Here is a 242416-nt window from a genome sequence, read left to right on the forward strand (position 1 = left end):
ATAAATATTTTGTTTTCAATTCTAAATTGGTATATATTATAATATATATATATATATATATATCAATTTTTAAATCATTATACAGTATATTTTTTCATTGAATAGATTGTTTCAAACTTTCAATTGTATTTATATCTTCTTCTATATATATATTTTCGGATTATTATTTCATTATTAAAATCGTAACTATATATATAAAGATTAGTAAAATATTGTTTTATTATCATATTCAAAAATATTGTAACATTTCACAAATTTAGAATTTTTTAAAAAAATAAACTTTTCGCTTTATAGATTTATATTATCGAGTAAATAATTAAACATTTAGCTTTTGTTTAATTTTTAAAATAAATTATATAGTTAATTTGTTTTCATTGGTTTAAGGTAGTAAAGATTAATCATTGTTAGATAATATGATTTTTGTTATTTTAAAAAAATATTTATAATTTTAAAAGTTAATATCGATAAATATTTAAATAATTAAGATATGGAGATATAATATTACAACATTAAATTATATCTATTTAATTTATACTATCTATAAATCTAATGGATCATCTATTGTTTAAATCCAATTATTGATAAGCCAATAAAAATTTTTAGTAGGTCCAAAATTTAAATGATAAGATTAGAAATTAAATGTAACATGACTTTCTAGGAATAAGTCTATTAGATCTATTTTTTAAAAAATCACACATGAATCAAAGTTGTGAATTCTGTTTTAATATATAAGATATTCATTTAGTTTTCTGTAGATGATATTTCGCTCTTTCGTGCTATCCAATAGTTACTATTAATCTCATGTGTGTAGGGAAATTGAAAGTTTCACCTCAAATTTAAAGACGCAAATTCATATAATATATGGATGGTCAAATGGTTAACTATTCTCTTATTCCTTCTTCTTTTGTAATGTTCATGGCCCCCACATGCAGCCACGTGGGTAAATGACTTTTTTTTTACTGGTTCATTTATTTATTTTCGTAAAAGATGAAAATAATTTTTCTTTAGAACTTGTGTGGATAAGTCAAAAACTAAGATTGTCGGCACGTACTGTAAACCATGTGTTATACCTGCATCTAGATGAAAAAAAAAACTAAGAGAGAGAGGGCAACAGTAATGTTAATCAATCGTTTATTCGCCGAACGCAACTAGTTTACTCGTAAATAAAACAATTCAGACTAATTGTTCTTCTTACATTATTCGCCTGCACCATACTCTACTGTGGAAGTTGCTTTTAATTTCTTTTTGAGCTTTTAAAAGTTCATAGTTATATGTATCTCAATGTATAGGCCATAATTAGTTGGACATTAATGGCGCAGAATTTTATAGCAGATGAGCCGAGCAAATTGTCAAATCTAATGGTTATATGTATTCAAAATTTGCTTGTTATAATTGATTTTATAACATATGTATCCCCAAATTTGATTTTATAAAAAACGATTAGGTAGCCAAGTAGCAAATTTCCATATATTTATCATTTACTTGCAAGAAAAAAGAACACTAAGAATATGACCCACTACGCAATACGTACATAACATATTAACATCAGTACAGAAACAGTGATATTATAACGATATTATAATTTGGTAAAGTTGTTTTAGTATCATAATTTTCTTGTTTTAAAAAATCAAATGCAGTTTGAGATTAGATGTTTTGATGAAACTAGAGTTAGATATGTTGATTAATTTCCTTAATTAGGAAATTGATGTTCTTTTAAATGATTTTCTGAAAAATATATAAAAATGAATGATGATCGTGTGTGATGTGTAAAAATAGCTCTTCATTTTTATCATCAGATGTATCTCGAACCTGAATAGTTACATGGAAATCTGCGGACTAAGGATAATAAGAAAACAAAATCAAAATGACTACAGTGTTATAATATAAATTTTGAAATGATCCTCTACTTCTTTACCAACTCAAGTACTATGATCATCTACTCATCAAACACTATGATCACCCACTCATTTACCAAATTAAGCATCATTTTTGTTATTTTATGTATTGTTGTTCACTATAAATACCATCACTCATCTCACTCTTTTGTACACCATAAACAAGAACAAGAGTTTATAATCAAAGAACCATTACATCTTCTTCTTCTTCCTTATAATAAACTCTCTCCCTTATACTAGTGTTATTTGCTTCCTACGGGTATCAAATTCTACTCTTATTTAAATTTCTCGATACTATAAATTATAAGTTATTTCTTAACACGTTATCAGCACGATTGTTCTGCAATTCGGTAAAATTTATTGTATCATATATACTCTGCTATAATGGTCGGTATACCGCATGTACTATTATTTATATTATGTTATAATGGCCGGAATACCGCCTATATTATTTATTAATATTTTAATTAATTTATTGGTCGACCGAGCCGTCTTATATTCTATTTATTGTTAACTGGACGGCCGAGCCGCCTTTATTTTCTGTTTGTTGTTAACTAGTCGGCTGAGCCACCTTATATTTTGTTTATTGCTAATTGGTCGGCCGAGCCGCCGTATAATTTATTTATTATTCTGCATTGACCGGCTGAGCCGTCGCATAATTTATTATCATAACAAAAAAATATTTATTCACCATAATTTTTATTTTTTTATGAAATTTAATAGATTTGATTGATCGTTTAATACGATATTTTCAGACTGATTTTCGGTGCACTCGATTTAACCCTAACGGTCACAAAGAATTTTTTTCAAAAATTTCTCCTTTCTCCAACGGTCATGAACAGTGATTTTCATCTATAAATACAACTCATTTTCACTCCATTTCATCATCCAAAACATTTCATCTTCTCTCAAAAAAAAAAAAAAAAAAAAATTTCAAATCGCTCTCCTCCGATGTTTTCATTTCAAGAAAGATGATTCGCGCACTTTTGTTTTTATGTGTCATTTTTATTTGTGTTTCTATTTATGGTTTATTCGTTGGAGAATTTACTCCGAGTGAATTTAAGATGAATATCGGTTTAATTTTCTTTACATCGCTTCTCCTTGTAATTGCTTGCATGATTAATATAAATGGTTCATTTTAAAATTGCGAAATACTATAGTCATATGACATATAATATATTAACCATGACTAATGGTTGTCCATATGCTAAAACGCATCGATCGATGGGTTTATGGGCTATAACGCATCGATCGATGGATCTGCTAAAACGACTTTGTTTAATTTAATTCTACACACTGTAATGTGTATCGCTTATTGTTAATTGGTTTGGTTCGGTTAACACTCCAAACAGAAAACACCTTTATAACGTGTAGTTGCGTTACCGATTTGCTCATCTATTCATTGAACCATGCACATGCACACATGTGTCACCAATATGCTTGTTTGATAATAATACGTTTGGTCAAAGTTATAATACTAAATTGGTTTGTTCAGAAAATAATATGTTTGAATTGGTTTGGATAACCATTGGTTTATATGGTTCATGCTCTAAATAATTGAGAATCATTAATTAATATTTGCAATATAATCTTTGATTGGTATGATTGTTTGGTTTTAAAATCTTGAGCACTAAAGAACTTGATATCATTAATAATCATCAACGCTTGTCAATATGTAAGAATAATAGTTATTTGATGAATTAAATTTTGCTTATTATACTTTAATATGCTTCATGGTTTAATGGTATTAAGGAAACATACTTTATGATTCATGGTCTTACATCATAAAATAAATTATTTGTAATCGGTTAGTTTTGTAGTCGATTAGTCTTTGGTCTAATATCATAAAAGAATTTGGATTATATGTTGATATTTACTAATGTAATGGCCATGTTTATATGAGCAAAATTTAAAGTTTTCACGATTGTGTATTCTCTCGGAAAGATATGTACAAGTTATCAGCCAATTCAGAAACGTGAACAGCTGAAACTTTCATCGCCGATATACTTCTGTTTATAAGATAAGTATTTTTATGCTTTATATACAAGTTTAACAAACTTGATTAGATAAATCAATTTGCATGAAGTTGGCAGTGATATAAATTTGTTCATTAAATTGATTGATAGGTTAAACTTTGTTAAATAGCATGAGAGTAATAATATAGTCTATATAATAATTACTATGAAATTTTTATTTATTTTCTGATATAATAAGACACCTTTGTTAATACATATTTATATATATTTGAAATATTTTTATTTTATTGCCATTTATATTGAGGATTTTAAGTTTAAAGCTTGACTCTAAAAGATCCATAAGTTTTGGAAGATAATATATATAAAAAAGGTATTATCACCTGAAGTGATTACCTAAAGCTCATTTTGTATTTTGCATTTAAAGATTACAAGACCTGAAGTCTGTAAATAAAGCCAACTATGTTGGATGTTAAGTTTAAAAGTAAAATTTCTTCAAGAAATTTTTTTATGATGCATATATATTGAAAAATATCTATTGATAAATCACGTCTAGTTGATTATGATTCATTCTCCTGAAGAGAATATGACATTTAAAAAACTCATAAATAGTGGTTTTAGACGTGAGCATAAATGAGGTCAAGGTCCAAAGAGTTTCTTTATAGAACTCATACTCTCATTTAAAGTTGAGAAAATAAACATGGTAATAAAGAAAAGAAATTATGAATTCATCTGAAGATGAAAGAAAATTTATTGTGTGTACAATACAAGGTAGTAAAAACTTATAGAATGCTTAAAAAAAAGGATATATATGATGCTCCAGAAGTGTACATAGTATTACTGCACATAAAAATTCAATTTAAAGTTCTTAAGAATGCAATTTAAAGTTCTTAAGGTATTGTATTTTTATAAGTATCAAAAGTTAAAAATACATAACCCATGTAGGATATGTTGTTGATTAAGAAAATGAGATACATTCGAGATTGATAAACCTGTAGTATTATCATCTCGAGGGAAAGAGTTAAAGAATCTCACTTTTTATGATAAGTCAAACATCCAGAAGATTATGTTTACACTAAAACTAAGATTGATGAATTTTTCTCAAAGTAAATCCATGAGATTTTGAGACACTTATGTTGAGACAATAAGCAAACGAAATGATATATACATTTCAATCAGAAATAATTCTCAAAGCAGTATAAGTATTTTAGATAAAATATCTACAGCCTCTTATATATTGTACTACACAAAGATTAGTATAATGAAGATAAATGTATAATAAACTAGAAGTTTACATTTGGCATGAATCAGTTAGACCATTTTGGTTCATTAATAATGCGAATATATACTTGAAGGTCATATGCATAGTCATATGCATAGTCATATAAGAACCAGAAGATTCTTCCGAATGATTTGACATATATTTCTTACCCATAAGATAAAAGGGTAATATGGTTTTCACCAGCCAAAATAAGATATTGGCATAAATAACGAAGATGTTAGTGGACTGATCACCCACTATGCATTTTTATAATATTGGTGAATTCACTTCTTAAAGTCTTTAACGACTATAGCACATTCACTGAGATAAGTGCTAAACATTTTGAGCAACACTGGTTCGCATCAAGCCAATAAATATTCACTAGTTCTCCCTATCATTGGTATAGGATCAGAAACCAATCATTTTCATCTAAGAATGTTGGATGTTGCTCCGCCACAGAGCTTCAAATGAAGATGTGTTTTCAAATGAGGTTGGAAATATATGTTGGATATAAATCTCTATTGACACTTAAGAATCCAGAGCCATCCCCGAAAAATATAAGTAAGGCTATACATGAATTCTAAAAGTGAGTTAGTACTTCCAACATAAGGGGGAGAAAATAAACAGCTGGAAAAGAAAATAAGTTGAAATGAATTATCATTGATCCTCGGGCTAAACACAATGTGAAATAGAAGTCCAAAAGATAATTCATTTCAAAACTTACTAAAGCAGTTGCCAGACACGACCCATATAAATATAGTGATCAAGTCACATATACCAGCTGTAAATGCTCCAATTAGAATAAATGTTCTACAAGAACAATATCAAACTGGTAGTCACGCCTGCAGCGTGGTAGACAGATTGGTTCCCAAGATAAATCCTCGTAAATGAAAAGGAGCATATATTGATAATGGTCAAAACGAGGCAATATAGTTTTGTATGATCTCCCGAAGAGAAATTAAACATGACTGACGAAAATTCAGGTACCTGAGACAAATGAAGAGATCTCAATAAGTTATGTCATGTATGAAACAAAATGGAACCGATAAGAAAATTGACGTCGATGATATTATACATGAAAAGTAGCAGTTGATATAATAAATGAGAAAGAGGATCATGAAAGAAAGTCTATTGAAAAGTGTACACAAAGAAATGATTGGCCAAATCAGAAAGATGCAATAGACAAAGATATAAACTTCTTGTGAAATAGAGAAGTATTTGGACCAGTAGTCCATACACTAAAAGGTGTAAAACAAGTGAGATGTAAATGAACCGTTGCACACAAAGAAGGATCAATATGAAATTAATTGTGAAGAGACATAATTTCATGTGGTAGATGCAACTAGTTTCAAGTTCCTTATAGTCTGGTAATAAAGGAAGAACTTGAATGAAACAATCCACTTGAAAAATGTTAATCCCTGAAAGTATAATCCATGAAGGATTGATGATATCAAAATCATGTTCCCGGAACTCTGTATATTCGATCGAATTGAAACAAACTATTTTATGGGATATATGAAATATTATAAGGTTAACAAATGTATCCATTTGTATTTATCAAGAGATTATAAATCAATAGAATCATGATTTGAATATAATCAAAACTCCTGAAGAGTTATAGAAAAATTATGTTTTGGAAGAAAACTTTTGACAATACCATATTGTTTTTATGTATTCTAAACTGGAGATCTAAAACTGAGATGTTATCATAAAGATCCTTAAAGTATTTTATTTAAGACGCTCGTATATGTTTAGTCATGAAATACCATACGTAAGAGTGTTATTTGAGAAAATTATTAATCTTTTTCATTACTGAAAGATGTAATTTCATATGAAAAGAAAGAAAATCATAATAGTAACTTCTATAGTTACAAATGAATAATTCGTATGTATGAGAAGAATCTCTAGACGATTGTATGTAAGAAACTTGGTTTGATCCAAATAGACCAATAAACTATTGTCTAAGTCAAAAGAGAATTATGGACAAGAAGTCTAAAGGCCCTAGATATCATAATAGAAATGAATAGAGTTTATTCTCTTAAGCTCAATTCTCTGAAGAGAGTTGATTGGAATGCATATCCTGAAGATATTGTTTCCAGGGAAAGAAATATGATAGTAAGTGTGGTTGTACTATTTTTCCTTATCATGTTTTTTTTTTATCCCATTGGGTTTTTCCATGACTAGGTTTTAACGAGGCAACAAAGAACATACAAAAGATAGACACCCAAAGAGAATGTTACAATTTGAGAGATGAAAATCTATCATTGTTCTAAAGGTTCTATGACTACTCATTCGAGGGGGAGCTTACGTAGTTGTACTCTTTTTACTTTTACTACGGTTTTTCCCATTGAGTTTTCCATGACTAGGTTTTTAACGAGGCATTACGTAATACAAGATGGATGATCAAGGGGGAGTGTTATAAGATAAACTTTGAAATGATCCTCCACTTCTTTACCAACTCAAGCACTATGATCATCTACTCATCAAACATTATGATCACCCATTCATTTACCAAATTAAGCACCATCTTTGTTATTTTATGTATTGTTGTTCACTATAAATACCATCACTCATCTCACTCTTTTGTACACCATAAACAAGAACAAGAGTTTATAATCAAAGAACCATTACATCTTCTTCTTCTTTCTTATAATAAACTATCTCCCTTATACTAGTGTTATTTGCTTCATACGGATATCAAATTCTACTCTTATTTAAATTTCTCAATACTATAAATTATAAGTTATTTCTTCACATCCAGTTTTTTGTCAAATGATTTTCATTATTATTGAGTACAATTATATTCCAGTCCACTTGAATCATCCGTCCTCTAAAACTCCAAAACGCAGCAACAAGGCCTTTTCCCAATGTACACCATTAATACAGTCACTGAAAAGCCTATATAATGTAACGTATTATATGCTGGCTTAATCAAAATTTATTTTAATGAAATCACGAGAGTGAACACGCGGAAACATACAAAATGAACTATTCAACTACTATTTTTCCAAAATCAACTCATATTTTCTGGGAGTTGAACGTTTGTTATATATGTGACATGTTAAAGCTCCAGTTTTATATTACAAGTTTTCATCAACGTATGATCAGATATCAAGAATTGAGTATATAGGTACTGTATTGAACCGGAAAATACATCTGACATTTAGTTAACCGTGAGGTAAGTTTAAGCATTGAATAGCTAATAAATAGCTGATGTATTGATTCAGGAATGATTTATATATCGGCATACCAATAAAACAATATATTCGTTGGATTGAAAAATGAGTCTAGCAGTCATAAATTACTACATAATTAATATACAAATTCTAAAACATATAATAGTTTCGATTTTGTTTCGGCTATGTTTTCTTTCTAAAGTTGTGACTGGTTGGTTATAGAGTAAAAAATTATTATAAACTTTAATTTACTCAATATTTCACTGAAATTTTACCAATCAAATAAATACTAATTTTGAAAGTTTACACTAGATACTACTCCTATTGAATAAGAGAGAAATGCACACTCATTTTTACTCTAGATTTTATTAGAGTAATTTCATTTACTCCACATTCTTTTTCATTTTTCACCATTTATTTTTTTTCCTTTTCACCATTTTTTACTTCATTTTACTTTTAAGTTACCAATCACAATTTTGTTTTTACTTTATTTTTTATTAGTGTTTGATTTGCTCTTGTTCACGACACAATAATCCCATTTATAATTCAAGAAAAAAAATCCCATAATGCATAGTTTACTCATTTTTGTTTCTTTGTTTTGCTTTGGATGATAAATACTTTTTTTAAAGAAAAAATGAGAGTAGTGAATAGTTTGAGTCGGTCACTCACGGTGCATGGTCACTCTCTCTGCACGTTCTCTTGCCCTCTTCTCCTCTCTTCTCTCTCTCTCGTTATATCCTCCTATTAAAGACTCTAACCAGTCCTGTACAAAGAGTGAGAAAGAGACAGAGTCAGAGTTTGTAAGAGAGCCTTCCATCAACCATCCTAACTAAACAATGGACCTCTATGGCTTATCATCACCAGACTTACTTCGAGTCGATGACCTTCTTGATTTCTCCAATGAAGACATCTTCTCCGCCTCTTCCTCCACTTCCACCGCCGCTACTTCCTCCTCCTCCTTCCCTCCTCCTCAGAACCCTAACTTCCACCACCACCACCCTTCCTCCGCCGATCATTCCTTCCTCCACGACATATGCGTTCCCGTATGTTCTCTCCTCTTCATTTAGACTTTCTTGATTTTCTTTTATTTTAACTTTTTTTGGTTTTCTTGTTTTTTTGTAGAGTGACGATGCTGCTCACCTTGAGTGGCTCTCGCAGTTCGTCGACGACTCCTTTGCTGATTTTCCGGCGAACCCATTGGGAGGAACCATGACTACCGTCAAAACTGAGACCTCGTTTCCCGGCAAACCAAGAAGCAAACGATCGAGAGTTCCAGCTGCTTACGCTGGAACATGGGCACCTATGTCCGAATCCGACCAGCAGGTTCATGTCGCCGGGAAACTCAAGCCTAAAAAAGAACACTCCGGCGGAGGAGGAAGAAACTATCAGTCCACAACGGAGACGGCGGAAGGGGGGATGAGGAGATGCACTCACTGTGCATCGGATAAGACGCCACAGTGGAGGACCGGTCCACTCGGGCCTAAGACGCTGTGTAACGCATGTGGAGTCCGGTTTAAATCCGGTAGGCTTGTACCGGAATATAGACCGGCTTCGAGTCCTACTTTCGTTTTGACTCAGCATTCCAACTCTCACCGGAAGGTGATGGAGCTTAGACGGCAGAAGGAGGTTATGAGACAGCCACAGCATGTCCAACTTCACCACCACCACCACCACATTCCTCCGTTTTAGTCAGACGTCACTTCTTTTTTTTTTTGTTCTTCTTGGGGGTTGGGTTTGGGGGGAGTCACGTGATGATGACGTTTTGCGATCATAGCGGCGTTTATCACGTGACGGACGAGCAACGGGAGCGTAAAACTAGTTAAAAATCAAACTCTGCTAAACTCAACCCCATTAAATTGTTAATTATTACCAATTTTAAACTTTATTTTTAGCTTTTCTTCTACGTTATTTATTTAAGCCTTGTTTTTCTTGAGAAAACAAATAACAAATCGTTAACAAGTAAAAAGCAATTACAAATGAGTAAATCATTTATGAATTAGGAAAGGCTACATTAATTCTTGCTTATACTAAACGACGTCAGCTGTCAGAGTTTAAATATATTATCCACTTGCACCCTTTTTGCGACTTTACGTTTCGACCAGACTTGTTTAGATACAAACCAGAAGAAAAACCATGGAGGCTTGGTCCCCGTTTAGTGAATCTACTAGACACATGTTCTGTTTTCTTTAACTAAGCTGGTTGTCTCAGATTTTTCTTTAGTTTGACGACTCTTTCATAAGAAACAAAAAATGAACCTATTGAAGATCAATAAAAAAAAATGCAGCTCAAGACCGGTTATATCCGGTTATATGAAGATTAAATTAAGATTCAAAAATTGAAGATCAAGATCGGTTATAAGAAGATTAATGGACATTCGACTTTGATGATAGCACTGATACCATATTACGAAAAACAGATTAAGCTTGAGAGTTGAAGATGAAGTTTGTTACATTAGACCAAACTAAACCCCAATAGATAACCAAAATTAGCTAAAGGAAACTGACTAAGTACATAACCAAGAATCTAATGTTCATATAAGTATAACCGGTCTTAATCTTCAATAGAACCGAAACTTGGGTTATAGACACCCTCATGGTGGTATGATATCATAATTATCTTGTATTGCTACTAAAGAACCAAAACCCTTGAAACAAACAAAAAAAACAAGATATTACATCTTTTGCCTTTAACACTAAACAAAACAATTATAGTCTTAAATCAAATTCGTAACTAGAAAATGGGGTTTGATTTTCCTCATAGGGAGATACAATAGTTGCTAATCTTGTTCACTTCCTTTGTCAAAAGGGTTTCTCTCTTGCTTTATTGCCGAAGCACGGTTCGATATTTGAGGTTGAACAAGGCAGATAATTCAATTACACAATACTATAACAATACTGTTGGTTACTTCTTATTCTAAACTAGTTCAGCTCCAACATTCTAACATAGAAGAGCAAAGAGACGAGTATATACTTACTTGAGAACTAAATCGAGAAGCTTCTCTTGTGGGAAATTCTTTAAGTACATCTTTCAAACCTGTATATACAAATCAACGGTGGTATAATTAGATAACGTTCTGTTTATCTATGCATATATCTTTTTAACCAACTATCTACCGAAGTGTAAGACAGAATAACAAAACATACCTGCGGCTTGATTTTCAATCTTATAGGCCGAGCCGACTACTGAATCAAACTCTTATCTCAAACTCAAACTCTTATTAATGATCTCACACAATGCTTTAGAAAATATCTCAAAACTAAAGCTTCTCACACACTCTTAGGTCATGCTACACATTAGTACCCTTTATATATAACTCTCAATATCCTAAACTCATTAGGAAACACATTCTAATAGATAACTCTCAAATATAACTAACTTCCTTTTCCATAACTCATTAGGAAGTTATTGCTTGTCTTTCAAGCTACTTCAAGTTTGAATCAACATTCTCCCCCTCAAACTTGTAATCTCCTCTAGACACATCTTGAATCCCGATCAAGTCTCTCATCTCCTTAAACCTAATTCTTCCAAGTACTTTAGTGAGTATATCCGCCTTTTGTTTCACCCCGGCAACATGCTCCACGCTTACCAAACCCTTTTCGACGCATTCTCTTATAAAATGGAACCTTGTGTGAATGTGCTTACTACGCCGATGGAATACTGGATTCTTGGACAAAGCTATTGCAGATTTGTTATCGATTCGCATCACTACTTTATCACTTACACGCCCGAACACCTCGCCAAGAAGATCCTTCAACCATATTTCTTGCTTGGACGCTTCTGTTGCAGCCATAAACTTGGCTTCACATGAGGATAAGGCAACTATTTCCCTTTTTTGAGAACACCAGGTGATGGGATTCCCACCGAGATAAAAGATATGACATGTGGTACTCTTCCCATCATCAGGATCAACGTTATAGCTGCTATCACTGTACCCGATCAGACCTTCTTGCGAGCCGACATCAAACTTGAGTCCGTATGATAGGGTGCCTTTTAGGTAACGTAACACTTGCTTCAACGCAGCTTTATGATACTCCTTCGGGTTATGCATATACCTGCTTAGAACGCCAACGCTGCACGCAAGATCAAGTCTCGTGTGTATTAAGTAACGCAAGCATCCAATGTTCCTCCGGTAATCCATCTCATCAACGCTTACTTCTTCTTCTGCCTTGCATAGCTTCAGACTAGCATCCATAGGTATGTGTACTGCGTTGCATTCTTTCAAACCAGCTTCTTCAATGATCTTTTCTGCGTACTTCTCTTGACTTAACACAATACTCCCTTCTCTCTGCGTAACTTCTATCCCAAGGTAATAGCTCAATTTGCCAAGATTAGACATATCAAACTTTGCTGCCATATCTTTCTTATAACCGACTATCATTTCTATGTTTGAACCTGTCACGAGCAGGTCATCCACGTATACCGCTACGATCAGGAGATGACCTTGTTCTTCCTTTCGATACAAAGATGGTTTGTTAAGACAACGCTTGAAGTATAACTCGTGCAATATTGCAAGCTTCTCACCATGCCCTCGGGGCTTGTCGCAGACCATATAGTGCCTTCTTTAACTTGTAAACCTTAGTCTCTTTTCCAAACTAAGTCCCACATTGGAGAATTAGACAAGAAGTGTCTAATATATAAAGAGATGTCCAACTCTAATAGTACGAGACCTTTTGGGAAGTAAACCAAAAGTAAAACCATGCTGGCCAGCCAATTAGGCCCAAAGTGGACAATATCGTACTAATCAAACAATATAGAGTTGTACATGGATTTAATAAATCCCAACACCGACCACACTGCGTATATGTTTGCCTGCTTGTCTGAGGATAGAGATAATTAACATTTATATTCGTGTTGGTACATATCCAATATCCTGATAATTTATGGATGATATAAACCTGAGCTAAAGTAAAGTGGTCGTTACTAGAGGATGAGATGCAGCAACGTTTACACTCTCTGCATACCAAAACCGAAACATATATGATCCGAAAGAAAAACAAGGGCATCCCAACCATAGTTAACACCGACTGATTTTCTATAGGATACTCCCTCCGTTCTTAAAACATTCATGTTTTAGAATTTTTACACTTTTTAATAAAACATATTAAAATTTAGCTGTAAATGCATAATTTTTTGTAATTTTATATTTCCTATATTTTTAAATCAATAAGATTTTAACAAATGCAATTAATGTTCTTGCACTTCACAATTTCTTATTATTAGTTGACAAAAATTGCATTAGAAATATAAAATATGCATCTTTTTGAAACAAAAGTTTTCTCTGGAATATGGATCTTTTAGGAACGGAGAGCTAAAACACTCGATTTCTTGAGAGGATGATCAAACTCACTCAAATGGCATAGAGAATAGATAGTGTGGATTTGATTACGATTGTTTGGCTTTGCATGGCAATTTTTAAATTTAGTTCATGTGAACATGAATACTTGCATAATTATATCTTAAATACTATGCAGAAAATCAAAACTGAAATTTTTATAAAGATAGTCACAAAAATAAACAGACGAGTTGGAACCACTGTCTAATACTGATCACTAGCAGCAACTTTTCTTGTCTTGCACCTATTATGTGAAGTTTCAAGCTCTCTATCAGCTCTCTCTAGTCTCATCACTTGACAAAGTAGAGCTTGCCCATGACATGAAGGACAGCGACAAAAGCAATGAAACCAATGCTCATAACAAGGACAACATTGGGGGAGATCTTGAGACCCGGTGCGTCATCCGTGTAGAACTGAAGCATGGATCCTGCCGCACCACCACCACCAGAGGCTCCTCCTCCACTTCCACTTCCGCTAGGCTTCCTCCTACGCATGCTAGCAGCTGCAGCTGCACTTCCTCTCTGCGGAGCTCCACTTCCCACCATCCTTCTCTTCTTTAACTAACTGAAACATGTGCGTTAAAACTTTAATATAATCATCAAATTAATTAGCTAATAAGATGAGTTCAAACACAGCGAATCAATGAAACTAGTAAAAGACTCGAGGCGAAATTAAGATGATCACTGCAAAATTCTCAACACGTGGCGTTCGGATTCAACATTTGTAACCAACATAGCGAGATTCTACACTACATTTCTCAGATACGTCAAGGCAACATGAAACCGTATCAGATCGTAAATCGATGATCAAACGCGATTCTGGTTTTCAACATCGAGAGATCACATAATCAGATCTACACTCTCATCTAGCTCAACAACAGATCTACGGATTCCTCAACAACGATACCATTGAATCACACAATCGCAGCATCTAATTCAAATAAAAAAAACTAACCTGATTCGCCTTAACGATAACGATAACGAGACGACGCAGAGATGTTCGGATCTTTTATGAGTTTGACCCGACTCTTCCCGTTTTTATAAGAACGCGTTACTCTCGCCACGCACATCATAAGGTATTAGCCAATTAAATATCGCCACCTCAGCGTAAGTGCTCCCGTGGTGGAGTTTGGATATAACCAGCGTAAGCCCAAACTGTAGGCCCATAAAAGCCCAAACGAAAGCCTATCAGCGCACTCGGACATGTATATTTCTTCCCACAATCCTTCCTGCGTACAGATAATAAATATACACAACTATTGTGTAATCATTTACTTCTATTGGTAGGTCATATGATAAGATACCTGAAACGAAATGTCTGATTTTCACAGGCGAATTTGATGTTCATGACTTTTCGATTCCATAAATCATGGGATACGATCAGATCCATATAACATAAAATAAAAATAAATTAATATATGCAGCAATACTGAATTAGGGCCAGTACGACCTCCATTATCGGCTCAATATGTTTTAATTTGTTGATTATAATTCCAAATGTCTTTTCGTTTTGTCTATGCAGTACGTAAAAAATAATCACAAGTTGAGTGCTACAATATTTGATTTACGTTAGTAACTACGGGAGCGGAGAACACCGAGTAAAGAATATGAATGATGAAAGAAGTTTCGTACGTACGTACGTAGACATTAAAAGCAAATTCATCTTATAGATCTCGAACACGAATCTCGAGATGGAGACAGATATGTTAATCAGAGAGTGTCATGATACATATCTATCGGGCATAAGTTATGGAGCCTGACAATTTGTGTACGGCCAGCGTCGACAAATACTGTAGTACTTTCTTTAACCTTCGTACATATCGATCGACTCCAAAATCTAAATTTCATAAATGTGTTTCCAGTCAATCAGTGCCATATATATTCATAAAATCTAAATTTTATAAATAAGATCCAGTCAATCAGTGATTCAGTGTATGTACATCATAAAGCAATGGCGCTTGTTTTATTTTATAGTAAAGAATCATGATCGAATAGTGAATGCTTAATGAAAACCAGAACCACAACTGGTTAAATTTAAAACAAAGTAAGTATGGAAAATAATATATACATTTAGGCTACTATTTTTCAAAACATAGTTTACCATAGCATTTAAGTATTTTGCATTGTATAGTCGTTACACGTTGTGCTACTATATAGATTCAGTTTTGGTGTGTATAATTGTATTGCTGACAACAACAAAATGGACCTTAGTTCTAAAAAAAGATGGACCATAATATTTTATCAACCAAATAATTCCACTCGATCTTCATGTGAAAAACACATGCTCCTTCCGTTTTTTTTTAAAAATGTATATTTTAGAGAAAAAAAAAATTGTTACAAAAAATATATTTTTTATATTTTCATTACATTTTTATCGACTAATAATAAAAAATTATGAAATTTAAAAGTATTAATTGCATTTTGTAATATCTTATTGGTTTAAAAATATACGAAATACAAAATTACATAAAACTATGAATTTATAACTACATTTTAATATGTTTTATTAAAAAGTACGGAAATTCTAAAATATATATTATTTTGGAACGGAAAGGGTATTAAAATACTAGTTTCGTTGATTACTGAGTGGAGCGTATAACATATTCATTTCTTAGATCGATAATGACTACACTGTATAGTGTATATCTTCCTTTTAAAATGACAATGATATATCATTGATGTGAATATAAATCAAGAAAAATATATGATGTTAAATCTAATAAATAAAGGTGGGGAAGACATAACTAAATAAGAAAAATAATTGAAAAAGACAATGATGACTAGGCATGAGACAGATTGGGTATCCAGACAATTTTAAGATATCCGAATCCTTATCCGACGGATCCATAATTTTACTATCCTTATCCGGATCCAGATTTCGGATATCCTTCTAAAAATTGTAATATCCGGCGGATATCCGAATCCGGATTTGGATCTTTAAAATAAAATAATATTAATATATATAAAATATTAACAATAATTTAAAAATAAAAAAATATATAATGTTTTTAATTATTTCTATGTATAATATTACAAAATTTACATGAAATTTATATATACTATTATAGAAATGAAAAATATATTAAATAAAATTAATTTATATATATATATATATATTACTATTTTGGAAATAGTTATTAATAAAACTTACGGATCCAGATATCCGGATATCCGGACTAAAAAAATTAAGATATCCGGATCCGGATTTGACGGATCCAACATTTTACTATCCGGATCCGGATTCGGTCCCTCCGGATATCCGAATGTTCGGATCGGATCTGGATCGAATCTCGGATCGAATCCCTAATGATGACATGGTAAATAGTTTTGACGAGATGATATTTTGGTGTAAGGAAAATCAAATCGGGTCCCCTTCATTTTGCATTTATTATAAAACGTATTCGTGCGGTGGCGGTAGCTTCGTTTCGGGTATCTCAATTTATTACTTGTACTTTATTTTGGTTGTCCCTCCACTTTCATCTATTTTAGTATATAGTTTATTATTTACCACATGGAAATAAACAGATCATCGGTCAGGTATAATTTCTACTATGCTGGCATGTACCCTGGATCAAGAACTCGTACTTTCTTTTAATTCGAGTTGCAGTTGTCGATCAGATATTTGAGAAGGATGAAAGATTTGAATGGTTTCATATTTATTGCGTTTGGTATAGCAAGAAGATATATAGCGACAACACACTTGTATTATTAACATTCGTATTCATGATCATGACGCCTTGTAAGAAAATAAACTAGTAAATAGATAAGAGATTATTATTTTTATTCAAAGTTTAAAAATACATTTTAATATAGCAAATTATTTCTAAAAATATTACCAAACGGGTTACATTAAAAGTTGGATTTACCTCGAAATGTGTTTTGGTGTGCTAAATTAAAGAAAAGAACCATATACTACGTAAGATTTAGAAACTCATAGATATTTTTAGGTTAATTTATAATATATGTTTTGACAATTTAAAAATCATGTGATTTATGTATAAGAATTCTTTAAAATTTAGAGATTTAAAGTTGGATTTACCTCGAAATGTGTTTTGGTGTGCTAAATTAAAGAAAAGAACCATATACTACGTAAGATTTAGAAACTCATAGATATTTTTAGGTTAATTATAATATATGTTTTGACAATTTAAAATCATGTGATTTATGTATAAGAATTCTTTAAAATTTAGAGATTAGCACGAATGTTTCATCTTAGATATATCAAGATTCAAGAACCAGTTTTACGACATATTCTAGTTGCATCACACGAAGTATATATCATTGAAAAATACAGAAATGTTGCGTGATTCCACCAGAAAAAATGGTTATGCGTTGTCTTTGAGTTAACGTCCATACGTGTGAGTCGTCTTGTGGTCTTTGGAAGCTCGCGACGTCGACGTTGATGAAAGTCACACGTGTTTCCAAACAGTACACGCGTTAGAACCACTTGTTAAAAACACTAACATGAGTAGGCAGGCCCCTACTCAAAAACTTCCGGCTCCACCAGAGAGTCTCACCAATGTTGAGTTGACGTCTCTCTCCACCGTCTTCTACAGACTGTCGGCGGAGTACTCTCTCCCCCCCCCCCTGTTTAATTATAGTTATAGATTCCTCTAAGTTCTATTTTAATCTTTGTATAATATTTGCTTAAAGTACTTTGAAGCTGGTTCATTAATAGCAGTTGATTTAATAATATTATGTTAATAAAATATGGATAAAAAAACAAAAGCCTAGCTGTTGCACTTACACATTTGTTTTTTGCAGCTTGTAAAATAAATAATTACTTGTTTTAGTAACTTCTCTCCAGCTTCCATATGACTCCAAAAACCCATGTCGATTCTCTTTTCGATAAAATTCCATATTGTAAAAATCATGTAGATTTAGTGTACCTTCTCACTCACTATCTCAATATATTGAACAATTACTTATATAAAGAAATCACGAAGAAAATTCTACAGGAATTTATATAAAATCATGTAGGTTTTTATATAAACGCTCACTACAGTAGGTTTAGCGAAAAATATATAGTATCAGAAATAACAACAAATACATTTTTCTATTAGCTAGATTCTTATATTTAAAAAGATAAACCGTTATTTTGTTATAGTGGATGGGAATTAAATTGCGTTATCTGGACGAAAGTGATTCAAATCTGGTAGATAGTTACGATTCAGAAAATAAAACCTGAACTTTCGTAGTCGCACGAGCTACATTTTAATACTATTAAATATTCAGTACACACTAGTAATTACAAATTCTTATTTTCAAAAATATTTATTTATTTTTTATAAAAAGAAGAGGAGAGGAAGTTGCCCTACTATATGAAAGCTACTCTCTTCCATCTTCTCGAGCTAACTGTATATAAAGAGCCACTTAAAACCCTTTCCCTTTATCATTTTCTTCACCAAAGAAAAGAAAAGAAACTTAACTAGACGACAAGAAATACACATTTCTTGATTAATGGCATCTTCGAATACTCTGGCGATATCTCCAAGGAAGCTCCGGTCAGACCTTTATTCATACTCTTACCAAGACGGTTCGAGCACACCACTCGTGATCTCTGTTCTCTCGTCTCTCATTGAACGAACGTTAGCTCGGAACGAGAGGATCAGCCGGAGCTACGGTGGCTTTGGTAAGACACGTGTCTTCGATTGCCTAGAGATTCCTGACATGACGATCCAATCCTATTTAGAGAGGATTTTCCGGTATACTAAAGCCGGTCCATCGGTTTACGTCGTGGCTTATGTCTACATTGACCGGTTCTGTCAGAGTAATCAAGGTTTTAGAATCAGTCTCACTAATGTACATCGTCTCCTCATCACAACCATCATGGTCGCTTCCAAATACGTTGAAGACATGTAAGTTAATTAAAGAATGTTGAAGTTATATTCCTCTGCTTTCTTGGAAAATAAATTCAAGTTAATTGACTCATTTTTCTTTGCCTTTGTTTCTTACAGGAACTACAAAAACTCATACTTTGCGAAAGTAGGAGGATTAGAGACAGAAGACTTGAACAACTTGGAACTGGAGTTCTTGTTCTTGATGGGGTTTAAGTTGCATGTGAATGTGAGTGTGTTCGAGAGTTACTGCTGTCATCTTGAGAGAGAAGTAAGTATTGGAGGAGGCTATCAGATCGAGAAGGCATTACGTTGCGCTGAGGAAATCAAATCTAGACAAATTGTTCAAGATCCTAAACACCATAATCAATTTTCAAGAATCTTCTTGTAGTCAAGAACTCTGTTTTGTTTTGTTTGTTTTGTCGGTTTGCATTCGAGGGTCTTTGACTTTCTAATTACCTTGTCGGTTTGGGCTTTTTTGAAATGTAAATGTAAATAGAGAAAATATAGATAATGATGTTGTATGTATCTATGTATCAGCACATGTAGATTCTTCTACGTACAATTGAGGTTAATGAAATGTTTTCTCATATGCAAAAGATCTTTGTTAATCTATTATGCTGTAAAAAAAGAGAGAAAAGAATGATGTTGTATGTAACCTATGTATTAGTAAATGTAGATTCTTTTATGTGCATGTTAAGGTTTAAGGAAATGGTATTTTCGTATGCACAATCTTTGTTAATCTGTTGTTTTGTCATTTAGTAGTTTCTTAGACATGTGAACTTTTAGTAAATGGTTTAGACACTAAAATCCATTGATTAAGAAATGGGTTGTCAATAAAATTATGTCTGTGATGGTGAAATCTCAGATATTATATGCCATGCATTATATTTGTTAAGATTGTTGGCAATCTTAAGGTCATGTTCAAACAAAACCAAACAAAAAAAAAAAAGAAAAAAAACAAACAAAAATGTTGTATTTTCTTTTTGTTATAACCTGACGAACTTAACATCTTAACTAGCAAACGCATACGTATTTACACTTTCTACAGTGTAAAATACGATAACAGGATGCCCTTTAACAAAAAAAAAAACGATAACAGGAGAAAAAACAGTTCATGTTTTGTCTATATTTAGGAAAATAATAGTTCACAAGATATTTTTTCACAATAGGAACAGTTTAAAGGATTGCAAAGCTTTTATACATGAAAACGGTACAAAAATACACTAGATCAACATAAAAACTTTCTTTTGGGATAAAATGCAAACTATATTTCCAAATCAAAGTCGGTTACATTAGCTTTGAACTCATATCTTTTACTGCATAAACTCGTTGAAATTTTACAAGCGACATGAATCTGTGGCATGCACATTAACTAGGGGGAACCACAAACGAGTTCCATAAAAATAGAAAAAAAAACAAAAAAACACCCATCCATGGATGTTGTTTCTTTTGTCGTACATGAGTTGCAGACCATGCCTACTTACAAATATTCAAATCCGCCAAAAACTAAATAGCAGTTTTTGGATTTTTCGGATCATTCACTTTGCACAAACTTCAAGTCTTCATCTACTATTATGATTATTGATTTCATTGAGTTTGAGGGAATCCGTTATCTTAAGATTGCAAGTTGATGGCAACTTTCTATTTCTAAACTACCTTAATTTAGCATTGGAAAAAGAAATATTTTGCTTACAAAATTATGAAGGACCATAGTTTAAAACCTCTATTATACAAACCAAAAAGTATAGTTCAATTATTTTACCTTTTGAAGTTTATTATTCTGCTGGACCATTTAGTGCTTTGTAAAATGAACACTGTTTAGTTAGAAAAGATTATTTTCAGTGGATATGATTATTGTCTACCTAAAATGGTCGTTAGTTCGAAATTCCAATTATGATCACAGCCTGGAAATGGACATTAGGAAGAAATCCCAAGTTCCATCATATACTTTCTACAAACAATAAATCAATAAATGAATTTTGTATTTTAGTAGTAACTAGGATAAGACCTGCGCCCTGCGCAGGGTAAATTTTTATGAAAATTATTTAAGAAATATCGTATGGAAAATAAAATTTATATTATTGATCGAATTAATATTTTTGACTTTTAAATATCGTAAATTTTTTTTGTTAACTACATAATTTGTTTACTAGTGAACGGTCTCATTTTTAAAAATATTTTAGGTCAAAAAATTATTTATCACATAAAAACCTAACGTTTAGGTCGAACAATCTCATGCCTACTATTTAGTTACAATGAAACTATGACAGTTCGGTTTTATATCATGATTTAGCAATTTAAAAGTTAATTATGGTTATGAGAAGTTTACGTTCACGTGTCAATCCTATCTATCTTCAATAGTTTTCTCAGTTTTGTGTCATTTTGGTTATTTGCTCGATATAAATATTAATTTTTGAGTCTATTCTCATTTTTTTATTTTATTTTGGCCTGAGATTTAGAAAATATTTAAGATTCAAAATTATTAAAGAGATACATACTTAAGTGAAGATCTGCACCTTATGTAAAATAAATATTTTATATTTATTACTTATTTTATATTTTTGTGCATATTATGAAATAATAAAATAATAATTATATATTAAATAACTAAGAAATCAGTTACTATTATTTAATAAATTGGCTTGCATATATAAATCAAATGACCGCTCTTGTATATTCGCAATCATTTTAGAATAAATAAATCAAAATAATTAATCTTATCTATCGTATATGATATATAATTAAATTTATACGATATGAAATATATTAACATAAACACCTATTAAAATAAAATTATTTGGTTATATGATTTTATTATCATTGTATCTTATTATATAAAAAATTTAAACATTGATCACAAAAGTTTATGCGAGGCTTTTAATAGATTTAGTAATTTATACTCGTTTAAAAAAAATCAAAATACAACATATACAAAAAAAATCTAACTTTTTAATATATGATTAATGTAATTGTGTAATTTATTTTAATAATAAAGAATTAAACAAAAATTATAAAAGTATACAGATTATTAGCAAATCTTCATTATTTAAAATCATTATTTACTATATATATAATAATCACATTAGGTACTTCCGTAGGTTTTATTTATGAAAATAATATATAATAAATTTCAATTTGATAAATGAATGGTACCTAATGGACATACTATATAATATAACATTCTTTAGCAATTTAATTTTAGACTAACAAAATTCTCAATTGATTTTCAAGTCGCCACGTAAACAAATTAACATTTCAGTTACGTGATAACCTAGCACGAAATATTTTTAATTATTAACTACAGGTTCTAAACTTTTTAAATGTTTCCCTATTAATATATAGGGGATGCTAAACCATTGATCATTAATTTTTTACATAATAATTTTAATATTTTTAGTAATTTTGTCATTTTTAAAAATTCAAAATATAACTTATACGAAAAAATCTATATTTTAATTTTATAGCTAATTTGATTGTTTAATTTATTTTAATAATATAAAATTAAACTAAAACAATGGATGAGATATAAATTGTTATCAAATCTTTATTATTATAATCATTAATTTCTCATATCTATATTAGTCATATTTGGTAATTCCGTAGATTTTATTTAAGGAAAGAAAAGAAAATAGTAATTGTACACTTTAATTAATTTTATGATTAGTTTAATGAAAAGTATAATATATACTTAATTGGACCAACATATTTTCTAAGGATTCTGAATTTCATTATGGTGATGACACGTGGCTACACTTAAAGGTTGTAATGTTTCTCAATTAATATATAACGGATATGAAATTCTTGATAATCTATTATTGTTCGTAGACAAATCATGCGGATACTAAACATGAATTGTACATCCACATTAATCATTTTGGATACATGGTGATACGAAAAATATAAAGTTAGGATTCGGGTGCTGATTTGGTGTCCAATAATTGATTAATCGGTGGCACACTGGCACATAAACATTCATTACAAACGATTTATCATCCTTTTATTTTAATGATGTGCATCAACCACTTTAAATAAAATAAAATGAATTAGTTCATTTGTTGATTCATTGAATCCTTCCCCTGTTTTGCATGAGCAAAATGGTAAAACGGAGTTCAATTTTTCAGTCGAACAAAAATACTTGTCCGAATGTTGCATACATAAGGGTAATATATATATGTTTGAGAAAACATTATAGAAAGAATCGTGTAGTTTGGTTCACGAGCATTTACCAACTAAATGCATCAATCATTTGATCTAATCCTTTGAACTAGATTTTACTAAAAGTAAGATTATGAATGATATCTATGTTGGGTTTATTAAATCTTGTGTCGAACTCTATATTATCCGATTAGTACGATATTGTCCACTTTGGGACGTAGGCAAGCCCGCATGGTTCTACTTTTGATTTCCTTCTCAAAATGTCTCGTACTAATAGAGTTGGACATCTCTTTATATATTAGACTTTCTTTTGTCTAATTTTCAGTGTGGAATTTTGTTTGATATTTCACATTCTTCCCTTCAAATTAAGGACCACACTCATCTCATGTGTTTCTTTCCTTTGAGAATATCATTACAGGTTCCATGATCATTTTGACTGTTTCTGCCGAACCACCCTTATTCTTACTTGAAGGGCCCGTTTCATACTTGAATGGTATTTTGGTTTTCTTGCAGATCTTCGTCAACCTGGTGCTCTGATACCAATGTTGGGTTTATTAAATCTTGTGTTCAACTCTATATTATCCGATTAGTACGATATTGTCCACTTTGGGCCTTAGGCAAACCCGCATAGTTTTACTTTTGATTTCTTTCCCAAAAGGCTTCGTACTAATAGAATTGGACATCTCTTTATATATTAGATTTTCCTTTATCTAATTTCCAATGTGAGACTTTGTTTGATATTTCACAATCTACTGTTGCCTCACAAGAGATATAAAAATTTATATGATTAATGTTTTGTAAAGTCTAAAGATTAATATTTGGATAAACTAATATGGTAAGTCATGATTTTAAATTATCTAAAATAAGATAAAATTATACTATAAAATAAAATAGATGCAAATATATAATTTAATTAATATTATCAACTATTAATTTATATCCATAATACATTAAAACAACAGTAATTAAAGTTCAGTATCTACGATACTAAAAGCCGGATATGGTGAGCAGAGAGCGTGCCACGTAGGATCAGTAATTCGGACCAATCAGGGAGTTTCTATCCCTCTCCACGTCGACATTTAATTTTAACCAACCGGAAGAGACCGCGTTCTACGGTCGAGCTGAACTGCCCGAATAATCAGGCTAGATGTTGGGCCATTTAAGTAAATAAATGATATTATTCTCTCACTCAACCCAAACATCACCCTCCGGCTCCATCTTCCTCGAGGTTTCCAAACCCTTTCAAGCGTATAGCTGAACCGCAACCATGAAGGTAAAGATTCAAAGCCAGATTATTCAATTCTGAATTGAATAGTGTAACGGCTTCCTCCATTAAAATTGCCCATCAAAACTCTGTAGAACTTCTCCTCCCGTATGACATCCAAACGCTTCACCTTCATCCAAACTACACCTATATATAACCGAGCTCAAGATCAGTTCATGTGTTACAAAAAAACATCCACCATCGACGTATCTACAGCCGTTCTCTTTGAAGATGTTGTTCCCAGAGTGTCCGAGGAGGCGGGGTTGATTTTTCGGATGTTCGAAATCAAGTAAAAGCCACCTGAGCTTCTTAACTCAGTCAATTTCTCCACCTCTTATATTTCTACTCTTATCAATCAGCCACATCCAGTTATGCAAGGATTTATCGCAGCTTCTTCACGAAGAACTACAGGGTCACTCACCGCAAATACAACCTTGGCTTCGGTCACATCTTAATCTCCTTTGATTTTTTCTGTTCTTATTGTTTTTTGTTCTTTCTTATTTTTTATGTGTAGCTGTAATCTAAATTATTTACAATGATCTTTATGGTATGTTTGTTTCACATGACCACGTTTTGTTTTTGACCTGCTCTTCACCGACAAAAGGTTAGCCATATTCTCAGTTTATGTATTTTTTAATTTTCTACTTCACAGTTATTTAATTGCTTATAAATTCATATCAGAACTGGATGATGCTGTGTCTATGAATCCGTGATGAATTAATGTGTTAACGATTTCATAATGTTCTATCACAGATTAATGGTTTCTTGGTCCAACTGCCAATCATTTACAACAACAGAAAATCAGTCATATTTAATTATGACTTTGTATATCCAAAGGTTATGTCCTTCACTCTGTTTCATCTGATTTTTGTTAGATGTTTTTTATGTATGTGGCTAAGTTATGTGATGTATCTTCATTTTTGTTAGATTTATGGAGAATCATATTATCACGGCGAAGTGGGGAGATTCAGGTATATTAGTGTTCAAGGGTCATTAATTGGTGGATCCAAGAAAACTATTGGGAGTTGGTTTCTTTCTTTTAAAAGAACCGTCTTTTCACCAATCAGTTTGTATTTGGTTCCATGATCAACTTGGATTATTTCTGCAGAGATGGTTACTTTAAAGGAGCAAAAGTAAGAATGAAGATGGAGAGAGAGAGAGAGAGAGAGAGAGAGAGAGAGAGAGAGAGAGAGAGAGAGAGAGAGAGAGAGAGAGAGAGAGAGAGAGAGAGAGAGAGAGTGCATATAGACGAGCTATGAAGACCTTTGTGAAATGGATTCGAGAAAGGTTTTCTTCAAACAAAACAGAAGTCTTCTTTGTACATTTTCTCACGTTCCTTCTTGAGGAAAATAACTATTTCGAAGATGCTTTCAAGGTGTATGAAAGAGGCATCAAGACATTCAAGTATCCTCATGTGAAAGACATATGGGTAAGACAAAGCTGGAGCGTGCCAGAGTTTGTTCGAGTATGATGCTTCAATGGTAATCTAATCAATCTTTTGGACGCATTGTTTCTGGTTAAAAGGTTGTTTTGTGTAATCTATCGTTTTGTGCTAGATCTAACTTCTCCTATCTTTCTTTCAAGCCCTATCAGATGCTGACAGGACCTTATACCTTCAATAAACCAAGCTAGAAGAGGATTACGGTCTGGCCAAGCGAGCTATGAATGTTTATGAAAAAACCAAAGAGGTTTCTGAAGGCCAAATGTCACAAGTATGAGGTGCATCATGGGAATGAAGACACATACAGAAAAATGCTTCGGATCAAGAGAAGTTTCGCAAGTTACAGTCAGGTTTGCTCTCCAGTTCTTACAGTCAGGTGATTTTGCTGGTTTCCATTGTTTTCAGCTCAGAAACAACTGTTTGTTGTCAATTTTGAGGATCCATCTGTTGTACTTTTAGCAGTTGGAAGCTGAATGACCTGACCGTATTTAATATTTTTGGTTCAGATTTATTCCACTCTGCCATAGAACATGATGCAAAAAGACAAGATGGTAGATATGGAGGGGCAAAAGGCGAGCTGAAGAAACCAGGTTTCACAGAAGATTAAATGGCAGCTCATGCCCGCAACATCTGCCACAATTATATCAAAAGATGGTGGAATGCAACTCGGGTTTGTGAACACTTTGCTTCCTTAAGAAAGTAATGATGAGTCGGATGGAGAAGACAAAGTAGAGATGGCTTAGAAAGAAGTCCAAGCTGCTGTGTTTGGAGGACTTGCTAGAAAGAGAGACGAAGATGGGGTGAAAACGGTGCAAGCTAAACCAAAACAGCACATAAAATTTAGTACTTAGCACTCGCGTCAACATCATCAATAAAAATATACTTCAACAAACTTCGTAGATATTATCTAAAGCTTCAAAAAATTATTAAAAAAAAAAACATAAAAAGCTATAGTATATCACACCACATAAGAGAGAAGAAAGTCAACGACACCAAAAAAAAGAATATCAAACTATACATTACTGATTTTTAATTAAACGACGGATTAGAAATGAACATCAAACTAAATTACTAATCTTCAGGATGATTTCATTTTTGGTTTCATAGATTAAGAACCTACTTTATAATAACAAAAACTTTGTGCTAAAAAGTAAAAATATGGGAAAACTAAATTCTTAATTTACCACAAAATGACAAAATTATAAAGATATTAGTTAAAATGGAAATGTTTTTTTTTTGTTTTAAGAAAAAAGTTCATTTATTTTTAGTGATAAACTAAAAGTTAGCTATAGACTATTATATTTTCTATATAATTATGTTTAGATAATATATTATTGTGAGTTTCAGAAAAGATTAATATATAGTTGTTGATATAAAAGTTTAACATATGTTAAAAATTCATTTTGTATAAAAATATTACATAGTTTACGATTTTAAACTGTTTAACGGTGAATCTGCCTATTTAATATAATTTAGTCATTTTAATTTATATAGTACTTTGATTTTAAAATAAAATTTATATTACTATCATTATGAATTATTAACATTTCAAATATTTATAATGGTATATTTTATAAACAACACATGAACTAGGTCACCATTTTATCTGGTTATACCAAGCTGGCTCTCGAGTTCGGAATCTGACTAGGATTAATATAGCTTAGGTTGATGAAAAAAGAATATTTATGCATATTTTCATAAAATGCGATATATTTATTTGATTATTGTAAATAATCAAGTAAGTGATATTAAATCTTTAAGGAAATGGTCTTAATATGACTTTGCGTATTAGATGTTTTTTAGTGACTCTATTTCAATAGAGTAGATAAGCTTTTTGTTATATTGAACAAAAAAGTTAAAAGTAATGTAGAAAATTAATTAAGTATTAGAATAATACTTGACCAAACTAAAGATTAAAAAAAGAAAAGAAAATAAAAATAAAAATTAGAACCAAACACATTATATAATTATTATAAATGAAATTCGAATCAATTTAAATATGTAATTTATGCGTAGCGCAGAAAAAAACTCTAGGTTGCTCATTTTCCTTTTGTACGAAATCATTGTGCAACTTGATCGAAACCTACAGATTTTAAAACTCAGTTTTTACTTAATCATTATATTGGACCATAAAACTATATTTTCTTTTGTTCAATTGCCATAAAACTGTACCAAAATCATTTTTTTGGTTGATCTATTTCAGACTTTTTTATCTACCACAAATCAATTTTAAAGTCCAGTAAAAATTATAAAATTAAATAATTTTGTAACTATATAATTTAAATATTTTCTAGAGTTATAACTTAAAATAACAGCTTATTACAATTCTATATTTTTAAATTTTGTTTTGGGTAAAATACGAAAAATAATTTAATTTATTGTTAGTGTAAATTATTAAACTTTTAAATACGAATTTAATATCATTTTTCTTACACTATTTAATTTATATACTTACAATTACCTAAGTAAACACTAACCCCCCCCCCCCCCCTCCCTTCCACATAAACATCAGCTTTTGAATATGAAAATGCTAATAACGCCAATGGTCAATTAAATCATTACGAAGATAAAATATGAAAATATCAACACATATGAATTCTCTGGTCATTCTTATATCAATCTAATCAAGTTGTGTGACTTCTAATGTTCCACTCACCACCATTTTAAATAATACCGAAAAACAAGAATTAAAAAAAGAACAAACAAAAAAATAACGCCAATGGTCAATTAAATCATTACGAAGATAAAATATGAAAATATCAACACATATGAATTCTCTGGTCATTCTTATATCAATCTAATCAAGTTGTGTGACTTCTAATGTTCCACTCACCACCATTTTAAATAATACCGAAAAACAAGAATTAAAAAAAGAACAAACAAAAAAATCTCATACACACAATTACAACACATCAACAATATATACGGCCCCGTGCTTGTGCGGGGGCTATGCCCCTAGGGAGAGAAAGACAATGAAATGAAGGTTAAGCATTTGCGATATATTTAAATAAATATTTATTTCATATTTGGATATATTTAAATAAATAATTTTAAATATATTATATTCTTAATAATTTTAAAATTACTTAAAAATAAACTAAATTATTAAAAAATTAATATACAAATAAAACTAAAGCAATATTTTGTAACATCAAAATAATAAATTAATAAAAAATATATCATGTTAATAAAATAGATTTTAGATTTTAAAGACTTCTAATTCATGTAATATTACAAAATTCAAAATTTGTTTATTACAATTAATATTTTACCATTAGATATATTAAAATAATATTCTAAATCGATATTGAATTGTCAGTTTTCAACTATTACATGTAAAAAAATATTATTAAGTACGTTTTTTTTTTGAAAATGAGACTTTATATTTTAAGTAGGTTATTGGAGTACTTTTTCTTTTCGTGAATTTATTCGAGATGAGATTCCGATCTTTTAAACTAATATAATTTATGTTCTATACATAATTATATTTTTTTTATATAACTCTAAAATCTCGGACTTGATTCTTCATATTTTATTAGTTAATTATGTTACATATAATAGAAATGCTTACTTTAAATTAAATATATAAAAAAACAAATTTAAAAATTAGTTATTTATATAATTTAACTTACAAAAATTCACATACAAATAAAAAAATAATAAATGTAATAAATTTAAATATATTATCCGCGCGTAGCGCGGAAAAAGGATCTAGTATTAATAAAAATAAAAGAGAGCATTAATAAATTCAAACAGTTTAGTGATACCAAATTTATAAAACTAATTAATATATAAGACCATAAGATTAACATTATTTAGGTAAAAAAACATTATTTTGGTTGTCCAAAGAAGTACATGGGCTTAATAGGCCTGCTAATTTATACCGGCCAATCTAATGATTTTTTCTGAAAATTCACCTCACTCTTAATGACCAATTAAAATGTCACATAGATTATTAACTAAAAAATATTAAATTAAATAAAAAGTAGTTAAAAAAATAAATATGTTAATTTTAACGATGTTAACGCGCTAACGAAACCCTAAACCCTAAATCTTAAATTCTAAACCCTATACCCTAAATTCTAAACCCAAATCCAAACCCCTAAACCTAAATCCTATACCATAAACCCTAATCCTAAACCCTAAACTCAAATACCTTAAACCAAAAAAATAAGACTATAAGCCTAAACCCTATACCCTAAACCAAAGTCTTAGACCCTAAACCCAAACCGTAAACCTTAACCCAAACCCTATAGCACCTAAGTTTGGGTTTAGGGTTTACCGTTTGGGTTTTAGGTTTAGGATTTGGGTTTAGGGTATAGGTTTTGGGTTTAGGATTTACGGTTTGGGTTTAGGATTTACCGTTTGGACTTATGGTTAACGTTTTGGGTTTATGGTATATAATTTGGGTTTAAGGTTTACGGTTTGGGTTTGTTTAGGGTATAGAGTTTATGTTTATAGTCTAGTTTTTGGGTTTAGGGTATATAATTTGGGTTTAGGGTCTAGGATTAGGGTTTAGGGTATAGGGTTTGGGTTTAGGGGTTTGGATTTGGGTTTAGAATTTATAGGGTTTAGGGTTTAGAATTTAAGATTTAGGATTTAGGGTTTAGCCGGAAGCGTTAACGTCGTTAAAATTAGCGTTTTTATTTTTTGTAGCTATTTTTTATTTAACTTAATATTTTTTAATTAATAATTTATATATCACTTTGATTAGTTTTAAAGGTTTCAGTGAATTTAAAGGTTCACGCTAAGTTCTGTCCATTTTTTTCGTCTGCGTGTACGATGAAGTCAGCCGGATGTGATGTGCGTCATCAAAATCTAGTAAAATAAAGACTTATTCTTGGGTTTACCGACCAATAGGATTGTGTTATTCAATATTTGATATCTTTTACAAAAGGAAACAAAATATTGTCAAATTATATTATCTTTTTAAAATTAAAAGGTAAAAAGAAATAATTAAAAATAGTAGTAATTACAAAAAAAAAAAAATTTAACGTCGTCAGCAAAACATTAAACCCTAAATCCTAATCCCTAAACCCTAAATCCTAAACCCTAAACCCTAAACCCTTGGGTAAACCCTAAACTCTAGGATAAATTTTAAACTCTAGGATAAATCTTAAACTCTAAATCAAAATCACTAAACACTAAAACAGTCAAGGGTTTAGGGTTTATGATTTAGGGTTTAGAGTTTTAGGGTTTAGAGTTTTAGGGTTTAGTGTTTTTATTTAGAGTTTAGGATTTATCCAAGGGTTTAGGGTTTACCCAAGGGTTTAGGGTTTACCCAAGGGTTTAGGGTTTACCCAAGGGTTTAGAGTTTACCCAAGGGTTTAAGTTTACCCAAGGGTTTAAGGTTTAAGATTTAGGGTTTAGGGATTAGGATTTAGGGTTTAGTGTTTTGCTGACGACGTTAAAAAGATTTTTAAATTTTTTTTTTCTGTAGCTGCTATTTTTTTTTTTTAACTTTTTTATTTAAAAAACATAATATAAATTGATAATATTTTGTTTCTTTTTTTAAAAGATATCGAATTTGAAATAATGAAATTCTATTGTCTGGTGAACCTAGAGGTTTAGCCTAGGGGGTGAACCCAAGAATAACTCTAAAAAAAAGAGTTATTCTTAGGTTCAGGGTGAACCTCTAGGTTCACCAGCCAATAAGATTTCATTATTTCAAATTTGATATCTTTTTAAAAAGGAAACCAAATATTATCAAGTTATATTATGTTTTTAAAATAAAAAAGTGAAAAAAATAGCAGCTACAGAAAAAAAGAATTAAAAAAATCTTTTTAACGTAGTCAGCAAAACACTAAACCTTATTTTAAATGTTTTAGGGATTAGGGATTAGGATTTAGGGTTTAATGTTTTGCTGATGACGTTAAAAATATTTTTTTTTTGTAATTACTACTATTTTTTATTTATTTCTTTTTACTTTTTAATTTTAAAAATATAATATAATTTGACAATATTTTGTTTCCTTTTTTAAAAAATATCGAATATGAAATAACACAATCCTATTGGTCGGTGAACGGTGGTGAACCCAAGAATAAGTCAAAAAAAAATATTTCAGATTTTCATTTTTTACTATGATAAAGACAAAGTAAACAATGGATCGGTTTCAGTAAGTCGTCGTAACGAAATTCACGCCAAGTTTTACGTTCAACAATCTATGATTATTTTCAAACTCCTCGCCTGACATTGGGTTTGAATAACTTTTCTATAAATTCACACACTATATCGTTTTCAACCGTGGGATTGAAATTTCAATGGTGTAGATCAGTGAATGGATATCCAACGGCCAAGCAGCAAACCACCATTAACGGCTACATTAACGTACAAGTTTCGCCATCGATACGATAAAACGAAGATCCAATATAATTCCAGTTCACCTTGATTTAGGGGTAAAGAGGAATTATTTACATATTACGACAACGAAAATTTCGACCACATGAAACTGTGGGCCTAACCGTTAACCGTCACGTAGGACCCAGTTCGAAGTAAGACAAAAGACAAAAGACTTCACGTGTCCGATAAGTTGGGCTAGGCGTACTAGACGTTACTATATGACACGTGGCTTAAAACAGTTGGGTAGTAGAGTCCTTCACGGATTTTGATCGATGAACGATAAATCTATAAAGTAACACCAAGTTATGACTAACTAGTTACTTATTATTACAATGACAATTCTTGTCTCAGAGCGATGTCACGTTATCATGAACTTATTCTTTGGTCTAACTTTTATTCTATTAAACTCTGCTCATTGCTTTTACCCAAAAAGACTCAATATTTCTGCTGCAACGGGCGATTCAGATTGGTCTCTAGCTGGAGCTACGTGGTATGGCAGCCCCACCGGCTACGGAAGCAACGGTATACTATGCAACATGCACTTACATCTCTATATAAATTATTTAGCTCTATATATAAAACTAACTAGACTACAAAATAATGAAAGGTGGAGCGTGTGGTTATGAAAATGCTGTGGCACAAGCTCCGTTTTCGTCCATGGTATCAGCCGGAGGTCCGTCGTTGTATAAGTCGGGGAAAGGATGTGGTGCATGTTATCAGGTTCTACATGATAAACTTATTACAATAAAGAAAGCGTTTAATAAATTAAAGTCCTTACGTTGGTTGATATAATGTACAGATAAAATGCACTTCGAAACCAGCGTGTTCAACGAACCCGGTTACGGTAGTGATTACAGATGAATGTAAAGGATGCGTCACAGAATCGGTTCATTTCGATTTGAGCGGTACAGCGTTTGGTGCACTGGCGAGTTCTGGTCAAGATAGTCAGCTTCGAGATGTCGGAGTTTTGCAGATTCTTTATAGAAAGTATATATATGTCACAGTAAATAAATGACTACAACAACATTGTTATGATAAAGTTTGGTTATTGTTTTTGTTGTAATTATTGTTTTCGCTTATTTGTTTGTAGAGTTGAGTGCAACTATATTGGCGAAACGGTGACGTTTCACGTGGAAAATGGTTCAAACCCCTACTCCTTCGCGGCTTTGATTGAGTATGAAGACGGAGACGGGGAGATCGGCCTAGTTGAACTCAAACAAGCTTTAGATTCGGACACATGGCTTCCGATGAGCCAATCATGGGGTGCGGTGTGGAAGCTTGACGTGACGTCACCTTTACGGGCTCCACTGTCTCTCCGGTTGACTAATCTAGACTCCGGCGAGACCGTTGTGGCTTCTGATGTTATTCCGGCCGGTTGGGAGCCCGGTGAAAAGTATAAATCGAACGTAAACTTTCAAGTCTAGCTGTACTCACGAGTCACGAGTCGAGTAATATCTAGTAGAAGTTATCTTCGTTCGTTACATGTTTGCTAACCTTAAATAAGCATGCAGCTATGTTGGTTTTTAAATAATTAATGTATACGCCCCCTAGGGCGAAATAAAAATTTGTGTTAAATTTCATATGGTGTATTGGTATAACGATAATCAGTCACTTGTATGATAACAGAATCCAGTAATCTGTTTGCTTAATTTGAAACCCCTATCTTGTTTGTTTTCGTAGAGAAAATTGTCATTTTCTAATGTTCTATTGGTCATTTTTTATATCGTTGATCTTGATTCGCAAATTAAAGTCTTAACTTTAACAGTCGAACATACAAAAAAAAGACTTTCTTATTTTCAGTTTTTAAAAAAGGGCAAATCTCCAAAATAGCATCTTTCTAAGTTTATATCACAAAAATAGCACTCAAAAACAAAAATGACCAAAATAGCACATTTCTAAGTTTATCCTTTGAAAATTTTAATTTTTTTATTTTTCAAAATTTGAAATCTTATTCCCAAAACCTCATTTTTCAACTCTAAACCCTAAACCCTAAACCCTAAACCCTAAACTCTAAACCCTAAACCATAAACTCTAAACCCTAAACCCTAAACTCTAAACCCTAAACTCTAAACTCTAAACCCTAAACCCTAAACCCTAAACCCTAAAATTTAAACCCTAAACCCTAAACTCTAAACCCTAAACCCTAAACCCTAAATCCTAAACTCCACCCTTTAACTCTAAACCCTAAGTTTGTGACTTTTGATATAACATTAAGTGCTATTTTTGTGACTTTTGACCTTAAGTGCTAGTTTGGGAACAAAAACTTGATTTAGTGCTATTTTTGTCTTTTTCTCTTTAGAAAACCTGAATTAGCAATTGAAAAATATGTCAATACAATATATCAAAGGGGTTTTTCGTCAACTATCTATAATTGTTAATGTTAATTTTCACGTTCTTAAAATATGCTTTCTTTTTAGAGAGTTGGGAAGCTTAAATTACTTCCATAAGTACCAAAACTGGAATGCCAATTTTTGGAATAAAATAATGTGAAATTCTCTATTTCATTTATACCATAAATTGGTGTACCATTTGTTTGTAATGAATGAAATATAATATTTATTCCATCAATTCCATAAAAATTTATTTCATTCCAATTTTAATCATGAATAAATGGAATGAAATTGTGTTTCACTAATATTTAGTCAACCAAATTATTTTTCATATGATTGTTTCATGTTTATGTACATTTTGAATAATTTTTCATATTTTTCTGACTCTTAAAATAATTGATATGAATTTTTGAAGTTGACCAGAGGTATCTAAGTCCAAATCTGACAAAAAAATGATTTATGGTATAGGGACAATGTAGTTGTTTTTCTGTGGTGTTTTGGCAATTTTTTCTTAAAAAAAGTTACTTTCCTGGCTTTTAATTGTTATGTTTTATGTCACTATTAGAGCATTATTATCGCTACATTTTTAACGTCTCTAAAGCGGTGGGGGGCCGAGGTTTTAGAAAAACCGTATGCAAAGTGGGCAAAATAAGAAACGACTGATGTGTGTGTTTTGCACTGTTTGCGGGTTCCACCGACACGTGGCGCTCCGCGATTGGTCTGCTTTTTAATTTTCTTTTTTTTAAATTAGAAAAAAAAAACTAAAAAAAAAAAAGAAACCCTTGATAGGGTATATGGGATAAGATGCTCTTAGTTTTCTTTGATAAGTTTGGTGCAGATATAGTTTAGAAAGTTTAGGTAGACACATGTGCAATGCTGCAATAAGCTTTACCAACTATGTACTATATGACAAGAAACAAGGTCAAAACTGTTACAGTTAAAATGCTACAACAGTTTTCTATAAATACAGTGTTCTAATGGGGCATCCGATATGACATTTGCTAATTGAATTAAACAAATACAGAATGTAGGGTTTTAAAATATCGTAAAAAAGATTTCAAAACTAGACCTATGTTTTTTTCTGAATAAATAGTAATAAAAGTTCAGCTAATCGGGTTAATATTATATAGGTGAGCGCGATCAAATATTTTAGTACCTAAAGATAAGTGGATCCAAAGTACAACTATAAAATTGGTGCGAGTTTAGGATATCTAAGAATACGAATCCTATAATGTATGCACTGAGAAACAATTCGAATATATTATTTTCCTACAAAGATACAATTTTATCACGTTTCTCTGAACTATAAAAAGAGAAATAACTATAAACGGGTGAAACAAAAATCTGACTAACTAGAAAATAGAGAAGGGAGAAGACGAAAGTTAAAGAAAGTGGAAGCAAAGGAAAGAAACGAAGACAAGAACGCCATTGTCGCCGATAACTTGTACCGATCACAATGCTTCTCTCCAGCACCAATCAAAATTACGGTCACGCTCGCCGTTGAGCATGCACCTCCCAGCGATAAAAACGACAAAACCTGAATAAATACAAAGATTATAAGGAGATTATGATTACAAATCTCATTAATATGTATGCTTTTATTTTTTACTAAATTGCATTACTTAATTTAGACTATACTACTTCTGTTTTTGCATGTGTGTTTGTGTTAATTGGTTATACTTATTATAAATGTAAAGAAAAACGACATTGAATTAAGTTCCTTTGAAGGGTCATCAAAATTTAGAGAGTCGACCACCATCCAACAACGACAACATAGATGTACAAATTGATGTAATCTAGTGATTAAAGCAAAGCAAGTGTTCGACATTCCACTGTAATTGCTATGTACTAGATGTTGGATCAACTTTATCTAGCTTTGGTATAACTCGTTTCAGATGAACCAGTTTAATATAGATATGTTAATTTCCACAACTTATACTATTAATGCTTTATTAGTTTGAGATTGCACCACAAAGTCGATTACCAAAATAAAAAAAAAAAAAAAGTAGAGTCTAAGTTAAACAAGAACCAACAGATTATTGACCTGAAAATTTAGAACACCGGATCTATTTTTTTACAGTGGATACCATTATTAGATAACTAAGTTGGTGTATATATAAAGCTTTATCCTTTCAGTGGCTAATGCGGTTTGGACATCCATCTTTTTCTCATATGGTCCACAACAGACATTTATAGTGGGATAAGTTATTGCAGAAAAGCTAATGAAAAGTTGTGAAATGTGTTGCAATACCAAAGGTTCCTAGATTGTATTTTGATAGCAACCAATCAAAGATATAATCGTATATCCACTATGTCTATTACTAGCCAGTATCCACAATTGATTTATTTGGACCTCTTCAAAATATTTGGTTCATTTAAAACACACGTTTCTAATCAAATGAACTAATAATGTTAATCTCCTTTTGGTGCGTCTTACATTTGTAGATGAATGTAGCTTAGATTCTACATACACATAGAGAAGTATAGAGAACTTACCAAGTCTCCAGAGACGATGACAGATAAAACTGTTGCTTGCAGAGGAAGTCTTTGAACGATGATGGAGTACGCTTCAAGTAGGGCTAACGTAACGCTCCATGGTGTTACTAAACCCATCACTGTAACTAAATAACTGCTTCACAACACAACAGTCATAACTCTCTTCAAAACATTGTTTTATAGCTTAAAATGTAAATATTTCCAACTCTCTTTTTTTTACCAGAAGGCAGTGTAAGCGTAGAAATCGTCGTCATCGTTGAAGCACATGAAAAGAAGCGAAGCAGAAGAGAACAGAACCTGTCCAAGACGTAGACCAATGCTTGAGCTTGTTCCAACCGACGCCGTTCTGACCACTTCCATGAACTGAGACTTTGTTATCTCTTCTATTCCTTGTCATTCTTACATGCTTTTATCAGAGTTAAACTTTGACAAAAGTAAGAAACAGAGGAAAGGGTTCCTCTGTTTTTGCAGACAGAGGTGGAAAGACAGAAGTAGAGATGTGACAACAATGGGGTCAAAGGCTCATAAAAGGCATAATGGTTTTGCTTAATTATGGATTTTGTTCTTATTTCTTAACCAAACATCATCTTGCTGTTGCAAGCAATTATCAAGATCTAGAAATATGATATCTTAATCACTAATAATTAGTCTTTTTATTCACAATAATTAGCTTGTGATTAAAACCAAAAGTGAAACAGCTAACCCACAAAATGATGGCTTTCCACGTGTAGGAATCAATAATCTTTTGGAGACCCATAACCAGTGTTTTTAAAACCGGACCGAAAGCTGAACCGAATTTTTTTGGATCACGGTTTAATATGGTTCGACCGGATCAAACTTGGTTCAATACTTTGGTTTAATATATTTTTAGTATATAAATTTTAAAGTAATGTTATTAAATATGATACATAATTAAAATATAAATAACTTTTAAACATAAAACATTATAAATATAAACGAATTTTATATTTAATGGATGGTTCATAGATTTTTTATAGTTTTAGTGGCTTTTATCGGTTTAATAACTTTGAAATCCAAACCATCTACGTCGTCAGTTCATGGTCGAACCAATTATTAGGTCCAACCCGACTATATAACCGGTTCATGGTCGAACCCGGTCAACCATCAGGTCGGTCCGGTTTTAAAAACACTTCCCGTAACATTTACAAGCTCAGAGAGAACAAATAGATTGATTAACAAAAATAGTAAGCCAAAAAAAAAAAGATTTAAACGATTAAACGTAACTCAAATTACAATACAGAACTTGAACACATAATCTTAAAGGATTCATGAGGAGGTAACAAACGCTTTTCTCTGTTTCTTCTGTTAAACATTCAGTAGTAATATAAGTTTTTTTTCCAATCCAAGAAGAGTTACACATCAAAACCCTAATTCGAAAGTAACTAAAGGTCGACACTTTACATAAACTCAAATCGAAAGTTTCGATCTTTGCTAATATGTATACATAATGGGTAAATCACAAAAAAAAAAAAAAAAATCATTGAATCGAGAGTACCTTAGAGGGATCTTCTCTAGAGGAGCGTTTAAGTTTCTTAGAGGAAGATGAAGATTTGCCCATCGTGCTCTCTCCCTCCTCTCCTATGTAGCTTCATCGTGACTCTTCAAAGTGAACCAAACAGGATGTTGACCCGATACACAGAACCTATCACCGCCCTCGATCTCTCCCATCTCAGATTTTCGAAAAGTTAGAATCTTTTCGCCCATAATATTAGAATGATCTCTTGAAGAATCAAAACATAGTTGCCTCTTAGAATCAGGAAGAAGATCATACATGCACACAGTCAAACAAATGAATTTCTTAACTGCATGTTTCTTTACAGCTTAAGTTGCTTCTAATCACAAGTGAAGAGGGTACCATGTTTTCAGTAAATTAACTAACACCTTTGTGGATCTGATATTAGTTACCAAAGAAGTTGTATTCTGTTTTTCAGTTTGATCTCCGACAACAAAAAAGGTAATAAAGCTAGTGCAACCAATACATATAAGAGCATGATTAACCCACGAACTCCATTAATATCTCTTAATGGTTATTTTAGTATATAATTGTTGACTAGAATTTTAGTTAAGAGACACTTTAGATTTTGTGCTCTGCTAGTTTTTTATTAAAAAGTTAAGTTGGGTTACAATTAAACAATTGAAAGACTTGGGGTCAATTAGAGATATATGTTCTGCAAATCTGATAATTTTGGGATCAAAGAGTAATTATCCAAAGACAAAGGATCAGACTTGAAAATAAGCCAAGAATGGCCATTGGAGCTCACGACCTTTCTCTCCCGGATCTGGAGCATGATGGTGGAGGATCCGGCGACGGAAAAGCTTGATTCCATGGCGGAGGAGAGCTGAGACGGGTTACAGAGGCGGATCGAGGAAGATTGTCGTGGTCGCTTGGAGTGATAACGAGCAACATATGTAACCGGAGAGCTTGCTGCTGTTTTGGGAAAGGCTTGAATCACGGCGGAGAAGAACACCGGCAGTGGAGTTCAGCCACGACGAAGACGAGACGGAAATGAACGACGATTACAAAGTATGACTCTGATTTTCTCTTTGTCGTATTATCATCCGTGAAAAATGAAAATGAAAATTCTAGATACACCTCAAAATTATTATTTTGGTTGTCCAAAGAAATGCATGGGCCTAATAGGCCTGATAATTTACATGGGCCATCTAATGATTTTTTCCATTTGCAACTTTGCATCTAAATGTAGCAGAGGGATGTGCGTCATCAAAATCAAACAAGAACAAATATTTCAGATATATCACTTTTACTTATGATAAAGTAAACGATGGATCAATTCCAGTAAGTCGTCATAACGAAATTCACGCCAAGTTTTACGTTGAACAGTCTGCGATTAATTCAAACCCTTCGCCTGACGTTGGGTTGAATAATATTTTCTAAGAAATTTACACTATCGTTTTCAACCGTGAGATTAAGATTTTAACGGTGTAGATCAGTGTATGGATCTCCAACGGCCAAGCAAACCACCATCTACGTTAACGTACAAGTTTCGCCATCAATACGATAAAACGAAGATTCAATATAATTCCAGTTCACCTTGAATGATTTAGGGCCAAACGAAGATTAAACAAAGAATAGTCTTGTGTGGTTCACGAACATTTAGTTCACGAGCGTTTACCTAACTAAATGCATCAATCATTTGAGCTAATCCTAGGTTATTAAAAATAAGACTAAGATTGATATCGGGAACCTTGTGATCAAGTGGTAAAGTAACTTGTTTGAAACGCCTGATTTGCTTGATATCCGAAATTAAGTCATATTACTTTTAAACATCCGTACAAATTTGTGTTTTTTTCTTTTGCTCCATTTGCATAGAATGCAGTTCATCACCTAATTGAAATTAATGTAAGCTTTCATTTATTTGGAATACCTTCAAATTAAAAAAAAAAACTAAAGGAATAAAATAGGATAGGTGTGTTGGAATGAGCTACAAGAGATATATTAGTTTTATTATTAATGCATTGTTCAATATGAATAATAATTTCAAAAAATTAATAATAATAATAAATTGGTATTTTTACCTTTAAGTTGAATTTATTGATAAAAAATATTAAATATATGATTTGATTACTATTATCAGTTATTATATCCATAAAATAAATAAAAAATCAGTCATTCAAATTTAAAATTTATTGATAAAAGTAAATTAGATAAATATAAATTCACAAATTTTAGTAAAACTAAATTTATAAGAACTAATTACTATATAACCATAATATTAACATTGTTTTAAATAAAATACTATTATAAAAAAATTCATAACTTTAAAATTCATAAAATATTTTATTCCAAAAAATAAAATTGCAAGAATTTAATTTTCTCTTTGTCGTGCTTACATCCGTTGAAATTATTATCTTGGTTGTCCAAAAGAAGTGCATGGGCCTAAGAGCACCAGCATTGGAGGTTCGTGGGTGAAGTTCACACACTTCCCCAGAAAAAAATATATTATAATATGCTACAGTAATGATCCTGTCTCGCCACGCTCCTTCCGTATGAACCCGAGTCGTCACTGTTCAGTGGGCCCCACGCCACATGGCGGCCCGCTATTGGTCAATTTATTTTTATTTTATTTTTATTTAAAAAAAAAATCATAAAAAAATAAATAAAAAATAATAAAAAATTCAAATTATGAACCCCAACCGAGGGTTCATTAATGCTAGTGCTCTAAGGCCATGAATATTGCGGATCCTTAAAGTAGTTTCTTCAGAAAATTAATGTGTGGACCCACTTAAATTTTAAGGTCCCCAAAGTCACGAAATAAGGATTGATCTTGGGGAAATTTTTGCACTGTTTACGGGCCCCACCGACATGCGGCGGTATTCACTTTTTTTTTTAGACAAAAAAAATAAAAAAAAAGAAAAAAAAATTAATAACCGCATAAACGGCTCTAATTGGCCGGATAATTTATAGTGGTCATTTAATGATTATCTTTTCGATTGCGTCTAAATGTAGTTAGACGAATGTGCTTCAGCAAAATCTTATAAGAAAAATAATAATCAGATTTTCACTTTTACTATGAATCTATGATAAATAGACAATGTTCAAATTTTCACTTCAGGCTCGGCCAAAGTTCGAGGTGTTAGTTCCAGTCTAGATGGTGAGGCTCATGCTTTTCTGTACGCACCAGAACATCTGGATTAAGGGATGGAGGAATTTTGGTTCGAAGGGGGGATATTCTTGAACTCACCAATATTATCAATACTCGTGGACAAGATGTGGATGGAAATGTTGCCAGAGTGTTCTCTTGAACGGGTGAATAAAGAAAGAAATCAAGCGAGGCTGACGTAATTGCTAAGAAGGCTCTTGTTGGCCTAAGCCTGTACTCTTGAGTTTCATAATGTTCAAGCTGTTTAGTTAATTGATTATTTGTATTACCCTATACAATATAATTTAATCTGTTGAGAGTAAACAATGGATCGATTTCACTAAGCCGTATAACGAAAATCACGCCAAGTTTTACGTTAATAGTCTGCGATTATTTTATACCCCTTCGCCCGACGTTGGATTGAATAAATTTCCTATGAAATTTACACACTATTATCGTTTCCAACCGTGAGATTGAGATTTCCACGGTGTAGATTAGTGGATGAATCTCCAACGGCCAAGCAAACCACCATTAACGTACAAGTTTTGCCATCGATACGATATAACATGAAGATCCAATATAATTCCAGTTCACCTTATTTTAGGGGTAAAGAAGAATTAGTTACATAATACGACAACGACCACATGTAACTAGGCATGGGCATAAAAACTGAAATTTGAACCCAAATCCAAATCTAACCCGAAATAAAAGTTTCGGACTGGCTCCAAGAAAATATTCCGAACATATATAATTATAGTTATGTATATGATATACATACTACTTACCATTTTTTGAATTTTGAATTATCATCATTAAGTATTTTAGTGTTATAAACTTGCAAATGTTGCTATCTTTTGAATTTGATATGTATTGAATACTTTTTATTCAGTTTAAGTATAGATTTTCTATGATTAGACTTTTAGTTAATTATTTTATTTAAGTATGATCCAAATTGAACAAAAAACGAACCTAAACGATATATAATTACTTTATAGGTTTTGGGATGTGATACACAACTAATCCGAAATCGAAGTGCTAGCACTACAAAAAAACACGGGCATAACTACTACAAAATCAGTCGTTAAGTCGTCGTAATATGATGTTTACGACAAACGAACTACGAAATCAAAATCGTTGTTAGCAGTTCGTCGTAATGGACGATTCGTCGTAAAGGGGTCGTAGACTCACGACTAACACCGGTCTTCATAATATAGACGTAAACTAATTCGTCGTACTTTAAATGTAATGTTACGTCCTTTTATTTAGTCGTAAAGATTTGACGTTATGTCTTCGTACCTTTTACGACGAATGAACATCGACTGCAGTCGTAAAAAGGTCGTAATATTTATGACTACATTACAACGTAGTTCAATGTTAATTGGTCGTAATATTTACGACCAGATTACGTCGTATATATTAGTTTGGGAAAATATAATTAATTTTATTAAAAAATAAAAATTTAGATGAAATTTTAAAAATTCTTAAATTTGGAAAATTTTAAAGAAAAATATAATATATCATAAAACATTATCCAAAATATAATAATATTCAAAATACAAAATACATAACAGAAATAAAATCTAATTATTAAGGTTGATGTCGTCGATGATCTCGGAACTGCGTTGAGGGGCCCGTTGCTCTATATCCGCCTGCTCTTCGGGAGTGGGATTGGAGTTAATGGTCGGACGTACAGCTTGCCACATATTTGCAAGAGCCGGGTTAGTCTCTACAAGAATGAACATCCCCACCAAAGACGTAATGTGGGTCTTGTTGGCCTGGTTGTCTGCCCGAAGCTCCGAAATGGCTTGGTTGGCAGCCGTCAAATCTGTATGGAGCTGAGAATCGTCCTACATTCTCGCCGCATATGCAGCTCTCGCCCTCGAGACATCGTCAACCGTACCGATCCCGATCACCCGTCCCTTTTTCTTCGGGATAATATTAAATTAATTAAATGAATATTAGTACATGCATATATAAAACTCAAAAATTAAAATGTATAAAATATATTAAAAAGATTGAAAATTTTACCTGCTCAAATATTTTGTCTTGTTCGACGGTAGACAACTGAACCGGTTCACCTTCGGGATTTTGTTGGGACATTTGTGCCTGAATCTCCTGGATCCGAGTCTCGACATCGTTGTAGATCATTTCTGCTTCAGGATGCACAAACGTCCCATCAGAATGCTGGTGTGTCGTCTTGTAAAGCCGGGAAAGAGATGGTGGTGCTCCTTCTTGAGCAGCCTACAAAAAAATTTAAATTAATTAATCTCATGCCTTCAATAAACAATTAATTCATAATTTTAAAATTTTAAGAAAGATCGAAGACTTACAATTTGAAGGGTTTTCCGGGCGTGTGGAGTCTATCCGGAAGTATGGGGTATGGGCAAATTGTCCTAAGCATCATGTGTCAACCTAGACGCAGAGCACTTGAGAGACTTTCGAACAGACTTAGGCACATTACAATAAGCCTTTAAGCTCTTCCAAACATCATCGCTGATGTAGAGGGGTTGCGACCTATCCCCTAAAACCCTCAACTTCTCCTTCCAATCCGCAACATTGTTTTCTAGGCGAGTCATCGCCTAGTCGTTGAACGCTTCCTTCACCGTCTCGTTGACAGCAATAGACCAATGAATGTCAGGGACAAAACATTTTACATGTTTCCTGCGTGAGAGACGCCCTTCCGACCTGGTACATGAATGTCTCTGCTCCGTTGAGAAATTCGCTTTTCACTCTTCCTGCAGAATCTGTGTGCATACATCCAACTCCGTAGCAAAACTACGACTAGGTCGTCGTTAAAAAAACGTTACTTCACGACTAATTTATGGCGAAACATTATCGTAGCAAATTTACCTCCTGTAAAGTAGACGTAAAAACGACGTTAAATTACGACGATACTATTATAGTTTAATACGTGGTTGTTCTGACCACGTTTTTTTGTAGTGTATATTCGAACCCGACTCTTGCAAATTTACTAGAACGTAGACATATGTTATGTTACTAAATAGAACCAAAACCCGAATGCAAACTCCCAGACCTACATGTAACTGTGGGCCAAACCGTTAACCGTCATGTAGGGCACGTTCGTAGTAAAAAAAAAAAGACTTCACGTGTCCTATAAGTTGGGCTACTAGATATGACACGTGGCTTTAAACAGTTGGGTAGTAGAGTCCTTCACGGGTTTCGATCAACAAATGGTAAGTCTATAAGTAACACCAAGTCATAACTCAATAGTCACTCATAATTACAATGGCAATTCTTGTCTTAGAGCGATGTTACATGATCATGAACTTACTCTTGGTTCTAACTTTTGTTCTACTGCACTCGGCTCATTGCTTTAACCCAAAAAGACTCAATGTTTCGGCGGTAGCGGGGGATTCCGATTGGTCTCTGGCCGCAGCTACGTTCTATGGCCTCCCCACCGGCTACGGAACCGACGGTATATATATATATATATATTTAATGCACATTATATCTCTACATAATCAAGTTATTTTGCTCTATTTATAACACTAATTAACTAGAATATAAAATAATGATCAAGATGGAGCATGTGGATATAAAAATGCTGTGGCACAAGCCCCGTTTTTGTCCATGGTATCAGCCGGAGGTCCATCGTTGTATAAGTCGGGGAGAGGATGTGGTGCATGTTATCAGGTTCTGCATGATCAAAATAATTACAATTAAGCAGAAGCGTTTAATACATTTAAAATATATCAAAGTTTAAAAGGTTAAAAAAAATTATACGTTTGGTTAATATAATGCACAGATAAAATGCACTTCGAACCAGGCGTGTTCGACGAATCCTGTTACGGTAGTGATTACAGACGAATGTGGACAAGGATGCCTCACAGAGTCGGTTCATTTCGATTTGAGCGGTACAGCGTTTGGTGCGATGGCCGTTCCCGGTCAAGATAGCCAGCTTCGAAATGCAGGAGTTTTGCAGATTCTTTATAGAAAGTATACATGTCACATTAGATAAATAACTACAACAATATTGTTATATGCTAATGTTTGGTTTATTGATTTTGTTCTAAATATTGTACTTTCATTTATATATGTTTGTAGAGTTGAGTGCAACTATAATGGCGAAATGGTGGTGTTTCAAGTGGACGGAGGTTCTAACGCCTACTACTTCGCGGCTTTGGTTGAGTATGTAAACGGAGACGGTGAAATAGGCCAAGTTGAACTCAAACAAGCGTTAGAATCTGACACATGGCTTCCAATGAGCCACTCATGGGGTGCGGTGTGGAAGCTTGAAGTTACATCACCTTTGCGAGCTCCACTGTCTCTTCGGTTGACTTATCTAGACTCCGGCAAGACCGTTGTGGCTTCTGATGTTATACCGGCTGGTTGGCAGCCCGGTGCAAAGTATAAATCGAACGTAAACTTCCAAGTCTAGCTAGCTTAAGTTTATCTTACTCAGGAGTCACGAGTCGAGTAATATTTAGTAGAAGTTATCTTTGTTACATGTAGCTATGTTGGTTTTAAAATAAGCATGTAGCTATGTTGGTTTTAAAATAATTAATGTGTACCGTGTACGCCCCCAGGGCGAAATAAAAAATTTGTGTTATACTTCATATGGTGAACTGGTATAACGATAATCAGTCACTTGTATGATAACATAAAATGTAATTTGTTTGGTTCAAAACCCTCTATCTTGTTTGTTTTCGTAGAGAATATTGTCATTTTCTAATGTTCTATTGGTCACGTTTTATATCGTTGATTTAGATTCGCAAATTAAAGTCTTAACTCTAAGAGTCGAACATACAAAAAAAAAACTTTCCTATATTTAAGTTTTAGAAAACCTGAATTAGCAATTGAAAAAAATGTCAATACATATCCAAGGGGGTTTTGGTCAACTATCTATAATTTGTTAATGTTAATTTTCACGTTCTTAAAATATGCTTTCTTTTTAGAGAGTTGAGAATGTAGGACCAATTTTTAATTGGAAAGTGGTGAAAAGAAAAGGGTCTATGGATCTGTGTAATTAGAAGTCTAATGGCTTAGTAAATGAAGAAATGAGAACTTGTCCCATATTGTGTGTGACAAGAGAAAGAGAGATGTATATATATGCATTCATGCTATCATGGGTTAACCAGCTTCAGAGAGGAGAAGGCTCCCTACGCGCGCGCCGCCGCCACCGGCCGGCCGGTTTGACGTGGGCTTGGGTCTTGGGTCTTGGTGGAGGGCCTCTGGCCCAATAAGACTATTCTTTTTGGACCAAGTTTTGCCATTTAATTCCCGAAAAACAACACGCTGTCTCTCTTCTTCACGATAAGTTTAAATGAGAAAAGATCTTGCGGAAGAAGTTGCGTAACGCCTCGCCTCCGAGATCTTCGCTAGATTTCCGCTAACGTGCGCACGTGCTGCATCAGTTGCGGAAAGTGGCTCGTCTTCTCCCCTTTTATAAACTCGTCTCCTCCTTCATTTCTGATGACATTTTTTCACAACCAAAACCAGCAAATCCTTTAGCGTAAGTTCTAGAGAGTGTTTCGTAGAAATATTAGTTCGTAGAGGTTCTTCACGAGTGCCGTGTGATAGGTTTTATCCTGGGACTCATATTTGTACAGATCCGTCGCACTAACGGAGCGAATATTAAGAGTTAAGGAAAGAAATTCGTCTCGGCTCCATGTTTTCATTTTCGTTACGGTTTCAAATCGTCTATACATATTTTCCTAAACATCGTTTATATTATATCGTTTCTTTTAATCCGGTTTTCCGGTTTCTACAATCTTAACTCTTAATCCGCTTTAGAAGAGGAAATTTAAATGAAACAACCTGAAGAATTTGTCGTTCCCGGACAGGAAGACAAAGTATGCCGACTTGTAAAGTAACTTTATGGACTTAAGCAAGCTCCTAAACAATGGCATCAAAAATTTGACAATACAATGATGTCAAACGGTTTCAAAATAAATGAATGTGACAAATGCATATTCTACAAAACTACAAAAAATGTGTATGTTTTGATATGTCTATATGTAGATGATATGCTCATTATTGGAAGCAATAAAGACATTATCAATCAAACAAAAAACATGCTCAAAGGGACATTTGAGATGAAAGACTTGGGATTAGCAGATGTAATTCTCGGGGTTAAAGTCACAAGAAATTCAAACGGAATTATCTTAACCCAATCTCATTATGCTCAAACAATATTAGAGACATTTAAAAATTACTCTAATAGTACAGCAAAAACTCCGTTAGATCCCCAAATGCACTTGACAAAGAATTCAGGTGAAGCGGTTTCACAAAACGAGTATGCACGTGTGATCGGAAGTCTCATGTACTTGACCAATTGTACTAGATCAGATCTAGCGCATGCAGTAAACGTACTTAGTTGATATACAAGTAATCCAGGTCATACACACTGGAAAGCTATAACGAGGGTACTCAATTACTTGCGCTACACCAAAGATTTTGGGCTTCACTATGGTAAAGAACCAGCAGTTTTAGAAGGATACAGTGATGCTAACTGGATATCAGATTCTAAAAACTCAAAATTCACGAGTGGATATATCTTTACACTAAGAGGAGCAGCAATATCATGGAAATCTACCAAACAAACAGTGTTAGCCAGATCAACCATGGAATCTGAGTTCATAGCCTTAGACAAAGCAGCAGAAGAAGCTGAATGACTTAGAATTTTTTTGGAAGATATTCCTATGTGGGACAAACCTGTGCCAGCTATACGCATACATTGTGATAGTCAATCAACTATAGCTCGGGCAGAGAGTAATCTCTACAATGGTAAATCTCGTCACATCAGAAGACGACATAAAACCATTAGACAACTTATCTCAACTGGTGTAATCACAATAGACTACATCAAATCAGCTGACAACCTAGCGGATCCATTTACTAAAGGTTTTCCACGAGATGTTGTTGCTAATCATCAAAAGGAATGGGTTTAAAGTCTATAACGAATGAGGATGGTTGATTGCAACCCTACCTATCATGACTGGAGATCCCAAGACGTAGGTTCAAAAGGAAAACAAAATCAAACAGAATCTAAACAAAGCACTTGAGACAAAGTAGTCTATTCCCAGTTCCTAAGATGATAAAAGTGCTAACAAATGTGAGAAGGATAAGCATAAGCTTTTAATGATTCCATAGCTTCTAAAGCGGAGTATTACTCAATACTTTTCATGGTCAATCACCTAATGAGTGTGAAATGAGGCCATTTCTAGGAGAATAAATGCAAGGCTATATTCTCTAATTTCACTCATGAAAACCAGGAATAGTTCAGGGCCACAATGAACACAATAGAGAACTAAGTTCTACGAGAAAATAAAGCTGCGTTATGCCTGTTGTCTCGGTTTACATAAAACACTGGTTGGTTCAAGACATCATGTTCACCTTCTGGTAAAGTAAACCCGACAGATATTAACTATGAGTGGTTCAAGGCTTAAAAATGCCACCAACTCAAACACAGTGAATTTTTCGCAAACACTCTCGAAAAGTCTGTCTAGTCTAGTCAGGATTAAAGTAAATATAGTTTTAGAGTCCTTCGGATCTGCATTTAGTCTACATATGTTTAGAGTCATTTCTATTCATGTGGGGGATTGTTGGACCAATTTTTAATTGGAAAGTGGTGAAAAGAAATGGGCCTATGGGCCTGTGTAATTAGAAGCCTAATGGCTTAGTAAATGAAGAAATGAGAACTTGTCCCACATCGTGTGTGACAAGAGAAAGAGAAATGTATATATATGCATTCATGCTATCCTGGGTTAACCAGCTTCAGATAGGAGAAGGCTCCCCACGCGCACGTGCCGCCGCCGTCTGGCCGGCTCGGTTCGGCTCTGTGTGGGCGTGGGCTTGGGCTTGGGCTTAGGCTTGGGTTTGGGCTTGGGTCTTGGGCCTTGGGTCTTGGGTCTTGGTGGAGGGCCTCTGGCCCAATAAGACTATTTTTTTTTGGACCAAGTTAAGCTCAAAGTTTTGCCATTTAATTCCCGAAAAACGGCATGCCAACACGTAGTTCATTTAAAAACAACACGCTGTCTCTCTTCTTGACGATAAGTTTAAATGAGAAAAGATCTTGCGGAGGAAGTTTCGTAACGCCTCGCCTCCGAGATCCTCGCGAGATTTCCGCTAACATGCGCACGCTAACATGCACACGTGCTGCATCAGTTGCGGAAAGTGGCTCGTCTTCTCCCCTTTTATAAACTCGTCTCCTCCTTCATTTCTGATGACGTTTTTTCGCAACAAAAACCAGCAAATCCTTTAGCGTAAGTTCTAGAGAGTGTTTCGTAGAAATATTGGTTCGTAGAGGTTTTTCACGAGTGCCGCGTGATAACCTGTCATGGTTTTATCCTGGGACTCATATTCATACAGATCCGTCGCACTAACGGAGCGAATATTAAGAGTTAAGGAAAGAGATTCGTCTCCACTCCATGCTTTCATTTTCGTTGCGGTTTCGAATCATCTATACATATTTTCCTTAACATCGTTTATATTATATCGTTTCTTTTAATCCGGTTTTCCGGCTTCTACAGAGAAGCTTAACTTACTTCCATAAGTTCCAAAACTAGAATGCCAATTTTTAGAATAAAATAATATAAAATTCTCTATTTTATTTATACCATAAATTCTTGTACCATTTGTAATGAATGAATATAATGTTTATTCCATCAATTCCATAAAAATAAAAGAAAATTCAAAGAAACTTATTTCATTCCAATCTTAATCATGAATAAATGGAATGAAATATATTCCATGTTTCTCTATATTCCATTCCTTTTTATCCTACTAATTCCATTTTACATTTCTACATCCTAATATTGTCAATTATACGATCTCCTATACACTGAATCCAAAGAACTACTCCCAAAAACACATTATACTATCATATTATGAATCGAATTCACATCTAGCTATTGATATTACAGAAATTTCTTTAAACGAAACAAATTTAGATCATAAAGCTCCTGGTCCCGACGGTCTTACCTCCGGATTCTTCAAATCGGCTTGGTCAATTGTGGGAGAAGATGTCGTCTCCTCTCTAGCTACCTTCTTTAGGACACGCTTCCTTCCCACCAGTGTCAACGCCACCATCCTCACCCTCGTACCGAAGCATCCTGGTGCATCCGCTATCACCGACTATCGGCCCATCTCATGCTGTACAACTCTCTACAAGGCAATCTCAAAAATCCTAGTCTCCAAGCTAAACAGATACTTCCTAAGCTGATCCTCCCCAATCAAACCGCATTCATCCAAGGACGGTTGCTGGTTGAAAATACGATTCTGGCCACTGAGCTTGTTGACGGTTATCAAAAGAACAAAGGACCTCCCCGTATAACTCTCAAAGTAGACATTGCTAAAGCGTTCGATACACTGAGCTGGAACTTCTTGTTCATATGTTTGTCCTCCCTAGGGCTCCCCTCCACGTACCTTTACTGGCTAAGGAGTTGTGTGTGTACCCCATCCTTCTCGGTTGGATACAATGGCACAATTCAAGGTTTCTTCAAAGGAAAGCGGGGATTGAGACAAGGAGATCCTCTGTCTCCTTATCTCTTTGTCATAGCGATGAAGTGGTTGTCCTTGATGCTCAATAAAGGAGCTGAGAATGGCGTCTTTGGATACCATGAGAAATGCAAATCCTCAAAGCTTACTCATCTCTGTTTTGCTGATGACCTTCTCATTTTCACAGATGGTAAGCTGAGCTCTGTCCAAGGAGTTCTCTCAATCCTCAATGAATTTGCAGCTCACTCCGGTCTTACAGCCAGTATCCAGAAAACCTCCTTCGTGTCTTCGGGTTTGTCTCAAGACCAAATCGACCTTATTGGAGCTACCACGGGCCTTACTCATGGTTCTTTACCAGTCAGGTATCTTGGCATCCCCCTCTGTTCCCAGAAGCTCTCCCTCCATAACTGCGCTCCTCTCCTCCAGCACATCAAAGACAAAGTTAACTCTTAGAGTACTCGCTCCCTCTCATTCGCTGGACGGCTCCTTCTACTCAACACTGTGATATCGGGGATCACTAACTTCTGGTCCTCCACTTTCGTCTTGCCAAAAGCATGTATCTCAAAGATTAACTCTCTCTGTGGAGCAATTTTATGGCATGGCAGCGCTGAAGGAAGCCACTCGGCGAGGGTTTCATGGGAAACCGTTACTCTGGCCAAGGAAGAAGGTGGCTTGGGGTGTCGTGACCTTGTTGCTTGGAATAAAGCATGTTCCCTTAAGCTCATATGGCTCTTATTTTCAAACTCAGGATCAATCTGGGTCGCGTGGTATAAGGCTGAAGTTCTCAAAGGATCGCTCAGCACTTCTGGATCACTAAGGAGAAGAAAAAATATTCTTGGTTCACCAATAAACTGCTCAAGCTTGGAAGCATTGCTTATGATTGGATCACTGTGAAGGTTGGTAATGGAAGAGAAGTCAGATTTTGGACGGATAATTGGTCACCCGTTAGGAGTATCCACAAATTCTTGGCCCCTGTTACAGCGAACTCGATGGGAATCCCCATATCAGCTACACTCTATGATCTGTTTGTCAGGGATCACTGGAATATAAGACCGGCCCGCTCTGATCGCCAAGTTCAAATTCAAGCATTTTTATCTTCGGTTGCTCTGTCTCAGCTCCCTGATGAATATGAGTGAACAATAGAAGGTAAAGTTTGGCTTAAATATCAGACTGGAACAATCTATAAACTCCAGAAAAATCATGCGCAAACTATACCTTGGAAAGGAGCTATTTGGAATTCTGGTGGTGTGCCCCGACATAGCTTCCACGCCTGGCTCGTCACCCTAAATAGACTACCGACCCGAGACAGACTTCTCTCTTGGGGACTTGCTGTTCCTGCAACTTGTCTACTCTGCAATCAAGGAGACGAATCAAGGGACCACTTGTTCTTCTCTTGCTCATTCTCCTCTGAACTTTGGATCCATCATGCTCGGCGGACTGAGACAACCCCATCTACTGGCTGGAACGATTCTCTTAATCACATGCAATCACTACCAGGACCTCCGTGGCGCAGGAAGCTTCAACTGATTGTATGGCAAGCTGTAATCTACTCTATTTGGCAAGAAAGGAATGCTCGACTTCACCGTAACACTGCAAAAATCATCACTACCATCTCTTCCATACTGGACAGAATGATTCGAAATAAGATCCATGGCTTCAGAGACTCAAACCCAATCGAAGCTTCTCAGATGATTCAGCTCTGGTTTGCAACTGCTCCATCACCATATCCTCCAAACCCTCCTCTACCACTTCTGCAATCAACCGACTAAGTCCTCAGTTCTGATCCGTAACTCTTTTTTTCTGGTCATCTGGGCTTCTACTATCTCATCTTTTATCCACTGGTTTTTTTCTCTAATGTGGGCTTCGGCCTTTTTTTGTAATAGGGCGCAGCCCAAAAACTAAGGCCTTATGGCTTGTTTTTTTTTTCATGCTTTAAATAGAAGAAAATCTTCAAAAAAAAAAAAAAAAAAAAAAAAAGGCACCATTCCATAGATGCTTTGCCCTTTTAACTCTTTTTGCAGCCTCCTTTAAGTTTTGTTATTGCCAGAATGAAAAAAATAAATGCCGCTGGCTGGGCCGACGCAGACGCTGGTGCTACTTGGTACGGTGAACCAGAGGGAGCAGGTAGCACCGGTACGTATTATTAAAATTTGAAACTACATATATATAAATATTTTATCTTCAAAAAATATGTTTGTTTGATAATGTAAATATATGTCAATAGGAGGAGCTTGTGAATATGGCGTGGCAGTGGCAAATCCACCGCTATACGCGATGGTTTCAGCCGGAGGCCCTTCACTATTCAACAATGGAAAAGGATGTGGAACATGTTATGAGGTTCATATTAATAATATACTAAAGCAATTTTCTAGAGCAAGCAAAAAACGACCAATTTTATTCATACAAAAAGTGGTATTGATTAATTTAGGGTCGTGGTTGGCCAGGCTAGATTGTGGTTTATAAATTATACATACATTCATGCAAGTCTGAAAACATCTATTCTATTAAAAGAGAATTCATGACTTAATTCATGTGTGATTTTTTAATTTGGATCACCCTTTAGAAAGTTGTTAAAATTAATTTTTGTATAAATATTTAAATGATTTGAATTGTTCTAAGAAAAACAAATCAAATAGATATTCCTATATTTACTCTAAAATTATATATGAATAAAATCTTTTTATATCTTTTCATTTACAATATAAATAAATATATATATATATATATATATATTTCATTTTTATTGAAATAAACCTTTTAAATATTTAAGTAATTTCGTGTTTGTTAACATAAATGTATATTCATTTTTCACTTTAACAAAACTTTTAAATATTTACTTAATGTCATGTTTATTTTAAAATTAAATTTATATTTCCTTTTAACTAAAACGAACTTTTAAAATATCTAACTAAATTTCTAATTAAAACTAAACACATGTACAGTTTTGTATTAATCTATGATATTAATTTAATATAATATTTTTCAATAAAGTTTTTGATCTTTCACCAGTAAAAATTTTCAATTTAGAATTTTGTATCACATGATTTAAAATATGAAAAATTTGAAATAAATAAATTAAATTATTGCATGTGAACTATAAAATTGTTGTGTTTTAAAATGTTATATTAAACATTGGTAATATGGTTAATATTACAATTAATCATGTAAAACAAATAATTATGTGTGTAAAAATAAAATAATCACCCGCACAAGTCTTATATATTAAAACAGAAGTTACAACCTTGATTCATGTATGATTTTTAAAAAAATAGACCTAATAGACCTATTCATAGAAAGTCATGTTACATTTAATATCTAATCTTATCATTTAAATTTTGGGCCTACCAGAAATTTTTATTGGGCTATCAATAATTGGATTTAAACAATAGATGATCCATTGGATTTATAGATAGTATAAATTAAATACATATAATTTAATGTTGTAATAATATACCTCTATATGCTAAATATTTAAATATTTGGCGATGTTAACTTTTAAAATTATAAAGATTTTTTTTAAATAACAAAAATCATATTATCTAACAATGATTAATATTTATTACCTTAAACCAATGAAAACAAATTTTAAACTACATAGTTTGTTTTAAAAATTAAACAAAAACTAAATGTTTAATTATTTACTCGATAATATAAATCTATGAAGCGAAAAGTTTAATTTTTTTAAAACTTTCTAAATTTGTGAAATGTTACAATATCTTTGAATATGACAATAAAACAATATTTTAGTAATATTTATATATATAGTTACGATTTTAATAATGAAATAATAATCCAAAAATATATATATAGAAGAAGATACAAATACATGTGAAAGTTTGAAACAATCTATTCAATGAAAACAATATACAATAAACTTATTATGTTTTAAAAATTGTTAGACACATAGATATTATAAATATACCAATTTAGAATTGAAAATAATATATTTATATAAAAATAAATGAAAACAAAAATCCGCGCGGTTGCGCGGATCGAGATCTAGTATATATTATTTTTCTCAACCATATTCGTAAAAATAAATGTCTGTTTATTTTAGATTATGTGCACCGGGAATCCAGCATGTTCAGGGAGCCCAATAACGGTGACGATAACGGACGAGTGTCCCGGTGGTCCTTGCGTCTCTGAGCCAGTTCATTTTGACCTTAGCGGCAAAGCCATGGGAGCCTTAGCCAAACCTGGCCAAGCCGCTCAACTACGAAGCGCTGGTCCTCTAAGTGTTAGTTACAGACGGTACGTATAAATCAGATTGTTCCTCTTATATAGTATTGGTGATGTTTCCTACACAATTATCTACTTTTTTGTACGTGAATAATTTTTGATTTTTTTTTTCTTTTCTATGTTATGTTGTTCCAGTGCTGCGTGTTTATATCAAGGAACTAAAATAGCTTTTCATGTTGATGCCGGTTCTACCCCGTTCTACGTGGCATTCGTTGTGGAATACGAAAACGGTGAAGGAGATTTGGCCTCCGTTGAGATTCAACCGGCCAGCGGAGGATTTATGCCCATGCAAGAGATGAGGTCCGCCGAGTGGAAGTTAAACTCCGGCAGTCCACTGAGCGGACCGTTCAACGTTAGACTTACATCTGGCGAGTCTCGTAAAGTAGTGGTAGCTCAAGCTGTTATTCCGGCGGATTGGAAGCCTGATCAGATTTACCGGTCAATCGTTAACTTTTAGGGTATACTTTTTGGTCATATTGTAGTTCGAAAGCTAATAATTGATTAATAAAAACAAAAGAAATGCATATTGAGATATCAGTCTGAGCCCATATAATTAGAACTTCAATTTCAAGACTTTTGCCATCAAAGATCCAAACCCATAATATATAGTAATCTCTTGAAGAATCAAAACATAGTGGTCTCTTAGAATGCACAGTCACACCCACAGGTTATATCTAGAGAAATAGACGTTAAACAAATTACAGTTAAACTCTTAATTGCAAGTTTTTTTTACAGTTTTAAGTTGTTTAACAATCTCCTCAAAAGACTAGGGGTGTCAATTTGGGCTGGTCCGGCCCTTATAGGACTATAGGGTTTTTCGATTTTTTTTGGGCTTTTCAAAAAATAATTTGTTATTGTTACGTATAATACATGTGATTTTTTTTTATTAAAAACAATAATTTCATTTTTTTGTTTTAAAATATAAAGTGAGTTGAAACTTTTATTATTTATCAAAAATGTTTTACTTCCGTATGCTTTAAAAAACATATTATAAACAAACCAAATTTAAAGAATCAAATATAAATTATAAACATATAAGAGAACAAAATTTATGATAAACACGGTCAAACGTTTTATACTTTTTAGTTTGAAAAAAACATGTTGTACATGAAAGAAGAAGGTATATTTTCAAAATTTAAAATGAGACACTTGTAATGATCAAACAATTAAATGCATTAACGACTTTTACATTTGCTTTATTAGAGTTTGAATTAAAATATTAAAATTATAAGTCAATACTAATAATGGTTTTGATTGCAAGAACGATAATATTTAAGCTAAAGTATAGAGTTTCGGGTTTTCGGACCGGTCCTAGCCTAAACGGGTTTAAGTCCAAAAAATCCAAAGCCCAATTGGGCTTAGCCCGAGTCGGCGCCTGCAGTGAATAGCCATGGTTGCCTCGGATGAAACTTGCAGTCCAAGACTCCTGCCATCAAACAGACTCCCATAAGCATAAAATAGCTCATAAAGAATAAAACAAAGAATCAGAAACCGACCTCTATTTGAAGAAGTAGAATGGCCTCTTAGAATCTCCAACGGCAGATCAGAGGATTCTCGTTAAGATCACTATACACCTTCCCATGGAACACATAAGCCGTCGAATCCTCCGACCAAGAAGCGAACAGCGGATCCGATCGGTGAAACGCCACGTTCACAATGTCTTTAGGATGATTCTTGAGAGTCTTGTACGGTTTCGAGGACAGGTCCATGTCAAACCAACACATCTTCCCTTCTTTGCTTCCTACGATCAGATTATCGCCGCCGGGATGAATCGCCATCGATGAGATCTCTCTCAACCCGGTCTCGAGCTTTTTGATGGCCAGCTCTCTCTTCTGAAGATTGAAAACGCGCACGTTCTTTTTCGTAGTGATTATGAACATGCATGCCACGGTGGGTGGGGTGAAAGTGTGCAGACTGGAAGTCCGCGCATCTTTATTGGGAGCTTTTGTATCTATGTTACATGGAAGCAGAACCGTAGAATCGTAGTTAAGAAGCGGGGGTACACGCGTATATTCAAATATAAATAAATATATATAATATAAACATAAAAATTATTATATAAAACTTATTACTAAAAATATGCCATTCGAAATAAAAAAAATCACTTATTCATTTTTAGTAATTTTCCATTTAGTTGATTCATATTTTAACTATAAAAATACAAACAGATCAAGCTTATAAAAATATTATCAAACTAATTGTTTTCAATAGTTCATAAATATATGTCACAATATATTTGAATATATATGCACTATATCTTATAAAAATTATTATGCACAAAGATAATTATAATAGTAGTTTGATATTTGCATATTTTGTATTTCCTTTATTTTAATACTATTAATTTTAGATTTTATATAATATAAAGATATAATTTTATTTTATACTTATTCATGAAACTGAGTTTTTAAAATGGAATCGTGATTCATAAACGGAAGCATAAGCTTTCAACGTGTTTTTAAAAATATATGTTGGAAATGTATTGGAAGCGAGATTCCGAAAATTTTCACGAGATTCATTTTCCGATTCCGATTCCAAAGCGGGAAGCGGACGTCTGATGAAGTTTTCATGCAACCTAGCTTTATATAAACAATATATCAATAAAGGAATTTTGTATTCGATGATCACAAAAAAAACGTATATTAGTAGTAATATTGAAATTCTTGACAATCTATTATTGTTCGTAAACAAATCATGCGGATAACATGAATTGTGTATCCACATTAATCATTTTGGATGCATAGTGATACGAAAAATATAAAGCGAGGATTCGGGTGTTGATTTGGTGTCCAATAATTGATTAATCGGTGGCACCTAATTAAACATTCGTTACCAACGGTTTATCATCCTTTTATTTGAATGATGTGCATCAATCACTTGAAATAAAATAAAATTAATGAGTTCACTGCTGATTCATTGAATCCTTCCCCTGTTTTTGCATGAGCAAATATAGTAAAACGGAATTCCATTTTTCAATTTAACAAAAGTACGTGTCCGAATGTTTTTCATGAGCAAGCATACATAAGAGTAAGATATGCTTGAGAAAACATTATAAAAAGAATAGTGCTGTGTTCATGAGCATTTGCCTAACTAAACACATCAACCATTTGATCTAATCCTTTGAACTAGATTAATAAAATTAAGACTAGGATGGATGTGTTGGAATGATCTCTGATTTTTGGCTACAGGAGATATACAAATTAATATTATTAATTCATTGTAAGCTCTAAAGATTAATAATCTATAAAATAATAATTATAATAAATTAATATATTTAGTCTTAAGTTTGGATTTATCAAAAAATAAGATGAAATTTTATAAAATTATAAAATATATGAAAATATACAATTTACTCAATATTATAAATTATTAATTTATATACATATAAATCAAAACATCAGTAATTTAAAGTTCAATATATTAATAAAAATTAAAGAGACAAAATAAATTCACAAATTTTAGTAAAACTAAATTTATAAGAAAAGTTAATATATAATAAGACTATAAGATTAACAATGTTTTAAATAAAATAAGTTTACAAAGTATAAAATTTATTAATTTATATAATTTAAATGGTAAAACTTTGATTTTCTCCTTGTCGTAATTTCATCTGTGAAATTAGGCATGGGCATTCGGGGTCCCAATCGGATTTCGGTTTTATCCAATCGGGTCTCGGTTTTTCGGGTTTATCAAAATCAGCCCCATTCGGATTATATAAAAATTCGGTTCGGGACCGGTTCGGGTTTTATCGGGTTCAGATCGGGGGTAGTAAATCTTCAAAGAACCGGTACAACCCGGTGTACTTTCGGATTTTGGGTTCCAACCGGTTCTTCGGTTTTAAAGTACTTGATTTATACCTATTTTGTAACCAAAACATAAGTAAAATCGGTTCTTCGGGTTTAAAGTACTTGATTTGTACCTATTTTGTAACCAAAACATAAGTAAAATCGATTCAGAAATAAGAAAAAAACATCAAAGAAGATCATTCAAAGTCAAACGAAAGGTATACGTTGTTATCTATAGAAAGAAAACCAATAAATGAAATCATAAAACGAAAAATTAAGTTCTCATGAAATAAAAAAAAAATTATTCAATGAAATTAAACCAAAATCTAAAAATTTCAAGCCTCAACCGCCACTTTCAACCATCAACCTTCAAGTAGTAGATAGTTATTGTAGATGTTTAATAATATCTTAGTGTATTTTGGCTACATATCAGGAATTAAGATCATGTTTGGTACAAATTCTTTTTTGGCATTTTGAATGTTTCGGGTTCTGTCGAATATCAATTTAATTTCGGGTTCGGTTCGGATAATACCCATAACCCGAAATACCATAAAACAAGATCCATTCGGTATTTATGTCGGGTTCGGATCGGTTCGGATTCATTTTTATCGGATCGAATTTGGTTCGGATTTTCGGGTTCGGTTTATTTGCCCAGCCCTACGTGAAATTGTAAATTCAAGATAACAATTTATATTATTGTAATTTATATTATTTTGGTTGTCCAAAGAAGTGCTGGGCCTAATAGGCCGGATAACTTATACGGGCCATCTAATGATTTTTTTCGTTTGCGTCTAAATGTAGCAGACGGATGTGCGTCATCAAAATCTAATAAGAAAAAATGTTTCAGATTTCACTTTTACTATGATTAAGTAAAAAACGGATCGATATCGTCATAACGAAATTAACGCCAAGTTTTACGTTGAACAGTCTGCGATTATTTTCAAACCCTTCGCCTGACGTTGGGTTGATAATATTTTCTATGAAATTTACACATGGTCTGTTCGTTTCACTGAGGTAGGTTCCTGCGGCTGCGGCTGCGGCTGAGTCTGCGGCTGCGGCTGCGTCTATTCCTTTGGTTGTTGTTTGTTTTGCAGCCGCAGACTCAGCCGCAGCCGCAGACGCAGACGCAACTTGTTGTTCGTTTCTAAGACGCAGGACATTGCCGCAGCCGCAGCCGCAGACACAGGAGGCATTAGTAAGATCACAAAAGGGTTCCAGAAACTAACTAACTAACTAATCATCATTTTCTAAGTGAGCAAAGCAAACATGAAGCATTTTATAGAAAAATACACAGGAGATAAGCAAAACTAACCTTTTCGCGTTCACTCTACCAATCATCTGACATATCGATCCTTCCCAAGTTATCAAACCCAAGCCCTGTCCTATTCTTAGTTAACTTCCTAAACTTGGTGTATTTCTTCCTACTTGTGTCGTATTTGTTCTTGAAAGTCTGCCAAGAATCATATCCTTTCTTAAACCTGTCTTCAAACGCCACCATGATGTTCTCCTTCCCTACTTTATTCATAGACGTACTGGTCCTATTTCCCTTTCTTCTCTCTTCGGCATAAAGTTGGAAAAAGTATCTAGTCTCCTCAGGAGGCCAGTTCTAAAGCCAAGAAAAAGAACACCAAGACACAAAACAGCACTCAAGTTCAAAGGAACATCAAGACACAAAACATCATCAAGTTCATATATCCAACACGTTATAGACCAATCACTCAAGTTCAACAGCACTCAAGTTCATATATCAAAAATGAAAACAAGAGAATTAAAGACACTGCTTAGTCTAGAGCCTTACATCTTTTGTCATCTTGAACTTTGGAGGGTCTCAACTTGAGAGTGTCAGCTTGAGACGAGAGAGCCTGCAATCACGGATATTCAGTAACCAACAAACCCATTAGAAGATCATAACAAAGCTATAGAACCAAACAAAATAAAGAAAAATTAACTCATATCTTGACAAAGAACGTTCATACTAGATGCTCACTAGTTCATAAGAGAACTAAACGAGACCTTTAGAACGATAATCACAAGAGACCATCAGAACGAGACCAATCTCATGTCTCATCAACGGCAGTATTAAAACATACATTGGATAATCATCAATCAAAACACCAGTAACCAACAAACCCATCAGATTATATCAAGCTAATCCAGAACACATAAGATCTTATACAAACCCATAAGAGAAACTCATCACACAAACCTAAGAAAGAAACTAAGAAAGAAGAAGCAATAAAAGCTTGTGCCGGAGCAGCAGAGACACTCAAAAAGATTTTCCAGGGAAACTGCAACAATTTGAAACTCTCATGTCAGAACATAGACAAAAATAATACCTCAACGAGAAAAGGAAGAGATGGGTTTGGTCTAGCTCGAGAAAAGGAAGAGTGAGCTTGCGAGCCTGAGACCTGCAAAAAAAGGTAGAAAGAATAAGCTTACATCTTAGCTAACTTTACAGTCTCTGAAACAAAGCAATGGTAAAATAAGTATAGCAACAAACCCATCAAAGCAAATTCATCACACACGAATGAAGCTAGACAAACCAGAGAATGATGTCAAATGATTACAGATAACACTTTTAGTCTCAGCTTTTGTTGCAAGACTGAATAAAATATACAAAAGCAGTTAAACCACTAGCTTTCACAAATCAACTAAGCTATGATAAATCAATGAAACTTGATAGGGAAGATGTCAACAGATGTAAATACTTGATAAGAGCTACTTAAATCCCTTTCCACAACCAGAGCCAGGACAATCAAACAAGAGCGACTATGAACAGAGAGAGAACCATAACTACGATTCCATTTCACATTAAACAAGGAACGCAACAAAGCTCTTACCTGTGAGATCAAGAGAGAGCTTGAGATGGGTCTGTGTCGGAGAAGAGATCGAGAGAGAGCTCGGAGATGCGTCGAGACGGAGAGAGCTCGAGATGCGTCGTGACGGAGAGAGCTTGAGATGGGTTTGCGTCGGTTTACGTCGGAGAAGAGAGATCGAGAGAGAGCTCAGAGATGGGTTTGCGTCAGAGATCGAGAGAGAGAGAGCTCGAGATGGGTTTGCGTCGGTTTGCGTCGGAGAAGAGAGATCGAGAGAGAGCTCGGAGATGGGTTTGTGTCCGAGATCGAGAGAGGGAGAGCTCGAGATGGGTCGTCAATGGAGGAGAAGAGAGATCTCGAGATGGGTCGTCAATGGAGGAGAAGAGAGAGCTCGAGAAGCGTCGTCTATGGAGGAGAAGAGAGAGCTCGACAAGCGTCGTCTATGGAGGAGAAGAGAGAGCTCGACAAGCGTCTATGGAGGAGAAGAGAGCTCGAGAAGCATCGTCTATAGAGGAGAAGAGAGAGCTCGAGATGCGTCAATGGAGGAGAAGAGAAGCGGCTGCGTCAATTAATTAGGTTTTTTTTGTAAATAATGAGATATGTCAAGGGCAATAGTGTAAATAAAGTAAGTAAACGCAGCTTTCTGGACTCAGCCGCTGATTTATCCGGCGTTCAAATTTTATAGACGCCAGACGCAGCGTCCGGACGCAGCGTCTAGACGCAGGTCACCGCGTCAAACAAACGAACAAGATTTAAGAAAAACATAGCCGCAGACGCAGCCGGAGGTAGCTGCGTCTGCCAAACGAACAGCCCTACACTATATCGTTTTCAACCGTGAGATTGAGAATTCAACGGTGTAGATCAGTGGATTGTTCTCCAACGGCCAAGCAAACCACCATTAACTCTACGTTAACGTACAGGGTTCACCATCGATACGATAAATCGAAGATTCAGTAAGATTCCAGTCTACCTTGATTTAGGGGTAAACGAAGATTCAACAAAGAGTAGTATTGTGTGGTTCACGAGAATTTACCTTACTAAAGGCACCAATCATTTGAGCTAATCCTTTGAACTAGATTATTAAAAATAAGAGTAAGATAGATAGATGTCTGGGATTTTGTGTCGAATGATAAAGAAACAAGCTTGAGAAACTAACGCGTTTCGAGCTGATTCACTCCCGTTTAATCTGTAAAAATATGGCTGAGTATTAAAAATATCTCCTCTTTACTTTTATCCTCTTTGGTCTGGAGTGAATCAGCTCCGATCCATCTCTTTGATTTAAACTTTGTTTGAGGGAGAGACAAATCTTTGATATGTATAATCTAGTTTTGAAATTTTCTGTGTTTCCGTACTCATGATGACATAAAATCACGTGTGGTCTCTTAAAATTTTTGGTTTGCGAAATCTATAACAATAAAGTTTCTTCTTCTCAGCATTGCCTATTCCTAATCGTGACACCTGTCTGCTTCTTTAGTAATTTTGTTTCTTTGATTTCACATGTTTGATGAGCATTAAATAGAAGTCAACCATGCTATTGGGCTAAATCTTCTGAGAGTGTTTAGCAGAGGCCCAAACTTCATAGGGTTTCTTCCCTTTGCTTTAGGAGTTGCAGAGCACTGCAGCCGTCAACATCGGTTCGTCGGTTCAAACTACACCGCCTCCGAGACACCTTCATGTAACAGCGGTATCTATCATTCACTCGCCACATTAAAACCATTTATGTTTATGGTAGCTCAGGTCTCTATGGCAGTTCAGCGTATTGAACAGACTCTTCTCTTGAACATAAACTATAGATAACTGCATCAATATAGTGAATCTTCCTTGCTTAGCATAAACGTAACTTTCCTTTCAGTGTGAATTTTTTTTTTCCTGTGTATGAAACGTAACTTATCATGTCAGAATAGTTGAAGTTTTTTTTCCATTTTGCTTTCTTAGCTTTCAGGTGACCTTTGTTATTTTTCTTTGCAGGAAGAGCACGACTTATGCAATTCATGTGAGGATGTTTGTCACAGATATAGAAAGAAACGTTGGGGTATTACAAATCCAGTTTTGATTGACTAAGTGGGGTGCTGATACAGGTTTCTCGCATTCATGGATTAAAATTTTAAAATATGGTTTATAATTTTGTACACCAATCAATTTTAAAAATATATGTCTTCATATTTATAATGCAGTACTGTTAAATATCTTATGTAATTCCAATTCATCTGAACACACCCTAGCTGATCACTGAGCTAATGGTTACCATACTCACTTGATTGCTCTTGATCAAGGTTACCTTCCTCTCATTGAGTCTTCTATAGTATCCATCGGAAGCATCCGTTGACATTGTGCCATCTCTAACTTCTCTAAAATGAATCAGCACCCTGACAAAAACATGCAATAATCATTTCCCCTTTTCTGAGTGTGGTTCTAATATTTTCAGGCTCATGCAATCTTCAATCTTCTTGAAGTATGTGGACAAGTCTGTGATTGATACGGTGGTAATTCTTCCCTTCTGTTAGTAATATATATATATATATACTAGCTCCTTGGTCTAATTTACCTTGGTCCATTGTTATAGACATATTGAACATGTGCATGAATTAGATCACTATCTAAATCTGAGAGTGGAGGTGACAAACGCGGCGAATCATTGGAAATAATGCGAGAGGGAAGTAAGAAAGCAACACTGCAGCTGGGGGACATATTACAATACTGTTGATTTCTTCATGAATCTTCTCCAGCTCTGAGAATGTCTGGTGTTACCGGAACCGAAAAGATCTTTAATTAGGTTGTGTGATTTTAAGAGATCATCTACCTTGGAAGACATCATACCGTGTTGTTCTATTAAAACATCACAAAGTTTTATCTGCCGACTCTTTGAGGAATTCAAGTAACAAAAAACATGGGTGATTTTTCAAAATGATGAAAGCTTTGAGAGCTATTGCTTTCTAAACGAAACAAAAAAAAATCCATTTACAATGAAACGAAAAAACCCATTCACAATGCGACCACTACAAAAAGGATAAAATCTCATCCAAAGAGAAAATATTTAAATACTTTTGAAAATTGGAAAAAAAAAATTATGTATAAAAAAATATTTTTCATCTCATTCATGAGTAATACACTTAGGTTTAGTATAAAACTTAATTAAAAATATAATTTAAATTTATTTATGAATAATAGGTCCACAAGATTTCAAAATATTTTAAATTTTTTGGCCTTCAGTAGATCTATTGAAAATTGTAAGTATATCAAAATACAATATTAATGGTTAAATGGTATCTAATTAGGGTGTAAACACAAAGCTAAGCTTAACCAATCCAATAGAAAACCAAACTTTACTACACCCAAACAAAATTTTGATCAAATTAAATCAAAATTTAATTTTCTTAGTATGTTTTAATCAATCCAAATTAGTTTAGAAGGAAAATTTTAAAATATATCCAAAACTCATATAAAAATAAACATTAAATGTATGTAGTAAAATGTATATTAGGATATCGTATTATATTTATATAAAAAATCTAAGTCGAACTTCAAAAAAACAATTTATGTGAAAATATCAATAAAATTTTATAGATAACGTGTGTTAAAAGAATATATAGATGACGATTTAACATGCTAGATTAGCCAAAAACAATGTGATTTTAGTATTTTAAAAAAGAAAAATTTCAAAGAAATATTGTTAGAGACACACTCAAAATCACGGATAAAATACATTAAGATATACCACAATTAAACATAAAACTTTAACACATAATTAAAAAATATTAAAATAATACAGACATAATTTCATGCAAATGCAAAAACGTGAACGTATTCCGATTAACAAAATAACTGAAATAGATACTGAAAATAAAGTAGTACAATGTCATAAGATATACTTGATAACAAATAAAAAATCCAAAGACGTAAGAATTATAAACAAAAGTCAAATTATATATGATCTAACTAGAAAAAATAATAATATTTATTATATTCAATTTAAAATAATTTCCAAATGTTTTATAGAATTAAAAATACATTTAAATATAAAATATGTTAATTCTAAATTCATCCACCCGTATGGCGGGCCAACCCCTAGTGTACTAATATATGATTATGGTCAAAGAGTTTTGGAACCATTGGTGTCTCCATTTCTTTAGAGAATAGTGATTTTATATTGGTTAGTTCACTAATTTAGGGAGTATATAAAATTTTAATATATTAATTAATAAAAAAAATTGAAGGATGCTTATTTACCATGAAAGAGAGTTTATCATACATTAATATAAATGTATAATGTAGTTAGTAATTTTAAAACAACACTAAAGATTATAGGCTTCAGTATATAAAGCATTTACCAAAATTCAATATTATTGTCGGGGTTAACACATATATTTTGGAAAAAATTTCAAAAAATATGACAATATTATTTTAATACATAGCTGCATTCTGCACTAACATATGATGATGTTGAAAGAGGTTTGGAGCCTTTATTGTCTCCGTTTTTCAAGAAAATAGCCATTTTATACTGGGGTTTCCACCGATTTTGGGAGTATAATGAAGTTTTACTAAATTAATTAATAAAAAATTAGAACGATTCCCATATACCTTAAAAGAGAGTTTAAAATACAATAATACAAATGTAGAATGTGGTTAGAAATTTAAAACAACACTAAAATTTTTAGGTTTCAGTATATAGAGCGTTTAACGTAAAACTCAATATTTCCGTAGGGGACACATAGATTTTGAGAAAAATTCAAAAAATATAACAATATTGCTTTAATGCATAGTAGCCTCTTGTACTAATATATGGTGATGGTCAAAGAGGTTTAAAACCTTTGTTGTCTCCATTTCTGTAGAGAATAGAGATTTTAAAATGGTTAGTCCACTAATTTATGGAGTATATGAAATTTTACTAAATTAATTTATAAAAAAACTTACCGATGCTCATGTACCATGAAAGAGAGTTTAGCATATATTAATACAATTATAGAATGTGGTTAGAAATTTTAAAACAATACTAAAGATTATAGGGTTCAGTGTATAAAACATTTACAAAAATTCAATATTTTTGTAGGGGTGTTAACACATAGATTTTGAAAAAATTTCAAAAAATATGACAATATTTTTTTAATGCATAGTTGCATCATGCACTAACATATGATGATGTTGAAAGAGGTTTGCAGTCTTTGTTGTCTCCGTTTTTCAAGCAAATGACGATTTTATAGTGGTTATTCCACTGATTTAGGGAATATTATGAAATTTTACTAAATTAATTGATAAAAAATTATAAGGATTCTCATATACCATGAAAGAGAGTTTAAATACATTAATATAAATATAGAATGTAGTTAGAAATTTTAAAACAACACTAAAATGTTAAGGCTTCAGTATATAGAACGTTTAAAGTAAAACTTAATATTTTTGTAGGGGTCAACACATAGATTTTGAGAAAAAATTAAAAAATATAACAATATTATTTTAATGCATAGTTGCCTCCTGCACTAATATATGGTGATGGTCAAAGAGGTTTGAAACCTTTTTTGTCTTCATTTCTCTAGAGAATATCGATTTTATAAAGGTTAGTCCACTAATTTAGGGATCTTCATTTCTCTAGAGAATATCGATTTTATAATGGTTAGTCCACTAATTTAGAGAGTATATGAAATTTAACTAAATTAATATATAAAAAAATTAAACGATGCTCGTGTACCATGAAAGAGAGTTTAGCATACATTAATACAAATGTAGAATGTGGTTATAAATTTTAAAACAACAGTAAAAATTATAGGGTTCAGTATCTAAAGCATTTACTAAAATTCAAAATTTTGTATAAGTTGTTAACACATAGATTTTGAGAAAATTTTAAAAAATATGAAAGTATTGTTTTAATGTATAGTTGCATCCTACACTAATATATGATGATTTTTAAAGAGGTTTAGAGCCTTTGTTGTCTCCGTTTTTGAAGAAAATTGTGATTTTGTAGTGGTTATTCCACCGATTTTGGGAGTATTATGAAGTTTTACTAAATTAATTAAAAACAAAATTATAAAAATTCTCATATACCATGAAAGAGAGTTTAAAATACATTTATACAAATGTAGAATATAGTTAGAAATTTTAAAACAACACTAAAAAGTTTAGGCTTTAGTGTATAGAGCGTTTAACGTAAAACTCAATATTTTAGTAAGGGGTTATTAACACATAGATTTTGAGAAAAATTTAAAAAATATAACAATATTTCTTTAATGCATAGTTACCTCATGTACTAATATATGATGATGGTCAAAGAGGTATAAAATCTTTGTTGTCTCCAATTCTCTAGAGAATAGCGATTTTATAATGGTTAATCCACTAATTTAGGGAGTATATGAAGTTTTACTAAATTAACTTATAAAAAATATTGACAGATGATTATGCACCATGAAAGAGAGTTTAGCATAAATTAATAAAAATTTATAATATGATTAAAAAATTTAAAACAACACTAAAGATTATAGGTTTCAGCATATAAAGCATTTACCAAAATTCAATATTTTTGTAGGGGATAACACATAAATTTTGAAAAACTTTCAAAAAATCTGACAATATTTTTTTAATGCATAGTTGCATCCTACACTAATATATGATAATGTTGAAATAGGTTTAGAGCTTTTGTTGTCTCCGTTTTTCAAGAAAATAGCGATTTTGTAGTGGTTATTCCACCGATTTAGGGGGTATTATGAGATTTTACTAAATTAATTGATAAAAAAATATAACGATTCTCATATACCATGAAAGAGAGTTTAACATACATTAATACAAATGTAGAATGTGGTTAGAAATTAAAAAAAAAACACTAAAATGTTTAGGCTTCAGTATATAGAGCATTTAACGTAAAACTCAATATTTTCGTAGGGGGGGGGGTTAACACATACATTTTGAAAAAAAATCAAAAAATATAACAATATTTCTCTAATGCATAGTTGCCTCCTGTACTAATATTTAGTGATGGTTAAAGAGGTTTGGAACCTTTGTTGTCTCTATTTCTCAAGAAAATAGCGATTTTACAAAGGCTAGTCCATTAGTTTAGGAGAATATGAAATTTTACTAAATTAATTTTTAAAAAATTGCACGATGTTCATATACCATGAAAGAGAGTTTAGCATACATTAATACAAATGTAGAATGTGGTTGGAAATATTAAAACAACACTAAAGATTATAGGGTTCAGTATATAAAGCATTTATCAAAATACAATATTTTTATAGAGGTTAACACATAGATTTTGAGAAAATTTCAAAAAATATGAAAATATTGTTTTAATGCATAGTTGAATCCTACACTAATATATGATGATGCTGAAAGAGGTTTAGAGCTTTTGTTGTCTCCTTTTTCAAGGTAATAGCGATATTATAGTGGTTATTCCACTGATTTAGATAGTATTATGAAGTTTTACTAATTAATTGATAAAACATTAGAACGATTCCTATAAAAAAGAGTTTAACATACATTAATACAAATTTATAATATCGTTAGAAATTTAGAACAACAATTAAAAGTATATGTTTGAGTATATAGAGCGTTTAACGTAAAACTGAATATTTTCGTAGACACGTTGATTTTGAGAAAAATTCAGAAAATATAATAATATTGATTTAATTTATAGTTGCCTCATGTACTAATATATGATTATGGTCAAAGAGGTTTGGAACCTTTGTTGTCTCCAATTCTTTAAAGAATATCGATTTTATATTGGTTAGTTCACTAATTTAGGGAGTATATGAAATTTTAATATATTAATTAATAAAAAAATTGAACAATGCTCATTTACTATGAAAGCGAGTTTAACATACATTAATACATATGTAGAATGTGGTTAGAAATTTTAAGACAACACTAAAGATTATAGGCTTCAGTATATAGATTTTGAGAAAATTTCAAAAAATATGACAATATTGTTTGAAGGCATAGTTGCATTCTGCACTAACATATGATGATGCTGAAAGAGGTTTGGAGCCTTTGTTGTCTCCGTTTTTTAAAGAAAATAGTCATTTTATAGTGGTTATTTCACTGATTTTTGGAGTATTATGAAGTTTTACTAAACTAATTAATAAACAATTATAACGATTCTCATATACCATGAAAGAGAGTTTAAAATACATTTACACAAATGTAGAATATGGTTAGAAATTTTAAAACAACAGTAAAAAGTTTAGGCTTCAGTATGTAGAGCGTTTAACTAAAACTCAATATTTTCGTTGAAGGTTAAACACATAGATTTTGAGAAAAATTCAAAAAATATAACAATATTTTTTTAATGCATAGTTACCTTCTGTACTAATATATGATGATGGTAAAAGAGGTTTGAAACCATTGTTGTCTTCATTTTTCTAGATAATAGCGATTTTATTATGGTTAATCCACTAATTTAGGGAGTATATGAAGTTTTACTAAATTAACTTATAAAACAAAAATTGACCGAAGCTTATGCACCATGAAAGAGAGTTTAGTATATATTAATAAATATGTAGAATATGGTTAAAAAATTTAAAACAACACTAAAGATTATAGGGTTAAGTATATAATGCATTTACCAAAATTCAATATTTTGTAAGGGTTAACACATAGATTTTGAAAGAAATTCAAAAAATATTAAATTATTTTTTTAATGCATTGTTGCATCCTACATTAATATGTGATGATGTTGAAAGATGTTTAGAGCCTTTGTTGTCTCTGTTTTTTAAGAAAATAGCGATTTTGTAGTGGTTATTTCACCGATTTAGGGAGTATTATGAATTTTTACTAAAATAATTGATAAAAAAAACACTATAATGATTCTCATATACCGTGAAATAGAGTTTAACATACATTACTACAAATTTAGAATGTGATTAGAAATTTTAAAACACCACTAAAATGTTTAGGCTGAAGTATATAGAGTGTTTAACGTAAAACACATAGATTTTGAGAAAAATTCAAAAATATAACAATATTGCTTTAATGCATATTTGCCTCTTGTACTAATATATGGTGATGGACAAAGAGATTTGAAACATTTGCTGTCTTTATTTCTCTAGAGAATAGCGATTTTAAAATTGCTAGTCCACTAATTTAGGGAGTATATGAAGTTTTACTAAATTAATTTATAAAAAAATTGAACGATGCTCATGTACCATGAAAGAGAGTTTAGCATACATTAATAAAAATGTAAAATGTAGATAGAAATTTTAAAACAACACTAAAGATTATAGGCTTCAGTATATAAAGCATTTACCAAAATTCAATATTTTTGTAGGGCTGAAGAAAATTGTGATTTTGTAGTGGTTATTCACTTGATTTAGATAGTATTATGTATTTTAACTAATTAATTTATAAAAAAATAGAACGATTCTCATATACAATAAAAGAGAGTTTAAAGTACATTCATACAAATTTAGAATGTTTTTAGAAAATTTAGAGCAACAATAAAAAGTATAAGTTTCAGTATATAGAGCGTTTAACGTATATATCAATATTTTTGTAGGGGTTAACACATATATTTTGAAAAAAATTCAAAAAATATAATAATATTTCTTTAATGCATAGTTGTCTCCTGTACTAATATATGGTGATGGTCAAAGAGGTTTGGAGCCTTTGATATCCCCGTTTTGCAAGAAAATAACGAATTTATAGTGGTTATTCCACCGATTTAGGGAGTATTATGAAGTTTTACTAAATTAATTGATAAAAAATTATAACAATTCCCATATACCATGAAAGAGAGCTTAACATACATTAATAAAAATGTAGAATGTGGTTAATTTTTTTTTTTAAAAACACTAAAATGTTTAAGCTTCTGTATATTGAGCGTTTAACGTAAAACTCAATATTTTGTTAGGGGGTTAAACACATAGATTTTGAGAAAAATTCAAAAAATATAACAATAATTCTCTAATGCATAGTTGTCTTCTGTACTAATATATGGTGATGGTCAAAGAGGTTTGAAACATTTGGTGTCTCCATTTCTCTTGAAAATAGCGATTTTACAAAGGCTAGTCCATTAGTTTAGGGAGAATATGAAATTTTACTAAATTAATTTTTAAACAATTGTACGATGTTCATGTACTATGAAAGAGAGTTTAACACATTAATACGAATGTATAATTTGGTTAGAAATTTTAAAACAACACTAAAGATTATAGAGTTCAGTATATAAAGCATTTATCAAAATTCAATATTTTTATAGAGGTTGTTAACTCATAAATTTTGAGAAAATTTCAAAAATATGAAAATATTGTTTTAAATCATAATTACATCATACACTAATATATGATGATGCTAAAAGAGGTTTAGAGCTTTTGTTGTCTCCGTTTTTCAAGAAAATAACGATTTTATAGTGGTTATTCCACTGATTTAGATAGTATTATGAAGTTTTACTAATTAATTGATAAAAAATTAGAACGAATCCCATATACCATAAAAAGAGTTAACATACATTAATACAAATTTAAAATAGCGTTAGAAAATTTAGAACAACAATTAAAAGTATAAGTTTCAGTATATGGAGCGTTTAACGTAAAACTGAATATTTTCGTAGACACATAGATTTTGAAAAAAATTCAGAAAATATAATAATATTGCTTTAATTTATAGTTGCCTCATGTACTAATATATGATTATGGTCAAAGAGGTTTGGAACCTTTGTTGTCTCCATTTCTTTAGAGAATAGCGATTTTATATTAGTTAGTTCACTAATTTTGGGAGTATATAAAATTTTAATATATTAATTTATAAAAAAATTGAACAATGCTCATTTACTATGAAAGAGAGTTTAACATTCATTAATACTAATGTAGAATGTGGTTAGAAATTTTAAAACAACACTAAAGATTATCGGCTTCAGTACACAGATTTTGAGAAAATTTCAAAAAATATGACAATATTGTTTGAAGTCATAGTTGCATTCGTCACTAACATATGATGATGTTGAAAGAGGTTTAGAGCCTTTGTCGTCTCCGTTTTTTAAGAAAATTGTCATTTTATAGTGGTTATTCCACTGATATTGGGAGTATTATGAAATTTTACTAAATTAATTAATAAAAAATTATAACGATTCTCATATACCAAGAAAGAATGTTTAAAATACATTTATACAAATGTAGAATATGGGTATAAATTTTAAAATAACACTAAAAAGTTTAGGCTTCAGTATATAGAGCGTTTAACGTAAAACTCAATATTTTCGTAGGCGGGTTAACACATAGATTTTGAAAATAAAATCAAAAAATATGACAATATTTCTTTAATGCATAGTTACCTCCTGTACTAATATATGATGATGGTCAAAGAGTTTTGGAACCTTTGTTGTCTCCATTTCTCTAGAGAATAGCGATTTTATAATGGTTAATCCACTAACTTAGGGAGTATATGAAGTTTTACTAAATTAACTTATAAAAAAATTGATCGATGCTTATGCACCATGAAAGAGAGTTTAGCATACATTAATACAAATGTAGAATATAGTTAAAAATTTTAAAACAACACTAAAGTTTATAGGGTTCAGTATATAACACATTGATTTCGAGAAAATTTGAAAAAATATAACAATATTTTTTTAATGAATAGTTGCATCCTACACTAATATATGATAATGTTGAAAGAGGTTTAGAGCCTTTGTTGTCTCTGTTATTTTTAAAAAATAACGATTTTATAGTGGTTATTCCACCGATTTAGGGAATATTATGAAGTTTTACTAAATTAATTGATAACAAATTATAGCGATTCCCATATATCATGAAAGAGAGTTTAAAATACACTAATACAAATTTAGAATGTGGTTAGAAATTTCAAAACAACACTAAAAAGTTTAGGCTTTAGTATATAGAGCTTTTAACGTAAAACTCAATATTTTTGTAGGGGTTAACATGTAGATTTTAAAAAAAATTCGAAAAACATAACAATATTGTTTTAACACATAGTTGTCTCCTGTACTATGACAGAGAATTTAGCATACATAAATACAAATGTAGATTGTGGTTAGAAATTTTAAAACAACACTAAAGTTTATAGACTTCGGTATATAAAGCATTTACCAAAATTCAATATTTTTGTAGGAGTTAACACATATATTTTGAAAAAATTCAAAAAATATGAAAATATTATTTTAATGCATACTTGCATCCTATACTAATATATGATGATGTTTAAAGAGGTTTAGAGCCTTTGTTGTTTCCGTTTTTGAAGAAAATTATGATTTTGTTGTGGTTATTCAGCTGATTTAGATAGTATTATGTAGTTTAACTAATTAATTTATAAAAAATAAGAAAGATTTTCATATACCAAAAAGAGAGTTTAACGTACATTCATAAAAATTTAGAACGTCGTTAGAAAATTTAGAGCAACAGTAAAAAGTATAAGTTTCAGTATATAGAGCGTTTAACGTAAAACACATAGAATTTTTAAAAAAATTCAAATAATATAATAATATTGTTTTAATGCATAGTTGCCTCCAGTACTAATATATGGTGATGGTCAAAGAGCTTTGAAGCCTTTGTTGTCTCCGTTTTTCAAGAAAATAACAACCTTATAGTGGTTATTCCACCGATTTTGGGAATATTATGTAGTTTTACTAAATTAATTGATAAAACATTATAACGATTCTCATATACCATGAAAGAGAGGTTAAAATACATTAATACAAATGTAGAATGTGGTTAGAAATTTGAAAAAAACTCTAAAGTGTTTAGGCTTCTGTATATATAGCGTTTAACGTAAAGCTCAATATTTTCGTAGGGGTTAACACATAGATTTTGAGATAAATTTTAAAAATATAACAATAATTCTCTAATGCATAGTTGCCTCTTGTACTAATATATGGTGATGGTGAAAGAAGTTTGGAACCTTTGTTGTCTCCATTTCTCTAGAAAATAGCGATTTTACAAAGGCTAGTCCATTAGTTTAGGGAGAATATGAAATTTTACTAAATTAATTTTTAAAAATTGTACGATGTTCATGTACCATGAAAGAGAGTTTAGCATAGATTAATACGAATGTAGAATGTGGTTAGAAATTTTAAAACAACACTATAGGGTTTCCGTATATAAAGCATTTATCAAAATTCAATATTTTTATAGAGGTTGTTAACACATAGATTTTGAGAAAATTTCAAAAAATATGAAAATATTGTTTTAATGCATAGTTGCATCATACACTAATATATGATGTGCTGAAAGAGGTTTAGAGCTTTTGTTGTCTCCGTTTTTCAAGAAAATAACGATTTTATATTGGTTATTCCACTTATTTAGATAGTATTATGATGTTTTACTAATTAATTGATAAAAAATTAGAACGATTCCCATATACCATAAAAAGAGTTTAACATACATTAATACAAATTTAACATATCGTTAGAAAATTTAGAACAACAATTAAAAGTATAAGTTTCAATACATAGAGCGTTTAACGTAAAACTGAATATTTTCGTAGACACATAGATTTTGAAAAAAAATCAGAAAATATAATAATATTGCTTTAATTTATAGTTGTCTCATGTACTAATATATGATTATGGTCAAAGAGGTTTGAAACCTTTGTTGTCTCCATTTCTTTAGAGAATGGCGATTTTATTTTGGTTAGTTCACTAATTTAGGGAGTATATGAAATTTTAATATATTAATTTATAAACAAAATTGAACGATGCTCATTTACTATGAAATGGAGTTTAGCACACAATAATACAAATGTAGAATGTGGTTAGAAATTTTAAAACAACTCTAAAGATTATAGGCTTCAGTACATAGATTTTGAGAAAAGTTCAAAAAATATGACAATAATGCTTTAATGCATAGTTGCATTCTAAAGTAACATATGATGATGTTGAAAGAGGTTTGGAGCCCTTTTTGTCTCTATTTTTTAAGAAAATAGTCATTTTATAGTGGTTATTCTACCGATATTGGGAGTATTATGAAGTTTTACTAAATTAATTAATAAAAAATTGTAACGATTCTCATATACCATGAAAGAGAGTTTAAAATACATTTATACAAATTTAGAATATGGTTAGAAATTTTAAAATAACAATAAAAAGTTTAGGCTTAAGTATATAAAACGTTTAACGTAAAACTCAATATTTTCGTAGTTAACACATAGATTTTGAGAAAAATTCAAAAAATGTAACAATATTTATTTAATGCATAGTTACCTCCCGTACTAATATATGATGATGGTCAAAGAGGTTTGGAACCTTTGTTGTCTCCATTTCTCTAGATAATAGCAATTTTATAATGGTTAATCCACTAATTTAGGGAGTATATGAAGTTTTACTAAATTAACTTATAAAAAATATTGACAGATGCATATGCACCATGAAAGAGAGTTTAGCATACATTAATACAAATGTAGAATATAGTTAAAAATTTCAAAACAACACTAAAGATTATAGGGTTTAGTATATAAAGCATTTACCAAAATTCAATATTTTTGTAGGGGTTAAACACATAGATTTCGGGAAAATTTCAAAAAATATGACAATATTTTTTTAATGCATAGTTGCTTCATAAACTAATATATGATGATGTTGAAAGAGGTTTAAAGTCTTTGTTGTCTCCATTTTTCAAGAAAATAGCGATTTTGTAGTGGTTATTCCACCGATTTATAGAGTATTATGAAGTTTTACTAAATTAATTGAAACAAAAATTATAACGATTCTCATATACCATGAAATAGAGTTTAATATACATTAATACAAATGTAGAATGTAGTTAGAAATTTAAAACAACACTAAAATGTTTAGGCTTCAGTATATAGAGCGTTTAACACATAGATTTTGAGAAAAATTCAAAAAATATAACAACATTTCTTTAATGCATATTTACCTCCTGTACTAATATATGATAATGGTCAAAGAGGTTTGAAATCTTTGTTGTCTCCATTTCAATAGAGAATAGCGATTTTATAACGGTTAATCCACTAATTTAGGGAGTATATGAAGTTTTACTAAATTAACTTATAAAAGATATGGACCGATGCTTATGCACCATGAAAGAGAGTTTAGCATGCATTAATACAAATGTAGAATATAGTTAAAAATTTTAAAACAACACTAAAGATTATAGGGTTCAGTATATAAAGCTTTTACCAAAATTCAATATTTTGGTAGAGTTTGTTAAAACATAGATTTTGAAAAAAAAATTCACAAAATATGACAATATTGTTTTAATGCATAATTGCATCCTACATTAATATATGATGATGAAAGAGGTTTAGAGCCTTTGTTGAGTCCGTTTTTAAAGAAAATAGAGATTTTGTAGTGATTATTCCACTGATTAAGATAGTATTATGTAGTTTTACTAATTAATTGATAAAAATTAGAACGATTCCCATATACCATAAAAGAGAGTTTAAACAAAACTAAAAAGTTTAAGCTTCAGTAGAGCATTTAACGTAAAATTCAAGATTTTCATAGGGGTTAACACATAGATTTGAGAAAAATAAAAAAATATAACAATATTGCTTTAATGCATAGTTGTCTCGTGTACTAATATATGATTATGGTCAAATAGGTTTGGAACCTTTGTTGTCTCCATTTCTCTAGAGAATAGCGATTTTATAATGGTTAATCCACTAATTTAGGGATTATATGAAGTTTTACTAAATTAATTATAACAAATATTGAACGATGCTTATGCACCATGAAAGAGAGTTTAGCATACATTAATACATTAATACAAATGTATAATGTGGTTATAAATTTTAAAACAACACTAAAGATTATAGGCTTCAGTGTATAAAGCATTTACCAAAATTTAATATTTTGTAGGGGTTAACAAATAGATTTTGAAACAAAATTCAAAAAATATGACAATATTGTTTTAATGCATAGTTACATCAATTACTAACATATGATGATGTTGAAAGAAGTTTTGAGCCTTTATTGTCTCTGTTTTTCAAGAAAATAACGACTTTATAGTGGTTATTCAACCGATTTAGGTAGTATTATAAAGTTTTACTAAATTAATTGATAAAATATTATAACGATTCTCATATACCATGAAAGAGAGTTTAACATACATTAATAAAAATGTAGAATATGGTTAGAAATTTTAAAACAACACTAAAATGTTTAGGCTTAAGTATATAGAGCGTTTAATGTAAAACTCAATATTTTCGTACGGATTAACGCATAGATTTTGAGAAAAATTCAAAAAATATAACAATATTTCTTTAATGCATAGTTGTCTCCTGTACTAATATATGGTGATGGTCAAAGGGGTTTGGAACCTTTTTTGTCTTTATTTCTCTAGAGAATAGCGATTTTATAATGGTTAGTTCACTAATTTAGAGAGTATATGAAATAGTACTAAATTAATTTATAAAAAAATTGAACGATGCTCATGTACCATGAAATAGAGTTTAGCATACATTAATACAATTGTGGAATATGGTTAGAAATTTTTAAACAACACTAAAGATTATAAGGTTTAGTATATAAAGCATTTACCAAAATTCGATATTTTTGTAGGGAACACATAGATATTGAGAAAATTTCAAAAAATATGACAATGTTGTTTTAATGCATAGTTGCACCATGCACTAACATATGATGATGTTGAAAGAGTTTTGGAGCCTTTGTTGTCTCTGTTTTTCAAGAAAATAACGACTTTATAGTAGTTATTTCAGCGATTTAGGGAGTAATATGAAGTTTTACTTAATTAATTGTTAAAAATTATAATGATTTCCATATATCATGAAAGAGAGTTTAACATACATTAATTAAAATTTAGAATTTGGTTAGAAACTTTAAAACAACACTAAAAAATTTAGGCTTCAGTATATAGAGCGTTTAACGTAAAACTCAATATTTTCTTAGGGGTTTAACACATAGATTTTGAGAAAAATTCAAAAAATATAACAATATTGCTTTAATGCATAGTTTCCTCATGTACTAATATACGGTGATGGTCAAAGAGGTTTGGAACATTTTCTGTCTTCATTTCTCTAGAGAATAGCGATTTATAATTGTTAGTCCACTAATTTTGGGAGTATATGAAATTTTATTAAATTAACTTATAAGAAAATTGAACTATGCTCATATACAATGAAGAGTTTAGCATAAATTAATACAAATGTAGAATGTGGTTATAAATTTTAAAACAATACTAAAGATTATATGGTTCAGTATATAAAATATTTACCAAAATTCAATATTTTTTGTAGGGGTTACACATAGATTTTAAAGAAAAATTCAAAAAATATGACAATATTGTTTTAATGAATTTTTGCATCATTCACTAACATATGATGATGTTGAAATAGGTTTGGAGCCTTTGTTGTCTCTTTTTTTCAAGAAAATAACGATTTTATAGTGGTTATTCCACCAATTAGGGAGTATTATGAGTTTTACTAAATTAATTGATAAAAAATTATAACGATTCTCATTGACCATGAAAGAGAGTTTAAAATACATTAATTCAAATGTAGAATGTGGTTAGAAATTTTAAAACAACAATAAAAAGTTTAGGCTTCAGTATATAGAGCGTTTAACGTAAAACTCAATATTTTCGTAGGGGTTAACACATAGATTTTGAAACAAAATTCAAAAATATAACAATATTGCTTTAATGCATAGTTGTCTCATGTACTAATATATGGTGATGGTCAAAGAGGTTTGGAACCTTTGTTGTCTTCATTTCTCTAGAGAATAACGATTTTATAATGGTTAGTCCACTAATTTAGGGAATATGTGAAATTTTACTAAATTAATTTATAAAAACTTAAAGATGCTCATGTATTATGAAAGAGAGTTTAACATACATTAATACAAATTTATAATGTGGTTAGAAATTTTAAAACAACACTAAAGATTATAGGGTTCAGTATATAAAGCATTTACCAAAATTCATTATTTTTGTATGGGTTAACACATAGATTTTGATATGGGCTATGGAGTGCATGAAGACCCTTGATTTTTTAGACGTAGTTTTTGCAACAGACTGTTATCAACTGGTGAAGATGGTGTCCTCACCTGACGAATGACCAGCTTTTGCTACACACTTCGAGGAGTTTCGACGCAGTAAGAGTTTTTTTCCTTCTTTCAAGATTCAACATATACCAAAAGCTACTAATCTAATGGCGGACAAGCTTGCACGAGGTGATCGGAGTTCCCCACCGGCTTGGCTTTCCGAGTCGGTAGGACCTTTATCTTAATTTAGTTATTATTGTTGTAATAAAAAACACGTAGATTTTGAGAAAATTTCAAAAAATATGACAATATTTTTTTAACGCATAGTTGCATCCTACACTAATATATGATGATGTTGAAGCCTTTTTGTCTCCGTTTTTCAAGAAAATAGCCATTTTATAGGTTATTCCACCGATTTTGGGAGTATTATGAAGTTTTACTAAATAAATTAATAAAAAATTATAATGATTCCCATATATCCTGAAAGAGAGTTTAAAATACTTTAATACAAATGTAGAATATGGTTAGAAATTTTAAAACAACACTAAAAAGTTTAGACTTCAGTATATAAAGCGTTCAACGTAAAACTCAATATTTTCGTAGGGTTTAACACATTGATTTTGAAAAAAATTAAAAAAATATAACAATATTGCTTTAATGCATAGTTGTCTCATGTACTAATATATGATGATGGTCAAAGAAGTTTGAAACTTTTGTTGTCTCCATTTCTCTATAGAATAGCGATTTTATGTTACATAGACTTCGATTAGAAAAAAAAATCAGTTTTTCAGTATGTAACAAACCTGTGGAACTGGATTTGATATAGCATAGAAGCTCGTTAAAAAGCGAATAAGCGGGTAAGGCAATGATGACCACTTGACTGCCTTTGTTATACTTGGATTCTTTGATGTTGTTTGAGTATATAATATATTTCATTACCATCATCTCCGTGCTGCCTACATTCCACAAAATGAGCATCCAGTTGCAAAAACCATTAAAAGATTTCAGACAATAGTAACAAATAAACAGTCAAGATAAACAATATTAGAGAGACTCTCGAGAACATCAAGTGGTTTCAGGTCACTCATTGGGGCCTTGTTTGATCCTTTTATTGATGTACTTGTCATGAAAGACCACCAGAAAACGCCGAAGTACCACCTTCCGCTTCGTTTCGAAAAGTTGGCCTTTAAACTCCCTATTGCTCATATCAATTAAACGATTTACAAACTGCAGCATACCTGAACGCCTTTGTGACCATCATATATCTAATATGCCGGCGAAGTGACCAAACTTTGAGGGAAGAGACGTTGGAGTCCACTGGCAAGGACAGTAGAATATGTATATGATGGCGGATGCTGCTGCTATTTGGCAGAGCACTGGAGCTGCAAATCTTTTTTTCTTCTCCAAGGAACCGGTGTTGAACTTCGCCGAAAATTTGGTAGTGGACTTGCTGGTCGAGTTTTCGGGAATAGTATCCATGGAAGCGGTTTTGAATTTCGCCGGGGTTGTGGAGATTGAGTTCGCCGGAGCGGTGGAGCTTGGAAGCTATATTTTGTACCCTGTAAACAATGTATGTAGTGGGTTATTAGTGAGATGATTGGAATTTGGGAAGTAGAGGAGGCTTATGATTATGGGAGTATAAATGCTGAGCTTGGTTGGAGGTGAAGCGTTTAGGTGTCACAGGGGAGATGAAGTTATGAGTAGCTTTGATTGGAGGAAGAAGTTACACACACAATTGAATTCAACATTAAATTCTATAACTTTACACATTCACGGTTTAGGTGGATATTTTTATTTCTCAGATTCGCAATTAAGAAGGGACGAAGACGGAGTACGAAGCGGCAATATCTTATTGGGCTGAAAATTATGTCACACATTCAATTAAAAAAAAACATGCCTTCATAAGAAGCCATGATCGAACGTAATTTGTCAAACTTCAATTTACGATAGAATGGAAACAGAAGAAACGTGTTCAAAGGAGGAACCTTCTTCTCTGAGGGGGCTTCATGAGAAGTGAAACTTGTCAACTTTATTGTGATAGATTTGATAACCTAACATAATTAATGGATCAAAAAAAACCGGTACAGTAGAATCAAAATCGCTTGATGAAGCAAAACACATGTATGAGTAGTAGCACATAAATAAACACAAAGAACAAAACGATTGTTTGTTTAATCTCTCCCTCATTCTTCAGGTAAATCAAGAAGTGCAGCCATTGGTATTTTAGCATCGATTTGAAAGCCATCTCCTTCATCCATGTCTGTATCTTTGTCCCTCTTCGCAAAATCTAGTTATATCAAGGAAGTTGGTACCGCAGACAATTTAAAAAAAAAAAAATAATTACATAGTTTGGATTTTTTTGGTTGTACCTGAAATATCGGAACCCGGGAGAAAAAAATATCTGAACCCAATCTTATTTGTAAAGATAGCCAAATGAGTACGGGTTAAGGTATTTCAAGACCTATACTGAAATACTTGATTTGAATCCAAATGGATACCAAACATCTCTCCCTAAATTGCATTTCCTTTTAAAATGAATGTGGAGCGTGAACCCTTTTATATATCCGGAATATCTTCAAATTAAAAAAAATAAAGAAAAAGAAAAATTAAGATGGATGTGTTATAATAAACTACGACTACAAAAGGTATAAATTTTTACATTATTAATGCAATATAAACTCTAAATAATAATATTTGGAAATTAATAACAGTAAATTGATATTTTAAGTCTTAAGTTGAATTTATCGATAATAAATCATAAAATATATGCAAATATATTATTTAATTAAAATTATCAGTTATTAATTTATATCCATAAAACATCAAAACATCAGTCATTCAAAGTTCAATATATTGATAAAAATAAAAATGAAAACAAATTTTAGTAAAATTAAAATTATAAAGATTAATTAATACATAACCATAAGATTAACATTTTTTAAAATAAAATATCTTTTCAGAAAAAAATAAATTATAAAATAATTTAAATACTAATAACTTTAAAATTGATAAAATATTTTAGTCCAAATTTAAATTTATATGATTTAAATTGCATGAATTTAATTTTCTCTTTGTCGTGCTTACATCCGTAAAAATGCAAATTCAAGATTACACCTCAAAAATATTATTTTGGCTGTCTAAAGAAATACATGGTGTTGGACCCAATTTCGACCAATTCCCTAATTGGGCCTTGGCCGCTCGACCAACAAAGAAGTCCAACTCCGACGAGCTCGAAGAGATCGGTTCAAAGGTCCGGGTTTTCATCTAGCTTTAGTCTTTTATCTTATCGATCTCATTTGTAACGTTCGATCTTAATTCATCCATTGTATTCACATTTATTCATCAATAAAATCCATCTTTGCCTACTGGAAATTGATTACATCGTTGTGTTCTAAAGATATTGTTGCCTATATCATTTTATTTTTCCTAGATTAAACTCCCAATCACTATCAATTACTTAGTGTAAATTTTAGAATCTATACATGGGTTTATCAAGATGGTTCGCAAAGTCGTCTATATGTCGATGGCAATAAAAAACAGCACATAATAAGATTTTTACTTTTACTATGATAATGTAAATAATGTTCAGATTTTCACTTCAGTCTCGGCCGAAGTTCGAGGGGTTAGTTCCAGCCTAGATGGTGAGGCTCAGGTTTTTATGTACGCACTACAGAACATCTGGACTAAGGGATGGAGGTATTTTTGGTTCGAAGGGGATAATCTTGAACTCACCAATATTATCAATACTGGTGAACAAGATGTGAAGCTGGGTAATGTATTATCTGACATTAGATATTGGATCGGAATGTTGCCAGAGTGTTCTCTTGAACAGGTGATGAATAGCGAAAGAAATCAAGCAGCTGAAGTAATTGCTAAGAAGGCAAAAAAAAATATTTTTTTGCTACGAAGGCTCTTGTTGGCCTAACCATGTACTCTGGGCCGTCTATGCATGTTTTTTCGGTCTGTGGGTCCCATCTCATCTGACGGGCAGTGCATTAATTTTCGAAGTATCAAAATCATTGTTTACTGACCTTGTAATCACTACTTGACATTTTCCCGTGCTTTGGCCTCACTCGTCTAGCCGCAAATCACTTCTCGATAGGTTATCATCATTTCACTATTTCAGCCCAAAGCCGCTTAACCTTGAAGTTCTAAACGGATGTGTGACGGAAAAGGTAAGTCAACTTTGGCGACATAGGCAGTCAAATCAGTTCTCTTAAACCTCTCCATATATCACAACTTGGGATGTTACAATTCACCCCCTTTCAAAGAACGCAACGTCGCGCCCCACGACATGTCTCAAGACGCCTCTCAGGTTAGAACTGAAATGGCTAACTTGGCTCTGATACCATTTATAACACATCAACCGTGCAGGGCTAATGGGCCACCCACGTCTGCTCTCTCGGTCCGTGGGCCCCATCCCATTTGACGGCCGGTGCATTAATTTTCCGAAGTGTCGAAATCATTGTTTACTGACCATGCAATCACCATTTGACATTTTTCCGTGTTTTGTTCTCACACGGTATCGCAAATCACTTCCCGATAGGTCCACATCCTTTCACTACTCTAAATCATTTCACTACTCCAGTCCAAACACGATTAACCTTGGAGATCTAAATTGATGTGTGACCAAAAAAGTAAGTCAAGTTTGGTAACATAATAGTCAAATCAATTTTTTAAAGCATTTTCATATATCACAATTTGGTACGTTACAGTTTGGTTAATTGAGATTATATGTATCACCCATTTACAATATAATTTTAATAAAGTTATTGTTGTTAAGAAAATAGAGTAAGCAATGGATCGATTTCAGTAAGCCGTCATAACGAAAATCACGCGAAGTTTTACGTTCAATAGTCTGCGATTATTTCCAAACTATTTGCCTGACGCCGGGTTGAATAACTTTTTTTTTTATAACAAAGTGTCATGGTTCCACCGTGATGGTCCAGACTAGAGACCGAACCCTTTAGCGGCGCGGACGCACACCCGAGGGTGGATCATGGCCAGACAACGGTCTTTGGTCTTGGGCGCCAGAGCAAGTCCGCATGTAAATTCTTGGGTAGTCAGTACGAATCGAACCCGGATACCGTACTTGCAGCCGCAAGCCGTACACCACCAGAATAACTTTTCTATGAAACTTACACACTATATATCATATATCGTTTTCAACCGCGAGACTAAGATTTCAACGGTGTAGATCAGTGGATTGATCTCCAACGGCTAAGCAAACCACCATTAACTTACAAGTTTCCCCATCGATACGATAAAACGAAGATCCAATAGAATTCCAGTTCACCTTGTTTTAGGGGTAAAGAAGAAATAATTACATAATACGACAGCCAAAAAATTTCGACCACATGTAACTGTGGGCCTAACTGGTAACCGTCACCTAGGACCCAGTTCGAAGTAAAACAAAAACAAAAGAGTTCACGTAGTGTCCTATAAGTTGGGCTACTAGAGATTAATATACAACACGTGGCTTAAAACAGTTGGGTAGTAGAGTCCTTCACGGGTTTCGTCGTTTCGATCAAAATGATAAGTCTATAAGTAACACTAAGTAGTAACTCAATAGTTACTTATTATTACAATGGCAATTCTTTTCCTAGAGCGATGTTACATTATCATGAACTTACTGTAAAGAAAACAACCTTTTTGATAGTGCTTAGCACTAACCCAAAACCGTAATACCCGAAAATCCGAAAAAAAAATAAAAAAACTTCAAAGTATGAAGAATAATATGGAAGAACTCTCAAAGAGATTTAGAGAACTTTGAGTAGAACACTCTTTCATTAAGAAAACTTTCTTATACTTTACTTGTTCAACTTTTTGTGTTGTTACAAATGAAAGGATGATGAGATATTTATAGCCTCCTAAACTATCTTACAAAGATCTAGATTATTCCACCATCACCTCCTTACTTCTTAGATATTTTCTTATTTTCTAGATTTTTCTAATACAATATCTAGATTTTTTTTCTTCTTGAGGAAGTAATGATAATTCTAGAAAGATTCTAGAACTTGAGCTTAATTTTGGGTTTAGTAGTTTATTGGCCCATAATTAAGCATAATCCAAAATCAAGTTTAACTTCAATACTCCCCCTTAAACTTGATTTTATCCACCATTTCGAGCTTGGAGCGGAGTATCTCGAACTGACCTTTAGGTAACGACTTGGTGAAGATATCAGCAATGTTATCCTTGCTTCGAACCTCCAATGCTTCAATTGTTCCATCAAGCACCTTCTCTCTTACGAAATGATGTTCTAATTCAATGTGCTTCGTCCTTCCATGGAACACTGGATTATTGGCCAGCTTGATGGCACTTTGATTATCTCCATAGATGGTAACCGATTTATTTATTGGCTCGAACAAGTCTTCAAGGAGTTTTCGAAGCCATATACATTCTTGGGCTGCGAGTGTTGAAGCTTTATACTCTGCTTCGGTAGTGGACAAAGACACCGTTGCTTGTTTCTTGCTGCACCATGAAATGCTTGTGTCTCCACACAAGAACACAAAACCCGAAGTTGATTTTCGATCATCTAAATCTCCACCAAAGTCAGTATCTGTGAAACCATGAAGAGAAACCTTGGCATTATACTTGTACATCAGTCCCATGCCAAGTGTTGTCTTCACATACTTCAATATCTTCTTTGCTGCTTCTAGATGTGGTTTCCTTGGTTCCTGCATAAACCGCCTTACAAGGCCAACCGCAAAGGCAATATCAGGTCTTGTAATGGTTAAGTATAGAAGACTTCCAACAAGAAAGCGATAAGGTTGAGGATTGGATAACAAGGATCCTTCATCGCGTTTGAGCCTTATGTTGGTATCCAGTGGAGTAGAACGTACCTTTCCTTGGTGTACTCCAATCCTATCAACAATCCTTTTTGCATAACCTTGTTGGCCGATGAATATTCCATCATTTACCCTCTCGACCTCTAGACCAAGAAAGTGATTAAGCTCGTCTAACTTCTTCATCTCAAACCTCACCGACATATCCTCTTGTAGACGAGCAATTTCAGCATCGTCATTTCCAGTAATGATCATATCATCCACGTAGAGGAGAACTAATACATGAGCTCTTCCACTTCTCTTGAAGAATAGGCTTGGATCAGCACTCGATGCCATATACCCGCAAAACTGGAGAAATTGAGCAAGTTTTCCATACCAAGCTCGTGGAGCTTGTTTTAACCCGTATAAGGCCTTCTTTAGCTTGCACACATGGTTAGGATACTCTTGTGATTCAAAACCAGGTGGTTGCTCCATAAATATTTCTTTATCAAGCTCAGCATAGAGAAAAGCATTCTTCACATCTAACTGTCATAATTTCCATCCAAAGCCTGCAGCTAAAGATAAGAGTGAGCGTACTGTAGTCATCTTTGCTACTGGACTGAAGGTCTCATCATAATCTTCTCCGTACTTCTGAGAGAAACCTCGAGCAACCAACCTTGCTTTGTATCTATCAATGCTCCCATCTGCTTTTCGCTTTAGTCGACACCCATTTACAAGAAACAGGCTGAGCATCCTTGGGTTTCGGAACCAAATTCCAAGTTTCATTTTTCATGAGAGCATTAATCTCCTCCTTCATTGCGGTCATCCATTTCTCAACTCCTTTTGCTTCTTCATAAGATGATGGTTCATCTTCATCTAGAGGAGCTGCAAAGTAACAAGAGTAAGTGGTGACAAACCTTTCATCTCTGAACCGAGCGGGTTTGACAATGTTCCTCTTTGGTCGTTGATTTGCGACAGAACCATGATCATGCTCCTCTTCTTCATCTTGGTCAACACTCCCCCTTTCACCTTGAGCCTCCTTCTCAAAGCTTTCATTATCACTTGGAACTTGAATAATTTGTTCATTAGTCTTAGAGGAACCTGAACCATCTTGCTCATCTAAGACTTCATGTGGTCCATAGTAGGATGAAACTTCGTCAAAGACAACATCACGAGACACTGTGTATTTATGTGTCTCGGGATCCATACACCTCCAGCCCTTTCGTTGTTCATCGTAACCGACAAAGATACACTTCCTTGCCTTTGCTTCCAACTTTGTTCTTTGAGAGTCGAACACATGGACGTAACAGACTGATCCAAATATTCTGAGATGTTTCACCGTTGGCTTCTTCCCGTGAATAATCTCGTAAGGAGACTTCATGTTGTTTGGACTGAGTGGCATCCGGTTGATGACATAAGCTGCACATTTCATGCCTTCTGCCCATAAGGCCTTAGGCAAATTCTTGTCATGTAGCCAGCTTCTGCAAGTCTCGGTTAGATGTCTAATGTTTCTTTCTGCTACTCCATTTTGTTCAGGTGTATACAGACATGTATATTCTCTCTTAATACCATTCTTTTGGCAAATAGAGAGGAACTCCTTTGACATAAATTCTCCTCCATTATCCGTACTTAGAGTCTTTAGCTTCCGACCAAACTATCCTTCCACGGTAACCTTGAATTCTTGAAATCTTTGAAATACTTATGATTTTTCCTTCACAAAGTATACCCAAGTGTACTGTGAGAAATCATCTACAAACAGCAACATGTAGCGAAACCCGGAATAGGAGGATGTTCTTGTTGGACCCATCAAATCACTATTCACCTTCTCCAATGGACCCCTGCATCTTGAGGTTGAATGATCAAATGGAAGTCTATGTGACTTTCCATATTGACAACCTTCGCAAATTCTTCCTCCATCTTGAATCTTCAACTTTGGAAGCCCATGAACCAAGTCTTTATTCACCATGACCTTAGGCTTGGTCATCTTTATATGGCCAAGTCTGGCATGCCAGATGGAAGCATTGTCATCCGTACTCATCTTCTCCACATAGGCGTGTGAGGCCGATAAAACATACAAATCTTTGACGCGTGCTCCAGTGTGAACAACATCCGCCTTTAATTCTTTAATATTCCTTAAGAACTTAACGTCTCTTGGGCCAAATAGAACATATTTACCTGAGTCGACCGCATTCACCACCGAAAGAAGATTCTTCTTTACTCCAGGGACATGGTACACATTCTTGAGGGTGATCGGTTCCTCATCATCTCCTTTAATGACAACAGTCCCTTTCTTCTCAACTCGATGGATTGAATTATCAGCGGTAATAATAGCTTCTTTTCTGTCATGACATTGAAGACTAGAAAATAACTTCTCATCTCCGGTAATATGATGGCTACAACCCGAGTCTACAATCCAATCATTTCTCAAGTTCTTAGTTGTGGGTGTACCTGGATGTGTATCCTCCACCGTGAAACATTTCCCCCATTCTTCGTCTTCCGTATGACTTTTTGACTCCACCATATTTATTTCTTTCAACTTGACTCGACAATCCCTTTTGAAATGCCCAAGCTTTCCACACCGGTAGCACTTGAACTTTTTCTTATCCATAGAAGATCTTTCACTTCCATCATTATGTCTTGAACCTCCTTCTTTGTTTTTCGCCTTGAAGCTTTGTTGTCTCCTAGCTACAAAGGCGCTTCCTGAGTCATCAGTGATTTTGACTCCTGACATTTGCATGGCTAATGACTCTTGCGAAGCTAGCAAATTCTCAAACTCTTCCAAGGAAGGTTGTGTTGCCCATCCTTGAACTGAAGTCACAAACGGCGTATACTCAGGCCGTAGACGTCGAATAATAGACCGCTTCAACCGTGCTTCAGAAATTGACTCCTCTGTATTTAGAGTATTAATCTCAGAGCATAGGTTCTTTACCTTAATGAAGAACTCTGAGATTGAAGACTCCCCCTGCTTCGCATTCGCAAGATCATTCTCTAATAATTGTAGCTTAGCCTCATTCTTCTTGTTGAACAATTGATCTAAAGCTTGCCAAATGGAATTAGCGGAAGTACACCTTAAGACATGCTCAAATATGCTTGAAGATATGGACCTCTTCAAAGCAAACTCCGCCTTGGCATTCTTCCGTGTCCACTCCTTTGTCGCTTCCGGGGTTGCAGCATTTCTCCTTGGTGGTGTTGTGTTGTTACCACCGACGACATCCCATAAGTCCTCACTCACCAGGTATGACTCCATGCATGACTTCCATAACCGGAAGTTAGATTGGTTTAGGATTTCCATTCCCAATCCTACAACACGACCCGTTGATTCCATACTTAGAATAAACCCGAGCTCTCTTTAAAACCCGATCTCGATAAGCACAAGATTAGCTTGCTCTGATACCATGTAAAGAAAACAACCTTGATAGTGTTTAGCACTAGCCTAAGACCGTAATACCCGAGAACCCGAAAAAAACAAGAAAACTTCCAAGTATGAAGAATAATATAGAAGAACTCTCAAAAAGATTTAGAGAACTTTGAGTAGAACACTCTTTCTTTAAGAAAACTTTCTTATACTTTACTTGTTCAACTTCTTGTGTTCTAAAGGATGATGAGGTATTTATAGCATCCTAAACTATCTTACAAAGATCTAGATTATTCCACCATCACCTCCTTACTTCTTAGATATTTTCTTATTCTCTAGATTTTTCTAATACAATATCTAGATTTTTTTCTTCTCGAGGAGGTGATGATAATTCTAGAAAGATTTTAGAACTTGAACCTAATTTTGGGTTTAGTAATTTATTGGCCCATAATTAAGCATAACCCAAAATCAAGTTTAACTTCAATACTTACTTTTTGTTCTATTGAACTCTGCTCATTGCTTTAACCCAAAAAGACTCAATGTTTCAGCAGAAGCGGGGGGTTCCGATTGGTCTCTAGCCGGAGCTACGTTCTATGGCCTCCCCACTGGCTACGGAACCGATGGTAAATATATGCATAGATGTTATTTAACCTAATTAATGCACATTATATCTCTACATAATCAGGTTATTCTGCTCTCTATATATAAAACTAAAATAATGAAGCTGGAGCGTGTGGTTATAAAAATGCTGTGGCACAAGCTCCGTTTTCGTCCATGGTATCAGCCGGAGGTCCGTCGTTGTATAAGTCGGGGAGAGGATGTGGTGCATGTTATCAGGTCTGCATGATCAAAATAATTACAATTAAGCAGAAGCGTTTAATACATTTAAAATATATCAAAAGTTTTTAAAAAATTACACGTTTGGTTAATATAATGCACAGATAAAATGCACTTCGAACCAGGCGTGTTCGACGAATCCGGTTACGGCAGTGATTACAGACGAATGTGGACAAGGATGCCTCACAGAGTCGGTTCATTTCGATTTGAGCGGTACAGCGTTTGGTGCGATGGCCGTTCCCGGTCAAGATAGTCAGCTTCGAACTGCAGGAGTTTTGCAGATTCTTTATAGAAAGTATATATGTCACATTAGATAAATAACTACAACAATATTGTTATATGCTAATGTTTGGTTTATTGATTTTGTTCTAAATATTGTACTTTCATTTATATATATTGTAGAGTTGAGTGCAACTATAATAGCGAAACGGTGGTGTTTCAAGTGGACGGAGGTTCTAACGCCTACTACTTCGCGGCTTTGGTTGAGTATGTAAACGGAGACGGCGAAATAGGCCTAGTTGAACTCAAACAAGCGTTAGATTCTGACACATGGCTTCCGATGAGCCACTCATAAGGTGCGGTGTGGAAGCTTGAAGTTACATCACCTTTGCTAGCTCCACTGTCTCTCCGGATGACTTATCTTGACTCCGGCGAGACCGTTGTGGCTTCTGATGTTATACCGGCCGGTTGGCAGCCCGGTGAAAAGTACAAATCGAACGTAAACTTTCAAGTCTAGCTAGATTAAGTTTAGCTTACTCACGAGTCACGAATCGAGTAATATCTAGTTGAAGTTATCTTCGTTACATGTTTGCTAACCTTAAATCACTACAAGAAAATGAGTAATTTCTGACCGTCATATCCGTTGGAAAACGGTCGGAAATGGCCTGCTTTGACGGATTTCCGACGGATCTGACCGTCAGATCTATATGGTCAGAAATTTTTTTGCGGTCAGAAACGGTCAAAAATGGCTGACCGAAAACCGACGAATAATTTCGGTCGGAAATTTCTGACGGAACGTCCGTCAGAAATATCCGTCAGAAACTTCTGACCATAATAGCGGTCGGAAATGTTTGACGGGTGTTTCGGTCAGAAAATATTGACGGAAATAACGGTCGGAAAGTTTTGACGGAAATTACGGTCAGAAAGTTTTGACGGGTTCATCGGTCGGATATTTCTGACAGGTTCATCGGTCAGAAACGCTTATTTCGGTTTGAAATATAAAATACTGAAATGTACAAAACATACATAAAATTTTTTAAAGTCGAATTTTTATAATAAAATTTGCAAAGTTAAACAAACATACATAAAGTAATTAATTTACATGGTCATAGATTGTACAAACATACCAAAACGGTTGGCAAAGGTCAAGCAAGTAAAAAAAAAAAACCAAAGTTCCTTACTAGAAACATCGATCGTCGGGGCTTTGGGTTGCAGAGTCCGGCTGGGTTTGAGTTGCAGAGAACTGCTCGGGGCAAAGGTTGGAAATGAAAACGGTCACGCGACGAAGCTCTTCCTCAATAGCTCGACGTTTTGTCCGCTCTTCATCAAGCTCCGTCTTCATCCGATCGATGTACTAAAGAATACTTGAGGAAGAAACTGAGTGCTGAGATGATGAGGTTGAGATAGCTTCGGAGGTACGACCGATACCATACCGACGACCCTTCTTAATAGGAACATTCTACAAAAGAAGAGTAGAAAGAATTAAAAATGTTATAAGAACTATAAATATAACTTGTTAACATATCAAGCAGCTGGAGAACGAATCCTAAAATTCTAAGTTCTTGGCTGGAGAAAAAAAATAACAACTGACCACATAAAGTAGACATACCTCGAGAACCAGTTGGTTGATCTCTTCGCGGGACAGCATGTTAGAAGCCGTAGATCCATCATTCGCAGACAACTGAGACTGCTGAAGTTGTGCTTCTTTGTCCTCCTTCAGCTTACTCAGAGTTGCCAACAGCTCTCTCGCAACAGGATCTTGAACCTCACCGGTTTGTTTATTGGTGTGCATATCCCTCATCAATTCTAACCAATCTGGTGGCACTCCACCCCTTTCAGCAGTCTTCCAATAAACACACAAATGATATAAGAGTATCAGTTAAATGTATATGATGAAATTTATAAAATTGAAAAAAATAAGCCACCGCTTACCATTTCTATCTCACGTTCCTCTCGTGTCTTAGCACCACCATTGTGTACTGCTTCACCTTTTCCACCACGTTTGCTTCTTCTATTAACAGAATTGGTAGCTGCAATATGTGCAGTAGCATCAAGCTGCCAATAGGCTTTAAACCCATCCCACACATCTTGATTCAGACATATGGGTTTATCCTTCTTCAGCCTCCACTTTTTCTTCCACTCAGTCACGTTGCTCGTGTACTGCTTTCTAGCCTGCAAATTAAAGGCTGTCCGCACATCATTGGTGAAACGAGGGTCCCAGTTCCAATCCTGCTGCAATGAACGTGCAAACACAACAAACATATGCATAAGTCGAAATTAATCTGTAACCAAGCGGACATTTACATTACAAAAAAACATTACCGCAAATGAACGGAGCCACATCTTCTGAATTTCTAATGGAACATGTGCATACGTCGGATAAGGCAACTGAAGGAGACTGTGAAAGCACTTCAAAATCGACTTGCAAATTGCATTGCGATTGCTTCGCCTAAACCTATAACAATGAATACATAAGCACATAGCAAAATAGAAATGATTAGAAAAAGAATTCAAAATTTACCAGCTAGTATTTGGTTCTCCATTTGGGCTCAGCTTAGGAAGCAACTCTCGTCCTGGTGCCACCAACAACTCGTTCAGTAACCTATCCTCGATGATTGATGCTGGCTGTAGCTGAGGGAAACTTGTTCCTTGTGTAGCCGGGGAACCCAGACCAGCAGACGAGGACGATGGAAAAGAACCGGCGAGAAAATCCGCATAAGACCTCGAGTAAAAAAAAATTAACACTTAGAACAAGAATTGAAATGTTTTTGACACAGAGTTTTGACACAGAGTTTGACACTTATGTTTTTGACATAACCGACCAAATCATTTGACAATCATAACCGACCAAATCATTTGACAATCATAACCGACCAAGAATCTATCAAAATCATAGACGGGAAATTTTCCCATAAGCAAACCCGACTTTTCCTAAAACCTAAACTAAACAGATGAAAGTCATAAAACTTACATCTTTCGGCTGAGATTTTTTTAGAGAGACAGAGGGAGCTCGACGGAATGAAGGGACCGCGAGCTCGACGGAATGAAGGGACCGCAAGCTCGACGGAATGAAGGGACCGCGACCTCGACGGAATGAAGGGACCGCGAGATCGACGGAGAACGGAGGGGGAAAGCAACGGAGAACGGAGGGGGAGAGCGAACGGAGGTAACAGGGAGAGCGAGATCGACGGAGAACGGAGGGGGAGAGCGACGGCGAACGGAGGGGGAGAGCGACGGAGAACGGAGGGGGAGAGCGACTGCGAACGGTGGGGGAGAGCGACGGAGAACGGAGGGGAGATCGAACGGAGGTAACAAGGAGGCGATTTCGTCTAGAGGGGGAGGACAGGGATTAGGGTCAATGCGTTTCTGAATATATAAAACACTTTCCGACCGCAATAATGGTTGGAAACCGGTCAGAAAATTCCGACCGAAACCGGTCAGAAATCCGTCGGACCAGAGAAAATATTTTATTTAAAAGTATTTTCTCTTAAACATTAGAAAATATGTAATATCTTTCTAACTTATAATATCCACTTTGAAACATTCATTAAAATAAAATAAAACATATGACAAAATATTTTATTTAAAAGTACGTAAACGTACTAAAAAATATTTTCTCCAAAACATTACAACAGATATAATATCTTTTCTGAATTATAAAAGTTTTAATTAATCCGAATTAGACGAATTGGTAGCTGACGAACCCGAGTGTTCGTTGAATTCTCCGTTCTCCGACTCCGAATCTGAGAATACTTCGTTGGCACCTACACCCGTAAAATCAACAACAAGATCAATTTCGGTGCCATCAACAAGAAGATCACCTATGGCATTGCTCGAGGATTGTTGCATCGCAGCCTTATCCGAAACTCCTTCCAATTTCCCCCGTGGAGTTATATGGGTCACGGTGATCCAAGGGTCTTGTTTATTCCTCACACGAGGATACCGAATATAAGTGACTTGATCAGCTTGTGAAGCCAGAATGAACGGATCATAGTTTGCAAGACTTCTTCTGGAATGAACTGATGTTACTCCGAACTCGTCAATTCGTACACCATATCCAACGATCGGGTTGTACCAATCAGCAAAGAAGGCAACACACCTCAAATTAAGGATCCCCGGATAGTGAATCTCCAATATCTCACGCAAAATACCATAGTAGATTACTTCGCCAGATCTAGCAGATATACCATGATTTATAGTTGGCTGCGTAGTGTTTTCGCTGAAAATCTTAAAAGCATATCCACGCGTGCAATACATCGGGTACGACACAGCAACAAATTTGGGACCAAGGGCCAACTCCTCTAACCATGGCTGAATAGGATCTCCTCTGGACAAGAGAAACCTTACCTGCATAGTAGTCACAAATTTAAGTAATGCCCCATGTACAAAAAAACAAAAATTCAGAAGTAATAGAGAATAGATTTCAAAAAACTTACATAGAATTTTAGCCAATTTACGAACTCGTTTTCCTTTAGTGCAGAAAGCTGATCTTCAGTGTAATTAGGATATGCACCCCTTATTTGCTCCATGTAAATCCTGCCATTGAAATCATAATTAGTTACAAAATTATTTACAAAATAGGATTCTTAATATATCATACTAAAACAGAACTACCTTTCGTATGTCATTACTTCTTCGCAGTTTGCTAAAATGTACTTATGTAAGTGCATGTGCTCTTGTTCGGTGAGTCTTCTACCTTTTCCTTTTCCACTTACTCGACCAATTTGGGAAAATATGGTAGGTACCTCGACAGGATAAACTGTTCTCTGCCCTCCATCATCATGTCTTGATGGTTTTCGACTTTTAGTTTGTACTTCGGGGGCAAAATAGTAAGCAGCGAACTGGGATGTTTCCTCATTGATGCTTTGTGAAACAATTGAACCCTCAACTCGGCTTAAATTTTTCACTTTCTGCTTGAAATGATACATAGAACGCTCAACCAGGTACATCCATCGATATTGAACCGGGCCCCCAAGTTCTGCTTCTCGAGCGAGATGGATTGGAAGATGCTCCATAACATCGAAAAAGGAAGGTGGAAAAATCTTCTCGAGATTGCATTGGATTATCGGAATCTTTTCCTTCAAGTTTCTGATTCCATCTGCTGTTAATGATCTCGAGCACAAATCTCGAAAGAAAGCTGCTATTCCTGTAACAAAGAAAAAATTATGTTAGATATGAAAAGATACTATGTAACATGTGAAGAAGTTATTGAATACTAAATTTACCTGCTATTGCTTCATGTACATGTTTTGGAAGAAGACCAGCAAAGCAAAATGGGAGAAGACGCTGCATCATGACATGACAATCATGACTTTTCAAACCAGAAAACTTTCCTTCTTCGCGATTAACACAGTTCCTTAGATTAGACGCATATCCATCTGGGAATTTGACGCTATCTATAATCCAGTCGAAAAACTCTTGCTTTGCAGCTGCATCTAACCGATAAATAGGCATTGGAAGTTTTCCTCTCCCATCCACGTGGAGAGATTCTCGGGCACATATATCTGGCAAGTCTAATCTGGACTTCAGGTTGTCTTTCGTCTTTCCCTTGACATTGAGAATGGTATTCATGATGTTGTCAAAGATATTCTTCTCTATATGCATCACATCTAAATTATGCCTAAGTAAATGGTTCTCCCAATACGGCAACTTCCAAAAAATACTTTTCTTGTGCCAGTTGTGATTTTCGCCATATCCATAAACTGGATCATGCCCATTTCCCCCACATTTAGCTGTCGATTCCACACCAAAATCTCTGAGTTGAGTCAGGATAGATTTTCCATCTATTTCTGGTGGCGGACCATCAAACACCTTTTTGTTCTTAGTAAACAATGTGGTGCTTTTTCGATACGGATGGTCATGGGGTAGATATCGTCTATGACAATCAAACCAACATGTCTTCCTTCCATTCTTCAGTTGAAATGCATCTGTGTTATCTTGACAGTAGGGACACGCTAATCTTCCATGTGTTGTCCATCCAGATAACATTCCGTATGCGGGAAAGTCACTTATGGTCCACATAAGCACTGCACGCATTATAAAATTCTGCCTAGCAGATATATCATACACTTCAACTCCTTCGGCCCATAGCATTTTCAACTCATGAATCAATGGTTGCAAATAGACATCAAGGGATCTTTTAGGATGCGCAGGACCAGGAACTAGAATTGTGAGAAAGAGAAACTCTCGTTTCATGCACAATGATGGAGGTAAATTGTATGGTGTTACAATAACTGGCCAAAGAGAATATTGTCTCCCATGGCTTCCGAACGGGTTGAATCCATCCGTACTTAATCCAAGGTAAACATTTCTTCTCTCAGATGCAAAACTAGGATACATTGACTGAAAATGTTGCCAGGCTTTTGCGTCTGATGGATGAGCAATTTCTCCGTTGCTGTTGTGTTCACCATGCCATCTCATAGCCTCGACGGTATGTTTGGCTTGGTATAACCTCTTTAGTCGGTCTGTTATTGGCAAGTACCACATTCTCTTATACGGGATTTTAGTCTTTCGACTTGTTTTTTGAAACCGTGGTTTGTGACAAAATCGACAACTAGTACGATCAACATCCCTTCCCCAGTATAGCATACAGTTGTCGATGCAAACATCTATCATTTGATAGGGCAAACCCAACCCTAAAACTAACTTTTGTATCTCATAATAGGTAGCTGGTGAAAGGTTATCTTCCGGCAATATATCTTTCACAAAACCAGCTATCGCATCAACACAATCTTCGCTTAAGTTATAATCTGTTTTAATAGACATCATCCTTGTTGCAGCTGAAAGAGGTGAAATACCATCTCTACAACCATCATATAACGGCTGTTTTGCTGCATCTAACATATCATAGAATTTCTGAGCTTCAAAGTTTGGTTCCTCTACTCTATACCTATCTTCAACCATTTGAACAGTTTCTATATGTTCATCTAAGCCACCTTGCTGTTCTCCTAACCCCCCCCATGTTATTTTCTTCACTAGCACTACCGAAATTCACCGTAGAATCAGTTTCACCATGCGAATACCAAACTTTATAACCCGCCATAAATCCTCTATTATATAAGTGCTTCCATACACCACTAACTGTACCAAATCTACGATTTTGACAATTTGGACAAGGACAGTACATCTTACCCGTTTCCAAAGTTCTCGGCTGGTTTGAGGCAAATGACATGAATTGTTGAAGACCTTCCGCAAACTCTTCTGTCAAAAGTCCAGTAGATGGATCTTGATGATTGTGATCCATCCAAGACCTAAAATATTCATTATGATTGGAGGAAGACATTTTGATTGGTAGAGAATTGTTTTTTATAATTGAATTTGTGAATGAGCCAGAACCGGCGTTGTAATATTTAAAGACAAATTTCTGACGGACTTTTGACCGTTTCTGACCGATTTCCAACGGCTATAAAAACGTTCGAATTTTGGTTAGAAATCGGTTGGAAATTTCTGACCGATGTCCGACGACTGTGTTCGGTCAGAAATTTCCGACAAATTTCCGATAGATTTCGGATGGATAATATTTTAAATTATTGCCGTCAGTAAACGGTCGGAAATTTCCGACAGTTTTCTGTCGACTTTGTAGCTGTCGGAAAGTTCTGACCAAATCAGAATTCTGTTGGAAATCTGTCGGAAATATCCGACCAAAAAAATATCGGTCAGAAGTTCGGTCAGAAGTGTTTGATTTTCTTGTAGTGAATAAGCATGCAGCTATGTTGGTTTTTAAATAATTAACTATATCTCGATTGATCCGCGCAACCGCGCGGGTTTTTGTTTTTATTTATTTTTATATAAATATTTTGTTTTCATTTCTAAATGGGTATATATTATAATATATTTGTGTCTATCAATTTTTAAAACATAATAAGTTTATTGTATATTTTTTTCATTGAATAGATTGTTTCAAACTTTCACATGTATTTGTATCTTCTTCTATATATATATTTTTGGATTATTATTTCATTATTAAAATCGTAACTATATATATAAAGATTAGTAAAATATTTTTTTATTGTCATATTCAAAGATATTGTAACATTTCACAAATTTAGAAAGTTTTTAAAAAATTAAATTTTTCTCTTCATAGATTTATATTATCGAGTAAATAATTAAACATTTAGTTTTTGTTTAATTTTTAAAATAAACTATATAGTTTAAAAAGAAATTCATTGGTTTAAGGTAGTAAATATTAATCATCGTTAGATAATCTGATTTTGTTATTTAAAAAAAATCTTTATAATTTTAAAAGTTAACATCGACAAATATTTAAATATTTAGCATATAGAGGTATAGTATTACAATATTAAATTAAATCTATTTAATTTATATTATCTATAAATTCAATGGATCATCTATTGTTTAAATCCAATTATTGGTAGCCCAATAAAATTTTCTGGTAGGCCTAAAATTTAAATGATAAGATTAGATATTAAATGTAACATGACTTTCTAGGAATATGTCCATTATGTTCATTTTTAAAAAAATCACACATGAATAAAGGTTGTAACTTCTTTTTTAATATATAAGATGTATACTCCATGTATACTCCCCCAAGGGCGAAATAAAAATTTGTGTTAAATTTCATATGGTGTATTGGTATAACGATAATCAGTCACTTGTATGATAACATAATCCGGTAATTTGTTTGCTTTGAAACCCCTATCTTGTTTGTTTTCGTAGAGAAAATTGTCATTTTCTAATGTTCTATTGGTCACGTTTTATATCGTTGATTTTGATTCGCAAATTAAAGTCTTAACTCTAAGAGTCGAACATACAAAAAAAAAAACTTTCATATTTTTCAGTTTTAGAAAACCTGAATTAGCAATTGAAAAATATGTCAATACATATCAAAGGAGGGGGGCGGGTTTCCGGCGACCGTGGTCAACCGACTATTCCCGCGAGGCCCACGGCACTCCACATATTCTTGGGATTTAACCCTAGCCCGGGTGGCCAGCGGGACTCGAACTGCGGGTACCGTATTGGGAGTTTTCCCCTCAAGTACCACTAGCCCAAGGCCGCTGGTTAATTTTCACGTTCTTAAAATATGCTTTCTTTTTAGAGAGTTAAGAAGCTTAAATTACTTCCATAAGTTCCAAAACTGGAATGCCAATTTATAGAATAAAATAATGTAAAATTCTCTCCCATAAATTCTTGTACCATTTGTAATGAATGAATATAGTGTTTATTCCATCAATTCCATAAAAAATAAAGAAAATTCAAATAAACTTATTTCATTCCAATTGTAGTCATGAATAAATGGAATGAAATATATTCCATGTTTCTCTATATTCCATTCCTTTTTATCCTACTAATTCCATTTTACATTTCTACATCCTTATATTGCCAAGTATACGATTTCCTATACACTGAATCCTAAGAACTACTCCCAAAAACACACTATAAATATCCACTATCATATTATGAATCGAATTCACATCTAGCTATTGATATTACAGAAATTTCTTTAAACGACACAAAGTTAGATCATAAAATGACACCCTTCCATAAATGCTTTGCCCTTTTAGCTCTTTTTGCAGCCTCATTTAAGTTTTGTTATTGCCAGAATGAAACAATAAATGCCGCTGGCTGGGCCGACGCAGACGCTGGTGCTACTTGGTACGGTGAACCAGAGGGAGCAGGTAGCACCGGTACGTATTATTAAAATTTGAAACTAGATATATATAAATATTTTATCTTCAAAAAATATGTTTGTTTGATAAAGTAAATATATGTCAATAGGAAGAGCTTGTGGATATGGCGTGGCAGTGGCTAATCCACCGCTATACGCGATGGTTTCAGCCGGAGGCCCTTCACTATTCAACAATGGAAAAGGATGTGGAACATGTTATCAGGTTCGTATTAAAATATATAAGAATTTTTTTTTGGAACGACCCAAAATAAACATAATGTTTATTTAACATAAGATCCACATATTTACATACATATATATATATATAAGCAATAAACGTCCTATTTTATTTATGCAAAATCAAATGTGGTATCGAATAATTTTAGGGTTGTGGTGGCCGGGCTAGATTTGGTGTAGAAATATATACATGCATGCAAGTCTGAATTACGTCATAATAAAGTTTTACAAAATAGTGAAATACAAATATATTATTTTTCTCAACCATATTTGTAAAAATAAATGTATGTTTATTTTAGATTATGTGCACCGGGAATCCAGCATGTTCAGGGAGCCCAATAACGGTGACGATAACGGACGAGTGTCCCGGTGGTCCTTGCGTCTCTGAGCCAGTTCATTTTGACCTTAGTCGCAAAGCCATGGGAGCCTTAGCCAAACCTGGCCAAGCCGCTCAACTACGAAGCGCTGGTCCTCTAAGTGTTAGTTACAGACGGTACGTATAAATCAGATTGTTCCTCTTATATAGTATTGGTGATGTTTCCTACACAATTATCTACTTTTTTGTACGTGAATATTTTTTGATTTTTTTTTTGTTTTCTATGTTATGTTGTTCCAGTGCTGCGTGTTTATATCAAGGAACTGAAATAGCTTTTCATGTTGATGCCGGTTCTACCCCGTTCTACGTGGCATTCGTTGTGGAATACGAAAACGGTGAAGGAGATTTGGCCTCCGTTGAGATTCAACCGGCCAGCGGAGGATTTATGCCCAAAGGATTTATGCCCATGCAAGAAATGAGGTCCGCCGAGTGGAAGTTAAACTCCGGCGGTCCACTGAGCGGGCCGTTCAACATTAGACTAACATCTGGCGAGTCTCGTAAAGTAGTGGTGGCTCAGGCTGTTATTCCGGCGGATTGGAAGCCTGATCAGACGTATAGGTCGATTGTTAACTTCTAGGGTGTTCTTTTTCGTCAAATTGTAGTTCGAAAGCTAATAATTGATTAATAAAAAAAAAAAAATGCATATTGAGATATCATTATGAGCCCATATAATTAGAACGTTAAGTTCAAGACTTTTGCCATCAAAACATAGTGGTCTCTTAAAATGACGAAGAATGTTATACATGCAGAGACGTCGAACAAATTACAGTGAAACTCTTAATTGCAAGTGTTTTACAGTTTTATTAGGTGTCTTCTTGCACCATGTGCAGTAAAAAAATTTAAAATATTTTTTAACAGATAAATATAAATTATATTTTAAAATCATATTTTATTAATATTTTAAATTTTATTTTTTGTATCAACATTTTAATATAAATTTGATTTAATTAAACATAAAAATTAAATTTAAAATATGCATGTATATATTTGAAATTATAATCTTAGATAGATTTTTCTATCTATTTATTTTAATTAAATATATTAAATAAAATTGTAAAAGTTACATAATTACCAAAAATTAAAATTAAACAATATTTATAAAATTTGTAGATATATAAGAAAATAATGATTTTACGATTAAATTTTTATAATTTTCTAAAAAAATTGTATACATTTTTGAAAATTTTAGTAATAAAATTGTATAATTTAACAGTATATAATTAAATTATATTTCGAAATTTATAATGTCATATTTGAATATATTTATTTTAATGATGATTTATGAGTTATTCCCATATTCTAAGAAAACTTCCAAAAATATAAATTAACATTAAATGTAATATATGAGTTATTATCATATTTTAAAAAATTACCAAAAATATCAATTAACATTAAATGCAATTGTTCATGTCATATTAAACTATAAGACATGTCATCAATTTCAATAGTCATGTCATATTTGTTTTGTAAAATTGATTGTATAAAGGACATCTGACAAAATCACTTCGCAAATATAGTCTAGAAAATTTTGTTTAACAATCTCATCAAGACCATACTAGAACCTATTAACAGAGTCATTACGATAATCACAAGTGAGGAGGGCTACCATTTTCGGTAAATCTGATATGAGTTACCAAATAAGTTGTATTCTGTTTCTCAGTTTGATCTCAGCAACAAAAAAGGTAATCAAGCTAGTGCAACCAGAGACGCATAGGAGGCAACTAAAATGCAGTAGAAATACAAAACGGTAGAGCAATGTGATAATACAAAAACAAGATGAAAATGGTCAGAAATATGGTTTGGGCGAAACTTAGTGGCAGTAAAGTTTTATAACCGAGTCGGCGCCTGCAGTGAATAGCCATGGTTGCCTCGGATGAAACTTGCAGTCCAAGACTCCTGCCATCGAACAAACCCCCATAAGCATAAATAATCTCATAAAGAATAAAACAAAGAATCAGAAACTGACCTCTATTTGAAGAAGTAGAATGGCCTCTTAGAATCTCCAACGGCACAATCAGAGGATTCTCGTTAAGATCACTATACACCTTTCCATGGAACACATAAGCCGTCGAATCCTCCGAGCACGAAGCGAACAGCGGATACGAGCGGTGGAACGCCACGTTCGTAATGTCTTTAGGGTGATTCTTGAGAGTCTTGTACGGTTTCGAAGACAGGTCCATGTCAAACCAACACATCTTCCCTTCTTTGCTTCCTACAATCAGATTATCACCACCAGGATGAATCGCCATAGAAGAGATCTCTCTAAGCCCAGTCTCGAGCTTTTTGATGGCCAGCTCTCTCTTCTGGAGATTGAAAACGCGCACGTTCTTTTTCGTCGCGATGATGAACATGCCACGGTGGGTGGGGTGAAAGAGCGTGCAGACAGGAAGTCCCCGCATCTTTATTGGGAGCCTTTGTGTTTTATGCATTGAGAGCTGGTGTATGACAACACCTCGTGTCTCGCCGGCTGACATGACTGCTGAGAGATAGTCTCCTCTAGGATGCCAGTCAACATATGATATGTTCTGAGAATAGAAAACCAAACTAGTTAAAGATCTTTCCCCTGTAATTACACGACAAGGAATCTTTTAGCAAAAGTGTACCTTAAAATGTTTTATCTTGATCCCTCCATATGTCTCATCTGGAAGCCAGCTTACAATTGCCGCAACTATGAAAATATACCCAAGGAGGGAATTAATCATCTGCATTTTTCATGTATATTTCTTATAAACATGTTTATTCTGAGACACTTACCAGCTTCATCTTGTTCTGGAAGGTTTCCTAAGCGAAGCAGCTCTTCAATCTTTTGCTGTTCCTCATCAGTGCCAAGTTCAGTGTTCAGGATAACCAGATCTTGTCCTCTGCAAATAACGGTTTCAGAATAGGAAGTTATAACAAATCAGTAAACAAACTCCCGAGATCCTAACTCACATGGCGACGGCTAAAATTGGAAAATCAGGAAGAGGATTCCAGGCGACACACTTCACAGGTTCCTTAAACAGCCAGACCTTAAGACATCTACCAGTCTCCACTTCCCATATACGAACAGATCCATCAGCGGAACCTTAAGAAAAAAAGAAAGAGGGAACACAAAGATTGGAATCTTGTAAACAAAAGAGAGGTCAAGAACAATGAGTAAGAAGACCAAATGAAATACCTGAGGCTATCCACTGGCCAGAACAATCAGGGGATACGGAAGTAACAGCTCCTGTATGGCCTTTATATTCAAGGTAACATGAGTTTGGATAAGGTCTAAGATCCTTCCTACTAGGTAGCTTAGGCTTCAAAGATTCAGGATCGATGTTTATCTGGAGAAGCCAAATACACTGTGAGATTAAATTCAGAAGAAAAATCACAACAGAATATGAGACGATTGAATAAGCCCTACTCTCTTCTTTCGAACTCTTGGACACAGGTATAGATCCAAACAACGATCAAAAGACTCCTTTAGTGCATTCTCATATGCTGGGATGCTTCTCAGAGATGTGAACCTATGCACATGTATATTTATCATGAGGCTTAAGCTAACAAATACCAAAGAGAACTATATAATAAGAGTACATTCAGTGTTAGTACCGCATACCTTTTAGGAATGAATTTTGGACGATCTTCCTCATACATCAATTCATAAGCTGCTTTCTCTTCCTCTGTTGGAATGTATTCCAGAGAAGGATTGTATGATTCCTCGTGTCCTGGAAAGCCAAAATTGTACAGATCAAAAAACAGATTAGTCAGCAAAAATAAGCATATAAAGAGATTAGTCAGCAAAAAGTTTGAACCTGGCAATTTTAGTTTCGGTGGAGGAATATAAGTCAAGTGCTTGCTCTTTTGATCTGAAGCTGAATCGTCACCCCATAAAAGGTATACGTTGGGCTCTTCTTCAGGCTTATCAAACTTGATCAACCCCTTCCTTATTGCTCTAACATACTTAACAACTTTTTTAGCTTCCCATTTTGAAGGGATGAACCTTCGCTTGGGTTCTGGCGCACTTGAGAGCGGATGAATCGCATCGTCCCATTTGAACCAATCGACATAAGGCTGTCACAATCACAATCTAAAGGTCAATTTTTGAAGTGATTGGAATAATAATATGAGTAGAAAAAAGGCCACACGTACAGCGTATGGATCGAAGTCAGCATGTGGAGCTTCCCCTTTGAGCATCCTACGGATGAGCTTGCTCTCCTCTTTAGTCAGCTCCACTTCCTCGTCGTTATACTCATCGTAAATTTTGCGCCTATGATCCCACAAATTGCATCAGCATAGTGCTGCTAGCTAACATAAAAATGAACGGAAACGTATTCAAACTTACCAGTTCTTGGAGTCATCCATATTTGCAAGAAAAGAGTCGAGCTTGTCTTGCTTCTCTTTCTTTGTAATCTTCTTCCCAGTGATGTCGTAACCAATATGTTTCTCGTCTTTGTACCACTCCAATGGAACATCCCCAACTGTATTCCTTGGAGCAACCTACACATTAAAAATTTATATAAATCTCATTTGTAAATAAAGAGATAATTTCAAATTATTAAATAACGTTATAGAGAAAGCAAACCTCATCTTCTGAAGAATCACTCTCTTCAGCGACTTCACGTTCCACAGAACCTTCATCACTCCCATCTTCTTCCTCACCATTCTCACTATCTACTTGTTCACCTTCATCATCATCATCATCATCATCAGAGCCATCATGACCTGCACATTACTCTCTATTACTAAACCCTATAAAGAGACTTAACCTAAACTTTAGGAAAGGATAAACCCTAAAATCCCAAATTGAAGATGAGCTAAAACAGGCAATTACCATGGAGCTCGAGCTCGTCTTCGGATGAATCTTTATCATCTCCACCTTCCGTCTCTCTCTGTGAAGCATCGTCCTCGGAATCGAAGACATCGGAGTCGAAGTCGTCGGAGTTCAAAGACCCGGACAAGCTCTGAAAAAAATCACAAAACTCAGAATTAACAAAATGCACAAAATAGAAGAAGAAGGAGGAGTAAATGGAAGAAGAATACATCTCCGTCGTAATCGGAATCAGTGGCGGAATCTAAGAGCAGGTCTTCTTCTTCTTCTTCTTCTTTCGAGCTTTTCACTTGCTTTGCTACTACTGGCTTCTCTTTCTGAGATGATTTTACAGCGGAGACGCTTTTCTTCTTGGTTTCTATCGTTTGATCTTCGTTAGCTCCTTCGCTCTTCTTCTTCGTCATCGGTGCTAAAGAGAGAGGCGGAGGTTTGTTCTGGGAAAAATCGCGGTTTGCAGTTGAAGGGGATGCGCGGAAGTAAGATTTAGGGTTTTTGGTTCAAGTCGTATTGGTCCTTTTAACTATTATGGGCCTACATATCTTAGTGGGCTTTCTTTCTGTGAGTTCTCTTGTGGGCCTAAATAAGCGGTACATCATCATAGTTAACCTTCAGCTTAGAGCTGCACTGACTGGTGTAACCGCAGCGATTACGTGAGTTTACGGAAGCAAGTTGTTACAGATTTAAGCTGTTTTTAGAGATTTTTTATTTTTACGATGGGTACTGCAATTAGAAATTGATCTATGTTACATGGAAGCGGAAGCGGTACGCAGAAGCGGAAGCGTATGGAAGCGCAGAATCGAGATTTTTGAAAAATTAGGAAGCGGGTACGTATTGAAAGCGTATATCCATATGTATGTATATATATGTGTGTATATATATATATACATATATATTAAAATATAAGATTTAAAAAAAAAATAGGACTAAAAATTATATGTTATAAATTTAAATAAATTATTTATTCATTTGTAATAATTTTGTAATGATTTCCTATTAAAACTGTAAAAATAGACATAAATTAAGTTTAAAAGAAATTATTATATTAATTATTGTTAATGCTTCATAAATAATTGACACAATATATTTGAATATATGATATATGTTTAATAAAAACATCAATACATAAAGATAATTTATAGTATTAATTTTAATATTTATATATTTATATCCTCTCTATTCATTACTATTAAAATTTTGATTTTACAGAAATTAATAACTACGATTATATTTTTATTGATATTCAACCTTGTATTTTTTTTAAAAGAACGGAAGCGTGCTTCCAAAACGGAATCATAAACTTCCAACGTGTTTTTAAAAAGAATATTTTGGAAGCGTTTTGGAAGCGAGATTCCGTAAGCTTCCACAAGGTTCCGATTCCGAAGCGGGAAGCGGACGTCCGATGAAGCTTCCGTGCAATGTAGAAATTGATACGTTTACGGGGATACTTATGACTTAACCACCAAATACAATAGCGGTTAAATAATAAATTAACAATATTTACTTTTTATATAATTATAAAAATATCGTACATCATAATATTATAATAAATATAAAAATTATATTTTTAATTTTTCTAGAATTATTGAAAATATTTATATTTTTAAGATTTATAGTATAAATTAAAATATAATAGATATATTTTAGTATTTCTATTATTTCAATTTAAAATTTTTATTTTTATTTTTATATTAATATTGTTTTAAAAAAAATGTTATCTTCTCACATCTGCCCGCAACCGCAAACGCTACCTAAAACTATCTTTTGAATTTAAGAGATTTAGAACGGTTTGAAACGGTTTAGAACAGTTCAATTGATTGTTGTAAAACGCTAACAACCGCTACAAACCGCAAAAACTGTGTTTGCAGGTGGTATCGGAGAAACCAGTCATGCCATTAGCTTCACGACGAGAACGGCTAGTTGGTGTTTTGCAAAACACAAGACGAAATAAACGAAGATTGAAGATTCCTTAGATTTTGATCATATGGTAAATCTTTATTTCAGAAATACAGAATACAATATATTTAAAGAATAAAACGAAGTTACATGAAACTACTATATAATTATACAGGAATTTCCAATTTTTATATTGTGAGAAACAATATTTTTTCTCCGTATATATGACGTTGCATCATTCTCATATATGGTTTAATATTCAATCAGATATATTCTTTTAGAGACCAGAAGTAAACGGCACACTCGATGGGATCCAAGAGCTACCAGCAATAAAACTACCAACAGTGAACCTTGAAGCCTCTGAGGCAGAACGAAGGACCCGAAATCCAGGCCATTTGACCCGACCTGAAGTGGAAGCACCCGGACCCGTATTCTGAAACTCTGCATAAAACAGAGTGCTCAAAGCGAAGTTACCATTCCACTCAAGCCATCCACGTGGATCAATCAGGCTATCGAGAGAAGTCTTCATGAATACAGTCCTCGAATATTGTCTCCATGGTCTACCTAAATAAGTTTTGGTGGATCCCAAAATGGGTCGGAGATCCGAAGCTGCTGTGACCCGGGAGTTGTGGATAATAATGCCCGTGTTTTGGTTCCGGTCGGATCTTCCTTGGGCGGTGATTGTGTTGGTCTTACTACGTGGACGACGTGCGAAAATGTTGCAGTTTTGAAGAACGGCAGCTGCGTTTCCGAAGATAAAATCGACAGTTCCGTAAACGTCACAGTCACGGTAAAATTGGCGGTTGGAGTGAACGTAGAGTGTGTCTTGGTAACCCTCAAAGCTGCATTGGTAGAAAACGGATAGATCCGATCCGGATCTTAGAGCTACCGCTTGCTCATTGCTTGCACCCGCCGTGTTTCTAAACGTTATTCCACGTGCCATAAAGCCGTCTCCGACCGCCGCTGCGATTATGTAAGGAAAAGGTAAGAAAAAAAAACTACTTTTAATTTTACAACCCGTTGAATTATCATGTAACCAAATAGACTATCATAACATAACATATATGGCATGCTGGTAAAATTTAAGTATAAGAAAAACAAGAACGAAAATACAAAGTCAATAATATAAATAATTAAATTTAACTTTCAAATCTGTGAAATGACAAATTATATATTTTTAAAATTGAAATAGGATCAATCAAGCATAAACGCAATTGTATAATTTAAATTTACATTTGGTATAGACTATCTGCGTTTCGTGGATTGTCAACATTCAAATCATATAATATTCTTGTTTGCTTACTTCACGGTAATAACGTTGTAAATTATTGTGTACTAATAATAGAGGATTGCGTATACTTGTAGATCCACGAGCATCATTAAAAAAAATGATTTGACTTATAGGCTTTTTCATAGATTTGTATGAAATTCTATTTTGCTAAAAACTATACCAATGAGAAGTATAGATCACATATAAAATCTTGAATCACAAAGCAGTTTCAGTTTCAATTTAGTTTGTTGTGTTCATGCATGGCAAGCTAATTATGGCCTATTTTATTTATATCTCATGAAAATAATTAATAGTAATCGTTTTTTTTTTGTTAATCAATCATTTTTTTGTTTTGTCATCATACGTACCGACAGTAGCTGAATTAAACGTGGTGGATCCTCCTCCAACACTTCTGCTTCCGGTAATAATCGTTCTCCCTTTACCATCACCTCTCAACATAACATTCTTTTTCCGAATCTCAAGATTCTCACTGTAAACGCCCTGCTTCACATATATCACGAACCTACCACTCCCTGAAGCAGCGTTGACCGCGTCTTTAATCGTCCTGAAATTACCAGACCCATCTTTAGCCACAACCGCGTTATCTCTTGGTGTCGAGCTTTGCAAAAGTTTCCGGTCACCGGGTTTGACCCACGAAGGGAACCCGTCTTTCTCGGGTGGGGTGTCGTTGAAAGGAACTTTGTTAATGGCGAGTGTGTTGCATATAAGATTTGAGACGTTGTTTGACATCAGAGGAAGGACGATATCTGTAACACCTAGCTCCAAGAACCCCGCTCGGCAGGTGTCGAGATTGGTTAGAGCCGTGCTGAGCCATGTTTGCGCGTCGGTTTTCGAGCACTTCACGTTTGGGTCCATGGTCTGGTTGATTTTAGAGACGGTGACGTCGTAGAGCTTGAGACAATCTTCCCATGCAGCTTTTTCACGTGTGTCACGGCACTTTGGTCCTAGTGTAGACGTGTGGCTTTTGGCGAGGATGGCTCGCTCCAAAGCTAGTTTCACTGAGATTTTGAGAAACTCGGACTCCGATTTTATGGGCTTTTGGCCTGAGTTGTGGGTTAAGAAATATTCACATGGTTTAGGGTTTGGAGTTTGGGTGCACCATGCTTTCACGTCTTTTGAGTTGTACCCGGAAACGGTAGATGCCACGAAAATGCAAAAGAACATAAATGTTAGAATATAAACTCGAAAAGCCATTATAAGGCCTCAAGTTTGTGTTTGAGTGTATTTGGACGTTGATATTGTTGTCTTGAATCGATGTGTTTATATAGATGCATGGATGACTTTATGCTTTTGTTAAATAAATAATTTACAAAAAAATTGTAAATTATAAATTGCAGTGAAAGGGAAGGGAAGGCACTTTGAAGAAGGGCTGATTACTTGGTTTGGGACAAGACCAAGCTTACGAAGAAGTAGGTTCTTATTCTTTTGTAGTAGGGGAGTTTATATTTTCATTAAAAACAAAGAAGCACTTGATGTAGTACTGTTTTTGTTTGAATAAATTTTACATTCATTCAAAAAAAAAAAAAAATTTAAATTTGTTAATACGTAATTTCATTATAGTTGAAGCAAAAACATATATTTACCAACCAATTTGATTGGTAGCCATCATGCCGTCATATATTCTCCATGTTGAAATTTATTTCTCTTGTTTGAGCTATCTGTTTCTGACGTGTGTAGTAATAATTCTCCAATTTGAGTAGGTACCATTTTATTTGAATAGGGAAATAAACCAGTTAGTCCACAATCGAATTTTATATGTATCTTGAAACGACTAAAATGTGATAGCATGCAAAAATAGGTTTATTAATTAGCAAGTCGTAAGTAGTTTATAATTTACCAAGTCTTGTATATGTATAGAATTCAATAACATTATTAGCACATACGCGTTTATGGAAGTTTAATCGGATGTCCAAAGGACTTCGACAAAAGAAAATTTCAAAGTCATCCCTCTGCACGATTAGTTTGATTTATGTATATAGCTGTAACTTGTAACAATAATTAATGAAGAACAAGTCTGTGCAGGTATCCTCAAAGACTAATCAGCAGTCGACGTCGCGTCAACTTCGATATTTTCACTGCTTTCTTTCAAAAATATATATACGACTCATTTGCTGTAGTAAACGAGTACCAGCAATTTGCACACTTCCTTCAAAACATCAAAAGCAGATTAAATCGATTTGGTTAAAAGTAATGTATAACCGGTAAAAAAAAATTTTGAAATTGGCAAAAAAAAATTCGTACGTGTTCTGCTAGTATATAGCCAGATACTCTACAAGCAAGACATATCCTAAAGTTTTCTAGTTTAAGATCATGTTTAATGGAGGGGTTCTTAGAGTTTAAAGTGAAGTTCTTAACGGAATATAAGAACTCGTCTCTTAACTTTTAACTAAAAAAGCTAAGAACCGGTTCTTAGCTTTTTTAGTTAAAAGTTAAGAGACGAGTTCTTATATTCCGCTAAGAACGTCACCCTAAGGGCATGATTATCGCTGATAGCGTTTCTTAGGAATTTTGTTTTTTTTCGTCTGGAAATTTTTTTTTTAAGCGAACCAGTCGCGGGCCCACACGCATCGGTGGGCCCGCGAACAGTGCAAAGATCCAACGTAAATCGGTCCTTGTTTTGTGGTTTTTGTTACCGATTATTTAGTTTTTGCCGGGGCCCCATAATTTTAAATAATTTTTTTGCTAAAAATCCCTTTTAAGGATCCAGTGATGTTGATGGTCTAAGAACCCCCATTAAACATGCTCTTAGAGCATAATTATCGGGACATCTTAGCAAAAGTCCCCAACCAATATAAGCCAAAAAGAAAATGAAAAATATCAAAAAATAGCGGAAACGTTTTCAGAATTAGAAGTTTTTAACGAAGTCCTTGGGCTACGTGGCAGCAAGGGAGAGGCAAACCGAAGGGGAGAGAGAGAGTCGAGTTTTGTCTGAATTCATTTCACTTCGTCTCCTTCTTCTCTCTCTCTCCCCAGGCGATATCGGTGGCGAAAGAGATCGTCGCAATCCACACCGTTTTCTCGTATAATCGAGTACGAAATCCGTCGAATCGAACACCCAGAAGGTTCGTGTTCCTTCCCGTACCTTAATTTCGTGATTTTCGAGTTTAATATACGATATAATTGATCTGGGTTTGTGTTCATATTATCGGAAATTCATCTGAGTATTTGTGTTTGATTCGTTTCTGCATGTTTGTTTATAGGGGAAACAAGAGTTCCGGCGCCGTTTCTCATCCACACCGATCACTCCACACCGATCTCTCCACACCGATCTCTCCTCAATCACTCCACACCGATTTCTCCCGATCACTCCACACCGATCTCTCCTCTATCACTCCACACCGATCTCTCCCGATCACTCCACACCGATCTCTCCTCGAAACGAATCCAGGTTTGTCCAAATCTCTTGATTAGGGTTAGTTGTTTTTGGTTAGGGAATTAAGAACAGAACCAATGGGTTACGAACTGAATTTTGATTATTAGTTCTCATTGAATTGACTACTTGATAATCACTTGATATGGGTTTCGTATAGTTGATTAGTAGTAAGAAAGACTTGATATGTTGTTATAATTACTTGTATATTTCTGACGTAAGAAGGTGATAGAGTGGTAGTTTACATAGAGAGAATTACTACTGTCTTCTTTGTGACTTGAAGTAGTTTGTGACATTTAAGATAGCGTATTGCCTTCTTGTTGACATTGATTACTACTGTCTCTGTTGACATTGAAGTAGTTTACATAGACTTGAAGTAGTTTACAATTGCCTCTGTTGACATTGAAGTAGTTTACATAGACTTGATTACTACTGTCTTCTTTATTGTTTAGGTAAGTAGCTTTTAAGTTTAAGTTTTCATAGTTGTGTACTGTCTGTGTGGACATTTAAGTTTGGTTCAACTATAATAAGCTCGTTTGCGTGAAGAGATGTTATTATTTTGGTCACATAAACCTTTGTTGTTGTTTGATGAGTTAATGTGAACGAGTTAGGAATCACTTCTTTATAGTTTCGTTGTTTCTGCTTTGTTCTCTTTTGTTGTTGTGACTGTAATAAGTTTGATTAGACCTGCTGGGAATTCAAAGCGAAAAGAGACATGTTCTCAAGCTTCAAGCAGCTCCGTTGGTGATCATGAGGTCCGTCCTGAAGGAATCAAGGCGGCGAAGGCTAAAAAGAAGAATTCCGCACCATTGAGGTCTCTGTCGGAGTGTCAGACCGTTTGGGAGATGAAGAAGGAGGATCTCTTGATGAGGAAGGAGGATCTCTTGATCAAGGAGAGACTAACAAAGCTTGTGATTCTTGACACACTTCTAGCCAAGAAAGATCCTCTTACTGAGCCTGAAGAAGCAACTAAGAATAAGCTGCTGGCTTTGATCTAAGTCTCCATGTTTCTTTGTTTCAACCTTTTCCATGTTTCTCTGTTAGAAATAAGTTTAAATGTTTATGTAAGCTCTATGTGTGTACGTTGTATGTTGTTAACTATGAATGAAAGTTGTTTGCTGTTTTAAGTTATGCATTGTTTTTAGTTATTGTACGCTGTTAACATTTAATTTTTCTTCTCTTTGTTCGCTGTTAACATTTTTATTTTCTTGTGTCTATTTCAGGAAACTTTATAATGGGACGCTATAGCTACACCCAGCCATCTATGTCAGAGGATTATTATGAGGATTCTTCAGAGTGTGGCTACAGCTCTACAGAAGAGCTCATCCGTCAGGACCAAGAAGAGCTCAGCCGTCGGGAGCAAGAAGAACTCAACCGTAGGGAACAAGAAGAGCTCAACCGTAGTGAGCCGCCTCAATACCCACCTCAATACCCACCTCAACCAGAAGTTGAGTTCGGCTTCCCGCAGATATGCTATTGTGGTGGCGTACCAAAACTAGCAATGGCGAAGACTCTTAACAATGGGGGAAGACTTTACTACACTTGTGACCAAGCTGACGATGGAGAATGCCATGTATGGAAGTGGTGGGACGTCGCCGTGATGGAGGAGATGAGGGCAAGGGATAGACACGTTCTTCAACTCAGTGAAAAGGTAGACAATCTAACCTTGTTTAGTGACTTTGAGACTGAGCAGAAATTGGTTAGGCTTGAGAACCTTGTCTGTGAGTTAGGAAATAAGAGATCAAGTTACTTCAATGGTGCGGAGTACCATCTGGCATATTACCTAACAGATGATATATATCCGAAATGGGCGACTTTTATTCAGTCTATAAAACTACCACAAACCGAAAAACAGTCATTGTTTGCTAATACCCAAGAAAGAGTTCGAAAAGATGTTGAACGTGCCTTTGGAGTCCTCCAAGGAAGATTTGCCGTTGTCAAAATTCCATCAAAAATATGGGATAAAGCAAAAATGGGAAATATTATGAAGGCATGTATCATCCTCCATAATATGATAGTCGAAGATGAACGTGATGCAAACACCATTGAGGAATTTCAAGATGAAGAGTTTTCATTCACCGTAAGAAGGCCTAAAAAGGCCGGAAATGTACTTGGCCGTCGGAAAGAAGTTCGAGATTCACATACCCATCAACAATTAAAAAGGGATTTGGTTGAACATATATGAGATAAGTTTGGACATCTCCGAAATAATAATATGTAATATTTTAATTTCTTTAAAATGAATAAAATTTGTGTTTGTTTTTATTTAAATCTGTATTTTTTTGTCTGAAATAATAATATGTAATAATATGTTTTTCTTATAAATGAATAATTTTATCCTATTTAAACAAGTTAATATGTTTTATCTTATATCTTATAATTTTATTTATTTATATTAAAAAATTAACTTAAGAACCAACCTAAAATCCTACCAATAATCCAAAAATTTACCAAAGTCCCACAAATAAGTCCCCATTCACAAATATTAATAAAAAAATTTGGGGACATGATAAAAAGTCTCAGGGATAATTATGCTCTTAGGTATTTATATTTTCCTATCATACACAAAACTAAAAAGAACGTATGCACCATGTTTTTTTTTTTTTTTTTTGAAAAAGCTTTCATTAATATTAAAATGCAAAGAAAATAAAATACATAGCCAAGATGGCTTAGGTCTTGGGCAAGGCCCAGTTAGAAACATTAAACCCATTTGATAGAGCCCTATTACCCAATACAGAAGCCCAGTAGAAACCCCGAATGAAACCAATTAGTGAAAAAAACGGAGAAGGCAAAAGGTAGTTGACGTCGAAGCTTTTTTGATCGATGATGTCGAAGCTTTTTCTGTTTAGTAGACTCGATCAAATGCAAGGAACCACGATTGCATAAGAGAAGAGGAGAGTGCTGGATTCCCATCCCGATAGCTAGAGATTTTATCTTTTACTTGCCGCTCAATGAATGTAATCAGAAGCGCAGAAGATCGAGAGGAGTTATGGTGAAGTCGGGAGTTTCGCTCTGACCATATCCAGTAGATGACTGCTTGCCAAGATAGAAGCAGCAGACGTTTCCTGATTCTGTCACCCCCTAAGGATTGCATCTGTTGTAAGCTTTCATTCCAGTTCCTCCTAGCCATTAGATCAAACCGATTGGCCAGCGATGTCCAAATTTCCCAAGAGTAGATGCAATCAAAGTAGATATGGCTTCTGCTTTCCTCATCGTCACCACAAAGTAAACATACTGAATCTGATTGGAGGCCCCATGATCGCAACCTATCACGTGTTGGGCAACGATTCAGAGTTACAAGCCAAGCAAAGAAACTGTGCTTTGGTACTCCTCCAGTAATCCAGACCGCCCTAGTCCATGGTAAAGTGTTTGTTTCTCCCTTTAGTTTCTTATAGACCGATCCAGTTGAGTATGTAGTTGATGATTTACCGTCTATCACCCACTCATTGGTGTCTTCTTCTTCTGTAAAACTGATACTCATTAGGAATGCCAGAACCGCAACTTGATTCTCTGAGCGAGCCTGAGGAATAAGCCATTGACCCTCCCTACACAAGCTTGCAAGTGTAGCGTCCTTCCTGATACCTAGGCGTGTGTTCCTACCCTGTAGCATGAAGTCAGCAACTCGTCCCATCGGGAACCAGTTATCAGTCCAGAATCTGCAGCTCCTTCCATCACATATCTTCAGCTGGATCCAGGTAAACATTTTGTCCCTCATCTTGATTATCTTGTTAGTTAACCAGGAGAATTTATGGCTAGGTTTGATAGTCCAAAAGTTGCTTAGGTTATCGTCTAGGACCGTTGATTTGAACCATACGACCCATACTGAACCTGCTTGAAAAAACAATAGCCAAATAAGTCTTAATATGCATGCCTTATTCCAGATGTGAAGGTCTTTTATCCCCAAACCACCATTCTTCTTCTCTTTGACGACATTTTCGCACGCCACCCGAGCAGAGTGGTGACTCTCAATGCCTCCTTTCCACAGAAATACTCCACAGAGAGAGTTTACTCTTTTTATAACACTTTTTGGGAGAATAAAAGAGGAGCACTAGAATGTGTTTATCCCAGCAATCACAGTTTTGATCAAGAGGAGTCTGCCTGCAAACGATAGCGATTTTGCACTCCAAGAAGACAGTCTAGCTTTAATCCGCTGGATCATGCCTTCACAGTTGGTAAGAGATGGCTTTGAGGAGTTCAGGGGCACGTCGAGATATCCTACAGGAAGAGTGGCAATGGGCATACCCGTAGAAGCTTGGATAGTGTCAATTTCTGCCTGAGTCAGACCCGATGCAAAGAATGAGGATTTCTGCATACTCACAGCAAGGCCTGACCGGTTCTCAAACTCTTTTAGCACTTGAAGGACCGCCTGGAGAGATGAAAGAGACCCATCAATGAAGATTAGAAGGTCATCAGCGAAGCTGAGATGTGTGAGTTTGGCATTGTTGCATTGATGGTGGTAGTTGAACTTGAAATCTGCAGCGGCCTTGTTGAGTAAATGGGATAGAGAGTTCATGGCAATCACAAAAAGATAAGGAGATAAGGGATCTCCCTGTCTAAGTCCTCTCCTGCCCTTGAAGTAGCCATGAACGGTCCCATTGTAGCCAAGTGTGAAGTTTGGAGTGCAGACACAAGCTTTCAGCCAGCGAGTAAACCTAGGAGGCAAGTTAATGCCCTGCAGACAGTTAAAAAGAAAGTCCCATGACAGAGTATCAAAGGCTTTTGCGATGTCCACTTTTATAGTGATTCTCTTAGGTCCCTGAGCCTTATGATAGCCGTTTACAAGCTCACCTGCGAGGACAGTGTTTTCAAGGAGGAGTCTGTTCTGAAGGAAAGCAGTCTGAGAAGGGAGGATAAACTTCGGAAGAATGGGCTTAAGTTTTTTCACTAAAAGCTTTGAAATCACCTTGTAGATGGTATTGAGACACGCAATAGGTCGAAACTCTGTGATGAGGGAAGCTCCTGTTCTCTTTGGCACAAGGGACAGGATAGTCGCATTAGCAGAGGAGGGGAGAAAGGATGAGAGAAAGAAGCCTTTGATTGCGGTGACAACTTCCGTTCCTACTATGCTCCAAGCCGCTTTATAGAATCCTGAAGTCAAACCATCCGGACCAGGGGCCTTGTTCGGGTTTAACCGTAACAGTACACGAGTTATCTCATCATCTGTAGGGATCATGCACATAGTCTGATGTTGCTTCTGAGGGACACTGAATCCAGTCAGAGAGCAGAACCAAACAGGAGGGGAAGGCATGAGCAGGGGCTGGAGATTGTCAGGGCCAAGAATACTCTTGAAGTGATTCAGAGCAATTGAACTCATAGCTAGCGGGTCTGTTATAAACAAACCATTTGGGAGTTGAAAGCACCTGACAGAGTTGAAGCTGATCCGTGTCTGAAAGACCCTAAAGAAGTATGCAGTGTTGAGATCCTCTTCTTTTAGCCAGTTTACACGTGATTTTTGCTTGAAATAGCATTCCTCAATGAGCCTCAAAAAGACCATTTTTCACACAGCTCTTTCTCCTTCTCAAAGTTTGATGGTGTTGGTGATTCTAGTGCTAGTACCTGCGCAGCAAGGAACAAACGGTTAGCCTCACTAACCCTCAACTGAATTTGTGAAAAATTCTCTCGATTTAGTTGGATCAAGTCCTTTTTAATGCATTTCTGCTTCCAATAGAGATCTTTAAGGCAGAGCACCGCGCTTCCGGCTTGGTTCCAGGCTTCCGACACAACCAGGAGAAAAGCAGGGTGTTTGGTGAGATAGTTGAAGAATTTGAAAGGTTTGGTTCCAGTGATAGGGAGGGGGTGGGCGAGGTCTAAAAGGCAGGGACTATGGTCTGATATAAGAGGAGGGAGAAAGGTTGCAAAGTTATTGGGGAACAAGCTTAGGGCGTGGTTATTGAGAAGAAGGCGGTCTAGTTTCTTTGCTATAGGGAATTGGGGGCTTTTATTTATCCAGGTAAAAAGAGGACCATGATACCTAAGATCAAAGACTTCAAGTTAAATGAGGCAATCATGGAATTCAATCATAGCGGCATCAAGAGAGCTGACATGGGCCAGAGAATGCTCAGAATGATCCACAATTTGATTAAAGTCACCTCCAATGAACCAAGGCCTATTGTGGAGTGACAGGTTCCGCTGACGATCAATTAGCTCAACCCATAAGTCCACACGTTCCTCCTTCAAATTAGAGGCATAGATCGAGGTAAAGTAGAAAGGGGAAGCATTAGGAAGCACAACTTCACAAGTCATGGATTGCTTCGACTTATGGAGGACTGTAACTGAAGCAGGATCCTTCCAAATTACGATAATCCTTCCATCCTCATCCTCAGAGTGGTTAGTTTCATATTTCCAATTGGCACAAAGGGAGGCCATCAGACTGTGAAGGTTGGGTTCTTTTATATGGGTTTCAAGTAGGGCACCAAAAATGGGTTTTTGACAACTAAGCCATTGACAAAAAGGTCTATGTTTAGCCGGGGTATTAATGCCACGGACATTCCAAAAAAATAGTTTACTACACATCAGGAAGAAAGAGAAGACTGTCCAAAAGGAAGAGAGCCATCAGGAACCAAAAGAGAGAAAGAGTTTGAGGTAGAGAGAGTGATGTTGGTGGAGGGAATAGTACCAACATCAAAAGAGGCCGAGAGGGGAATAGGAGAGACAAAAGGTTGGGATTTTGGTGGAGAACATAAAAGGAGGGGGTGAGAACGCGAGCGTTTAAGAGAGGGTTTTAGAAGAGCAGCTGGTAGGGCAACGATGTAGGGAATGGGCGGGGGGACAAAAGGTGGAGATTGAATGTCAGGAATGGCTAAGGAAGGTTGCAGGTGAAGAGGAGCGAAAGGAGGTAGCTGGGGAGTAGATATAGGAGCAAGGGTGAGAGGAGGAAGGTCAACAGACATGGCATCAGGGCAAGTTTCAGTGTGCGAAGCAGCAGTAGGTTCAGGAACAGGAGGGGGAGTTTCAGAGGAAGAAGCAGTAGTGTTGTTCTTAGGGTTTATTTTCTTAGGAGTTTGATGGTTTGGGATCTTTGGATTTGGGGCTTTTGCAGTTGGAGGTTGAGGTGGAAGCTGCAAACCATTTTTTGAGATATGACCAAGCTCTTTGCAGTGTGAGCAAGTAGGAGGAAGCCAAGGGTATGTAACCATAACTTCTACTACTTCACCACTCTGCCTTGTGAATTCCACAACATCAGGGACCGGTTTCGTGAGGTCTACAGCCACCTTGACATGGGAAACAGTGAGGCTCACGAGATTCTTTGTGAAATCATCTGTTTCTTTAGGATCACCTACAAGGCCTGCAACTAACTCAGCCCTTCTTGGTGACGAAGATCCAACGGAACACCGATCAAGTGTGCCCAGATTTGAATACAATCCAACGGGGGCGTTGCCGATGAGTGAGCAGAGGTCCATTGAGCTGTATGGAACATAGATTCACCTATGTACCAAATCCCTTTTTCAAGTATTTTCTTCCTGAGGTAGTCACTGGGGATTCGGACCAAGAAAGAGCGGGTGCGAGGATTATTATGGATCTCTACCCTATTGCCTTTTCCCCACATATGGTTCAGAAAGTTTTGAATCTGCTTGATTGGCGGAGGTCTGCCGTTGAAATAACAAGCAATAAAATCCTTGTGCAGCTCTGCACCTTTCTCAAAGACCGCATCGGGAATTAACACTGTAGGCCTTCCAGTTTCTGATATAGTAATAGGCGCAAGTCTTTTGAGTGTTTTATCTTCTAATTTTCTGATTCTTTCCACTAATTTTGGTGCAGGAGGAAGAACAGGGTGACGCTGCAGAAGAGGAGGTTGTGGACAAGCCTGAGCAGGATCAGAGACGGCAGGGACAGCAGGAGTATCATGGGAGCAGGAGGGAGGGGAGGTAGCAACAGAGGGGTCCGCAACAGGTCCTAGAGGGGTGAGAGGGGAGATATTGGGAAGGGTAGCAGGGGGAATGGAATGACCTGAAGCCTTGTTAGTTTGAATGGGAGAAGAGTTTTTTGGGAGCAAAATTCTATACTTTTCATGAACAGTAGAAGTAGATCTAGGGTTCCTGAAGTTTAAGTTTAAGGCACTAGAATGAGAAGAAACTGACTGAAACAGAGGTGATTCAGTAGTGGGATTTGTAGCTTTCGAAGCATGGGATGTACGGGATACACCCAGTTTGGATTGTTTCTGAGATTTGGGGGAAGAGGAGGAAAGCGGAGGGAAATGGGTGAGGGGAAAGGATGAGGCAGGGTCAGGGGGGTCAGGGGGAACAGAGCTGGGCTTGACTCCAGCCGGAGGAGGCACCGGAAGCAAGGCGGAAGCGCGAGCCGAAGAGAGCCAGGGATTCTCCATCTTTTTTTTGAAATATCCGTATGCACCATGTTTGGTACCAGTTTTTGACAATACATGTTAAGATGTAAATCATTTTCCTGTATAAAGACTCGAATTTGGATGCAAAACTTTAATCTTACACGAAAAAATCATTGTCAGCCAAGTGCACTATACGAAGTAAACGAAGATTGAAGATTCCTTAGATTTTGATCATATGGTAAATATTTCAGACATACAGAATACAATATATTTAAAGAATAAAACGAAGTTACATGAAACTACTATATAATTATACAGGAATTTCCAATTTTTATATTGTCAGAAACAATACTTTTCTCTGTAAATACGACGTTGCATCATCATATATGATTTAATATTCAATCAGATATATTCTTTTAGAGACCAGAAGTAAACGGCACGCTCGATGGGATCCAAGAGCTACCAGCAATAAAACTACCAACAGTGAACCTTGAAGCCTCTGAGGCAGAACGAAGGACCCGAAATCCAGGCCATTTGACCCGACCTGAAGTGGAAGCACCCGGACCCGTATTCTGAAACTCTGCATAAAACAGAGTGCTCAAAGCGAAGTTACCATTCCACTCAAGCCATCCACGTGGATCAATCAGGCTATCGAGAGAAGTCTTCATGAATACAGTCCTCGAATATTGTCTCCATGGTCTACCTAAATAAGTTTTGGTGGATCCCAAAATGGGTCGGAGATCCGAAGCTGCTGTGACCCGGGAGTTGTGGATAATAATGCCCGTGTTTTGGTTCCGGTCGGATCTTCCTTGGGCGGTGATTGTGTTGGTCTTACTACGTGGACGACGTGCGAAAATGTTGCAGTTTTGAAGAACGGCAGCTGCGTTTCCGAAGATAAAATCGACAGTTCCGTAAACGTCACAGTCACGGTAAAATTGGCGGTTGGAGTGAACGTAGAGTGTGTCTTGGTAACCCTCAAAGCTGCATTGGTAGAAAACGGATAGATCCGATCCGGATCTTAGAGCTACCGCTTGCTCATTGCTTGCACCCGCCGTGTTTCTAAACGTTATTCCACGTGCCATAAAGCCGTCTCCGACCGCCGCTGCGATTATGTAAGGAAAAGGTAAGAAAAAAAAACTACTTTTAATTTTACAACCCGTTGAATTATCATGTAACCAAATAGACTATCATAACATAACATATATGGCATGCTGGTAAAATTTAAGTATAAGAAAAACAAGAACGAAAATACAAAGTCAATAATATAAATAATTAAATTTAACTTTCAAATCTGTGAAATGACAAATTATATATTTTTAAAATTGAAATAGGATCAATCAAGCATAAACGCAATTGTATAATTTAAATTTACATTTGGTATAGACTATCTGCGTTTCGTGGATTGTCAACATTCAAATCATATAATATTCTTGTTTGCTTACTTCACGGTAATAACGTTGTAAATTATTGTGTACTAATAATAGAGGATTGCGTATACTTGTAGATCCACGAGCATCATTAAAATAAAATGATTTGACTTTATAGACTTTTCATAGATTTGTATATTATTTTATTTTGCTAAAAACTATACCAATGAGAAGTATAGATCACATATAAAATCTTGAATCACAAAGCAGTTTCAGTTTCAATTTAGTTTGTTGTGTTCATGCATGGCAAGCTAATTATGGCCTATTTTATTTATATCTCATGAAAATAATTAATAGTAATGGTTTTTTTTTTGTTAATCAATCATTTTTTTTGTTTTGTCATCATACGTACCGACAGTTGCTGAATTAAACGTGGTTGATCCTCCTCCAACACTTCTGCTTCCGGTAATAATCGTTCTCCCTTTACCATCACCTCTCAACATAACATTCTTTTTTCGAATCTCAAGATTCTCACTGTAAACGCCTTGTTTCACATATATCACGAACCTACCACTCCCCGAAGCAGCGTTTACCGCGTCTTTAATCGTCCTGAAATTACCCGAACCGTCTTTAGCCACAACCGCGTTATCTCTTGGTGTCGAGCTTTGCAAAAGCTTCCGGTCACCGGGTTTGACCCACGAAGGGAACCCGTCTTTCTCGGGTGGGGTGTAGTTGAAAGGAACTTTGTTAATGGCGAGTGTGTTGCATATAAGATTTGAGACGTTGTTTGACGTCAGAGGAAGGACGATATCGGTAACACCTAGCTCTAAGAACCCTGCTCGGCAAGTGTCGAGATTGGTTAGAGCCGTGCTTAGCCATGTTTGCGCGTCGGTTCTCGAGCACTTCACGTTTGGGTCCATGGTCTCGTTGATTTTAGAGACGGTGACGTCGTAGAGTTTGAGACAATCTTCCCATGCAGCTTTTTCACGTGTGTCACGGCACTTTGGTCCTAGTGTAGACGTGTGGCTTTTGGCGAGGATGGCTCGCTCTAGAGCTAGTTTCATTGAGATTTTGAGAAACTCGGACTCGGATTTTATGGGCTTTTGACCTGAGTTGTGGGTTAAGAAATATTCACATGGTTTAGGGTTTGGAGTTTGGCTGCACCATGCTTTCACGTCTTTTGAGTTGTACCCGGAAACGGTAGATGCCACGAAAATGCAAAAGAACATAAATGTTAGAATATAAACTCGAAAAGCCATTATAAGGCCTGAAGTTTGTGTTTAAAGGTAATGGGATGATGAGACTGATTGTTGAATCGATGGGTTTATATAGATGCATGAATGACTATATGCTTTTGTTAAATAAATAATTGAAATATGATAATATATGCAATTTCATTGTAGTTGAAGCAAAAAATGCATATATTAATCTATGTGCCAACCAATTGATTGGTAACCAACATATATTCTCTATGTTGAAATTTATTTATCTGGTTTGGGCTATCTTTCTTTGACGTGTATAATATTAATAACCAATAAGCTCTAATTTGAGTAGGTGACAGTTTTATTTGAAATTAATTGAAATCAGAAAAATAAACCAGTTAGTCCACGAATATCGAATTTTATATGTATATTAAAACAACTTAAATGCGATAGCATGCTAGTAGTAATAGGTGTATTAATCAGTAGGTCGTAAGTAGTTTATTATTGATCAAATTTTAGGTATAAACTCAATAACATTATTGCATATACGCGTATATTGGAGCTTATCTCATTAAACAAAAGAAGATAATATACATTTAAAGTCATGCCTCTCTACATGATTAGTTTGATTTATGTATATAGTTGTAACAATTACTAAGGATGAAAATTTTTATGCAGGTAGGCAGAGACAGTGTAATCGCTATCCTCGAAGACTAATCGACTTCGCGTAAACTTCAAATTAAACTTCTCACCACTTTCTTTCGAAGTACATATACGACTCGCTTGCCGTTGTATATGGCTATCAGCCAGTTGCACAATTCTTTTGAAATACCTGACCAAAAATAAAGTGTATAAAGAGATATATACCTTTCCATGTACTTTTTTTAAGGGGTCTTAGGACATAATTAACCTAGCACCCCAAATGGCGTGATTAATTATTTATATTTATATATTTTTTTAGGTTTTGTCTGATTAAAAAGAAAATAAAAATGAACCAATCGCGGTTCGCCACGTGTCAGTGGGGTCTGTGAACAGTGGAAACAACCGACACTTACTGCGCTTGTTTAAGCGCTGCTGCTTCCATTTTTTTATTTTTTTTTAAAAAGGTTAAGAACCGGGGTAAGCACCCCGGTTAATGGTGGCCTAAGAGCATCAGACATGATTAACCCAGACTCTTAATTTGAGGTTTTTAACTCATGATTTGACATTTTTTGTTTTATTTTTTTTATTTTTTTTACACTTTTCGGCTAAGAACCGGCTCTTATAGCATGATTATCCCATAAACCCATTTGGGGTTCTTAATTTTTTTTTTGTCTGATTAAAAAAAATAATAATTAAAAAGCGAACCAATCGCGGGCCACCACGTGTCAGTGGGGTCCGCGAACAGTGCAAGGAACCCACTTAAATCGGTTTTTATTTGACCACTTTTGTAACCGGTTTTTAGCATTTTTGTGGAGCCCATGCACTAAGAACCCCACTTATGCACTACGTTAAAGATGACCTTATATCTCTTATTTGAGAGACGGTTCTTAGCTTTTCTTAGTTAAAAGCTAAGAAACGTTTCTTAGCCAAAGTTAAGAACCCCACCCTAAGAACCCAGGTTAATCATGGTCTCATTATCCAGGGTTTCTTAGAACATGGTTCTTAGGGAAATATAAGAAACTGTTTCTTAATTTTTAACTAAAAAGTTAAAAAATTGTTTTTTAAGGTAGTACCTTAAGAAGTTTATTAACTTTTTAGTTAAAAATTAAAAACAATTTCTTATATTTTTCTAAGAACTCCGCCTTAAGAAATCCTCGACAATGATGCTCTAAGAACATCATTAACCGTATAACCCCATCATTAACCCTATAACCTCTTATGGTTTCTTAAATTTTTTTCTTTTTGTCTGATAAAAAAAAAATAATTAAAAGGCGAACCAATTGCAGGCCGCCACGTGTCGGTGGGGCCCGCAAACAGTGCAAAAATCCCATAACGATCGATCCTCATTTTGTTGTTTTTGTCACCGGTTTTTATAATTTTCGGTGGGGCCCGCCACTAGTTTTGGTTAAGAAACCCTTTTAAATCCTGCAATAATCATGGCCTAAGAGCATGTTTATTCGGGGTCCTTAGCGAGGTTCTTAGTGCGTAGACCCCCACAAAACCCTTAAGGATCGGTTACAAAAACTACTAATTAAGAACCGATTTTAGTGAGTTTCTTACACTGTTCATAGGCCCCACTGACTCGTGGCGGCCCGCGATTGGTTTGCTTTTTAATTTTAATTTTTTTTTTAAACCTTAGAAACCCAATCAGGGATAAAGATGCTCTAGAGCATGATTAATGGGAGGTTCTTAGGGTGGGATTCTTAGCGGAATATAAGAAACCGTCTCTTAACTTTTAACTAAAAAAACTAAGAATCGGCTTTTAAACAAGATATTTAAGAGCCGGTTCTTAGTTTTTTTAGTTAGAAGTTAAGAGACGGTTTTTTATATTATGATAAGAACTCCACCCTAATAACCCCATTAATCATGCTGTAACTTGCTTAAGCTTATTATGTGTTCACGTGCGTTGTTCCCCTGTAAACTATAATAATTTTAAGTAAGCAATTCTTGAAACCAAGTCATGTTATATATTAGAATCGACGTACGTGTATGTAAGTTACATAATGCAACCAAGTCATGTTAGATAAAACTAAATATATATAGATATAATTTTGAGTGATCATGATCCATGTTAGCATCATGACTGAACACGACCAAAATTTAATCTAATTAATCACAGCGGATTAGTTCTATAACTATATATTTGGTTTCTTCCGGTGTTTTTAAAACCGGACCGACCCGATGGTTGAACCGGGTTCGACCATGAACCGGTTACATAACCGGATTGGTTCTAAAATTAATTCGACCATGAACCGATCACGTAGCCGGATTGGATCTCAAAATTATTAAACTGATAAAAACTACTTAAATTATCAAAAATCTATATACCATCTATTTAAACATAAAACTAGTTTATATTTATAATGTTTTATGTTCGAAATTCATTTATACTTTAATTATGTATCATATTTACTAACATTACTTTTAGATTTATGTACTAAAAACATATTAAACCAGATTATTGAACCAGGTTTGACCTAGTCGAACCATATTGAACCGTGACCCAAAAATTATCCAGTTCAGCTTTCGGTCCAATTTTAAAAACACTGGTTTCTTCAGAATTAAAGAAATTGAGAATACGTAATACTATAGCGATGGTAGGTTGGTCATCTATATTAAAAGCCAAAATATATTATTGATCTTATCTATTCAAAATCTGATTATTAAGTTGTTGAAGAAATTGGTTTGCATGCAAATATTGCACAGCTATATATGTTTAATCCTACTAAAGAAACGTTCAATATTCGAATGAATAATTAAAAACTGAAAACTGACGACTAAAGTAATACCACTTGCGTTAGAAAAAAAAAACACCACTTGCGTTTTTTAATTAGGTTTAATGAGTTTAAAATATGTAAAGACTAAAACATATATCAAAATTAAACCAATAATTAGAAAGGCGCCAACACGATCGTCGTTGGGGCTAGTCATACGTTAATCCTGAAACTATGATTGAGACTATATGGTACACAAAAACAATGAATGAAGCAAGGTAAGGCCTAATTAATGTTTCTGTATACAATATAGATTGTGTTCCGAGATAGCCTGCACAAGAATTAAGCTCCAGCATCGGAATAGAAACATATACATAATACATTTACAAAATCTTTTACACAAAGCATATGTTTTTACATTCCTTGTGCTCACTTAATTAGACTCTTTTTTTTTGACTTGATATTGTAATCCAAAAAGAATTATTGTGCAAAAGTTAGACTTTTGTTCAAAGGTTTACTTATTATTTGGTAGTATTATTCAAGCTCTGGATTCTTGAAACGTCGCCGTTCAAAACAAGTCGGCGTTACACGTACCATCGACTGAAGAAACGAGGTTGCAAAACTAGCAGATAAACGTAGACATGTCTCGATCTATGGGTAGATTACCAACATTATCATCGAGTCTAAATTGACTTTTAAGCACTGGGAACACAGCACGTTCCTTAGTTTATTGTTAACGACCTCAGTGTTCATGTCTTTCAAACCCTTTTTCAAAAAAAAAATGTTCACGTCTTTTATTTTTCAGCTGTCGGTGAAAGAACGAAGTCAATTGACCGGTGGACGTTAATTAGTCTTTTCAAAGATTATCCATAGAGAATTTGTTTCTTTAATTTTTTTAAAATAATGTTTGAATGAAGAGGTAATCACCAAATTGAGTACTATATGAAAATACTATTTTGACAAAATTACATCATTGCTGACAAAATATTAAAAACAATTATCGTTTGACGACATTTCTCACCTTAAGAGGGACCGTTTTTTGGTTCTCTACATCCATAGGGACACATCAATACAGGTACGTACTCTCAAGTGCACATATAAGTTCTATATCATATGTATCAATTATATCTTAATATGAATATAAAACAAACTAGTTTTTTCAAATTCTCACGCAAAAGAAAAAGAATAGAAGCAGATGTTGCGATAATAGACTGAAGATCGTTCATAGAGCTTTCTATCACCCCAATAATATCAACCTTCAACGCTTTCTCGTTCATTCCGGCTTCCTTTCTCGAATTGCTTCTCCATATTGATAATTGTTATACCTCCACAAAGTTTCAGGGATCTTGTTCCTTTCTAGTCCTATTTATCGTAAGTTGTTCTCTAGTTTTTCATCTTTGGCTCCGGGTAGTAATGTTTACTACGCTGGCTGTTGGCTCCGGAAGGTTTTTTCCTTGCCGGCTTGGTGTAATTGACGTTTTTAGTTTACATATTAATCTACTAGATGACAAAAAAAAAAGACTGAAGATCGTTAAAACCTCGTTATCAAAAGGACGTACGAATATTAAATTGAAATCTATCATATTAGTAATTATTAAAATGGAAGATTCGGTTTGACACAATAAGTTTAATATAAGGTACTGATTTCTTATAATTCACGTTTTCGTTTGAGGCCCGCAAAGACTCTGTTTGGCTGTCTTTTTTTTTGTCATCGATCTTAATTATTTCAGATTGTGTAGGTTAGTGGTGGCTGGATTTAATGAATCTGCTAAACGAATTAATGATCAGTTATAAATGTTGGATACATACACTACAAGAAAACATGCTATATTCCGACGGACGTTTCGACGGACAACAAAGTCGTCGGACACATTTGACGATTTTCCGACGGTATTCCGACGAAAACAAAAAATACTACTTCGTCGGAAATTCATCGGAATATACCGACGACTTTCCGACCAAAGGGTGTGCGTCGGTATATACCGATGCAATTCCGACGACATTCCGATTAAATATATAACCGTTACGTTCGTCGGAAATTCATCGGTATATACCGACGATTTTCCGACGACATTGCGATCAATAATATAACCGTCGCTGTTGTCGGAAGTTCGTCGGTATATACCGACGAATTTCTGACGAACCTTTTGACCGTTGCCGACAAAAAAAAAAGACTGTTTTATAGCCGTTGAGATAGAAAAATACCGACGGAATTCCGACGGATATGACCGTTAAATTTCTGACGAACCTTTTGACCATTGCCGACAAATACATATGACCGTTTTATAGCCGTTGAGATAGGAAAATACCGACGGAATTCCGACGGATATGACCGTTAGGGTCGTCAGAATTCCGTCGGAATGTCGTCGGACTGCCGTAAGCAATTTCCTATAAATACAACCTCTCCTCATTCAACTCATTCACTCCTCATTCTCTCTTCACTCTCTCTAATCACAACAATTCCGAGAAAATCATGTCTTTAGGAGTTTATTATCGTTTGTGGATGGATAAACCTCATATGGATCCCAACACCAATTTACTTACGGAAGAATACGTTCAAGGGATTGGAGAATTCATGAAGCTTGTTGAACAGCAACCAAATGCAAAAACCGGTATGTTAAGATGTCTCTGCTCTACTTGCAATAATAATAGAATTATAAGAGAATTTGATGTTTGGACTCATTTGTATATGAGAGGATTTTCACGTAATTATAAAGTTTGGTATCTTCATGGGGAAACTGGTTATGAATATGGTAGTACTAGCGAACCTCAGCTTGTTAGCGAACCTCAGCCTGATATTAGGTTAGAAGAACCTAGAACGAATATAGATTATGGTGTAGGTACTGCGTAGATGGTACATGATCATGCATGCGACAAAAGATGAGCTTCAACAACTCAGACATAACGGATTTGCTGCATGGCTTCTTAGTTATGTGAGTCATTTATCATATTATCCTATGCATATGATTAGTTTATATTTAATATAAAGTAATTAACTTTTCACTCATATATATATGTTTTTAATTTATAGGTGAATGATGGTTTGGCCAGAGATTTTGTGTTCGATGATTTGATACGCGAATTTGTGCGGGGACCAAACTATCTGGTCAAATCATATCCAAAATATTGTACGCAAGGATATGCATTCACAAGGAAAGGTCATTCTAGGACAACATATGATGATGGTGTTTCGTCTTATTCCGGTGACGATGTCTACTACGGCAACATAGAAGAAATATTGGAATTCCAGTTTCCTGGTATGGTTGGATTGCGGTGTGTAGTATTCTATTGTGATTGGTATGACACCACCCCAGATAGAGGAGTGAAGACTGATGAGTTTGGTGTTACATCGGTTCATTCGCGGTGGAAACTTCAATATTATGATCCCTTCATTCTTGCTTCGCAAGCTGATCAGGTATGTCAATTTATTCATAATTAATGGTTTATATTTTACTAATACCTTGTATAATTGATAGGTGTGCTACATCAGTTACCCTCGGGTGACGTACAGAGACGATCCATGGGTCACTGTAACGCAAATCAACCCAAGAGGACGAGTGGATGGAACTTCTGATAATGAACCATTACAACCAGACTCTACCAGCAACTTGAGTGCAGTTGAAGATTTGACAGATGTTGAACTCGTTGAGAATTTTACCGAGTTTGGACTTGATGCTGTTGTACATTCAGAGGACGAAGCTGAGGTTGAGGAGTTTGATGAAGATTCTGAAGATTCTGAAGATTATGATTAGAAATTCTTATTATTTGACTTGTATTATTAGTTGTTGTAATTACATAAGTTGTTTTTTTTAAAAAAAAAACAACTCCGTCGGTATTCCGTCACTATATACCGACGACATAACGACGAAATATGGTTTTATTCTAAGTGGACAAGTTCGTCGGAATTTCCTCAGTATATTCCGAGGTATTTCCGAGGACTTATGTTTTTAAAAAATTTCATATCAAAATATATATAAATTTGGATACCGAAACTATGAAAATAACACATAATAAGTGTTTAGTATAGTATTAGATCGTAACCGTTCAAATATAACAACTCATTAAAATATTTATGTATGTATATCATGGTTTTCATAACATCTCATCATAACACTCATATACTTATACAATCATATTCATCTAATCTTATACTACAAAAATGTTTTTGTGTAAAATCGTGTTATGTAAACATTTTTATAGTTAAATCTTTATGAAAATACTATATATATTATCAGAGATTTGGATTTTGCATTTAGAAACTTGTGTTCAACCCCTAAACACTACGTCGTCGGATTTCGTAGGAAAAACTCGTCAGTAATCCGTCGGAAAATACCGACGACTTTCCGACGGATTTAATATCCGACGAAATTCCGACGAAATTACTAATTCCGTCGAAAATCCGTCGGAATATCAAATTACCCGGGAAAAATAAACCGCGTGAAAATTTTCGCGAACTGCCAATTGGTATATATTTAATGATTCTGACGAAATTCCGACGGATACGTGTCCGTCGGAATCATTAAAGATAAAAACCCTAGACACTTCCTTCTTCGTCATTTCCACCTCTCTCTCTAAATCTCTCTGATTTCTCTCTCTTTGACGGCGACTCTGGCGATTTGCGAGCTCCCATCTCCGGAGATTCCTCTTCCCACCGTCAGATCTCTTCCCCAATCCACAAATCATGTAAGATTCTATAAAACCTTTGTGTATTTCAATTTATTAGGGTTTAGGAAGTTAGATCTTAGGATTTAAGGTTGTTTGATTGAAAACTTTAAGATTGAATGGATAGTTTAGGATCTATTAGTTAGGATTGTTGTTTGGATTTTTTTTGGATTGAAAACATTTTTGTATTTTTAAAATTGTTTTTGTATTTTTAATATATTATATATAATAAAACGTTTTTTAAAAGTTTTATATATATTTAACAACCTTTTCTATATTTATAAACGTTTTATAAATATTTTTTTTATAGGAAAAACGATTTTATATTTTTTTATATAGATAAAAACGTATATAGATTTTTTATATATTTAACAACCTGTTCTATATTTATAAACATTTTTAAAATATTTATAATTTTTTATACATACATATATATATATATATATATCATTTTAGATGTAAAAATAATTTTTAATATATTTAACAACATTTTCTATATTTATAGTTATTTAAAACATTTATAATTTTTTTATACATACATATATATATATATATATATCATTTTTAGATTTAAATATATAAATTAAAACATTTTAAATAGAAAATCATTTTTTAATATATTTAACAATCTTTTGATGTATTAACATTTATTTTTTAGGTCCGAGGAAGCACGCCATTCCGCATCCCGTCGTTCTGCACCCCGTGGCGGCCGAGGTAGTTCGGCTAGCAGTTCCCGTCCATCGGGATCATCTCTCGAACAAAATTTGGTTCCCGCATATGTTCCCGCTCCCGCTCCATATGTTCCCGCTCCAGCTGCTCAGGAAGATCCGTGGGTCATGTCAGTTCAACAATTGGTTCAACAACCAGGTCGAGAGCATCTCCCGGTTCTCCATCCCAACCCACGACCGGGACATACAACTTGGTTAGTATTTTTATTTTATTTGTAGTGTTTTTCCATTAATTAACTTTCTAACATGCATTTTTTTTAAAGGTTCGACAAGTCGAGCAATAGCATTAGCAGGAGCATCAACAATATGATGTATTCCATGCTCCATACTGGATATTCGAAGTGGAGTGTGATTCCTCACGAGGACCGGGAGTTGTGGTTTCGTCAGTTTGCGGTAACTCTTCAGTTTTTTTTAAAGCATTTTTCAATTTTTTTTATGTATATCTACTAATTAAATTATGTGTGTTTTGTACCAAGAGTTCACTTGGGAGTCCGGTCTCACGGAAACAGTCCGTCAGAAATTCAACGAAAAGACCACAGACTCTTATACAAAGCAGATCAACGCTTGGAAGACAGTATGGCAGAAGAACAAGAGGCCACAGTACATCAACGGGACAGTGTGGGAGCAGCTGATAGTCCATTGGGAGAAGGACGACACTGCAGTGACGTCTCGTAAGAACTCCAAGAATCGGAAGAGTGATCGTGGCGGGAAAGGTATGTACTATTAAAAGGGAAGGAGTTCTAAAAAATCTACTTATAAAAGGTTGTTTGGACTCTTTCACTAGACTTACCTATTTTTTTGGTCTTACCTTATATTTTTGTAACAAAATGTTAGTCTATAACATTACACCGTATATACCAACATTTACTCCTTTCCTTTAGTGAGTTAACCATATTATTTATCAAATATTATGGTAATCTTACTTGGACAATTTGCTAACAATACAACTATTTTGGTTGACTAACCCACGAACCAAAACAATATCATTCCTATACTATCGACTTCTAAACCAATTAATATATTTTGAAACTTATTTAAAAGTTAACATATATCATACGTTATATTATACTATGTCATCTTACATTATATAGTTCCAAATATTTTACAAAATCAAATTTAATAAAAAAAACTTAAGTAACCACCTGTTAAAAACAAAATTATATATTTTACATTAAATTATTCTCTATAAAAAAATTATAATAAAAAATGTTATTTAAGATAAATTTAAAAATTATTAAAAACCTTACAAATCTATACTATTAAATTAGCCAAAAAATCTGCTAAATAAATCTTAAGGTCTTATAAAATGCACACAAAAATAATCAAAGAGTAGGTTAGGGCATTCGAGTCGGGTACAAATCGGTTTCTTTCGGGTCTGAGTTCTTCTGATCCTAAAAATCTGGACATAACTAGGTATTTGAAAATTTCTGGTATGTGTCCAGGTCGGTTCTTTCGGGTTCCGATATGTTCGGGTTCATAATTCAAATACCTGTAAAACACCTATAATTTTTGGATATGTAACGGGACTGGATGTGTTAAAAAATGGGAATGGATTGGTTTGGGTATTTAAGACCCGAAAAATTTGAAGTACCCGAAAACCTAAAAAATACCAAAACACCAAAAAACCTGAAAACTCAAACAAATACAAAAAAATATTTAAATACCTAAAAGACCCATAAATTTACCTAAAATCTGACCAGAGGAACCGAAAAATACCGAAATTTTTTCAATACCCGAAATATGTTTTTTAAATATGGAATTTTGCCCGAAACCCGTAATCGGAAAAATGAACCCAAAATTAAAAAGTATATGTAATACCTCAAAATATCCAAATATACCTAATTTACACAAAACATTTCAAGTACTTCGGGTACTAATCAACCCTCGGGTAGGATCCGGACTCGAACAAGGATCCGCGGGTCCAGAAAAATATGTACTTTACCATGGATCGAAACCCAAATAGCACCTATATTTTAAATCCACTTCTGCCATGTTTATTATTTTGAAAATTATACTTCATGAATGAAAAGCTCTTATTATTTTAAATCCAAAATGAAACAAAAATAAAATGGAAAACCAGAAAACAACACTTTTTATTTTATTCTAAGAACATATGCTGAAACTTAAACAACAAAGCCATCTTCTTTTGCTCCATCACTTCTTCTCCTTCTTAATCACTTTAGTGCATAGCTTTTTCGAAGTAGATGTCTTATCAGGCGTGTCTTTGTTTTCTTCATTCTTGCGTTTGGAAGGAGTAGATGCAGCTTCATTAGGTTCATTGTCTTGTAGCAAAAGCGGTGCCTACATGTCAAAATCATTATAGTGATATAAGTATAACATGTTCAACCAAATAGTCAAAGAACATAGGGTCATAAACATGTCTGACCTCAGACACAAAACTGCTGGAAGGAGCAGAACCAGATTCTGAGTTGTCAACAATTTTTAGTAACTTTAGATCTTTCCAAACCTTACCAACTTTGTAGCATACCCCTTCAGCAGATGCATTGTCCTTTTCAACGTAAACTCCAAATGTAAATGTTTGACCAATCAAAGTTGTAATTGCATCAGGAAAATCAGCATCTTCTTCTAGCTGTATGAACCGAAATTTAACTTAGTAATATTTTACAAAGAAATGTCATCTTTAACATGCCGATTGTCAATATAATAAAGAAATTGGCTTACTTCATCTAATGAACCATTAAGTAGGTATTCAGCAGATTGAGGAACAATCACTTTAGCAATCGAATCCAACAACATAAAAGATGATTCACCAGTGTCATCTTTAACCATCAAATGAATTTTAAATCTGTAAAGCCAAAATCAAAATCAAATTCTCAGCATTCAATATGGTTAAAAAAACAGCAAGAGTGATAAATATTAAATTATTTTCTGAACTCACTGTGGTTTTACAGAATACACCAATTTTTTGCATGTCTCACACCACCACACATATTTCAGTACATCTTTACCGTTCACTCTCTTGACAGTTTTTGACTCTTGAAAAACCTTCTTGTTGCAATCGAAGCAACCAAAAAAATACCAACCCCAATCGGTATCAATGTCACATATAGTTGCAATAACTCTGCATGGTTCAAACTTCACGAAAATTCAAAATTAGGCATCAGATTACTAATTCTTAATACCAAATATATAATATTATATATAATATTACCTCAGTAGATTCAACCAACTCTGCAAGATTTTTCTCCTGGCATTGCATCCACTTGTGGCTGACCAATTTTTTATCCAATTTGTTATCGCCTGAATCGGATATGGTGATGGCTAGACTGTCACCAGAATCACTGAAAAAAATCGTATTTGTAAGTAATATACATTACGTTTTCAATAAATATATTAGAAAAATATAGATCAGGAATGACAAATCACATTTTTCTAAATGCTTGTGCTTCCTGTATGTCTGGATTGATGAAGATTTTACTTGAATCATAAGCATTTGAGATTTGGACTTCTCCTATCATTGTTGAACAATTTGAATGTTATTTGTCACAAAACAAAAAAAAACGTGAATATAGGATATAATCTGATTTATAGGACATTATTTTTATAGTATTGATACCTCTAAAATGACCAATCTTAGCGAATCTTAGAAGGCATACAATAAACCCATCTTCAGCTTCTTGGCAAGCATTGTAAACATTCTCAGCATATGTTCCCCAAAAGCAGCAAGGCAACCTTAGATCACTTTATTTACAAACAAAAAAAAAAGACAACTAATTAGAGCTTATATATCTTAAAAACGGGTCAAAATCCAAAGGTGGTGTTGAATTCACTCACTTAATGTCTCTAAGTGTAAACTCCAACTTTTTCCTTTCTTTTCCTCCAGTACAATGAACTGTATCAAGATCACCCAAGTCCAAAATCTGTCCAATTAAATCTGAAAAAAAAACACAATGCATATGATTATCTATCAAACTTTGCTAATATAATCAAAACTTTAAATATATCGAAAATGAATTACCAATAAGGATGTTCGTATTATGCTTGCCAGTTAGTATGGTTTCAAAATCAACCAAATCCAGAAAATTATCATCAATCCGGAGAGTTGACTCCGAGATGTCCATGTTGTGAAGGAAATTCATTTTCAAAGGTTCGAAATGTACGGGGAGCATTCGTCAAACTGAAGTTATCAATGTTGATCCACTCTCCAACAGGAACTTTCGTAGCCAACTCATCCATGTAAGTCTTCTTACACGATGCATGAATTTTTGTACCCTAAAAATACCATAGATTCAAAATTTACGTTGATTAGAATATAGACAAAAATCTTGAAAATAACAAAAACATATAAAGAATAACACACTTACATGAGCATCAGAAAGGACTAATTCGAGTGAGTCACCAGCCATTTTAGTTCATTGTCTCCATGAATGCAGAACTTTGACTTGTACCCGATAAGATGTAAAACGTGGTTTGATATCGTTCAAGAAGGTAATCTGCATATTGTTAACCATGATTTTCTGAATCGTTTTTTCTTTTCTTGTGAGGAGTTTGAGTTTGATTTTGATAAAGATGGATGTTAAAGGGTTGAGAGTAAGATTGTATTTATAATATAAGAGGGGTTTATAGTCGATCAACCATAATTGAATATTTTGTAATCAAATTGGTTATCTTATTTTAAGGAATAAAATCTAAGCAAGCATCAATTAGTTATTTTGGTTGATAGATTTTAGGTAAATTGTGTAGTTAGCCGTAATAAATAAACGTGTAGAGGAAAGAATTTAGAATATTGGTTAAGGTAATTACGTGATTGAGAATAATATCATTGATTCTTAATAATGATTATTTAAACGTGATATTAATCAATAATATCCTGTGGAGGAAGGAATTAAGATTTTTGGTTTAGGTAATTACGGGATTGAGAATATATACTATTGATTTTTTTGTTTACAAAATCACTATTGATTCTTAAACGTGATCAATATTCAAAAAAATCTTCGAATATATACACTTAGCATATTTATTTTTCTCTTCGTGATCATTTCGTATCAATGTAAATAAATGCTAGTTACCGTATTTATAGGAATAAAATCTAAGCTTTTAAAATTTTTTGTTGTTGACAATAATAAATAAACTTGTAGAGGAAGTAATGAAGATATTTTGCTTTCACTTAGCATATTCGTTAGTTTTTCAGAGTTCACATTTATTTAGTTGTTAATTCTTCTATAGTTATTTTGCTTTCTAAACTTATGATAAATTGTCTACTCAAATATAAGCAAGAGATAAAAGCAAGTCATTTCTATAGTTATTTTGCTTCCTAAACTTATGATAAACTTGTAGAGGAAGTATTGTAGTTGTTTTGCTTCCATTTAGTATATTCGTTTGTTATTCAGATTTCACATTTATTGAGTTGTGTTTCGTGCTTCAAACCGCAATTTTAATGCCCCTTTATTATTAATATAAATTTATGACAAAATAAAATCCCCCTTTGTGTTTCGTGATATTTTATTGTTTGACAAAATCAAATTGTAAATCTTCATAAGAAAACAAATGAAAAGTACAAATGCATTTTCCTCTCACGTACTAATAATATAATCTTCATAAGAAAACAAATGAAAAGTACATTTAGAATATTCTTCAAATCTCGATGTTTGCTTCCCAGGTAAGAGATATTGGATTCCAAACAAAATTACATTTGGCACAGCAATCTGGATTATCATTATCTTCTACTTCAATAATATCCTTGTTATTTTCCATCCAAACCATAAACTTGTTGTTTTCTGAGGTTGTGGACAAATCTTTTTGTTTTGTGGAGAGCTGAAACATATAAGAAAACCATAATAAGAGATCTGAATATATAATGAAAGTAAACATGTTAGCCGCGATTTCTAAACACATAGTCCCATAGTTCAACCATGTAAAAATGTAATACCTTATCATGAGGGGGAGATGAGGATTGCAATGACTTAAAAAAACAGGATATGAACCACTTTAGCATTTTTTGGTTTCCTTGGGTCTGAGCCTCGGGTTTTATGTTTTTGATATTGGTGATATATGTGATGCTCTTGAGTTTGTGAGAGGTGGGTTATATAGGATATGAGATGGCGATTTCTGGTTAGATAATAGTCTATTTTATTAAAATGAAATTTAAAGTAGATGTCAACTTAGAATATTCTTTTCGAATTATTTGGGTTACAAAGGTCGTAGATGCTGTTATAATAGATATGGTTAGACCAAAAAATGAAAAAAGGAAAAGGTCCAAAATGACTTTCATAGGTAGACTTATTTAAACTCCTTCTCTTTTAATAGTATAGATTGTACTTTACAGCTGATTCAACTTTAGCTCTTATTTACGAAAATGAACACTGTTTAATTCGATATCAGTAAAACATCCAAAATCAAAGATAATTTATTATGTTGATTGTTTTCAAGGAATATAATTTCAAAAGACAAATTGTTTACCGTAACATTTACCAGCTAGCATGAACGAGGCATAGCAGTGCGTATGGTGGTTTTGGTTCCGGTGAGCTCCTCTTCTTCGCAGATCGGCAAGGGATCTTGGGCTGTCCCGTAGTTAAGCCGCCGTGGCGTCTGGAGTCTCTCACCTTCGCCGTAGCTCTCGCCTGATTTGAGAGCTCTGCCTCTCACTGTCCTAAAATCATTTGATTGTTTTATGGCTGTCCAAAGATGTTAGCTGTCTTTCTTTGAGTCTCGTCGAGTCTTCCGACTTGGTCTATGGCCGGTTTATGTCGTTTCCCTACCGCCTGCTTCCACACCGTAAAGCTCAAGAGTCTCTCAAGGCTTGCTGTTATTGGTATTCATGGAGTCGGTAGCGTTGTATGGGCTGATACAGAGCTTGGTCATCTCTTCCGGCTAATGCGATTGCAGCTTCCCGCCTAAGGAGCCCTCTGGTTATCAGTCTTCTTTGAGACCTAATGATTCCTTTTGCAGGTTCCAGCTTAAGGTGGTTCAGCCATTACAACTCTTCAAATGTATAGTGCAAAGCAACAAATCTTTAGTCTTAGCATTAATCTAGTTCACTAGATTAGTCATATTATGTTCTACAAGCTTTTTTAACTTTTTTCGCGGATTGTACAACTAAACTAGCTCTCGAAGCTCTTTGGTTCAGGTTTTCACAACTTGTAATCTCTTTCATTACTAGTTAATGATATTAACATTCTTAGCAAAAAAAATGAACGAGGCATAGACAAGCCGCAGCATGGTGCATGCATGAGATAGATAATACATGCAACGCGTATGCATTGTATATTTTCTTTAACCGATTGTTTTTACTTGCAGTGAATATGAGAGCACCCTCATTGGTGAACTCCCCGAATCTCTATTCCTAAAATCCACTTTTGATTATTATATTTTTTTTTCCGTTTGATTTTTTTAAAAAAAAATTAATAAACCAACCAATGGCGGGCCGCCACGTGTTAGTAGGACCCACGAACAGTGATACAGGTTCATCCCAGCAAACTCAAGTGATACCGGTTCATAAAAACAGGTTATTATATTAATTTTTTTTTCTTGGAAACCGTGTGAACTTCTCTTTACCGGCGATGCTGTAATAGTCCATATTCGTGGCTGGTAGTCGACTTCGGGCTTGGGTCAATCTCGGCCATGGACTGAAGGCCTTTAAAACCTAGACTAAATGGACTTGGCCTATTTGTTAAACCAGTTGAAAAACTTTGAGTTAAAAGGTAAAAGGTAAAAGGTAAAACATGTAATGGATTTAACTAAGTAACGACGCCGTTTCCGGAATGCTAATAATACTCCCTCGCAGTCTTCGATAAACCCTAGATTTTTTTTCTTCGTCTCCCTCCAGCGTTGAGACCGACGACACCACAAGGAACTGAGATGGCCGGTGAATCAGATGCATCGAGCGTCGCTACTCTATCGTGTGCTCGGTGCGACAAGCCAGCGCTTCTTCAGTACGTAATCACCCTTCATCATCACCTTCTTTGAATTTGAATTGCATAATTGATGTTAGTTTAGCTCAAGACTATCGCTTAGAGCATGAATCATCGGATGCTGATGTTCAATTTGATTCAATCATGGAATCCTAATGTGTTAAACCCTAATGCTGACAGGTGTCCTAAGTGCGTGGAATTGAAGCTTCCTCGTGAAGGAGCTTCGTTCTGGTAATGTTTCTCTAACCTCAGAACCTTCTTAATGATTCAAAAGTTTTGATTTTTTTTTTTTTTTTGTTATTACTGTTGATCAATAGCACTCAAGACTGTTTCAAAGCAGCGTGGAGCTCACACAAATCAGTTCACGTGAAAGCTCAGCTGTCTTCAATTGCTAACTCCCTTCCCGGTGATCAGAACTCTGATCTAGTTTCTCAAGGTTGGCTCTACTGTGTGAGGAGAGGGCAGGGTAGAACTCATAAGCTTCCACACTTTGATTGGACAGGGTTAGTTTCATCCCGTGTCATTCTCTCTATTTTTCTGTGCTCTTTCAAGATAGGATATGACTCTGAGGGATACAAGTTAAAAATCATATCTTCTTGTTGCGTTTGTGTAGGCCCCTAAAGCAATATCTCATATCTCCCAAGCGTTTTGTGCCTGCTGAGATTGAGAAACCTGACTGGGCTATTGATGTAAGTCCCTATTTATTTTTCTCCTGCACTAGTACTCTATCACTAGCAAAGTTGGACCTTTGATCCGTGATCATCTAGCTACGAATTGCTTAGTCTCAACACTTGTACATGAGGTGTTAATGTTATGTGACATTTCGATTGGCTTGCAGTGACTTGATCGTTTTCAACTATCCCATGTTATATGATGCTAAAAAGTTTTCTTCCATTTTTTTTTCACATCCAGGGGACTCCGAAAATTGAACCAAATAGCGATCTACAGCATGTTGTTGAGGTTAGTGTTTCTTTTAATACGTCAAGTTATGTTCATTAAGTTGTCTTGAATACGGAGCTATGATCTCAAACAATTGTATCTCTTTGCTGATATTTTGTTTGGTTTCGTTTGATACTCATTTGTTGTCACGTACAACTAACAAGGTTTTATACTTGCGTTGTAGATTAAAACGCCGGAGCAAATTCAGAGAATGCGCGAGACCTGTAAAGTTAGTGTTGTTTTCTTTCTTTGCTTAAATACCAGCTGTTCTCATTACCATTATCTGATATTTTTTTTGATTCTGCTATCAGATTGCTAGGGAGGTATTGGATGCAGCAGCTAGGGTGATTCGCCCTGGTGTGACAACTGATGAGATTGATCGAGTGGTTCACGAAGCAACAATCGCAGCAGGTTTGTACTTTTTTAGGTTATCTTATCCTCTGGGAAGTCAATAGCTCAATTTCATCAGCGCAGCACTGTGACTTTTATTATATAATCTTTTGCTCTGGCAGGAGGATATCCATCACCCCTGAACTACTACTTCTTCCCAAAATCTTGCTGCACGTAGGTACTTCCTATGCATCTCCATTTTTCCTCTACCATGTTCTACTTCCTAAAGCGTACATTTTGAATGTTCCCTTTCAGATCTGTTAATGAAGTGATTTGTCATGGAATTCCGGATTCTAGGTATACTTGCTGACTGGAATCTTCGGAGCCTTTCTGACAAAATAGCTTAAAAGACCCATGACATTTAATTCTAATGACTCGTTGTGCTTTGATTGCTTCAGGAAACTAGAAGATGGAGATATAGTAAATGTTGATGTAACAGTTTGTTATAAAGGTTGCCATGGTATGTTATCTCCTGATGAACATTCATTATCTTTTTGTGAAATTGGTTACCTATAGAGAATTAGAGATATCTTTTCTCACAGAATGATTTGTGGATAGGTGACCTTAACGAGACATACTTTGTTGGAAATGTTGACGAAGCATCACGTCAACTGGTTAAGTGCACATATGAGTGCCTGGAGAAAGCCATTGCAATTGGCAAGTGTTCTTAGCGTTGGTAATTTAGCTGTTATTTTATATCAAATATATGCTGATAGTTTCTGTGCTTTTCTTTTCCTATGTTTTTTTTTCAGTTAAACCTGGAATTAGATTCCGTGAAATTGGAGAGATAGTCAACCGTCATGCTACTATGTCTGGGTTATCAGTGGTAAAGTCTAGCTCTCTCTTTTTTTGTGTGTATGATAGGACCTGTTCGTAGAACTTTTATCTACTGTCTAGATAACAACACTTACTTGTGATGGTCTTTACAGGTACGATCGTATTGTGGTCATGGAATTGGGGATCTCTTCCATTGCGCCCCAAACATTCCACACTATGCAAGTATCCTTCGTGTTTTGGTTGAAGATCCAAAGAACGTTAGATTTTAGTACCTGAAATGTAAGTTTATTAGAGTGTAAATGTCCTTAACCCCCAAAACCAGGAAACAAAGCAGTTGGAGTGATGAAAGCAGGTCAGACTTTCACAATCGAGCCAATGATCAACGCAGGTGAGTTTTGTTTTTCATATTCGCTAGATGTTTATAAGTACTACTTAGTACCTAGTGAGTTCTCTAGTTAAAGCGCAAGGGCATTTGTCATGATAGGGTTGTGGCGGGATCGAACATGGCCTGATGGATGGACCGCAGTTACTGCAGATGGAAAACGCAGTGCTCAGTTTGAGCATACCCTCCTGGTAAAAGCTTGTAAAACCCTTAAAAGAAAAAGACAGGTTTGTTATTTGATCAAATGCTAATCATATGCAACTTTTTGCAGGTAACGGAGACGGGTGTTGAGGTTCTAACGGCGAGGCTTCCTTCATCACCAGACGTTTTCCCTTGGCTTAAGAAGTGATTTTAAGTGTATGGTTTGGTTCATAAACTTTGGGATAATAGCGTGTCATCTTTTTGCCCATTGAAGACCATTTGTTGTTGTTACATTTGCTTTGTTTTTTGTTTATGTAACTTTATGCAGAAACAAACTGCGCCAGTGTTTTGATTGAAATGTAAGGAACCTACCTATATTTATACAATGGAAAGACAGTTTTTAAATTTTATGTCTTAAGGAAAATTTTAGTTTGAGAAATGACATGATATTAAGGTTATTTTCTGTTTCCATATTCATTGGTTGGGTTTTCTTGGTTTGGATAATAAATGATCTATATGTTTTAAAGTTCAAAAATAATATTTTCATTAGGTAATAATAGTAAATTGTGAACTTCAAAAATTTATTGAATTTTGATTAACTAGAAGTTCTGAGAAATGATTAATCACAAAATAATTTATTTATAACTAAAGTTTAGTTCAAAGCATACATTTTTTTTTGAAACGGAGAGTAATTGTTTTGCTTATGAGTTCTGAACAATTACATAATTTATATCATAACAACAATAAAAGTTGGGAAGCTTTAATCAGTTGTTCAGATTCTTCTTGACATTCAAGGGAATACAAGTAACCTTCCTCACTGTTCCTTGTGGAATTCAAAAACATATTTTTAGTTCAAACTCGAAACCACATATTAAAAAAAATATTAAACTTAATGAATCAAACTAATCCTTCCTCGAAAAGGTATTGCACAAACATTGTAGTGCCTGTGTAGTTGTATCCGAGTGACAATCTGTATTTTATTAAAAAAAATTGAACTTAATGACACATATTGAACTTAGTGATAACCAGTTATTTTATTCTTACAGGTTGATGACCCTTTGCCTTGATACTAATAATAGTCTTTTTTTAATGATTACAGGTTGTTAAGTTGATTGACTACATAAGTGACAATGATCTTTTTCGCCGAGTTTTATAGGTACACTCATTTTTAAATCTTACTGCTTACTAAATCATTTATTCAAGATAATAGTATTTAGCAGAGTCATCTAATAATAACATGTGTAAGTGTTCCATCACGTTTTGAATCTGAAAACTAAAATAATTTATACATATTGAACTTAGTGATACCCGTAGTTAAACTTGCATGTGTATCATCTGAGAGGGTTCTTGGGATGCTGGACTCCATCCATTCGTTGAGGTCTAGTATCCACTTATTGTCTACCCTCCACACAGCCTCGCTATCGTTAGGAATCGGTGTGGAATTTTCGATCTGCATGTTAGATTAAGTTACACAATTTATATATAATCAAAGCGCATTTGACTATTTACATTGTTGAAAAAGAGTAATCTGGAAAAGTTATGAATTGTTGAATAAGACATAAATTATAGAATATTGTTTTATTTGATTTTTTCGTTTATTTTTCAATAACGATGGTTTTATTTGACTAGATTCAAATTTACCTAGAATCGAGCTGAATTGATGAATATGAGGTCCCACTCAGCGGCAGTGGACAAGCCAAAAGTCAAAGACAAACGGTACAAAAACTGACCGGAAACGGTTTAACACGATTCCATACGAAATCTATTGGTTTAAATCTGTAAACCTATAAGCTTAAATAGAGACGGCGGCGATACACGAATATCGATAATAGATCTATATAGATGACGATGCACGAATTCTAATATTAGATCTATAATCGGAAACTGGAGTCGAAAACTGTTTAATACGATTTCCAACGAAATCTATTGGTTTAAATCTGTAAACCTATAAGCTAAAATAGAGATGGCGATACACAAATTCCGATATTACATCTATAGAGACGGCGATAAACGAATTCCGATACACGAGTTTACCTGCATTCCCGAAAACTATGTCATGTAGATTAAGTGCATGGAGATTTACTAGATCGGCGTTCATTGCTTGCGAGTGGGAGATCGGCGTTTTTGGAATTTTTTTAAAAGTGAGATAGATCTGTAATTTAGAGTGAAGAATTCAAAATTAAAACAACTTTTTAATTGGGCCCATTAAGTTTAAGAAAACTTAATGGGCTTACGTTTTCAGTTATTAAAGAATTTTCAGTACACAATATCATTTACGGTAATCCTTCTCTCTTCAATTAAGAAATATTTTTGTCCTACCCAATAAAAACTCAACGGTTTGAAAAAGGTAATTCTGATGGCTTAAATCGAAATCGTCGATGATAAATTTATGATAATCAAATGAATTTACCGTGTGATGTTCTGCATGTTAGGATTTCGTTATTCTTTGTGGTTTAATTAGTAACCAAAGTTGATTTAAATAAAATGTATTGGTTTTGATGTTGGCTGGCTTCGGTTTAGGTAGTAAGACCTCTCTGCTAAAATTAATTAACTTATACAGTCATTTACTAAACTAAACAGTAACTGGACCCGGTGGACAGATGGTCCCATAAAAACTGATAGAGGGTGAAACAATTGATCCGGATCGATCCACGTGGTTATATCCTAAGAGCATCATTAACGCAAAGCCACTTCAGACAATGCAAAACATGTCTACTCCAAAATCGCCTTCTTGTTCTTGACTCCTGGTACTTTACCGTTTGAGAAGCTCTGGGATGAGTTCTTCACGGTAACAAACACACCTCAACGACGAGAGTGTCCAAGCTTCGTTGCATTTATATTCACTAATATGTTGTGGTTTAATCTGAAAGGGTCATGAAGGGAAGTTTTCTATTTACATCCACCGTCAAAGGAACGGCTAGTTCATATCAGTAGTCACTTTTCAGATCGAGAGATCCATAGTGATGAGGTCACTTGGGGTAGGATCTCAATGGTTGATGCCGAGAAGAGGTTACTGGTTAGTGCTCTTGACGATCCTGACAACCAACACTTTGTTCTTCTTCCAGAGAGGTGATGATTTCAATCTTGCTTCTCCTGTACAAATCAAGATCACTTGAACTTTATTTCTCTATATGCAGTTGTATACCGTTGCATACTTTTGACTACACCTATAGATATTTGCTTTACTCCACCGTCAGCTTCATTGAGAGGTCGATTAGCTAAATAACCTGCTCAGTTCTTTTAGCTAAATAGCCTGACTGTCCATGTAAATTGATTACAGGTAGGAAGGGAGTTCAAGGAGCACGAGTTCTTGTATTATTGTCTGAATAGAACTTTTGTATTCTTGTGTATTATCAGTCATGGACTTGTGTAAAGTCATGCAAGTGTCATGTTTCAATTCAAAGTCTATAGAACTCTTGTATTCTTGTGTCCATCGACTTGTGTTAAAGTTTAATAATTTTTTTAAGAACCCCTAAATAAGAGACTACCCACTGAAGCACAAAATCATGGTGTTTCTTAACTAAAGTTCTTAATTACATGATGCTCTAATGGCTCCGAAAAGCTCAATCCAATAAACCAGAACTTTGATGTTTTTGATAGTGTTTACAAATGGAGATACCCTGTCTCACAGAAATGGTTTATGGATAGGTGACCTTAATGAGACATGCTTTGTTGGAAATGTTGACGAAGCATCACGTCAACTGGTTAAGTGCACATATGGGTGCCTGGAGAAAGCCATTGCAATTGGTAGGTGTTCTTAGCTTTGATGTTTTGACTATAATCTATATCAAATATATGCTGATAATTTATGTGCTTTTTCAGTTAAACCTGGAATTAGATTCCGTGAAATTGGAGAGATAGTCAACCGTCATGCTACTATGTCTGGGTTATCAGTGGTAAAGTCTAGCTCTCTCTTTTTTTGTGTGTATGATAGGACCTGTTCGTAGAACTTTTATCTACTGTCTAGATAACAACACTTACTTGTGATGGTCTTTACAGGTACGATCGTATTGTGGTCATGGAATTGGGGATCTCTTCCATTGCGCCCCAAACATTCCACACTATGCAAGTATCCTTCGTGTTTTGGTTGAAGATCCAAAGAACGTTAGATTTTAGTACCTGAAATGTAAGTTTATTAGAGTGTAAATGTCCTTAACCCCCAAAACCAGGAAACAAAGCAGTTGGAGTGATGAAAGCAGGTCAGACTTTCACAATCGAGCCAATGATCAACGCAGGTGAGTTTTGTTTTTCATATTCGCTAGATGTTTATAAGTACTACTTAGTACCTAGTGAGTTCTCTAGTTAAAGCGCAAGGGCATTTGTCATGATAGGGTTGTGGCGGGATCGAACATGGCCTGATGGATGGACCGCAGTTACTGCAGATGGAAAACGCAGTGCTCAGTTTGAGCATACCCTCCTGGTAAAAGCTTGTAAAACCCTTAAAAGAAAAAGACAGGTTTGTTATTTGATCAAATGCTAATCATATGCAACTTTTTGCAGGTAACGGAGACGGGTGTTGAGGTTCTAACGGCGAGGCTTCCTTCATCACCAGACGTTTTCCCTTGGCTTAAGAAGTGATTTTAAGTGTATGGTTTGGTTCATAAACTTTGGGATAATAGCGTGTCATCTTTTTGCCCATTGAAGACCATTTGTTGTTGTTACATTTGCTTTGTTTTTTGTTTATGTAACTTTATGCAGAAACAAACTGCGCCAGTGTTTTGATTGAAATGTAAGGAACCTACCTATATTTATACAATGGAAAGACAGTTTTTAAATTTTATGTCTTAAGGAAAATTTTAGTTTGAGAAATGACATGATATTAAGGTTATTTTCTGTTTCCATATTCATTGGTTGGGTTTTCTTGGTTTGGATAATAAATGATCTATATGTTTTAAAGTTCAAAAATAATATTTTCATTAGGTAATAATAGTAAATTGTGAACTTCAAAAATTTATTGAATTTTGATTAACTAGAAGTTCTGAGAAATGATTAATCACAAAATAATTTATTTATAACTAAAGTTTAGTTCAAAGCATACATTTTTTTTTGAAACGGAGAGTAATTGTTTTGCTTATGAGTTCTGAACAATTACATAATTTATATCATAACAACAATAAAAGTTGGGAAGCTTTAATCAGTTGTTCAGATTCTTCTTGACATTCAAGGGAATACAAGTAACCTTCCTCACTGTTCCTTGTGGAATTCAAAAACATATTTTTAGTTCAAACTCGAAACCACATATTAAAAAAAATATTAAACTTAATGAATCAAACTAATCCTTCCTCGAAAAGGTATTGCACAAACATTGTAGTGCCTGTGTAGTTGTATCCGAGTGACAATCTGTATTTTATTAAAAAAAATTGAACTTAATGACACATATTGAACTTAGTGATAACCAGTTATTTTATTCTTACAGGTTGATGACCCTTTGCCTTGATACTAATAATAGTCTTTTTTTAATGATTACAGGTTGTTAAGTTGATTGACTACATAAGTGACAATGATCTTTTTCGCCGAGTTTTATAGGTACACTCATTTTTAAATCTTACTGCTTACTAAATCATTTATTCAAGATAATAGTATTTAGCAGAGTCATCTAATAATAACATGTGTAAGTGTTCCATCACGTTTTGAATCTGAAAACTAAAATAATTTATACATATTGAACTTAGTGATACCCGTAGTTAAACTTGCATGTGTATCATCTGAGAGGGTTCTTGGGATGCTGGACTCCATCCATTCGTTGAGGTCTAGCATCCACTTATTGTCTACCCTCCACACAGCCTCGCTATCGTTAGGAATCGGTGTGGAATTTTCGATCTGCATGTTAGATTAAGTTACACAATTTATATATAATCAAAGCGCATTTGACTATTTACATTGTTGAAAAAGAGTAATCTGGAAAAGTTATGAATTGTTGAATAAGACATAAATTATAGAATATTGTTTTATTTGATTTTTTCGTTTATTTTTCAATAACGATGGTTTTATTTGACTAGATTCAAATTTACCTAGAATCGAGCTGAATTGATGAATATGAGGTCCCACTCAGCGGCAGTGGACAAGCCAAAAGTCAAAGACAAACGGTACAAAAACTGACCGGAAACGGTTTAACACGATTCCATACGAAATCTATTGGTTTAAATCTGTAAACCTATAAGCTTAAATAGAGACGGCGGCGATACACGAATATCGATAATAGATCTATATAGATGACGATGCACGAATTCTAATATTAGATCTATAATCGGAAACTGGAGTCGAAAACTGTTTAATACGATTTCCAACGAAATCTATTGGTTTAAATCTGTAAACCTATAAGCTAAAATAGAGATGGCGATACACAAATTCCGATATTACATCTATAGAGACGGCGATAAACGAATTCCGATACACGAGTTTACCTGCATTCCCGAAAACTATGTCATGTAGATTAAGTGCATGGAGATTTACTAGATCGGCGTTCATTGCTTGCGAGTGGGAGATCGGCGTTTTTGGAATTTTTTTAAAAGTGAGATAGATCTGTAATTTAGAGTGAAGAATTCAAAATTAAAACAACTTTTTAATTGGGCCCATTAAGTTTAAGAAAACTTAATGGGCTTACGTTTTCAGTTATTAAAGAATTTTCAGTACACAATATCATTTACGGTAATCCTTCTCTCTTCAATTAAGAAATATTTTTGTCCTACCCAATAAAAACTCAACGGTTTGAAAAAGGTAATTCTGATGGCTTAAATCGAAATCGTCGATGATAAATTTATGATAATCAAATGAATTTACCGTGTGATGTTCTGCATGTTAGGATTTCGTTATTCTTTGTGGTTTAATTAGTAACCAAAGTTGATTTAAATAAAATGTATTGGTTTTGATGTTGGCTGGCTTCGGTTTAGGTAGTAAGACCTCTCTGCTAAAATTAATTAACTTATACAGTCATTTACTAAACTAAACAGTAACTGGACCCGGTGGACAGATGGTCCCATAAAAACTGATAGAGGGTGAAACAATTGATCCGGATCGATCCACGTGGTTATATCCTAAGAGCATCATTAACGCAAAGCCACTTCAGACAATGCAAAACATGTCTACTCCAAAATCGCCTTCTTGTTCTTGACTCCTGGTACTTTACCGTTTGAGAAGCTCTGGGATGAGTTCTTCACGGTAACAAACACACCTCAACGACGAGAGTGTCCAAGCTTCGTTGCATTTATATTCACTAATATGTTGTGGTTTAATCTGAAAGGGTCATGAAGGGAAGTTTTCTATTTACATCCACCGTCAAAGGAACGGCTAGTTCATATCAGTAGTCACTTTTCAGATCGAGAGATCCATAGTGATGAGGTCACTTGGGGTAGGATCTCAATGGTTGATGCCGAGAAGAGGTTACTGGTTAGTGCTCTTGACGATCCTGACAACCAACACTTTGTTCTTCTTCCAGAGAGGTGATGATTTCAATCTTGCTTCTCCTGTACAAATCAAGATCACTTGAACTTTATTTCTCTATATGCAGTTGTATACCGTTGCATACTTTTGACTACACCTATAGATATTTGCTTTACTCCACCGTCAGCTTCATTGAGAGGTCGATTAGCTAAATAACCTGCTCAGTTCTTTTAGCTAAATAGCCTGACTGTCCATGTAAATTGATTACAGGTAGGAAGGGAGTTCAAGGAGCACGAGTTCTTGTATTATTGTCTGAATAGAACTTTTGTATTCTTGTGTATTATCAGTCATGGACTTGTGTAAAGTCATGCAAGTGTCATGTTTCAATTCAAAGTCTATAGAACTCTTGTATTCTTGTGTCCATCGACTTGTGTTAAAGTTTAATAATTTTTTTTAAGAACCCCTAAATAAGAGACTACCCACTGAAGCACAAAATCATGGTGTTTCTTAACTAAAGTTCTTAATTACATGATGCTCTAATGGCTCCGAAAAGCTCAATCCAATAAACCAGAACTTTGATGTTTTTGATAGTGTTTACAAATGGAGATACCCTGTCTCACAGAAATGGTTTATGGATAGGTGACCTTAATGAGACATGCTTTGTTGGAAATGTTGACGAAGCATCACGTCAACTGGTTAAGTGCACATATGGGTGCCTGGAGAAAGCCATTGCAATTGGTAGGTGTTCTTAGCTTTGATGTTTTGACTATAATCTATATCAAATATATGCTGATAATTTATGTGCTTTTTCAGTTAAACCTGGAATTAGATTCCGTGAAATTGGAGAGATAGTCAACCGTCATGCTACTATGTCTGGGTTATCAGTGGTAAAGTCTAGCTCTCTCTTTTTTTGTGTGTATGATAGGACCTGTTCGTAGAACTTTTATCTACTGTCTAGATAACAACACTTACTTGTGATGGTCTTTACAGGTACGATCGTATTGTGGTCATGGAATTGGGGATCTCTTCCATTGCGCCCCAAACATTCCACACTATGCAAGTATCCTTCGTGTTTTGGTTGAAGATCCAAAGAACGTTAGATTTTAGTACCTGAAATGTAAGTTTATTAGAGTGTAAATGTCCTTAACCCCCAAAACCAGGAAACAAAGCAGTTGGAGTGATGAAAGCAGGTCAGACTTTCACAATCGAGCCAATGATCAACGCAGGTGAGTTTTGTTTTTCATATTCGCTAGATGTTTATAAGTACTACTTAGTACCTAGTGAGTTCTCTAGTTAAAGCGCAAGGGCATTTGTCATGATAGGGTTGTGGCGGGATCGAACATGGCCTGATGGATGGACCGCAGTTACTGCAGATGGAAAACGCAGTGCTCAGTTTGAGCATACCCTCCTGGTAAAAGCTTGTAAAACCCTTAAAAGAAAAAGACAGGTTTGTTATTTGATCAAATGCTAATCATATGCAACTTTTTGCAGGTAACGGAGACGGGTGTTGAGGTTCTAACGGCGAGGCTTCCTTCATCACCAGACGTTTTCCCTTGGCTTAAGAAGTGATTGTAGCATGTCATCTTTTTGCCATTGAAGACCATGTGTTGTTGTTACCTTTTTGTTTATGTAACTTTATGCAGAAACAATCTTTTTTTTTTTTGAAAGAATTTTAAATTTTATTCAAATAAAAAAAAAACTGTTTTACAGAATGTTTCACTGATTCCATAATACAATTTTTGAACTAATATACTCTTATCTTCTTTCAAACCAAATCTCCATCGTCTTTTCATGCTTTCCACCTGCTTTTCTTCTTAAAGAAGTTATTCTGTTCCTTACCAGTTTGTCCAGTTTAACAATCAGACACAAAGCTCGCTGAGGTTGTTCTCCAAGACGCCTTATATTCCTTTCATGCCAGATAGCATATAGCACCACTTGAAAGCAGTATCTGATTAGAAAAGTCTGAACTCTTCCATGTAATCCATTCTCCACCACTCGAAGTACATTCGGCCATTGATATGACCTCCTGCTCCCCTCTAGATCTTTGGTTAATCCAAGCCGAACTTCCTTTGAATATGAACATTCAAAAAACAGATGGTCTCTGGTTTCTGTTACTGATGACTACAGCCAGCAGGTAACAATGGCCTGAGGATTCCATCTTGAAATTCTATCACCCGTTGCTAATCTATTGAGGATAGCTAACCAGGCAATAAAGGAGAACTTCGGAGTTGCTTCATAAAACCAAACAATCTGCGCCTGTGTTTTGATTGAAATGTTAGGAACCTATACTTATATTGAATCGAAAGACAAAGATACACATTTTCAGATTTTATGTCTTGATTATTCATTATTTTGAGAATTTTTTGGGGCTAAAAGTTGGAATCTGAACATGAATTAGACTTGTTTTCTTTTTCCATATTTCATTCATTTTTTCTTGGGTTGGATAATAATAAATATCTTGCTTTGCTTATGAGTTCTGAACAATTACATAGTTTATAACAAGTAGACAATAAAAGTTGCACAACAAAGTGGGAAGCCTTAAAGACAGTTGTTCATATTCTTCTTGAAATACAAGTAACCTCCTTCACTCAACGACCTTCACACCAGAGACATAAACCCTGCTCTGAACCACACTTCCACCAATCCAAAACCCAGGCATCACCATAAGCCCAACTCTTGGGCTCTCCCCCTTCTCATCCACAACTATATTCTTCAAAACACTCTCCATGTACGAGTCAGAGAACTCACTACCCTTCTTCACTTGGAAGATCTTTGCAGCCGGATCAAAAGAGTAAGCCAGCCTGTGCAAGATCCACACCGACTTGGCAAGCTTCAAGAACGCCTGGTAAAACCCTGTCCTCGGGTGTCCGCCTCCCGCCACGTAGTCACGCTGGTCCAGGTTCCCGAAGAAAGAAGCTTCCATCTTCGGGTGGATCAATACGAGGTACTTCCCCCTGCAGAACTTGCCAAAGTTGGAATCCGGGTTTGCACACAGAGCGTCTAGTGGATCCATGTCCTTTAGAGAAAGAAACTGACGGAAGAACGTCTCAGTGTCGTCGTCGTCATCGTCATCATCCATTGTTGCAGTCCTCTCAGAGTCTAATGAGAAAGTTCTCTGCTGAAACCCACTGAACATCCTCTGGCATATGTACGACTCAAACGCGTACTTCTTGTGAGGCCTCTTGGCGTAATCAACACCATGCTCGATGGACTCAGCCGCAGAGTCAAGATCCCACCCCGCCGCTTTCATCATATTGATCATCGGCTTGGAGAAGTCATGAACCGCTTTGGCAGCAGCTTCGTAATTAGACATGAAGAGCTCAACGGTCAAGTCAGGAAACTCCATACCACCACCACCACCACCATCTCCCATTCCCCTTAACTTGAGATTCTTCTCAAGCTTAAGACGCTTCTGATTCGCTTCCTCGATCTTCTCCATCATCTGCTTGATCTCGGAGTCCTTGTTCTGAATCTCGGACTGGAACTTCTTCACCATGACCTCGTAAGTCTTCAGCAGACTCTGCTGCTCTTGGATCTCCGCGGCTAAACGAGAGTCTTGCGGAGAGACGCAGACAGGCTTGGGGTTGTTCTCTCTGTAGAGGTGTTTGAGTTCGGAGAGGCTCTTGAGCTCGGAGATGACGACCTTGTCTGCTTCTTGGATCTTGTCGGGGTCGTAAGGAGTGTGAGCGGATTGGAGCTGGATGTAAGCGGATTTTAAGGAGGAGATGTTGCCGAAGAGGTTGGAGATGAGAGCTTCCATAGCTTCAGGGTTTTGGTTGATAGATTGTTGTTGTTCCATTGGTTGTGGATGAACCTTCTGGTTGTTGTTGTTGTTGTTGAGTTGGGTTTCTTTCAACCCACTAGGTTGCATACTTGAAATAAAAATTGAATCTTTTTAATCAAACAAAACTAGTCTCTCCTGCAAGAATAAAAAAGTTTATTTATTTTTCTTAATTTCAATCTCAGAATCTCAGACAAAACCAATCTAAATCTTGTCTAGATCTCGAAGTGAATCTGAATCTTGTAGACATCAAACCCTAAAAATTACTTTTTCAGACAATAAAAAGTTTCGCGTTGAATACACTTACAATCAGCTTTCACGCCAAGTAGGTGGAGGAGGAAGACGTAACATCAAGCTCTAAGGACGGATCCTTCGCCGGAGATTTAGCCGGAGGTGAAGGAGATACAGAGAGAAAGGAATGATGCTTTTGTAGGAAATGAAGGAAAACGAAATGGTAAAGAGCTCAACTTGCTCGAGCCTAAACCGAACCTCTCGGTTATTTAATTATTTCGGTTGAGAACATATATACCGGATTAGCGGTTTGATCCAATGTCTTGGATTAAACCGGATTGGGCACTTTTATTTCATCTACTTCTCCGCATTGCGTCTCTTTCTCAGTGTCTCGGTGGGTGAAATGGTTCGGCTGTTTCATACACTCTCTCCGGCGATTTCCCGATTGAATTTCATCCACCCTAGAATCTTTCTAGCGGCGTCTCCTTCAATTAGATTACAGAGAAACCATGTCCATAATAAGCTTAAACCCAAAATCTCTCCTTCCTCTTCATCCAAATTCCAGAGGACGCGTGCTTATTCTACAACAACTAGAGTTTCCTCACTAACCAAAAGAGAAAGTTGGAAACTTGATGATGATGGTTTGGTTGTTCTAGGCATTGAAACGAGCTGCGACGACACTGCCGCTGCTGTCGTAAGCCCATTTGGTCTCTGTTTCTCTCTTTGTTTGGGAACTTTTAAGTTCACTATTATTGAAGTGTTTTGATTTTTTAGGTGAGAGGGAACGGTGAGATTCTTAGTCAAGTCATTTCTTCTCAGGTAAAAATTCCCTCTTCGCTTAGTGTTAAAAGAGTTATGTTTCTCATGAGATGCTAGAATTTGATGTTTACAAGTCTCAACTATGATCAACTACAAGACACAGTTTTGTCTGACACTTTCTATGGATAAAAAACCTTCCCTTAATATAGAGTTTGTCAAGTTTTCACCTGTTCTGATCTCTGAATCGGCAAACATTTAAAGGCAGAACTGCTCGCTCAATATGGAGGCGTGGCTCCCAAACAAGCTGAAGAAGCACACTCTCGGGTTATTGATAAGGTAGTAATACTATATTAGACTCTTTTCTCTTTGCAAACCATAGGTTTCGTTTTCTTGAGCTTTTTTTTTGTGAAGAAACATGTGTATTCATCGGTTTCAGGTTGTGCAAGACGCACTCGATAGAGCCAATTTGACAGAGAAGGATCTCTCTGCTGTCGCTGTTACCATTGGACCTGGTTTGGGCCTCTGTCTACGCGGTAAGTTGCAGAAAAAGAAAGTATCTACTCTTATTCTTTGGAATGATAAAGTGTTGTAAGAGAACTAAGATAAGAAAGTGTTTCTTTCGTTTTTTTTTTTAATTCAATACAGTTGGTGTGCAGAAGGCTCGAAGAGTTGCTGGTGCTTTTAATCTCCCAATCGTAGGAGTGCATCACATGGAGGCTCATGCCCTTGTAGCCAGGTACTGCTCAGTGTGCTTACTTTAATTCATTTATGAGATTTTGAATTTCTCATCAGCTTTTGATTTATCTTTGTAGATTAGTGGAACAAGATTTAAGTTTTCCTTTCATGGCATTGCTTATATCAGGTATTGTTTGAATGGGTTTTAGTTTTAAGATAACAATATCTAAAGGGAGATTTAGGTTTCTATTAATAGCAATGTATGTTTTTTTGGCCTGTGTAGGAGGGCACAATATTATAGTTCTTGCTCATGAGCTTGGTCAGTACACACAACTTGGGACTACAGTAGATGACGCTATAGGAGAGGCGTTTGACAAGACAGCAAAATGGCTCGGCCTTGATTTGCGCAGAAGTGGTGGACCAGCTGTTGAAGAGCTTGCTCTTGAGGGTGATTCAAAGTCTGTTATGTTTAATGTAAGTGTGAAACTAGTTTGCTCTTTCCAAGTTCTACTCATTGTCCGCATCATGTATGTTATGTTGTTACTTTGTTAATTATCAGGTTCCAATGAAAAATCATAAAGATTGCAACTTCTCTTTTGCTGGTTTGAAGACTCAAGTGAGGCTAGCCATTGAAGCCAGAAAAATGTAACTTTTTATCATAATTGATTCTTAAAAACAGCTTATGAAACTGTTTATCAGAGTTATGTTAACTTTGTAGTTATAAATAATGGTGTTTTGGTGGATGTGCAGTGATGCTAAATGTCCTGTTTCTTCTGCAACAAGGGAAGACAGAAGAAACCGAGCTGATATTGCTGCTTCTTTCCAGGTAGACAATCAATCTCAACATGTCACAATGCTTTTGTTATTGTAAAAAAGCTGATTATCTAAATATGTCTTCACCAGCGAGTAGCTGTCTTGCATCTGGAGGAAAAGTGTGAGCGAGCAATAGACTGGGCACTGAAACTCGAGCCTTCTATAAAACATATGGTGAGAGACTCAAATATGAAGAAATGAAACCTCTGTTTTGTTTGACAATACTAAACTTGATCTTCAGGTAGTCTCTGGTGGTGTTGCCTCAAACCAGTATGTACGGTCTCGACTCAATAACATTGTCGAAAACAAAAACCTGAAACTTGTCTGCCCTCCTCCTAGCCTTTGCACAGACAATGGTATCTAGAGTTCTTGAGATTTGTCCTGCTTGTCAAAACAGAGAATATACATTAACAGTTCAGTAATCTCTCTCTCTCTCTCACAGGAGTAATGGTGGCTTGGACTGGTCTCGAGCATTTTCGTGTGGGAAGATTCGATCCACCTCCACCTGCAATTGAACCTGATGATTACGTGGTACGTTCTTAAAGCAAAGCTCAAGACGTTCTTGAAAGATTCCAAGTGATTGATGTGTGGTGTGTGTTATGAATTATAGTATGATCTTCGACCAAGGTGGCCTCTAGGAGAGGAATACGCACAAGGAAGAAGCGAAGCTCGTTCTCTGAGAACCGCACGCGTTCATCCCTCTCTTACTTCAATCATCCGAGCAGCTGACTCTCTTCAACAACAAACACAAACATAGTAGCTATAAAAAGATTACTTCTCCTTGTAACTACATTAACCAACTCTTTCCGGTTAATTATCAAATCAATTTAATTAAATCTTCTTTACCCGGTTATTATTAAAAAGATTACTTCTCCTTGAAAAAAAAAACGAACATAACCAACTCTTTTTGCAATAAACGCTTTACCGGTTGATTATTAAATCTTCATATCCGGTTATTTTAAACCGTATCCGGTTTCAATTTTACTTATAGAGAGACATCGAGGCTACCGTACGGAGAAGATTTTCTGGTTAGTCAAACAATTTCACTAAACCAATGGTTTTATCTTATATTAATGGTGGCGCCTACACTCTTAAAGGCGGCGAAAATCGCCGGCGATCGAAGAAAGCTTCACTCGCGACGAACCTTCACGGAGACGTCGAGGCTACCGCTGTCGTCTTTGATTAGAGGAAAGCTGATATCCGCCGGCTACACTTCTCTGTCGTCGATTTCATCCACCGATCTCGCTCGAGGTGATTCTCTAGCTACTGATAGTACCTTAGGTTTAGGTCACACTGGAATCGATAGAGAGAGATCCTGAATCCTTTCATGGTTATACTTCTCTGTTGGTGTTGTAAAAATCACAGAGGCTGAAGCGTTTGAGATTTTGAAGATGGCAAATCAAGTCGCTGGATCAAGTTCTCTCGTAAATGGTAAGTTGTGATGGAACTGGGCTGGGCTGCCAAACGAAAAGTGTTAAAGCTAGATGTGCTTCTAACCTAAAACCAATCGGTGATGATTGGAATGATCCATCTATCTTATATATTAGTTAGGATCCCTTCCAACTACCAATGTGGGACAATTTGTGTCTAATACGCTCCCTTGAGATGATGGTTCTTTTAGCGTCAATCTCGGAATGTTCGGGCAAAGATCGATAGGCCAACTTTAGGCCAGATCGTTGGATCGGATTGGACTTCGTGGATCGGGCTCTGATACCATATTAAGCTAGATGGTCTTCTAACCTAAAACCAATTGGTGATAAGTGGAGTGATCCATCTATCTTATATATTAGTTAGTATACCTTCCAACTACCGACGTGGGACACTTTGTGTCTAATAAAAAGCCCAATGTTTCAGATTGTTATGAACCGGGGTTTACGAATTTAACCGGTTATGGAATTAATCGTTGACTAATTTTATTACCAATGTCTCTCGTCGTGGTCTCAGTGTTTAACACAGGTCGGCTTCTACGTTTCAGTCGTCTTCCAACTTTGAGCATCTTCCCCAAATTTTCACCTCTTTCTGCTCTCATGGATGCATCGAATCTCGGTTCTTCCAGCAAACCTGCCTTCTCTTCCTTCTCACAATCCAGCAGAAGGTACTGAGTCAACGTTTTTTTTTTTTCACATTAAAGGTTTGGTCTTGATTCGATATTATGATGAATGTAGCGGCGGTAGAGGAAGAGGAAACGAGAGAGATAATGATCGTCGGAGGCCTCAGGGTCGTGGCGGCGGCGGTGGTGGCAGAGGAGGAGAAGGAGGCAATGATAGAATCGATGCTCTTGGAAGACTCTTGTAAGTGATTTCGAGATGTCGTTATTAAAGTAGGGATTTTTTAAGGTTAAAGTCGAATCTCTTTTTTTGGGTTTTGATTAGGACGAGAATCTTGAGACACATGGCTACTGAGATGAGATTGGACATGAGAGGTGATGGTTTTGTTAAAGTTGAAGACTTGCTTAACCTGAATCTTAAAACGTCTGCAAACGTTCAGTTGAAGTCTCATACCGTTGATGAAATTAGAGAGGTTAGTTAGTTTCCACTAATCTTCATTGTAGCTTTGTGGTGGGGTTTGCGTATGATGCTGTTTACTTGCAGGCAGTGAGAAGGGACAATAAGCAACGTTTTAGCCTCGTTGAAGAGGATGGAGAGCTCTTGATCCGCGCTAACCAAGGCCACTCCATCACGGTAAGAAAAGACTCTTGATTTGCAGTTTATCTTGTCTCATTCTAGTTTTGATCATTTTTGCTGTGAGAATGCTATGTACTTATAGTTTCTGCTTATGTCTTTCTGTGCAGACGGTTGAATCCGACAAGTTACTTAAACCAATATTGTCACCGGAAGAAGCTCCAGGTAAAAGCAGTACTACTAGGACATTTGTGTTTTTTTTTTCACTTGTGTTCTGTATCGCATTGTTTCTTATGTTCGTTTGTTTTGCTGTAATGGCAGTGTGTGTGCATGGAACTTATAAGAAGAATTTGGAATCCATCTTAGCATCTGGCTTAAAGCGTATGAATAGGATGCACGTTCACTTTTCTTGTGGCTTGCCAACAGATGGTGAAGTGATAAGTGGTAAGCTACTTTTGATGCCGTTTCTGAATAATTGCATATGCACATTTATCTGGGGACTGATGACAATTTTATATAATTTTGGCTTAAGGCATGAGAAGGGATGTTAACGTCCTAATCTTCCTTGACATCAAGAAAGCTCTTGAAGGTTTAGTACTAGAACTCAATTTTTTTTTTTGTATATTAACAATATTTATGTCCTAAAACTTTAGTTTCACCTTTTGATTTTTCTATAGATGGAATTGCATTCTACATTTCGGACAACAAGGTGATTTTGACTGAAGGCGTTGATGGTGTAGTGCCTGTTGATTACTTCCACAAGATCGAGTCTTGGCCTAGTCGGCAGCCAATTCCTTTCTGATTACTTTTTTTATGGACAACATCATTGACTTATTACCACCAAACAATGCAACTGGTGAAACAAGTTTTTTTTTTGGGTAAAATGTTAAGATTTATACCATTTTAGAATTTTTAACAATGTTGCAAGCAACTTATTACACACGAAAGAAACAACAACTCAACTCAAAAGATTAACAACACAAGAACAAAATAACACCAGAGTCACTAGCCAACTCAAAGAGGCCGGTAGATGGAGAGATAGAATTGGAGGGGTGATTGAGCAGGTGGAGGAGCAGCCTTGATAGAGAGAAGGCGATCCCAAAGAAGCCGGTCCAGGGCGTGATGGATGATGCGTGGTGGAGTAGAGACCGCTGTGAAGATACGAGCATTCCTCTCTTTCCATAACAGGTAGATAGAGGCTTGAAATATGAGCTTGATTAAGCGGATGGCATTGGCATTAGATTGCCGAGACAGTTGGAGAATCCATGATGCTGCTGAATGTAAATCATTAGGCGGGTTGGTCCAGATTTGAGACGCAAAAGCTTGCCATAGAATAGAAGAGTATTCACACTCAAAGAAGAGATGGTGATGTGTTTCACTGCTGGTAGAACAGAGTACACAGACTAAAGGTACGTCCATACCCTAACGACGTAGCCTATCTCTTGTTGGCATCCTTCTTAATAGAGCTAACCAAGCCATAAATGAGTTTCTAGGGATATACTCTTTGAGACAAGTTTTTTTTATCAGTCACGTTTTTATCTATTCTTTTATCGTTTTTCATCTGTTGACAATACACCAATATTTGATCATGGCTGTTGTTTCCATACTCATAAGTGTGTAACCAATGTTTGCAGAAAGTTAATAGATATTTCAACTAATTTATTTGGAGCTTACTTAGAATTTTATGTTTTCGTATATTTTATTAGAATTGTTCATCAAATATCTTTTTTTTTAAAGGAACTCATGTGAGATCATTTTTAATTTTTAATTTTATATGTATGTTGATCGCTTTAATAAAGTTTTATAAGCATGGATCCTATAATTTTTATTGGTGAATTAGATTAAAGACTTATGAAGAGTCATAATGTACTTTGGTTTATTGTGGATAACTTTATTTTAAAAAAAATCTTGTAGATTATAACATTTTTAAGGTTTGTTTCATAAAAGCCTATTTGATTAGTTTAGGGCATCTCCATCTCCACTCCATTTTTTCTTCTAAAATGGAGTAAAAGTGAATATGAAGTAAGAAATGCTCCAATCCAACTCCATATCTCACTCCATAATGAAATTTACTCCATAAATGGAGTAATCTATTTTTTGTTTGTTCATCACTCCATTATGGAGTGGGTAATGGAGTAGGGTTGAAGCAATTTTACTCTATTTTCACTTTTATTCTATTTTGGAAGAAAAAAATAGAATTTTACATTGGAGATACTCTTACTCATGATTTGAATTACATATTTTTAAAAATGTTGTGTCAAAACATAATATAGTACTGTTATTAAAATTTTAAATGTCGATGATTAAATAACTATATTTCATTTTATCGATAAAAATTTTAAATGTCGATGAGTAAATAACTAAACCGTCTAATTTCAGTTTAATCATATATTTTATTTTGATGTATAAACTATTTGTATATCTTGACGTACTTTAACATAAAGTTTATCAATTTTGTTGATTTGAATTTTTGAAAGAGTTAGCATTTTTATTTTTTGTTTATCTTAATTAATATTTTTAAATTTTTATTTTCATTCTTTTTTTTTTAGAAGTGGTAATTTTTATTTTGTATCTGGAGGAGACGTGTGAGCGAGTGATAGACTGGGCACTGAAACTCGAGCCTTTTATAAAACATATGGTGAGAGAAACCTATTTTTGGTTAGACTAAACTTGGCTTTCGATTATTTGATCTTCAGGTAGTCTCTGGTGGTGTTGCTTCAAACCAGTATGTACGGTTTCGACTCAATAGCATTGTCGAAACAAGAACCTGAAACTTGTTTGCCCTCCTCCTAGCCTTTGCACAGACAATGGTATCTAGAGTTCTTGAGATTTGTCTTGCTTGTCAAAACAGAGAATATACATTAACAGTTCAGTAATCTCTCTCTCTTTCTCTCACAGGAGTAATGGTGGCTTGGACTGGTCTGGAGCATTTTCGTGTAGGAAGATTCAATCCACCTCCACCTGCAATTGAACCTGATGATTATGTGGTACGTTCTTTAAACAAAGAACAATACTTTAAGTTGAAAAAATGAAAGATTGTAACTTTGTGATTGATGTGTGTTATGAATATGGTATGATCTTCGACCAAGGTGGCCTCGTGGAGAGGAGTACGCACAGGGGAGAAGCGAAGCTCGTTCTTTGAGAACCGCACGCGTTCATCCGTCTCTTACTTCAAATCATCCGAGCTGACTCTCTTCAACAACAAACACAAACGATGGTCTTCTCTCCGGAGGCGGATATGCCTAACCAGTCCCCTTATCCTATATGGGTTTCGGGTTAAAAGAATGTATACGGTCCCGGGTTGGAGTGCTCGAGCCAGCAATCTCGGGCTTTCCTCCTCGAACGACAGCATTGCCGATTATGGACTCCGCCTCGTGCTGCCGGTTAGGGATATTGGATGAGCTTGTGAGTTCGAGTTGTGTTTCTCTGCGCAGGTGTTGTGGTGGGGGTCGATGCGGAAGCTGTAGGAGCCGTGTGTTTCAAGGTTTGAGGTTGCCTTTCTCTCCGGTAGCTCGCGGCAACTGTTTTGGCCATTTCACTCATTCCTCGTTAAGGACTTTCACTCCTCCGTTGACGTCTGGTTCAATTTCAGGATATAATCTTCTTTCATTTTAGTTTGTTGTTGGTTAGGTGCTCTGTTTAGATTTAATTCTGCATTCTGCTACTTTATTTCTATGTTGTTCTGTAAAAAACTTGAAAATCTTGGTATAATATAATTTAACATTTTACCAAAAAAAGAGAAAAAAAACACACGCAAACATCGCAATAAAAGATTACTTCTCCTTGTAACTACATTAACCAACGCTTTTCCGGTTAATTATTAAAATCAATTTCAGTAAATCTTCATACCCGGTTATTTTAAACCGTATCCGGTTTCAATTTTACATCAACCCTACCGTAAGAAAAAGATTTTTTTTGTGGCTGATTAAAGAATTTCAGTAAACCAACGGTTGATCTCATATCCGGTTACTCCAAACCGTGTCCGGTTTGATTTCGCTTATTAATGGCGCCAACACTCTCTTAAAGGCGGCGAAAATCGCCGGCGACTGAAGAAAGCTTTCACTCGCGACGACGGTGATGGAGACGTCGAGGCTACCGTTGTCGTCTTCGATTAGAGGAAAGCTGATATCCGCCGGTTACACTTCTCTGTCGTCGATTTCATCCGTCTCCTCCACCGATCTCGCTCGAGGTGATTCTCTTCTTATACAGAAAAATCGTAACTGATAGTATTACTCTCTCTCTCGAATTGATAGAGATTTTGAATCGCTTCATTGTTAATTTCTCCGAGATGCAATCGATTTCGTGTATGTCATCCTTGGTGTTGTGAAACAGATGTTAAAATAACAGAGAGTGAAGCATTTGAGATTTTGAAGATGGCAAATCAAATCAGCGGATCAAGCTCTTGCAATGGAAGAAGCTCTTCTCTCGTAAATGGTAAGGTTGTGATGAACTACTTGGAGCTCTTGGTTGCGTTTGGTTCACTGAAGGATTCTCTTGTTTGAAATTTCTAAGGAGCAAGGAATGCTTGGGATATGCTTAACGAGGAGGAAGCTTTGCCGCGGATCACTACGTCTTGTTCTGATCTTGATAAGATCTTGGGTGGTGGAATCAGCTGCAGGGATGTTACAGAGATTGGTAAGCCCCCCATCTCCTTTACAGAGATTGGTAAGCAACAAGTTATAGTTTTAATCTTTTGCTTATTCTCTGCAGGTGGTGTACCTGGTATTGGCAAGACTCAGATTGGGATACAGCTCTCTGTGAATGTTCAGATTCCTCGCGAGTTTGGTGGTCTTGGAGGAAAAGCGATATACATCGGTATGCTTCTTTAACAGTCACTTGATTGGGCTCTTCTTTATTGTTGATGCTTTTGTGTGGTGGTACAGATACAGAAGGTAGCTTCATGGTGGAGCGTGCTCTACAGATAGCACAAGCTTGTGTGGAGGACATGGAAGAATACACTGGATACATGCACAAACATTTTAAAGCGAGTCAAGTGCAGATGAAACCTAGAGATATCTTGGAGAACATATTCTACTTCCGTGTCTGCAGTTACACCGAGCAGATCGCATTGGTCAATCATCTCGACAAGTTCATCTCCGAAAATAAAGATGTAGGTATAATAAAACTTTTATAGCTCATACTCTAATTTTCATGATACTAACTTTTATGATTGCAGGTAAAAGTGGTAATCGTAGACAGTATCACGTTTCATTTCCGTCAGGACTTTGATGACTTAGCCCAGAGGACACGAGTGCTTAGCGAAATGGCTTTGAAGTTTATGAAGCTTGCCAAAAAGTTCTCTCTTGCTGTAAGCATTTATCTTTAACTCTCACTACTTACAAGGTCACAGAGAGGTCCATAATTAACTCTTTAGACATACTCTAATAGTCCAATCTTAGGTTGTGTTATTAAACCAGGTGACCACAAAGTACACCGAAGGCTCGTTTCAGTTAGCCCTTGCGTTAGGTGACGAACCTCATCTCTATTTGCTAATTATCATTTATTTGTTATGATTCTTAATGTTTCAACTTGTGCTATTTCAGGTGATAGCTGGTCTCATTCGTGTACCAACAGAGTGATTCTGTATTGGAACGGTGATGAGCGTTATGCGTATATCGACAAGTCCCCTTCGCTTCCTTCGGCTTCCGCTTCGTACACTGTAACTGGTAGAGGTCTAAGAAACTCCTCATCAAGTAGCAAGCGTGTCAAGATGATGTAAAGACACAACACAACACAAGCACATGGAGTACGCTTTCAACACAACACAACACAAGCACATGGAGTACGCTTTCTACGGTCTAATTTACTGCGTGTCACGATGATGTAAAGACACAACACAAGCACGTGAGTAAGCTTTCTACGGTTTAGTTTTGATTTTGATTGAAGAGAGTGGTTTGACCGGTCAATATCAAAACCGGGATAAGAGTTGGTGGCTTATTAGTGACTAAATGATGGAGTAATATATTTCTTAAATCTAAAGCAATTATGTTCTGTTCTTCACCAACCCCTGGCTTTTGCTTTACACACCAACTCATGTTGCACCTATTCTCTTATTTTGACTTTTAAAACACACAAAAAAAGTTGAAAGACGTAGAGGATCAACGAACAAGACTGTGTTCTTTCTGAATCCAGCGGTCAGCTTTTCTTTAGGTTGATTTGTCCTTTAAAGAACACGAGGAGTTGGCGGGATCTGATTGGTTCTCTGTCTCACTCTCAATATAAAAGTGCAGAGAAGCATTAGTCTCGTTTCTCATTCTCTCTCAGTTAACCAGCAGAGAGCATCCATGGCCTCTTTAGCGTTCTCTCAAGCTCTCCTTTCTCGTGCCATCTCTCACAATGGCTCTAACAAGAACGTCTCCGTTCCAGCTTCCTCTGTTCTCAAATCCACTTCCCCACGCACCACGTTCTTCCACAGTCAACGCAGCGCCTCCACGAGCAGTCACTCCCTCCGTCCTCTCGTCCGTGCAGCCGCCGTAGAGACGACAGACGCAACTACTGATTCAACCCTGGTTGATAAATCAGTTAATACGATCAGGTTCCTGGCCATAGATGCAGTTGAGAAGGCTAAATCTGGTCATCCAGGTCTTCCAATGGGCTGTGCTCCTATGTCCCACATATTGTACGATGAGGTCATGAGGTATAACCCCAAGAACCCTTACTGGTTCAACCGTGACCGCTTCGTTCTCTCTGCTGGACATGGATGCATGTTGCAGTACGCTTTGCTTCACCTCGCTGGCTACGACAGCGTCAGGGTTTGTGGATCTCTTCTTACTCTATTGCTTTAAGATTATTCTCTAGAAAAGAAATTTTGAGCGTTTGGATTGTGTTTATTAGGAGGAAGACTTGAAGAGCTTCCGTCAGTGGGGAAGTAAGACGCCTGGACACCCTGAGAACTTTGAGACTCCTGGTGTTGAAGTCACTACTGGTTTGTTTCTTTTCCTGTTTCAGTTCTTGTCAGAAGCTTCTCTTCTCTGTCTATTGTGTCTGTCTAATGTCAATTAACTCTACTAAATCATTTATAAATGTTTAAGAATTATTTATAAAAAGTTATAAATTCGATCCCACCGTTTAAATATTAAATTTTAAACAACAATCACTCTGTCAAATTTTGATTGAGTGTATTTTTGAAAATGGTATCCAGTTAATGTATTTCAAACATTTTTTCTTATTTTTGTTGTTGTCAATGTGCAGGTCCTCTAGGACAAGGCATTGCAAATGCTGTTGGTTTAGCTCTTGCTGAGAAACATCTAGCTGCTAGATTCAACAAACCTGACAGTGAAATCGTCGACCACTACACGTAATGAATCAAATCCTTCTGTTTGGTTTTCTTGATTTTTTTGTTTGGTTCTGATGTTGTGTGTTTTGGATTTTTAGTTATTCGATTATTGGAGATGGTTGTCAGATGGAAGGGATCACAAATGAAGTTTGCTCTCTAGCTGCCCACTGGGGACTTGGAAAGCTCATCGCTTTCTATGACGACAATCACATTTCTATCGATGGAGACACAGAGATCGCCTTTACGGAGAACGTGGACAAGCGCTTTGAAGCTCTAGGATGGCATGTTATTTGGGTTAAGAATGGAAACAATGGATATGATGAGATCCGTGCTGCTATTAAAGAAGCTAAGGCCGTAACAAACAAGCCCACTTTGATTAAGGTGACTACTACAATTGGTTATGGATCTCCCAACAAGGCAAACTCATACAGTGTCCATGGAGCTGCGCTTGGTGAGAAGGAAGTTGAAGCTACCAGAAATAACCTTGGCTGGCCATATGAGCCGTTTCAGGTACCTGAGGATGTTAAGAGGTAAGTGGAAATTAACTTACACTTCTGTTTTATGTTTGTGTTATGATGACCTGCTTTGGTAAATTACTATAACCAGGCCTGCTGTTTCGGTTATTTCGGTTTTGGGTATTTTCGGTTTTGGACCTTTGGTTTATTCGTTTTGGCCACAATCCCACTGATATGACTGAAAAAAATTGGTTTGGTTCGGTTTTGGTTAATTTTGGGTTTTAATTTTATTTCCAAAATAACCAGTTTTCTTTTTGATTCATTCGGTTTAATTTTCTTAAAATTGGATATTTTCGGTTAAATTTGGTTATTATTTCGTTCGGTTAGTTCGAAAAAATTTCGGTTTGGTTAGGCTGGTTCGGTTTCGGTTTCGACAAAATCCATTGGTCTAACTATAACTTTTAAATTCTCTAGCCATTGGAGCCGTCACACCCCTGAGGGAGCCGCCCTTGAAGCTGATTGGAATGCTAAGTTTACAGCATATGAGAAGAAGTATCCAGAGGAAGCAGAAGAGTTGAAATCTATCATCTCAGGTGACTTGCCTGCCGGTTGGGAGAAGGCACTTCCTGTAAGTATTAACTTACTCATAATCTAAAGCTTCTTAATTGGTGTTATGTAAATGACTCTTACTTACGGCAAAATACTTTTCAGACATATACACCAGAGTCTCCAGGTGACGCCACAAGAAACCTCTCTCAGCAATGTCTCAACGCCCTCGCCAAAACCCTCCCCGGTTTCCTCGGCGGTAGTGCCGACCTCGCATCTTCCAACATGACACTCCTCAAAGCCTTCGGCGACTTCCAAAACGCTACACCCGAAGGAAGAAACCTCAGGTTCGGTGTCAGGGAGCACGGCATGGGAGCTATCTGCAACGGCGTCGCACTCCACAGCCCTGGCTTCATCCCTTACTGCGCGACGTTCTTTGTCTTCACCGACTACATGAGAGCCGCGATGAGAATCGCGGCTCTCTCTGAAGCCGGTGTTATCTACGTTATGACGCATGACTCCATCGGTCTAGGAGAAGATGGACCGACTCACCAGCCTGTGGAACACTTGTCGAGCTTCCGCGCCATGCCTAATATCATGATGTTCCGTCCTGCTGACGGGAACGAAACAGCCGGCGCGTACAAAATCGCTGTCGCTAGACGGAACACGCCTTCTGTTTTGGCCTTGTCTAGACAAAAGCTGCCTCAGCTTCCGGGAACGTCTATTGAGAACGTTGAGAGAGGTGGATACATTCTTTCTGATAACTCTAATGGGAACAGACCCGATGTGATCTTGGTCGGAACTGGCTCGGAGCTGGAGATTGCTGCTAAAGCTGGAGAGGAGTTGAGGAAAGAAGGGAAGAGTGTGAGAGTCGTTTCGTTTGTGTGTTGGGAACTGTTTGATGAGCAACCGGATGCGTACAAGGAAAGTGTGTTGCCATCTGATGTATCAGCTAGAGTTAGTATTGAAGCTGGATCGACGTTTGGATGGGGGAAGGTTGTTGGTGGGAAAGGGAAATCGATTGGAATTGACTCGTTTGGGGCAAGTGCACCAGCGGGGAAGCTTTATAAAGAGTTTGGGATCACCATTGAAGCTGTGGTTGCAGCAGCTAAGTCACTTATCTAAAGAAGTATAAGGGTTTGGTTTTGAAGTAAGAGAGGTTCTTCCATAAGCATTGTCTTCTTTGTCCAAGTAGAAAAATGTAAGAGAGAAAATAAAAAATTGGTTTCTTGCATGTGACGTTTGTAACTGAAACCATGAACACAATACTTATAGCCAATGATCAAGGCGCTTTATATTGGATTATTGATTAGGCGGTCGAGCTTTAAAAAATGGTTATAGAAAAATCTTTTTGAGATCCGATATGCCGAGTAAGATGTTTAAAACACTGCTAATTTAATTATTCGAACAGTTTTCCTTTGTAAAGTTTCGTAATTTGAGTTTGGTTAGGTGAGTTGAAAGATCAAAAACTAAAACTTTGATCTTTCACATTTTCGTCGATTGCTTTCAATAGGATGGCACAAGCTAGCAGAATCTGCCACGGCGTGCAGAACCCATGTGTTGTGCTTCAATCCATCAGAGAAATCTCGGGTCTCATCAAGCTACCCGGATCCAAGTCTCTCTCCAATCGGATCCTACTTCTTGCCGCTCTATCTCAGCCTCAGGTGCAGTTTTCTCTTGTAGTGATGGGCTGGGCTGGGCTGCCAAACAAAAGGCCTGGTATTTCAGATTGTTATGAACCGGGTTTTACGAATTTAACCGGTTATGGAATTAATCTTCGGTGACTAATTTTATTATTACCAATGTCTCTGGTCGTGGTCTCAGGGTATAACACAGGTCGGCTTCTTCGTCTTCCAACTTTGAGCATCTTCCCCAAATTTTCACCTCTTTCTGCTCTCATGAATTCATCGAATCTCAGTTCTTCCAGCAAACCGGCCTTCTCTTCCTTCTCACAATCCAGCAGAAGGTACTGAGTCAACGTTTTCTTTTTTTTTTCACATTAAAGGTTTGGTCTTGATTCGATTATGATGTTTTGATGAATGCAGCGGCGGTAGAGGAAGAGGAAACGAGAGAGATAATGATCGTCGGAGGCCTCAGGGTCGTGGCGGCGGTGGTGGTGGCAGAGGAGGAGGAGGAGGAGATAGAATCGATGCTCTTGGAAGACTCTTGTAAGTGCAATCGTTATTGATGTTGTGAAGAAAAGTAGAGATTGTTAGGTTGGGATTGAATATCTTTTTGGATTTGATTAGGACGAGAATCTTGAGACACATGGCTAGTGAGCTGAGACTGAACATGAGAGGTGATGGTTTTGTTAAAGCTGGAGACTTGCTTAGCCTGAATCTGAAAACGTCTGCAAACGTTCAGTTGAAGTCTCACACCATTGATGAGATTAGAGAGGTTAGTTAGTTTCCGCTAATCTTCATTGTAGCTTTGTGGTGGTGTTTGTGTATGATGTCGTTTGGTGGTGTTTAACTAACAGGCAGTGAGAAGGGACAATAAGCAACGGTTTAGCCTCGTTGAAGAGAACGGAGAGCTCTTGATTCGTGCTAACCAAGGCCACTCCATCACGGTTAGAAAAGACTCTTGATTTGGTCGCTTTCTCTCTTTGATCTTTGTCTTGAAACCTTTGATCTTCTATTTGTAGTGGTTTGACTTTCTGATGTCTACTTATAGCTTCTGCTTTACTGCTTATGCCTTTCTGTGCAGACGGTTGAGTCCGAGAAGTTACTTAAACCAATATTGTCACCTGAAGAAGCTCCAGGTAAAAGCAGTACTACCATAGGACGTTTACTTGTGTCTTTATATCATTTGCTTTGTTGTAATGGCAGTGTGTGTGCATGGAACATATCGGAAGAATTTGGAATCCATCTTAGCATCTGGCTTAAAGCGTATGAATAGACTCCATGTTCACTTTTCTTGTGGCTTGCCAACAGATGGTGAAGTGATAAGTGGTAAGGTTTTGATCTTTTTGTTGTCATGAAAAATTGCATATGCACACTTATCTGATTCCAGTTTGATATGATTTTTTGGCAAGGCATGAGAAGAGATGTTAATCTCTTGATCTTTCTCGACATCAAGAAAGCTCTTGAAGGTTTTAGAACTAGAACTCAAATTACTTTATATCACAACACTACTGCTGTCCTTCTAACAATTTAGTTTCTTGATTTTTGTCTGTAGATGGGATTGCATTCTACATTTCAGACAACAAGGTGATTTTGACTGAAGGTGTTGATGGTGTAGTGCCTGTTGATTACTTCCAAAAGATTGAGTCTTGGCCTAGTCGGCAACCAATTCCTTTCTGATTCCTTGTTTATACAATACGTTCATTGAATTTTTTTATTGGACCACATTTGTGACTTATCAGATATACAAATGTTACCACCTTAGTATTTAATAACCTATGTTGTCCATGTGGTCTGGAAACAAACGTTTGCAGAAACAATGCATTTAATCATTCACATTTATTGTCTGCTCTTTTATAGTTTTTCATCACCAATACTCGATCACTAGCGTCCTCCAAAAAGTAGAAATGATAGGGGCTTTTTATATGGGTCTTCAGAGTAGAGTAGATAAGGCAAAATTCCCAAAATGGTTTGGAGGTTTCTTTATCTAGCAGGAACAGTCAGACGCCTGGTCCGTTGTAAGAGCAATCTTTGGATTGCTCCACCTGATTCCATGTGAAAACATTCCAAAATGGCATCTTTCTTCATGCACTCTCTTTTCACTTTTTACCTATTCTAGATCTGAAAGTATCAAGAAAATATTAAGAAGACTTATAAAAGCACTAAAATACCAGCAGGATACATATATATAATGGTGTCAAAAACACCATATATCAGTGGGTTGTGTCGATTCTTCTTCGGTGGAACAATCGAGAGACATCGGCGACGAACGGTGGATGGAAATGACTAAGATTAGGTTTAGAGGTAAAGGAAGGGAGAAACTTTGCGTTCGAGTTCCGTAACAGAGGAGGTAGCTTGTGAAGAAACTGCTTTAATAAACATAAATTAAATTAAATTATTTCATCTGTTGGGATATATTAAAACTATTAGTAGATTGTCGAATTTGAGTTTAAAAGGGAAATTCCACATATATTTACTTTTGGTTTTCCTTCCAAAAAGCTTTATACTAATTAGAGTTAGACTTCTTTTTATATATTAGACTTTCTTTTGTTTAACTTTCGATGTGAGACTTAAATTGAAATCTTTCATTACCGATAAAATTATCTATACTAAAGATGGAAATACCATATGAGTTTCAGCAGCTGCGGCTAGATGATTGTTTTTAGGAAGTAGTGTCCAATTACAAAGCTAGATGATTGTTTTTAGGAAGTAGTGTCCAATTACAAACAAGATTTTATCTCTTCGTTAGCCTTTTCTCGTTTATTTTACCTATTTTAAGTTTAAGAATTGTCTCTAATTACCTAAATCATAGATGTGTATTTCAATTCTTGTGGTTAAACTTTATTGTAGGATGAAAAGTAAAAGACTAAACTAACCATCGTGTCATTATAAATAGAAATTCATCTTAGACTCAGTTCCTCGTACAATACACATAATATACCTTCGAACTAAAAAAAAAAGAAAGGAGAAAAAGTAAAAAAGTAAAATATAGCATGGCTAAGTTTGCTTCCATCATCACCTTCCTCTTCGTTGTTCTTATTATCTTTTCTGCTTTTGGTAAGTATTGACTTTATTGTATACATGGCAAATTATATTATTTATTAAATTTCAGATTATTTGATAATCAACCCTGACATATTTATGAATATAATGTATATATAAAGAAGCACCAACGATTGTGGAAGGGCAGAAGTCATGCAAGAGGCAGCCTAATTCAGGGAGAAAATATTGTATGAAGGATAGTGAATGCCGGAAGGTTTGCGTCGAAGCCGAGAAAGCAATACGTGCTACTTGTGATTATATATTCCCAAGGCGCCAGTGTTTCTGCCATTTTCCATGTTAATCAACAGAGCCGTTCCAAGACATTTTTATGCCCTATGCCAAATAAATATTACTAGATGACTTTCTGCGATATCGCGGGATAAAGTCCATTTAAATATTATTATAATAAGTTTTCTATATAATTGAAATTTATAACAATTTCGATAAATTAATTTTTTGATAAAATCAATGAATCTTTTTGATAGGTTAAAAATTTAAGAATAACATTAAATTTTATTACAATGTATTAACCATTTTAACACATATTTTTCATAATTATGAAAAATTACAAATTAAAAAGATAAACTATCATATATGAGTTGTGATATTATCTAGTATTTATGGTAAATTCAGAAAATACTAAATTTGAAAATATTCTATTATATTACTTAGATATAATATAGATTTATTTGGAAATTTTAATATTTATTAATTATTAGGTTTAGTTTTGTACACAAATAATCAGAAATTTAAAATTAATTTCAAGACATTCTAAAATAACTTCAGAGTTTCCATAAACAATTTAAAGAATTTTGTTTGTTTATTTACTTTTATATTAGATATAATATACTAATTAACAAAGTAAGGGTCTAATTAAAATACATCTATGAATTCAGATAATTGGAAGAAGCTTTAGAATATAGATAATTTTGTGTGTCTTAAAGCTACATATTCATATTCTGATAAAGATGAAAATCATGTAAACTAAAATCAAATTTATATTATTCATTATAGCAAACTATAAAAATAAACTAATACATAACAGAAAATGAAGCCACATATTCTATAAAAATATTATTTGAAAACTGCCTTAAGCAAAATATTAAGTATAATTCGGTGCATAATTTTTTGAAAATATATTCTTAGAATTATTTTCTAATCTTATTTCTACTTCTTTAAATAACTTATACATGTGCTAAAGATGCATGTTATATTTATAATATATGAAATTAACCTAACAACACATACCAATGAAACCTTTATTGGTATTATTTCTTTGAGAATTACGAAAATATTAAAATTTTGATTAACCAGTGATCTCTAATTCATTAATCAAAAATATATAACCTTTATAATACCAAATATATATATATATATATATATATATATAATCCGTTCATGACATATAAAAATAATTTGTTATATACTATTAATAAAATAATATCATATATTTATGTAGATGATAATTATCATACTTTAAAAAAAAAACTATTTGATATCTAATATATAAATATTATTACAAATATTTATTAAAATCATTGACTCATCTAAAATATGGAAAATTCGTTTTTATCTAATAATAATAAATAAAATAGTATATGAAATATTGTAATTATCATGTTTCCAAATTAAAAATTAATAATATTTATAGAAATGTTGACTAAATTTAAGAATTATGGAGAAGATGACAAGTAATCAAATTTACTTCTCAAATAATAGCAACGGCATGCCAACACCGCGATTATGACCTTATCACCTTACCTATGCGGACGACCAAGAAATCGGTCAAAGAAAGCGATTAATCAGGTTTTAAACCGATTCAATCCGCCTAAACCCGCATAATTCTTTTCTATTTGGCTGATTATAGGCTTATATTTAAAGCTCAATTGCAAGCAACTACTGAAAATAGTTGGTGAATCGAACCAGGGACCTCAAACTGCACAATCATCTTCGCACGCAACTACACCAACACGAACTATGATGTCTCAATGTGTATTTGGATGTTTACATTCATATCAGTTTTTCCCGGTCTCCATCAGCTTAATCAAAAAAGCATAATCAAGAATCTTTAATTAAGAAAAGATAAACAACACATTTATTTTCAAAATTGGTAGGTTATAAGGTGCACTTACTACTTGATTATGCTTTTTTCTATAGATTAAAAAAAAAACCACAACTTGACAAAAGTCATTTAAATGATCAAAACCACAACTTGACAAAAAAACACTAATCCGAAACAAAAGAAATCAAGTCCACTGATATGGAATAAAAAGAAACGAGTGTTCTTCAAGCAATTGCAGTTCACTCCATGTTTCTAAACAACCAGGGTGCTGGGCTAGTAGACTCGCTGCAAAAAAATAATATTATAGAAATTATGTTATATAGATAAACTTATATAATTTCTAAATTAATAGATTATTTCATTTTCATTTTCATTTATGTTTTATAGGGAAAACAGGTAGTAAAAAATCATTTATATATACAGAATCCAGAAAATATTTCCTTTTATTATTTATATGTTTTCAAAAAAGATAATTTAAATTGAAAAGATAATTTAAACTATATTAATAGAAAAACAATTTAAGTACTGACAATTATTTATAATTTTAATTCATAAAGGGTATTCGTATAATTGGCTTTTTGAGGATAAATATAAGTGTGACACGTATGAAACTGATTTATCAAATAATATTATAAAAATAATTTTGGAATAAAATGTTTCAAAATCAATTTTTTTTCTTAAATCGAGCTTAAATTCACACAAAATTAGATGATTACAAGGCAAAATGGTTGAAAAAAAAGACACATGCATAACTACCTGCAAATACCCCCATGAAGCATATTACTTTACTTACAAATGCCTCATTTTGGTTTATATTTTAATTTGCAACAAAAACCATTTTATTTCACTAAATAACGAGCCAAATCCAATCATGTTGCTCGCCATGGGCTTATTTTGTGCATATTGTTTATGCTAAAGTAAGGTGAAATGGGTGCAAGGGTTAGTTACAATTTTTTGAAGTAAATCAAAAAGTACCCAATTTTATGTTGTTTTGGTAAAACCAATTCAAATCATGTTTAGTTAGATAAGAAAAGATACAACACAAAAGAAGGTTGTAACCGAAAATAAAATAAAATAACAGAATTTTAGGCTCACTTGTGAGAGGCAAAATATACTAACCAAATTCTACATAGACATCAAACTAAAGTAGAGTAAGAGAGTTTCAAAAAAAAAAAAAAAAAAAAAAAAACTTACTGAAAAGACAAAACCCAAATCGCTTGGTCACATGAGAAAAACTCAATGGTCATAACATTTGTATTTAACACATTGCACTTTAATATCTTTTTTTTTTTTACAACAAGACATTTACAGACTCATATTGACTATGTAAACCAGATCGGCAACTCCGCATCTATATGAACGACGAAAGACGGTTGTTTCCTAGCACTACGTGCCAAGCTATCCGCCCCTAGGTTCTCCATTCGGGGTACATAGATGATATCTGAGTTGTGGAAGCTTCTTCGTAAAAGTTTAATATCTTCCAGGTAGCTTTCAAATGCTGGTCATTCTTCTGGTTCCGAAACCATCTTCACCAATTGAGAACAATCCGTTGCAAACGTAACCTGAAACTGTCGTAAGTTCTTCATACATTCCATTGCCCAAATCAACGCCCCCACCTCCGAGTGAAGAGATGATAGACACGCCCTTACATTCTTTGCCCCTAATAAACCATCAAAACCCGGTAAGGTACTATACCATCCTTGTCCCGAAAATAGTTCCTTTTCTTTCCATGAACTATCTATAAAACACCAACGTCCTGTAGTTTCTAATGTGTGTCTGATCAGTACTTGGCTCTCCCCTTTTTGATCAGTGACTATTTGTGCTTCAGCCCAAAGTGCCGATTCCAGTTCTGCTAATCGAAGTGTTTCTCTTGGATCCATATCCAGATTACTAAACACCTTATTGTTTCGACCTTTCAATATATACCATAATATCCACGCGAATTGGTGATCGTCCATCTTTGGAATAATTCTCCAAAAGGGATGATCCATGTTACCAAAAAACGAACACGTAGGAAAAAAGTCTGGATTTGATGGTATCTTAGATAATGCTCATACTTGACGTGCTGGAGGGCATTAAAAAAATACATGATTTATTGATTCCTTCGGGTCTCCACATCGAGTACAACAAATATCTCCTTGTATTCCTCTCCCCTGAAGATTCTTCATTACCGCTAAGCCTGAAAGGAGTTGCCATAAGAAATGTCTCAACTTCGGCGGGCACCGCACTTCCCAACAGAAAGCTTTTAACGTATCCACTGTAGGTCCATAAAATTCTGGTGGTTTTTCCTTATCAGGATAAACCCGTTCCAATTGATATCCTGATTTGACCGAATATTTTCTTTTATTAGACATTGCACTTTAATATCATAAACTTGATTCTTGAAGAAAGTTTCTTCAAAAATAAGGGGGTTGGGACAACAAAAAGCAAACTTTTTGCTTTGCGGAAACATTGAAACTTCTTAAAATCCATGATTTGAAGAAATTTTTGATGTCAAACTAGATGATATTCTATGCAAAAGAGAGAGGATAAAAATATTATAAATATGACCGGATTCTATATGGATCACCGGGTTTATCGGTTCAGCCGCGAGTTCAAGTCAGATATTTCTTAACATAAATATTTAGATCAAATTCAAAAAATAATATTTAGTACCAACTAACATTTTTATCCAAAAATCAAATCCGCAATTTCAAAGCGCGGACCAAAATCTAGTTTTGAGATTATTTAGCGAGTTGTAGTTAGTTCTTTTCCGTATTCCAGTATTGTACTACGCACATACTATATGTTTTTGATTTAATATATTTTCATATGCTTGTAGAGAACAGCTTGAACAATGTACATTTTTCAATCAGAACTCCGACTATGTGTTGCTGGTTTTTGTTTGAAAATAAATGTTGAGGTGTGACCTTTAAGATAAAAAAAGAAATAAGAATAATTGTTATTAATGAAAATATATAATATCTTTTTCTTTATCAAGGGTAGCTATGTGATAACCATCCTGACACATAAGAAAGTGACTTCTCAAATAATATTATAAAGATTTTAATAAATTAAATTAAATTCTTTCATCTATTGAGATATATATATTAAAACTATTAGTAGATTGTCCACTTTGAGTTTAAAAGGCAAATTCCGCATATATTTACTTTTGGTTTTCGTTCCAAAAAGCTTTATACTAATTAGAGTTAGACTTCTTTTTATATATTAGACTTTCTTTTGTTTAACTTTCGATGTGAAACTTAAATTGAAATCTTTCATTAGCGATAAAATTATCTATATTAAGGATGAAAATACCATATGAGTTTCAGCAGCTGCTGGTAGATGATTGTTTTTAGGAAGTAATGTCCAATTACAAACAAGATTTTATCTCTTGGTTAGCCTTTTCTCGTCTATTTTACCTATTTTAAGTTTAAGAATTGTCTCTAATTACCTAAATCATAGATGTGTATTTCAATTCTTGTGGTTAAACTTTATTGTAGGATGAAAAATAAAAGACTAAACTAACCATCGTGTCATTATAAATAGAAATTCATCTTAGGCTCAGCTCCTCAACCAATACACATAATATACCTTCAAACTAAAAAAAAAGAAAGGAGAAGAAGTAAAAAAGTAAAATATAGCATGGCTAAGTTTGCTTCCATCATCACCTTCCTCTTGGTTGTTCTTATTATCTTTTCTGCTTTTGGTAAGTATTGACTTTATTGTATACATGGCAAATTATATTATTTATTACATTTCAGATTATTTGATAATCAACCCTGACATATTTATGAATATAATGTATATATAAAGAAGCACCAACGATTGTGGAAGGGCAGAAGTCATGCAAGAGGCAGCCTAATTCAGGGAGCAAAAATTGTATGAAGGATAGTGAATGCCAGAAGATCTGCATCGAAACCGAGAAAGCACTACGTGCTACTTGTGATTATACATTCCCAAGGCGCAGGTGTTTTTGCCACTTTCCATGTTAATCAACAGAGCAGTTCCAAGACATTTTTATGCCCTATGCCAAATAAATATTACTAGATGACTTTCTGCGATGTCGCGGGATAAAGTCCATTTCAATATTATTATAACAAGTTTTCTATATAATTGAAATTTATAACAATTTTGATAAATTGAGTTTTTGATAAAAATCAATGAATCTTTTTGATAGTTTAATAATGTAAGAATAACGTTAAATTTTATTACAATATACTAATTAACAAAGTTAAGGGTCTAATCAAAATACATCTATGAATTTAGATAATTGGAAGAAGCTTTAGAATATAGATAACTAGGGCCGGCCTGGGCTACGCCCGTGATTTTTCTATTATATTTACTTTTAGTTCTATCATTTTACTCTATTTCAATATTATGTATATATTTACATCTATTATCAAAATATAAATTACTAAAAAGAATTTAAAATTAGACTTTTTATTTTATTAATTTTTGGTCTAGCAACTTAAAATATTTTACTACTCAAAATTTGTTATTTTATTATTGTAAATTATATATCACGTGATGTATAAAAATATTAAAATGATTTAATCTTAGTTTAATCTGAATATATTTATTACAGCACTTATTTAAGTTTAGCTAAATAAATTTTAAAGTAACGGTCGTTTTAAATTTTATTTTTTTGTTAATTTTTTTTGGCTTGAGACCCGTTAAATTTATAACTTTCTTTTGATTTCTTTCGTTCCTCTCCATCTAAGTTGATGTATTTGCATTATATATATAATTAGTTTGGATAATGTCATAATTTTATTTATATAACAATGCTATTTTCTCAGAATGGGTTGATGATCAAAATAATTATTAACAAAGTATAAAATTTTGCATTGTGGTTAAAAATTTATAATATAGTTGTCTTTGGATGTCACATGCTAATACATGATATATAACTGGAGTTTTTTTTCTCATATACGAAATAGGCTTGCATGATCATTATATCATCCATTTATTACAAATGCTTCTTGTTTTTATGTTTATTGTCCTCAACCTTGAAGAGCAAAGGTTTTATTTTTATGCTTACTCAAGTGTTCTTAAGTATGTTAAGAAAGTACTTCCTAATAGCTTAGTCACTCTTGTGTCTTTTGTTTTTTCATAAACTGTCTGCTCACATCTCGGCCATCCAACCTCCAACTTTACATGAAATATGTATATAACATTAAATATTTACTATAGTGGGCATATTCATTCATGCTAAAATGAGGAAGGTGACTGACTTCGTCTTGTTTAAATATAATTGTTCTTCCTTTCTTCTCCCACAATTTAAACCATGTAAGAGACGAACTAATAAAGATTATATAACAACCAGAATCTAATAAGCCATGTATCAAACTAAAATCAGAAAGAAAAACAATAATAATATAACTTCTAATAGCATACTAAAAATTTGATCATCATCTTTCTACCTTATTTTCAAAAGAATGTAAAAGCTATCTTCACTCTTGGAGTTGATGTTTATGTGCTTCAAGGGATTGAAGGATGGCTAGCAGAGCAAGTAGAAAGAGGAAGTGATGCTCCTGTAGATACCCTTGAAAAGTCAAAATCAGTACCTAAGATTAAACGTTTGCAAGCAATTAATAAGGTGTATGAATAATAAGACCTTTGTGGTCAATGAAGGCTTTAAACAATTGAACAATAATTTTGCAGGAATAGTTTATGGAAATACAATGAATTAGAGGTCCATGGATTTGCATAATGGTCTAATTCAGCAAGCCCTTAAAACCATCTAAAAAGCGTTAACATAAATCAACTCGGAAAGAAACTTACTGGTTTACATTGTCAGAGAACTTCTGATAGTGCGGATAGCAGTAATCTACTTCTAGACAACAGGCTCAATCTCCCTTCTCATCCCTCTTGTCTCCTCACCTCGCCACAAACCACCGCGTGAACACGGCACCACAAGAATTTCCGCCACCGCATCCGTTGTTGTCTTTCTTAACTTGCGTCCCATCTTGATCTCTGCTGTGATGGCTAAATTTGAAAATCATGTTCACATCACTCTTCTCTAAGCATTTTCGATTCAAAGCTTCTGTTCATCAAAGTAAGAATTTTGGTGGCGTATTTGAGAGCTTCTCTAATGGCATCGTTTTCATAACGAATCCTATAATTCTCTTCCTTGAGTGCACAATTATCAGCTCTCTTGAGTTGTGCCTGCAAGAAGAAACGATGGAGAAGCAAAACTAAGGACTACTCTTTGATTTATTTTTTTGGAGAAGAGACAAAGCGAGGAAGAGAGAAAGTAAAAAGTTGAAAACCTTTGTCTGTGTTCTTCGGTTCTGAAACCAAATCTTGATCTGTCTTGGAGCTAAACCCAATTATATGCTAAGTTGCTCATCTGGATGCTGATATGCTCTGTAAACAAAACCATAAGAGAACAGAAAAGAAAGAGATGGAGAAAACAACTGAGTAGAGAAGAAGAGAGAATACGATTCAAGCCATTGGAGCTGGTGACGTGTGTGGCGGTGGAAACGCCTTTTCTTCATTGTCTTCTTGTCCAAGATTGGTGAGCTCACCTCTTCTTCGCATACAGACCTTCCAAAAGCCGGAGCTGTTTATAACAACGTCAATTAGTAAGAGATATAGGAGATACTAAGAGAAGATGAGTAAGGCGAGGGATCTCACATATATTTATACCAAAACCACACCCACTCCCAGATTCAAACAACGCTTTGAAGACACATCGTGGAGGTGTGAATCAATGGGATTAAACACAAAGCCATTAATCAAACCGTTTCAAGTCGTGAGAAGAACAGCAAAAGTCACAGTCTGGCCATCACACGTAGAAGAAGACGAACTTGGTTTCTTCACTGCAGCTAGGGTTAGAGGGACAGACTCCTTCTCATTGGGCCGGAAAACTTACCAAGTCTAAAGCCCATTCCTACAACAAACCATCTAAGCCCATTACGCGTAGATTAAATGAAACGCAACACTTTAGACACGTGTCGCAACACCAGAACTCGACTTTACTAGGTGGATGCTGATGTGGTACGCCCAAAAAAGAGGAAACAATATTATATATATATATTTTGTTTGTCTTAAAGCTACATATTCATTTTCTTATAAAGATGAAAATCATGTAAACTAAAATCAAATATTATATTATTCATTATAACAAACTATAAAAATAAACTAATACATAACAGAATATGAAGCCACATATTCTATAAAAATATTATTTGAAAACTGCCTTAAGCAAAATATTAAATATAATTCGGTGCATAATTTTTTGAAAATATATTCTTAGAATTATTTTCTAATCTTATCTCTACTTCTTTTAATAACTTATATATGTGCTAAAGATGCATGTTATATTTATAACTAGATATGAGCTCGTGCGTTGCAACGGGTTTTGTTTGATGTTTTAATTTAATAAAGAAAATAAAAGTTCAGTTTAAAAAAAGTACTAAATCATTTTATTATACTTTTAAGATTGTTTTTGATATGTTGTGTGGGACTTATTTTATAATTAAGAACTCGTTTTTACACATAAATTCCAGTTAATACTTATATTTCAAGAACTCGTTTTTACACATAATTCCAGTTAATATTTGTATTTTATAATCATGGTGCATAGGTGAATTTTTATCAACTTTCTATTTAGTGCTAGAGAAAACACTCATACCTATAAATTTAAACCCAACCCAACTTGAATTAAGAAAATGAAAAAAAAATTGAAAGTTCAATAAAGCCAATCGAGTCAATGACAACATCATACACTTTCTTATGTAATAGTTTAATATTTTATTAAACTTATCTAATGCTTGATAATTTTATTAAATCATTATTTCTTAATGATAAATTTCCATGATAACATTTTAATTAAAAATGAAATAGAAAAAAATACATATAAAATCATTTATGGTGACAATAATAATAATCTATTTCTTATGACCAAACATGAAAATATATATATAAATGAGTTTGATTTTCGTATGATTAAACATGTGTATTATTTCCGTGAGACCAAACACATATAAATAGCAATCATAACGACATCCTAATTTTTGATTTTTTAATTACAAAATTATTTTATTTTTTTCATTTTTTGTGAAATTGTTTTAGCATACATTTTTAAATATATTTTAAAATTTTCTAGATGTTTTATTTTTATTTATGTTTTTGGGAAAAATAAAAGGTAATAAAATTTAAACTCGTTTATCAATAAAAACTATAAGTTTATATTTTATAAAATATTCCTTTTTTAATTATGTCTTTGGCAAAAAAGAAAATTTAGTTAAAATATTCAATTTTTTTAAGATAAAAAAAGAAATAAAAATAATTGTTATTAATGAAAATATATAATATATTTTTCTTTATCAAGGGTAGCTATGTAATAACAATCCTGACACATAAGAAAGTGACTTCTCAAATAATATTATAAAGATTTGTAATAAATTAAATTAAATTCTTTCATCTGTTGAGATATATTAAAACTATTAGTAGATTGTCCACTTTGAGTTTAAAAGGCAAATTCCGCATATATTTATTTTTGGTTTTCTTTCCAAAAAGCTTTATACTAATTAGAGTTAGATTTCTTTTTATATATTAGACTTTCTTTTGTTTAACTTTTGATGTGAGACTTAAATTGAAATCTTTCATTAGCGATAAAATTATCTATCTTAAGGATGGAAATACCATATGAGTTTCAGCAGCTAAGCTGAGGGTGGATGATTGTTTTTAGGAAGTAGTGTCCAATTACAAACAATATTTTATCTCTTGGTTAGCATTTTCTCGTCTATTTTACCTATTTTAAGTTTAAGAATTGTCTCTAATTACCTAAATCATAGATGTGTATTTCAATTCTTGTGGTTAAACTTTATTGTAGGATGAAAAGTAAAAGACTAAACTAACAATCGTGTCATTATAAATAGAAATTCATCTTAGGCTCAGTTCCTCGTACAATACACATAATATACCTTCAAACTAAAAAAAAAAGAAAGGAGAAAAAGTAAAAAAGTAAAATATAGCATGGCTACTTCCATCATCACCTTCCTCTTCGTTGTTCTTATTATCTTTTCTGCTTTTGGTAAGTATTTACTTTATTGTATACATGGCAAATTATATTATTTATTAAATTTCAGATTATTTGATAATCAACCCTGACATATTTATGAATATAATGTATATATAAAGAAGCACCAACGATTGTGGAAGGGCAGAAGTCATGCAAGAGGCAGCCTAAGTCAGTGATAAAATATTGTATGAAGGATAGTGAATGCCGGAAGATTTGCGTCGAAACCGAGAAAGCAATACGTGCTACTTGTGATTATACATTCCCAAGCCGCCGGTGTTTCTGCCACTTTCCATGTTAATCAACAGAGCCGTTCCAAGACATTTTTATGCCCTATGCCAAATAAATATTACTAGATGACTTTCTATTATATTACTTAGATATAATATAGATTTATTTAGAAATTTTAATATATATTAATTATTAGGTTTAGTTTTGTAGACAAATAATCAGCAATATAAAATTAATTTCAAGACATTCTAAAATATAACTTCAGAGTTTCCATAAACAATTTAAAGAAATTTGTATGTTTATTTACTTTTATATTAGATATAATATACTAATTAACAAAGTTAAGGGTCTAATCAAAATACATCTATGAATTCAGAAGCTTTAGAATATAGATAATTTTGTTTGTCTTAAAGCTACATATTCATATTCTGATAAAGATGAAAATCATGTAAACTAAAATCAACTATTATATTATTCATTATAGAAAACTATAAAAATAAACTAATACATAACAGAATATGAAGCCACATATTCTATAAAAATATTATTTGAAAACTGCCTTAAGCAAAATATTAAATATAATTCGGTGCATAATTTTTTGAAAATATATTCTTAGAATTATTTCCTAATCTTATTTCTACTTCTTTTAATAACTTATATAAGTGCTAAAGATGCATGTTATATTTATAATATATGAAATTAACCTGACAACACATACCAATGAAACCTTTATTGGTATTATTTGTTTGAGAATTATGAAAATCTTAAAATTTTGATTAACTAGTGATCTCTAATTCATTAATCAAAAATATATAACCTTTCTAATACCAAAAATATAGATATAATCCGTTCATAACATATAAACAGAATTTATTATATACTATTAATAAAATAATATCATATATTTATGTAGATGATAATTATCATACTTTTTTTAAAAAACTGTTTGATATCTAATATATAAATATTATTAAAAATCTAAACTATTAAGACTAAGTACACTTTGTATATAGTCCTGACCTTTCCGCAAAAATTACCACTCTATGCCACTGGAATTAAAACTCAGCGTATACATTTATTTAGTAAACCAAGACCATTGTTTTCTGTATTAGTAAACTATCTAATTATAATTAACATCATACCACTATCCTACCAATCATTTAAAATAGTTAGTAACAGATATAATTAAAAAAAAACAGTAGTAAACCAGAACATTACAAAAACCATCTTAATCATCGTTATTGTCATTCTAAATTCTAAAACATACAACATCGAATTCAATTGTGATACTACCTTAGTTCATCTTTGTCTACTGAATCTATAGTCAATAGAGACACTCCTACATAGCTTTCCAGAATTACACTTAAACATCTAATATCGGTTTAGATAATTTTCTGGTTTATGTTGGTATGCAGAATCAAAACCCCAATTTTGATCGCTACAACTCCATGTCATTGTCGAGTCAATTAATCTTGACAATATCAATATGTAGATCATAAGTTATATCATTATTAATTAACCAAAGTTAACTTAAACAAGTCGATAATATTCTAAACGAATATACTTGCCCAAATTTATTCCTATTTTGAAGCATTCTCCATAACAATAGCGATGTCAATCAAATACGAAAAGATTTTTAAGTTATTGTAATCTTGCCAATCATAAGACAGAATAAAGATTAGAACAACTAATCGTTTCAAAATCAAGTTCAACCTAAATATACAAACTCGAACCTGTATCCCAAAATCTCCAGTATTCATCAGTAGATCTAGAATATGGCTCTCCATTAAGTGAAAACTTCATAGCTGTTTGTGCACTTCTCGCCAGCAAAACGGACGGCGACGACAAGCAGATAGGTTGAAGAAACAGAACTTTCTACGGGAACAAAAAAAGACGTACAAGACATTTTTTTTGTTTTTTCCCGGAAATAATAGTTTTATGGGCTTCCTTGAATGTTTAAGGTCCAATATCATTTTTCTTAAATATGATTTTCCTATTTATAATTCATAACAAAAAGGCCCAATTCATTTTATGTATTCCGGCTTGCTATAGATTGTCTATAAAAATGTTTAGTTAATATTGTTGCTGTCTAAATATTTTTTTTTAAGATACATATCAAATATTTAAATATAAATTTTTACTCACTACATTTATAGTATAATTTTATACAACACACATTCTCTCAACAAAATACTCTATAATTAAACATTTTAATGTCAAATGTTACCAAGTAAAATTTAAAAAGATACAATAAAAGAAGTATACAACCTGATAATTAAGAAATAGATTGAGAACAAAATTACAAAAATACACCAATGTCAGACAATAAATAATCTATGAAACACAATTATATTTTTACAACAAACAAAAACATTTAATTATATAGAATATGTCCGCGCGGATCAAAGGCTAGTATTTATTAAAATCATTCTCATCTACAATATGAAAAATTCGTTTTTATATAATAATAATAAATAAAATAGTATATGAAATATTGTAATTATCATGTTTCCAAATTTAAAATTAAGAATATTTATAGAAATATTGACTAAATTTAAGAATTATGGAGAAGATGACAAGTAATCAAATTTACTTCTCAAACGATAGCAGTGTCGAAAATGCGGGCGCCTAGCCGCATAATTGGTCAATGGCATGCCAACGCCCCGATTATAACCCAAGAAATCAGTCAATGAAAGCGATTAATCGGGTTTTTAATCGATTTAATCCGCCTAAACCCGAATAATTCTTTTCTATTTGGCTGATTATAGGCTTATATTTAAAGCTCAATTGCAAGCAATTACTGAAAATAGTTGGTGATCGAACCAGGGACCTCAAGCTGCACAATCATCTTCGCACAATCGAACTATGATGTCTCAATGTGCATTTGAATGTTTACATTCATATTTGTAAATATTTATATATTTATTATTTTAAAAATATTAGAAAACTAATCTCAGATTATTCCCGATTAATCTCCAATTTTTCACCAATGCGCTAACTGTGAACCGACTGCCCGACTAACGCCCGGAACACTAGTATAGATGAGTGTTGTTTCCTTTCTCATAATTGTAACCAGTGCGTCTCCAGGAACACTGCAACTGATGGAAATTCTGTGTTGTGTTTTTTATAATATTTAGAAACTCTTGAGAAAATAATTAAAAAGTTTTTTTCCTTGAAATCATCAAAACCACAATTGTAACTTGAAAAAAACAAACACTAAAACGAAAATGAGAAAACAACTCCAGTTGATACGAATAGAAACGACCAACAACTCCACTTCAATCCATGCACTTCATCCTCTCTAAGCAACAAGCGTGGAGGCAGTAGTAGACTCGCTGCAAAAAAAAAAAAAGCATATTCAAGAATCTTTAATTAACAAAATAATAAGAAAAAGAACCAACGCATTGATCAAGATTGGGTAGGTTATAAGGTGCACTTACTACTTCCAGACTGGAGGAAGCTTCTTGGTCTTCTTGTAATAGCGAGCAAGGCGGTGGATCCTGCTCTCGACAAGAATCAACCTGAACTTGGAATCCTTGTCTTTCCTGTTCCTCTCCAAATGCTTGCGGATAGCAACTGCTTTCTTGATCAAATGGTACAGATCCTCAGGAATCTCAGGAGCAAGACCTATCAAAGACAACAATGAAACTATTTAAGTTTCTTCCTGCTTATCCATAGCATATTGATACACAAATGATCAAGGATTAAAACACAAACCGTGGGCTTTGAGAATACGCAAGATCTTGTTTCCGGTAACGCTCTTGACCTGAGGGATACCGTGAGAGTCACGAAGAATGACACCAATCTGAGATGGAGTCAAACCCTTCTTTGCAAATTTGCAAATTGACTCATCAACCTGTTTCAACATTACAATGATCAGACCCAAGTCTTACAAAATCAACACAGGCATTTCTCAGACAATGGAACCAAAAAAAAACATTTCCTCATCGCAGTTACGTAAACAGAAAGCCTAAAACCAAATTAAAGTTCCAGAGCTAAAGAAGCTAACGTGTTCCGACAAAACCCAAATAAAACACCAAATCAAAATCTAAAAAATGTCGGAGAAAGTGTTACGTCGAGTGCAGTGGTCTTGAGCCAAGTAGGAGGTGAACGCTTGTACGGCAAAGCAGATGCGGAGATTCCCTTTCTACACGACACAAAAAATGAGAAGAAGAGATGAGAATTCACATAAAACACCTGAATCGAAGCGAAAACAGATACGAACTATGACGAACCCTCTTGAATGCATACGCCCCATCTTGAACAACTTAAAAGGGTTTCTTCACTAATGTCTCGATGAGATCTTTGCTGCTTGCCTGCGCGTCGAGGGAGAGTATAGAGCTTTATATACTAAACCCTAATTTCTTAATTGGGCCTACGATTCGTTGGCTATTGGGCGTTTGGTCTTGTTTGTAATAGCCTATATAAAAAGGCCTAATGTTAAAAATAAGCCCTTTAATCTCTATGTTGTTTTTAACTTAAATTGATTACTGTGGTTTTAGTACGATTGGTTAACTAGGATACCCGCTCGATTTTGACTTTTTTTTTTATTCAGTTACAAAATATAAGAACTGTTCTACTATTTATGGAATTATAATAGCTTTATGTGTTTTTCTTAGTTTTTAATTTTATCCGGATGCTAGAGTTAAGAATTGCCCCAGTAATAAAAAAATGGATTTGGTTTGGTTATGTTTTGAAATAATTTTAGATGATTTTGGATTAGTATGGATTAGGGCTGTTTAATATGGTAAAATCTTACCAAACCGAACTGAAATAGACAATATGGTTTGGTTTTTATATATACCATATAAACTGAATGGATATGGATATGGTTTGGTATATAACCGAATAAACCGAATAGAACCGAGTAAAAGTAGAAACATGTAAATATGTATCTATTTTATAACAACACATGAAAATCTATTTGTTACATAAGTTAAATTTTTGTTGATAATTATTACCATAATTTTATAGTAATAAAGAACTCTAATTTTTAAAACACTTGAACTATAATTAAATAACAATATATCGCAATTCAAGCTTCTTATTTTCGGCGAAAAAAAGCTTCTTATTTTCTAAGTTTTTTTAAAAAAATATTTTTACTTTATTTTAGTATTGACTAAATTGAAGTGAAGGTTATAAATTTGATAGACAATAATTAGTGGAAATTTTTCACAATTTTTTTTCATCTATAAATAAACAGAGTTTCGTGTTTAATCGAAGAAGCATGACTTTGATGAACACTAAATATGGAAGAGTGGAAATACTTTTCTTTCATGTTTTTGTTTTGTTTCTTATTTTTTTTTCAAAATTTCAAGCTTTGATTTTAATTATATATTTGATTATTTTAATTGATGGTAGAAGCGTTTTTACTTTTTGTTCATCTATTTAAATATATAATATATTTTTTAATAAATGACTGTGTTGACACTCTAAAATTCATATAGTATGATTTCAAACTAAATAATTATGTTTTGGTATAAAACCGAATAAATCGAAAACCGACGGTATATAAACAGAACCGAACCAAAGTAAACATGGATTTAAAATGACAGTTATATTTTACTAACCGAAATACTGAAAACCAAAATAAACCGAATCGAAACCGAACCGATATCCGGATTGAACACCCCTAGTATGGATAATTTGGGTGATTTGGGTGATTCATATAAAGTATTTGGATGAACATATTATATGTGATTTGGGTGATTCATATAAAGTATTGGTATTTTTGATAATTTTTGGGGGTAAATACCATATTGACTATAACTATGAATGTGGAATTTGTGTTAATTTTTCACTATTTAGTTATCTTGGATTTAATATGAAGAATATATTCACTATTTAATTTTTACTAAGGGTAAAAATTTCTCCATGAAAAGTGGTATTATGAATGTGGTATTTATGACAATTTCTCACTATTTAATTATCTTGGATTTAACATTTTATCATCTTGAATATCTTTATGATTTCTATTTTAGTTTTGTAAGAGCATCTCCAACCCATCCTTATTTCTACTTCTATAATATCATTTAGAGTTATCACTAAAATAGAGATTGCTATTTTTCTCTATTTAGACCATCTCCAATGTATTTTCTTATTTTTACCTCTAAAATAGAGGAACTCTATAATAGAGATGTGTTTTGCTATAATGTATTTCTCTAAAATAGAAATCTCTAAATATAGAGTAAAATATAGAATAATGTTATTTCTTATTTTATAAATAGAGAAAAAAATAACAATTTCTATTTTAAAGGTAAAAATAGAGATGAGTTGGATTGATTTTAACTATAAATGCTATTAAATAGGTATAAATAGAGATTGGTTGGAGATGCTATTATAAAATAAGAAATAGTATTCCTCAATATTTACTCTATATTTAGAGATCTCTATTTTAGAGAAATATATTGGAGCAAAACATATCTCTATTATAGAATTCTTCTATTTTAAAAGTAAAAATAGGAAAATACATCGGAAATTGTTTAACACGTCATTTTGGACTCTGCATTTTTTCTTTTCTCAGATGTACCCAACCATGTTTTAGAATTTGATGATATCGCTGAAGCGATGAGCGAGATATTTGTCTTTGCAAGTTTTGTCTGAAAAGTGTGATAATGCATATGCCTAAAGTTGGGTTTACTCTTTTAAGTTGCGATTATCAATACCTTTAGTGTGTTTTTACTTTGATTATATCATTATGTCAGGAGTTATACAATAACAACCTATCAATAAATTTGAAGTTAAAGGTTTAGAGAAACGTAATAATGTATAAGAGTGAGAATCGTGAAAGAAAAAGAGAAAACTTCTAAAGATATGTATTGTCGATGAGATATATTGTTAATTAACTAAAAGTACACACTTGTCTTGGTAACATGGTAGCAGCATTTAACCTTTAGATTTTTTTTTTTGTTTGCAACTGAATTAACCTTTAGTTAACCTATAAATAACAAACAAATAAATAACGAATAAATAAATAATCACTACAAAAAAACACTTGTTTAACATCGCTTATTTTGTATATTTGCATTACTTATAAATGATGTCAAAAAGTTTTGCATCATTTAATTAAAAGACTCTGAAAGTGGTGATGCAAATAATTTACATCATTTTATTAACAATTGATATAAAAAATTATATTATTTGCATTAGTTATTGTAAATGATGTTAATATGTATCAATTGCAAAAAAATGATATTAATACATACATCAATTAATTTAAAATGATGTTAATGTTAATATCAGTTAAAATAAATGATTTTAATTAAATTAAAATAAATAAAATAAAATTGATTTCAATTTAAAAGTAATTTAATAATTTTGAAATTTAATTTGAAATATTATTGTCACTTTTAAATTACTAACGCCAATTTTTTTTTGTAATTTACTAACAACGTCAATTAAGTCAATAAAGTATGATGTATAGAAAATGTTTTTGTATTCATAATTTTTTATTGAAAATACAAATATAAAGGACAGAAAATCATTAAAATATATACAGATAAGTCTCAAGAAAAGAAAGGAACTGAAAGAAAGAAAAAGATTGTAAAACAAGCCATGAAAACTCTTCACTCGAGATTCTTCTTTCTTTTCTTCTTGTATAATTCCATCTTCTCTTTGACTCATATTTCTGGACGCTCTTGATTAGCCATTTCTCCTGGATAATACATCAACACCTGACCAGAAGTAATTTCCTCCTCCAAAGGCCTTATGCTTCTGTTGAAGTCAATTTCTCTGGAAACATAAAAGGCCAGAAGAGAAAAGTAAGAAGAAGAAAAATAATACCTTTTAAAAGATTACTATCGAATTTGTTGGAAACAGAATCGTCGTCATCATATAAGAAACAAAATGGTTCATGCCACCAATGGTGTATGGGACGATACTCCCATAAGAAAAAAAGTTAGATGGTTTGTTGATTTATCGGTTTTTTAATAACAAGTAAACTCCTAAAAGAAGTCTAGTAGAAGAGACGAAGTGGGAGTTTGAATAGAAAAAAAAGGAGACGAAGTGGGGATCTAGATCTTAAGAAAAGAATATGCTTTTGGATAAAAACTGCTCAGAACAAAATTCAATTAAATTAGTGCCACAAAAATGAAACTAAAGCAACAAAATCTTAACAACATCGTAATATTTGGCTTTAAAAAAACAACTAGACTAAGTTAATACGTTTTATATCAGAACAAATGTTTTAAATGATGCAAATTAAGAAAAAAAAATAAGGCCAGTTTATTAAGTTGATGTTAAAATAAAATATAATTACATACTTTTTAATGATTTTCTGTCCTTTATATTTGTATTTTCAATAAAAATATGCGTAATCTTATCACAGAGTGAATCAAGTAACACAATTATCTTGAGTTTTGTAAGAAAAAACAAAAAAATCGAGCTTCGTGGTCTGGTGGTAAAGGAACCTCGGCTGAGGTGCCCACCATCACGAGTTCGAGACCCGGCCACGGAATGACTTAGGCCCCCTAATGGGTACAGACGTAAGCTGGTTCCGGGTTCAGTGGGATTAGTCGGTTGGTCACGGCCGCCGGATCACCTAGTGATTAAAAAAAAAAAAAAAATTATCTTGAGTTTACGTCACAGTCATAGAACCGAGACCACTGTGTCACTGTAGCAGAATCGAAATGGTTACATTTTTAATGTGATGTATAATGTATTTGATGCATTTGGTATGCTAGGGTTGAATGACTTTAATTGATCTATCACTACGAATCAATTATTTGAGGGAGGAGCTGTGCATAGGTATGGTAATGGCATACATTGGTCAACTGTGTGAACAAAATTAAATATCTGCCAACTATTTTCACCATATTCAAAGATTTAATTCATATCATATTTTAAATACCGATCGTATAATATGACATGAGTTTTGTTCGATATAAGAGCATCATTATCCCTAAATCCCTTAAAAGGTATTTTAGTTAATTTTTAATAGTTTTTAAATTGTAAAAGTGAGTTAAGAGACTTAGAAAGAGATTTGAACATTTAGGTGGTTTATTGCAAGTTTCTTAACTATGGATTCTTAAAAAAAAAATTATAGAACAGCAAAAACAACAATCTGAGCAGGTGATCAGATCGCAGCAACCACAGGAATGAAAAAGAACCTACATCATCTTTGAGCTAGGTGATTGTTGCTTTTGAGAAAACATAATCTGAGCCTGTTGATATATAGATTCACAAGTCCATAAGATAAAGAGACAAGATTGATCACCTGCTTTGCCCAGTCTTGAGCCTGTTGTCTAACTTTCTCCATCGACAATGACTTCCCAGTTCCACGGCAGCCACATATGTACAAACTCCCAGCCTTCTTCTGTTCCGTGCAAGCTTTTACAAACTCTAAAACACGTCTTTTCTCGTCCTCACGGCAAACAACAGTTGATGGTGCCTTGGAAACGTGCAATGCCTCCTTCACAGCTTTCATTTGATCATCATCTGTGCATTACACTTGTACATCAACAAAACTGAGAGCATTGAAATCAATACGACACTGAAGTTTCATGTATACCTCTAGGATTCCACTTCGATTTAACATCTAAACAATCAAATAGCTTTCCATTAGATTCTTTCTCAACCTCCTGCAATCGTATAATCAATAATAAATCAAATTATAAAATTCCAGAAATAATTCGATCTAATGATGATGATACATCCAATAAGAACTTCAATCGGATTGATTCCATTCGTAACTAAACAAGTCTTAATCGCTAGAAATTACCGTTATAGGCGTCCTTGGGCTTGAAACAGCACATCGTCGATGAGATTTCCATTTCATCGGCATCGAGACCTCGGTTACTGCAACCTCCGCGGCGGAATCGGATCTCAGCTTCCGCTTTCGAGGAGTGTTGACTCGCCAATCGTCTTCTCCGATCTCCTCCATACGAAAAATGGAGACGTTTCGAGAGAGAGAAATGACGAAACGAGAATACGCTCCCCCTCTCTCCTCTCATTTTGCCTACACATGTTCCCTAAAAACGTCTCTTGTTAAGCCAAAATAAGAGACGTGTTTTCCATTTATTTGTATTTTTGATTTTCTTTTAAACATAGGAACCCCCCTACATACGCCCGATAAAGATGCTCTAACTCACGGTTTGTATGCACAGAAAATAGTATTCGTTATTACACAGATTTAAGTGTTTTCATGTCAAAAAATAAACTTTAATTGTTCTTCATATATAAAATACATTAAAATGTAATCATTAGCTTGCATACTGTTTGTATCATGGACACTTCTTCGTTTTGTCTTCCCGTGTTAGGTGAGACAAAAGAAATAATCAGATCTGACCTTTTATATTTGAATTTTCTGAATTCAAAATGTGGATTTTAATATATACGACAACAAAATTGTTGTTTACTATAGTTTCGTATTGCTTAACGTAGCGCAAATGTACATATACAAAATAGATGTTTCTGGTTTACAAAGGGGAAAATCTGCAGATCTTAGATCTAGATTCAAATTTTGAATTTTTTTCTCCTTGTTTTTTTTTCATCTGAGCAATGTATGGAACACAAGAAGATCTCATATCTTGAAGCCACCGTCTGCGCTCGTCCGTCTTGTTACTCCATTCTAAGTCTCGTATGAAGCAGCTCAACCTTCTCATGGCTCCTTTGGTGATTTCGTCTTTTCAGTCGCAACTCCGCCCTCCGTCTCGACTACGCACTCCACCCTCCGTCTCGACTCCGCACTCCGTCTCCTCCGTTCGTCTCGACTCCGACCTCCGTGTCCTTTGTTTCCACTCCGCCCTCCGACTCGGAGTCGCGACTCCACCCTCCGACTCCTCTGTTTTGACTCCGCAATCCGTCTCCTCCGTCTCGACTCCGCCCTGCGTCTCATCTGTCTCGACTCCGCCTTGCGCCTCCTCCGTCGCAACTCCAAGTCCGTCCTCCTCCTGATCCGCCACCGTGTACGTATCTCCCTGTGCTACCTGAAGCTTGCTCTCCGCCAAAACCACCGGATCCTCCTGACGTACCGTTCAATCTCGTGCTTCTTCTTCTAATTGATGGTGTTATTTCTCTGGTGTATGTTGATGACACATGTTTTGTCTCAAAGTGCTTGTCTCCTGCAGTATGCAGTGTGTTCCTTTACTGGTACGTTGATTGGAGTCTTCACCATTTTTCTCCCATAGATTTCATATATCCTCCTCTCCAGTTCATTATGCTTGTCATAGTGTTTGTTGATTCAACAATGGGTTGCCCCATCCCCATCCCCATCCCCAACTCCATCTCCGTCTCTCTTCCTCTTCCATTAATCCAGGTGTTATCTCAGAGATTTTTTAACTTAATATTAGGTGATGAGTTGATATCATTGGTTTGGTATCTTGAACTCTCCTTTGATCTATCTCTGTTTCTCGCCTTGGTGCGGCCCTTTACTGCAGTATGCAGTCCCTTTACTGCAGTATGCAGTTCTATCTTTGTGGTATTCAAGTCCTTATGTGCTCAGTTTCAGCTTAATGGATTGATGCCTCACATATCCACTCATCATGTGAATCGGATCGTTTACTGTCCGGTTTCCGCTTTTATGGAATTTGTTCTTCTCCCAATTTCATCATCTACTTTATGTGGTTTTGGTGTAGGGAATGTATTGTTGAAGATTAGAGATACTTCTAACACTGAAGTTCTAATCAACGGCTTTGTAGCCATGTTGAAGATTGTTGATTGTGCACTTGTTGCTGCTTCAATCTTGGGATTTATATCACTGATCATGGTCACTAATTTCCAAGGCTTCATCTTACTTTACAGCTGGATAGTCGCTGAGATTAGAGGATTTCTCGACATCATTAGTTGTTTAAGTGTTTTGTATGCCCATATCTTTCTATGTTGCATTTGCTTCTTTGTAATAGCTGTTTGTTGTTTGCCATGGATGGCTTCGTCTTCGTGTACACCCACTTTCTCCATTTATGGAGAGTAAGACTTTTATAAAAGTAAGGTTTGATAAAAAAAAAAAAACGTAGCGCAAATGTTAATTGAAAACTTGAAATACGTGATGAAGCTACTTAACTAATTGGCACGCGTATATGTAGCGTTGGACCAGTTTTAGATATATTAAATCAAAGAAAGCATCGAACAAACACGAGTTTCGTTTTTCAACGTCTGAGTATACGAGACGAAGAAAACATAGACTTATAAATAGTATTGCTATTTATAGCTCCACTTAGATTTAGACACGATATGTAACAAAACAAAATACATAGATGTGCACAAAAACAAAACAAGGATGATAGTCCGTTGAATGCGGTGCCTACCAAGTACCAACATATTCAATATTATGATCATTATTTGAATTTTTATTGTTACAATAGTAGTATGAAACATCGTACTCATGCAGTCATGCATCCAAACAAAATGTGACAGGCTGGGATTTGCTACCTGTGACTGTGAGCCTTTCTCTTATAGACGAAGACGATTCAAACACTTGTATAAGAAGTGACCTTGATGATAACATATTATTGTTATGTATTTAACTTCTATAAATTTACCACTAAGGACCTAAGGTCTTATATAGTGACATGAGACAGATTACCTGAAAGTTTCTTTATAATTTTTTTTTTTTTTTTTGTCCGGACGAGTGGAAGGACGGGCATGTGGTGGCAACTACCATACGGGTTCGATCCTCCCCATGCGGAAACTACCCTGCCTCATCTGGACACCAAAGCGGATACTGGGCCTTCGGGCTCAGGGAAAAACCTCCCGGGTGAAGCTGGCCTGCTGCCTGACCGGGCCCAGGGATTGACCCGCGAAGCGGGGAACCCTGGATTACAAAAAAAAAAAAAATTATATTTTTGCTTCTAAACATCATACAACGCAAAACACTACGAGGATTTTTAACTTTGGTACGTTTAGTAGATGTACTAATTAAAGCTAACTGGTCATAGATTAGTTGTTTCTGTGCGAATTCAGAAACTTGAATGTTTTCTAGCTACATGTCAATGATGTCATCATACACACAGAGAAATGACTGCACTAACTAAAGAGTTATAATGGACACATTACTTTACGATAAGTCTCAGTCTCACTCAAAACTACAATGATTTCATTCTGTCAAACGACACACACGCACAGAAATATTATTACATATATGACTGTATATCATTCAGACATCCACCTCTACCGACGAAGTAATAGATTACAAAAAAGGAAACGAGATATCTTAAAGGAGCCCTATAGCCTTTTGCTTTATTCGCTTGCTTTATGTCTTTCTTGTTTCTGTAAACTCACATGTTATACTTTAGAGTAGAGTGAGGTGTTGGTCCATTTACAATTTGATGTGATCAAATCAAGAACATAGCAAAACATTATCTCAAGAGAGGTTCACATGTTTTTTTTAAATAACTTATATTTGATTAATCGTGTAAAACAAAATGTTCACATGTTGCTTCTATTGACTTGCCTCCATCGTCTGCTTTGTCCCATTTGATGTACTCTTTGCCCATGCCTCTTGGATGCCTCTTTATCTTTCTTTTTATTTAAAAAAAAAACTGTATTACAATATATATATATAATATAACGTACTCTTGTTTCATTCATGTAACAATTATTTGCAGCAAATATAATAATTCAGTGGAATAATGTCAAATGCCACCTATCTTTGTTCCTTATTCCCCATGTGAACATATAAGCTTGATATCAGGTTATATTATATTGTACATATCACATAGGTAAGGATATTTACTCACGATGATCTTGAAATCACAAATACAACTATAATCTAATCAGAACCGGTCCTGAAAATTTGGAGGCTCTAAACCATTTAATAAATATTTAAAAAAATTAGAAATCTATTTACATATAAAAAATTTCAAAAAATTTGGAGATCTAAAGCGAAAGTTTTATTAGGTTTTGTCCAGGACCGGTCCTGAATCTACTTTGAAATGAGATAAAACAAAACATATGTGAATATTTTATTTGTACAAACATTTTCCCAAAGAAACTTGAACTAAACTAACGTGTATAAATTGTTCATGGAGTATAAAACAAATGAGGTTTTTTTTTCATAGTGGAATGAAGCATTTATGAATTCACTTATTATTTCATATTAATGTTAGCAAACCCTAGCTTCAGTGGATATATGAAAAAGTTAAAACAATGATATGCAAAAGTACAATTTTATAGCTGGTGCACTGAAAAAGAAACAACTTTTCTTACCATTAAATCTTAGTGAGAGTTGGCATCATTTTAAATTTTGAAAATAATAAAAAAGCTAGATTCGCCTAACTATTACTGTACTATACTGAAAAGTCTTTAAAAAGAATCTTTTACTTAGAAAAATAAAATGTTTTGACTCTTCAAAAACCAAAAAAGAGAGTCATTATCTTCTTCATCACTCTCACACACACACTCTCTCTCTCTTCTCTTCAAACAAACATGGTTTCCCCTGTCTCACTCTCCCTCATCCTCTCCTTCTCCTTCCTCTTCCTTTCACATTCACAATCTTCGCCATCAGAGCTCGACATTCTCCTCGACATCAAATCCTCTCTCGACCCACAGAAACGCTTCCTCACTTCATGGACTCCAGACTCCGACCCTTGCTCCCCCGGCTCCTTCGACGGTGTCGCCTGCGACGGAAACCGCCGCGTAGCTAACATATCTCTCCAAGGAATGGGTCTAACCGGAACCATCCCTCCTTCCATCGGTCTCCTCACTAGCTTAACCGGTTTATACCTTCACTTCAACTCCTTAACCGGTCAGATTCCTAAAGATATCTCAAATCTACCTTTCCTCGCCGATTTATACCTCAACGTCAACAATCTCTCCGGCGAAATCCCTCCTCAAATCGGAGACTTAGACAATCTTCAAGGTCAGTCTTGTTTATGCATGCGTTCTTGAATTAGTCTTAACTCATTTATACTTCATTTATTACAGTAACAAGATCTTAAGTGTGTCCGGTTTGGTTTTCCTTCCTCTGTTTTTTTTTAAATGTATATTCCAGAGTTTTGACACATGTTAAAAAAATATCTTAAATTTTGATCATAACTGTATTGTTTTTTAATGAACTATTTTTATAATTTTTAATCAATCAAAATCTAATAATTTTTTTTATATAGTTTACAATTTACTATTATTACATAATAAAAATTGTATTAAAATGCATATTTTCATATATTTTTTTTTTAAAAGGAAGGAATATAACAGTAGATAAAAAGAGCTAGTCTTGTAACTGGTTTAGGTTCTATATTGTTTTTTTGCAGTTCTTCAGTTATGTTACAACAAGTTAAGTGGGAGTATACCAACACAGTTAGGTTCTCTCAACAAGATCACTGTCTTGGCTTTACAGTATAACCAACTCTCCGGTGCTATACCGGCAAGTTTAGGCGATATCCGTACGTTAACGAGGCTTGATTTGAGCTTCAACGATCTCTTTGGTCCTGTTCCGGTTAAACTCGCCGGTGCTCCTCTGCTTGAAGTTTTAGACATTCGCAACAACTCCTTCTCCGGCTTTGTTCCCTCTGGTAAAAAATACTTAGATAACCGAACCAAACCAACGGCATAACCGGATCGAACCGGATCTAATTTCCTGCTTTCTTTTGGGTGTTTTCAGGTTTGAAGAGGCTAAACAATGGGTTCCACTATACAAACAACCACGGTTTATGCGGAGATGGTTTCACAGATTTGAAACCTTGTACCGGTTCTAACGAACCGAACCTAAACCGTCCCGACCCAACAAACCCGAATACTTTCAGAACAACTAATGATGTTAAACCAGAATCTGCGGACTTACAAAGAAGCAACTGCAGCAACAAAAATGGCGGGTGTTCATCAAAAGCCGCAAAGTCCTCATCTTTAGGAACCGTCATGGGACTAATAGGATCAATACTCGCAGTTGCAATCTTCGGCGGCTCAATGTTCACTTGGTACAGACGTAGGAAACAGAGGATTGGAAGCAGTCTTGATGGTATGGACAGCAGGGTAAGCACTGAGTACAACTTCAAAGAACCTTCCAGAAGAAAAAGCTCTTCTCCGTTGATCAGCTTAGAGTACTCGAGGGGTTGGGATCCCTTAGGTAGAGGACAGAACAGTAACAACAACAGTGCATTGTCTCAAGAAGTCTTTGACAGCTTTATGTTTAATCTAGAGGAGATTGAGAGAGCTACTCAGAGCTTCTCTGAGGTTAATCTGTTGGGAAAGAGTAACGTCTCTTCGGTTTATAAAGGTACCCTTAGAGACGGCTCTGTTGCAGCCATCAAATGTATAGCGAAATCGAGCTGTAAGTCAGATGAATCGGAGTTTCTCAGAGGGTTGAAGATGCTGACGTTGCTGAAACATGAGAACTTAGTGAGGCTTAGAGGCTTTTGCTGCTCTAAAGGGAGAGGAGAGTGTTTCCTTATCTACGAGTTCGTCCCTAATGGTAATCTCTTGCAATATCTTGACGTCAAGGATGAGAGTGGTGATGTTCTTGAATGGACTACTCGAGTTACCATCATAAATGGAATCGCCAGAGGTTAGTTCTTTCTCAAACTAAACTTACTTCTTGTACATGAAGTCTGATAAGTTTTTTTTTCTTCTTCAGGCATTGTTTACTTGCATGGAGAGAATGGGAACAAGCCTGCAATAGTTCACCAGAATCTATCAGCAGAGAAGATCCTCATTGACCATTGGTATAATCCTTCTCTTGCGGACTCTGGTCTCCAGAAGCTTTTCACGGATGATATCGTCTTTTCGAAGCTCAAAGCAAGTGCTGCGATGGGATACTTAGCTCCTGAGTACATAACTACGGGAAGGTTCACTGACAAGAGCGACGTCTACGCCTTTGGTATGATTCTGTTGCAGATACTCAGTGGCAAAAGCAAAATCAGCCATTTGATGATCTTACAAGCTGTAGAGTCTGGAAGACTGAACGAAGATTTCATCGATCCAAATCTTAGAAAGAAGTTCCCGGAGACAGAAGCTGCTCAGCTCTCTAGACTTGGTCTTCTCTGCACTCATGAATCCTCAAACCAGAGACCATCCATGGAAGACGTTGTGAAAGAACTTAATAAACTCTCATGATGTAACAATCTTTATCTCCTTTGTAACTGTAGCTGATGTACTTAGGATGTAAAAAAACAAGTGTGATTGTTTTCAGACCAACCAACATGCGAATGAATATGTTGTGACATTCTCTTCATCTATTTACTCTGTTTTGTTCTTCATTTGATTCACAAGGGGTTGCAGAATAGGTTTACATCATGGTTGCACAATCGTTTTATCTACAAAGAAACTCATGGACTCTTCCATCAAGCTCAATCCAGCTACATCCAGGAATCTTTTCTATCTTTTTTTCTTTCATCATCGTTCTAACTCTGCGAACATCCTTCCACATTCCATTACTAGCATACATGTTGGAGAGAAGCACATATGAGCTAGGATTATAGCCACCCTGCAAAATAAGGTGTTTCGCGACGAGCTCTCCCGTTTCAAACTCCTTATGGTGACTACACGCGGTTAGAAACGTTCTCCATATGACATCGTTTGGCTCAATCGGCATTCCCTCTATTAAGTTTTTGGCTAGCTTTATACTTCCTGATCTCGCTAGTATGTCCACCATACATCCATAGTGTTGCAGTCTTGGTTCTATCTTGTGTTTTCTCCTCATTAGCTCAAAGCAGAGAAGGCCTTCCTTCACCAAACCAGAGTGGCTGCAGGCGTTTAGGACTCCAACGAAAGTGATGTGGTCAGGTTTTATGGAGCGTCTTTCGATCTGCAGAAGCATGTCGAATGCGGATTCGCCGAGACCGTGAACAGCTAGCCCACCAATCATGGCATTCCAATGATCGATACTTTTGCTTTCGATTCCCTCGAAGACCCTCATGGCGTGCTGTATGCTTCCGCATTTCGAGTACATATCGATAAGAGCAACTCCGAGTTTTCCACTTAAAGGAAACTGTTTCTCCACAATGTACAAATGCATATCAATGGCTTTAGATAATCTACCAAGCTGAGCAATTGCAGAGAGAACTATCACTAAACTCGTTTCATCTGGTGTTAAGTGACTCTCCTTTTCCATGTGGTTAAATACTTCAAGAGCTTCCATGTGATACCTGTTTTGAACGTAACCACTCATCATAGAGTTATACGCCACAACATCTCTATGTGGCATTTGGTCAAACAGAGTCTTAGCCACATGAACCAAACCCAACTTCCCATACCCATCGATCATAATAGCCCAAGTAACCACATCCCTTCTTGGCATCACATTGAATAAACCTTTAGCATCCTCGATTCTCCCGTGTTTCACATATCCACCGATCATCGAGTTCCACGAAATCAAGTCCTTCTCCGGCATTTCATCAAACAGCTTCTCCGCCACGTCAACTCCATCTGCTCTCTGAGCATACCCGCCGATCATAGAGTTCCAAGTTATCAAATTCCTCTTCTCCCTCGGCATCAAATCAAACAACTCGCCCGCGGATTCAACCAATCCACATTTAACATACCCGTCAATCATCGAGTTATAAGAAACAGAGTCTCTCTCAGGCATTCTATCGAACACCTGGCGAGCAAACCCTAAAAAGCCACACTTTATGTACAACCCGATCAAGCAGTTTTGCAGAAACAAATCCGACCAAGTTCTAGACTTTATCAACAACCCATGAATCTGCATCCCTTCCTTTACATACCCTAACCTCGAACACGCTTTCAAAGCGAGAGAGATCGAGAATTTGTCGACGGGAACGCCGCTCTCGAGCATCATACAGAGCAAGGACAGAGCTTTTATCGGATCGACTCCGTGAGAGTGAGATTTGATCACCGCGTTCCACAAAAACGGATCTTTCACCTCTCCGGAAGAAGATACATGATGCTCGTGGAAGACACAACGCGCGAATTCAGCGAGCAACGGGCGTCGAGAGGAGGCGGAGGCGAAGGCGAGGACGATCCTCGTCGTGAGATCGGGGTTTTTGATGAGTCCCGTCGTGATCAATCGAGCGTGGAGTTTGTTTAAGTCGTGTGATGTTTTGCAGGTTCCGAGGAGGTGGATGGTGGGTGAAATCGAACTCCATGGATGATGATGAGAGTGCGCGAAGACGAGCATTTCCGTTGGAGATAAAACAGGATTGGGTTTATGTTCCTTCAACGGTTATGTACGAGTCTGAGTCTGTGGAAAATAAGTTAAACGGCGCCGTGTAGTGTTGGCTCTCAAATTGTGGCCCTGAGAATTAGAAAGCATTCAAACCCCACCATGACAACTGTCTAGTAATCAGTTCTTTACAAGTCTTGAGTAGCGTGGCCATTCTTGACCAGACCAGTACTTGAGGTGTTTTTGATAACTATATACCTCTCCTTCATGTCTTTGAACACTTCAAAACATTGAGCCTTAGCCCCATTTTTTGCCATGCATTTGGATCAGCGCATTCCCCAGTACTGCTAGAGTTTTAGATTTTTGTGTAACCATTTTCGTTCCATAAAGATGTTTTGAAAAAGTTTTGATATTTCAAAATATTAGAAGTTTTGATACTTTAAAATTACTTTAACTTTATTGAAAGTTGGTTAACCTATAATATTTTACTATTTATGATTGTTAACTTATTTTCAATTTATATTATTAATGATGTATTCGTGTAAAACATCTTATATTATGGAACGGATGAAGTAATAGTTAAAGGTTTATTTTTTTTAAAATATATATATATATATATATATATTTTAATAAAAAATTAATAAAAAGTCCAAAATATTTTATATGAACATATATTTTTAATTTTATCATAATTTTTAAAAAAATTTACTTACAGCACTTTTTAAAAATAGTTAGTGAAAATTTTAATAAAAATTAATTAGATTAAAGAGTTTTTTTTTTTCACCAAATGTCAATAAAATTATTGAACCGGCCCTAACTTGTTTGGGGTGGCTATTTGATGCATCCTCAAGTACCATATATGTCTCCGTCTAGTATGAAACGGAACGAGCTTTGATCCATATTCCCACGTTTAATTTGCATATAGATTGACAAGTTTTGTGCGCAGTACATTCTGCCGCAGCCCTAAGTGTCAAATAGTTAAATTAATACCATTGTTTTCTTACCATGGTATGGGAATATATGATAGCATGAACATTTTAAGCATGCAAGTGGTGGACTTAAGGTCCCTAATGTCTTTATTGCACTCCATTTCTTAATTTCCTTAAGGAGAGATAGGGACAGCAAAACAGAAAGAATAGAATTAGACTAACATTCGCGTTCAACTTCAAAGCATATTCCTCTACAAGAATTAGATACATCTTAAAATATAGGTCCATTAAAAACTATGTCCGGATGTTAAGATAGTGATAAGCATTGACTTTCAAGTCATAGTCAGGATGGAGTGCTACGATATATCTTGCGTTTATATCCCCTTTATCAAATTGGTTATTTATAAATATAGCATATATTTTAGTGCAAAGTTGCAATTAAAAAATCGCGCTTGATTAGTATAAAACGAAAGCGCTTATTTGTCGTTTACTCAATAATAAATCTAATTAGAATCATGCCAAATTCCAAATTTATTAGTTTTAGGGTACTTGATTAGATATTGGTTGTTCTTGCTATATCAGGAGCCATACATGCCTGTCTCAACCAAAATAGTATACTATGAGCAACTAGTATCCAATTTAAGTGACTATACGGTAATTCAAATTATGGCTACACGACATATTGACAAGTACACTTATTCGAGAGTTAATTGATCATATATAATTAATCAGTGAAGTGAATATATGGTTAAGACCCCAAATATATATATATATATACATAGCTTAAAATTTAAGTTTTTTTTTGCTAAAATTCGGCTTAAATTTTAAGTTTTGAAAGATTTCATAGGTTTAGTTGGTTTATCCATACAATTCAATCAACACAGTGCAAGATTAAGAAAGAAAGTATATATATAGTTTTTATATGGTACGTGTATAATAAACCAAACTAAGCGGCGATGAAAATACGTCTATATATGTTTGATATTAATTATGTAAGTTACATTTGGTTGGCACTTGGCACAATGAAAGCGAGTGTCAAAGAAAAAAACAAATATGAATCGTCATTATGTTGAAATACAAAGGCTTGACTCAAAGATTAAAAACGAACAAAATAAAGAAAAAAAATCAAAGATTGAGGCTGACCATCTCATGTAACAAGTCCAGAATGTCGCGATCAAATCTTCTAATCTACGTACGTATATCTTTTACACTCGACCCTTATGACGAAAACGAAACAAGTACCTAAATAAAAGCAATCAACTAAAAGTTTGACAAACATAGCTAGTTGATAAAAAATGTAATAATTTCATGTTTACAATAATTCTTATATTTCTGCGTATATAATCGCTTGTGTAAATTATATGTAAGATTATACTAGCCTAATTAGGTAAACTAACAACAACTGATTTTCGATATTATATATACTTTTTGGACACATAAATGAAAGTATAATATAGCTATCGCCCATGGATTTTACTTACATATACAGATGGTGGTTTAGAAAAACCATTAGAAGTATATCTATCTCAAGTAAAACAAAAAAAAAAGTTATATTTTTATTAGGTGGATATTTCAAGTGATGAGAATTCTATACAGAATATATCTTAAAGGCCGACGCAAATTGAAGAGATATTCATCCAGGGTAAACACTTTTACCCTAAACGTAGACATACCAAGTTCGAAATCCCAACATTTATAATGGAAAAATTTAGCACTAGACTTTTGTTTCTGACTCAAAAAAATTACAAATTTCGACTAAGAATTTCTTGCATTCAAAAAAGAATCATCTTCATTATTTCTTCTTAATATTAATAAATTCTTTTTTTTTTGACGAAAAAAAACAATTTATTAATATTAAGAAGAAATAATGAAGATGATAAATAAAAAGTAATAAATGGCAGCCATGGCACCAATTGACACGTTGTTAATTCAGCGTAAGGAAATGTCAACGCTCCGTCTGTCTATTTATATGATAACCAAACGTCTTACTCATTCTCAAACTCATACAAACTCCATTCACTCTCAACATGAAGCTTGTTTGGTCGCCCGAAACCGCCTCTGACGCCTACATCGACACCGTTAGATCAGTATGTGATTTAGCTTAAAAACCATATATGATATTGCCACATATATTTAAGTTACAAAAAAAAAAAAAAAAATATTGTCACATATGGGTATATTTATTTCTCCTACGTAAATATAATTTGCATCTATATATGTGTGTATAGTGTAAGAACTACAAAGAATCAGGAGTGGCGGAGTTCTTATCAGCTACAGCGGCTGGATGGAACGCGAGGCTAATCGTCGAGACATGGTCACGCGGGGATCCAATCGCGACAAGCGTGGGACTAGCGGTTGCTGCAGCTCACACGTCAGGGAGACACGTGTGCATAGTACCAGACGAACAGTCGAAACATGAGTACGTATTAGCCATGAGAGGAGCGGTTAGTACGGAAGCTACGGAGGTCGTGGTGGTCAGAGAATCTACAGAGAACACTATGGAGGAGTTTCCCGGCGTGGACTTCTTGGTGGTGGACTCAAAGCGACGAGAGTTCTTAAGAACGCTGAGGTCTGCGAAATTAAGCAACAAGGGCGCCGTTTTAGTGTGTAAAAACGCCGCGCAGAGAGCGGCATCTGGGTTCAAATGGCAAGATGTGTTGAATGGAGGAACACGTGTAGCGAGATCCGTATTTTTGCCTGTTGGGAATGGGTTAGATATCGCACACGTGGGAGCTATCGGTGGTCTCCAACGTGGTGAATCAAGAAAGCATCCTAGCCGTTGGATAAGACACGTGGATCATCTATCGGGAGAGGAGCATTTGTTCAGACGATAGAATTGAAATTTACTCTTTTTTTTTTCTTTTTTTTTGTCAAACACTCTTTCTACTCTTTATGATGTGTAATTATGTAAATAAACATCCAAACAACAAAATTAATTTCTCATAATCAACATGTCTACACGATGTAAAATTATTGATACTACAACTTCTTCATACACGATGTAACATTTCTCATGATTTTACTCAATGTTGATGCGGACAACTTTCTTATCTCCACGTGCAGAACGCCTTGAACCGGTCTGAAACTGGTCTGGTCGGCGACGAGTTTGGTCGAGAGATGGAAGAAGCCATCCCCCAAAACTATGATCAGAGCCTGAAAGATTGAAACTGAAGATTCTGAATCTGAGACCAAAGATAGCTTTTGAAATAAAAAGTTGTACTAACCAGTGGATTCATCATGATTAGCAAGAGATGAGTTGCCTTTCCATGCTTCTTCAAAGCCACTTAGTTCCTCTAATGAAAAGAAAAAACAAAGAAGTCTTTTAGATTCTTACTTATATTATGATGTGCAGATAGTGCAGACTAACCTTCATCAAGGTTGTGAAGAGTCTGTGTTGATTCTACACCACCACTCGAGTTAAGCTTCCTAGTAACCGAATGTCCCTGAATAAACACCAAACCAACAGAGTAAAAGACATGCAAATTAATAATCAATTAAAGCGAAAAAACATCAAACATCAACGTTACCTTATCATTGATTCCTCTGGAGATCCTATGAGTAGCTTCACCCGAAGTCTTATCAGCCTCTCTGCTTTCCTCAACCACCACCTAGAAACAGAAATCCAATTAGTACTGAGTTTCCATAAATGGAAAGGATGTAAAAAAAGAGAGAGAGACAAACATACTCCATCACTGCCTGCTCTTCTGGTTCTACTAGATGTATAGTAAGCACCATCTATCCCACCATATGTAACCTTAGAGGTGTGATGTCTGAATGTTTTAGCTCGAGACTCAGCACCTTTACTCCTTTGATTCACATTCTGAATCCTCCTCTCAGCTATAACAACCAACCAAGTAAAAATCAGACAAATACATAAGCTGTTATTGGATAGAAATTAGAGTCAGTAAACAAAGCTTTAAGTACCATCAGAATCATCTTCGGGGTGTTCAACAGATGGCTGATTCTCTGAACCAGTATGTTGTTCTTCATCACTTCCAATATCTTTCCCTTCATCTTCTTCATCAGATGGTAACTCTTCAATTGTTAACCCTCTCCCACCATTATTGTTGTTATTACTAAAGGAAGCAGCACCTGAACTAAAGGTGTTTGGTTCGAGCAAATCCTCAAACGGCCTAGTGAAGAAAGGATCATCAAAAGGATCTCTTCCTCCAAACAAGCTACCTCTAAACCCTCCAAAATTTCCAAATCTACCACCAAATGGATCGCCCATCTTCACAACTCTGCAATCTTTTTTTTCAAAAATTTAGTAACAAAGTTAGGCACACGACATGGCCTTAAGAGAAGTTCATTATCAAAGTTAGATCTCCAAGGACAACCTACTTTTTTTTCCCTGTTAGACTCAGACAACAGACGTTGGAAGAGATGTTTGAAGAACAAGACCTAAGAGATTAGAGTACCTGAGAGAGAATCCAAGAAGAGACCAGAAACTCCACAGACAATTCCCTGATTCAAAAAGACAACAGCAACTCTGTTTATTTATATATAGGGCCACAATTTTCAAAATGGAATACCAGTTTGACACGTGTCATTTACACCAAGCTAGAAGCTTCTTCAACGTTCTTCATCATTTTTAATTTGATTTTTTTAACCACAAAGGGATTGACGGCCTCAACAAAAGGGATTGACTATTATGAAAAATCAGTAAAGATTGTTATGAAAAGTGAGATGGGCTCTACATTTATAACTAGAGATCAGATACTATCTAACTCATAAAAGAAGAAGAGCATCATCTGTTCGTATGACTTTGGCAAGTCTCAGAGTTCTTCAATGGTGTGGGAATAAACGGTAGAAGCATCTCTCTTTTACATAATAGTTACAGTCTTGCAGGTTCTTTCCCTCAGAAATCTTGAGAATCAAAGTCAGGTTTTGACGGGTACTCGAGTCCCTGAAGTTCAGGCATTCGTCTTAAATCTTCTTCAGAGTATGCAGGAATCAACCAATACTTCTTATCCATACCAAACACCTAAAAAAAACATAAAACTCCCAAATAAGAAAGTAAATTGATAAAGTCTATAAAACAAGTTTATCAAAAAATGTACACTCACTTGTTCAAAGTTCTTCTTTCGACCGAGGTCATATGGCCATTTCGGACTTGTTTTCTTCTCATACGCCTGTTCTCAAAAGTCAATACACGAAATAAAGCTTTTTAACCATGTGATGCACCAAGCTAGAGGATTGAAAAGTAAAGAAACATACCTCTATAGTTGTGGTATTGGCAGCTACAAGCGAGATGTGCATGATTAAGAAACCCATAACGCTTAAAGCAAATGCAAGGTTCAAAACTGTGGTAATGAAGATGAAAGATGGATGTGATATATGTAGCAGAGAAAATGGATCAAAGATAATTAAAAATTTGGGGATTGGAAACGTTACCAAATGCAAGAAAAGTAGTAGCAAGTGTGCTTGGTGTTCCAGGTATCTCTTCCTCGCTAAAGAAGGCTATGAAGTGCGGCATCAGAAGTAAAGTCACAAGCGTTGTTTCCAAAAAGGTGTAGAACTGCATTTGGAACACAACAACAGATGCATCCTAAGCTCAAAAGGAAAACCACTTTGGGCACAATTCAACTTCAAGATCTAGGGCCAAGACTCACCAAGAAGAGAAGAAAGTACTTGTAGTTAAGCGCTCCGACACAGTTAACAACCCAAACACAATGGTGGTCCATCTTCAACACACACCTACCACCTGAGTTTAAACACACAATCACCTTCCTGAGTTGAAGTAAAGGAGCATAAAACAGAAAGTGTGACCGAGAGAGAGCTTACAAACAGAGCAATGATGGCAGCGAGGAGGCTTATGCTGATTACATTTCCTACAGAACCGAGTTCGCTGGTTCGAAGCATCAGGCTGCAACCCGCCAAACTCCAAACTATTCAACGGATCACACTCTCCCTCCTGCTCCTCTTCGTCCGAAGCTGGCACAACACCAGGATCAGTAAACACAGCAGAGAAGTAACTCCACAAAAGCATCCCCAACTTCACAATACACACACACACATCATTATTATCAGTTTCTTCAGCAAAAGTACGAAGCTTTCGAGAAAACGGTGAAAAGGGTTTACCAAGAAATGAAAAAGGAGTATAACAACGAGAGCTGCGAGAGAATCGAGCCCTCCAACGGATAACGCGGGGCCGTAATTGGTCCAAACGACGGCGTAATAGGTCACGCCAACGATGCCTAAGACCAGGAGGATCATGATCGATCCGAGTCCGCGTAGTGCTGTGCAGAATTTGAAGACGTTCCACGCCATTGTTGTGCCGGATCTATGCATAGTCAACAACCAATCTCGATCGATGGGGGAGAGAAAAAAAAATCTAATCTTTTTCGATTTTTTTTTTGGATCGGTTTGAAACAGAGCAGAGAATAAAAAAAGGAAGAGACTTTTCTTGAGAAATTGATTCCAACGAGGAAACGAATGTTGGGTTTATCGATTGTTAGTGAGATGCAGAACTCATCGAGGAAGACGAAGCCACCAACCTGAACTAACCATATAGCATCAACGATTAGTTACATATAATAACTAAACTATGTTAACGGTTTGGTAAACAACAAGCCCGTCTAGCTCAGTTGGTAGAGCGCAAGGCTCTTAACCTTGTGGTCGTGGGTTCAAGCCCCACGGTGGGCGATTATTTTTCAACTTTTTCATTTTTTTATTAATTAATATTCAAAAATTAGAATATATAAACTAGAAACATTTTTTTTCAATGTGTCATCGACAATTAAGAACATCTTACAAAACAGAAATGGCCAATAAAAGAAATTGATATTTTCAATTCATATACAAATTTTTAACCCCCAACATAAAGAGTTTAAAGAAAGCCTCTTGTTTGGCAGCTCTTTATAGCTCCAGTGAATATTTCGTCGGCTCCATACTTAAAGTCGAACCCTGCACTCCTCAGCTTCTTCGACGACAGGCTCATCCTTTTCTCTACTCTATAACTCTTCAAACTTTACGTATCCACAAACAAAAATATAATTATAAATTCTCAAAAAAAAGGCTTAAAATAAGAAGACATAGAAAGAATAATATACTTACTCAACTGAAGGTAGCTGAAACTGGGGAAATTTCGTGGACAACAACTCAAAGACCTCATCGATCTTCATCTCCACCGACGAACATATGTATCTACCTTTTGCTACTGGTCTTTCTAGTAGAAATATCATTGTTCTTGCAACGTCATCAATATGCACCATGTTGTAAGTATCGAACAAATACTTCTCCTTGTAATTCCCTTCAATAATGAATTATTTTACTATAGTGAACAATGATTATTACTCAAAAGATAATACATATGCTTAAACGTAGTTAACCACAAAGAAATACTTCATCCAATTAAATTAATTAAGAAAAGTTGCATGTTAATCGATTCATAACCAAAGATTGCACCCATGACTGAAATTACTATGTGAATATTTGAACCTTGATATGATGAAATTTTAACCATTTGATGACTATAATTTGGTTGAAACTTTAATTAAGACACAAATATAAATATAAGGACTAATATAACAATTTTTCATATAAACTATACCTAGATATATATAACATGTATGTAACCAAAGTTTGTAATATTTATCGAACCTTTTCTTAAAAAAATACAAAATATCTAGCGACCCTATTAGTTTTTTTTTTGTTAGCTTCAAACTAATTATGGAGAGAGAACAAATTTATGGAGAGATATAATAAAAATTTAGATATAAGAGTTTACTTACCAAAGATCATGGCGAGAGAGATGAAGACGGAGGAAGGCAACGACGGAGATATGAAGGGTCCGACGACGAGAGGAAGCACGACCGTCACAACCTCCAATCCATTATTCCCTCCAAACTCAAGCGCCGCCGTCTCCGCCGCCATTTTTGACACAACGTAAGAGCAACTAACTCTCTTCTCCTCCTGATTCCTAAACACCTCCACGTCGCTCCAAACGCTCTCATCCACCTCTCCTCCGTTTCCTCCAGCACCGCTTCCGACGCCGTAAAAAACGGTGACGGCGCTTGAGGTGTAGAAAAAGCGTTTCACGGTTTTAGCATCTACACACGACTTTAGTATTCCCATGAGACCTTGCACGGTGCGTTTCGTAACTATCTCCTCGGTCTCGTTGCTGTTCGGGTCCATGGGATGTGCCACGTGGAACACGGCCTTGCATCCTTCGATGGCCGGTTTAAAGCTCTCCGGTTCGTTGAGATCGGCGGTGAATATTTTAAGCCTCTCCGATGCTAATGGGAGTTCGGTTAGGTAGCTTATATCTTTCTTATTCCCTTCTGTAATAAGCGTAGGCACAAAATTATTAAATTATCATCATTAATATCATTTGGTTATTAATAATTGAGCATATAATATATGGTTGACTTTATATATAGAAGATGCATGGAACATGAGATAGCTATATTGAGCTTCAAGATCCTACAATCTGACAGATAATTCCAACCAAGTACAATAAATTTCTCACATCCATATAAAATATATTATAATTGTCGATCCAAAAATCAACTTTAAATGTGTTTTATCTACTGATCTACAGATATAAAATATACCATATCTCTTTGTGTACTTGCAGATCAACTCAGCACTTTTTTTTTGGTCAAATCAGCACTAAAATAACAATTTTACTTGCATTTGATAAATTGATGATTGATGTGTATAAGAGAAATTAGTGAAGCTAATAAAAACCTGGGTTGGTTCGAACAGTGGCATGAACGGAGTAGCCACGTTGTAAGAGACGCATGATGAGCCAAGAAGCAACGAAACCAGTCCCTCCCGTTACACAAACCAAACCCGTACCGTCCAAGAAAGATGACGCCATCTCACCTCCTCCGTTGTTGTCATCTTCTTCTTCTCTTCCCATGTTCTCTATCTCTAGCTTTCTCTCTCTCTCTTGTGGATTGTGGTGTGTGGGAACCTCTCAAGGGTTCTTAAATAACGGAACCTACGTCATTTACTCTCTCACACCTATCCGCGTGACATGTTCCCCGTTTTGCCCTCTTCTCTCTTTATTACAAATGTGTTTTAATGTATTTTATATATCCGTTACATCAATGCTACATTTTACAGATCATATACACTATTCTATTTAACAATTCACATTCTATGTCCGTTTATTACAGACATTGTTATTGGATTCCGTTATTTTTCATTCTTCCATCCTCTATGTACAAATGATCTATTTTTTACTACTATATATGCCATAGTTTTTGGCATCTAGCGGTGGAATGTATGAACTGTTATATAATATGCATGTTCTATGCATAGGTTAAGGGATATTATTTAGATTGTTATTATATATAATAAAAAAGAAAGGAAAAAAAAACGCGTGAATGAGATGGAATGGAAAAGAAAGTGTAGGCGTGGCACATGATACTGCAACTATCTTATTTGTGTGTCTCCACAAGCTACCGTCTTTCTCGGACCGTTGCTTTGTTGGTGTTGCGAACTATCTTCCTTTTTCTATTTATAATTTTACTTTTTGGATCAGTCATTCTACAGTCATTCTAAATTTGTAATTATATTACTAGTTATGGAGATTACTCGGCTTCACTTCATCCCATATAATATTATTGTTCAATCAAATTACTAGTCAAGGACATTCATCCTATATATATATTGATTTTGCATAACTAATTAACTAAGAGTTCAACTTCCAACTACAACAAAAAGACAAAAAGTGACAAATGAAAAAAGAAAAACAACAAAAACTCTAATCAATCAAGTGATTTGATAGTTTTCGTTTTTTTCTCCCGTGTTTATGAATAAAAAGAATAGAAGCATAGGAGAAGACTTTGAGTTTTGTTGTAACCGTATAAGACTTATCCCAAACAGTGGTATTACGTTTTTATTCTGCGAGAACATTATCAAAGCTTACTAATTCCCGTCCCTATGTATTTCACCGTCTAAACATATTTTTTTTGTTGCCTAACAACCATTACACTTCAAAATTTTGATATTGTTTTTATCTTTTATATAAAATTTGGTTTATAAAAGTGATGTTTTCTTCCTTTAACCCAAGACCAACCCTGAACTTAGATATCAGCATGAGAAAGATGTTCCAGTTTTGGATGGAAATTTCACATTTTCTTCTCCTTTTCTTTGCTAAAACTTACAAGCATGATTAATTTCTCTAGGAACTTTATTCCTGTGGCCGTAGGTGATTCGGGATTTGCAATTTAAATATACTCTTATAATTTTCTTATTCTATGGTGTAAGGGGAACGATGATCCCTACGTTCTCAAGGATAGATCGTAGATGGCTATATACTAAAGGTAATTCAATTTAAATCGATTACAGCTATAGAGATGTAGAGATGTAGAGATATAGTGATTGCGCGTGACCCATGACGAAAAACTAGTTTTTTTCTTTCACATCAGGCTTCTATGGTCCACTTTTTCTCCCTTAAATGCAATTTATAACAAAACAATACTAGAGGAATATGTCTATGACTATTGATTAATGGCTTTCATTACACACAAAATTATAAATATTGTTTGTTTTGATCTCATTACATTGATTAACTTGTTATTGATACATTGTTGTTTTTCAGTTATAGTTCTGAATATCTAAATTGATATTTATTGTGAAAGAAGAACCAACATCATATGCCTATTGGAAAATGATGAAGTTTTTTTAAAATAAAATCAACCAATTTAGTTTGGAAAAGATAGTCACGGAAATAATTTTTATTTTATAATGGTTAAACAAACTGAAATTTTTAATTTTACATTATTCATAACATGATTTTGAAGTGTATATATGTTTTTGTTCATATGTACGATATGCATTGCCATTGTCTATCAAACCAAATTTTAGTAGACAGTAAACCCACACTTCTGAATATGCGAATTAAAAACGTGTGATATAATTAAGGCTTGCTTTAATCACACTGCACATAGACTATTCGTATCCTGTCACCCTCTTTAGCTACACTTCACATAAACTAATCATATGAAGAGAAACTAATGATGCTAATAAAAGTTAAAGAAACCGAGTAATTTGTCTTGCGTCGAGAAAGCTTATATAGTGTATTGCATAACGAAGCCGCATGTAAAATCAGAAAAAAAAAAAAAAAAAATGAAACGAGTATCACGTTTTGAAAGTGTGAGCATCTGAAAGCAAAACCTCTGTAAGGCCATATGCAAGGAGATCAGTATGTACAAGTCATGCATTTTCTTGATATCAGACGTATTCGATATAAAATCCTCAGATAGTACAGTCAGGGGCGGTCCTGCAAATCTTGGGGCCATAAACAAAAAAAAATTTGGGGGCCTATTTATAACTTTATATTAGTGAAGAAACTCGACTGAAAACAGAAAAAACAAAAAGGAAAGTAATAAAGAATCTTGAGATAGAGAAAAAGAAAGAAAAATAAAGCATTTATGAAATATAATAAATTATTTTTTATTTTTTATATTTACCATGGGTTCCATTTTGGTTATGATATTACTGGAGTTTCTTTTCGTTTGTTTCGTAGCGAAACCTTTTTCTTACTTAGCATAAAACTTAGACCATCCGCAACGGCGGTCCAAGAAGAATCCCTAGGAGGTAATCATATGATTAATGAAATATAATAATAATATTTTGGCTAACATAACAACGGATCAGTCCGTAAATAAGGATATGAAGGACTTGATCCTTAGTGCACGTGTCGGAGGAGGACAGGCTCGGTGAGCTATTGTGTTTGGTTTTACGGAAAAAAAATTCATTCGCGACCGAAGGCGAGAAAAAAAATCAGAGCTCCAGACGAAAAGGCGATTTCGATCCGTCGTATATCGTGTTCTTCAGTGATCTTCAAAGGTAAATCGTATTCTTCTGTGGTAGATTTAAGGATTAGATTAGGTTCCTTGTTGTTCTCGTCTCCCTCTATGCTTCCGGGTTTTCAATTGCTTTGGGGATCTTTTGGTTTGTAGTTAGGGTTTTCAATTGCTTTGGGGATCTTTTGGTTTGTAGTTAGGGTTTCAGTACGTTATCGGTTTCAATTGATTTAGGGATCTTCTTATTTGTTCTTACGGTTTGGAAACACCATTTTGTTTTCAATCGATTTCAACGTCGATTTGTTTTCTTTTACTCGGGTTTATATGTGTTTGCTTTATACAAAACGTATCTGTATGGTTTGGTGTTGCTTATCTTGTTTTCTGTTTAGCTCGAAAACTCATTACTCGATCCCTCTGTTAGCTTTATGTGTAGCTAGTAAACTGTTAGTTGGTTATCTTGTTTTCTGATTCGTAAACTGTTTAGTCATGCTTCTTGCTCTGTGTTCTTTAGTCTCTTTTGTTGCTCTGTGTTCTTAATGTTTAGTCTTTCTTCTTCGCTTACATAATATCTGGTTTTTTTTCCAGGTCAACGAACCATGGGACAAGACTATAGCTACACTCAGCCTTCTTCATCAGAGGAGTTTGACATGACCTCTTTACTTCAAGCAGAAGCTGATCTCTACGCGGATGAAGCTGAGAGTAGCTACACTATTGCGGAGGCGGTTCACTACCCACCGCAACCTGAGGCTTATGAAGGATTCCCAAGGACATGCTATTGCGGTTGTGAGCCTATTGTTGAAACGTCGTACACTCCTAAAGATCCAGGGAGAAGGTACTTCACGTGCGTCAACGTTGACGATGGAGACTGCCACATCTGGAAATGGTGGGATGTGGCGATTATGGAAGAGATGCGTGACATGCAGACACAACTTAGGCTGCTCAAGGATCAATTCTTTGAGAGTGACCAGAAGGTGGCTAAGCTAGAGAAGATCGTGAGTGTGTTATGTAAGAAGAAATCAGTGGTTAAATATGGGTTTGCAAACGGAGTTTGTCTACTGGTCATGGTTATAGAGGTCATGGTAATGGGCTGGTAAGTTTCAATCCTTGTTTAGATAATTTCTTTGAAAAAAATAAAACTTTTAACTGTTTAATCTTATGTGTTTCAAGGAAGAGCGTCGGAGGATAAACCACAGTGTCTGAACTCGAGAATGGCTTGGCAGGTACGATACTTTCACTGCTTTTAGTTTCAGTAATAAAAACATATAGGTTAGATAATTTCTCTTAATAAAAAATAACATTTGTCGTCATGCTGAAGGAAGTGTTTAATGCTAGTATTGCTTCCTAACTCTTTAGATTTGATAGAATCTTACTTGTTAGCTTTAAGTGTAGCTAGTAGAGAACTTATTAGTCTGATTTGATTGGTGGTAAATGATGGTTTGCTTTCTATCTGCCTACTACTCCGAAAGTAAATGTTTGCTACTCCAAACCAATAAGCAAAGGAGACATGCTTATATAGAACGAAACCGTGAAACAGGACACGACCGCTTATGGAATGACTACTTCAGCGAAGATTCGGCATTCTCGCCACATTTATTTAGACGCCGTTTCCGCATGAATAAGGAGTTATTCTTGCGTATTGTCCATGGCCTATCAGAGTACATTCCATTCTTTCAGCAAAGAAGAGATGCAACGGGGAGGTTTGGTCTTTCTCCACTACAAAAATGTACGGCATCAATTCGTATGCTTGCTTATGGTTTTGCGGCTGATACGGTTGACGAATATCTCCGACTTGGTGAGACCACTGCACTTTCGTGTTTACATAATTTCACTGACGGAATAATACAGTTATTCGGAGATGAGTATCTACGACGACCCACACCGGAGGATCTTCAACGACTCCTCGATATTGGAGAGAAATGAGGGTTTCCTGGGATGGTCGGGAGCATTGACTGTATGCATTGGGAGTGGAAAAATTGCCCGACCGCTTGGAAAGGACAGTACGCACGTGGATCAGGAAAACCGACAATTGTCTTAGAGTCTGTAGCTTCACAAGATCTTTGGATACGACACGCTTTTTTTGGTCCTCCAGGTACCTTAAATGATATCAATGTCTTCGATCGGTCTCCTATGTTTGATGACATTTTACAAGGTCGAGCTCCCAGGGTAAGGTACGTGGTCAACAGACACATGTATAAGTTGGCATACTACCTCACAGACGGTATATATCCAAAATGGTCAACATTTATACAATTTATCACACTCCCTCAATGTCCTAAACAAGAGTTATTTGCTAAAGTTCAAGAAGCAACCCGAAAAGATGTGGAGCAGGCTTTTGGAGTATTGCAAGCTCGATTTGCGATTGTGAGAAACCCGGTTCTTACATTGGACAAAGAAAAGATAGGGAAGATTATGAGAGCATGTATCATACTACACAATATGATAGTAGAAAATGAACGAGGCGGATACATGCGGTACGATATATCTAAATTTGAAGAAGGAGACGTCAGCAGAAGTTCACAGGTGGAAACCGAGAGGCCTACAAATCTGAATAATCTCTTTCGCGTTCGGAATGATCTTCGTGATAGGCATATGCATGAACAATTGAAAAATGATTTAATCGAAAATTTTGGAACAAATTTGGTGATGAAGATTAATAATTAGTGTATCTTTATATTTAATCATTGTATCTTTATTTTTAATCATGCAATTAATAAAATTTAAATTTAAATTAAAAAAAAATTAAAAAAAAATATTATTTTTTTTATTCCTAAGAACTCTATCTTCGGAAACACCACTGGACACACAGTTTTAATCGGAATTCTTAACTATTCAAAACAAAAATATAACTAAAATATTTCTAAGGATTCTAAGAGCATCCACAATAAAGGCACCCATTGTGGAACCCTTAGGAATTTAAAAATAAATTTTTTTTTTGTTAAATAGTTAAGGATCCGAACCAAATAAGTGTTTACAATGGTGAGTCCTAATAAGAAGTCCTTAGAATAAATTTTTTTTTTTTAAAAAAAAGTGAATTACCAAATGTTTCAATAATATAGCATGAATAAATTTAAAATCACAATAATTAAAAATAAAGATACAACAATTATTAATATTCATCACCAAATTTGTTCCAAACATTTTGAATTAAGTCATATTTCAATTGGGCATGCATATTCCTATCACGAAGATCATTCCGATTGGGAAACATATTATTCAGATTTGTAGGTCTCTCAGTTTCCACCTGTGAAGTTCTAATGCTGTCTCCTTCTTCAAATTCAGATATATCGATACGAGTGTATCCGTCCTGTTCATTTTCGACTATCATATTGTGTAGGATGATACATGCTCTCATAATCTTTCCTATCTTTTCCTTATCCAAAGTTTTTACCGGGTTTCTCACAATCGCAAATCGAGTTTGCAATACTCCAAAAGCCCACTCTACATCTTTTCGGGTAGTTTCTTGAAATTTAGCAAATAACTGTTCCTGAGGACTTTGAGGGAGGGTGATAGATTGGATAAATGTTGACCATTTTGGATATATACCGTCTGTGAGGTAGTACGCCAACTTATACATGTGTCCGTTGACCATGTACTTTACCCTCAGAGCTTTACCTTGTAAAATGTCATCAAAAACAGGAGAGCGATCGAGGACATTAATATCGTTTAAGGTACCTGGAGGACCGAAGAAAGCGTGTCATATCCAAAGATCGTGTGAAGCTACAACCTCTAAGACAATTGTCGGTTTTCCTGATCCACGTGAGTACTGTCCTTTCCAAGCAGTTGGGCAATTTTTCCACTCCCAATGCATACAGTCAATGCTCCCGACCATCCCAGGAAACCCTCGTGTCTCTCCAATATCGAGTAGTCGTTGAAGCTCCTCCGGTGTGGGTCGTCGTAGATACTCCTCTCCAAATATATGTATTATTCCGTCAGTGAAATTATGTAAACATGAAAGTGCGGTGGTCTCACCAAGTCGGAGATATTCGTCAACAGCGTCAGCCGCAGTACCATAAGCAAGCAGACGAATTGCTGCCGTGCATTTTTGAAGTGCAGAAAGACCGAGCCTTCCGGTTGCATCTCTTCGTTGCTGAAAGAATGAAAAGTACTCTGATAGGCTATGAACAAGACGCAAGAATAATTCCTTATTCATGCGGAAACAGCGTCTAAATTGATCAGACGAGAATGTCGCAGCTTCGCTGAAGTAGTCATTCCATAAGCGCACGTGTCCTCCTTCACGGTGTCGTTCTCTATAAGTACGTCTCCTTTGCGGGATGGTTTGATCCTCCACAATCTCGTAAAATATATCTTCTGTGTATTCCTCCAAAATTTCTTCCAGTCTTTCCTCCACTTCATCAGATGAAGATGACGACATATCTAAAAACATTCAATAAGTTAATCTAAAATCAACAACAACTGCTATTTTTTAAAAAACATTTGAATTATGAAAATTTAATACACTTCTAAAAATGTAATAATTTTAGATAAAATAGCAACTTGTTGTCGTTAGTTTTGAAGAAAATGTCTATGGCGGCTTTCATCACATCATCATCATTTTGGCCACTCCTCTGCTCCCTCAGAGCGGCGTCATAGCATCCAGCAAACTTGGATACGTCAGCGTTGATCCTACCCCAACGCTTCTTGCAGGAACAAACCTCTCTCGGTATTGTCCCAGCCAATTGCGGACTTGCGTTGTAGTAGTCGACAATGCGCTTCCAGAATGCACCAGCCCTCTGGTCATTACTTACGACAGCATCCTTACTTGTGTTAAGCCAAGCACCAATAAGGATTTTATCCTCCTTCGGAGACCATTTCCTCCTCTCCTTAGGGTCGCCACCAGACTCGACAACAGGCTCGACAACTGACTCATTAGGACCTTGGCTACCCAACCAAAAAGGTTCGGGTGAATCAAGGTCCACTGTAGTCTGAAATTGACTAAACAAGAGGTTTGTATAAGTAGTTTTAGGATCCATGGTTTTGAGAATGTTTTGTGTCGCTCTAATAGCAACACATAGCCTTAAGTAGGCGACCTTTAACCTAAGATACATTTCAACCGAGCAGTTAGGAAGGTGGAAAGCAAAGTACTAACACCAATCAAATCATATTAATAACACCTCTAAAACATTTAAAACAATCAAATCCTTGGCGGTAGGAAGGTAAAAAGCAAACTAGCATTTAAATAAGCTAACTATAACTAGAATTTAACCAATCAAACTAGAACTAACATTTAACCAAGCTAATATTTTTAAAAAGTTAATTACATTCACAATTGCTCCGACAGAGTACTGCTATTTTTGAAGTTATATTTATTATTAGACTAACAAAATACACTAGGATAAAACAGAGAGAGTAGTGCAGCGACCATTAGTTTTGAAGTTATATTTATTATTAGACTAACAAAATACACTATTCCTGCAAAAAAATGTGATCAAACAGTCAGTAGTTTTTCAAAATTGAATAAAGAAGAACAACAATTTCAAATATTGAAACTTACCAGACTGAAACATCACCGCCAAACCAACCAAGAGTAGTGCAGCGACCATTACACAGACGCGCAACGCAAAGCCATTTCTAAGCACTGCATTCTTCTTATATAACTCACACACCACCTTTTGTAGCTTCATCAGCTTCTGGTCACACTCAAATGCTTGCTCCTTCACCCGCCTAAGCTGTGTTTGAACGTCTCTGAGCTCCTCCGTAACAGCTACATCCCACCACTTCCAGATGTGGCAGTCCCCATCGTTTACATTCTCGCACGTCAGATACAAGCGCCCTGGATCTTTACGCGTGTAAGATGTTGCAACTACTGCATCAGAACCACAGTAGCATGTCGAAGGCATTCCATCATCAGCTTCGTCTCCATACACTTGATGCAAGATCCTACTGTCATCTTCATCCTTGTACAGTTCACATTCTGCTTCAAGAAGGGACGTCATGTCAAGCGACTCTGCTGAAGAAGAAGGCTGTGTATACGAATAATCTTGTCCCATTATGTCTCTGTAAACATAAAAGAAATCATGTAAGATTAAGCGAGGAAGATAAAGTGAGGAAGAAATCAAAGATCATTAGGGTAAGAACTGATTTAAGAAAACAAGAAAAATTGTTTGAAACGAAAATCGTTTTCAAACTCAAACTACAAACCGATCTAAAACCCCCTTCTTTGAAACCCTAATTTCAAACGACCTTAAACCCCAAATCGATTGAAAACCCCATCTTTGACACCCTAATTTCAAACGTTTTTGTCCACAAATCGATTGAAAACACAAATCAGAACCCTAATTTCAGAGGAAAACAACATGTAACCTAATCTAAATCGAAAAAACAGCAAAAGAAAGCTTTAATTTACCTTCGTCAAAATCGATTGGAAATCGCCTTTTATCGCCTTTTCTCGACAGCTTTCTTTTTTTTCTCTCCTTCGTCGAAAATGAATTTTTTTTCCGTCTACCAAAGACGAATAAATCTTCCGCCAATACCCACCTGCCACGTCGCCCAAGGTTCAGCTCCCTCGACCTCTTAGTTACGGGTTGATCCTTAGATAATTATGCTGAAATATAGTTTTTATATTACCATTAACTTTGGTAATGACCCTTAGGAATCGCTAAGGGCTTCCGTTGCGGTTGGTCTAAGGTGGAGTACACCATTGCATATGCTCTTAGTATAGCTAAAAATAATAATTATAACAATTTTTTCAAACAAAATTTGAAAGCCTTGTATAAATGAGGCCCAAGGCATAAGTTTCAACCCGCTCTGTCCAGCCCCTGAATATAGTTGAAAATTTAAATTTTAAAGGAGCAGTGTATAACTCATTTTAAAAAATTTAAAAGAGTAATATATGACTCTCTTTACCCTCTTCTATCTTTCATTATGTTTTAGCAATTAGGTGTTTTCCTGCACCATGTGCAGTAAGTAACTTCTTAAACTTAACTTATATTTAAAAATAAATTTTATTAAATATTATAGATTTTACTATTTTCTTACTAATATTTAATATAGATTTGATATATATTAAATAAATTTGTATAAAACTAATAAAAATGATATAAAATTGTATAATTATCAAAAATGTAGCCTAAAAAATATTTATAAAATTTGTAGATATATAAGAAACTAATGATCTTACGATTAGATATTTAAATTTTAAAAAAATTGTAGAAAATTTTGAAAGCTTTAGTAATACAAATTGTATAATTATACAAAAATAATAATATTTGGAAATTTAAAATGTTATATATGAATATATTTATTTTATAGATAATGTATGAGTTATTATCATATTTTAAAAAAATTTTACCAAAAAGAAATATCAATATTAAATGTAATATATTAATTATTACCATATTCTAATAATTTTGTCAAAATATAAATCAACATTAAATGAAATTATCCATGTCATATTTTTCCGGAAGCCATGTCATATTTGTTTTGTGAAATTAATTGTAGAAATGATACGTGGCAAAATCACTTCGCATATATAGTGGGATGTATGATTCTTTCTTATTATTTTGGGGGTTTTTAAAGTCCAATTCAATTCAAATTTGAAATCGTCAATTATTTTTAAATAACAAGGCCCATTGTAGCTCTTGAAGTCCGTCAAAATTTTGGGTGAAGTGTAATTGCAAACATTTAAACTTTTGAGTTTAAGCCCAACTGACTTTTTAAGTTTGCAATTACAATTTTGTGTGTGAAAATATTTTTTTCCTCAAATTTTGGTTGACAAATTCAACTTCCTTTCTTATTTTTCCCATTTAAATCTTCATTAGATTAAGCTTGAACAAGTACAGTTCACCCGAAATTGGAAGATCCAGGGTAATCAAGCAAAGGCTTCAGACATGAGCATTATACAGAGGCAATACTCCATCAAAACAAAACAGATCCGTAAAGCCAAAAAAAAAGAAAATCTCAAGAACACATATATATGATTGTCATCGATCTTCATTAACAACAACACTAGCTCATCCTGGTCTCTATCAATCTATTTTAGTATCAATTACTATATCTTCAAAATAGAAGGAATTTTCTAAAATCATCATTGGTATACTACTTCAAAATCCAATAAACCTATCATCACTAAAGTTGAATCTTAGTAAGATATTTGGTTTGTTCGTCTTGTATTGGTTTTGTTTATTGGCCTTTTTTTTAAAAAAAACGATATCATTTCCTATTAAATCCAACCGATAGCATCAGTTACAACAAAAGAGTAAAGCTTAAAGAAATAATTTTGGTTGATTGGTAACCCAAAATCATAAAACTAGTTTTTGCAGAATGAGAACCATAACACTAATCATGATCTGATGTTCATGGAAATACAGATAATTTCCAAAAACGCAACACATCACTATTAAGAAAGTAATGATATCAGTGGAGATAGTCAACTATGAAGAATAAAAACTCTGTCAACTTTTTTTCATCAAGACACTCCTCCACTGCTATACTACATAAGTGTGGCTTGTGATTTAACCTAACTGAAAGTGCAAGCTATACTTAGAGACGAACTGCATCGCCAGTTCTTGAAATACACCATTTTCATTTCCAGCCAGAGATAATTGTTCTTCTTCCCACGCAAAATCCAAGTTAGTTTGTTCTACCGGATATTCATTGTTATGAGGTGGCTGTTGCATTTGTTGTGGAGGGATTACAGAAAAACGCTGAAAAGTTGAAAGACGAGCTTGAACATGAGCAATCTCAGCTTGTAGATTCATAACCTAAGTACACCCAATAAACACAAAGTCTTGTAAGTTTCAACATAAATGTAACAGTCCACTAGCATTTAAGAAAATGTTTCAAATAAAGGACCTGGTGTTGAAGAGAGAAGAGATGGCCAACAGAGCCATAAACAGGATCACTGAGCCTAGCCAAAGCCTCGTAACAGAGCGTGGAGACCGCATCATGCCGCTTGTTCAAAGGCAATCTCAGTAACATCTTAGAGGCATTGCTTGCTCCAAACACTTTGTGAACCGCTGCAAACGTAGCAGTCCCTTGCTCTGCATCGAAATAAGGAGCGAAAACGCATCCACTCACACACTTCCTCCTCAAGAACTTGCACGCCCCGCATGGTCCTTCTCCTCCTCTTCCACCGCCGTTCAAGTTTCCGGTCATTATCTTCAAGTAGAAAGAGAGAAAGAGATGAGTTGTTTATTTACATGACAGGCCAAGTCGTTGAGCTACTCCAGTGATTTTATATACAGGAATGAAAAGTGTTTTGAGTTTTGACCGTCAATGTAAGTTTGTGAACCCTATTGAATGATCAGCCGCTTATTATTCATTTATTATATATTTTACTAGTTCTTAGGCTTTACGTGAATACTACTCATGTATTAATGTACATGTAATTATTATATATCCTCCTATGAACATTTAATATCGGTTCCAAAATTCTATGTTATAAATGATCTTCTTGTAACATGTTCAAGATTTTTAGTGTGACTGAAAGTAAAATCAAACAAACGCTACCAAGTAGGCCATCCACTAATCTGTTAAATGAAATATATATGTTGTTTAAAAGATATATACGCAAAGATAAGATCGATATCAAAGTGCACATACCACGTGTGATCAATTCGTATAGCTCAAATCAAATGTACATAACCCTAAAACCCTAACATTTTTTATTACATAATTTGTAGCCCTACTGGCCCCTATTCATGCACTTTCTTTTCATGCTTTCACATCTGTTGTCACACTTCTCTCTCTCTCTCTCTCTCTCTCTCTCTCTCTCTCTCTCTCTCTCTCTCTCTCTCTCTCTCTCTCTCTCTCTCTCTCTCCCTTAATGTACATGTACGAAATTTGAGTGTATACATGTATATAGATATCCCCACATGAACGCATTAGACATTGAAAATGTAGGACGGAGTCTTGAGATGTCTGATTCAAACCATAACCCTAGATGTAAGAACGTCTCAACACGAGTTGGTTTAGAGAAACCGGAGTGCGACAAACATTGGAGGCGATGCACAATTGACACTGAAAAACACACAAACACCAAAACATGCAAGTATTACTAATAAGTTAGATCTTTCGTAAGTGAGACAAGACAGCTATATAATTAAATTTCTCTTTTCCATTCTCCACTATCACAATCCCGGTCACAATCAAGGTCAAAGTGATAGTTTTCGTGAAGAGAGATTTGAGAACCCAATCTCCTGACCTTCTTTATTGCTTCTTCCTTTTGTTTCTGTTTCACCCGACATTATTAACTCACACTCGATCCAGTCATCTCTTTTCTAGTGTTTCTATTTATTCTTAGTATTAAATTTATTTTCAAACTAAGAACATATAAATTTATGAAGAAAACTCTTTAAGGTTACTAACTTTTAAAGGTAATAATTTCATACTAATATGTATTGAACTAACCAGTGCTCGCAACGCAACATATTTGCACAAACTCAATGACTAAATTCATGAGGAAATCAACTTCCATTAACCATGTTTTTTTTGGGTGAAAGTAATTAAACACTGAAAAGCACGTGGTTGCTTGAGGAAAAAAATTCTTCGAGAATTTGAAGCCAAAGAGACAAAACAGAAACTGCTTGTATGCTGTTTTCCAAGGTAAACAAAACAACCACGTCGTAAGACCTATACACGTCGCATGACCATATCCTCTATGATTTCATGTCACACGGACCTAAGCATTCATTCACTTACATCACCATCCATTCTCTAATAGTGAGCCTATAACAACCCTTTTTATTGCGTCTGTATACGGTCTACTATTTGTAATGCCTCATCCATCACAATAATACCAATATTCATAACTCAACGCACAACCACTTGATTATTGTTTAGTAGTTAACTAGTTTTTTTTTTTTTGAAACACTAGTAGTTAACTAGTTATTGTTATCATTTTCAGAGTTGACTTTTGAATTTATAAGGGGTACTTTTTGTAACCATTAAGTTTAAAGTCTATACAAGAGATTAAAAATTCCAAATTTTGTTTTGTGATATGTTAATTTCCAAACGATCTCTCTGACATAAATATAGATCGTCGTTAACTCAAAATGATAGTCTTCAGTATCCAACCATACATATACTTATTTAATTAAGAGTAAGTAGGAAATAGGAGCGTTGGAGAACCGAATTGCGCCGTTCGGTTTCTTGTCTGCTAATACGTGAATCGCTCTACTCCGTTTTACAACAATTGTAATTAGCCTCCAGCTCCATAATTTTCAGATGTTTAAATTTAATGCCCCAAAGAGCTTAACATATTCGAACTTGCATCGGTCTTCTATTTTAAACAAAAACAAAAACGGTATACTTAATTATTAGTATGCTTGATCAATTAGACAATTCGTTTAAAGCATCCCTTTAAATATATATTCAGGGGATGCATGTATACTGCCATATATCTACATTGTGACTATGAGCCTATACTCCCTGAGGAAAGGATGGTGGCTCACTCGTCAAGATCACCACTCACTCAAAACTCTATAGCTGGGGAACAACGAAAGACGCTGATGTCAACAGAACGTAAAACAATCTCAGAGAAACGCTACTTGGCTGCCCCTCAGGAAGGAGTAATGGAGACATACCAAGAGAAATCTAACCAAGGAAAAGGAGGTTCTAGCTACCACCCCTTCCAGGAAAGAGTAGATAGACATGGCAATGCCTTTGGTGAGAGAATTAGTACCAAACAAACTAGAAACCCGCCACCTGAGACGAATACAATAACATTAGACAATTCAAACCTAACGTGGAGGCAAAAGGCGGCACAGGAAAAGGGTAAGATATACAGCTCACCAGCTTATGTTAAGGAGAGAGACCAGGCAGCCAGATCAATCCGAAGAGGCAGAGATTTATTCCCCCAGAGAAGCACGAGTCAATGGAGGCCTAAGAGGAGCGGGGAACAAGAAGTGAATTCGACACTAGCCCCAGCCCCTGCTGAACCAAACCGAGAACAAAACGCTCCCAAGAATAATGCTCAGATGGGGACACACAAGGAGCGCCTAGCAACAGTGGAAGAAGTGATGGAAGATCTCCACGAAGTTACACGTCAGTACCTAAATTGCACTGATCCAATAGAAGCCGCTGCACGACGCCAGCGTGTCCTTTATAGTGATGCAAGTGGTCTAATGGAAGAGACAGCTGCGAGAATTGTCGCTTCCTCATCTAACCAACACAACCTCCCCGTCGCTGAAGGAGCTCTTAACAGTAATCCGAACACTCCTCCTCCAATCCAGGAAAAACCCTCCCAAGAGTTCCTTTTTCCGGATCCATCACTGATCAGAAGCCCTCAAGGAGGGGAAGATGTGGAAGAAGATATAGGCATGGACCCATACTACAGTGACATCTCACCAAGGACTGAGGCTGCACTCTTGAACAAACGGAAAGAGAATGCTGCAAGAATAAGGTCACTAATTGTTAGTGCCTCTATGGAACCAAGGGTGAGCAGGGGTCTATCACAGAGACCACCAGCAAAACCCCAAGCAGAGGAAGAGAAAGAAGAAACACTACAAGAGTTCCAAAATAAAGTAAGAAGAGGAACTAGCAGGTCCTCTAAAAGAAGATCACCCCGCAGCAGTCCTAATGTGCTCTTAGGAGCGAGTCTAAAGAAACGAAGACTATCTCAGATTCAGAACTCACCAAACAGAGGAAAAACTGGTGGGGAATCATCTGCCAGAGGAGCGAAGAAAAATGGAAAAGCTCCAGTGATTTCGGGGTCATCTTCAGCACAGAACCCGCCTATTCAACTCATCCCAACAATGTCTAGAAAGACCTCGGATTTTCGGGATGCTCCACCCCAGGCTCCTTAGTCACACTGAGCTGGAACTGCTGCGGGCTGGGGAACCCTGCAACAGTCCAGAGACTGCGAGAAATCCACAGAAGGAACTCGCCTGACATCATTTTCCTCATGGAAACGAAGAACAATCTCGAAGTGGTAAAGAAAAACTTAGAGTGGTACCCGCTTGAAAACTTCCACGAAGTTTCCCCCAACGGTCCAGGAAGTGGAGGTTTGTTCCTAATCTGGAACAATGAAATCCAACTCACGGTCAGATCCAGTAATAAGAACTTCATTGACACAATAATTACGCAGAAAGGCGTTACCTTCCAAATTACATTTGTGTATGGAGAACCAGATCATACAAAGAGACTGGAGGTTTGGAATGAGATCTCCACCCTAAAACCTGCATCAGGCCAACCGTGGTTCTTAACAGGTGATTTCAATGAAATCACAGAGAATAGTGAAAAGAAAGGTGGACCTGAGAGAGCAGAGGGTACTTTTTGTGCATTCCGCTCATTCTTGTCCGAGAATGACCTTTTTGATATCAAACACTATGGTAATTTTCTGTCGTGGAGAGGAAAGAGAAATACCCACATGGTGCAATGTAGACTGGACAGAGCCATCAGCAATAGTGACTGGATGGAGGTGTTTCCCTCCTGCAGAAGTCAATACCTCAAGTACGAAGCCTCAGATCATCGACCTCTACTAACATTTCTGGACACAAGAAGGAAGAAAGGGCTAAAAATCTTTAGATTTGACAGAAGATTAAAAGATCACATAGAGGTGAAGCTAATTATCCGAGAAGTATGGGAAAGGACTACCCATTTAGATGTCGGAGGAAGATTAGCCTGCTGTCGACGAGCAATCTGTGAGTGGAGTAAGGAGTTTCAAGCAAATAGCAGGAAGATGATAGAAACACTCCGTATCCAACTCGATGATGCTATGTCCAACCCTGTGCATGATGATGATCTAATTCATCGAATCAACATGCAACTATTAACTGCCTACAAACAAGAAGAAGAATATTGGAAGCAGAGAAGTAGGCAGCTATGGTTGGCATTGGGGGACTCAAACACAAGCTATTTTCATGCTACCACAAAGGCTAGAAAATCCAAAAACCGTATGACAGTGATAGAAAATGATGCTGGTGTACCTTGGTTTGAGGAGGAGCAGATAGCTAACGTAATATGCAAATATTATGACAACCTTTTCAAGGCTAACCAGACCACAGACCTGCACATTGTTGAAGAAGCTCTCAGGCCTTGCGTTTCATCTCAGATCAATGAGGCACTGATTCAAGACCCCTCTGCAGCAGAAATCAGGGAAGCCACCTTTGTTATTCACCCTGATAAGGCACCAGGTCCGGACGGATTATCGGCTAGCTTCTTCCAAGCAAATTGGGAAGTCGTGGGTCCAGCGGTAATCAAGGAAGTCCAGCTCTTCTTCAACACAGGGGTGCTCCGGCCTGTACAGAATGTAACCCATGTTAGGCTAATTCCAAAGACAGTGGGGGCAAAAAAGGTGGCAGATTATCGTCCTATTGCCCTCTGCAATGTTTTTTTAAGATCATATCCAAATTACTAGCGCTAAGACTGAAGACAGTGCTACACCTGATCATCTCGGAGAACCAATCAGCATTCATTCTAGGAAGGGCCATAGCGGACAACATTCTGATTACTCACGAAGTGCTTCAGTTCCTGAAAATATCCCAAGCTCAGAAAAGATGCACCATGGCAGTCAAGACAGACATGTCTAAAGCCTATGATAGGGTGGAGTGGGGGTTTATTGAGAAAGTTCTCCAAAGGCTAGGTTTCCACTCTAAATGGATTCAACTAATCATGCAATGTGTGTCGACAGTATCCTACTCCTACCTAATCAATGACTCGGTTCATGGCTCAGTGACTCCTCAAAGAGGAATAAGACAGGGAGATCCACTCTCCCCATACTTATTCATTCTGTGCGGCCAAGTATTATCAGGACTGTGTCAAAAGGCAGAGAAAGAAGGTACCTTGCAAGGCATCCGAGTAGCCAGAGGAAGTCCAAGAGTGAATCATCTGCTCTTCGCAGATGACACCATGTTCTTCTGTCAGACATCATCTGCCAGTTGCACTGCACTCTCTAATATCTTGAAGGAGTATGAACTGGCTTCGGGGCAGAAGATCAACAGTGAGAAATCTTCAATCACCTTTTCATCCAAAACACCAGAAGACACAAAGAGATCTGTCAAAGAAGCACTTGGAATTGTAAAAGAAGGAGGCCAAGGAAAATACTTGGGGTTACCTGAGCATTTCGGCAGAAGGAAAATGGACCTTTTTACAACACTGGTGGACCGAATAAGACAGAGAGCCTCGAGCTATTCAACAAGACACCTCTCAAAGGCCGGGAAACTGACCATGCTGAAGGCAGTATTGACGGCAATCCCTACATTCACTATGTCCTGTTTTGAGTTACCTGTCAGTTTATGTAAGAGAATACAATCAGTTCTTACACGGTTCTGGTGGGACAGTTCCGATGGAGTTAAGAAAATGTGCTGGGTGGCTTGGGACAGACTAACTATGCCGAAGGCGGGAGGTGGCTTAGGGCTAAGGGATATTCAGTTATTCAATCAAGCCCTCCTAGCTAAGCAAGCATGGCGTATCTTAACTAATCCAAACTGTCTACTGGCGAGAGTACTCCTGGGAAAATATTGCCATAATAAAAGCTTCATGGAAGTTTCAGTTCCCGCAGTGTGTTCTCATGGTTGGAGGAGCATCTTACATGGTCTAGAGTTACTAAGAGATAATGTGGGCAAGGCACTAGGGAATGGCTTATCAACTAAGGTGTGGAAAGATTCTTGGATATCTTTAGATAAGAACACTAAGCCTTATGGACCTATACAAGAATCAGCTTTGGACCTAACGGTCTCCGACCTCCTAACGTCAGACATGAAGTGGAACAAGAGTAAAGTCGAAGCGCTTTTACCTCTGATGGCAAAGGAGATCCAGCTGCTAAATCCAGGACATCCAACCACAGAGGACATCCATGTATGGCAACCGCTACAATCAGGCAAATACACCACTAAATCAGGTTACTATACAGCAGCAATGAGAACTCAGCGTATACAAGAACATATCGCAGATGCTTTCGACTGGATAAAGGACATCTGGAACGCAAAATGCTCACCTAAGGTGCAGTTGTTCATGTGGTCAATCATCCAAGAGGCGGTCCCGCTTGGAGAGAACCTGCGAAGACGCGGAATCCAATCAGAGGCGCTATGTATCAGATGCAAGGGTACAGAATCCGCAATGCACATCTTTTTTAATTGCCTTTTTGCTCAAGAAGTCTGGAAGCTAATCCCGTTAAGACAAGTAGTTCACCTAGCTACGGAGACAGACTTCAAAAAAGCGGTAATAGCCTGTAGACGCTTGACATGCCTCCCCCCTACAGGGGTCTCCACCACTATCCTCCCGTGGATGTGTTGGGTTCTTTGGACAGCTCGGAATACATTATTGTTTGAGAAAAGAACTCTCACACCTGAAGAAACCGCAACAAAAGCTGTAAGACTTGCAAGGGAATGGATCAATGCGCAACCGCAGAAAACACCAACAACGCAGGGACTAACACAAGCAAGGAGAACTCACCGGATTCAAACCACCGAAGATGCTATACCAACATGCAAATCAGACGCAGCCTTTGACGCAGAGTCGAAGAAAGCGGGACTAGCTTGGATCATCAGAGAAGAATCGGGAACCACTATCAGTCAAGGATCGAAACCCCAAGGAAGTGTAAACTCCCCTCTTATCGCGGAAGCACTGGCGCTCCGTGTAGGTACCATCGACGCAGTGAAGCTCGGGCTCTCCAAGCTCCGGATGCTCTCTGACAACTCAACGCTCATCAGAGCTATCAACAACGACGCACAGGTGAAAGAGATTTTTGGGATCGTCAAAGATATACAAGAACTCTCTTCTGTGTTTGTCGAGATCTCCTTTGCTCATATTCGTCGGTCTTCCAATGTGGAAGCCGATCGACTAGCCAAAGTCGCTCTTTCTGTTTCAGTTGTTTCTAATCCTTAGTGGGTCGACAATGGGCCTGAGGGCTTCTTTATTTATGAAAAAAGTATGTGTTACAAAAAAAGACTATGAGCCTATACATTTCGACGATGTAGTTCGAAAAAAAATATCGAGGAATTTCAGATTTGACTGATAATTTGTCGAATTTGAATATGCGACCAGAACTATTGATTAAAACTGTCTTACGTTTGAAATGCAACCACTGTCTGATAATTATCCGACCAGGAGGCAATTATTATATCAAACAAGTAATTCTTTCTTCATAATGTTGAAAAAAGTAATAGTGAATTGAATATTTTGCTAGCTAACCATTTATTATTATTATTATTTTGAACAAAAATTTAACAATTTATTATTCTCTTTACTATTTGTCATCAAATAGACTTAAAACGAAGTCATATATATGCGTGTGCGTGTGTTTTTGTGTTTGTGGTTATATAAACAAGGTACACGAATTTTGGGATTATGTTTATATAATTTATAATAGAGTCAATTTATGAATATACTTCATATACTAGTATAATTCAAGGCCACATTTATACTTTTAAGGAATCATTTGTCAATTTGTGGAACACGGAGACAAACTCATCGACTATAAATCGCTGGGCATAACTTTGTAAACTAACAATTCATATCAGGTTTTGTAATTTGTACTAGCTAGCTAGATTTTCAGTTCCTGGCTTGTTCTATGTGTCCACATATTTTTTGAGCAAAATTGTCTTGTAACCCTTTTTAGTTGAACTTAAATCTATAACTGTGGAAATTTTTTTTACAACTGAGTAGTTCGATAAATAATTTTACGATCTATTCTTAAAGATATTTGGTCATTTAAAATTGTGTTGATTTGCACCTTCTAATAAAAAAAAGTGTATAGATGCTAAGAGACTAGGAGTATATGTTACCAACCGGTTCAAAATTACCCTCGATATGTGTTAGTATTTATCATTTGCTAAAATACTAAGCATCATTATTTAAAGATCAGTGGTATATATACTAGCTTGTATTATCCTCCCACCTCAACTCTTATATCCATCTCGTTGCCTTGTTTTTAGGCGACACCATGTCATTTTATAATATTATTTCAAGTAGATATTTGACCGGTGGATTTTGGAGTTTCAAAAGGAATAATAGGATATCAGGATCAACCCAGTATGAATATATGAGTTAAATAACGCATGTGTGTATTTATATTATGTCTATTAAATTGTAAAATTATTTTAAGATTTGTAATCCATGTCTTCTTTACCAAACTCGATGAGAATATTATGATATGCGAACAACATTTTGACTGCACGAGTGGAAGAAAAGGTTTCATCAAGCCAATCGATCAATGATAATATATTACTATATAGAGAATACAATTAACTATATAATGCGCTATAAAGAACAAACCTAAGGAAAACTGTAGCGAAGTATAATAATAAATGCTAATCGAAAATGATCGACTCTTTTTGTACAACCCCAAAATTTGTGGTACCATGTCACTTCCACCTCCTACACTATCTCATATTTACGCTATTATTATATAACTCGACGATGTTTATGACTAATCAATCATTAAAAAAAATATAATGTACGATAGGGAGAATTGTCTTTTGACTCATGCATACATGCCCAGAAACAAATAGTGTGATCATGCATATTTTTTACCTGGCAATGCATGTATATACACAGAAGCCTTTTATTAAAAAATGTATATACAGGTTTTAAGTTTAAAACTAATGTTACACGTTAAGTAGGTTATCATCATCTCCAACTTGTAGGTTCTACCTATAACTAATAATGATGTACTGATGTAGCTTATCAAATACTCACTAAGATATCGTTTTGAAAAGAAAAAAAACTCAAAATTAGATGATAAAAGTTTTAGATTGTTGTTCAAAAAAAAAGTTTTTGATGGAACTCCCAACTTCAAAACTTCAATCTTTTGATGGACCTATATTTGTTGTGCTTGATTATCATCATCTATTCATGATTCATCTCCTCATGAAACTTCTTTAAAATCATCAACGTAACCTCCATTTCCATAACATATAAATATATTGTACTTAACAAAAACATACTGTATATTAACAAAAAACTGAACTTTATTTTTAACTTAGAAAATGAATATAGTGTACACATATATGATAAGTTTAAATACACGTGGAGGAGACATTGAGAAAGCAAGAGGCGTTACCAACTTTCTAAGGGAACGGCGCGTCGGACCCACGTGAAGACTGACGTCACTCGTTTCTTCGATCTTTCACTCGCTAGGCAGTTACAATCATCACGCCACATGTACCCTAAGTATTGGTACACGTTACTACATTTTATTACATTTTGACTCCCGGTTCGGGGGTATCTCGTTTCTAAACCGAATCGAACCCGTCACAACTTGTATTCTACCTTCTTCTTTTTTTGTCGGCTTTTTTATTTTGTCGGCACTTGTATTCTACCTTCGTTTACGGTAATTATGGAAGAGAAAGGTTAATTACTAAATATGGGAATTGATTTTTTTTAAAATCTAAATACGGGAGTTGATTATTTAAAATAATTGATGCTCTTTTATGAATTTGGAATGAAAGATAAGTTGGCAATCGAGTCATCCTATAGTAAGCGTAACTAATTCATTTAATTAATAACATGTTTATCTTTTACTTAAAATGGTCTTTGATCAATTACGTATGCTTTGCATTTTTATTCAACTTTAGGAAATCGAATCTTTATTTGAAATCTCCAATGGGGATTCTCCACATTGGGTTCTTAATATATATATGTACTGTGTATATACATATGTATATATTATATATGTGTAAATAATTGTGGGATCCACAATTATTGTGTAACCCCATAAATAATGGTTCTTAAAGATTCTTAAAACTCTATTTTAAGAATCTTTATCTATGGAGTTTCACAAAAATTATGGACTCCACGATTACTTATACATATATAATATATACATAACTCATATATTAAAAACTCCAATCAGAAAGAACCCCGCTTTAAGAGATGGCCTATTTACTTTAAGTGCAGTCTTCATTATTAATTGTAAGATGTTTAAACATTTGATTGCCTAATTTAATTAAAGGATATAAGTGTATTTTATCCATCTATCTTGTACGTAATTAATAACATAAAAGGAAAAGGTAAAGGTAAAGTCGTGAGATATCTCCAAAATTACAATTCACATGTAAGCTCACATCAATACAGAGAAAGCAAGAATTTTCTTTTTCTTGGAAACTAGAAGTTTAAACACGAGATATTTTCAAGAGGGATAGACTTATAAAATGATAGTTATCTTTTTATTTGTCTTTTGATCTATAAATAGTATATAATTATGCAATCAAAGGTTTCGAGAAAGAATAAGAGGCTTATCGCATGTTTGCTTCACGCAAACAACAAAATATGAGAGATAAAGAAGAGAGAGACAGAGATCGTTCTTTTTTTTTGGTTAGCTTTGTCGTCGCGTGGCTTTAAAGGCTTTCTTCTCTATACTCTCTTCTTTACCAAACCCTAATCTCCTTTCTTCACCTCCTCTTCTCAAAACTTCCTATCTTCTTCAAGAAATTCTCTCAATAATTCAAAAACCCTAAAAGCAAGAAAGAGAGAACAACTCGTTAATCGTAGGGTTGTCATGAGCGGCGGTGGGAACACAATCACCTCCGTGGGAGGTGGTGGTTGTGGTGGAGGAAGTAGCAGCGGTGGAGGAGGAAGTAGTGGCGGTGGTGGTGGGCCTTGTGGTGCTTGTAAGTTTTTAAGGAGAAAGTGTGTTCCGGGTTGCATATTCGCACCATACTTCGACTCGGAGCAAGGCTCGGCTTATTTTGCGGCGGTGCATAAAGTTTTCGGGGCAAGCAACGTCTCAAAGCTTCTCTTACACATACCGGTTCATCGACGGGCTGATGCAGTTGTAACCATTTGCTATGAAGCTCAGGCTCGGATAAGGGATCCTATCTATGGTTGCGTTGCTCACATATTTGCTCTTCAGCAACAGGTAATTAATTTATTGCTCAATATTATATAAATGTGTTGGAAATCACTATATATGAAACATGCTAATTGAATTAAACTAACCACAAATTATTTTGATGACAGTTACGTTTTATTTTCTTTTCCAAAGTAGCAAACTTCAGTTTCATTTGGGAATAATATATATTTAAATATATATTTAAAACTCATGAAAATTCATTTGATTAAGTAAGAACAATTTGTTTGTATGAACCAAGCGCTCGTGGTCGAGTGGCGCGAGGCGAATTCGTTGGTCCTAAGGGCCGCGGATTCGATCCTCCCCCTCAGATATGCTCAAGTGTTTGGCCAGGCAATTGGGTATCTAATTCTCATAGTAACAAATGGGCTGCCTCGCGCCGAGTGGTTAGTCCCCTGGGGGTTGAGATCCCTCCATGTTAATCAAAAAAAAAAAAAAAAAAAAAAAAAACAATTTGTTTGTATGAAATGAAATCGTCTTAGTTTATCGAGAATTTGTCACTTTCTTGATCTTTCTTGGTTTTGTAATCTTCTGCTTTGAGTATAAAGGGAAAAAAGCATGGTTGTCTGGTTGATTTACTGTTGTTCTTGTTTAAATAATGTTTTGGTAAATATATAAAAATGATACGGTCGTCGGGAGTTTTTTTTGCTGGTTTTGGGGAAATGGTCGGGGTACAATTTTAATGTGTTAATACGCATACATACCAATATATATATATATATATATATATATATATATATTCATTTTAAAGGTGGAGAAAATTATATACCATCGGTGCATGTAATTGTTTTCTTTATCGCTAAAATAAATAAATCATTTGGTTTATTTTGATTTGACTTCATGCATATAAATTCATGTAAAGGGGATGAATTTGTATGATGCGTGTCATTTTTATTATTTACATTCTATGAATGTTAATATTTCTATACATAAGTTCGCCTAACAACCTTAACAATCGAACATGCATTGAGTCTATATCTAATCGATAAAGTTAATGAAGGTAATAAAAGGTAACTAGTCAATGTTTTAGGTAAGTAATAAGTACATGCAATCGTTTTTATTTTGAAACTACACGTAGTAACTATTTCGGGATGATTAGACTATCGTCACGTTAAGCGTATGAAACGTTAAAACTAAGAATTAATTAACTTGTAAAATGTATATATAGGTGGTGAATCTACAGGCAGAAGTTTCTTACTTACAAGCCCATTTGGCATCCCTAGAGCTACCTCAGCCGCAAACACGACCACCGCCTCTAACGCAACCACAACCGCTCTTCTTCACTCCGCCTCCGCCTCTTTCCATAACAGATTTGCCTGCATCAGTCTCACCATACGATTTAGCCTCTATAGTCGATCCACCGACGTCGTGGGCTACACAACAACGAAGATTCGTTGATCCACGTAACCAATACGGTGGGTCATCATCATCTTCTTCAGCTGCCGTGGGGCTCGGTGGTGGAAACAGTGATCTTCAAGCATTAGCACATGAGCTCCTACATAGACAAGGATCTCCTCCACCTGCAGCTACCGACGGCTCGCCGTCTCGGTCCATGTCTAGATGAGTTTGGCTTTGATCAATATATCTGCTCTTTGTTATTAGGAAAATTAAATTACTACTCAATAAATTTAATTTTCTCGGAATATTATAAGGACCTATTGATTATAATTTTCTGACATTTACCTATAAAACTGTATTTCCTTTTTTCTCCAGTGAGTAATTCTTATGTTCCCTTAATTATAATTTATACTCATGCATTTAATCAGCCGCCGTGTATACCAATCTTCATATTTCGGCGTCGGGAATTTTCTCACAAGGCCCTTTCGCCACCATGGGCCTTATCCTTCCATTCTTATATGTCTTAATTTTCCACTAGGAAGATATACTTATGTTAAAATAACCAGGGTTCATTTCACATTTTTCGATTCAGCTGTCGTAGATTAAACCAAAATGTAAATTACACATAACATAAGTCCGATTTCGAGATGTAATAACTAATAAGATGGCTCTGCTCTCTCTTTGTTGATGTTTATGACGAGCTTCTTACTCGTCCATGTCGTCCTACATATTATTGGGCCTGTGACATAGATTCTTAATGGACTGGAAAAAGTTAGTGAGGCGGGCTGAAAGACTTCATCATTTATTATGGATTAAGCTTTAATTATATTAAACTCAAATTTAGAGTATATTTATATTTTTTTACATAGTTTTATTTTACTTATAAGTACGTGACTCTTATACGATGTGAATAATGATATTTCAAGGATATAATGCTTCAGCCTTCAGCATATGATATCTAAAATATTTATATGATGATCATGATGGTCATCTGAAATAAAAACATTTTTTTAATAAGATTCTAAGAACTGTGAGGTTGTAAATGTTTAAGAGCATGACCGGTTATTACAGTTTTAGTTCAACTGACAAAAAGTTCGTTTAACGAAAGAAAAAAAAAAGATATGTGTGGAACTGACTGATTGTATTGGGAATGGAATGTCATCAGGCAGTATTATAAGTGAAAGTTTCAGCTTAAATAAACAAACTAACGGTATTCTTTGCGTTTAAAATCAAAATATGACGACGGAAAAATCTCTTAAGTATTATTTACAAAGTGATTTTCAAAAAAAAAAAGTTGCCTATGTGTAATACTTTGAAAGAAAATGAAATCAGTGTGATGATAACATGATTATTTTTAAATCGGTAAAACATAATTTAAACTTTGATTGTAAGTAAATTGATTTTAAACTTTAGCTATGTCGTTGGCGTAGGAAACCAATAGTTTTAGTATAAGTATATAAACCACTCGTGTACGTGAGATCCGTTAATCAATATAAATAACAAGCCAAATTAAGATAAGGTATAATATTATTTTGATAAAGGGATTAACAAAAAAAATTATTGGGAAAGCTATTAATTAACGTCGTCTATATTTATCATTGTTAATTTCATTTAGAGCTCACTTTGTGATTTATTATTTCGTTCAACAATAATAAATTTTAAACGAAAATCAAATGCAATCATTTTGTTCCATGAATCAAATTCTTAGATGATTAGAATAAAAATTTGCACTTCCCTATATGTTGGAGCTCCTTCCTCCAAACTATATTTATCAAGAAATTGAGATCACATTAAATATAAAAATGTACTTTTACCTCCATATTTGCATAGGTTGGATTTTACTATGTATCTTCGACTCTCACACTCTACGATAAAGGATAAATTCTCATTGTTATTGGATTGTGTTCTTTTTGTTTTTGATAATGGACATTCCGGAGGGAACCCGACTAACGACTAAGTACACCTTCGCAGAAAGTATCTAGCAGGACACCTGTTTCACTCTATTTTAATCGATGATGGCCAGCAAAATTCGAACCCGGATCCGTATTGGTTTTATTGGATTGTGTTCCCTCCCTGCTATGTTATGTATCTAGATTCTTATAAACAAATATTTGTTATAGTTATATTATTGTGATAGTCACTTGATAAATATTTTGTCATCTATTTACGTTAAAATTGATATATCATAACCACACAAATAACATGAAAATTTTACATAAACATTATGATATATATAGGTACTTCTTACTCTTTGAAGGAAATTTATCACCTTCTCTTCAATTAATCAATATAGTGATTAATATATAAAGGGTTTTCAGAAAAAAAACCCTCAATGTGGTTTTTTTTTGCAAATTAATCCGCGAACTAAAAAACCCACGGGTCAACCCTTCAAGTGCCATTCGAACCGCAATATAACCCTCGGCCGTATATATGTGTATTTGACTGTGTATAATTTTAACATTTTTCAATACTACGTCGTTTTGACACTAAATTTTTAATGAAAAAAATTTGTTGAACTCCACTTTCATTGTGCATTTACGCAAGCTCCCATGTCCAAGAGAAGAAGAATAAACAAGGTCATTTCGGAATGAATTTTTAGAAATCTATATAATTGCTTTTGTTAAGTAAACAAATATATTTGTTGGCCGAGATGGTTATATAGCATGCACATGGTGTTTAAGGTTCAAGTTTCAAACTCCGAGTTCAACAATTTTTTTTCATTAAAAAATTAGCGCCAAAACGATCTAGTATTGAAAAATGTTAAAATTATACACAGTTAATTACACATATATACGGCCGAGGGTTATATTACGGTTTGACTGGCACTTGGAGGGTTGACCCGTATGTTTTTGAGTTCGCGGATTAATTTGCAAAACAAAACCACATTGAGAGTTTTTTTGCAGAAAACCCATGTATAAAATACTCTGTGGAGTAATATTATAACCTTCAAACCAAACAACCGTTTTCTAAAACCAATAATTATTCATAACGGCTATAATCGTAATAATACATTTCTAACATAAATTACTGTTTCTCTCATTTTGTAATAAAAATTTATAGACCATGTAACAAATTAATAATGATAAATGATTAATAATTCTATAAAATTAGCATGTAATCCTATGATTACACTTTCGTTCATCCCTTTATATATATAACATGTATTTTACAGTTTAGAAATAGTATAAATATAATATTTTCCTAGATTTATAAGTGTTATTTTTTTTCACTTTGTAAATTTAATTTAGAAAGATGGAAAATTGAAAGTAACCTTGTAGGCTTGTACGTATTGTTTCTGTTAAAATATACTCTCTCTGTTTCATAATAAGTGTCATTCTAACTTTTTTTTTGTTACACAAAAAATGTCACTTCATCTGAAAATTAATTACAATTTGCATTGATTTTATAAATAATTTTATTTATCTCAAATACTATTGATCAGAGAAATGTAATTAATAACAACTTACATATATTTCAGTCGTTTTCTTAATATGTGTAAAAAATGTCAAAGTGACACTTATTCAGAAACGGATGGAGTATTAATATATTTCTGAGCCAAAATATACTATTAGTAAGCAGATTAGGACTATAATTAATTAAATATTTAAAATACGTCGTGCTTTGATCTTTAAGGTGATGTTAATAGAATCGTTGACATTTTGGCACCAAGTTCTCGAGTCATATATTCGTTTCCAAAGATGATAAAAGATAAATGATATTCTAAATAAATCACTGTCAATCACAGAACAACCTCGGTGTTGGTCCATTCTGATAACTCTTTTCCTTTTTTCATTTGATATACTCCCTCCTCCGTTTAATTAAGATAAACTTTTTTAAAAAAAAAATTGTTTTACAAAAATGTTTTCTATGAAAAAATGTTAACATAAAAAAAATTAATTGACTTTATTGAATTACTATTGGTTAAAACTTATTGAAAATTAAAAAGTATAGACAACGATACATTTATTATGATAGTTTAATGTGTTTTCTTAATATGTGTAAAAATATTAAAAGTCTATTTTTATGAAACGGAGGAAGTATATACCCTTATTACATCCTAGTGCTTCCTGTTTTACTTTAATTTCTTCTATACAAAACTGTCAATGCAAAATTTATTAATTTTATGTAAAATTTATTTTTCTATTGGTTAAAATATGGTTAGATGTAGGCCTGAAACTTTTATCCGAGATCCGGATTCGATCAGAAATTCGATCCGGATCCGATCCGAAAATTCGGATATCCGGAGGGGTCGAATCCGGATCCGGATAGTAAAATGTTGGATCCGTCAAAGCTGGATCCGGATCCGGATATCTTAATTTTTTAGTCCGGATATCCGGATCCGTAAATTTTATTAATAAATATTTCAAAAATAGTAATACATATATATAAAAATTAATTTTATTTAATATATTTTTATTTTTATAATAGTATATATAAATTTTATGTAAATTTTGTAATATTATACATAAAAATAATTAAAAACATTATATATATTTCTATTTTTAAATTATTGTTAATATTTTATATATATTAATATTATTTTTTATTTATATTAAGGATCCAAATCCGGATCCGGATACCCGCCGGATATTACAATTTTTACAAGGATATCTGACACCCGGATATCCGAGAACCCCGGATCCGGATAAGGATAGTAAAATTATGGATCCGCCGGATAAGGATCCGGATCCGGATACCTTAAAATTGGCCGGATATCCGATCCGTCCCAGACCTAGTTAGATGTATAGATAATATTGTTTTTATAGGAAATATACAAAATTAATTGTTTTTTTAATCCGTGTGTCAAAACCTAAAACGACACTTATAATGAAACAGAGAGAGTAATTCACTTCTATAACTTCTTATTCATTTGATATATTTTCAATAATAATTTGGTTTGTTTGGAGCAAGACGAGAACAATGTCTTATATTTTACGTAGATATAAATTAAAAGCGAAGTCGCCAGTAAACTCTTAAGATAATATGAAAAGATG

The 242416-nt window shown here is 34.8% G+C and overlaps 34 protein-coding genes, 9 long non-coding RNA genes, 1 other non-coding gene and 1 pseudogene across 52 annotated transcripts; 23 read left to right on the top strand and 22 right to left on the bottom strand.

Annotated features, from left to right (window-relative positions):
- The first annotated feature begins 8950 nt into the window (after positions 1–8950).
- On the top strand, positions 8951–10190 carry LOC106369513 (GATA transcription factor 2-like). Its single transcript, XM_022700398.2, has 2 exons — positions 8951–9348; positions 9428–10190. Exons 1-2 carry the CDS (start codon positions 9142–9144, stop codon positions 9992–9994), a joined length of 774 nt encoding a protein of 257 aa, XP_022556119.2. The 5' UTR covers positions 8951–9141; the 3' UTR covers positions 9995–10190.
- Positions 10006–11919, bottom strand: LOC125585049. The gene is made up of 2 exons (XR_007321905.1): positions 11449–11919; positions 10006–11338 (listed from the first exon to the last, which is right to left on the bottom strand). It is a non-coding gene; the product is annotated as an uncharacterized LOC125585049 (long non-coding RNA).
- Positions 11920–12124: 205 nt separating this feature from the next.
- Positions 12125–12854, bottom strand: LOC125585744 (uncharacterized mitochondrial protein AtMg00810-like). Its single transcript, XM_048755387.1, has 2 exons — positions 12194–12854; positions 12125–12132 (listed from the first exon to the last, which is right to left on the bottom strand). Exons 1-2 carry the CDS (start codon positions 12852–12854, stop codon positions 12125–12127), a joined length of 669 nt encoding a protein of 222 aa, XP_048611344.1.
- Positions 12855–13778: 924 nt separating this feature from the next.
- Positions 13779–14201, bottom strand: LOC125585050 (protein transport protein Sec61 subunit beta-like). Its single transcript, XM_048753389.1, has one exon. The coding sequence runs from the start codon at positions 14180–14182 to the stop codon at positions 13928–13930; it is 255 nt and encodes an 84-aa protein (XP_048609346.1). The 5' UTR covers positions 14183–14201; the 3' UTR covers positions 13779–13927.
- A 4792-nt stretch (positions 14202–18993) lies between these two features.
- LOC111213323 (cyclin-U2-1) lies at positions 18994–20072 on the top strand. Its single transcript, XM_022715048.2, has 2 exons — positions 18994–19494; positions 19594–20072. Exons 1-2 carry the CDS (start codon positions 19097–19099, stop codon positions 19862–19864), a joined length of 669 nt encoding a protein of 222 aa, XP_022570769.1. The 5' UTR covers positions 18994–19096; the 3' UTR covers positions 19865–20072.
- Positions 20073–32985: 12913 nt separating this feature from the next.
- Positions 32986–34292, top strand: LOC106395088 (putative expansin-B2). The gene is made up of 4 exons (XM_013835616.3): positions 32986–33197; positions 33283–33395; positions 33475–33662; positions 33766–34292. The coding sequence occupies exons 1-4, from the start codon at positions 33008–33010 to the stop codon at positions 34097–34099; spliced, it is 825 nt and encodes a 274-aa protein (XP_013691070.2). The 5' UTR covers positions 32986–33007; the 3' UTR covers positions 34100–34292.
- Positions 34293–35032: 740 nt separating this feature from the next.
- LOC111213321 (CASP-like protein 5C1) lies at positions 35033–40390 on the bottom strand. Its single transcript, XM_022715047.2, has 3 exons — positions 37722–40390; positions 37502–37634; positions 35033–36542 (listed from the first exon to the last, which is right to left on the bottom strand). The coding sequence occupies exons 1-3, from the start codon at positions 37859–37861 to the stop codon at positions 36354–36356; spliced, it is 462 nt and encodes a 153-aa protein (XP_022570768.1). The 5' UTR covers positions 37862–40390; the 3' UTR covers positions 35033–36353.
- A 4959-nt stretch (positions 40391–45349) lies between these two features.
- On the top strand, positions 45350–46795 carry LOC106394915 (putative expansin-B2). Its single transcript, XM_013835458.3, has 4 exons — positions 45350–45559; positions 45665–45777; positions 45890–46080; positions 46189–46795. Exons 1-4 carry the CDS (start codon positions 45370–45372, stop codon positions 46520–46522), a joined length of 828 nt encoding a protein of 275 aa, XP_013690912.3. The 5' UTR covers positions 45350–45369; the 3' UTR covers positions 46523–46795.
- A 6835-nt stretch (positions 46796–53630) lies between these two features.
- LOC106454621 (expansin-B4-like) lies at positions 53631–56278 on the top strand. Its single transcript, XM_048755389.1, has 4 exons — positions 53631–53715; positions 53807–53919; positions 55640–55833; positions 55957–56278. Exons 1-4 carry the CDS (start codon positions 53631–53633, stop codon positions 56276–56278), a joined length of 714 nt encoding a protein of 237 aa, XP_048611346.1.
- A 698-nt stretch (positions 56279–56976) lies between these two features.
- On the bottom strand, positions 56977–62968 carry LOC106392370. The gene is made up of 6 exons (XR_007321906.1): positions 62447–62968; positions 61943–62014; positions 61405–61468; positions 60919–61212; positions 57318–57772; positions 56977–57247 (listed from the first exon to the last, which is right to left on the bottom strand). It is a non-coding gene; the product is annotated as an uncharacterized LOC106392370 (long non-coding RNA).
- Positions 62969–63968: 1000 nt separating this feature from the next.
- Positions 63969–65365, top strand: LOC106392371. Its single transcript, XR_001278772.3, has 4 exons — positions 63969–64106; positions 64391–64500; positions 64848–64902; positions 64986–65365. It is a non-coding gene; the product is annotated as an uncharacterized LOC106392371 (long non-coding RNA).
- Positions 65366–90933: 25568 nt separating this feature from the next.
- LOC106392369 lies at positions 90934–92004 on the top strand (annotated as a pseudogene).
- Positions 92005–100044: 8040 nt separating this feature from the next.
- Positions 100045–102381, top strand: LOC106395770 (expansin-B4). Its single transcript, XM_013836133.3, has 4 exons — positions 100045–101131; positions 101223–101335; positions 101649–101842; positions 101966–102381. The coding sequence occupies exons 1-4, from the start codon at positions 100975–100977 to the stop codon at positions 102300–102302; spliced, it is 801 nt and encodes a 266-aa protein (XP_013691587.1). The 5' UTR covers positions 100045–100974; the 3' UTR covers positions 102303–102381.
- Positions 102382–103351: 970 nt separating this feature from the next.
- Positions 103352–107010, bottom strand: LOC106396405 (ribosome biogenesis protein BOP1 homolog). 2 transcript variants are annotated; one of them, XM_013836788.3, is made up of 14 exons: positions 106733–107010; positions 106524–106653; positions 106275–106375; positions 106035–106189; positions 105842–105959; positions 105505–105763; positions 105309–105417; positions 105114–105216; positions 104883–105033; positions 104657–104789; positions 104480–104586; positions 104329–104393; positions 103692–104250; positions 103352–103621 (listed from the first exon to the last, which is right to left on the bottom strand). In XM_013836788.3, the coding sequence occupies exons 1-14, from the start codon at positions 106922–106924 to the stop codon at positions 103536–103538; spliced, it is 2268 nt and encodes a 755-aa protein (XP_013692242.1). In that variant the 5' UTR covers positions 106925–107010; the 3' UTR covers positions 103352–103535. The 2 variants fall into 2 exon arrangements, with proteins under 2 accessions (XP_013692242.1, XP_013692241.1); XM_013836787.3 differs by having other exon boundaries at positions 106275–106414; positions 106733–107009.
- Positions 107011–108491: 1481 nt separating this feature from the next.
- On the bottom strand, positions 108492–110985 carry LOC106392357 (probable pectinesterase/pectinesterase inhibitor 17). Its single transcript, XM_013833178.3, has 2 exons — positions 110052–110985; positions 108492–109376 (listed from the first exon to the last, which is right to left on the bottom strand). Exons 1-2 carry the CDS (start codon positions 110896–110898, stop codon positions 108691–108693), a joined length of 1533 nt encoding a protein of 510 aa, XP_013688632.2. The 5' UTR covers positions 110899–110985; the 3' UTR covers positions 108492–108690.
- Positions 110986–115919: 4934 nt separating this feature from the next.
- Positions 115920–116789, bottom strand: LOC106392656. The gene has a single exon (XM_013833458.1). It carries the CDS (start codon positions 116787–116789, stop codon positions 115920–115922), a length of 870 nt encoding a protein of 289 aa, XP_013688912.1.
- A 2797-nt stretch (positions 116790–119586) lies between these two features.
- Positions 119587–121397, bottom strand: LOC106392659 (proline-rich protein 36-like). The gene is made up of 2 exons (XM_013833461.1): positions 120619–121397; positions 119587–120478 (listed from the first exon to the last, which is right to left on the bottom strand). Exons 1-2 carry the CDS (start codon positions 121395–121397, stop codon positions 119587–119589), a joined length of 1671 nt encoding a protein of 556 aa, XP_013688915.1.
- A 165-nt stretch (positions 121398–121562) lies between these two features.
- On the bottom strand, positions 121563–124034 carry LOC106391093 (probable pectinesterase/pectinesterase inhibitor 17). Its single transcript, XM_013831662.3, has 2 exons — positions 123135–124034; positions 121563–122457 (listed from the first exon to the last, which is right to left on the bottom strand). Exons 1-2 carry the CDS (start codon positions 123979–123981, stop codon positions 121772–121774), a joined length of 1533 nt encoding a protein of 510 aa, XP_013687116.1. The 5' UTR covers positions 123982–124034; the 3' UTR covers positions 121563–121771.
- A 10790-nt stretch (positions 124035–134824) lies between these two features.
- Positions 134825–137037, bottom strand: LOC106392661 (replication protein A 70 kDa DNA-binding subunit B-like). The gene is made up of 10 exons (XM_013833463.1): positions 136996–137037; positions 136792–136903; positions 136466–136565; positions 136248–136372; positions 136058–136142; positions 135843–135972; positions 135570–135766; positions 135353–135476; positions 135057–135260; positions 134825–134971 (listed from the first exon to the last, which is right to left on the bottom strand). The coding sequence occupies exons 1-10, from the start codon at positions 137035–137037 to the stop codon at positions 134825–134827; spliced, it is 1266 nt and encodes a 421-aa protein (XP_013688917.1).
- A 3345-nt stretch (positions 137038–140382) lies between these two features.
- LOC106390288 (methionine aminopeptidase 1A) lies at positions 140383–143575 on the top strand. The gene is made up of 16 exons (XM_048753392.1): positions 140383–140562; positions 140722–140772; positions 140859–141044; positions 141155–141230; positions 141454–141501; positions 141665–141709; positions 141792–141891; positions 141993–142044; positions 142126–142167; positions 142269–142330; positions 142429–142527; positions 142623–142696; positions 142800–142869; positions 142970–143035; positions 143132–143220; positions 143301–143575. The coding sequence occupies exons 1-16, from the start codon at positions 140489–140491 to the stop codon at positions 143376–143378; spliced, it is 1212 nt and encodes a 403-aa protein (XP_048609349.1). The 5' UTR covers positions 140383–140488; the 3' UTR covers positions 143379–143575.
- Positions 143576–143789: 214 nt separating this feature from the next.
- Positions 143790–145652, bottom strand: LOC125585055. 2 transcript variants are annotated; one of them, XR_007321912.1, is made up of 3 exons: positions 145205–145652; positions 144479–144620; positions 143790–144140 (listed from the first exon to the last, which is right to left on the bottom strand). It is a non-coding gene; the product is annotated as an uncharacterized LOC125585055 (long non-coding RNA). The 2 variants fall into 2 exon arrangements; XR_007321911.1 differs by having other exon boundaries at positions 143790–144620.
- Positions 145653–145827: 175 nt separating this feature from the next.
- On the top strand, positions 145828–147945 carry LOC125585052 (methionine aminopeptidase 1A-like). Its single transcript, XM_048753394.1, has 8 exons — positions 145828–145958; positions 146041–146239; positions 146819–146917; positions 146993–147066; positions 147170–147239; positions 147340–147405; positions 147502–147590; positions 147671–147945. Exons 2-8 carry the CDS (start codon positions 146134–146136, stop codon positions 147746–147748), a joined length of 582 nt encoding a protein of 193 aa, XP_048609351.1. The 5' UTR covers positions 145828–145958; positions 146041–146133; the 3' UTR covers positions 147749–147945.
- A 214-nt stretch (positions 147946–148159) lies between these two features.
- LOC125585054 lies at positions 148160–150022 on the bottom strand. The gene is made up of 3 exons (XR_007321910.1): positions 149575–150022; positions 148849–148990; positions 148160–148510 (listed from the first exon to the last, which is right to left on the bottom strand). It is a non-coding gene; the product is annotated as an uncharacterized LOC125585054 (long non-coding RNA).
- Positions 150023–150197: 175 nt separating this feature from the next.
- On the top strand, positions 150198–152269 carry LOC125585053 (methionine aminopeptidase 1A-like). The gene is made up of 8 exons (XM_048753395.1): positions 150198–150328; positions 150411–150609; positions 151190–151288; positions 151364–151437; positions 151541–151610; positions 151711–151776; positions 151873–151961; positions 152042–152269. The coding sequence occupies exons 2-8, from the start codon at positions 150504–150506 to the stop codon at positions 152117–152119; spliced, it is 582 nt and encodes a 193-aa protein (XP_048609352.1). The 5' UTR covers positions 150198–150328; positions 150411–150503; the 3' UTR covers positions 152120–152269.
- Positions 152270–152994: 725 nt separating this feature from the next.
- LOC106396354 (protein GRAVITROPIC IN THE LIGHT 1) lies at positions 152995–154827 on the bottom strand. The gene is made up of 2 exons (XM_013836724.3): positions 154639–154827; positions 152995–154469 (listed from the first exon to the last, which is right to left on the bottom strand). Exon 2 carries the CDS (start codon positions 154419–154421, stop codon positions 153135–153137), a length of 1287 nt encoding a protein of 428 aa, XP_013692178.1. The 5' UTR covers positions 154422–154469; positions 154639–154827; the 3' UTR covers positions 152995–153134.
- A 95-nt stretch (positions 154828–154922) lies between these two features.
- LOC106396107 (probable tRNA N6-adenosine threonylcarbamoyltransferase, mitochondrial) lies at positions 154923–157654 on the top strand. Its single transcript, XM_013836406.3, has 13 exons — positions 154923–155256; positions 155337–155381; positions 155583–155657; positions 155758–155854; positions 155967–156057; positions 156134–156183; positions 156280–156470; positions 156556–156641; positions 156747–156822; positions 156900–156983; positions 157051–157165; positions 157252–157340; positions 157420–157654. Exons 1-13 carry the CDS (start codon positions 154966–154968, stop codon positions 157564–157566), a joined length of 1437 nt encoding a protein of 478 aa, XP_013691860.1. The 5' UTR covers positions 154923–154965; the 3' UTR covers positions 157567–157654.
- Positions 157655–157817: 163 nt separating this feature from the next.
- LOC106396108 (tRNA 2'-phosphotransferase 1) lies at positions 157818–161092 on the top strand. 5 transcript variants are annotated; one of them, XR_001279428.3, is made up of 11 exons: positions 157818–158060; positions 158175–158240; positions 158754–158904; positions 158975–159100; positions 159182–159329; positions 159401–159490; positions 159601–159655; positions 159752–159874; positions 159963–160019; positions 160108–160296; positions 160945–161092. XR_001279428.3 is itself a non-coding variant. In XM_013836407.3 (10 exons), the coding sequence occupies exons 1-10, from the start codon at positions 157883–157885 to the stop codon at positions 160230–160232; spliced, it is 1119 nt and encodes a 372-aa protein (XP_013691861.1). In that variant the 5' UTR covers positions 157818–157882; the 3' UTR covers positions 160233–160370. The 5 variants fall into 5 exon arrangements, 1 of the variants encoding a protein (XP_013691861.1); XR_007321908.1 differs by having other exon boundaries at positions 157896–158060; positions 158785–158904; XM_013836407.3 differs by lacking the exon at positions 160945–161092 and having other exon boundaries at positions 160108–160370.
- Positions 161093–163391: 2299 nt separating this feature from the next.
- On the top strand, positions 163392–165425 carry LOC106396109 (DNA repair protein RAD51 homolog 3). 2 transcript variants are annotated; one of them, XM_013836411.3, is made up of 8 exons: positions 163392–163619; positions 163763–163864; positions 163943–164065; positions 164141–164245; positions 164314–164540; positions 164607–164738; positions 164830–164896; positions 164974–165425. In XM_013836411.3, the coding sequence occupies exons 1-8, from the start codon at positions 163508–163510 to the stop codon at positions 165147–165149; spliced, it is 1044 nt and encodes a 347-aa protein (XP_013691865.1). In that variant the 5' UTR covers positions 163392–163507; the 3' UTR covers positions 165150–165425. The 2 variants fall into 2 exon arrangements, with proteins under 2 accessions (XP_013691865.1, XP_013691867.1); XM_013836413.3 differs by having other exon boundaries at positions 164848–164896.
- Positions 165426–165504: 79 nt separating this feature from the next.
- On the top strand, positions 165505–169012 carry LOC106396106 (transketolase-2, chloroplastic). Its single transcript, XM_013836405.3, has 6 exons — positions 165505–166182; positions 166265–166355; positions 166622–166727; positions 166805–167236; positions 167636–167789; positions 167873–169012. The coding sequence occupies exons 1-6, from the start codon at positions 165715–165717 to the stop codon at positions 168830–168832; spliced, it is 2211 nt and encodes a 736-aa protein (XP_013691859.1). The 5' UTR covers positions 165505–165714; the 3' UTR covers positions 168833–169012.
- Positions 169013–169407: 395 nt separating this feature from the next.
- LOC106450912 (tRNA 2'-phosphotransferase 1-like) lies at positions 169408–171171 on the top strand. Its single transcript, XM_048753393.1, has 8 exons — positions 169408–169673; positions 169753–169875; positions 169957–170104; positions 170187–170276; positions 170414–170468; positions 170536–170658; positions 170742–170798; positions 170885–171171. The coding sequence occupies exons 1-8, from the start codon at positions 169510–169512 to the stop codon at positions 171007–171009; spliced, it is 885 nt and encodes a 294-aa protein (XP_048609350.1). The 5' UTR covers positions 169408–169509; the 3' UTR covers positions 171010–171171.
- Positions 171172–172028: 857 nt separating this feature from the next.
- On the top strand, positions 172029–172607 carry LOC111205087. Its single transcript, XR_002657479.2, has 2 exons — positions 172029–172386; positions 172494–172607. It is a non-coding gene; the product is annotated as an uncharacterized LOC111205087 (long non-coding RNA).
- Positions 172608–177540: 4933 nt separating this feature from the next.
- Positions 177541–178554, top strand: LOC111205123. The gene is made up of 2 exons (XR_002657537.2): positions 177541–178121; positions 178229–178554. It is a non-coding gene; the product is annotated as an uncharacterized LOC111205123 (long non-coding RNA).
- A 1154-nt stretch (positions 178555–179708) lies between these two features.
- On the bottom strand, positions 179709–181255 carry LOC106394591. The gene is made up of 5 exons (XR_001278922.3): positions 181055–181255; positions 180860–180980; positions 180688–180784; positions 180200–180583; positions 179709–179982 (listed from the first exon to the last, which is right to left on the bottom strand). It is a non-coding gene; the product is annotated as an uncharacterized LOC106394591 (long non-coding RNA).
- Positions 181256–182730: 1475 nt separating this feature from the next.
- Positions 182731–183599, top strand: LOC111205166. The gene is made up of 2 exons (XR_002657593.2): positions 182731–183458; positions 183566–183599. It is a non-coding gene; the product is annotated as an uncharacterized LOC111205166 (long non-coding RNA).
- Positions 183600–186826: 3227 nt separating this feature from the next.
- LOC106390357 (40S ribosomal protein S13-2-like) lies at positions 186827–188032 on the bottom strand. The gene is made up of 5 exons (XM_013830802.3): positions 187910–188032; positions 187749–187821; positions 187392–187530; positions 187115–187301; positions 186827–187009 (listed from the first exon to the last, which is right to left on the bottom strand). Exons 1-5 carry the CDS (start codon positions 187930–187932, stop codon positions 186976–186978), a joined length of 456 nt encoding a protein of 151 aa, XP_013686256.1. The 5' UTR covers positions 187933–188032; the 3' UTR covers positions 186827–186975.
- A 3060-nt stretch (positions 188033–191092) lies between these two features.
- Positions 191093–193691, bottom strand: LOC111205885 (cell division control protein 6 homolog). Of its 2 annotated transcripts, none has more exons than XM_022702243.2 (4): positions 193393–193691; positions 193183–193252; positions 192889–193109; positions 191093–191405 (listed from the first exon to the last, which is right to left on the bottom strand). In XM_022702243.2, exons 1-4 carry the CDS (start codon positions 193552–193554, stop codon positions 191397–191399), a joined length of 462 nt encoding a protein of 153 aa, XP_022557964.1. In that variant the 5' UTR covers positions 193555–193691; the 3' UTR covers positions 191093–191396. The 2 variants fall into 2 exon arrangements, with proteins under 2 accessions (XP_022557964.1, XP_022557963.1); XM_022702242.2 differs by having other exon boundaries at positions 191093–192213; positions 193393–193685.
- Positions 193692–197950: 4259 nt separating this feature from the next.
- Positions 197951–200766, top strand: LOC106396173 (LRR receptor-like serine/threonine-protein kinase GSO1). The gene is made up of 4 exons (XM_013836496.3): positions 197951–198468; positions 198860–199120; positions 199210–200109; positions 200179–200766. Exons 1-4 carry the CDS (start codon positions 198036–198038, stop codon positions 200655–200657), a joined length of 2073 nt encoding a protein of 690 aa, XP_013691950.1. The 5' UTR covers positions 197951–198035; the 3' UTR covers positions 200658–200766.
- Positions 200757–202680, bottom strand: LOC106396174 (pentatricopeptide repeat-containing protein At2g45350, chloroplastic-like). The gene has a single exon (XM_013836498.3). The coding sequence runs from the start codon at positions 202678–202680 to the stop codon at positions 200854–200856; it is 1827 nt and encodes a 608-aa protein (XP_013691952.1). The 3' UTR covers positions 200757–200853.
- Positions 202681–204473: 1793 nt separating this feature from the next.
- Positions 204474–206580, top strand: LOC106395524. Its single transcript, XM_013835953.3, has 2 exons — positions 204474–205681; positions 205823–206580. The coding sequence occupies exons 1-2, from the start codon at positions 205622–205624 to the stop codon at positions 206426–206428; spliced, it is 666 nt and encodes a 221-aa protein (XP_013691407.1). The 5' UTR covers positions 204474–205621; the 3' UTR covers positions 206429–206580.
- LOC106390179 lies at positions 206507–208348 on the bottom strand. Its single transcript, XM_048753396.1, has 8 exons — positions 208127–208348; positions 208013–208058; positions 207519–207842; positions 207280–207431; positions 207122–207202; positions 206962–207037; positions 206819–206887; positions 206507–206747 (listed from the first exon to the last, which is right to left on the bottom strand). The coding sequence occupies exons 1-8, from the start codon at positions 208142–208144 to the stop codon at positions 206614–206616; spliced, it is 900 nt and encodes a 299-aa protein (XP_048609353.1). The 5' UTR covers positions 208145–208348; the 3' UTR covers positions 206507–206613.
- Positions 208215–210083, bottom strand: LOC106390177 (probable protein S-acyltransferase 14). Its single transcript, XM_013830585.3, has 7 exons — positions 209676–210083; positions 209379–209589; positions 209207–209298; positions 208989–209112; positions 208812–208897; positions 208661–208726; positions 208215–208578 (listed from the first exon to the last, which is right to left on the bottom strand). The coding sequence occupies exons 1-7, from the start codon at positions 209883–209885 to the stop codon at positions 208453–208455; spliced, it is 915 nt and encodes a 304-aa protein (XP_013686039.1). The 5' UTR covers positions 209886–210083; the 3' UTR covers positions 208215–208452.
- An 83-nt stretch (positions 210084–210166) lies between these two features.
- TRNAK-CUU lies at positions 210167–210239 on the top strand. The gene has a single exon. It is a non-coding gene; the product is annotated as a tRNA-Lys (tRNA).
- A 38-nt stretch (positions 210240–210277) lies between these two features.
- LOC106391384 (protein BRI1-5 ENHANCED 1) lies at positions 210278–212510 on the bottom strand. The gene is made up of 4 exons (XM_013832008.3): positions 212286–212510; positions 211328–211876; positions 210651–210846; positions 210278–210562 (listed from the first exon to the last, which is right to left on the bottom strand). Exons 1-4 carry the CDS (start codon positions 212458–212460, stop codon positions 210424–210426), a joined length of 1059 nt encoding a protein of 352 aa, XP_013687462.1. The 5' UTR covers positions 212461–212510; the 3' UTR covers positions 210278–210423.
- A 10359-nt stretch (positions 212511–222869) lies between these two features.
- LOC106391385 (LOB domain-containing protein 19-like) lies at positions 222870–226105 on the bottom strand. The gene is made up of 2 exons (XM_013832009.3): positions 224147–226105; positions 222870–224055 (listed from the first exon to the last, which is right to left on the bottom strand). Exons 1-2 carry the CDS (start codon positions 224447–224449, stop codon positions 223807–223809), a joined length of 552 nt encoding a protein of 183 aa, XP_013687463.1. The 5' UTR covers positions 224450–226105; the 3' UTR covers positions 222870–223806.
- Positions 226106–235419: 9314 nt separating this feature from the next.
- LOC106395021 (LOB domain-containing protein 18) lies at positions 235420–237849 on the top strand. Its single transcript, XM_048753397.1, has 2 exons — positions 235420–236093; positions 237253–237849. Exons 1-2 carry the CDS (start codon positions 235734–235736, stop codon positions 237646–237648), a joined length of 756 nt encoding a protein of 251 aa, XP_048609354.1. The 5' UTR covers positions 235420–235733; the 3' UTR covers positions 237649–237849.
- Positions 237850–242416: the final 4567 nt, after the last annotated feature.

The sequence above is a fragment of the Brassica napus genome, chromosome C4 (genome assembly GCF_020379485.1).
Source record: "Brassica napus cultivar Da-Ae chromosome C4, Da-Ae, whole genome shotgun sequence".
In the NCBI taxonomy this organism is placed as follows: Eukaryota; Viridiplantae; Streptophyta; class Magnoliopsida; order Brassicales; family Brassicaceae; genus Brassica; species Brassica napus.

Coding starts and splice junctions, on each gene's coding strand:
- LOC106369513 (XM_022700398.2), top strand. CDS start 9,142: ATGGACCTCTATGGCTTATCATCACCAGACTTACTTCGAGTCGATGAC. Junction 9,349..9,427: donor TCCACGACATATGCGTTCCC/GTATGTTCTCTC, acceptor GTTTTTTTGTAG/AGTGACGATGCTGCTCACCT.
- LOC125585744 (XM_048755387.1), bottom strand. CDS start 12,854: ATGGTCTGCGACAAGCCCCGAGGGCATGGTGAGAAGCTTGCAATATTG.
- LOC125585050 (XM_048753389.1), bottom strand. CDS start 14,182: ATGGTGGGAAGTGGAGCTCCGCAGAGAGGAAGTGCAGCTGCAGCTGCT.
- LOC111213323 (XM_022715048.2), top strand. CDS start 19,097: ATGGCATCTTCGAATACTCTGGCGATATCTCCAAGGAAGCTCCGGTCA. Junction 19,495..19,593: donor TCCAAATACGTTGAAGACAT/GTAAGTTAATTA, acceptor TGTTTCTTACAG/GAACTACAAAAACTCATACT.
- LOC106395088 (XM_013835616.3), top strand. CDS start 33,008: ATGACAATTCTTGTCTCAGAGCGATGTCACGTTATCATGAACTTATTC. Junction 33,396..33,474: donor GATGTGGTGCATGTTATCAG/GTTCTACATGAT, acceptor TATAATGTACAG/ATAAAATGCACTTCGAAACC. Junction 33,663..33,765: donor TTGCAGATTCTTTATAGAAA/GTATATATATGT, acceptor ATTTGTTTGTAG/AGTTGAGTGCAACTATATTG.
- LOC111213321 (XM_022715047.2), bottom strand. CDS start 37,861: ATGGAAGTGGTCAGAACGGCGTCGGTTGGAACAAGCTCAAGCATTGGT. Junction 37,635..37,721: donor TACGCTTACACTGCCTTCTG/GTAAAAAAAAGA, acceptor GTTGTGAAGCAG/TTATTTAGTTACAGTGATGG. Junction 36,543..37,501: donor TCATCGTCTCTGGAGACTTG/GTAAGTTCTCTA, acceptor GTATTTATTCAG/GTTTTGTCGTTTTTATCGCT.
- LOC106394915 (XM_013835458.3), top strand. CDS start 45,370: ATGGCAATTCTTGTCTTAGAGCGATGTTACATGATCATGAACTTACTC. Junction 45,560..45,664: donor CACCGGCTACGGAACCGACG/GTATATATATAT, acceptor ATAATGATCAAG/ATGGAGCATGTGGATATAAA. Junction 46,081..46,188: donor TTGCAGATTCTTTATAGAAA/GTATACATGTCA, acceptor ATATGTTTGTAG/AGTTGAGTGCAACTATAATG.
- LOC106454621 (XM_048755389.1), top strand. CDS start 53,631: ATGAAAAAAATAAATGCCGCTGGCTGGGCCGACGCAGACGCTGGTGCT. Junction 53,716..53,806: donor AGAGGGAGCAGGTAGCACCG/GTACGTATTATT, acceptor ATATGTCAATAG/GAGGAGCTTGTGAATATGGC. Junction 55,834..55,956: donor CTAAGTGTTAGTTACAGACG/GTACGTATAAAT, acceptor ATGTTGTTCCAG/TGCTGCGTGTTTATATCAAG.
- LOC106395770 (XM_013836133.3), top strand. CDS start 100,975: ATGACACCCTTCCATAAATGCTTTGCCCTTTTAGCTCTTTTTGCAGCC. Junction 101,336..101,648: donor GATGTGGAACATGTTATCAG/GTTCGTATTAAA, acceptor TGTTTATTTTAG/ATTATGTGCACCGGGAATCC. Junction 101,843..101,965: donor CTAAGTGTTAGTTACAGACG/GTACGTATAAAT, acceptor ATGTTGTTCCAG/TGCTGCGTGTTTATATCAAG.
- LOC106396405 (XM_013836787.3), bottom strand. CDS start 106,924: ATGACGAAGAAGAAGAGCGAAGGAGCTAACGAAGATCAAACGATAGAA. Junction 106,415..106,523: donor AGACGAGCTCGAGCTCCATG/GTAATTGCCTGT, acceptor AGTAATGTGCAG/GTCATGATGGCTCTGATGAT. Junction 105,960..106,034: donor ATGGATGACTCCAAGAACTG/GTAAGTTTGAAT, acceptor GTGGGATCATAG/GCGCAAAATTTACGATGAGT.
- LOC106392357 (XM_013833178.3), bottom strand. CDS start 110,898: ATGGCTTTTCGAGTTTATATTCTAACATTTATGTTCTTTTGCATTTTC. Junction 109,377..110,051: donor GTTTAATTCAGCTACTGTCG/GTACGTATGATG, acceptor ACATAATCGCAG/CGGCGGTCGGAGACGGCTTT.
- LOC106392656 (XM_013833458.1), bottom strand. CDS start 116,789: ATGAGGGACAAAATGTTTACCTGGATCCAGCTGAAGATATGTGATGGA.
- LOC106392659 (XM_013833461.1), bottom strand. CDS start 121,397: ATGGAGAATCCCTGGCTCTCTTCGGCTCGCGCTTCCGCCTTGCTTCCG. Junction 120,479..120,618: donor CAAAACTTTCTGAACCATAT/GTGGGGAAAAGG, acceptor TGTTCCATACAG/CTCAATGGACCTCTGCTCAC.
- LOC106391093 (XM_013831662.3), bottom strand. CDS start 123,981: ATGGCTTTTCGAGTTTATATTCTAACATTTATGTTCTTTTGCATTTTC. Junction 122,458..123,134: donor GTTTAATTCAGCAACTGTCG/GTACGTATGATG, acceptor ACATAATCGCAG/CGGCGGTCGGAGACGGCTTT.
- LOC106392661 (XM_013833463.1), bottom strand. CDS start 137,037: ATGGCTGGTGACTCACTCGAATTAGTCCTTTCTGATGCTCAT. Junction 136,566..136,791: donor CAGTTTGACGAATGCTCCCC/GTACATTTCGAA, acceptor TTTTTTTTTCAG/ATTTAATTGGACAGATTTTG. Junction 135,261..135,352: donor TTAATGGTTCATTAGATGAA/GTAAGCCAATTT, acceptor CGGTTCATACAG/CTAGAAGAAGATGCTGATTT.
- LOC106390288 (XM_048753392.1), top strand. CDS start 140,489: ATGGCCGGTGAATCAGATGCATCGAGCGTCGCTACTCTATCGTGTGCT. Junction 140,773..140,858: donor CGTGAAGGAGCTTCGTTCTG/GTAATGTTTCTC, acceptor GTTGATCAATAG/CACTCAAGACTGTTTCAAAG. Junction 142,870..142,969: donor AAACATTCCACACTATGCAA/GTATCCTTCGTG, acceptor CCCCAAAACCAG/GAAACAAAGCAGTTGGAGTG.
- LOC125585052 (XM_048753394.1), top strand. CDS start 146,134: ATGAGGTCACTTGGGGTAGGATCTCAATGGTTGATGCCGAGAAGAGGT. Junction 147,067..147,169: donor CTATGTCTGGGTTATCAGTG/GTAAAGTCTAGC, acceptor TGGTCTTTACAG/GTACGATCGTATTGTGGTCA. Junction 147,406..147,501: donor CGAGCCAATGATCAACGCAG/GTGAGTTTTGTT, acceptor TTGTCATGATAG/GGTTGTGGCGGGATCGAACA.
- LOC125585053 (XM_048753395.1), top strand. CDS start 150,504: ATGAGGTCACTTGGGGTAGGATCTCAATGGTTGATGCCGAGAAGAGGT. Junction 151,289..151,363: donor GGAGAAAGCCATTGCAATTG/GTAGGTGTTCTT, acceptor GTGCTTTTTCAG/TTAAACCTGGAATTAGATTC. Junction 151,438..151,540: donor CTATGTCTGGGTTATCAGTG/GTAAAGTCTAGC, acceptor TGGTCTTTACAG/GTACGATCGTATTGTGGTCA.
- LOC106396354 (XM_013836724.3), bottom strand. CDS start 154,421: ATGCAACCTAGTGGGTTGAAAGAAACCCAACTCAACAACAACAACAAC.
- LOC106396107 (XM_013836406.3), top strand. CDS start 154,966: ATGGTTCGGCTGTTTCATACACTCTCTCCGGCGATTTCCCGATTGAAT. Junction 156,471..156,555: donor CAAAGTCTGTTATGTTTAAT/GTAAGTGTGAAA, acceptor GTTAATTATCAG/GTTCCAATGAAAAATCATAA. Junction 156,984..157,050: donor AGCCTTCTATAAAACATATG/GTGAGAGACTCA, acceptor CTTGATCTTCAG/GTAGTCTCTGGTGGTGTTGC.
- LOC106396108 (XM_013836407.3), top strand. CDS start 157,883: ATGGTGGCGCCTACACTCTTAAAGGCGGCGAAAATCGCCGGCGATCGA. Junction 158,241..158,753: donor ATCAAGTTCTCTCGTAAATG/GTAAGTTGTGAT, acceptor TCGTGGTCTCAG/TGTTTAACACAGGTCGGCTT. Junction 159,656..159,751: donor GTCACCGGAAGAAGCTCCAG/GTAAAAGCAGTA, acceptor CTGTAATGGCAG/TGTGTGTGCATGGAACTTAT.
- LOC106396109 (XM_013836411.3), top strand. CDS start 163,508: ATGGAGACGTCGAGGCTACCGTTGTCGTCTTCGATTAGAGGAAAGCTG. Junction 163,865..163,942: donor AAGCTCTTCTCTCGTAAATG/GTAAGGTTGTGA, acceptor GAAATTTCTAAG/GAGCAAGGAATGCTTGGGAT. Junction 164,541..164,606: donor TCATCTCCGAAAATAAAGAT/GTAGGTATAATA, acceptor TTATGATTGCAG/GTAAAAGTGGTAATCGTAGA.
- LOC106396106 (XM_013836405.3), top strand. CDS start 165,715: ATGGCCTCTTTAGCGTTCTCTCAAGCTCTCCTTTCTCGTGCCATCTCT. Junction 166,728..166,804: donor GAAATCGTCGACCACTACAC/GTAATGAATCAA, acceptor TTGGATTTTTAG/TTATTCGATTATTGGAGATG. Junction 167,237..167,635: donor GTACCTGAGGATGTTAAGAG/GTAAGTGGAAAT, acceptor TAAATTCTCTAG/CCATTGGAGCCGTCACACCC.
- LOC106450912 (XM_048753393.1), top strand. CDS start 169,510: ATGTCTCTGGTCGTGGTCTCAGGGTATAACACAGGTCGGCTTCTTCGT. Junction 170,105..170,186: donor CCATTGATGAGATTAGAGAG/GTTAGTTAGTTT, acceptor TTTAACTAACAG/GCAGTGAGAAGGGACAATAA. Junction 170,799..170,884: donor CATCAAGAAAGCTCTTGAAG/GTTTTAGAACTA, acceptor TTTTGTCTGTAG/ATGGGATTGCATTCTACATT.
- LOC106390357 (XM_013830802.3), bottom strand. CDS start 187,932: ATGGGGCGTATGCATTCAAGAGG. Junction 187,531..187,748: donor TCAAGACCACTGCACTCGAC/GTAACACTTTCT, acceptor ATGTTGAAACAG/GTTGATGAGTCAATTTGCAA. Junction 187,302..187,391: donor GCGTATTCTCAAAGCCCACG/GTTTGTGTTTTA, acceptor TGTCTTTGATAG/GTCTTGCTCCTGAGATTCCT.
- LOC111205885 (XM_022702242.2), bottom strand. CDS start 193,554: ATGGAGGAGATCGGAGAAGACGATTGGCGAGTCAACACTCCTCGAAAG. Junction 193,253..193,392: donor GCCCAAGGACGCCTATAACG/GTAATTTCTAGC, acceptor ATACGATTGCAG/GAGGTTGAGAAAGAATCTAA. Junction 193,110..193,182: donor ATCGAAGTGGAATCCTAGAG/GTATACATGAAA, acceptor TGTAATGCACAG/ATGATGATCAAATGAAAGCT.
- LOC106396173 (XM_013836496.3), top strand. CDS start 198,036: ATGGTTTCCCCTGTCTCACTCTCCCTCATCCTCTCCTTCTCCTTCCTC. Junction 198,469..198,859: donor AGACTTAGACAATCTTCAAG/GTCAGTCTTGTT, acceptor GTTTTTTTGCAG/TTCTTCAGTTATGTTACAAC. Junction 199,121..199,209: donor CTCCGGCTTTGTTCCCTCTG/GTAAAAAATACT, acceptor GGGTGTTTTCAG/GTTTGAAGAGGCTAAACAAT.
- LOC106396174 (XM_013836498.3), bottom strand. CDS start 202,680: ATGCTCGTCTTCGCGCACTCTCATCATCATCCATGGAGTTCGATTTCA.
- LOC106395524 (XM_013835953.3), top strand. CDS start 205,622: ATGAAGCTTGTTTGGTCGCCCGAAACCGCCTCTGACGCCTACATCGAC. Junction 205,682..205,822: donor ACATCGACACCGTTAGATCA/GTATGTGATTTA, acceptor ATGTGTGTATAG/TGTAAGAACTACAAAGAATC.
- LOC106390179 (XM_048753396.1), bottom strand. Junction 207,203..207,279: donor GAAGAGCAGGCAGTGATGGA/GTATGTTTGTCT, acceptor TTCTGTTTCTAG/GTGGTGGTTGAGGAAAGCAG. Junction 207,038..207,121: donor CCAGAGGAATCAATGATAAG/GTAACGTTGATG, acceptor GTGTTTATTCAG/GGACATTCGGTTACTAGGAA.
- LOC106390177 (XM_013830585.3), bottom strand. CDS start 209,885: ATGCATAGATCCGGCACAACAATGGCGTGGAACGTCTTCAAATTCTGC. Junction 209,299..209,378: donor CTGCCATCATTGCTCTGTTT/GTAAGCTCTCTC, acceptor GTTTAAACTCAG/GTGGTAGGTGTGTGTTGAAG. Junction 208,898..208,988: donor TACTACTTTTCTTGCATTTG/GTAACGTTTCCA, acceptor TCATTACCACAG/TTTTGAACCTTGCATTTGCT.
- LOC106391384 (XM_013832008.3), bottom strand. CDS start 212,460: ATGGGAAGAGAAGAAGAAGATGACAACAACGGAGGAGGTGAGATGGCG. Junction 211,877..212,285: donor CACTGTTCGAACCAACCCAG/GTTTTTATTAGC, acceptor CGCTTATTACAG/AAGGGAATAAGAAAGATATA. Junction 210,847..211,327: donor CTCTCTCGCCATGATCTTTG/GTAAGTAAACTC, acceptor TCATTATTGAAG/GGAATTACAAGGAGAAGTAT.
- LOC106391385 (XM_013832009.3), bottom strand. CDS start 224,449: ATGACCGGAAACTTGAACGGCGGTGGAAGAGGAGGAGAAGGACCATGC. Junction 224,056..224,146: donor TCTTCTCTCTTCAACACCAG/GTCCTTTATTTG, acceptor GGGTGTACTTAG/GTTATGAATCTACAAGCTGA.
- LOC106395021 (XM_048753397.1), top strand. CDS start 235,734: ATGAGCGGCGGTGGGAACACAATCACCTCCGTGGGAGGTGGTGGTTGT. Junction 236,094..237,252: donor TATTTGCTCTTCAGCAACAG/GTAATTAATTTA, acceptor ATGTATATATAG/GTGGTGAATCTACAGGCAGA.